Below are 288,358 nucleotides of genomic sequence, written 5' to 3' on the forward strand. Positions count from 1 at the left end.
ACACTTCTACACATTATACTGCCCCTTGTTGCCCACTCACTTAACCCATCTATAACTCTAGAAACTCCGCTTCCAGACTACCTATGCCAAATTGATTTGAAAGACCCCACTCCCTCAGCAGAACCTCATTCTTTATTCTACCCGTGCCATTGATCCCTACGCAGACCATGACAATTGGATCCTTCCCCCGCCACCACTCCAAGTTCCGCTCCAGCCATGAGGATATGTCTTTAAGGAATAATCGTTTTTAGCGGTAACAAACGTGCAACTTTTGAAAGGGCACTTTTAATCCTGGCACCAGGACTGCAGCACAACCTTTGATTAGAGAGCAGCATCTATTTCCCCTGACTAGAATGTCCCTTATCATTACCACATTCCTTTTCACCTCCCCCACTTGAATCATTACCTGCACCACAGTGCTATGGTCAGTTTGCACATTCACCCTGTGGTCCTCCTTTTCATCCACATGGGTAGCAATTACCTCATATTTGGTGCTCAAAGTCAAGAGCTGAAGCTTCTCCATCACTACCTGCTGGATTCCCATAACTGCCTGCCTTGCAGTCACGCCCCCTCCTGTCCTTGATCATTGACCAACTCTAAAGTTCTACTTAACCTAAAGGCTGTGACTGCTTCCTGGAGCAAAGTATCAGATAACTCCCCCTCCCTGATGTCCAGCAATGTACGCAACTTCAGCTCAACGACCGAGCTAGTTTCTTGAGCTGCAGACATTTATCACAGATATGGTTGTCTGGGATCGCAGTGCTCTTGACAAACTCTGGCATGCTGCAGTGAAGGTACACCACCTGCCCTGCCATGTCTATTTAACCTTACTTATTAACTTGATTCAACCAGTTACCAATTTGGTAAAGTTACAGTTTCCTAGCTTAGAGATCAAAAAAAAAAAAAATCGGCTACTGGAGGCAAAAAAAATGAGCAGTACCTCCTTCCATCTGTCCACTGAATTCTTGACTTTAGCATTCTGTTCACTACATTCTGTACTCTGCATTCCTGACTCTCAAGCAGATGTGACACCCCACATTGGTAATTTGAGGGTAGTTGTTGCATTGCCCTTTGCACCCAAGCATAGTCTATTTGTTCATGAGATTTGGGTGCTGCTGTTGAGTCCAGCATCTATTGCCCATCCCTAATTGCCCTTAAGGTGGTGGTGAGCCACCTTCTTGATTAAAGCTGAGTGGCTTGCTGGGCCATTTCAGAGGAAGATGTCAAGTGTGGATCATTAGCAGTCTTGTCGTGAAACAACTTTCACTGTAATATCTGCACCCCTGGAGTTCCCAGCTCTAACCATCAGAAGAGAGTGCACAGTGCACCATTCTGCACTGAGAGGGGCCTCCCCACCTCTCAGTAGGTAAGAATCAACCCACATTGCTTTGAGTCTGGAGTCACATATAGGCCAGACCAGGTAAGGATGGCAGATTTCCTCCCCTAAAGGATGCTAGCGAGCCAGGTGAGTATTTTTTTTGGCAGTCTGGTAGTTTTATGGTCACTATTTGTGATATTAGATTTTCTTTCCAACTTTATTTAATTGATTTTGAATACTCCAGCTGCCATGGTGGGATTTGATCTAGTCTCCAGAGCACTAGTGTAGACCTCTGAATTACTAGTTCCAGTAACATAACCATTGAGCTAGCAAGTAGCGCAGCGGCAATGTGTTTAGAGAGACGTGAGGTTGATGTCCATTTGCAGAGAGATGCAAGACATATTTTCTCGATCCAATTGGTCCAATCTAAACTATGCATTTTCACGAGTATTTTCTGCATGTTGGGATAAGGAAATGTGCACTTAAAATGATTGAAAGGGACTCCCCATTATTAAGAGCTTTTCTCAAGTGCCATTAGCTTACTGAGTTGGTTTTATTGATGGTATGTTGAGGTTGTGGTATATTGGGGCAGGATGCAGAATGGTGCACTGTGCACTCTCTTCTGATGCTTAGAGGTAGGAGCCCCATAGATGCAGACATTACAGTGAAAATAGTTTCACAACCAGACAGCTAATGATCCGCACTTGACACCTTCCTTTTGTGACATGATTTGTGGAACCTAGTCAAAGTCATGTGCTGGCATCATTCAGTGTTAGTATCATGCAGTCGAACCTTGATTTGAGTGGCTCTGATGTCACTAAATACTTGGATTTTTTAGCCTGCTCTGCTGGGGCATGGATCTTGAGGGATCATTCTAATGTCTTAGTTAATTTTTCCAATTCATTTACGGGATGTGGGCGTCGCTGGCTGGGCCAGCATTTATTGCCCATCCCTAGTTGCCCTTGAGAAGGTGGCAGTGAGCTGCCTTCTTGAACCGCTGCAGTCCATGTGGTGTAGGTACATCCACAGTGCTGTTGGGAAGGGAGTTCCAGGATTTTGACCCAACGACAGTGCAGGAGCGACGATATATTTCCAAGTCAGGACGGTGAGTGGCTTGGCGGGGAACTTCCAGGTGGTGGTGTTCCCATCTATCTGCTGCCGTTGTCTTCCAGATGGTAGCAGTTGTAGGTTTGGAAGGAGCCTTGGCGATTTCCTGCAGTGCACCTTGTAGATGGTACACACTGCTGCTACTGTGCGTCGGTGGTGGAGGGATTGAATGTTTGTGGATATGGTGCCAATCAAGTGGATTGCTTTGTCCTGGATGGTGTCAAGCTTCTTGAGTGTTGTTGGAGCTGCACTCATCCAGGCAAGTGGAAGAGTATTCTATCACACTCCTGACTTGTGCCTAGAAAAATGGTGAACAGGCTTTGGGGAGTCAGCAGGTGAATTACTCACCACAGGATTCCTAGCCTCTGACCTGCTCTTTTAGCCACTGTATGTATATGGCTGGTCCAGTTCAGTTTCTGGTCAATGGTAAACCCCAGGATGGTGATAGTGGGGGATTCAGTGATGGTAATGCCATTGAATGTCAAGGGGCCCTGGTTAGATTCTGTCTATTGGAGATGGTCATTCCGTGACACTTATTGGACATGAACTGCTTCAGTATCTAAATCATCAGCGAACATGCCCATTTCTGACCTTATGATGGAAGGAAGGTCATTGATGAAGCGGCTGAAGATGGTTGGGCTGAGGATACTACCCTGAGGAATTCCTGTAGTGATGTCCTGGAACTGAGATGATTGACCTCCAATAACAACAATCTTCCTTTGGGCTAGGTATGACTCCAACCAGTAGAGAGTTTTTCCCATTGACTCCAGTTTTGCTAGGGTTCCTTGATGCCACACTTGGTCAAATACTGCCTTGATGTCAAGGGCAGTCACTCTCACCTCTCCTCTGGAGTTCAGCTCTTTTGCACATGTTTGGACAAGGTTGTAAGGAGGTCAAGATAGGCTAAAAGAGTTGTACACTTTAGACATCGTAGTGATTTGATTGTGGTTTATAAGACAATGGCAGGAATACATTGTGCTCCAGTTGACCCTTTGCTCCAAGTAGTACATTAGGGAGGAGCATGGGTCGTTGTTTTAAGTTGTTTAAGGCCAAATGTACATTAGATGTCATGAACTGGTTGTTCTCCCAGAGAATACTGAATCTCTGGAACAGGTTGCTGGTTGGTGTGTGGCGTACTGATTCACTGAATTCCTTCAAGTGAGAACTGGATCTGTTTGTGGCTGGGATGGTGATCCCCTTGAAACAAAGGTGTGTGCTGAATCGAATTATCAGGGACAGAGCGATCACCAGGACTAGTTTCAATTGCCTTAAGGGGGTTGGACCAGTGGGATGCCCAAACTTCTGATTCAAGGATGCTTACAAACATGACATGAAGGCCCTAAACATTGATCCTTGTACCCCTGGTAACACTAGCCAATGACACAGGAAAATGGCGACATCACCTGTGAGCTGGCATGTATCACCATGAAGATCAGTGGTAACTGGCGCCAACACAGAAATGACATCACCTGGTAACCAATTAATGTGCGGCACCTGTGGCAGAACCTGCCTCTCATGGATTGGCCTCTTCAGCCATCGGCAAAAGTGCACCATGAGCCACCCCGTCTCCAATCATAGATGGAAGTATGCCAACAACAGTAAAGGGCATTGGACAGGAAATTCCTAGATACTCCATCCACCTCCTGGTCTCCCTAGAGGTGAGATGGTTTTTGGTGGCATAGGGAATGTACACTGTGTGATAGGCAAACTATCGCAGTTGTCTGGGAAAGGCTAAATGGACCAGAGGCTCTTTACCTGTGTGCCAATGTTCCTAAGTCTAAAGTGGGTGGTGGGAGGTGTATTATAGTCTTAAGGTGAAGATTCCCAGTTCAAACAGTACATACCAGAGAAACTTCTGATTTATAGTTCTAGATTTACATAAGATAGAAGATAAGGAGTAGGACATACAGCCCCTCGAACTCTGCCACTCTAAGATTATGGCTGAACTTATTCATCAACTCCACTTTCCAGCCTTATCCCCATACCCCATGACTTCCTTAATGTGCAAAAACTTATTCAGTTGAGTAGTGTCAGTTATTTTGGCTATTGACACCACTGTGAACCCCTGCTCTAACAGTGAAGCTTGCTGAAGCAGGTTCGAGGAGCAAGACAGGCTGTGATTCTGGTGGAAACAGTCTGAGATCCTGTATTATTGCATTCCTGTTATGCAGAGATATGCTCTCGTTCTCCAATGTTATCACTACCTGTTGATGAATGTGTTTTGCTTTATTTCACAGTCTGATAACATTGGGCCCTGTAAACAACCTTCACCATGTCAAAACTCTTGTCAGTCAACCCAATGCAGTTCACTCCACCTCATCCCAGGGACTGTCTCTCCTCTTCTTGTTCCTCTGCTTCCCTGCTGAAGGACTGCAGACCTCCAGTATTTTCCTGAGCCAGAGTAAGAGTGCAGAAGAGGATAACTGTCTCCAAGGGAAAGTTTTCAACTACTCCCCCGCCCCCAAATTTAATGGTACTAGGAACCTGGGCTGTGGAGATTTGATGTTCACACTGGGCCATTGCCTAAGTTTATGGGTTAAACTATTCCCTTTCAATGTCCTCTCCTGACCCGATGAGAATCCATCTGGGTGCAAGCTGACTTCTGGCTTGGGGTCTGAGCCTAGACAGCAGCAACTTGCTTACTTACAGTGCCTTTTTAAAGCAGTAAAACTTCTAAAACAAGGTGCTTCACTGATGTAGTTATTAGACAAAATTTAACAGAGCCACATAATGATCATTAAGATTTGCTGCCTTAAAAAAAATACCCTGATCCTCCTCTGGTTCCTTTGCAATGGCTGTAAATCTGTGTCTCCCAGTTATCCACCCTCCTGCCTGTAGAAACACTTTACCCAATTACCCTATCCAAAACAACTTAGTGATTTTGAACACCTCTACTAAACCTTTCCTTAACCTTCTCTTAGGAGAAAAACTATTAACAGCTTGTATAGCGTCTTGGGTGCAGCAAAGTCTCAAGATGTTTCACGGAGGCATTATCAAACAAAATTTGACACTTTTTTTTTCTCTTTCAAGTATTTCTTTAAATATCACTGATTAAAGCAGAATTATCTGACCATGTATCAGGGTATGGTGGTTGGAATCTTTAGTCACACTTTTTGTTTACTCTAGGCCCAATCTCTCCTGCTCCATCTGTAAACTCCAGTTTGTTTGAAGCTCTGTGTCCTATACACTGCCCCATCCTCATTGTCCTGTGTGTCTGTTACCTCGCTCACTGGCTGCCTTCTCCCATATTCTAATGCATTCAATTTAAAATGTTCTGATTCTCACCACTTCATGGTCTGACTCCAGCTCATCAGCCTTGTGTCGCTTTTGGTCCTCCAAATCTGGTGTTCTGTGCAATCTTTTACCTCACGATGTCTAAAACTATTTTCAGGTTGCAATCATAGGAAATAGGAGCAGGCCATTTGACCCATCGAGGCTGCCCTGTCATCCAAACAGATCATGACTGATCATCTATCTGTGCGCCATTTTCCTCACTATCCTCATATCCCTTAACATCTTTAGTATGCAGAAACCTATCGATTTCTGCCTTGAATATGCTCAGTGACTGAGCTTCCGCAGCCCTCTGGGGTAGAGAATTCCAAAGATTTACTATCTCTAAGTGAAGAAATTCCTCTTCATCTCAATGTTAAATGGCCTGCCCCTTATTCTGATCCCTGATTCTAGACTCGCCAGGGGAAATATCCTATCTACGTCTACCCTGTCTTGAACTTTCAATAAGATCACCTCTCATTCTTTAAAACTCTAGAGAATATAGGCCGTTTCCTCAATCTCTCCTCAATCTGCCACCCCAAGGATTGGTCTGGTGAACCTCCATTGCTCTCCCTCGATGTTAAGTTTATCCTTCCTTAGATGAGGAGACCCAAACTGTAAACTCTACTCCAGGTGTGGTCTTACCAAGGCTCTAAAAGTGTCTTACAATTTATCTTTTAGACCAAGCTTTGATCACCACTCCTAACTCTCCTGCCATTATCTCCCTGTGCCCTGAGAAGAGATTAATCAGGAATAGGAGGAAGCCATTTAGCTCCTCAAGCCTGTTCTGCAAAATTAGATTATGACAACCCTATCATAACTCAATCAACTTGCCTTGATTCCATAACCCTTAATGCCCTTACCAAACAAAAATCTATCACCTCCGTTTTGAAATTTTCAACTGAACATCCCACCAAAATTAACAGTTTATTGGGGCAGAAATTTCCATTACTCTGTGTGTGAAGTAGTGCTTCCTGAATGTCGTAAGTCTAATTTTAAGGTTATGCTCCTTGTTTTGGACACTCTCACCAGAACACCTCAATTATGTAACCCCTTCTTCATCTATATTCAAAGGAGTACAAGTCTAGTCTACGCAACCTGTTTCATAATTTAACCCTTTTAGTCCAGCGTATCATTCCGATGAATCTGTGCTGCACTCCCTTCAAGGCCAGTATATCCTTTCTGAAGAGTGCTGTCCAGAACTGAACATAGTACTGCAGGCGAGATCTAACAGCTCTGTACAGCTGTGACATAACTTATTCCCCTTGTATTCCAGACCCCAAGAGAGAGGCCAGTGTTCCAGGAGACTTCTTAATGTTTTACCTGCGCACTAACTCTTAGTGATTTTGGTACATGGACCCCTAAATCTACCTGTTCTCTTTTGCTTTTTTCTCTTTTTTTTTATAAGGTTGTTTTGGAATGTTTTTATTTTCCCATTTAAAGCTGGTTCTTTGCAAACGCAAAATAAGTTTTAAAAAGTGGGTGCTTCTGAGCAGTAAGCTGAAACTGATTAGGATTTCCCAATCCACAAAGTTCCTCGACCGAACAGCAGTTGAAGAACCAACCGACGAATGTGTTTAGATGAGCGTTTCTGCTCATGTTATCCACATTGGGTGCTAGGTGGTGTGATATAATGGAGGAGCCAATTGCTATGCAACACAAGGTCCAATACGACATTAATGACATGTATGCATCGCCTGTGATGTCACAATTATAGAAAAATGTATTTTGAAGCAACCTCTGTGCCTATTTTTTTTGGAAGCAAGGACTGATTGGGAGTCATTTGGAATGTGCAGAGAGTCTCAGCACCAGGATAAACCTCCATTTTTACTGCAAGTTCCCTCCAAGTTGCACACCTTCCTGACTTGGGAATGTATTGCTATTCCTTCACTGCCACTGTTCCCTAGACACACTTATTGATGTCCCTCACCCTTGACTTCCCTCAGAGTTTCCTCCAAGTGATGCTCAACATGGAGGTAAGTTTGTCAGCTGGAGGAGGCAGGATAGTTGGAGCTTTACTCGACTTTGTTCGAGCTGAAGCCAAGAGAGTTCATGTGTGTCCAGAACCATTGTTAAGTCTTCCCCAGGCCACTGGCAGCAACTGTGCCCTCCACCTCTGATGGGCCTATCCTGCTGATGGGACAGGACTTTCCCAGGAACAGTCATGGCAAGAATGTGATGATGATCATTGGTGTATATGAATCTGTGGATATTTGGGGCTATTTGCTTGACTGGTCTGTGGGACAGCTCAAAACAATTTGGGTACAATGACCTACATGCTAGCATGGAAGGGAGGATTGCGGAGTGGGGAATTTCAGAGTTGACTGGCCTTGGATTCCTGAGTCTTGCATTCCCGTGCAATGCCAATGCCAATGTTACGATGTAGAAGCAGATTATAGCTGACTCGTGCGATGGACTTGCCTTGTTCCTTCATGGTGTGTTACCTTTGTTGTCCTGAACAGGAACAGTGCTTTTGAAGTTTGGCTAATTAATACATCTTGTCAGCCCATACTCAATAGATGGTGAATGTGGCAAGTCTTTGTTCATGAGTAGCTCAACCAGAATCTGATTTGCTCCTGTTGCTGGAAAAGTGCCTTTGGATAGTCTAAGGATGACACACGCCTTGTGGAGGTGAAAGAAAGCATCTCATGAATACACACGCCAACCTCTTCCTCTCCTGTTGCAACTTGTTCCACCCATAAGATACAAATGGCATTCCCCTAAAACAGAAAAGACTTTCATCTGGAGGCCAAGTTAAACATCAGCTGATCAATGTGGACCAGTTCCATTTCCTGCCTCACTAATTGTTTTCAATTTGAGATATTTATTGGTACTGGATGAATAATTCTTTCAAGTCTCAGCTGTACACCTGCACACAACAGGTAAGATCGAACTCTCCATTCAGTTCACTTCCAATAATTCCCCAAACTGCTCCAAGTGCGATCTAACTGATTGACGTTCAGTATTTTGGGGCTGTGTGTGTGAGTGATTTGAGACAAGGCACATAGTGAGTGAAGCGTGCTCAGGGGTAACAGGTGACTTTGGACCTATGGTTCCCGGAGCTCTCTGCCCACTGGGAGTTTTCCTCCCCTCGTGCCTGGGTTAGTTATCGTGATAGAGTAATAGAGATTGATGACTGTGATTTGTTAATAACTCCATTATTGTTGTATCGTGACTACCTGGATGGGAAGGAGAACTAGATAGACTTCACACTTTTTCCAACTAACAGTTCCTATGCCCTGACCCTTCCTGTATTGGAGCCCAGAACTGTGTGTGATGTGCCAGCTGTCCTCTGACCAATGTCGTGTAAAAATTCAACAGGACATCCTTGGATTAATATTCCTTGGCCCTGAGTATCATTATGTATACATCCTGAATGTTTCCTCCTACCTAACTATTTAAGTTCTGATATCCTTGCCTCGTTCCACTGACACAAGTTTGAATGTGTTTCTATAAACAACAATAACTTCCATTTATATATTGCCTTTTAAAGCAGTGAAACGTTCCAAAGCTCTTCACAGGAATGTAGTCACAATATCAACACCATACCAAGCAATAGCATAAGAAATAGGAGCAGGAGTAGGCCATTTGGCCCATCGAGCCTGCTCCACCATTCAATAAGACCATGGCTGATTTGATTGTGTTCTTAATTCCCCTTTCCTGCCTGTCCGCCAAAAATCTATCCAACTCAGCTTTGAATATATTCAATGACTCAGCCTCTACTGCTCTCTGTGGTAGAGAATTCTCTGCTCTCAGAGAGAAAAAAAATCCTCTTCATTGTCAATGGGAGACCCCCTATTTTTTAAACTGCCCCCCTGTTCTAGATTCCCCCATGAGAGGCAACATCCTCTCAGCATCTACCCTGTCAAGGAGGCATTAGGGGACAGATGACCAAACATTTTGTTGAAGAGATCGGTATGAAGGAGGGTTGAGAGAGCTTGGATCTGAGGCAACAGGTCTGCCGATGGCGTGACAATGCAAATGGAGGATGGAGAGATGCCAGAGTTAGAGATCTCGGAGGGTTGAAGGAGATTACAGAGATAGGGAGGGGTAAGGCCAGGGAGAGATTTGAAAGCAAGCGTAAGAATTTTAAAATGGAGACATTGCTTAGCTGGGAGCCAATGTAGGACAGTGAGCACAGGGGTGATAGATGAATGGAACTGGTTGCGAGTTTAGGCACAGGCAGCAGAGTTTTGGGACGAGCTAAAGTTTATGGAGGGTGGAAGATGCCTGGTCCGTGGCCTTGCAGGTTACAGCACTTCAGATGCAGATCCAGGTACCTTTTAAATGATCCATACTGGAGAGTGAGGGGATGGGACTCTCTCATACCCCCTGTGGTTGAATGGCTCACAAATAATGCTTAGGTGGCTATGGTATCAGAGCGTGGCTGGAATAAACAACCTGAGACAGTCCTGGGGGTGGGAGGGAATGTTTATGTGACTGAGTCCTGTACTGTGTGTTAATCTTGCCCCGTATTCTCATTCACCGCTGTTTTAATATGCAATAGAATTGCAGTTACTGCAGAGCGGGTGAAGAGAGGACCTGGAGGCAGTAACCACCACCTGGACGAGCGGGTGAAGAGAGGACCCGGAGGCAGTAACCACCACCTGGACGAGCGGGTGAAGAGAGGACCTGGAGGCAGTAACCACCACCTGGACGAGCGGGTGAAGAGAGGACCCGGAGGCAGTAACCACCACCTGGACGAGCGGGTGAAGAGAGGACCCGCAGGCAGTAACCACCACCTGGACGAGAGGGTGAAGAGGGGACCCGGAGGCAGTAACCACAACCTGGACGAGAGGGTGAAGAGAGGACCCAGAGGCAGTAACCACCACCTGGACGAGCGGGTGAAGAGAGGACCCGGAGGCAGTAACCACCACCTGGACGAGCTATCTGACCCAGTCCAGTCTGTGGCTCCAGAGCAAAGCGGCCGCGTTCTGAGCGAAATCAAAGCGTGACATCACAGGAAAACAGATAAGTGATTGGCTGATGAATATTTTGCTTGTTTAGCTTCAAAACTAGTAATTTATTAGTAATTGTAAGGTTTTATTAGTTGTAGTAAGGTTTACTAGCAGTAATAAAGGTTATTGGGAGCAGCAGTGTTTATTAATTATAAGTTAATAAAGAGTAAATTAATTAACACATAATAAAGGTGGCAGGGCAGGTAATGTGTTGTGACTGCAGAATGTGAGAGTTCCTGGGCACGAGTATGATCCAGGACAAACACGTCTGCAGCAAGTGTCTGCGGCTTGAGGAGCTTTGGCTCAGAGTCATTGAGCTGCAGACACTGCAATGCATCAGGAAGAGGGGAAGTTACCTGGAAACTCTGTACCAGGAGGCAGTCACACCCCTTAGGATAGGGTCTTCTGATTTGGTCAGTGGTCAGAAACAGGAGGTGACTGCAAGTGAAGCAGGTAAGGGGACCCAGAAGGTGGAGGTAGAGCAGCTTCAGCCTCTGCAATTGTCTGACAGGCAATTAAGCCTGTGTGGATGAAAGTAGTGGCTGCAGGGGGGTTGAGTAAACTGACCATGGCACCATGGTACATGAAGCTCTTCAAGTGTGGGGAGTTAATAGGAATGTAGTGGTAGTAGGTGACAGTATAGTCTGGGGATCGACACAGTTCTCTGCAGCTGAGAGTGGGAATCCAGACAGCTGTGTTGCCTGCCTGTTGCCAGGGTTCAGGACATCTGCTCTGGGCTGGGGAGGAACTTGCATCGGGAGGGGGAGGATCCAGTGGTTGTGTTCCACATAGGTAACAATAACACAGAACTAGGAATGACAATGAGGGGAAGACAGGTAGGGCTGGATAGAGGGCCAGTGATAGGTGGAAATTGTCAAAAGATGTCATAGACAAAAGGACAAAGAGGTGTTGACGGTGGTGATATTATCTAAGGAATGTGCTAAAGGGGACATTAAGGGTAGGACGAGCAAGGAACAGATAGCCCTAGTGGGGGTGGTGTGGGGGGAAGGGATCGAAATAGGCTAAAAGGTAGAGATAAAACAATGGATGGAAATACATTTAAAAATAATGGAAATAACTGGGAAAAGAAAAATATATATAAATTATTGGAAAAGGGGGGGGTCAGAAAGGGGGTGGGGATGGAGGAGAGAGTTCATGATCTAAAATTGTTGAACTCAACATTCAGTCCGGAAGGCTGTAAAGTGCCTAGTCGGAAGATGAGGTGCTGTTCCTCCAGTTTGCGTTGAGCTTCACTGGAACATTGCAGCAGGCCAAGGACGGACATGTGGGCATGAGAGCAGGGTGGAGTGTTGAAATGGCAAGCGACAGGGAGGTCTGGGTCATGCTTGCGGACAGACCGAAGGTGTTGTGCAAAGCGGTCACCCAGTCTGCGTTTGGTCTCTCCAATGTAGAGGAAATCGCATTGGGAGCAGCGAATGCAGTAGACTAAATTGAGGGAAGTGCAAGTGAAATGCTGCTTCACTTGAAAGGAGTGTTTGGGCCCTTGGACAGTGAGGAGGGGGGAAGTGAAGGGGCAGGTGTTGCACCTTCTGCGGTTGCATGGGAAGGTGCCGTGGGAGGGGGTTGAGGTGTAGGGGGTGATGGAGGAGTGGACCAGGGTGTCCCGGAGGGAACGGTACCTACGGAATGCCGCCAGGAGGGGTGAAGGGAAGATGTGTTTGGTGGTGGCATCGTGCTGGAGTTGGCGGAAATTGGTGGAATTTCCTCAAACTTTGACTTGGTTCGACTAGAGACCAGGTGACCATTTTTCCTGGTGTGCTGTTCGACCGTGGACAGTCAAACCTGTTCCAGATCTCATCACCAGTCCACCCGCACATCTGCCTCCCAGCAATAAATCTCTGAATAACCAGCAGGAGCAGGGATCCTGTGTGCTCATATCAACAACCATGTCCCCCTGTACCAGCCTGGCTGTGATCAGCTTGCTCAGCATTGAGCAGGGATCAAACTCAGTCTCGTGCTGGCTCCATTCCACACTTAACAACTGAACTGCTTTATCACCCCCATATTTTTTGAGCTATCTGACAACAACATAAAACCGAGGTTTGCGATCGAGGCCATGTGCCTAACTGAATAATATCCCTGAATTATTCTATCAAATATCTTGAGGTCATTTGAGATCAAGGAACTAAAGCAGATATTTAAAGGAGATTGCGCTGAATACTGGAACTTTCTATCTTCTATTTCACTCTCTCCTACATCGGAAGGTTATGGGTTCAAGTTCTACCCCAGACTCTTGAGATAATCCAGGCTGACACTCCCAGTGCAATACTGAGGGAGTCCTGCACTGTCACAGGTCGTCATTGTAGGCTGCCCCATGATTCTGAAATGATGCCTACTCAGGGTCATGAGTTTCTGCTGTGGCTCCTCGTGTGACTGAACAGGCTGATCCCCCAGGCAAAGATCTTTGGGCACATTGGGGCAGGACGTCCCATGTTAATTCCAATAATCTTATGTTGAGGGATGAATGAGTCTGAAGCCAGCCTGCACCTTAAGACAGGTTTACTTGCAAGCCTGCAGAGTAAAGACAGAGACCTGTCCAATTCCCCGCTAACACCCAGCATGAACACCTTGTTATACTCTAACCAAGCTCCAATACTCCTCCAGTTGGGGACAGCCGCTCTTCATTACCAACTGAAAGCAAGTGCCCTACTGCAGCACAATTCCAAAATTACCATCCTGGGGGTGGTGGGATCCAGAGTGCAGGGTTTGCTTCCTTTCCTTTTCTTCCCTGCCGCACCGTGAGAACACAAAACGTGATGCAGCTTGTTGGACAAGATGTCGCTGTTTTGGATGATTGATAGTAAAAAGCTCCTCCCAGTCATTCACGTCAATGCTGTCGTGTTTCAAGGAGAGCTTCAGAGTTTCCTTTGTCCTCCCCTGGACCATTTCAGAGTTGAGAAAACGGGACCTGGCCATGCGGACACAGTGTCCAGTCCATCGTGGTTGGTTTTGACTGAATACTTGTGGAGCTGGCTTCAAGAAGCACACTAGTGTTTGTTTGATGGTCTTCCCAGTGTCTTTGGTTGAGGCATTAAACCAGGGTTCCCCCTGCCCCCTCAGGTCAATGTAAAAGATTCCACAGGGCAATTTTACAGAGGAGCAGGGGCAATTCTCTCTAGTGACCCGCCCAATATCTCTCACTGATAGTGAGCACGAAATCGGGGATGTGCAGAAGGTACGGATGGGAGGAGTATAGATACCTCAGAGGATTGTAGGGCTGGAGGAGTTTACAGAGAAAGGGACTGAGGAAGTCTAAATTCCTATTCTACAGGAATATTCACAACTTGACTCAGGAGACAATGTTTATGAATCAGAAATATGCATGGAATAATGAGTGGGGTAGGTTGGTGTAGGCGTAATGAGTCTCTCTGTGAATACATGTCTGTCATTGTAAATCTTAATGAAAGGCTGATCTTGGTCCTGTCTTTTTCCTAAGAGTTGCTAATTACAGATTAAGAACATGTGAAAGTTCTCTTGTTCCAGTGCATTCCTTTGAGGAGTTCTCCAGAATTAAATACCTTCAATGACCAGCAATGACAAGTTCAGCATGTACAAATCTGGGATCTCAGTCTGCTGTATGCCTTATCATCTTTTCTGCCTTTAGCTTTTAAAGATGTAGATACAGGGTAAAGTTCCTTTTACACTGTCCCCATCAAACACTCCCAGGACAGGTACAGCACGGAGTTAGATACAGAGTCAACTCCCTCTACACTGTCCCCATCAAACACTCCCAGGACAGGTACAGCACGGGGTTAGATACAGAGTAAAGCTCCCTCTACACTGTCCCCATCAAACACTCCCAGGACAGGTACAGCACGGGGTTAGATACAGAGTAAAGCTCCCTCTACACTGTCCCCATCAAACACTCCCAGGACAGGTACAGCACAGGGTTAGATACAGAGTAAAGCTCCCTCTACACTGTCCCCATCAAACACTCCCAGGACAGGTACAGCACGGGGTTAGATACAGAGTAAAGCTCCCTCTACACTGTCCCCATCAAACACTCCCAGGACAGGTACAGCATGGGGTTAGATACAGAGTAAAGTTCCTTTTACATTGTCGCAATGCTACAGGAGGGTATTGGGTTAGAGGTCTAGGGTCGTCTTGTCACAAGTCATCTGACAGACACAATCCTCCTCCCCACCAATACAGTTAGTGTGCTCAGAGCCTAAATGTGAACCACAGTAGCAGTACTGGGGGGAAGGGAAAAGAGTTGTGTATCTGACTGCAGATTTTCACAATGGAAAGAATGTTTGGCTATTTACAGCACATTCAAACCTCCGAAGATGATCAGCGTTTCAAAATGCCGCAGGTGGAGCTTGGTGAAGTGTCAGAGTGAATGTGACATCCACCTATAAGATCGTTCAAAATACCAGGACAAAGCAGCCCGCTTGATAGGTACCCCATTCACCAACATTCACTCCCTTCACCACCCACACACAGTGTGTACCATCTACAAGATGCGCCGCAGGAACTCACCAAGGCTCCTTCCACAGCACCTTCCAAACCCACGACCACTACCATCTAGAAGGACAAGGGCAGCAGACACATGGGAACTCCACCACCTGGATGTTCCCCTCCAAGTAACTTACCATCCTGACTTGGAAATATATCGCTGTTCCTTCACTGTCGCTGGGTCAAAATCCTGGAACTCCCTCCCTAACAGCACTGTGGGTGTACCCACACCACATGGACTACAGCGGTTCAAGAAGGCAGCTCACCACCACCTTCTCAAGGGCAACTAGGGATGGGCAATAAACACTGGCCCAGCCAGCGACACTCACATCCCAAGAACAAATAAAATGCCTTCTACGATCCTAGGACAATGTTTTCGGCAGTTATTTCTGTTCACAGATTGCCTAGACCCCTCTCCACAACCTTCCCTACCCGCCTCTCCCTGCCCACTCCCCTCCCCCGTCCACTCCCCTTTTCTTCCCACTCTTTACACTCTCCCCTCTGTCCTCATTACCTCTCTGCCCTTCCCCTTTGCCTTCCTCCTCCCTTTCCCCACTCCACTCCCCATTCCCCACGATGGAATCTCTGCCTTCAGCTTCCAGGCTCTTCCCTCTGGAGCTTTTTCTGGCAAATGTTCTCAGCGTCTTCAGCTTCATCAGGAGTTTCTTTCAGCGGAGAATCTCCGTTGAAGATTTCCTTTTTCTTAGTCTTTCAGCGTTTCCGTGAGGTTGAGGGATTTTGATCCTGAGCTGCATCCCATGTTGGGATGGTGTTGGTTACAGCACATGCCTATTGAAGAAGCCATCATAGTCTTCTGTATGTTAACAAGTCTTTATTAACTACTTGTAACTATGTACAATTAAACAGTAAGGGAAACAGGCAAGGAGCTATCTCCATGTCCCTAGGTCTGGGTTATGTGCCTCTTACATCACTGTGTGGGTGGTTAGTGTACTCAGCCCCACATTAACCCTGTAAGTGCCAGACCCTTATACTACACTATCCCCTCCAAAAACACTTCTCTCTCCCCTCCCCAAACTCCTCTGCCCTCCCCCTTCCTATCTTCCCCTTCATGTCTCCCCTCTCCATCTCTCACCCTTCCCACCTCCCCCCCCCCCACTCTCTACCACCTCCTCCCTCTGCTCTCCGCCTTACCTCCCCTACTCAGTCCCCTCACTTTCCCCGCCCCCACTCACTCCCCCCTCCTCATTCCCCACCCCCTCCCCTCCTTGCCACAGTGTTGATGTGTTTCTTTAAAGCTCCTCCAGTTTTTACGCTGCGGCCCAGACTGTGCAGTGGGGCTGACGTCAGTTTGCCTTTAAACACCAGGAGTTGTGTCATCTCACTGAAACTACAACCCGGTAAAAATAGCGCGCGTGGTAAGCCTGATTCTTGGGCCATTCAGGAGGAGCTGCTGCTGTCTGCTGGGTGACAGCCAGGTGCGAGCGAGAGGAATTTGCTGCGAGTATTTTTGGATTACCCCATGAGCACCCTGAGCTATCAGTCATATCGATGAGACTGAGTCAAGTCTGGTCTCTGCCAGCCCTGACAGTTCATCTATGTGTGGAATGGGCGGGAGGGGTGGTTAGACAGGGGGGGGCGCAGTGGGAGAGAGTTATGATATGTTAAAATTAACCATTCATTTCATTGAGATGCTATGACAAGAAGCTTAACTGGACTGTGCAGTTCAAAAGTCACTGGACTCCCTGCATTGAGCCTGTGTTGGGACTGAGCGAGGACAACTAACCTCTGGCTTCTGTTTCTCTATCCCAGGTGAATGTATTTTTAACCAGAGAGGGTGGGGAGGTTTCTGCACCCAGTGCCCAGTGTTAGAGAAGGAGGCTGAGATCATTTTACTGGATTTTCATCTTGTGAATGGGGTCACAGACACACATGGTAACAGGAGCCCCCCCAGAAGATGGGGCAATTATTGAAGCTCTTCAGCTGATGTTGTTAAATCCCCGGATCTGCTATAACAGGATTGCGTTTGTATTAAATTCAGGGTCTGTCAGCAGGTCCAGAGACTCCCTGAGCAAACCAGTTTGTATAATCTTCCAGCTTGCGCAATAACAATAACCTACAAACCCCCCCTCAATATAAGCAAATGTCTAGAGGGACTAGCACGGAAATCAAACATCAGGAGATGAGAGAAGAGTTAAGGACGGTGACCGAAGAGGCAGATATACAATGACACGTGGAGGGGACAAAGGTGGCCAGGGTTACGGAGAGGCAAAGAATGAAAGAAGCAAAGAACCTACATTTCTATAGCACCACACACAGCCTCAGGACATCTCAAGGCACTTTCCAGCCAATGAAGTATCTTTGAAGCATAATCACTGTTGTGGTGTAGGAAGCGCTGCAGCCAATTTGTGCACAGCAAGACCTCAGAAACAACACGGTGATGATGACGCAATAATATGTTTTAAAGATAAATATTGGACAGAGCACCAGGGACTAGTGCCCATGGGATCTTTTATGTCCACCTGTGGGGGCAGAGGCGGCCTCCATTTAACATCTCAGTTGAAAAGACAGCACCTCAGGCAGTGCAGATCTCCCTCAATACTGCACTGCGAGTATTGGCCTGGATTATGGGCCCACTATTGCCAGTAAGTGAGGGAGGAACAGCAGAACAGGGTGCGATCATCAGGGACTTTGACGCTGAAACAAACACTAATATTATAATAATAAGCCTACTCAGGGTTATTCTTGGCAGAGTAACCCCGACCTAAGGTATTAAATACACAGGACATGACAGGCAGGGAAAGACCTACTGGATTATCCAGTGGGTCCAATAGACTCGGTGTCTTTCAGAGAACCAGTGTCCACCCCACACAATGTCCATCCTATTCTTGAGTTCACTGAGAGTAGAGCCACCTCCTATATCTAACCTGGTCTTATATAACTTGTGGTCCTTAACCCTTGGTCCTCCCTAAACTGTCCAGCTGAAAACTCTCAAGCCCAATTCTCATGATAACTACAATATTTTCATCGTTTTGCTCCAGCTTTCCCGTTGGTACTAAACTTTGATTTTCTACATCACCTTCGATACAGAAAAAGTGCTTCTTGGAGATGGAAATGGACACTAGTCCAACAAAGCGACATTAAGGCAGGTCAAGAAGAGATGTTTGAAGGAAGTGGAGGCGTGTAGGATTGAAATTCCAGAACTTAGGATCCAAGCTGCAATGGTGGAGGGAAGGGGAGGGAGCACAAAAGGCCGGAATTGGGGAAGTGGTGATATCAGCAGAGGGGTTTATGAGCCTGTAGCCAGCAGAGTTTGGATGAGGGGTGTGGTGGTGGGGGGGAAAGAGTGTGGGGGTTACAGCGATAGGGAGAAGAAGAGGCTATAAAACAATTTAAATTTGAGGATAAGAATATTAAACCTGAGTATTTGGAAACAGATTAAAGGGTAGAACAATTTTTGAGGGGCGGAATAGGCTCTTCTTGTTCTTTTCAACCCCACCCGCATGTGGTTCTGTCAAGTGAAGAGGGGGAGAAATGGGTTTGGGGCGTATTGACAGCCTGTCCCATTCTTCTTCACTCCCAGAAATCTACAGATATGCTGGGATTGGACTTTCGCTGGGGGTGAGATATAGTGAGGTGCAGGAACCCAGCCTTAAAACCCACATCACGATGCAGGGTTTACAATGTGACGTGTTGTAGAATGAGCCAATCCAACCTGACCTTAATCTCTTCCTCCTCCTCCTCTGAGTTAATGATCCCTGTTAATAAGAATTCAACATTAACTAGTGAGGTCAACAAAGGGTTTGTTTATAATCCAACACAAATCCTTTTCCTGCTCTAGTCTTGCTAATTAATTCATGGTGCATCAGGTTTCCTATTCCAAGTTGTATCATGTTGTACTTAACCTCAATACAATCCTGAAATTTTCAACTCATCCGCATCATTTACCACTTTCAATGTAGTGAGTGTTCCTCCATCAGACACAGCTCAGTGCCAGCAGGAAATACGGAAATTGAAATTTGAGTGAGCGTTTGAGGCCCCCTCCCCATCTCCCCCTCATCACCCCACCTCCCTGTCACCCCCTCTCCCTCTGATCATCTCTCATCCATTTCCCCCTCCCTCTGATTACCCTCCTCCCCCCCTCTCTCTCTGTCACTCCTCCCTCTAATCACCTCCACACTCCTCTCTGTCACATCCAATCACCTCACCCTTCTCTCTGTCACCCCTCCCTTCGATCGCCTAACCCCCACCCCCATCACTCACCACCTCTGATCACCTCCCCCGTCACCCCTCCCTCTGATCACCTCCTTCCCCCCCTCCCTCTCTCTCTGTCACCCCTCCCTCTGATCATTGCTCCCTCCAGTCACCCCTTCTTCCCAATTGCCAGTCCCCATGTGACTTCCCAGATGGAGGAACCCAGGAGAAAAGGGGATTAAGAACAAATGGTGATTTTCTTATTTGCTTTGACCACTCTGTTTGTTTTTACAGACTACAACATTGAAACAGACCATTTGGCCCATCTGATCCACGCTGATGTTTATGTTCCTCATGAGCCTCCTCCCACCCTACTTCATCTCACCCCATCAGCAAAGCTTTCTATTCCTTTATCCCTCATTTTGCTTCCCCCTTAAACGTATCGATACTGTTCACCTCTGCTCCCTGTGCACCTACTTCCCTGTTTTCCCAAGTTTGCAGATGGAAGTGTGAGCGGTGAGGAGGATGCAAAGACGCTTCAAGGGGATTTGGAAAGGCTAAGCAAGTGGGCAGAAATTTGACAGATGGAATACAATGTGGAGAAATGAGAGGTTATCCATTTTGGTAGGAAAAACAGAAATATAGAATATTTTGTAAATGGTGAGAGACTGGGAAGTATTGAACTTCAAAGGGACCTGGGTGTCCTTGTTCATGAGTCACTGAAAGCTAACATGCAGATACAGCCAGTAATTAAGGCAAATGGTATGTTGGCTTTTATTGCAAGAGGATTTGAGTAAAGGATTAAGATATCTTACTGCAATTATATAGAGCCTCGGTGAGACTGCACCTGGAGTATTATGTACAGTTTTGGTTTCCTTACCTAAGGAAAGATAGACTTGCCATAGAGGGAGTGCAATGAAAGTTCACTAAATTAATTCCTGGGTTGGAAAGATTGTCCTATGAGGAGCAATTGAATAGACTGGACCTTTATTCCCTGGCGTTTAGAAGAATGAGAGGTGATCTCGTTCAAAATTACAAAATTCTCACAGGGTTCAACGGGGTAGATGCAGGAAGGATGTTTCCCCCTGGCTGATGAGTCTAGAACCAGGGGACACAGCCTCAGAATAAGGGGCAGGTCCTTTAGGACTGAGATGAGAAGGAATTTCTTCACTCAGAGGGTGCTGAATCTTTCGAATTCTCTACCCCAGAGGGCTGTGGAGGCGCAATCATTGAGCATGTTCAAAACTGAGATCAATAGAGTTCTACATACTAAAAACATCAAGGGATATGTGGATAGTGCAAGAAAATGGTGTTGAAATAGATGATCAGTGATGATCTCATTGAATGGTGGAGCAGGCTCGAAGGGCTGAATGGCCTACTCCTGCCCCTATTTCTTATATGTTCCACGTTCTCATTGCTCACTGGGTAAAGAACTTTCTCCTGAATTCCCTAGTAATGATGATCTGATATTTATGACATTTAGTTTGGGACATCCCCACATTTTCTCTACATCTACCCTATCAAAACCCTTCATAATCTTGAAGACGTGTATCAGGTCACTCCTCAGTCTTCTCTTTCCTAGAGAATAGAGCCCCAGCCTGTTCAAACTTCCCTGATAGTCATAGCTGCTCACTCTGGTATTATTCTAGCAAACCTTTTTTATACCTTCTCCAGCTTAGCAACTCTACATCCTTTTTATAACAAGGTTAGAGCTGTTCACAGTTTTCCAAATGTGGTCTAACCAAAGTTCTATACAAGTTTAGCATATCTCCTGTTCATTCCTATCATCTAGGAATGAGCTTGTTTTGTTGGCTTTTTTTGATGACCTTATTAACCCGTGTTGCTATTTATAGTGATCCGTGTGTCTGTATCTCCAAATCTCAGTTTCTCTAATCCATTAAAAGAATTACTTTCCAAGGAGTATGTGACCTCCATATCCTTCCTCCCAAAAAGTACCAGATGACACTTTAAAGTTAAATGGTTCAAGTTAATTTTCCAAATACGTGTTCATTCTGCAATTCCTGTATTTTGTCCGCTCTGTATGACCTGTGCACACTAATCTGGTGTCCTCCGCAAGATCTTAGATTGCTCAGTGACGAACTCACCCTGATCGGCAGCTGGAGATCTGGAGTTTGGAGGGCCAGGAGCTACAGTTCCCCGTGGGCCTCCTGCTCATGCTCTGGCTGGGAGATGACCACACATGCGCAGTTCGTCCATTTTTACATTCTTCAGCCGGGGACCAGCCCTGCGGACGTGCGCAGAAGAAGAAGATGAAGAAAAGTGAAAGAGTGCGAAAGTACAGGTCAGGCGAAGGGGAGCATCACTGCAGAGAAGGTGTCCCAGGAAAGCAGGACATGCGGAGGGCGATGGGGGGAAAGGTCCCAAAACCAAGAAGAAGGTCCCTAACAAGGGAGTGGGGCAGAAAGAGGTAAGGGACAAAGACAGAAACAGATCCTGTTAAGTAAAGGTAAGAGAAAGGAGCAGAGCAATAGGCTCCGATTTGAAGAGAGAGAACTGCAGGGAGCAAACTTGAAGCAAAGTCAGCTTGGGAGAAGCCCAAAGATCCAAGAGGGCAGCAGAAGGTTGATGACTCTGTGCTGCAGGCTGTAAGGGCAAAGATACCCCTTTGAAGCAGTGGCGTTCTGCTTGGCACCACCAAAGATCTGAAATTGTGCTCGGAGGTGAAGCTTGAGTGTACACAGATATCTAGGGGAATGGAATCTCAGGAGGCGAGATTGAAACCCTGGAGGTGGATCCTCGTTGAAGCCGTCCAAGTGGGAGCGACGTTTGGGGTGAATTCCAAGGCACATCATTTGAAGGTGGAGATTGGAAACCCTTGTGAGAAAGACAGAATTTCAGTGAGACCGGTTGGCTCACGGTGTGACAAACGTCTGGGTGGGTTGTTGAGAAATCCATGGAATCTGCTTTGGTCACATCTGTCACTTACTGTAGTGTGTCTGACCACAGTTCACCAGTTCATTCACATGTACTGCATACATACCCTGATTATTAAAGCATTAGATAAGTATGTTAGATTGTTTTATCTTTCTGAATTTGTATGTGTCTGTAAAGAGTGTAAAGAGATAGCTGGAGTGAAGGGATAGTAAATATTTGAATAATATTCTTGTGTTTGTATTGAGATCTTTGTCTGCTGTAATATAGTTCATTTTCTTGTTCAATAAATGTTTTATTCTTTGTGTTAAAAGTTGATGAGACTCCTGTGAATTTGTCCAGTAACTTTCCTCCACAGTTTCTAAAAAAAAAAATAGTTAGGATCTATCAAGCCAGGTTTCACTCTGGGATCTGATTTGTCCATTAGCAACATCAGCTGGAGTTGTAACAGTCCATCTGATTCCCGAGTCCAAATTGTTTATGTAAATGGTGAACAACAGTGATCCCAACACCGATCCTTATGGAACACCACTTCCTAAAATTTGCAGCCTGAGTAACTACCTATAACCCCCTACTCTCTGTTTTCTGTTCTGTAACCACCTTCCTGCCCATTCTGCTACTAGTCCCCTGACTCCAGATCTTCAGAACTTAGTCAGAGAGTCTACCATGTGGTACCTTGTTGAAGGCTCTTTGGAAATACAAGTATATTACTTCTACCACATGACCTTTATCTACCCTATCTGTTACAACTTCAAAGAGGTGGTGCATTGTCACTGGGCTGGTATTCCAGAGACCCAGGGTAATGCTGAGGGGGCCCTGGGTTCGAATCCCACTATGGCAGATGGTGGAATTTGAATTCAATTTAAAAATCTGGAATTAAAAGTCCAATGATGACAATTGTCATAAAAACCTGGTTCACTACTTTCCTTTAGAGAAAGAAATGTGCCATCCTCATCTGGTCTGGCCTACACATGACTTCAGATCTGTGGTAATGTGGTTGACTCTTAAATGCCCTCTGACTTGTGTCAAACCACTACAAAATTAATAAAAAGGAATGAAACAGGACAGACCACCCAGCATTGACCAAGGCACAGGAAATGACAATGCTAAAACTAGCCCTGTAGACTCTGCAAAGCCCTCCTCACTAATAGCTGGAGGCTTGTGCCAAAATTGGGAGAGCTGTCTCATATGCAATCACTCATGGAATCATACCTTACAGATCATGTCGAAAACACAACCAGCACCACCGGCAGGACAGACCCAGCAGAGGTGGCAGCACAGTGATTATACAGTCAGGAGGAGGTTGCCCTGGGAGTCCTCAACATCAACTCCGGACCCCATGAAGTCTCATGGCATCAGGTCAAACATGGGCAACGAAACCTCCTGCTGATTACCACGTACCGCCCTCCCTCAGCTGATGAATCAGTGCTCCTCCATGTTGAACACCACTTGGAGGAAGCACTGAGGGTGGCAAGGACGCAAAATGTACCCTGGGTGGGGGACTTCAATGTCCATCACCAAGACTGTCTTGGTAACACCACCACAGACTGAGCTGGCCAAGTCCTAAATGGCATAGATGCTAGACTGGGTCTGTTGCAGGTAGTGAAGGAACCAACAAGAGGGAAAAACATACTTGACCCCATCCTCACCAACCTGCCTGCTACAGATGCATCTGCCCATGACAGTATCGGTAGGAGTGACCACCGTACAGTCATTGTGGAGACAAAGTCCCGCCTTCACATTGAGGATACCCTCCATCGTACTGTGTGGCACTACCACCATGTTAAATGGGATAGATTTTGAACAGATCTAGCAACTCAAGACTGGGCATCCATGAGGTGCTGTGGGCCATCAGCAGCAGCAGAATTGTACTTGAACACAATCTGTAACCTCATGGCCCGGCATATCCCCCACTCTACCATTACATCAAGCCAGGGGATCAACCCTGGTTCAATGAAGAGTGCAGGAGGTCATGCCAGGAGCAGCACCAGGCATACCTAAAAATGAGATGTCAACCTGGTGAAGCTATAGCACAGGACTACTTGTGTGCCAAACAGCATAAGCAGCAAGTGATAGACAGAGCTAAGCGATCCCACAACCAACAAATCAGATCTAAGCTCTGCAGTCCTGCCACATCCAGTCATGAATGGTGGTGGACAATTAAACAACTCACTGGAGGAGGAGGTTCCACAAATATCCCCATTCTCAATGATGGAGGAGCCCAGCACATCAGTGCAAAAGATAAGGCTGAAGCATTTGCAACAAACTTCAGCCAGAAGTGCTGAGTGGATGATCCATCTCAGCCTCCTCCAGAGGCTTCAGCCAATTCAATTCACTCCAGGTGATATCAAGAAAGGGCTGAAGGCAAAGGCTATGGATCCTGACAATATTCCAGCAATTGAAGACTTGAGGTGAGAGTGACATCAAGGCAGCATTTGACCGAATGTGGCATCAAGGAGCCCTAGCAAAACTGGAGTCAATGGGAATCAAGGGGAAAGCTCTCCACTGGTTGGAGTCATACCTAGCACAAAGGAAGATGGTTGTCGTTGTTGGAGGTCAGTCATCTCAACTTCAGGACATCACTGCAGGAGTTCCTCAGGGTAGTGTCCTTGGCCCAACCATCTTCAGCTGCTTCATCAATAACCTTCCTTCCATTATAAGGTCAGAAGTGGGGATGTTCGCTGATGATTGCACAATGTTCAGCACCATTCAGAACTCCTCAGATACTGAAGCAGCCCATGTCCAAATGCAGCAAGACCTGAACAATATCCAGGCTTGGGCTGACAAGTGGGAAGTAACATTCACACCACACAAGTGCCAGGCAATGACCATCTCCAACAAGAGGGAATCCAACCATCGTCCATTGACATTCAATGGTATTACCATTGCTGAATCCCCACTAACAATATCCTGGGGGCTACCACTGACCAGAAACTGAACTGGACTAGCCATATAAACACTGTGGCTACAAGAGCAGGTCAGAGGCTGGGAATCCAGTGGCAAGTAACTCACCTCCTAACTCCCCAAAGCCTGTCTATAAGATGCACTGCAGGAACTCACCAAGGCTCCTTTGACAGCACCTTCCAAACCCACGACCACTACCATCTAGAAGGACAAGGGCAGCAGATAGATGGGAACACCACCACCTGGAAGTTCCCCTCCAAATCACTCACTATCCTGACTTGGAAATATATCACCGTTCCTTCACTGTCGCTGGGTCAAAATCCAGGAACTCCCTCCCTAACAGCACTGTGGGTGTACCTACACCACATGGACTGTAGTGGTTCAAGAAGGCAGCTCACCACCACCTTCTCAAGGGCAACTAGGGATGGGCAATAAATGCTGGCCCAGCCAGTGATGCCCACATCCTGTGAATGAATATGAAAAATGTGAGGTTGGTGAAATTTTAGCTTCCCTTTTAGAGTCATGAAGATTATTCTTTAATATGAAAATATTGAAGATGTTTGTCCAATTGTCAAGAATCATCCAATAAAGAGAATGAAGAATCTTTGCTTAACAATGGGCTGTGTGGTTGTGGAGCCTGTGAGGATGGATGTTTCTGATGATCAGGGGAATGTGGGGGAGGAATCCTTGGAGGCAGCTTGTGCTGAAAACACCAACAAGACATTCAAATAGTGTTTGGAACCCTGGTTGAGGGGTCAATATTGACTCAGGACACGAGGGAGAACTCCCCTGGCCTGCTTCAAAACAGCACCATAAGATCTTTCACATTCACTTGAAATGGGAAGACAGGGCCTCGATTTAAAACCATCTGACAATGCAGCATTCCCTCAGTACTGCACTTGGAGTAGCTGCCTGGATTATGTGCCGTAATCTCTGGAATGTGGTTTGCAATTTCTAACTCAGAGGTGAGTTTTTTTTCTTTATTGGGGATGTGGGTGTCACTGGCAAGGCCAGTATTTGTTGCCCATCCCTAATTGCCCTTGAACTGAGTGGCTTGCTCAGGCCATTTCAGAGGGCAGCTAACAGTCAACCACATTATTGTGGGCCTGGAGTCATGTGTAGGCCAGGCCAGACCAGGTAAAGACAGCAGATTTCCTTCCATAAAGGACATTAGTGAATCAGATGGATTTTTACGAAAGTGGGCAATGGTTTCATCATCACCATTACTGAAACTAACTTTTCACATTGCAGTTTTTTTTATTAATTGAATTTAAATTTCACCCTCTGCCGTAGAGGGATTTGAACCTGGGCCTCAGAGCATTAGCCTGGGCCTCTAGAGTACACACCCAGTGACGTTACCACTACGTCACCGCCTCTCTGTAGTTCTACCAACTCAGCCACCTCATGATTTACATTAAAAATCTGGAACTAAAAAGCTGGTCTGAGTACAAGTGAACTTGAAACGTGTGGATCGCTGTGAAAACCTGTCTGGTTCACTCCAGTACCCTCAGGATGGAAATCTGCTGCAATTCCCCAGTCTGGCCTATACGTGACTCCAGACCCAAGCAACGTGCTCACCTCCTAACCGCCCTCTGAACCATGGGATGGGCAGTGAACGCCGACCTTGCCGGTGACCCCCAAACCCTGAAAATCCTTGTTTTTAAGGAAAGCGGAGAGATAGTGAAAAAAGGGAATCTTGACAAGAATTAAATAGTTCAAGTGAGAACAAGCCTAGCTGAGATTGTCAGCCTGCTAAGAGTGGGAGGTAACATTCCCTTGTTGAGAGAGTTGTTTTTTTTTGATTTGACTTTGTGTGTGACCTGGGTTTGAGATTCATCCCCGCAGAACATTTCAATGTCGGCTTGCTCTATACCTGCACGGCAATGAGCGGGCAGCAACTGAGTTCCACGCAGCTCGGACTCTGTCCCATTATGGCGTGTGGACCATTTACATTCCGTAGCTCTGTGGAACTGGGTGGCAGGACAGGAGATTACAACAGAGGGCAGGTGGTTCTTATCTTATGAACATGGTGCGGGTTCCTATGGCTGAGATCAAAGCAGCTGCAGAGTTTGGACTTGAAACCAGCAGACAATAGCTGAGCTAATGCAAATATCCAGTGTCTCCACGTAAAAAATGTGTGTTAGGAGCAGCCGGGAGGATGTGAACCCCCTCCACCCACCCCGCCCTGCCCCGCCCATTGGTGTGAGCCGAGTGTTAGGAGATTGCGTGTGCTTTGAGGATAGAGTGTGTGTGAGCGTGAAAGGCAGCCATCTTGGATGATGAGCAACACAGAGAACAAAACAGAGGGTGCATGAGTTTGTCAGGTGAATTCTTCATGCCAAATACAAGAAGTGGAGAGCGTTGCTGAAGAGGAAAGTAAGACTCACAAAGAGACAATATGGGAATAGAATGGCAACTAACATAAAGGGGAACCCAAAAATCTTCCACAACGTAAATAGTAAGGGAGTAGGGAGAGGTGGGATATGACCTATTAGGGACAAAGAGGATGATATATAATTGGAAGTGTAGGTTAAGGCTAGAATGCGTAATGAGTACATTGTATTGGTGTTTACTAAGGAAGAGGATGCTGACAAAATGTAAGTAGAAGTGGAGATAGTTGAGGTAATGGATGGGGTGGAAATTGACGGGCAGGAGGTACTGGAAAGGTTTGCTATGCTTAGAGTGGATAAGTCACCTAATTTATTTGGCTTGCATCCCAGGTTGCTGAGAGAAGTGGGAGTGGAGATAATGAAAAGGGCTTGGCATACTATTCCAATATTCCCTAGATTATCAGCCCAATGACATTACCACTATGCCACCATCTCTCCAGAGTGCTAACAACTGAGCATTCCAACCAATGTCCCCAGACACGCCTACCACCGACAAGGCACACCTCTTTGAACATTCTCTCCCTCAGGTCACAACAGTTCTGATGGCACAGAATACCCCTCAAAGACCCCCTTCTCTGGCACCATTAAATGGTCTGGTTGGGCTCTGGCAACAGTGAAACAGCGGCAAGGGATCTTATCCAATCCACAACCCCTTGCCCTTCCTGTCTTCAGCTCTCTGCTCTTTTGAACTCTTATAACACACATAGTAACACAGTCCTTGCCTTATTCTCAGAGACCTGTTTCAACACCAGTATCTATTCTGAGACTACCAAACAGAAAACTGTTCTATTTGGAGAGAGCTTTGTTTGTTTTTTCTTTATATGAATTCTCAGTGTGTTCTGAACTGCCAAATAGAAAATACTGGCTAGCCCAGCCCTACTGGAATTAACTTTGTATTTACCTTTTGCTTCTTAGCTGTTCATGCCCATGGCAGCCTCAGGTCAAATGGGTATTTCTTGGAACCTGGTGATGTCATAATCAGCAAACCAATTAGCCGTCTTTCAGAATACTCCGCCCACCTGGGTCTTAAAGGGACGTGACACAAAACAAGATACAGGATTTTCCTAACACGTGTCATCGCTGTGTATGTGTGTGTGTGTCTGAATGCATGCATGCATGCAAGGATACTTTACTCGTCTTTAGCCAGAAGTGCCGAGTGGATGATCCATTTCAGATGCCAGTCTTCAGCCAATTTAATTCACTCCATGTGGTCATTCGATTCACTCCAACTGAAAGCACGGGATACAGCGGAGGTTATGGTCCTGACAATATCCCAGCTGTAATACACTGTAAACTCTCCAGTCAGAAATCTGTTGTTCAGAAACACCAGTGGTCTGGAAAATTTCTGTGCAGACCCAAGCAACTCGTGACATCGCTCTAGTACAGTACTTCCGGAGCAGAAACATGAGAGATAGCAGTATTTGAATAAGTAGCACAATTTTTATTACTGCTTTATAATTTTTAAATCACTGTTTTATGCTTCAGATAATATTTATGTCGATGGTGCTTTCCGATTCATGCACTTGGGGTTAGGCATTCTAACATCATTCTATAATCCAGAAAATTCCAAATTCCAGAAATAACTTAGTTCCAAGCATTCCAGGCTGGAGAGGTCACTGTGTGTTGAAGATATGCTCCAGAATGAGCCGCATCCCGAGCCAGGCTATTCCATTGCAGCTGCAACACTGACGCTGGCACCCGCTTGATCACTACCCCATCCACCACCTTAAACATTCACTCCCTCCTCCACCGACACACAGTGGCAGCAGTGTGTGTACCATCTACACGATGCACTGCAGCAACGCACCAAGGCTCCTTCGACAGCACCTTCTAAACCCAAGACCTCTACCATCTAGAAGGACAAGGGCAGCAGACACATGGGAACACCACCATCTGGAAGTTCCCCTCCAAGTCACTCACCATCCTGACTTGGAAATATATCGCCGTTCCTTCACTGTCGCTGGGTCAAAATCCTGGAACTCTCTTCCTAACAGCACTGTGGGTGTACCTACATGACACAGACTGCAGCGGCTCAAGAAGGCAGCTCACCACCACCTTCTCAAGGGCAACTAGAGATGGGCAATAAATGCTGGCCTAGCCAGTGACACTCACATCCCATGAACGAATAAAAAAACTCTCTGTGAATGAGAAAACTGTGTGTGTGTGTGTGTGTGTGTGTGTGTGTGAGAGAGAGTGTGAGTGATAGTGTGCACGTGTGTGTGTGTGTGGATAGCCTGTGTGTGAAGATAGTTTGTAATCTGATGGTGGCCTCACTGGAATTATATTCGAACATTTTTGCCTTCAGTCCAAATCCTGAAGAACAAGGCGTTTACACCAATGACGGGAAACATTAAAAGCTGCACTCAGTTGCTATTGACGTCGGTGGAATTATTCACTGCTGACAGCGGTTGAACTGCGTTTGGATATTTCCAGCTCATTTAACCCTCATCAACCTTTCCCTCCTGTCTGAGAACTCAATAATTATTGAGCCTGTCTCACATTTTATTGCAGCTCCTTGTTTCTTGTGTTTCTGTTATGTCCGATGCCAAAAGTGTGATGAATAGCTGAACAGGAGGAAGCAGGTCCTACATAATGCATAGTGCTGCCACATAAACATCCTGACATCTGTCTTTTGACATAATGTATTCCTGCTGCCCTACATTACACTGCATGATCTATGATTCCATTGGACACACTCTCCCAACCCATGAGGTCCTTCGGGCAACCTGATAGGCTGTGCTTCATAAAACTGCTGGTCACCAAAATGTCCTTTAAAGCCTGGGCCCAACCAGGGATTCATCACATAATCTATCTCTTTAAACTAGAGGCAATTTTCCCCAGTGTCCACACCTTTAATTATCCCACAACCAATGTCATGAATACAGGTAATCTGTCATTTAGCACCTCGCTTTTGTGGGATCTTGCTGTGCACCAACTGGCTACCTCATTTCATACATTATCACATTTACACTTCCAAACGTACTTCATTGGCTGTACATCGCTTTGGGGTGTCCTGAGGCTGTGAATGGCGCTATAGAAATGCAAGCGGCTCTTTTTCTAAAATAAAATGATTTGCATTAACTGTGTGGTCGAATTTTCTGAACTTGCTTTACTGCTGGCTGCAGCCAGGGTGCAGGAGCTGACGCTATCCCAGCTGAGGCCCACAAGGCTGGAGGTCAATACCTGGTCAGGAAGATCACTGAACTCTTCCAGTCCGTTTGGGAGCAAGGGACAATCCTGCAAGAATACAAAGGTGCCCCCATTACCCACCTATACAAACAGTAAAGAACTCGCGACATTGCGATATTCATATAGGAATTTCACTCCTCTCCATCACCGGCAAAATCTTCACCAGAATCCTTCGCTTAGTGCAACATCTCAACCAGAATCTGCTGCCAGAGAGTCAGTGTAGTTTCAGAAAAGATCAAGGGATCCCTGATACGGAGATTGCAGTTAGACAGTTTCAGGAGAAATACCAAGAATGGAACCATGATAGTTGACCTGACCAAGGCCTTTGACACAGTCAGCCATGAGGGCCTTTGGAAGGTAGTGGAGAATTTTGAAACAAAAACAAAAATACCTGGAAAAACTCAGCAGGTCTGACAGCATCTGCAGAGAGGAGCACAGTTGACGTTTCGAGTCCAAATGACTTTTCATCAGAACTAAGGAAATATAGAAATGAGGTGAAATATAAGCTGGTAGAAGGGGGTGGGACAGGAGGAGCTCGATAGGGGGCCAGTGATAGGTGGAGGCAAAGAAGAGATTGCCAAAGATGTCATAGACAAAAGGACAAAGGGGTGTTGACGGTGATGATATTATCTAAGGAATGTGCTAATGGGGGCATTAAGGGTAGCAAGCAGGACAAGCTAGTAGCAGATGGCCCTAGTGGGGGTGGGGTGGGGGGAAAGGATCGAAATGGGCTAAAAGGTGGAGATAAAACAATAGATGGAAATAAATTTTAAAATAGGTGGGAAAAGAAAAATATATATTTTTTAAATTATAAATTATTGGAAAAGGGGGGATCGGAAAGGGGGTGGGGATGGAGGAGAGAGTTCATGATCTGAAGTTGTTGAACTCAATATTCAGTCCGGAAGGCTGTAAAGTGCCTATTCGGAAGATGAGGTGCTGTTCCTCCAGTTTGCGTTGAGCTTCACTGGAACAATGCAGCAGGCCAAGGACGGACATGTGGGCATGAGAGCAGGGTGGAGTGTTGAAATGGCAAGCGACAGGGAGGTCTGGGTCATGCTTGCGGACAGACCGAAAGTGTTCCGCAAAGCGGTCACCCAGTCTGCGTTTGGTCTCTCTAATGTAGAGGAAACCGCATTGGGAGCGGCGAATGCAGTAGACTAAATTGAGGGAAGTGCAAGTGAAATGCTGCTTCACTTGAAAGGAGTGTTTGGGCCCTTAGACGGTGAGGAGGGGGTGAAGTAAAGGGTCAGGTGTTGCACCTTCTGCGGTTGCATGGGAAGGTGCCGTGGGAGGGGGTTGAGGTGTAGGGGGTGATAGAGGAGTGGACCAGGGTGTCCCGGAGGGAACGATCCCTACGGAATGCCGCCGGGGGTGTGAAGGGAAGATGTGTTTGGTGGTGGCATCATGTTGGAGTTGGCGGAAATGACGGAGGATGATCCTTTGAATGTGGACGCTGGTGGGGTGATAAGTGAGGACAAGGGGGACCCTATCATGGTTCTGGGAGGGAGAGGAAGGTGTGAGGGTGGATGCGAGGGAGATGGGCCGGACACGGTTGAGGGCCCTGTCAACTACCGTGGGTGGAAAACCTTGGTTAAGGAAGAAGGAGGACATGTCAGAGGAACTGTCATCAGAACAGATGCGACGGAGGCGAAGGAACTGAGAGAATGGGATGGAGTCCTTACAGGAAGCGGGGTGTGAGGAGCTGTTGTCGAGGTAGCTGTGGGAGTTGGTAGGCTTGTAATGAATATTGGTGGACAGTCTATCACCAGAAATTGAGACTGAGAGGTCAAGGAAGGGATGTTCTGTGGTGGGGTCATGGTCCAGGGGGAGGTAGGAGGAAGTGTCTGCGAGTTGACGCTCAGCCTCTGCGAGGTAGAGGTCAGTGCGCCAGACAACAATAGCGCCACCCTTGTTAGCGGGTTTGATGACAAAGTCAGGGTTGGACCTGAGAGAACGGAGTGCGGCAAGTTCAGAGAGAGACAGATTAGAGTGGCTGAGAGGAGCAGAGAAATTGAGACGACTGATGTCAGGCCGACAGTTCTCAATGAAAAGATCAAGAGCAGGTATGAATAAAGAGGGAGGGGTCCAGGTGGAGGGAGAATATTGGAGGTGGGTGAAAGGATCCGTTGAATGGAGAGAGGACTCCTGCCCAAAGAAGTGAGCACGGAGACGAAGACGGCAGAAGAAGAGTTCAGCATCGTGCCGAGCCCGAAATTCATTGAGATGAGGGCGTAAGGGTATGAAACTGGTCCTTTGCTGAGCAATGAACGTTCAGCATCGGAGAGGGGCAGGTCAGGGGGTATGGTGAATAGAGAAATTTGGTTGACCTGAGAAATTCATCACAATGGTTCGACAGTTCCATGATGGCATGCTTGCATGTGCCCTGGATGATGGTGAGTTTTCTGACCCAATCATTAATGGGGTTAAAAAGGCTGCGTGCTAATGCAAACCATTTTCAGCATATTTTCTTCGTCATGCTCTCCAATGCCGACCATGATGGTGATCCTGGCATCGAGATCAGATACTGTGTGGACAGGAAGCTTCCCAATCTCAGACAACTCCAGGCAAAGACCAAGGTCTCCAAGAACATACTTTGTGATCACAGAATCACACAATGCAGAAGAGGCCCTTCGGCCCATCGAGTCTGCACCAACATGTGAGAAACACCTGACCTACCTACCTAATCCCATTTACTAGCACTTGGCCCATAGCCTTGAATGTTATGACATGCCAAGTGCTCATCCAGGTACTTTTTAAAGGATGTGAGGCAACCCGCCTCCACCACCCTCCCAGGCAGCGCATTCCACACCGTCACCACCCTCTGGGTAAAAAAGTTTTTCCTCACATCCCCCCTAAACCTCCTGCCCCTCACCTTGAACTTATGCCCCCTCGTAACTGACCCTTCAACTAAGGGGAACAGCTGCTCCCTATCTACCCTGTCCATGCCCCTCATAATCTTGTACATCTCGATCAGGTCGCCCCTCAGTCTTCTCTGCTCCAACGAAAACAACCCAAGTCTATCCAACCTCTCTTCATAACTTAAATGTTTCATCCCAGGCAACATCCTGGTGAATCTCCTCTGCGCCCCCTCCAGTGCAATCACATCCTTCCTATAATATGGCGACCAGAACTACACACAGTACTCCAGCTGTGGCCTCACCAAGGTTCTATACAACTCCAACATGACCTCCCTACTTCTGTAATCTATGCCTCGATTGATAAAGGCAAGTGTCCCATTTGCCTTTTTCACCACCCCACTAACATGCCCCTCTGCCTTCAGAGATCTATGGACACACACGCCAAGATCCCTTTATTCCTCAGAACTTCCTAGTGCCATGCCGTTCATTGAATGCTTCCTTGTCAAGTTACTCCTTCCAAAGTGTATCACCTCACACTTTTCAGGGTTAAATTCTATCTGCCACTTATCTGCCCATTTGACCATTTCGTCTATATCTTCCTGTAGCCCAAGACACTCAACCTCACTGTTAACCACCCGGCCAATCTTTGTGTCATCCGCAAACTTACTAATCCTACCCCCCACATAGTCATCTATGTCGTTTATATAAATGACAAATAATAGGGGACCAAGCACAGATCCCTGTGGTACGCCACTGGACACTGGCTTCCAGTCACTAAAGCATCCTTTTGTCATCACCCTCTGCCTCCTACAACTAAGTCAATTTTGAATCCACCTTATCAAATTACCCTGTATCTCATGTGCCTTTGCCTTCTTTATAAGTCTCCCACGTGGGATATTGTCAAAGGCTTTGCTGAAATCCATATCAACTACATCAACTGCACTACCCTCATCTACACACCTGGTCACCTCCTCAAAAAATTCAATCAAATTTGTTAGGCATGACCTCCCTCTGACAAAGCCATGCTGACTATCCCTGATCAAACCTTGCCTCTCCAAGTGGAGATAGATTCTCTCCTTCAGAATTTTCTCCAATAGTTTCCCTACCACTGACGTGAGACTCACTGGTCTGTAGTTCCCTGGCTTATCTTTACAACCCTTCTTAAATAGCGGAACCACATTAGCTGTTCTCCAGTCCTCTGGCACCTCCCTCGTGGCCAGAGAGGAATTAAAAATTTGGGTCAGAGCCCCTGCGATCTCCTTCCTTGCCTCCCTCAGCACTCTGGGATACAAATCATCCGGACCTAGAGATTTGTCCACTTTTAAGCCTGCCAACACCTCCAATACCTTGTCAATCCCTATATCAATTTGCTCAAGAACTTCGCAGTCTCTCTCCCTGAGTTCGATACCTTCACCCTCATTCTCTTGGGTGAAGACGGACGTGAAGTATTCATTCAACACTCTAGCGATGTCCTCTGGCTCCACCCATAGATTGCCCCCTTGGTCCCTTATGGGCCCTACTCTTTCCCTAGTTATCCTCTTCCCATTGATATACTTATAGAATATCTTGGGATTTTCCCTACTTTTACCAGCCAGAGCTTTCTCATATCCCCTCTTTGCTCTCCTAATTGCTTTCTTAAGCTTCACCCTGCACTGTCTGTACTCCACTAATGCCTCTGCCTATTTGCTCCCCTTGTACCTGCTAAAAGCCTCTCGTTTCCTTCTCATCGTAACCTGAATATCTCTGGTCATCCATGGTTCCCTGAGCTTGTTACTCCTTCCTATCACCCTCGAGGGTAGATGTTGAGTCTGTACCCTCCCCATTTCCTTTTTGAACACCCCCCACTACTCCTCTGTAGATTTCCCCACAAGTAACTGTTCCCAGTCTACCTTGGCCAGATCCTGCCTTATTTTACTAAAACTCACTCTCCCCCAATCCAAAACTGTGTACTAGCTGCCAGATCAGAGCTGGACACACAACTTGTTCTCCAATGCATGTACCAACTTCAGTCTTGCGTTTAATGTGAAGTAATATACCAGCCTGCTTCAGGAAAGTACTATTTCAAGACCATGACCAGGACCTGTCAGCAGCAGATAAGTTCACTTATCTCTTGCAGCACACTCTCTTAAGCTGTCTATCAATGATGAAACACATCCAAGAATTGCCAAAGCAAGTGTGGTCCTCAGCAGACTTCGGATATCAGTCTGGGAATGAAGAGGAGTAAGTCAGCCTACCAAACTGGAAGTCTATAGAGCAATAATCTTGCCCACTCTACTCTAAATATGTGAGACTTGGACTGTGTAACATCGTCATGTCAAGAAGCTCAACCACTTTCACTGGAGCTGCCTTGAGAAGCTCCTGAAGATCACATGGCAGGAGAAAATACCAGACACCGAGGTGCTTATCCAAGGTGACATGCCAAGCATCCACACTATAGTGAGACAGTCACAACTGAGTTGGGCTGGTCATGCAGCCAGAATGCCTGACACTCGCTTACCAAAGCAAACCTTCTATGGAGATCTTGAGTCTGGGCGTGCTATCATGGCAGTCAAAGGAAACAGTACAAGGGCATTCTGAAAGCTTTGCTTAGGAGTTTTGATATCGACCCCTAGTCCTGGGAGAAATTGGTCCAGGATCACTGCATCTGGCACAACCAAATAAAAAAGGCTGTAGCCTCCTTCAAAAGCAAGTGCGTGTCAGAGGCAGAGAGAAAACACAGGAAAGAAGATCCCGAGCAAGCATCATCCAAAACTCAATCATCGGCACTATCCTGTCCTGTTTGCAGCTGAACCTTCTGGCTGCAGAGTGGCCTCAACAATCATCTACATACCCACTGGAACCCGACAACCAAACACCCCATATGGTGAACATGGTCATCCTCACCTCAAAGGATGAACGAGAAGAAAAGGTCATAGTTTACTTGGCTGTGGTTGACGAGCTGAGAGCAGTGGGGATTGTGGAGTTTCTACTTTAATTGGCAATGTCTTTGGGAGTGACACCAGACACAGATGCTGATGAGTGGGGGGCACAGAGAGAATAATGACGGAGCACTGTGCCGCTGGCCCAGGACATTCTGGCAGTAATGATAAGCCCCATCGAGGTGCAGACATCACTCCTGCGCCCAGTGACTGTGAAGGGACACCATCAGTGCGCTGGGAAGGTTGCACAAAGCACAGGGAAGAGGCCCTGGACTGAGACACCTGCCTTTATCTTGTGCAGGGACCAAGATTTCAAATCTGAGTGAGATGAACACAGCTCATAAGAACAAGGAGCCATAGGCAAGGAGACATTCTTAGGGGTTTATTGACAATTGTGAACATTAAGTACAAGTGATTAGCCATATGCTAATGAGGTCACACCTTTGCGATCTGGATGAAGTCTTTGAGGGGGTCGCTCAGCTGATGGGTGAAGGCAGACTTTGTAGATCTGGACTTTGAAGAAGCTTTTAGCAAGGTGTTACACAGGAGGTTGTTATTTATTGGAGGCTGGCTACTGGGTTGGGTAGTGAATCAGTTGTGTTCTTACAGACAGATGGTGGTCATTAATGGTGTTGGCTACATGTGGTGTCTGGTTCCTTGTGGCTACATGTGGTGTCTGGTTCCTCGTGGCTACATGTGGTGTCTGGTTCCTCATGGCTACATGTGGTGTCTGGTTCCTTGTGGCTACATGTGGTGTCTGGTTCCTCATGGCTACATGTGGTGTCTGGTTCCTTGTGGCTACATGTGGTGTCTGGTTCCTCATGGCTACATGTGGTGTCTGGTTCCTTGTGGCTACATGTGGTGTCTGGTTCCTCATGGCTACATGTGGTGTCTGGTTCCTCATGGCTACATGTGGTGTCTGGTTCCTCATGGCTACATGTGGTGTCTGGTTCCTTGTGGCTACATGTGGTGTCTGGTTCCTCATGGCTACATGTGGTGTCTGGTTCCTCATGGCTACATGTGGTGTCTGGTTCCTCATGGCTACATGTGGTGTCTGATTCCTCATGGCTACATGTGGTGTCTGGTTCCTCATGGCTACATGTGGTGTCTGGTTCCTCATGGCTACATGTGGTGTCTGGTTCCTCATGGCTACATGTGGTGTCTGGTTCCTCGTGGCTACATGTGGTGTCTGATTCCTCATGGCTACATGTGGTGTCTGGTTCCTCATGGCTACATGTGGTGCCTGGTTCCTTGTGGCTACATGTGGTGTCTGGTTCCTCATGGCTACATGTGGTGTCTGGTTCCTCGTGGCTACATGTGGTGTCTGGTTCCTCATGGCTACATGTGGTGTCTGATTCCTCATGGCTACATGTGGTGCCTGGTTCCTCATGGCTACATGTGGTGCCTGGTTCCTTGTGGCTACATGTGGTGCCTGGTTCCTTGTGGCTACATGTGGTGTCTGGTTCCTCATGGCTACATGTGGTGTCTGGTTCCTCTTGCAGGTATTGGTGTTAGGGCCATTGCTCTTCACCATTGCGAAGACAGATGAAGAGAAATGGTTTTCTGCTCTGAGTTATTGTGATCTGGAATGCACTACCTGAAAAGGCACTGGAAGCGGATTCAATAATAATTTTCAAATTGTTGAGAAAGAAAAATTTCAGGGCTATGGGGTAAAAGCAAAGGAGTGGGATTAATTGGATAAATCTTTCAAAGAGCTAGCACAGGCATGATGGGCTGAATGGCTTCTTTGTGAGCTGTAAGTTTCTTGATCAGTGATGAATAATCAGGTTGAGGGCTTTGCGAGTACAGATCACAAGTTCTCAGGTGATAATGTGCTGGTGACAGAAGCCTTAAGGAGGAAAAACATTTACAGTTTGACCTCGGGTTGATAGGCCCACATCTGGAGGTGAGAATCAAGATAAATGGAGTCGTCCATGTGGTTAGGCATCGAGAATGCAAGGCCCTGGAGCAGCTTTTTAATTTGATTCGGACGGGAGGTCAATAAGCCAATTTCAGCTTCAGGTCAGAAAAGAGGAGGTGAAGGAGCACTAATGGTGAAGTGAGGCCCCTCATGTTTGAAAAGCCTAGTGGAGGCCAAGAGCTCAGTGGGAAGTAAGGATTTCTTGGAAAGATTGCTTGGGGCAGAGACAGATGCCAGTGTCCTGGATTTCAGCACAGACTATGGGGGCTGGGGGAGAGGATGATGGGTCTGAGGAGCGAGAGCAGAGAGCTTCATGGAGCAAGACAGTAGCGACAAAATACAGATAAGAACAGCAGCGATAGGAAGGAAAGAACTTACTTTCGCCTTTTCACTACCTCAAAGGGCTTTCAGCCAGTGCATTCCTGGTCATAAAGCTCTGCATAAAAAATAATTCTCCTCTCGTCAGAGACAAAGTGCCTCACAGCCAATGAAATACCTTTACTGTATAGTCATTGTTGTAATGTGGGGACTGCAACAGTCAGTATACAGTATGTACAGTCAATAAACAGTATGTACAGTCAATATACAGTATGTACAGTCAATAAACAGCATGTAGCATCAGTATACAGTATGTACAGTCAATATACAGTATGTACAGTCAATAAACACTATGTACAGTCAATATACAGTATGTACAGTCAGTATACAGTATGTACAGTCAATATACAGTATGTACAGTCAGTATACAGTATGTACAGTCAATAAACAGTATGTACAGTCAATATACAGTATGTACAGTCAGTATACAGTATGTACAGTCAATAAACAGTATGTACAGTCAATATACAGTATGTACAGTCAGTATACAGTATGTACAGTCAATAAACAGTATGTACAGTCAATATACAGTATGTACAGTCAATAAACACTATGTACAGTCAATATACAGTATGTACAGTCAGTATACAGTATGTACAGTCAATAACCAGTATGTACAGTCAGTATACAGTATGTACAGTCAATAACCAGTATGTACAGTCAATATACAGTATGTACAGTCAATAACCAGTATGTACAGTCAATATACAGTATGTACAGTCAGTATACAGTATATACAGTCAATATACAGTATGTACAGTCAGTATATGTTTGGATCTTTTGTTTTAAATCTGGGCAAGTCATTTCCTCTCCAATTGAGAATCAATTCGGGCTCTTTCCTGCAATCTCTTTTCTAAAATTGGAAAGAATCCAGCAGGGGTGTGGGATCCATTCTTTTTAAGTTTGCTGGCTGTGTCTGGGGACTTTCTGTGCCCCTCTTTATCCCTGGGGAGAAGGATTTCTCTAACTGCGTCTTTGGCTGCATCTCCTCCACCCTTTGCTACTCCCACCCCAGCCTTTATGCTTCCCCCGTCTCCTTGGCTGAGTACTGCCCACCTGTTTTGGCTGCCTGGCAGTTAACTGCAATACTTGCTCTGCCTTTTGGGTGGTGGTAAGTATGGGTTTGCTCACGGTGAAATAACTCCCCCACTGTAGTTACTGCAGGGGTGGGACGGTCCCTATTTGGTCCCATGTCCTCTGGGACACCCTGACTCACATGGGGCTGGCTAGCTTCTACTGCTGTGCGATGTGGCTCTTTGACTGTGGGAGGCAGCTCCCTCACTATCAGTTTTGCAGCTGGGGAATGGCCCTGTTCCCTGTTTAATTTAGCGGAGAAGGTGTTGGCCAATTCGGTCCCTGGCTCACTCCCCTCATCTCTTTTGAAGTCCATTTTCCCGATCCCTTTTAATTTTCCTGGCCTAATCTAAACCTTTTTAATCCCAGGTAGCTTTCCCTGAGCCACCTTACCCCTGGTGGGTTCTTTCGCCCCCTGCTGGGTCTCTGAAGGTTTTCCAGTCTCCTGTCACACTGTCGAGCGTTGCTGAAATTGTTCGGTATGTCCAGCCCCTCTCGATCATTCTGGATTTTCGGGGCACATTGCTTGGGAACTCACCGAGTCATTCCCCCTGGAATATAGCTAATTCCTTCTGTCTCCTTTCCATATCCTCTTGGAATTCCCTCTCTGCTCCTTGAGCTTTTAATTTCACCCCCAGCATCTTTTTCTGATGAGCCCGTTCTCTCCCTTGCTCTTATTCCTGGAACACTCTCTCTAGTCTCCTCCTTTCCAGCTCTAACAGCCGTTTTGTGGCTAGGATAGTTATCTTGAATACGGGTCTCCCACATCAGTTTTTGGTTCTGAATCTTCGCTTTGTCGTGGACAGGGACTGAGGTCTAAAGTCTCGAGACCTGTCTGGAGTACCTCAGAGTTTTTGGCCTCAGGAGGAACTTTTACCTTTGTTTTCCAGGCCACAGATCTGAACTGTCCCCAACTTAGAGAGGCTAAGGTTTCATTAGCTAAACTTTCTTTTCCATACCTATCTTTGTAGTATAATTTATCATGTTGCTCTAATGTGAGATTAAAAGAATTTACTGTGGGTGTGTGTAATTGTCTGACAGATAGTTTCAGCCACTGTATTTCCCCTCTTTGTCTCGCCAGGTGCACGTTGCTTATGTACAGTTGTGAGACACGTCGGCGAGCTATCACACTGATGTACCCAGATGATCCAGCGTGGGGGAGGGATGATTCCGGTGAGCAGGACTTACAATGAGATGCTAAAGTATTAAAATTAGGTTCCCGATGTGTGGTGGTGGGAAATGCAGCCCTGGTGGTCTGCGAGCACCAAGGACACACCTGTGGTCACAAGAGCATATTGGGCCTATCGAGATGCAGTGACAGCCCAGGATGGCATCTAGTACAAAGGAAATAGAGTCTTCATCCCGAAAGAGATGAGAGGAGAGATGTTGAAGTGCATCCATGCGCGCTATAAAGGAATTGAATCAACTCTGAGAAAGGCAAGAGAAGTGGTCTACTGGCCAAACATGAGCAATGAAATTAAAGACCACATAGGCCAATGCAATGCTTGTAATGAGCACCAAGCTAAACAAGCTACAGCCATTGATGACACATGACATCCTAGCAAGACCATGGATGAAGCTGGGGGTAGACCTCTTCACTATAGCAGGAGCTGATTATCTTATCACTGCAGATTACTATTCAGACTACTGGGAATTAGAGCAGCTGACTTCAATGATGACAGGAGGAATAGTTGAATACCTAAAAGCACACTTCAGTCATTATGGCATTCCAGACATTGTGATGAGTGGCAACAGCCCTCAGATCATGAGTGAAGAATTCAGTTGTTCATAAAGGATTGGGAAATTCAATACTACACATCATCTCCGCACTATCCCCAGCTGAATGGAAAGGCTGAGGTGGCAGTGAAAATCGTCAAAGGAACCATCAAGAAATTGAGCAAATCCAGCACTGATACCTCTGAACGCACGAATTAGGAGCAGGCCTATGCGCCTGCTCTGTCACTCAATAAAATCATGGCTGATCCGCATGTAACTTCCTGCCTACCCCCGTAACCTTTCACCCCAATACTTATCAAGAATCTATCAACCTCTGCCTTGAAAACATTCAAAGACTCTTTTTCCACTGCCTTTTGAGGAAGGGAGTTCCTCATAGACTGAAGAATTGGAAAGTAGCCCAGTCCAAAGACTAATGTCACACTGCACCTGAACTATTCTTCCAATAGCTAAAAAGTTATTGAAACCAGAAGTAGTAACAAACATGAGTGAAAAAATCGAGGTGAAACGGCAGAAAGCCCAATTTCATTTTGACAAGACTGACAAACCATTGCCAGAGCTGAGCTTTGGAGAGCCAGTCAGGGTGCAAACTTTCAACGGTTTCAACAGGAGTCAGTCCACATGGCAACTCGGGACATGCGTAGAGAAATGCGGTGGAAGCGGGTGGAAGTGAACGACAAAATATATCAGCGCAACCACACGTACATATGCATAACTAGCAAAGCTGCTCCTTCACCGCAGTCTACTAGTATTCTACTAGAACAAACAGTTGTTAATGCATGAGAACAGTGGGTGTATAGTGGGTAACTTGGGTAACTCACAGTTACATATGATTGTGCATACAAATGTGCTTTCTGTTCATTAGGATAATGGGAATGTTTGGATCTTTTGTTCGTTATGAAAAGCGGGATGTTTGGGCTTTGAAATGCAACAATACTGCATGTCCTATCTGGCTTTTCGTAGTCATGTGACCTCTGCCACGAGACATTCTGTAGACATTTTAGATCAGCTCAGTGAAGACTCTCACTGAGAAAGCACTGCTGTCTTTGAACTCAAAACAATATACAGTGTGTACAGTCAATATACAGTATATACAATATACAGTATGTACAGTAAGTTCCCACGCACAAACAGCAATAAGATAATGACCAAATAATCCATCTTTCAATGATGTTGATTGAGGAATAAATATTAAATGTGAAGAACTTCCTGAGTGGCAGTGGGATCTTTTATATTCGCCTGCGAGGACAGACAGGACCTTGGTGCAGTATCCCCTCGGTGCTGCACCAGCCTAGATTTGGTGCTTGAGTCTCTGGAGTGGGACTTGAACCCCCGAACCTCTGATTCAGAGGCAGGAGCTGACCCAGAGGGGAGAGAGCTGGACAGCGCTGCTGGTGGGAGGACAGTCTGCGGCCTATAATTGCAAGATACTAAAACGTGGGAAAGAATTAAAAAGGCGCAGGGAGTATCATGGAGAAAACACTCAGCCTGAAATCTGAAACTTTGGCTTGATGAAAGAAGCTGGACTAAACTGATTACGCCTCCTCCTGTTTGCCACAAAATTCCCATCCGGCACTCAGTATTTCAAACCTTCTCTGCAGATTATCCGTGGCCGATTCCCATTCGATCTCCTTCCTTTGTGTTTTTTTTTAACCGACGCTGTTACGTCTCTCTCTCTCTCTCTCTCTGTCAGACTCGGTTATTGCAGCACTTAACCAGGGTTAGAACATGAGAGGTTCCAGAAGGCTGTTACCAACCAGGCAACATCCAGCAAACATCCCTTTTCACAGAGGAAGAGATTCTTAGTTGTGGAAGCCAGGGATACCATTCGGGTGTTTAAAGCCCCATGAAGCAGAAACAATGCTTTTTAGTTCACTCTTTATGGGACCTGGGCATCACTTAGCATTATTGCCCTTCTATACTTACCAGTTTGATAGATTGATGGACCACTTTGGGGGCAGCCTGGTAAGGACTGGCAGGTTTCCTTCCCTAAAGGATATTAGTGAACCAGTTGGGTTTTTACAACAATCTGAGCAACAAGCTTCATGGTCCCTTCCACACAGACCAGCTTTTTAATCTCCGGATTATATTTTAGCTGAATTCAAATTCTCAATCGGATCCGGATCATTAAGGAGTTAAAATCGTGGAAAAGGAAAAGGTGATGCATTTTGGCAGGAGGGATAGGGAGAGGCAGTACAGACTTTTTTATTCTTTAATGGGCTGTGGGTGTCGCTGGCAAGGTCAGCATTTGTTGCCCATCCCTAACTGCCCTTGAACTGAGCGGTTTGCTAGTTTCTAAAGAGTGTGCAAGGACAGAGGGACTTGGGGGGTTAATGTGCTTTGATCTGTGAAGGTGCCAGGACATATTGAGAGAGTGGTCAGCAAAGCAGGTGGGATATTGAGCATTTTAAATACAGGCATTGAGTACAAAAGCCAAGAATTTATGCTGAACCTTTATAAAGTTCTGGTCAGGCCCCAACCAGAGTATTGTGTCCAGTTCTGGTCACCACACTTTAGGAAGGATGTGAGGTTTCCCTGAGAGGGTGCGGAGGAGATTTACCAGAATGGGTCCAGGGATGCGGGATTTTAGTTACAAGGTTAGGTTGGAGAAGCTGGGGTTGTTCTCCTTGGAACAAAGGAGAATGAGTGGCGTTTTGATCGAGGGGGATAAGATGATGACAGGTTTAGATAAGGCAGATAAAGAAAAACTGATCGAATGAGCTGATGGTACAAGGACTAGGGACACAGATTTAAGATTTTGGGTAAGAGATTCAGGGGGAGTGTGAGGGGGAACCTTTTACACATCGAGTGGTAATGACCTGGAACTCGCTGCCCACGGGATGGGTGGAAGTGAAGAAAATGAGTGATTTCAAAAGGAAATTGGATGGACACTTGAGTGAAATAAACTTTCAGGGCTACAGGGATAGAGTGTGGAAATGGGACTGATTGGATTGCTCCACAGAGAGCCAGCATGGATTGGTGGGCCAAATGGCCTCCTTCTGTGCAATAATGATTCTACAGCTATGACTCTTGTCGGACTGGTCCAGTAACATAACCACTGCACTAATGTACCCTCGTTTAAATTAAACCTGATTAAGCCTCCGGAAAACAAGGACAGAGGGGAGAAGGCAAAGAGAATCAGGTTGAGCGGAAGTATAAATAATAATCACTGAGCTAATGAATTCAGTTTTCCTGACATTCCACTAAACTCCTACACCCTTTTTCTCATGAGCTGTTTCTGAGATATGGCTAGTGAACAATTGTATGAAGAATTCCATGCAAAATATGATGTGAACATTCCGGATGCAGCTATAATTCTGTGTGGAATGGGTAGGACATTGTGTTATTGAAATGTCATTTAAAAATATTCAAAGGAAATGTATCATGGTTCTATTTTTCCACTGTGCGGGGAGGTGGGGAGCAGGTCAATGCCTGTGTTCCGCTCAGCCAGTGTCCAGACTGACCGTAATAACGTGCAATTGTGGGGCTGAGGGACAGGATGGCAACCCCTCTCTCCCCTCCCCCTCTCTCCCCTCCCCCTCTCTCCCCTCCCCCTCCCACCCCTCCCCCTCTCTCCCCTCCCCCTCTCTCCCCTCCCCCTCTCTCCCCTCCCCCTCCCACCCCTCCCCCTCTCTCCCCTCCCCCCTCTCCCCTCCCCCTCTCTCCCCTCCCCCTCTCTCCCCTCCCCCTCCCACCCCCTCCCCCTTCGCTCCCTACTCCGTGGCTTGGGACGAGGGAGGGGGGGATTGCAGCTGAGATTTTCAAAAACAGAAAGGCTCCCAGCCTTGTCCGGCTCCCTCTGATTCGAGGCTCTGGGCGGAATCGTCCCCGGTTTGTACCGAGTGCGGAAACAGGCGGGAAAGGGAACATTTTACCCGCCCGGCGCAATGGCGGCTTTTCACACCGTATTGTCCCAAACCCGCCTCATTCATCACGCATTCCCAGGACACAGGCCTGCTTCGATGGTGGGCACGGCTCTCATTCACCTGGCCGCTTCCTCACGCCGGGCGCCATGTTTAACGTGTAGCCACACATACACCTCTCAGTTCTCCCAGCCCAGGGTGGCTGTACAGAAGACATGGCTCCAAAAGGCAAGAAGACTGCAGCCCCCGGGTCAGTGACGTGGATACTGTGGGAGGCTCGCCCAGATGACCTTTAACCCCACCCCAGGCAAAGGCCAGCAAGCGAGGTCACCAATCCAGCCGGGGAGGTGGTGGTCAGCGCCAACGCCCTGCAAAAGAGGACAGCCACCCAGTGCCGCAGGAGGGTGAATGGTCTCATCCGCTCTGCCTGGGTAATTCACTCTTCTCATCACCCTCAACTCTCACACTCACACAAACCCATCACACCTCCACAGGGATCTCACACCCCAAGGGACAACGCCACTAACTCTCACACACACCCTCACGTCTCCATCAGCCTCATACCCTATGGAGCTCACATCCTCATCCCGTCCATGGCTCCGCTCACCACACAAACATTCCACCCAGGGCCATGTGTCCGGCTCACACTCACTCCATCTGTTTTCATGCAGGAGAAGCTGGCTCACAGCAGCAGGGAGAGGTCCCAGACCCAGGGGTGGAGTGGCCCACATTAGGCCCCTCACTCACTTTGAGGAGTGTGTCATCGCGCTGACTGGTGAGGATGTGGTCTGTGTCTGTGGTGACGGTGAGGCCGGCGGTGAACACCCACATCATCCCCCTCTCAAAACAACTCTCTCTCCTGCTTTTGACTCTGCTGCCGTGCACTAATTCTCTCTACTTCAGTTCACAGGGAGCTCTGCCAAGCGACCGACACCCTCAGCCAGCCAGTCCCTCAGCTCCATCCAGGTCCTCACCTCCAGCCAAGAGGAAACCTCCTCCATTGAAGGGCTGGAAATAAGCAGCCTGGAAGACCCATCACAGCGCTTACCCACACCCTGCACCAGCGCAGAGACACACACCTCGATAGGACCTAGATCTAGAGCAGGCTCGGGTTCACAATCTGGTGGTCACCACACGGACACGTGTCCGCAGCAGGAGGAGGCAGGTTCAGCCGAGCTTCCCGGCACTCGGAGGGCTGCTGGGCAAGGGGCATCTGTGAGGTCCGAGTCAGATGAGGAGCCCCTGGGTTCAGCCTTCCAACTCATCCTGGAGAGTCAGCAGAAGGCGGGGGAACATCACGCAGAGCTGCTGGAAGCCCTCAGCAGAGTGGCACATGAGTCGGAGGAGTGCGTCCGCCTGCTCTCTGATAAAGTGGGGTCCACATCTGCACGTATGGAGGTCTCCATGGGAAGGATGGTGGACTCTATGGAGACCCTGGTCCAGCAGAATGCGGAGATGCGCGCAGACCTGCACTCCATCGCGGGAGCTATGGGTGAGTTCCTGCAGTGGCAACACGAGGGGGAAACAGGGCACCTCGATGTCCCTCCAGGTGGTCCTTCCCCTCAAGGGGTCAGACCATGGCTCCTGGGCACATGAAGGGAGGAGGAGTGGCAGCTGGACACCCCTGGGTCATCTACTGAGGAATCTCAGAGGCTGTCCACTCCTTCCGAGTCCCCTTTGCCTCAACCTCATCCTCTGTCACCGCAGAGGGAGTAGCCGGCCCACAGGAGGACAGTCAAAGCAAACCGGGTCCCTCAAGGCCTCGGCTCTCCAGAGGACCCAGAATAAAGTAATCAGAGACAACAGGGCCAACCATTGCACAGACTGTCTCCAGCCCTGCTGAGGATGTCAGGGCAGCACCTAGAAATAGTAGGCCTAGAAAAGTTAAGAAATTCTTAAGAAACAGTTGGTTGCACAGGTGAGCATTTTGTCACTTTATAATCCTTCCCCCTTCCTGACTCCTTCCTCCACCCTTACTTCTTCCTCCAGCCTGACTCCTTCCTCCCTCTGGATTCCTTCCTTCCCCTGGGCTCATTGCCCCTCCGAGACTCCTTCCTCCACCTGGACCCCTTCCTCTCCTAGAATCCTTCCCCATCTGGACTCCTTCCCCCCCCTGCAGAGTCCCTCCCAACCTCATCCCCCACCCCCTGACACCTTTGTTCTTCCCTCCTGTCCTCATCCCCTCAACAACTTCATTCCCCCGCTCCCAACCTCACCCCCGCCCCCACCCCGCCCGCCCCCCGGGCACATTTGTTCACCCTCCGCAACCTCACCCTCCCTGACACACCCTCTTCTCCCAGTGAAACCTAGGCCTTCCTCTCCCACGTCCCTCCAGGGTCCGGTTGCTGTCGGGCTCCAGCATCTTCTGCTCCTCAGACGTCTGCGATGTGAGCAAGGCCCTGGCGGTGAGTCCCGACTTCTGCACATCCCCATTGTCAAGACGTGTTCTGCACCGGTGTGTTTTCCCAGTGACGTGCTCGAATGATCCAGTGTGGGGGTGGGTGATTCCGGTGGGCAGGGCTTACAATAATGTATTACAGTGAAAGTTCCCGATGTCCGATGGTGGGGAATGTGACCCACCATTGATGGGCGGAGCAGACAGTTGCAAATGCCTTTCCTGAAGGCGTGAAACCAATTTTTGGCCTTCCCACCATATTCCCCGCTCACACCGCCCAATGCCAGAGGGCCTGGAAAATTCCGTCCTCTATTTCTCACTGAAAAGGGGGTTGAGGTAAGATCTCCCTTCCAAACCCCATTCCTCACTCACCCCTCACCCATTCGAAAGCTCCTCCTGCCCCCATTCCCCAACTCCCTCTGACCCCCACCCATCCTGACCTCCATCCCCGCTCGTCCTCACCCCCTCTCAGTTTGTAGTGTAACAAAAACACAGTGTGGCACCAAAGAATAAAGGAAGGCTTACATTTCTATAGCGCCTTTCCCAACCTCAGGACATGCCAACTCACTTTGATGAAATATTTTTGGCGTGCAGACACTGTTGCGGTATCGGGAACACAGCAGCCAATGTATGCACAGCAAGATCCCACACACAGCATTGTGATAATGACCAGATCATCTGGTTTTGTGATGTTGATTGAGGGGTAAATATTGGCCAGGGCACCGGGGTGAACTCCCCTATTCTCCTTTGAAATAGTGCCCGGTCCTCGGTTTAATGGGAAGATGGTGGTGCTGAAACATACAGGTGGGTCACCAGCCAGGCTATTGAACGTGTGAGAGGTGAAAAGGAGGTCAGGAAGTGTGAGAGAATGAAAGAGTTGCATTTTTCTAGCGCCTTTCGGTCCTCAGGCCATCCCAAAGTGCTTCAGAACCAATCTTCAACCCAGTGTTTTCAGGCAGATCTGTCCAGGTCCAGCGATGTCTGTCATCCTTCAGTGGGTAGCTCCCTCACCTCTGAGTCAGACCGTTGTGGGTTCAAACCTCACTCCGTAAACCTGAACATGTAACCTAGGCTGGCACTCCACTGCTGTACTGATAGAGTACTGCACTGTTGGAGGCGCTGTTTTTCAGATGGGATATTAAACTGATAGCCTGTCTATGTTCTCAGATGGACATAAAAGATCCCCTAGTTACTGTTTCAAAGGTAGAACGGAGAATCTATTCCTGGTGAATATTAATCTCCCCGGCCAGCAAGGCGGACATGGCCTTCATCACGTTGCTATTTGTGTGATCTTGCTGTGTAGAAATTGGCTGCCACATTTCAGTACATTACAACCGTGACTTCAAACGTTCTTCATTGGCTGTGAAGCCCTTTGGGAGCTCCTGAGGTTGTGAAAGGTGCTATGGAAATGCAGACTCCCAGCTCACCTTCAATAGCCCCTTCTGTGATAAGCCAATGTCCTCCTACCCTCTTCAGCCTCTGTGAAGGAGTCTTTACCTGGACATTAAAGGTGCTATATAAATGTAAAGTGTTGACTGCTCTCTTAAAGCGATTAATTTTTATTGTTATCACATCCCGGTCTGTAAACAATGATCTCTGTGCTTGTGGTGTAGGTAGGGAGGGATCAGCTGTGGAATGTAACTGGAAACTGGGAAATGTAATTAGACTCAGCCCTCGGGATCCTGTTCACTGGGTCAGTCCAGCTTTGCTGGGGGTCCCTGTGTATATGACTGGGCCGGTGAGGGGGTGGTGGGGGTGGGTGGGGGTATAAGGGGACGACTGGAGGGGCTGGGGACTGGGGGTGGGGTGGAGTGGGGGTAATGTGGTGGGACTGGAGCTCCTGACGGGGGTAAATCTCTCAGCCAAGGCTCAGCGGCAGGTGGTTTAAATGAAAATAAATGGAAAATGATTAATGCAGAAAATAACACGAAGATACTCAAAATTAAACATGTCTTTGCGTTTTATTGATTAGCATTCCTGATTGGTTTGTTGTAGCTCACGTTTACGCTTTATGATTGGTTGGCTGTCCCTTCTGGACAAAGCAGCCAATTAAGAATGAGAGAAAGCCTAACCCTAACTCCAATGCAGAGAAAGCCTTTGCCTATTTCAGGTTGTAGACAGGACAGGGGCTGATATTACTAAACCCTCACTTCCTGAATCACATCCCTAACCCTCCCTCACTCCCTGCACCTCCAACTACTGTTCACTGAAAATCCCAGGCAAGCCTCAGCCTTTACCGCCCCCAATCTCCCCTCGCCCTCCCAAACCCCATCTCACCCTCCCTCAGACCCCTCCACCCTCTCTCAGACCCCTCCTCACCCTCCCAAACCCCTCCTCACCCTCCCTCAGACCCCTCCACCCTCTCTCAGACCCCTCCTCACCCTCCCTCAGACCCCGCCACCCTCCCTCAGACCCCTCCCTCACCCTCCCAAACCCCTCCTCACCCTCCCTCGGACCCCTCCTCACCCTCCCTCAGACCCCTCCTAACCCTCTCTCACACCCCTCCTCACCCTCCCTCAGACCCCTCCTAACCCTCTCACAGACCCCTCCTCACCCTCCCTCAGACCCCGCCACCCTCCCTCAGACCCCTCCCTCACCCTCCCAAACCCCTCCTCACCCTCCCTCATACCCCTCCTCACCCTCCCTCGGACCCCTCCTAACCCTCTCTCAGACCCCTCCTCACCCTCCCTCGGACCCCTCCACCCTCCCTCAGACCCCTCCATCCTCCCTCAGACTCCTCCACCCTCCCTCAGACCCCTCCACCCTCCCTCAGACCCCTCCATCCACCCCTCACCCTCCCTCAGACCCCTCCTCAACCTCTCTCAGACTCCTCTCCACTCTCCCTCAGATCCCCCCACCGTCTCTCAGACCCCTCTCCACTCTCCCTCATATCTCCCCACCGTCTCTCAGACCCCTCCTCACCCTCCCTGAGTCCCCTCTCCGCTCTCCCTCTGATCCCCCCACCGTCTCTCAGACCCCTCCTCACCCTCTCTCAGACCCCTCCTCACCCTCTCTCAGACCCCTCTCCGCTCTCCCTCTGATCCCCCCACCGTCTCTCAGACCCCTCCTCACCCTCCCTGAGTCCCCTCTCCACTCTCCCTCTGATACCCCCACCGTCTCTCAGACCCCTCCTCACCCTCTCTCAGACCCCTCCTCACCCTCTCTCAGACCCCTCTCCGCTCTCCCTCTGATCCCCCCACCGTCTCTCAGATCCCTCCTCACCCTCCCTGACCACTCCTGGCCCGGCAAAGACTGGTAAATTAGAACAGAGATTTTTGAGAAACGAGGTGTAGCCTAATGTCACGGTTACATTCACCGAATTATGTTGAAAACAAACCACAAGATAGAACCATTGCTCTGCTGTTGTGACCCTGTGAACTCTATAACAATGGCTGTGTCAGGAAGTGGTGAATGTGTAAGTGTCACTGTGAACTGAGGCACCAGGCTTTTCAAATCCACCTATACCTTCCGTAAACATTGAGGAATTGGCTAGTTGAGGATATTAGTGGCAAAACAATTCCAATCTCTGGGTCTGCTCCTTGTTGCTGAGTTCCCCATGAATAAACAGAATGGAGTGGGAATGCAGCTCAGACATAGTCGCATAGGGTCCTCTCTCCAACCAACCTTCCTGACCGGGATGGCTTGGCACAGGGAACACAGGCCGTTCAACCCCACCCACCCACCCGCTACAATCTCCCTCAATCCCACCCATCCACCCGCTACAATCTCCCTCAATCCCACCCATCCACCCGCTACAATCTCCCTCAATCCCACCCATCCACCCGCTACAATCTCCCTCAATCCCACCCATCCACCCGCTACAATCTCCCTCAATCCCACCCATCCACCCGCTACAATCTCCCTCAACCCCACCCACCCACCCGCTACAATCTCCCTCAATCCCACCCATCCACCCGCTACAATCTCCCTCAATCCCACCCATCCACCCGCTACAATCTCCCTCAATCCCACACACCCACCCTCCCTCCCAATCCCTCAGCCATAGAATCCAATTGTTCAGGACAGTGAAGATGAGGGAGATGATGGCCTAGGGGTGGTGTCACTTGACCAGTACTCCAGAGGTTAAAGGTAATGCTCTGGGGGTCAGGGTTTGAATCTATCTCAGCAGGTGATGAAATCTGAATTCAATAAAAGCTTGAAATTAAAAGCCTGATGATAACCACAAAACCATTGTTGATTGTCATAAAAACCCACCTCGTTCACTCATGGCCTTTAAGGAAGGGAATCTGCCACCCTCGCCTGGCCTACATGTGACTCCAGGCCCACCGCAGTGTGGCTGACTCTTAAATGCCCTCTGAACACAAGGGCAGCTAGGGATGGGCAATAAATGCTGGCCCAGCCAGTGATGCCTGTATCCCATCAACAAATTGAAATAAAAGTTGTATAGTCCCTTGGCTCAGCATCCATTTTCTCCTCCTATGGCCTGTGTGAAATGCTTTGGGATATTTTTTTATTTATTAAAGGCGCTATACAAATGCAAAATACTGTTGTTATAGGCGGGGAAGCCCAGTTAAAAGCGCCCAAGCTGAGAAACACAGAGAGAGGCCGTTTCTCCCCGAGAACCCTTTCCGATGTGAGATAATTGGCTTGCGGGAATTGGGAGCGACAGTGATAGTGCTGGCAAACTACTGAAGTTCTGAAACACTGAAACTCAGAAGAAGAGTCATACGGACTCGAAACGTTAACTCTGTTTTTCTCTCCACAGACGCTGTCAGACCCGCTGAGTTTTCCTGGCACTTTTCTGTTTTTGTTTCAGATTTCCAGCATCCGCGGTATTTCACTTTTATCCAACTGAAGTTCCTCGTTGGGGCAAACTGCTCACCTCCGCGCAAGACCCAACAGGCCTATTATCACAGGCCTTTTGATTTTTGATCCTTGCTCTCCTGTAGGCGTCAACCTTTCTTGGACATAACTCACGCCACAACTATTAACCATCCTCTGGTACGTTTCCCCCAAATACTTACCGTTCCTGTGTGAGCTGTAGCGAGTGTTGACAAGACTGACTCAGTTGAGTTTTTCTTAAGTGCGTTGGCTTAAGAACAAATGACTGGCCCCTGGTTGAGCATCAGTTAGCACTAATTACATATCCTGCTCTCGCAAGCCGCAGAGTGTCTGGTGTTGGGAAAATGGGAAGTGTCCAGTTTGTGTGTTGAGATGAAGATATTGCCTTATTGGTTGGAGGACATGATATTTGGACTGTGCGGTTTAATTGTTAGGAGAGAGAGGTTGTATTCTCGTAGGAGGTCAGAGGAAGCTTAATGTGCCTAACCCACGGTTTAGCTGATCTGGGAGAGAACTTCAAGGTGATGATATTGAAGTTCTTAGGAGTTCGCCAGTATTTTACAAAATAGGAAGAGGCCATTCGGCCCATGGTGCCAGTGCTGCCTCTTTGAAAGAGCTGCCCAATTAGTCTCACTTCCTCTTGTCCTTTCCCCTAGAGCCTTGCACATTTTCCAATTTCAGTTCGATTGACAAGATTCAACCTCTCAGCAAATTGTGACCAGGTCAAGTGAGAGATTTTCTCAACTTTGGCATATTCTCAGAGCATCCTACAGGGCTTCACAATCACCTCAATACAATGGCAGCACCGTCAGTGTTGTGATGAACTGCAGTAATCGGGATATGGGGACATATCAGGAAAGGGGAGTTGAGGTCGATGAGTGATCCTGATCTAGTTTAATGGTGCAGCAGGCTCGAGGGGCCAAATGGCCTCCTCCTAACTCCAATTTCCTTCACTCTAAAAATGGCCCAAGGTGTTTCACAGGAGCGTCATCAGAAAAAATTGACACAGCCACATAGCAATTTATTTGGAAATGTGACCAAGAGCTTGTCCAAAGGGATAGATTTTAAGGAGCATCTTAAAGGATGAGGGGGAGGTAGAGAGGTGGAGGGATTTATAGAAAGTTTATAGCACAGAAAGAGACCCTCAGCCCATTGTGTCTACACCAGCCCAGAAATGGGCCACCCAGCCTAATCCCACCTCCCAGTGTTTGCTCCGTAGTCCTGCATGTTACAGCTCTTGAGGTGAATATCCAGACACCTTTTAATGAGTTGAGAGTTTCTGCCTGTACTCCCCTCTCGGGCAGTGAGTTCCAGACCCCTAATACCCTCTGGGTGAAAAACCTTTCCTCATCTCCCCTCTAATCTTTCTACCAATCACTGGAAATCTCTCCCTCCTCGTCACTGACCTCTCTGCTAAGGTAAATAGGCTCTTCCCATCCACTCTATCCAGGCCCCTCACAGTTTTGTGCATCTCAATCAAATCTCCCCTCAGCCTCCCCTGTTCCAAGGAGGACGACCCAAGCCTCTCCAATCTTTCCTCATCGCTGCAATTTTGCAGTCCTGGCAACAACCTCGTGAATCTCCTCTGCACCCTCTCTGGTGTAATTACATCCTTCCTGCAATAAAGTGACCAGAACTGCACACAGTGTTCAAGTTGTGGGCTAATTAATGATTCATATGCTTCCAGCATAATCTCCCTGCTCTTATTTTTAAATAATTTATGCCTGGGATTTGGACATCACTGACTAGGCCAGTATATATTGCCCAGCCCTAATTGCTTCTTGAGAAGGTGGTGGTGAGCTGCCTTCTTGAACCGCTGCAGTTCATGTGGTGTAGGTACACCCACAGTGCTGTTAGGAAGGGGTTCCAGGATTTTGACCCAGCGACAGTGAAGGAACGGCCGATATATTTCCAAGTCAGGATGGTGAGTGACTTGGAGGGGAACTTCCAGGTGGTGGTGTTCCCATGTGTCTGCTGCCCTTGTCCTTCTAGATGGTAGTGGTCGTGGGTTTGGAAGGTGCTGTCTAAGGAGCTTTGGTGAGTTCCTGCAGTGCATCTTGTAGATGGTACACACACTGCTGCTACTGTGCGTCGGTGGTGGAGGGAGTGAATGTTTGAGGATGTGGTGCCAATCAAGTGGGGCTGCTTTGTCTTGGGTGGTGTCAAGCTTCTTGAGTGTTGTTGGAGCTGCACTCATCCAGGCAAGTGGGGAGTATTCCATCACACTCCTGACTTGTGCCTTGTAGATGGTGAACAGGCTTTGGGGAGTCAAGGGGTGAGTTATTCACTGCAGGATTCCTAGCCTCTGACCTGCTCTTGTAGCCACAGTATTTATATGGCTATTCCAGTTCAGTTTCTGGTCAATGGCAACCCCCCACGATGTTGATAGTGGGGGATTGAGCGATGGTAATGCCATCGAATGTCAAGGGTTGATGGTTAGAATCTCTTTTGTTGGAGATGGTCACTGCCAGGCACTCGAGTGGCACGAATGTTAGTTGCCACTTGTCAGCCCAAGCCTGGATATTGTCCAGGCCTTACTGCATTTGGACATGGACTGCTTTAGTATCTGAGGAGTTGCGAATGATGCTGAACATTGTGCAATCATCAGCGAACATCCCCACTTCTGACCTTATGATGGAAGGAAGGTCATTGATGAAGCAGCTGAAGATGGTTGGGCTGAGGACACTACCCTGAGGAACTCCTGCAGTGATATCCTGGAATAGAGATGACTGACCTCCAACAACCACAACCATCTTCCTTTGTGCTAGGCATGACTCCAACCAGCGGAGAGTTTTGCCCCTGATTCCCACTGATTCCAGTTTTGCTAGGGCTCCTTGATGCCACACTCAGTCAAATGCTGCCTTGATGTCAAGGGCAGTCACTCTCACCTCACCTCAGGAGTTCAGCTCTTTTGTCTATGTTTGAACCAAGGCTGTAATGAGGTTAGGAGCTGAATGGCCCTGGCAGAACCCAAACTGAGCATCAGTGAGTAGATTATTGCTGAGTAAGCGCTGCTTGATAGCACTGTTGATGACCCCTTCCATCATGACTGATGGGGCGGTAATTGGCCGGGTTGGATTTGTCCTGCTTTTTGGGTACAGGACATACCTGGGCAATTTTCCACATAGCCAGGTAGATGCCAGTGTTGTAGCTATACTGGAACAGCTTGGCGAGGGGCATGGCAAGTTCTGGGGTACAAGTCTTCAGTACTATTGTCGGAATATTGTCAGGTCCCATAGCCTTTGCAGTATCCAGTGCCTTCAGCCATTTCTTGATATCACGTGGAATGAATTGAATTGGCTGAAGACTGGCATCTGTGATGCTGGGGACTTCTGGAGGAGGCTGAGATGGATCATCCACTCGGCACTTCTGGCTGAAGATTGTAGCGAATGCTTCAGCCTTATCTTTTGCACTGATGTGCTGGGCTCCTCCATCACTGAGGATGGGGATATTTGTGGAGCCTCCTCCTCCAGTGAGTTGTTTAATTGTCCAACACCATTCATGACTGGATGTGGCAGGACTGCAGAGCTTAGATCTGATTTGTTGGTTGTGGGATCGCTTAGCTCTGTCTATCACTTGCTGCTTATGCTGTTTGGCACACAAGTAGTCCTGTGTTATAGCTTCAGCAGGTTGACATCTCATTTTTAGGTATGCCTGGTGCTGCTCCTGGCATGCTCTCCTGCACTCTTCATTGAACCAGGGTTGATCCCCTGGCTTGATGGTAATGGTAGAGTGGGGGATATGCCGGGCCATGAGGTTACAGATTGTGTTTGAGTACAATTCTGCTGCTGCTGATGGCCCACAGCGCCTCATGGATGCCCAGTCTGGAGTTGCTAGATCTGTTCAAAATCTATCCCATTTAGCATGGTGGTAGTGCCACTCTATTCTCCCTAACTCCCTCCCTAGCAGCACTGTGGGTGTACCTACACCACATGGACTGCAGCAGTTCAAGAAGGCAGCTCACCACCACCTTCTCAAGGGCAATTCAGGATGGGCAACAAATGCTGACCCAGACAGTAACACCCACATCTCATGAATGAATGAGAAAAAAACACATGATGGAGAGTACCCTCAATGTGAAGATGGGACTGTGCGATGGTCACTCTTACCCATACTGTCATGGACAGATGCATCTGCGGCAGGCAGTTTGGTGAGGATGGGGTCTAGTATGTTTTTCCTTCTTGTTGATTCCATCACCACCTGCCACAGACCCAGTCTGGCAGCTATGTCCTTTAGGACTCAGCCAGCTCGGTCAGTAGTGGTGCTACCGAGACTCTCTTGTTGATGGACATTGAAGTCCCCGCCCAGAGTATATTCTGCACTTTTGCTGTCTGTGTTTGCATCTGTGTGTGTGTGCGTGTGTCTGCGTGTCTTTCTGTGCGTCTGAGTGCGTGTGTGTGTGTCTGCTTGTCCGTCTGTGCTTCCTCTCAGTGCTTCCTCCAAGTGGTGTTCAACATGGAGGAGCACTGATTCATCAGATGAGGGAGGGCGGTACGTGGTAATCAGCAGGAGGTTTCCTTGCCCATGTTTGATCTGATGCCAAGAGACTTCATGGGGTCTGGAGTCGATGTTAAGGACTCCCAGGGTAACTCCCTCCCGACTGTATACCACTGTGCCGCCACCTCTACTGGGTCTGTCCTGCCGGTGGGACAGGACATACCCAGGGATGGTGATGGTGGTGTCTGGGACATTATCTGTAAGGTATGATTCTGTGAGTATGATTATGTCAGGCTGTTGCTTGACTAGTCTGTGAGACAGCTCTTCTGCAGTTGTTAGTAAGGAGGACTTTACAGGGTCGACAGGGCTGTGTTTACTCTTGTCGTTTCCGATGCCTAGGATGATGCCAGATGGCCTTTCGCTGTGTTTATCACACCCAACACTTCACAGTCCTCCTTAACTACAGTGTCTACATTGTCCCTCTCTTTTGTGAAGACAGATGCAAAGTATTCATTAAGAACCATACCCACATTCTCTGCCTCCACACACAGGTTACCTTTTTGATCTTTTATACTTTCCTTAGTTATCCTCTTACTCTTTAACGTATTGAGGAAATATCTTTGTGTTCACATCAATTTTGCTTGCAATATTCTTTCATGGCCTCTCTTTGCTTTCCTAATTCCCTTTTTGATTTCACCCCTGCACTTTCTATACCTCTCTCAGCTTTCTGTAGGTGTTGAGTTCTCGGTGTCTTAAATAAGCTCTCCTTTTCTGCCTTATCATACCTGAAAGCTCCTTGACATCCAGGGGACTCTAGATTTGGCTGTCCCTCCCTTTTCTTTGTGGGAGCATGTTAACTCTGAACCCCTTGAATCTGCCCTTTGAATGCCTCCTTTTGCTCTGATGCTGATTTACCTTCAAGTAGTTGTTTCCAGTCCACTGTTGCTAAACCACTTCTCAGCTTAGTAAAATTGGCCTGCCCCAATGTAAAACTTTGCTCCTGTTCTATTTTTGTCCTTTTCCACAATGATGTTAAAACTATCTGAATTATGATCACTACTACCAAAATACTCTCCCACTATCACTCCTTCCACCTGTCCAGCTTCATTTCCTAAAACTAAGTCCAGAACCATGCCCTCTCTTGTTGGACTTGCTACGTACTGGCCAACACATTCTCCTGATGCACCTTCAGAATTCTGCTCCCTCAATTCCTTTCACACTAAAACAATCCCAGTTAATATTGGGGTAGTTAAATCCCCTATTGTTTTTGCACTTCTCAGAGATTTGCCTACATATTTGCTCTTCTATCTCCCCCTGACTGTCTGGGGGTCTATAGTACACTCCCAGGAGTGTGACTGCCCATTGTTTTGTTCCTAAGCTCAATCTGTGTGGCCTCAATTGATGATCCTTCAAACATATCATCCCTCCTCACAGCTGTAATTGCTTTTCTAACCAAAATTGCCACCACCCGTCTCCCTTTTTATCCGCCCTCTTTCTGGTCTGAAAACCCTTTAACGAGGAATGTTCAGCTGCCATTCATCCCTGTCCCTCTTTAAGCCATGTTTCTGTAATAGTTCTGATATCAAACTGCCACATTTCTGTCTGGGCCCTCAGCTTGTCTGCTTTATTTGCTACACTCCTTGCATTGAATGATACATCCTTGAGCACTGCCAAACTCTCTTTTTTATTTCCTATCTTTTGTTTCCTCTGCTTTCCAGACTCACTCACTGAGTTTCTGTCTTCCATTAGCAATTCTGATTTTGCCCCATCTGAGTTTACCCTCAGGTCCCACCCCATTGCCAAACTAGCCTAAACCCTCCCCAACAGCACCAGCTAACCTCCCAGTAAGGATATTGGTCCCGGTCCCATTGAGGTGCCAACTGTCCGGCTTGTACAGGTCCCACCTCCCCCTGAACCAGTCTCAATGCCCCCGGGATTTGAATCTCTCCAGCCACACATTCACTAGCGTGTGGCACTGGTAATGATATGGAGATTACTATCTCTGAGGTCCTGCTTTTTAGTGTCTTACCTAATTTCCTAAAATCTGCTTTTAGGACCTCATCGATCTTTCTACCTATTGTCGTTGGTAAAAATGTGAACAACAACCTCTGGCTGTTCACCCTCCCCCTTAAGAATGTCTTGTCTGTCTGTGACATCCTTGACCCTGACACCAGGGGGTCAACATACCATCCTGGAGTCATGTCTCACGGCTGCAGAAACGCCTCTGTTCCCCTAACTATTGAATCCCCTGTCATTATTCCTCTTCCACTCTTCTTCCTTCCTGCCCGTGTAGCTGTGCCACCCATGGTGCCCCGAACTTGGCTCTTGCTGCAGTTCCCTGAGGAACCATCACCCTCACCAGTGTCCAAAATGGAAAACCGGTTCATGAGCAAGATAGACTCAGAGGTCTCCGCAGTACCTGCCTGGTCCTCCTAGACTTCCTGGTGGTCACCCACTCCCTCTCTGCCTGCAAGCTCTTAAAGGACATTAGTGAAGCAGATGGGTTTTCTGAATGTGCTATCCATGTAGTTCTCAGCCTCCCTGATGCACACCTGTAACTCCAGCCACCACTCGAGCTTCTGCAGCTGGTGACACTTTTGCACATGTGTTCATCTAGGCCACACGAAGGGTACACGACTCCCCACATACCACAGGATGGGCACTCCGTGTTCATCTAGGCCACACGAAGGGTACACGACTCCGCACATGCCACAGGATGGGCACTCCGTGTTCATCTAGGCCACACGAAGGGTACACGACTCCGCACGTGCCACAGGATGGGCACTCCGTGTTCATCTAGGCCACACGAAGGGTACACGACTCCCCACATACCACAGGATGGGCACTCCGTGTTCATCTAGGCCACACGAAGGGTACACGTCTCCGCACGTGCCACAGGATGGGCATTCCGTGTTCATCTAGGCCACACGAAGGGTACACGACTCCCCACGTACCACAGGATGGGCACTCCATGTTCATCTAGGCCACACGAAGGGTACACGACTCCCCACGTACCACAGGATGGGCACTCCGTGTTCATCTAGGCCACACGAAGGGTACACGACTCCCCACGTACCACAGGATGGGCACTCCGTGTTCATCTAGGCCACACGAAGGGTACACGACTCCCCACGTAACACAGGATGGGCACTCCGTGTTCATCTAGGCCACACGAAGGGTACACGACTCCCCACATACCACAGGATGGGCATTCCGTGTTCATCTAGGCCACACGAAGGGTACACGACTCCCCACGTACCACAGGATGGGCACTCCGTGTTCATCTAGGCCACACGAAGGGTACACGACTCCCCACGTAACACAGGATGGGCACTCCGTGTTCATCTAGGCCACACGAAGGGTACACGACTCCCCACATACCACAGGATGGGCACTCTGTGCAGCCGAGATGCCCTGCCATCCTTAAGCTTCCTTTTGGACTATTCACTATAAACTGGAGACTAGAAAGTAAACTTACTCACCAATCAGATCCTTCTCTTGTCCTTGTAAGTTAGATACTTAAGGGATAATGTAAAACTTTTACATGTTTCAATTTTTCTAATATAATAGAACCTTACACTTTTCTAGCCTAGCGACAAGGAAGGAAAAACTCACCAACTACTGGAGACCTTTTAGAACAGAGATGAGGAGAAACTTCTTTAGCTAGAGAGTGGTGAATCTATGGAATTCATTGCCACAGAAGGCTGTGGAGGCCAGGTCATTGAGAGTATTTAAAACCGAGATAGATAGGTTCTTGTCTGGTAAGGGGATCAAAGGTTACGGGGAGAAGGCGGGAGAATGGGGTTGAGAAACTTATCAGCCATGATTGAATGGCAGAGCAGACTCGATGGGCCAAATGGCTTAATTTCTGCTCCTATGTCTTATGGTCTTATGGAGACTGATAAAGTAGGTATCAGGTGGAGCAACTCTTTCGCCTTGTGTACAGAATTCCCACATGGACCAAATTCCCAACTCCACACTCCGTCTACATCTGTCTCAGGTGTAGTATCCTGCATCCTCATGTGGGCCTTACTGTCTCCCAGACATTTCCAGAGGGAGTTCCAGAGTTTTGGCTCAGCTGTTGAAGGCGCGATCACCTGTGATGGAGAAATTCAAATCGGGAACGCATAAAGGGGCTGGAATTGGAGGTGTGCAGATATCCCGGAATGTACAGGACTGGAGGAGATTACGGAGATAGAGAGGGGCAAGGCTACAGAGGTTTTTGTAAGTGGGTGTGGAATTTAAGATTGCTAGACTGGAATCAATGTGGGTCATCGAGCACAGGGATGATGGGTGAACAGGACTTAGTGTGATAAAAGCAAAATACTACAGATGCTGGAAATCTGAAATAAAAACAGAAAATGCTGGAAAATCTCAGCAGGTCTGGCAGCATCTGTGGCGAGAGAAACAGAGTTAATGTTTTGAGTCCGTATGACCCACATGTCCGTCCTTGGCCTGCTGCATTGTTCCAGTGAAGCCCAACGCAAACTGGAGGAACAGCACCTCATCTTCCGACTAGGCACTTTACAGCCTTCCGGACTGAATATTGAGTTCAACAACTTCAGACCATGGACTCCCTCCTCCATCTTTAATGCTTTTTAAACTTATACATTTATTTATCCTTTACCCTAAGCCCGCCCCACCAACACCCCCACAGGACCACCTGTCACTTGCTTTTATGTTTTGCTTTCACAGAGCGCTGACCCTTGTTCTGCTATTAACACCTTCTGCTATCTGACCTTTATGCCACTATCAGCACCTGCCTTAGTCTTTAACACTATCATTACCACTCCCTTTGCCCTGTGTCCATGACATCTTTGTCAAACCTCTCCTGTCAATCCCTGACCTTCTCATTTGCTCCACCTGCTCCACCCCCTCTTAAACAGTATAAAATCCATCATATTTTTACTTCTCTTTAGCCCTGACAAAGTCATACGGACTCAAAATGTTAGCTCTGTTTCTCTCCCCACAGATGCTGCCAGACCTGCTGAGATTTTCCAGCATTTTCTGTTTTTAGGGTTTGGCGTGAGTTAGGATTACAGGCAGCAGAGTCTTCAATGAGCTGAGGGTCACGGAGGTGGGGGAGGTGGGTGTGAGGCTGTCCATGTTGAAATAGTCAGGTCTGGTGGTAGCAAAATCTGAAGAAGGTGTCATACGGACTCGAAACGTTAACTCTGCCTCCCTCTCCACAGATGCTGTCAGACCTGCTGAGTATTCCCAGCAAATGTTGTTTTTTGTTACAAAATCTTGGATGATGGTTTCAAAAGTAGCTGAGCAAAGTCAGGGGAAAAGTCTCGGGCATGGAGGAGATAGTTGTGTTGGGAGCTCAGCTCAGGGTCAAATAGGACACTGAGGTTTCAAACAGTCGAGGTTACAAAGAGTCTGGCTAGACACAATATAAATACACGATGGAATTCTCATTGATTTTCAAATTGATTTTTCCAATGTTCTGTGTTCAAACCTTCTGCAAGAATCTTGCTCACTTCTGTCTTATGGTGAAGTTTAGCTTTGAATATGTTGCAGGCAGGGATGGTAACAACAATAACTTGTATTTAGATAGCTCCTTTAACGTAGAAAAATATCACAAGGTGCTTCACTGGGGCATTACCAGATAAAACCTGACACTGAGCCACATGAGATATTAGGTCAGCTGACCAAAAGTCTGGTCAGAGGTAGGTTTTAAAGAGTGTCTCAAAGGAGGAAAGTGAGGGAGAGAGACAGAGAGGTTTAGGGAGGGTATCCTAGAACTCAAGGAACTGAACTAAGCAACTGAAGGCACGGCCACCAATAGTGGAGCAATTAAATTGGGGAATGCTCAGGAGGCCAGGATCAGAGGGGTGTAATTGTTTCGGAAGGCTGCAGGACTGGAGGAGGTTACAGACTTAGGGAGGGGTAAGGCCGTGGGGGAATTTGAAAACGAGAATGAGAATTTTAAAATCGAAACGCGGCTGGACTGGGATCTGCAAGCGCTGGGGTGATGGATAAACGGGATTTGGTGCGAGTTAGAACATGGGTAACAGAGCTTTGGATAACTTCAGACTTACAGAATGTGGGAGAGTGGCCAGGAGTGCGGAGAAATCGCCAGGTCCAGAGGTAACAAAGACCTGGGTGACCAGCAGGCACAGCCTGGTGGAAATAGGTGGAACGAGTGATGCAGGGATATGTAGTGAGAAGCTCACCTCAGGGTCAAATGTAACACCGGGGTTGTGAAGAGTCTGGCTCAGCCCCAGAGAGTGGAGTTTGTGGTGGAGACAGAAACAAGGTTATAGTCTTCCCAATATCCAACTGGAGGAAATTTCTGCTGATCGGTAATGGATGTTGGACAAGCAGTGTGGCAGGTTAGAAGCAGTGGGCCGTGTTAAGTGGAATTATATTTATTATCTCTGTACTTTTGAGCCAAGCTTCACAGAGAATTCTGGTCGCCTAACTACAGGAAGGATATCAGTAAGATTGAGAGAGTGCAGAGAAGATTTACTAGGATGTTGCCGGGTCTTAAGGAGTTGAGTTACAGGGAAAGATTAAGCAGGTTGGGACTTTATTCCTTGGAGCATAGAAGAATGAGGGGAGATTTGATAGAAGTTTACAAAATTATGAGGGGTATAGACAGAGTAAATGCGAGTAGGCTCTTTCCACTTAGATTAGGAGAAATAAACACGAGAGGACATGGCTTTAGGGTGAAAGGGGAAAGGTTTAGGGGGAACATTAGGGGGAACTTCTTCACTCAGAGAGTGGTGGGAGTGTGGAACGAGCTACCATCTGACGTGGTAAATGCGGGCTCACTCTTAAGTTTTAAGAATAAATTGGATAGATACATGGATGGGAGAGGTCTGGAGGGTTATGGACTGGGTGCAGGTCAATGGGACTAGCGGAATAATATTTCGGCACAGACTAGAAGGGCCGAATGGCCTGTTTTCTGTGCTGTAGTGTTCTATGGTTCTAATTGTGAGAAACCAGTGCTAATCGGCACACTGGAACAGGAGGAGGCTATTCTGGCCCTCTAGCCTGCTCTGCCATTCAGTTAAGCCATGGCTGATCTCAACTCCATTCAGCTGCCTTGCTCTGTCCTGTAACACTCTTACCCAACACAAATGGAGTAAATTCAGTCTGGAAACTCCAATCGTCCCCCAGCATCCACAGCCTTTTAGGAGAGAGTTCCGGATTTCCACTCTTTTAATGATGTTCTGCTCCTCACATTACAGAAGGGATGCTGCAGCTGTTGAGTAGATGAGGAGGAGATGGGGCAGTGGTAATGTGACTAGACCACTACAACAGTCGGCCCAGGCTAACGCTCTGGGGGCACGGGTTCAAATCCCATCATAGCAGCTGGTGGAATTTAAATTCAATTAGTAAACCTGAGTTCTTATAGAAAAGCTAGTCTCAGTAATGGTGACCACAAAACAGTTGTTGTTTGAGCTCTGAAGAAGAGTCATACGGGCTCAAAACATTAACTCTCTCTTTCTCTCCACCGATGCTGTCAGACCTGCTGAGTTTTTCCAGGTAATTCTGTTTTTGTAATAAGCCACTCAGTTGTTTCAAACCGCTACAAAGTCTAAAAGGAATGAAACTGGACGGACCACCCGGCATCGACCCAGACACTGGAAACGACAACGGCAAACTCAGCCCTGTCGACCCTGCAAAGTCCTCCTTACTAACGTCTGGGGGCTAGTGCTAAAATTGGGAGAGTTGTCTCACAGACTAGTCAAGCAACAGCCTGATATTGTCATCCTCACAGAATCATACCTTACAGATAATGTCCCAGACTCCACCATCACCATCCCTGGATATGTCCTATCCCACCGGCAGGACAGACCCAGCAGAGGTGGTAGCACAGTGGTATACAGTCAGGAGGGAGTTGCCCTGGGAATCCTCAACATCTATTCTAGACCCCATGAAGTCTTATGGCATCAGGTCAAACATGAACAAGGAAACCTCCTGCTGATTACCACGTACCGCCCTCCCTCAGCTGATGAATCAGTGCTTCTCCATGTTGAACACCACTTGGAGGAAGCACTGAGGGTGGCAAGGGCTGGTTGGGGACTACAATGTCCATCGCCAAGACTGTCTCGGTAGCACCACTACAGACCGAGCTGGCTGAGTTCTAAATGACATAGCTGCTAGACTGTGTATGCGGCAGGTGGTGAGGGAACCAACACAAGGGAAAAACATACTTGACCTCAACCCCACCAATCTACCTGTCACAGATGCATCTGTCCCTGACAGTATCAGTAGGACTGACCACCACACAGTCATTGTGGAGACAAAGTCCCGTCTTCACATTGAGGATACCCTCCATGGTGTTGTGTGGCACTATCACCGTGCTAAATAGGATAGATTTCAAACAGACCTAGCAACTCAAGACTGGGCATCCATGAGGTGCTGTGGGCCATCAGCAGCAGCAGAATTGTGCTCAAATACAATCTCCCCCACTCTCCCATTACCACCAAGTCAGGGGATCAACCCTGTTTCAATGAAAATTGCAGGGGAGCACATCATGAACTGCACCAGGCATACCTTAAAATAAGGTGTCAACCTGGTGAAGCTATAACACAGGACTACTTGCGTACAAAATAACAAGCAGCAAGTGATAGACAGAGCTAAGCAATCCCACAACTAAAGGATCAGATCTAAGCTCTACAGTCCTGTCACATCCAGTCATGAATGGTGGTAGACAATTAAACAACTCACTGGAGGAGGAGGTTCCACAAATATCCCCATCCTCAATGATGGAGGAGCCCAGCGCATCAGTGCAAAAGACAAGGCTGAAGCATTCGCAACAATCTTCAGCCAGAAGTGCCAAATGGATGATCCATCTCGGCCTCCTCCTAAGATTCCCAACATCACAGATGCCAGTCTTCAGCTTATTCAGTTTGCTCCATGTGGTATCAAGAAACGGCTGAAGGCTCTGGATACTGCAAAGGCTGTGGGCCCTGACAATATTCCAGCAATAGAACTGCAGACTCGTTCTCCAGAACTTGCCATGCCCCTAGCCAAGCTGTTCCAGTACAGATACAACACTGGCATCTACCCGGCTATGTGGAAAATTGCCTAGGCATACCCTGTCCACAAAAAGCAGGAAAAATCCAACCCGGCCAAGTACTGCCCCATCAGTCTACTCTCGATCATCAGTGAAGTAATGGGAGGGGTCATCAACAGTGCTATCAAGCAGCACTTACTCAGCAATAACCTGCTCACTGATGCCCAGTTTGGGTTCTGCCAGGGCCACTCAGCTCCTGACTCATTACAGCCTTGGTTCAAACATGGACAAAAGAGCTGAACTCCTGAGGTGAGGTGAGAATGACTGCCCTTGACATCAAGGCCGCATTTGACTGAGTGTGACATCAAGGAGCCCTAGCAAAACTGGAGTTAATGGGAATCAGGGGCAAAACTCTCTGTTGGTTGGAGTCATACCAGGCACAAAGGAAGATGGTTGTGATTATTGGAGGTCAGTCATCTCAGCTCCAGGACATCACTGCAGGAGTTCCTCAGGGTAGTGTCCTCGGCCCAACCATCTTCAGCTGCTTCATCAATGACCTTCCTTCCATCCTAAGGTCAGAAGTGGGGATGTTTGCTGATGTTTGCACAATGTTCAGCACCATTCGTGACTCCTCAGACACTGAAGCAGTTCCGTGCTAATATCAACAGGACCCGGACAATATCCAGGCTTGGGCTGGTAAGTTGCAAATAACTTCTGTGCCACACAAGTGCCAGGCAATGACCATCTCCAACAAGAGAGAATCCAACGATCATCCCTCGATATTCAATGGCATTATCATCACTGAATCCCCCACTATTAACATCCTGGGTGTTATCATTGACCAGAAACTGAACTGGACTAGCCATATAAATGCTGTGGCTACAAGAGCAGGTCAGAGGCTGGGAATCCTGCAGCTAGTAACTCACCTCCTGACTCCCCAAAGCCTGTCCACCATCTACAAGGAACAAGTCAGGAGTGTGATGGAATACTCCCCACTCGCCATGATGAGTGCAGCTCCCACAACACTCAAGAAGTTGGACATCGTCCAGGACAAAGCAGCCCACTTGATTGGCACCACATCCACAAACATTCACTCCCTCCACCACTGACGCACAGTAGCAGCAGTGTGTGTACCATCTACAAGATACACTGCAGGAATTCACCAAGGCTCCTTATTCAGCACCTTCCAAACCCACAACCACTACCATCTAGAAGGACAAGGGCAGCAGATAGATGGGAACACCGCCACCTGGAAGTTCCCCTCCAAGTCACTCATCATCCTGACTTGGAAATATATCACCGTTCCTTCACTGTCGCTGGGTCAATATCCTGGAACTCCCTCCCTAACAGCACTGTGGGTGTACCTACACCACAGGGACTGCAGCGGCTCAAGAAGGCAGCTCACTGCCATTTTTAATTTTAACGGGTTGAAAGGTTATGGGGAGAGGGTGGGAAATTGGAGTTGAGGCCGAAATGAGATCAGCCATGATCGTAATGAATGGCGTGGCAGACTCGAGGGGCTGAATTGCCTACTCCTGCTCCTAGTTCATATGTTCTTACGTTCTTATGTTCTCAAGGGGCAATTAGGGATGGGCATAGGGATGGGCAATAAATGCTGGCCTACCCAGCAATGCCCATGTCCCATGAACGAATAAGAAAAATAATGTTTGAGGGAGGGGGTGTGGGGGAGGTTGGGTTATGAGGAATGAGAAGGTAAATTCTGTGCATTCTCTCCTGGGTGAGAAAGGTTGAGAGGTGATAGAATTGCTAATTTTAGGATTGGAAAGGACCAGCTAATGGTGACCACAAGCAGCTGTTCCACCTTGTCCAGAGGAGAGAACTAGAGGACACAACCTGCATTTAAAGATGGTAAATTCAGAACTGATCTGCAAAAACAATCTTTCAGTCAGCAAGTGGTCAATCTATGAATAGCTTCCCTAAGAAACTGGCTTGGGGAATCAGGCTCTCCCTTCTGAATCAGAAATGCTTTCAATTACCCCTCAGGAGACTTTAGAATATCATCCAGCCTGATTCTCTGCTGGAGTGCTGCACTGTCGGAGGGTCAGTACTGAGGGAGTGCTGCACTGTCGGAGGGTCAGTACTGAGGGAGTGCTGCACTGTCAGAGGGTCAGTACTGAGGGAGTGCTGCACTGTCGGAGGGTCAGTACTGAGGGAGTGCTGCACTGTCAGAGGGTCAGTATTGAGGGAGTGCTGCACTGTCAGAGGGTCAGTACTGAGGGAGTGCTGCACTGTCGGAGGGTCAGTATTGAGGGAGTGCTGCACTGTCGGAGGGTCAGTATTGAGGGAGTGCTGCACTGTCGGAGGGTCAGTACTGAGGGAGTGTTGCACTGTCGGAGGGTCAGTACTGAGGGAGTGCTGCACTGTCGGAGGGTCAGTACTGAGGGAGCGCTGCACTGTCGGAGGGTCAGTACTGAGGGAGTGCTGCACTGTCGGAGGGTCAGTACTGAGGGAGTGCTGCACTGTCGGAGGGTCAATACTGAGGGAGTGCTGCACTGTCGGAGGGTCAGTACTGAGGGAGTGCTGCACTGTCAGAGGGTCAGTACCGAGGGAGTGCTGCACTGTTGGAGGTGCTGACTTCCAAACGAAACATTAAACCAAGGCTTTATCTGCACTCTCAGTCGGGCGTGAAATGATGTGAAGTATTTCGAGGACGAGCGGGGGAGTTATCCCATTGTCCAGGTCAGCATTCCATCCTCTGTAAACATCACTAAAACCAATCAACTGGTGATTATCACATTGCTGATTATGGGATCTTGCTGTGTTAAAATTGGCAGCTGTGTTTCCTACACCAGAAACTACACTTCAAGAGTACATCTTTACCTGTAAAGTGGGGGAGAGGTGTGTGCGTGTTGGAGTGTGTGCGGTGGTGTGTGTGGGGGAGGGTTGTATGGGATAGGGTTGGTTTGCGACGGGATGGGTGTGGAGTTGGTTGTGTTGGGGAGAAGTGTCTGGCATGTGGTGTGTGGGGGAGAGGTGTGTGAGGAGGGGGTTCTGTGGGGGAGGGGTGTGTGAGGAGGGGGTTCTGTGGGGGAGGGGTGTGTGAGGAGGGGGTTCTGTGGGGGAGGGGTGTGTGAGGAGGGGGTTCTGTGGGGGAGGGATGTGTGAGGAGGGGGGTTCTGTGGGGGAGGGGTGTGTGAGGAGGGGGTTCTGTGGGGGAGGGGTGTGTGAGGAGGGGGTTCTGAGGGGGAGGGATGTGTGAGGAGGGGGGTTCTGTGGGGGAGGGGTGTGTGAGGAGGGGGTTCTGTGGGGGAGGGGTGTGTGAGGAGGGGTTTCTGTGGGAGAGGGGTGTGTGAGGAGGGGGTTCTGTGGGGGAGGGGTGTGTGAGGAGGGGGTTCTGTGGGGGAGGGGTGTGTGAGGAGGGGGTTCTGTGGGGGAGGGGTGTGTGAGGAGGGGGTTCTGTGGGGGAGGGATGTGTGAGGAGGGGGGTTCTGTGGGGGAGGGGTGTGTGAGGAGGGGGTTCTGAGGGGGAGGGATGTGTGAGGAGGGGGGTTCTGTGGGGGAGGGGTGTGTGAGGAGGGGGTTCTGTGGGGGAGGGGTGTGTGAGGAGGGGTTTCTGTGGGAGAGGGGTGTGTGAGGAGGGGGTTCTGTGGGGGAGGGGTGTGTGAGGAGGGGGTTCTGAGGGGGAGGGGTGTGTGAGGAGGGTTTCTGAGGGGGAGTGGTGTGTGAGAAGGGGGTTCTGTGGGGGAGGGGTGTGTGAGGAGGGGGTTCTGTGGGGGAGGGGTGTGTGAGGAGGGGGTTCTGAGGGGGAGGGGTGTGTGAGGAGGGGGTTCTGTGGGGGAGGGGTGTGTGAGGAGGGGGTTCTGAGGGGGAGGGGTGTGTGAGGAGGGGGTTCTGAGGGGGAGGGGTGTGTGAGGAGGGGGTTCTGTGGGGGAGGGGTGTGTGAGGAGGGGGTTCTGAGGGGGAGGTGTCTGGTGAGTATCAGCTGGATTCTAACCATGGGTGAATTCCGGAAAGTGAACCAGATCATGTTGACATCAGTTATGCCATAAGAAACATGAGCCCACCCAAAGCTTGCCGCCCCCCCCTGCCCTAACTCACACCCAGTCCCATCCCCCTATTCTTGTTGAGCTCCCTGACCTACCTTGGCTCCCAGTTTTGCAACACCTCAACACCTCATGTTCAAATTACCCCATGTTCTTGACCCTCCCTATTTCTGTCATCTCCTCCAGCCATAGATCCCTCCAAGATCTCTGTGTTCCTCTCATTCTGGCATCTGGAGTATCCCTGATTTTAATCGCTCCACCATTGGCATCCGTGCCTTCAGCTGCCTGGTCCTAGGCTCTAGAATTCCTTCCCTAAACCTCTCTGCCTCTGTCTCCTTCTTTAAGATTCTCCATTAAATCCTATCTCCTTGACCAAGCTTTTAGTCATCTCTTTTGTATCGCCTCATCTGGCTCATGTTTAAATCTTGATTAAGCTCCTGTGGACCTTGGGGCATTTACTGTGTTAAAGGTGCTACATAAATGCAAACTATTGCGAACCAGAACTTGTTGAGTGCTGGTTAAATTGGAAGTGGAGGGAAGGAGCACTGAGGAAACATGGATGGGACTAAATGGAAAGACGCTAAGATGAGGGGGATGAGGCGCTTGGAGCCCAGGAGAGGAGATAATCAATGAAGAGTTAAATAATAGATAGAGTGTAAACCGATATAAAAGAATGTTCCTCCAAAGCCCTCTCCACTCAATCCATCAACTTGATTAATTCCTAAACTCTCTGCACTTTGATCCCTTTTATTGTGAGATTTGCCCCGTTGGTTAGTATCATCGGTTGGTTCAATAGCCTGTGGCGTTCCAAAGGGAGGAATTGTGTCCCCTGTACTGACAGACTGCGCCTGCTGCAGTCGGAGTACAGGCAGAATAAAAGCCTGTATCACTCAAACAGCTCGAATCAAGGCTCCTGTACGATCTGCTGCTGCATCGCTTGCAGGAACTCAGTCTCCTGAGGAAATCACTGTAAGCGATATCATTTCTCCTCCATCACCCTCCCCACACCTCGAATCGAGTGAAATTCCAAATACCTAAGCAGTTTTTCATTCTGCTTTTCCTGTCTAGATCTCCGTTAGATCCATGTTACATTTCCTTTACATGTGTCATTTCCACCACCTTTTGCCTTGTCCCATCATCCCTTTCGTCATTTAATCTCTCCAGAGTATTGAGGTATGGGGGGTGAGAAAGTGGGATTGGGGTGGGGGGGGGGGGGGGTGGGGGTGGGGAAGGATGGGATTGGGGAAGAGAGGGTCGATTGAGGGTTGAGAAAGTGGGATTGAGGGACGATTGAGGGTGGGATTGAGGGATAAAAGGGTGGGATTGAGGGACAAGAGTGTGGGATTGAGGGATGAGAGGGTGGAATTGAGGGATGAGTGGGTGGGATTGAGGGATGAGTGGGTGGGATTGAGGGATGAGAGGGTGGGGCTAGGGGGATGTGAGGCTGAGATTAATTCATGAGAGGGTGGGTTTGGGGGGATGGGGTGAGAGGGTGGGATTGGGGGATGGGGTGAGAGGGTGGGATTGGGGGGATGGGGTGAGAGGGTGGGATTGGGGGGATGGGGTGAGAGGGTGGGATTGGGGGGATGGGGTGAGAGGGTGGGATTGGGGGGATGGGGTGAGAGGGTGGGATTGGGGAGATGGGGTGAGAGGGTGGGTTTGGGGGATGGTGAGAGGGTGGGATTGGGGAATGGGGTGAGAGGGTGGGATTGGGGGGATGGGGTGAGAGGGTGGGATTGGGGGATGGGGTGAGAGGGTGGGATTGGGGGGATGGGGTGAGAGGGTGGGATTGGGGGGATGGGGTGAGAGGGTGGGATTGGGGAGATGGGGTGAGAGGGTGGGATTGGGGGGATGGGGTGAGAGGGTGGGATTGGGGAGATGGGGTGAGAGGGTGGGTTTGGGGGATGGTGAGAGGGTGGGATTGGGGAATGGGGTGAGAGGGTGGGATTGGGGGGATGGGGTGAGAGGGTGGGTTTGGGGGATGGGGTGAGAGGGTGGGATTGGGGGGATGGGGTGAGAGGGTGGGATTTAGGGGATGGGGTGAGAGGGTGGGTTTGGGGGATGGGGTGAGAGAGTGGGATTGGGGGATGGGGTGAGAGAGTGGGATTGGGGAATGGGGTGAGAGGGTGGGATTGGGGGATGGGGTGAGAGGGTGGGATTGGGGAATGGGGTGAGAGGGTGGGATTGGGGGATGGGGTGAGAGGGTGGGATTGGGGTGAGAGGGTGGGATTGTGGGGATGGGGTGAGAGGGTGGGATTGGGGGATGGGGTGAGAGGGTGGGATTGGGGGGATGGGGTGAGAGGGTGGGATTGGGGGGATGGGGTGAGAGGGTGGGATTGGGGTATGGGGTGAGAGGGTGGGGAATTGGAAGCTGATTTATTAAAAACACAGTGTTGCTGAGGCCCAAAACCCTTTTGCTGTTATTAAAAATTCTTCTCATTTCTCGATGTTTCTCCCCTCTGGTGTTCCGTTATTTCTGGATTATTTCCTTGCTGTTTTATGGTTATGTCAATACAGCACATGTTGTGAGGATACTGACACTGGTCTCATACTCAGTCTCACCATCGATTGTAAGTGGAGAAGCCGGCAATATGAGTGGGAAGATTGGACAGTCATTTAGACAGCTGTTCCAGTCTCAAGCCAAATATATACTGGCTCCGTCATCAGTAATACCCCTCTCACAAATCATATCGTCGTCCACTCAGTTTACTCTGTGTACTGACCCAGTGAATCTCAGCCATTCTGTACAAACTCTGGCCTTTTGAGTATTTTAATCGCTCCCCCATTGGCTCAGATGCCTGGGCCTCAAGGCTCTGGAATTCCCTCCCTCAGCCTCACCCATTTAATTGCCTTCCACACTGTATTTACATGCCACCCCATCATGGACACTAGCCAGCCATTTAATCCCCTCCCACGGCCTATTCAGTGAGTCTATGGAAGGTTTTTTGACACAGTGAGAAAGATGGCAAGGGAACCGGTTTTGGTGGAAGGTTATAAAGAGTTCCAGACACATTAACTTACAATTCCCATTTCCAAAGGTGAAAGGGGAATGCGGAGGGGGGCAGGACTGGGTTATTATGACTGTTCTAATAGATCCAGTCACCCAGTGACAGTCAGCATCACCTACACTACAGGGAGTAGTTAAGACAAACAGTGCAGATACATCTAAGGGGAAGCTAGATAAACAGATTGGGATCTGAAAGGAATGGAAAGATCTGTGAGATGGAGAAGAGTGGGAGGAGGCTCATTATAAACCTACCGAGCTGATCGGCCTGTTTCTGTGCTGTTAATTCTTTGTAATTCTGGCTGCAACCTTGATTTTAATTGTACCACCATTGGCGGCCATGACTTCAACCACCTGGGCCCTAAGCTCTGAAATTCCCTCCCTGAACTTTCTGACTCTCCAGATCGCTCTCTCTCCTTTAAATCGCTCCTTTAAAGTTGACCTCTTTGACCAATCTTATGTCATTCAGTGCCTAATTTTGTTACTAATGCCCCTGGGATATTTGAATGTGTTAGTAGTGCGATATAAATACAAGTTGTTAATGCATTGAGATGTGCAAGAGCCACGGAGCAGCTATGGGGTGTTAGAGGGAGGAGGGGAAGGTAGGGGCAGGTGTGTCTAGTCTGATGGTCTGTGGTGATGACATACTGGAATCCTGAGACTAGGGCCCGTAGACTGTAGATTTTCTCAATGCAGACAGTGGCCTGCTTGAGACAAGTGCACACAAAAGGAAGTAATGCTACTGGAAACACATCATGGTAAAGCTATGTGAGGGGTGACCTGGTCTGAGGAGTTTTGGCAGCTTGGAGCAGGGTGGAGAGGTCTTAGCGCTGGCAAAGCTTAGGCAAAGTGCTGTCTGCACACGTGGGTTCAGCAATAATGACCCCCGGGTGCTTCAGTCGGTCACCCTCTCACCCCTGAGTCAGAAGGTTGTGGGTTTAGACCCGCTCCAGAGTCTTGACCATGTGATCCAGGCGGATGTGTTGATTCAGGGCTGAGTGAGTGTGACACAAAGCGAGGTGCTGTCTTTTAAGAAAGAAGTGGGAGCAGGAGTAAGCCATTCGGCCCCTCAGACCTAACGTCAAGCCTTGGATGAGATGTCAAACTGAGGTCTCGATGGTTTTCCCAGGTGGGTCTAATAGACCCCATGGCCACTATTTGTGGGGGGAGTTCCACCCAGACTGCTGGTCAATATTTATCCCTCAGTTACCATCACTCTGAAGCAGATGATCAGGTCATTATCACTTTACTGTTTGTGGGAGCTTGCTGTGCACAAATTGGCCGCTGGGTTTCCTACATTACAACAGTGACTACACTTCAAAAGCACCTTATTGGCTGTAAAGCCCTTTGAGATGTCCTGAGGTCATGAAAGGCGCTATAAAAATGTAAGTATTTTCTACCTTCGAACCTGGTTTTAGAAAACCTTTGTGATCTCAGTGTGGGCTTTGCGAGGGACTTTTCAAAATGCGGACAAGGCCTCTGGGGTTAGCGAGAACTACAGGGAACAGGAACCTGCCCAGGGAGAGGGCACACAGCTACCTCTAACAAACAGCCTTTCACGGTGGTTTTACACACGCTTGGGTCTTTAATTGTTTCTCCGCCCTGCCAGTACAAGAATGGGAGTTATACTGATTTTGCCGAGTGTGACTCAACTCACTCAATGTTCTGCGTGTTTGGCCTAATGTGGAGCCATGTCCCTTTAAGGAGGGAAGCCTGCTAACTTTACCCAGCCTGGGGCTAGACGTGACTCCAGCCCCACGCCAAGGACCGAATATTCCTCTCCCGCCAGCGGCAGGGGTTGTGCCGGGCGGGGGAGCCAGGTTTGGTGGGAGGCCTAAAGTCAATCTCCCGACGTTGGGAAATTGGTTCGGAATCTCGTTCTCCCAATTTTCGTGGTGGGTTAAAGGCAGCTCAAGTGTCCAGCTGATCCACATCGGGAACCCTGTTTGCCTCTCATCAATGCTCATTAAAAAGATCAACACACCGGAATCTTGTCCCCCTCCGGATGTGGCTCCCTGCCAGCAGGAGCTTAGGACGTCCTGTTTCACGACTGTACATAAGTGGCGTGTTCGCGGTGAGGCCAACACCTTCCTGGACTTCCAGGTCAGCAGGTATTGCTCTGGCCTTCCTTACACCCTGTCCCTGAGGGGGTATCAGCTGCCTACCACTCCCACTGGGCACAGGGGGGAGGTGAGACTGAGACAGGACTGGGGTGGGAGGGGCAGAGTGGAAGAGGGAACGGCTACCTGGGTTTAAGTCTGGAGCCTGGACGTTGGAGCCCATGAGGAGCCCATGGGGCAGGGCACTTCCTGCACATGAAGCCCCCACCCCCCCTGAGATTTGATGTGCTCCTCGTGGCTGCAGGATTAATGTACAATGAACAATGCCAGACCTCGAGTGCTTAGACGTCCTATTCTACAGCGGACGTCACTCCAGCTCTCGCTCCCACCACCCGACTGAGTCTCCGGAACACAAAATCCCGCCCCAAATCTAACGCTCACAATCGTGGCTGGCTCTTTAACACCTTGAAACACTCAGTTATACCAAGCCCCCTACCGAGTGCTACAAGGCCAGCTCACCACCAGGGGGCAGCTATTGGCTGGCTGCTGGCTTTGGGGTCGATGGTGGTGTAATAGTAAATGTCACTGGACTTGTAATCCCGAGGCCCAGGCTAATGTCCTGGGGGGGCGTGGGTTCAAATCCGACCATGGCAACTGATGGAATTTAAATCCAATTAATAGTCTGGAATTGTAAAGCTAGCCTCAGTAATAATGACCATGAAACCATTGTCGATTGTTGTAAAACCCCATCTGCTTTACTAATGCCCCTTTAGGGAAGGAAATCTGCTGTCCTTACCCAGTCCGGCCTACATGTGACTCCAGACCCACAGCCATGTGGTTTATCCTTAACTACCCTCCGAAGTGGTGTGGGCAAGCCACTCTGTTCAAGGGTAAGTTCAATTCAAGATAGGTAACAAATGCTGGCCTTGCCAGCGATTCCCACACCCCATCAAAGAATAAATAAATAAATACCAGCCTTGTCAGAGAGGCTCATGTCCTGAGAATGAATTTAATTAAAGAAAAGCAGTTTGCCATTGTGGTGAATGCAGCCTCGCCGAGTCTTGGCTTTGCAGAGGGTGAAGGAGTTGACCTGTGCGAGGCAGAGATAATTGGTCCAAAGCACAAGAAAGTTTGATCGTTACATCCCCAGCTCCCATTAGTGAACAGATAGCTTAGAGGGCAATGGGCAGTGTTGTCCATGAACAGTAGATGCTCAGACTGTCCACGGCAGGGATGCCTGGGTCAGGTAGCACCTGATGTATTAATGAATCTTTAGGGGTGATTCGATATCCTGTGCTTCCTCCCCATTGGGATCATTGTGTCCCAGAAACAACACCCCACTTTTTATGCTCAATGACCTCATTCGTACTTTCAGGCAGGGGGTGGGGGGTGAGGGTGACAGAATGGGCGAGCAGATGGGCCCAGCGGAGAAGGATCCAATGATGGGGTTTAAGATCTCTCAGTTCTCACACGACCAGTGATTAATTTTATCAGTTGAGTTAAAAGCAAAGAACTGCGGATGCTGGAAATCCAAAACAAAAACAGAAACAGAAATACCTGGAAAAACTCAGCAGGTCTGGCAGCATCGGTGGAGAAGAGCACAGTTGACGTTTCGAGTCCTCATGACCCTTTAACAGAACTGTTGAAGGGTCATGAGGACTCGAAACGTCAACTTAGTCCTGTTGAAGGGTCATGAGGACTCGAAACGTCAACTTAGTTCTGTTGAAGGGTCATGAGGACTCGAAACGTCACCTTAGTCCTGTTGAAGGGTCATGAGGACTCGAAACGTCAACTGTGCTCTTCTCCGCCAATGCTGCCAGACCTGCTGAGTTTTTCCAGGTATTTCTGTTTCTGTTTTTGTTTTATCAGTTGAGTGTTCGGTTGAAGCTTCCAGCTCTATGATGTAAATCCTCTCAGTGTGTGTGGGTTTGAGAAAATGACAGTTTAAAGAAAAGCCTCCAGTGTGGCCACACTCTTTTCTTTGGCTTGGTGCTCTCAGGAAGTAATATCATTTGAGGGTGTTTTATCTCGAGTGTCGATGGGGAAGTGGATTGGCTCAAGACTCTCAGCTCCTGTGTACATGCCGCCCTCTCGATCCACACGTATCTCTCTACGCCCAACGTCCCTGCTGTTTTCAGGCAGAACCAATCCAGCCTCAGCCGGGTTCAACAGGGCTATGGCGGGAGATAACCCAAGTTTATCTTTTTCCTAATGATACAACGAGGGATCAGTGATAAAGAAACCAGGGTGAAAAGATCAGGGGGCAAATAAAGCAACTCTCACAAATTCAGGAGATCTGAAAGCACTTCACAGCCAACGAAATCGTTTTGAGGTGTAGTCACTATTGAAACGTAGGAACCAAAGCAGCCACTATGTGCACAGCAAGATCCAACAAACAACAACGTGTTAATGGCTAGATCATAGTGCCAGAATGGCCAGCTTTAGTGATGTTGTTTGAGGGATAAATGTTGGCCAGGACACCAGGGAGAACTCGCCACTGCTCTTCTTCAAAATAGTGTCCGTGGAATCTTTCACAGTCAATTGAAAGGGCGGACGGGGCCTCGATTTAATGGCTCATCCAAAAGATTACGTCTCCGACACTGCAGCACTCCCTTGGTACTGACCTTCTGACAGTGCGTTGCTCCCTCAGTACTGAACCTCCGACAGTGCAGCACATCTTCATGACTGAACCACCAACAGTACAGTATTCCCTTAGTACTATCCGTCTGACAGTGCAGCACTCCCTCAGTACTGACCCTCTGACAGTGCTGCACTCCCTCAGTACTGACCCTCCGACAGTGCAGCACTCCCTCAGTACTGACCCTCTGACAGTGCAGCACTCCCTCAGTACTGACCCTCTGACAGTGCTGCACTCCCTCAGTACTGACCCTCTGACAGTGCTGCACTCCCTCAGTACTGACCCTCCGCCAGTGCAGCACTCCCTCAGTACTGACCCTCCGCCAGTGCAGCACTCCCTCAGTACTGACCCTCCGCCAGTGCAGCACTCCCTCAGTACTGACCCTCCGACAGTGCAGCGCTCCCTCAGTACTGACCCTCTGACAGTGCAGCGCTCCCTCAGTAATGCCCTGACAGTGTCAGGCTGGGTTAATTGCTATTGCCTCTGGAGTGGTATTTGAATATGGGTGTTGAGGATGTCAGGTAACAGCCCGGGTGAGGGGGAGCATCAGCAATACAGATCCCTAACCCAGCAATCTTGGCGCTAAGTTGTCCTTACGAAAGCAGGAAGAATAACAGTCAGACAAATGATTGGATTCAAGATCTGTAATTATTGTAAATAACAAGTTGCATTCCACTGTGTACTTGCAGTTGCAACACTTTCCTTTTTTAAAATGTATTCTTGGCTTGTGAGTGACACTGACAAGCCTGGATCAACTGTGCTCCTTGCGTTTTTCTGAGATTCAGGCATGCAGTGTGGAGTCATGTGTGGGCCCAGACGGTAAGGATGCCTGGTTCTCCTGCCTGTAAGGCATCAGTGAAGCAGTTGGGTGTGTAAGACATTCTGATAACTATCATGATCATTTTATCTGGTGCCAGCCCATGACGTCACCTGACAAGTTATTGAATTCCTAGGCGCCTCTAACATGTCTTTCCTGCTCTATCACCCCCAGCACCTCATCCCCTTCCCATGCGATCCCAGGGGGTGTAACTCCTGCCCTTTCACCTCCTCCTTCCTCACCGTCCAAGGCCACAAACCTTCCTCCAGTTGGAGCTGAGATTTATTTGTACTTCCTTCAACTTATTCTACTGCATTCGCTGCTCCCAATGCGGCCTCCTCTACACTGGGGAGACTAAATGCAGACTGGGTGGCCGCTTCGCAGAACATCTTCGCTCAGTCCACAAGCATGACTCCGACCCTCTGGTCTCTCGCCATTTCAATTCATCGCCTTGCTCTCATGTTCTCATTTCTGTCCTTGGCCTGGGTTTCACTGGGACACTGTAGCAACCTGGAGGAATAGCATCTCATCTTCTGATTAGGCACTTTACAGCCTTCTAGACTCAACATTGAGTTCAACAACTTTAGACCATGAACTCTGTCCTCCATTTTGTATTTATTTCCCCTCCCCCCACAAGTGCCAGTCTGTATCTTGTTCTCATGTTTTTTGCTTTCAGACATTGCTGTCTCTTTTTCTGCTATTAACACCTACTCTTTAATCTTTATACTATCATTACCACTCCCTTTGCCTTGTGTTCCGTAACATCTTTGTCATTTAATCTCTGCTGCCCTCCATCTTATCCCCGACCTTTTATGTTGCTTCGCCTGCCTCTCCCCGCTTTTTCAACAGCCTAAAACCCATCACATTCCTGCCTCTCTCCAGTTCCAAAAAGCCGTATTGGTCTGGAGAAGTTAACTCTGTTTCTCTGTCCCCGGACGCTGCCTGACCTGCTGAGTTTTTCCAGCATTTTCTGGTTTTATTATTGAATTTGTGGGAACTGCTATATGAACAAAGACCATCTACTTGGCCCCTACCATCCTGTCAATCACATGATATAACAATAATGGAACTGTGGATTCATCATGAGGTAAGGATAATAGAGACAGGAGCAGGAAGAGATCATTTATATAGTATCTTCTTTCATGTCATATTGGCTGGAGGATCAGGACTAGATTCTGCTACCCTCCCCTCTCACAGATACACCAGGACAGCAGATTCCCTCCATGACCCAGATGGGTTTTTACAACAGCTATTTCATGGTCACCATTTCTGAGACCAGCTTTTGATTCCAGATTTATTAATTGAATTTAAAATCTACCAGCGGCCCCAATGGGATTTGAACCCAGGTCCACAGACCATTGGCCTAAACCTCTGGATTCCTAGCCTAGTGACATTACCACTATGGAACCACTTGTCCCCCAGTCAGTTTGCAACTGTGCTCTCAAGATCCCAGATCCATAGCCTCCAGTCCCTATGACCCCTCTGCAGCTGTTGGATGGCCCTAAGAGAATATGGTCAGATTCTGCCCCAGCTACAACTGTCCATCACTTGGAACCACCTCCACGTTTGAAGATTTTCAGCTCACACTTTGATTCAGAATCAGAGTCCAGGACCAGGAAGGGTGGCCTGGTGAGGAGACCAGGATCCAGGACCAGGAAGGGTGGCCTGGTGAGACCAGGGTCCAGGACCAGGAAGGGTGGCCTGGTGAGGAGACCAGGGTCCAGGACCAGTAAGGGTGGCCTGGTGAGACCAGGGTCCAGGACCAGGAAGGGTGTCCTGGTGAGGAGACCAGGGTCCAGGACCAGTGAGGGTGGCCTGGTGAGGAAACCAGGATCCAGGACCAGGAAGGGTGGCCTGGTGAGGAGACCAGGGTCCAGGACCAGGAAGGGTGGCCTGGTGAGACCAGGGTCCAGGACCAGGAAGGGTGGCCTGGTGAGGAAACCAGGATCCAGGACCAGGAAGGGTGGCCTGGTGAGGAGACCAGGGTCCAGGACCAGTAAGGGTGGCCTGGTGAGACCAGGGTCCAGGACCAGGAAGGGTGGCCTGGTGAGGAGACCAGGGTCCAGGACCAGGAAGGGTGGCCTGGTGAGGAGACCAGGGTCCAGGACCAGTGAGGGTGGCCTGGTGAGGAGACCATGGTCCAGGACCAGGAAGGGTGGCCTGGTGAGGAGACCAGGGTCCAGGACCAGGAAGGGTGGCCTGGTGAGGAGACCAGGGTCCAGGACCAGGAAGGGTGGCCTGGTGAGGAGACCAGGGTCCAGGACCAGTGAGGGTGGCCTGGTGAGGAGACCAGGGTCCAGGACCAGTGAGGGTGGCCTGGTGAGGAGACCAGGGTCCAGGACCAGTGAGGGTGGCCTGGTGAGGAGACCAGGGTCCAGGACCAGTGAGGGTGGCCTGGTGAGGAGACCAGGGTCCAGGACCAGTGAGGATGGCCTGGTGAGGAGACCAGGGTCCAGGACCAGTGAGGGTGGCCTGGTGAGGAGACCAGGGTCCAGGACCAGTGAGGATGGCCTGGTGAGGAGACCAGTCACCAGAGAACCTGGAATGACAAACGACGTTAAAAGAAAATTTTCTATAGGCCACTTTACACCCTCAGGATGTTCCAAAGCCCTTTCCAGCCACCAAAGTACTTTTGAAGTTGAGTCACTGTTGCAATGTAGGAAATGCAGCAGCCAATGTGTGCACAGCAAGCTCCCACCCAGCAATGTATGATCATGGCTGAATGATCTGTTCTTTGTGATGTTGTTTGAGGGATTGGCCAGGACACCGAGGCGGGGGGGGAACTCCCCTGCTTTTCTTCAAAATAGTGGCCGTGGGATCTTTTACATCCGCCTGGGAGAACAGATGGGACCTTGATTTAACATCTCACCCAAAAGACAGCATCTCTGACAGTGCAGCACTCCCTCAGTAATGAACGAGACACGTCAGCATCTGGAGTAGGGCTTTGAACCCATTAACCCCCTGACTTTCCCACTTACTGGGTGAAAGTGTGACTCACTCAGCTGTAGCTGACTCTAGGGGAATGGGTGGGAGGAGTCTAACTTCTTCATGAAGTAACAACCTGGTTCAGAATTTTGACAGCAGTTATGAAAAGACTGGAGCACTTTGATTTAAATTTGTCTCCAGAACGTTGCATTAAAACAGGAGGCAATCCCTCAGAGGCAGAATGATTAAACCTGAGGGGTTTGCAGCACTGACTGTCTGTCTGGAGAAAGTTGCATGTTTGTTCTGCTTAATTACACATGACACCATGGAGGGATATTAAGACATCAAAGACCTGGGTGTTTTAAATACCTATTTTGATGTTGTTCCTTCCTTCTCCTGTTCTGATACTTTGAACATCTGCACATAGTGATTTTTGAAAACAGTTGTTTGACATGACTCACCCTGCCTTGGGGTCCTGGGAAATCTGGTGCCACTTTAACTGGCTCCAGACTGTTCTGCACTTGGTTTAGAATCTGAAATCTTTCATTTATTGACTGTGGTTGGTTATTTACCTGCTGAATGGTGAGAAGTTGGTATTGGGCGAAAGTGTGATGTGGGTAACAGAAAACCAGCCATACCTGTTTTGTTCTCCTTGTGCACCCAGTGGACCAGTTGCTGACCAGCTCATATGTCAGTGACCCTCTGGTTAAAGCGACCTCTGCTTCCATTGCTGCTACACACGTCCTCTTGTTCTCCCTTAACTTACCAAGTTTATGTAATCCGTCCACATGTGCACCTTCAACTTTTACAATGCTTCAATCAAGTCTTCCTGAAGTTGACACTTTTTTACAGTGAGGATAAGACCTCACTCCACTATAGCTACAGGTACTTAAACTAGATACTAGTTCAGTGTTACTTCTCTAAACCTGTTCGAGGATCTTTCTATCTCCCACCATGTGAGCAAACCAGAGCTGGACACTGCTGGACACACAAAATCCTTTCACTTGGTTAAAATCAAGCCAGGTGAGGCCCAATCAAGGTCTTGTATAAGGGCAGTAGTTTTATATTGGATTGCCCTAGTGATATATCCGCTTCTTTCACTATAGCTTCTCAGCATTGTTGATGAAGGTTTAGAGACTCTTGCACTATAACGCCCAAATCCCCCGCCTCTCCCTCTCAACAGCTTTTTGTTCAGTGCAAGCCGTATGCATGCTTGGCTTCAGTCCTGGCTACACTTATCACGCTATGTTTATCAACACTGAACGTTATCTTCCAGATGTGAGCCCATTGCATCCTGATCAGATTGTAATCTTCCCTCCTCCTCGTGTCCTGACCTCAGCATTAATCCTGTGACTATTACACATCCCACCTTTATTTAGTGATCTCAGCCAGTGCTTCACACATTTTTCATTCCATGCACCACGTAGAGAGGGGAAAGGTCCCCCTGGACCCCTACCCCCATCGTAGCCCCATCAACTTTCACTTTCACTGCAAAAGAAATCATCAGAATTAATGGGAATTTGTGGAAAATATAAATATTTTACCACCTTTTCACTACTAAATTTACATGCATTGTTTTTTTAATAAAGTAATTTCAGAAACATAAGTGCAGATGTTTTTGTATTTTAAACATTAATACTGCAAGAGAACTTATTTATTTGAAACATCCTAATATATGTTATAAAATCATCATCATAATTTTCTTCTGGGAGGCTATATTCAGCTTACGTCTTAAGGGGAGACAATGGCATTGTTATAATGTCACTGGGCTAGTGACCCAGGCTAAAGCTCTGGGTTCAAATTCCCTATAGCAGCTGGTGGGATTTGAATTCAATTAATAAATCTGGAATATAAAGTGAATCTCAGTGATGGTAACAATGAAACCACATCTCATGGAAGAATGAAGAAAAAAAAAACCCATATTAATCAAACAGAACCAGCAGCTTCTAAAACTAAGTTGTTGTTGCTCATGCTAATGGTGGCTCCTGTCACACATGGGAGCCGGTCTGGTTGGGTGACGTTACACAAGTGGTGGGGCTGAGGGTTCTGGTCTGTTCCCTTGTACAGACTCAGCTGTGTGCTGCATCTCAACGACTTGCAGTTTGGATCAGCCTACAGAGCACCTGGAAACCCCCCTTGAACCAATGGTGGTCCACAGACCACACATTGAGAACCACTGGTCAGGGGTAACAGTGCCTGATCTTGACCCATTGGATGGGGTGGTTATAATTCACAGCTCTGTGGTGAGGCTGGAGAAGCTGGGGTTGTTCTCTTTACAGCAGATTTCCTTCACTGTCACTGAGTCAAAATCCCTCCCTAACAGCACTGTGGCTGCGCCTACAGCACAGGGGACTGCAGCGGTTCAAGGAGGCAGCTCACCACCACCTTCTCAAGGGTAACTAGGGATGGGCAATAAATACTGGCCTAGCCAGCGACACCCACATCCCGTGAATTAAGGGGAGATTAATTTGAGGTGTTCAGAATGAAAGGTTTTGATTGAGTACATTAGGATAAATAGTTCCCAGGGGCAGGAGGGTCAGTAACCAGAAGACATTTAATTGGCAAAAGGACCAAAGCAAAGATGAGGAAACATTTTTCAGAGTTGTTGTGATCTGGAACGTACTGCCTGAGAGGGCAGTGGAAGTAGATTCAATAGTAACTTCCATAAAATAATTTGATAAATACTTGAATTTATTAAAATTCGCAGGAATATGGGGAAGAAAAGGGGAGTACATGGGACCAATTCAATAGCGGTTTCAAAGAGCTGGCATAGGGACAATGGGCCAAATGGCCTCCTGCTGTGCTGTATCATTCTATGATACTATGTGCAGCAATTTGTAACTAGAGAGATGTACAGCAGACATTTAGTAATGTGGAATGAGGAAAGGGCTCATTTCTCAAGGACCTTTCACAATCCTCAGGACATCCCAAAGAGCTTTACAGCCAATGAAATGTTTTTGAAATGTAGTCACATGTTGTAATGTAAATGTGGCAGCCAGCTTGTGCACAGCAAGATTCCACACACAGCAATAAGTTCAACGAGCAGATAATCTGATTCAGTGCTGTTGATTGAGGGTTGAGTATTGGTCAGACCATCTCCCCTGATGTGAAAGCAAAATACTGCAGATGCTGGAAACCTAACATAAAAACAGTAAATGTTGGAAATGATCAGCTGGTCGGGCAGCCCTACAGGGAGAGAGAGAGACAGAGACAGAGTCAATGTTACAGGTTGATGACCTTCCATCAGAACTGGAAAAGAAATCAGAAGGACAAGGTCACGGAGGGAGATGCTTACAAGTAAAGGTCTATCTCAGTGAGGAAAATTCGGGAACAGCGGGAGAAGGTGAGGGGAATGACACCTTTATATTCGGGAACTGGAGTGTCACTTCCAAATGAATCTCCCTTTATCAGCATGTTTGTCAGATATTGACAGGCCTTGTTTTCTAGGTTTAGGACAATGATCTCATTGGGTTTGGTCTCTGTCTGTCTGTATGATCTGGCTGTCTGCTCCTCAGCTACAGAGCTTAGTTAGAAAATTGTGCCAAAACTCATTTCCCCATTTTAATTCTGTTTCCAGATTATATATTCTTAATGATTGCCCATCCCAACAGCTATGTAAACAGCTTACATTCTTCATCAAGGGCCCAGACTAATTGATTGTACGCTGTGCTTTCAAATTGTTACCTATTACCGTCAGCCAGACTCTCTCTCTTGCTGAATCATTCCCACAGAGGTCGGGACTTTAATCTTCACTCTCTGCACCTTTGGAAGAGGAAGTTGGAACTGGAGAGAGTGGCTTCAGTCAGTCAGAGCCCTGCAATTATCAACCACTGGAAATAAGAGCCTATGGGTGGGGTGTGGGGAATGGCAGGTCAGGCCAAGGCTTTGATCTGATGGTGGCCATTGAAGTGTCCCAGTGGACAATGGCCCTCTCTCCTCATTTCCCCCTCTTTATCTAGCACCAGCAGATGGCTGACAGGACTATGGCATCCTGATCCCTTGTCAGATAGGTCACTTTCCATGAATGAGCCAAGAAAGAGACTGTTGTTGAGACCATTCATCCATTGGATCATCACATCAGAGCTCAAACTGTCCTCACCCTACAGCAGCACCACTAGGAACAGGGGCATGAATCCTGATCCATTAGCTTCTCTCCCCAGTGCCTATGTGCCTCAGTGCGCTGCACTCACACTGAGTCAGAAGGTTGTAGGTTCAAATCTCTCTTCAGGGAGAAAGAGAGAGCTACAATTTCAGATAGGACATTAAACTGAGGCCCTGTCTGGCCCCTTTGGTGGACAGAAAAGATCCTATCTCACTATTTCAGAGGAGACTAGGGGAGTTCTCCCCACCAGCCTGGCCAATATTTATCCCCCAACTAACATTACTAAAGCAGATTATCTCACCATTACAGGACGTCTTCACTTAACATCATTAATTGGTTCCTGGAAATTGTGACATTATGCTCTCCTTCCTAGATCACCTGCTACCCACCTTACCTGAGACCCAATTTTCACAGGCTTGACATTGGGAGTCACGTGGGAATGTCCAGGCGTAAGGCAGCATTAATGAGAAACAGCAGCAATACAATGTGAATGCAGAATTCCAATTGGAGAGCGACATTGACACAAAACAATGTTGTACGGGGTGACATTAAGCAAGGACTTTGTTGTTTGTGGGATCCTGCTGTGCATAAATTGACTGTGGTGTTCCCTACATTACAACATGACTCTACATCAAAAGTACCTCCTTGGGAAGCTGTGAACGACACTATATAACGTAAGGTCTATCAGTACTATCACTCCTACTGGGATCAGCTGGCAAAGCTCAGTCCAGCCAATAATCGAGTCAGGGACTTCCATTTGCCAGAGGTTCAGAGACAAAAGTAACCTTCTAAATCTTCCAATTTAGCTGGGAGCATCCCAGAATCTAGATCACTGAGCAGGCGGTATCCGATTAACTCAAAATCTCCTGGTGGTTGCTGGTTGAGTGTCCTGGTGTGGGACGGTGGTGATGGGAGGCCGACAGTGGATTCAGGGTTCCTGAGGACAATTGTACCGCTCACAGAGGGATGGAGTCAATTCAAACAGCCTGGTATCTCTCGGACTCAGCCAGTTCCAAAGAAGGTTACTAGTATTAGTACTACCATGAAAATAGCATGTCTAACATGGTAAAATGTCTCAAGGGGCTTCACAATAGCATTATTACCATCCACCTAGTTCGTGCCCCTGTTGGAGTTGAAGTGCTTCTCTTTCTTTCATTCATCCTTGGGCTGTGGTGGTGAGCTGTCCTCTTGGTTTGCTGCAGGCCCATGTGGTAGAGGTACATCCACAGCACTTTGTTCCTACAGTGGTTTATGTGACTTGCTAGGTCATTTCGGAGAGCAGTAAAGAGTCAACCACATTGTGTGTGGATTGGCCAGACCAGGTAAGGACAGCAGGTTTCCTTCCTTCCAGCTTATTAGTGGGACCAGATGGGTTTTAACAACAATCTAGTTCCCGATCACTGTCACTGAGAGTAGATTACCTTTATTCCAGAGTTATTAATGAAATGAATTTAAATTCCCTTCCAGTTGCCGCTGGTGAGATTTGAACTTAATCAGCTGTGGGCTGCTTTGGGAGACAAGCGGGGCCTGGAAAGGAGAACATTCTTTGTTCAACAAAAGGTTAGTGAGTAAGGTTTGCTCTGATTGTTTATCAGAAGCCATCATTTTGTATTCTCAAAGTGTAAACAGGATTTAGGGGAACATTAGAGGTCTCTGTACATGAGTCAGTTCATGACATAGCAATGTGTTTCTGCTGGACAGGATCGCATGCTTTGTCCCGAGTGGTTGGATGGTGATTTGTGGCAGCTTCTTGACGATGGGCGGTGACCCATCCCAGAACTTTTCCCCCCCATGGTTTTCCCTGGTGGGTAACCGGACTCCCTCATGTTCAACAAATTGGGCCTGGATTCTTAGACCAGGTGGGGTTCACTCAGAATAGGGTTTGCAGGATTGGCCTGGAATCTCCAGGGATTGAAGATCAGTTGCCAGGGAGCTGCTGTGTGCAACCCCGGAGAAAATTCATCAGGACGTTTAAAAAGATAGCTTGTTTTTAAAATCTTCTTTGAGCATTTCTCTTTACAAGACATAAAAGTGTTAAAAATGGGGGAAAAGGCTGTTTGGCTGGCAATCATTCAATTGAGTAATGAGTCATTTTGCTTTCCAGTTGGTGTAGGGAGGGTGGATTTATTGGCTGACCAGTGGCTGGAGCGTTGGGGGCAGATCATGTGATGAAACCTCCAGGAATCCATTTAATCACAGTTGGCAACCCCAATTCAGAATCAAGGAAAAGTTGGCTATTTTTCCACCCATTAGCCGCCAGTGTAGGCAGGGAAGTCCACTGGCAAAGTATTTTTGGGGTTAAAATGACCTCGGGTGAGTGTTGAGGAAGGAGGTGGATGAGGAAGAGGGCCGTGTTACCGTGGAGCCAGGGGTGGGGGGACGTGTGGAACACTCCTGCTGGCTCCTCTGAACTATCCAAAATATGACTGAAACTCACTGGGGGTTGATATCCACCCTGCCCTCTCGCCCTGATGGTTACAGGGTAGCGGCAGGCCCAAAAGGGGGCTGCCGCCATTTTGAAAGGGCCTGCCACCAGGTGTCCACCATGCTGCCAAGGTTTCAGTGGGTAGGCCCCTGTTAATGTGGAAGTCAAGACATCCTCTGATTTCAGTTGGAGCCGGGCTGTCACATTGGGTGAGTGCTGGCCAGGGCTCGCTCTGTGTTCACTCAGAGCAGCTTCACAGGTCATGGAACCAAAGAGCATTCCCTCTTCTTTCAGATAAGACATTAAATCAAGGCTCCCGTCCATTCTCTCAGGTGGATGTCCAAGATTCCACGCCACTGCAGTGGGCAAGCAGGTCAGTTCACCCCAGTGTCCCGGACAAAATTTATCTCCCGATTCACATCACTAAACAGGCGAACTGCTCATTACCTCTTTGCTGCTTGTGGGAGCTTGCTGTGCGTGATTGACTCCTGAGCCTCCTGCATTACAACAGTGATTACACTTCAAAAGTGCTTCTTTGGCTGTAAAGCGCTTCTGGATGTCCTGAGGTTGTAGCAGGTGCTATAGAAATGGAAGTTCCTTCTTGATGTCTGAAGGGAGATGAGGGATTTTAAGAGAGATTGGAGAAGCTAGGCTTGTTCCCCTTGGTGCAGAGAAGGTTGAGGGGAGATTAAATTCTGTTGTTTCAAATCTTGAGGGGGGTTTTGATATAGTAACTAAGGAGAAATTGTTTCCACTGCTGGGAGAGCTGATAACCTGAGGTGACAGATTTAAGGCTATTGGCAAAAGACCCATAATGATATCACCCATCAGGAAAGGGTGAAGAGTGGGTGGGTCTCTTCTCTCTTGATGTGAGACCTAATAGAGGTCTTTAAAATTAGAATTATTGAGTGGATACGGAGAAAATGTTTCCACTTGTAGTAGCCCAGAAGCCATCAATATAAGATAGTCACCAAGAAACCCATTCGGGAATTCAGATGAAACTTCTTCATCCAGAGAGTGGTGAGAGTGTGGAACTCACTCCCACAGGGAGTGGTGGAGGTGAATAGTATAGATACGTTTAAGGGGAAGCTGGATAAATACATGAGGGAGAAGGAAATCGAGGGTTACATTGATAGAGTAAGATGAGGAGAGCTGGGAATCTCGAGTGGCCTGTTGCTGTGCTGTATATCCCGTTTAATTCTATGTAATTGGCAAAAGGACCGTAGAAGAGATGAGGGAACATTTTTAGTTCTGCGAGTTGTTTTGATCTAGAAGGTGCTGCCTGAAAGGGCGGTGGAAGCAGATTCAATAGGAACTTTCAAAAGGGGGATTGGATAGATATTTGAAGGGGATACATTTACAGGGTTACAGAGAAAAAATTCCTCAAGGGATGAGACTAGATAGAATGGACTCTCTTTCTAAAGAGATACACAGACAAGATGGGTTGAATGACCTCTTTTTATGCTATATCGCTCCGTTCCAACTAGATAATGTACATTTTGAAGGACTTTGGAACAAATAATCTCCAAATGGCAGGAAACAGTCTGGAAGAAACAGATGGTGGGGCTCAGAACCTGAACACTCTCTTTGGATAGCCTCAAGTCAGGATGAGCATAGGAAATAGGAGCAGGAATAGGCCATTCAGCCCCTCAAGTATGCTCCAACATTCAGATAGATCATGGCTGATCATCTACCTCTACACGACTTTCCTGCACTATCCCAATATCCTCGATGTCATTAGTATCCAGAAATCTGTCGATCTCTGTCTTGAACATACTCAATGCCTGAGCTTCCAGAGCCTTCTGGGGTAGAGAATTCCAAAGGTTCACAACCCTCGGAGTGAAGAAATTCCTCCTCATCTCAGTTTTAAAAGGCCTACCTCTTATTCTGAGACTGTGTCCCCTGGTTCTAGACTATCCTCTCCACATCTACCCTGTCACGACCTGCAAGAATTTGATAAGTTTCAATGAGATCACCTCTCATTCTTCGAAACTCTAAAGTATACAGGCCCAGTCTCTTCAATCTCTCCTCATGGGACACTCAGCTCCTCTGTGCCCTCCCAGAGTGCTGGTCCACAGGCCAGCCAAGAGACAAAGGGTGGACTCAGTCTTTGTAAAAGCAAAGAACTTGCATTATACAAACCCGCTGCCCAGCACTGCCACACAACATCGACAGGATATACATACCGGAATGTCGGGAAATGATGAACAGGAAGAGTATGACTAAATTCATATTTAAACCAGGGGCTAGCCCAGTTAAGGTGCCCAAGGTGGACAAGCCTCAAAATTAATATTTCAATTAAGCGTTTGCCTATTTAAATTGTACAAATGGGCACACTCCTACATTAATATTTAAATGAAGGACCCACCTCCTTGTGACAGACAATTCCCTGTCGCTGACCCCAGTCAGTGCAAAATGTCCGAGGATGTAAGATGTGCCAAGTTCCATTGGGTGGGACCTTGCAGAGAAAAATCCAGCCAATCCGACATTACAGACGCCTCGAAACTACTTCACTGGCTGCAAAGCACTTTGAGACATCCGGTGGTTGGGAAAAAGCACTACACTACTGCAATTTTTTCATTTTTTCAATCAGTTCCTATCTACCAGGACCCATCCCTCACCACCCCCCCAGCCTCAGTGCAGCAGTCCAAGGGCGTTAAACCTGGCCTCAGTGCCCCCTGGAGAAGGGAAGGATCAATCAGGGTCATCGCCAGGACCCCATCTTTGGAAAATGCAGTTACGGGTCGAGGGCAGTGTCTGTGCAGCCACTCTGCAGCACAGAGTGGGGAGGTGAAGGATTAGGGAGTGTGTATTAGGTGGTTGGGGTTTGATAGTGGTGCGCTGATGAAATCAGTCAGCTCAGTGAAGGCACTTTGAGCCGACAGTGCACGCCCGACCTGCCATGGGTACAAACACAACTCGGCTGACGTGCCTAGACATGCTCACTGGCCAAGAGCAGCTCGAGAGCGAGCAGCTTGGCCCCAGCATGATGTACCTGCGGGTGGTACATTGCAGCCAAGAGCAGGGCACCTGCCCAGTGTTTGTTGAGCTTAGACATCCCTGCTGGCTTCCTCCCCTGGTCATTCGTGGGACGTGTGTACTGACGGCCAGGGATCCAGTAGAGAATGCAAACAAAACGATTGTGACAAGTGGCAGATGTAGCTCAGTGGGCATCACTCTCACCACTGAACCCAGAGGCCGTGGGTTCAAGCCCCACTTCAATGGCAAAAAAAGTTGTGTCTCTAACCTGGGCTGACACATCAACACCGCACTGTCGGATGGTCAGTACTGAGGGGGTGCTGCACTGTTGGAGGGTCAGTACTGAGGGGGTGCTGCACTGTCGGAGGGTCAGTACTGAGGGAGTGCTGCACTGTCGGAGGTTCAGTACTGAGGGGGTGCTGCACTGTCAGAGGGTCAGTACTGAGGGGGTGCTGCACTGTCGGAGGGTCAGTACTGAAGGGGTGCTGCACTGTCGGAGGGTCAATACTGAGGGAGTGCTGCACTGTCGGAGGTTCAGTACTGAGGGGGTGCTGCACTGTCAGAGGGTCAGTACTGAGGGGGTGCTGCACTGTCGGAGGGTCAGTACTGAGGGGGTGCTGCACTGTCGGAGGGTCAGTACTGAGGGAGTGCCGCACTGTCGGAGGGTCAGTACTGAGGGAGTGCCGCATTGTTGGAGGGTCAGTACTGAGGGAGTGCCGCACTGTCGGAGGGTCAGTACTGAGGGAGTGCTGCACTGTCGGAGGGTGAGTACTGAGGGGGCGCCGCACTGTTGGAGGGTCAGTACTGAGGGAGTGCCGCACTGTCGGAGGGTCAGTACTGAGGGAGTGCCACACTGTCGGAGGGCCAGTACTGAGGGAGTGCCGCACTGTCAATGCATCAGAACTGAGGGAGTGCCACACTGTCGGAGGGTCAGCACTGAGGGAGTGCTGCACTGTTGGAGGGTCAGTACTGAGGGAGTGCTGCACTGTTAGAGGGTCAGTACTGAGGGAGTGCCGCATTGTCGGAGGGTCAGTACTGAGGGAGTGCCACACTGTTGGAGGATCAGTACTGAGGGAGTGCCGCACTGTCAGAGGGTCAGTATTGAGGGAGTGCCGCATTGTCCGAGGGTCAGTACTGAGGGAGTGTCGCACTGTCGGAGGGTCAGTACTGAGGGAGTGCCGCACTGTTGGAGGGTCAGTACTGAGGGAGTGCCGCACTGTTGGAGGGTCAGTACTGAGGGAGTGCTGCACTGTTAGAGGGTCAGTACTGAGGGAGTGCCGCACTGTTGGAGGGTTAGTACTGAGGGAGTGCCGCACTGTCGGAGGGTCAGTACTGAGGGAGTGCCGCACTGTCAGAGGGTCAGTATTGAGGGAGTGCCGCATTGTCCGAGGGTCAGTACTGAGGGAGTGCCGCACTGTTAGAGGGTCAGTACTGAGGGAGTGCCGCATTGTCGGAGGGTCAGTACTGAGGGAGTGCCGCATTGTCGGAGGGTCAGTACTGAGGGAGTGCTGCACTGTCGGAGGGTCAGTACTGAGGGAGTGCCGCATTGTCGGAGGGTCAGTACTGAGGGAGCGCCACACTGTCAGAGGGTCAGTACTGAGGGAGTGCTGCACTGTCGGAGGGTCAGTACTGAGGGAGTGCCACACTGTCGGAGGGTCAGTACTGAGGGAGTGCTGCACTGTCGGAGGGTCAGTACTGAGGGAGTGCCGCACTGTCAGAGGGTCAGTACTGAGGGAGTGCTGCACTGTCGGAGGGTCAGTACTGAGGGAGTGCTGCACTGTCGGAGGGTAGTATTGTGGGTGAGATTTCAAACCAAGGTCCCATCTGCCCTCTCAGGTGGATGTAAAAGATCTCGTTGCAGTATTTTGAAGAGCACGTGAATTCTCCCTGATGTCCTGGCCAATATTTATCCTTCAACCAACATCACTGAAACACACATTATCAAATGAATTTGCATTTATATAGCACCTTAAGGCATCTGGAAGCACTCCAGGGCCAACAAAGAATTTATAAAATATAGTCTGTGTCGTACCTCATAAATGTGACACAACCTGGTCATTTAGGCATTGCCATTGCAATGACTGCCTTATAAATTCCTGTCAAATACCCTGAGACTCCCTGATGTCCAAATGCAGCTGTTGCTTCTATTTACATTCTATACCTTCTTCCATACCATGTTATCGTCTGAATCCAGCCTCCTGGAGAAGACACACTGGCCAACCCCGGCCTCTGGCCTTCCTGTGCTGGCACTTATCCCGATGTTTAAGCGGCTACAAAAACAATACCACGTTGAGCACAAGGAAGGAAAATAATAATTAAAAAGAACCAGTTCGTACTCCATCTGTCTGTCATTGTGTGGGTTTGAGTCACACTCTCCACTTGCCTGGATGAGTTCAGCTCCAACATCACTCAAGAAGCTCGACACCATGCAGGAGAAAGTGGACCCGCTTGATTGGCACCACATGCACCACCTTCAACATTCACTCCCTCCACCACCAACGCCCAGTCGCAGCAGTGTGTGTACCATCTACAAGATGCACTGTAAAAACTCACCAAGGCTCCTTCAACAGCACTTTCCAAACCTGTGACCACTGCCACATAGAAGAGCAGCAGACACATGGGAACACCACCACCTGGAAGTTCCCCTCCAAGCCACTCACCATCCTGACTTGGAAATATATCGACCGTTCCTTCACTGTCACTAGGTCAAAATCCTGGAACTCCCTCCCTATCAGCACTGTGGTTGTACCTACACCACATGGACTGCAGTGGTTCAAGAAGGCAGCTCACCACCACCACCTCAAGGGCAATTAGGGATGGGCAATAAATGCTGGCCCAGCCAGCGACGCCCACGTCCAGTGAAAGAATTTTTAAAAATGCCCTCCTTATGACTTCTCCGCCCTTCCTCGTCTGGTCAACAACAACAACTTATAGTTATATAACGCCTTTGACGTAATAAAGCATCCCAAGGTGCTTCACAGCAGCGTTACTACACAAAACACGACACCGAGCTACATGGGGAGGTATTAGGGACATTATTCACCATCAGCAAGCCCCTCAAAGAGTTTGACTGCCCAATCATCTATGACAATGGGTTTTAGTCAAATCTAATGGGGTGTGGAATTTAAAATATTTCAAATATCATATCAACGAGATGGTGGCCTCTCATATCGAATGGTGGAGCAGCCTCGAAGGGCCAAATGGCCTACTCCTGCTCTTATGTTTCTATGTAAATGAGTCTCGTGCGGTAAGCAGGGGTGTAGCAGGGATGGGCTGACAAGTTGCAGCCAAAGAGTTGCTGTAAACGAATGGAGAGAAGCTCCAAGTGGTGTAATCCCCGGGGCTCAGGGCTGGGAGCGCTTTGATTTCGGTTTAACTGGGTGAGTTGGTCTGGAGTGTACTGAGCACCACTTTGAAACTCGCCAATTACCCAACAGCCGAGAGGTTTGGGAAATAACAGAGGGGCCTGTGAAAAAAAAACTTCAAGAGACGTAGGCTGGAATATTCCGGCCCCAGTGGCGTTGGGCGGTGGGCAGGCGGGGGGACAATATGGCGACGAGGCCAAAATCGGGTTTCACGCCGACGGGAAAGCGCAGCGGGATCACCCGATGGTGTCCGCCATGGACGAACGCCAATCCCATTGGAGGCCGGCGTCAACCCAGTTTGCATCGCGGTGATGGGACGCAAAGTGAGGCCCAACCAGGATCGTGCCGCCACGCCAGATTTACTGTATCGCCGGTGGGAAAACACACAGGCCCAGAACGCCTCTGGACAATCGTGAGGTGCAGAAGTCAGGACTTACCGTCAGGTCGCGGACATCCGAGGAGCAGAAGATGCCGGAGCCCTACAGTCACCGGACCCTGGAGGAACACGTGCATCGCCTGCTGGGTGGACACGGCTCTGCTGTGAAGCAGCTCACCGAAGGGGAGAGGTGTCTGTTAATGTCTTGGATCCGCTTTGGAACATCACGGTCTTGGCCATGGGCTGCTACAGGTGATCGGCGAGCGAGAGGAAAGTGTATCGGTTGGGGGGGGGCATGGGGGAGAGGAAGGTCTCGGTGTGACTGGGAGAGGGGGGTGTACTGGGGGTGGGTGAGGTTGGGAGCGGGGGTACAAGGGTGTTGGAGTGGGAGGTGAGCTTGGGAGGGGGGAGGAGGAAGTAGGGGGGAAGGAGGGTGTAATTGGGAGAATGTGGCAAGTGAGGGGGTAGGTGTAAGGGGGGGGTTGCGAAAGGTGTAAGGGAGGGAGTTCAGATGGGGGATGGTATCCATGGGGAGGAGGGAGTTCAGAGGGGGCAAGGTGTCTACGGGGAGGAGGGAGTTCGGAGGGAGGAGGGAGTTTGGAGAGGGAAAAATGTCCATGGGGGAAGAGGAATTAAGGTTGGAGGAGGGATTAAAGGGCAGGGGATGTCCAGGTGAATGTGCAAGGGAGGGGTCTGTGGAGTCAATGACTGCCTCCTGGGGAGTGAACTGAGGGTTGGTGAGAGAGGAGGGAAGGTGAGTACGAGAGGAGGCAGAGGGGGCCGGTAGGGTGGGAGGGTGAGGGTGCGTCGGTAGTGGTGGAAGGCGAGGGTTAGTGTGGGGACTCAGAGGCAGACACGGACCCTGGGGGATGGGAAGGAGGAGGTCGGGGAGGTCAATGTGGATGGGGGTGGGATTTTGGGGAAGATAGGGAACGTTCACCTGGACATCCTGGAAAGACAAGGTTCGGGTTGGTACGTGATGGTGGGGAAGAGGAAGGTGATGCCAGGTGGGTCGACAGTGATGGGGGAAAGGATATGGGTGACTGGGGGAGGGAGGGGAAAGGACAGGGGAGCTGATCAAAAACTTGACTACGACCATCATTGTGAAAATTGAAAGTGAGTGGAACCTCGTGTTGGACGGGCACTGGTGCTGCACGGTGCTGCACGGTGCTGCACGGTGCTGCATGGTGCTGCATGGTGCTGCACGGTGCTGCACGGTGCTGCACGGTGCTGCACGGTGCTGCATGGTGCTGCATGGTGCTGCACGGTGCTGCATGGTGCTGCACGGTGCTGCATGGTGCTGCACGGTGCTGCACGGTGCTGCACGGTGCTGCACGGTGCTGCATGGTGCTGCACGGTGCTGCACGGTGCTGCATGGTGCTGCACGGTGCTGCATGGTGCTGCATGGTGCTGCACGGTGCTGCATGGTGCTGCATGGTGCTGCACGGTGCTGCACGGTGCTGCACGGTGCTGCACGGTGCTGCATGGTGCTGCACGGTGCTGCATGGTGCTGCACGGTGCTGCACGGTGCTGCACGGTGCTGCACGGTGCTGCACGGTGCTGCACGGTGCTGCACGGTGCTGCACGGTGCTGCATGGTGCTGCACGGTGCTGCACGGTGCTGCACGGTGCTGCACGGTGCTGCACGGTGCTGCACGGTGCTGCACGGTGCTGCATGGTGCTGCACGGGAGAGCAGTGTGTGGCCGGGGAGGCAGGTCAGCGCAGGTGGACAACTGAAAGCGAATCCCAGCAGGCAGCACTGTAATTGCTTGGGGACCCTGAGATGAGTGTGATGGAGGAAGGCTCCGCATGCGTGGGAAATGCTTGCACGAGGCTCTGAAAGACCCTGCCACACACACACTCCTCCCTCCAGAATCACTGGTGGTCCGGCTGTGTGCAGCTGAGCTGCTGGTGGGGGATGGGATGCAGAGGGAGGACTCGTGAAGCCTGTCAATGAAGCTGAAAGACAACATTACACATTATTCAGCCAAAGCGAATATATTTTCAGATTATAAAGTGACAAAATATGTTCACTTGTGCAACCACTTGTGATCAGAAATTCTTAACTTTTCTAGGCCTACCACATCTTCTAGGTGCTGCCCTGACATCCACAGGAGAGGTGGAAATGGTCTGTGCAATGGTTGGCCCTGTTGCCTCTGATGGTTTTGGTGTGTGTCCTCTGGAAAGCCGAGGCCTTGAGGGCCCCAGTTTGCTTTGACTGTCCTCCTGTGGGCCAGCTGCTCCCTCTGAGGTGACAGAGGATGATGTTGAGGGGGGTCACAGGCAAAGGGGACTCGGAGGGAATGGACAGGCTCTGAGATTTCTGACTGAATGACCCGGGGGTGTCCAGCTGCCGCTCCTCCTTCCTTTGGGTGCCTGAGGGTCACGGCCTGACTCCTTGAGGGGAAGGAGCATCTGGAGGGACATTGAGGTGCCTTCTTTCCCTCTCGTGTTGCCAATGCAGGAACTCACCCATAGCCCTGCGATGGAGTTCAGATCTGCGCACATCTCCGCATTCTGCTGGACCAGGGTCTCCATAGAGTCCACCATCCTTCCCATGGAGATCTCCATATATGCACATGTGGACCCCACTTTATCAGAGAGCAGGCGGACGCACTCCTCCGACTCATGTGCCACTCTGTTGAGGGCTTCCAGCAGCTCTGCGTGATGTTCCTCCGCCTTCTGCTGACTCTCCAGGATGAGTTGGAAGGCCGAATCCAGGGGCTCCTCATCTGACTCGGACCTCACAGATACCTCCTTCCCCAGCAGCCCTCCGAGTGCCGGGAAGCTCGGCTGAACCTGCCTCCTCCTGCTGCGGACACGTGCCCATGTGGTGACCACCAGATTGTGACCCCCGAGCCTGCTCTAGATCTAGGTCCCCCCGAGGTGTGTGTCTCTGCGCTGGTGCAGGGTGTGGGTTAGCGCTGTGACAGGTATTCCAGGCTGCTTATTTCCAGCTCTTCAATGGAGGAGGTGTCCTCTTGGCTGGAGGTGAGGATGTGGATGGAGCTGAGGGATTGGCTGGCTGAAGGTGTCGGTCGCTTGGCAGAGCTCCCTGTGAACTGACGTAGAGAGAATTAGTGCATGGCAGCAGAGTCAAAAGCAGGAGAGAGAGACACTCACGGTTACGTTGAGGGAGGGATGATGAGGTGCAGGGTCCTCGTGTGGGTGTTCGCCATTGACCTCACCATCACCACAGGCACGTCTGTCACCTGGAGCAGTCTGAAGTAAGGCTGCACTCTGGTGCACTTTAAACATGGCGCCCGGAGCGAGAGGAAATGCTGAGGTCACAGCATGGTGGGCAAACCCGAGCCTGCCCACCAGCGACCCCTAGTGGTTCTCGTGAAAGCATTATTAATGAGGTGGGACGTGCCGGGAATGGGACGATATGGTGTGAAAAGCCGCCATTGCAGCCGGAGGGTAAAACAACGGTTTTCCTGCCCACTACCGCAGTGTAATTCTGGGGCAATTCCACCCCACAAGTTAGAAAATGGGCAGAGAGGTGGCCAAAGCAGTTTAACATGGAGAAGGGTGAGGTCTTACATTCTGGATGAAAACCCATACTCCCAAGTGTAGGCAAGAGCAGGAAATAATTTTATCAAACAGCACATGCTGATGGTCCATTCATCAATTTCCAGTTTATTTTCTTTTACCTATCCAGTCTGAATTCTTGTGAGGCAGCTTTAACAAGTGCCTCCTGAAAATCTACACCGTCAAGAACTGCCCTCCCTTTCTCCAATATCCCTCATACAATTGCTTGGGTCATGGTTGAAAGTCCTGAGGAAGGCAACTGAACCTTCTTCTGTTTATTTTGGATGGGGATCTTGTCAGGGTTCCTGGCTCTGACTGGGTGCACTCCCGCACATTTCATCACCTGGCCTCACACCTCGACCTGCCCCACACTCCCAGATTCCTGCCATCGGTTCATCCTTTGGGTCCACTGCATTCATTCCCTTGGCCGATTGGAAAGCGAGGGAACTCTTTGTTACCCAACTGGGTTAAACTTGATCATCAGTCAAGCAGCCTGGCTTTTTTTAACCCATCTCTAATATTTTTACAATTAAATTAAAACAAGAATGTTGCCAGGGCTGGAAAATTGCAGCAAAGAGGAGAGATTGGTGAGGTTAGGGTTGTTTTCCTTAGAACAGGGGATGCTGAGGGATGAAAATTTATCAATTTTGCTTCCAATTTCCACCCCTCCATCACCATCACATCGTCCATCTCTGACCCTTCCCTTCCCTTCCTTGACCTCTCTGTCTCAATTTCTGGTGATAGACTGACCACCAATGTTCATTACAAGCCTACCGACTCCCACAGCTACCTCGACTACAGCTCCTCACACCCCGCTTCCATCCCATTCTCTCAGTTCCTTCGCCTCCGTCGCATCTGTTCTGATGATGCTACCTTCAAAAACAGTTCCTCTGACATGTCCTCCTTCTTCCTTAACTGAGGTTTTCCACCCACGTTGGTTGACAGGGCCCTCAACCATGTCCGGCCCATCTCCCACCCCTCTGCCTAATTGAGGTGTACAAAACTATGAGGGGCCTAGATAGGGGAGACAGGAAAGACCTGTTTACTCTAGCTGTGGGGTCAATTACCAGGGGGCACAGATTTAAGGTGATTGGTAGAAGGATTAGAGGGGACATGAGGAAAAACTTTTTCACCCAGAGGGTGGTGAATGTCTGGAATTCGCTGCCTAAGGTGGTGGTTGAGGCTGAAACGTTCAACTCATATAAAAGGCACCTGGATCTGTATCTGAAGCACTGGAACCTGCAAGGCTACAGACCAGGGGCTGGAAAATCAGCGGCTAGTTTCCTTTTTTCTCTTTTCTTGGCCGGCACAGATGCAAGGGGCCGAATGGCCTCTTTCTGTGCTGTAACTTCTCTATGGATTCTACCTATGGTTCTAACTGAAAATCTTAAAGGGATATGAGAAATCATTTGGTCATTTTTAATGCCTTATGATTTTTCTCCTGCGCATTTGCTGATGGATGTGAGATGAAGATCAATCTTTCATTTATGGCGACTCCAGGGAGATGGAGGAGAGTCACCTTGAGAGCTGGGCGTATTTGATTGATTTTCTGTTTTTATGCATTCAACAGATGATGAGACGGCCACAAAAGCCCTGGTCAATTCCTCCCAAGTCTCTATTCTCCGTCTGTCAGGGTCACCAGGTCTGAGCACGTTACTCGAAATGTTTAATACAAAACATTCTTCATTTTCACATCAAACTTCCAGCTTCTCTAACACTGGCAGCTGGTTTCTGCCATCCCCGGGAATCATCTCAAACTTCAGAGCAAACTCGCTCTCATCTTCTTATTCTTCATTAACTACGAATTCATTCCCTTGAATGAAATTCTGATGTCTCCGAGCTAGAGGCACCAGCTGGAGAAAAATACTTTCTGAATCAAACCCATGCATCGACTCCGTTTGGAAATCTGAACTTGTCCTGTCTTGCCTAAAATACCTTTTTGACATCACCTTTGATTGACCTGTCAGGAACATCCCAATGTTTTCCTTAATTCTTCTGCCTCAGTCACTCTCCAGGACCAGTTAAATGAGTGCAGGCGTGGTTGACATCTTCAAACATTTGCAGCACACGAGGTCGAAACATTTCTGGAACACTCAACTTTCAGGATTGTTTCTTACTGGTGAGATAACTTGTTTATTTCCTACCTGAGCTCGAGGTGAAAGAAAGGACCTGCACTACAGTGACATACTTTGTGAAAGAATGTGGTGGTGGCATAGTGGCTTTGTCACTGAACTAGTAATCCAGAAACCCAGGGTAATGCTCTGGGGACCTGAGTTCAAATCCCACCCTGACAGGTGGAATCTGGATTTAAAACCATTGTCGATTGTTGTAAAAACCCATCTAGTTCACTAATGCCCTTTAGGGAAGGAAATCTGCTGTCCTTACCTGGTCTGGCCTACATGTGACTCCAGACCCACCACAATGTGGTTGACTCTTAAATGCCCTCTGGACAAGGGCAATTAGGGATGGGCAACAAATGCTGGTCTAGCCAGTGACACTCACATCCCACGAATGCAAAAAATAAAATGTGGTCACTGTTATGATGTAGGAAGGATGCATCAGCCAACTTGCACACAGCAAGATCCCGGAAATATAACATAGACCAGATCATCTGTTTTTGGTGATGCTGGTTAAGAGCACAAAGGAAAAGCAGTAGGTGTGGTCCATCTGGCTCTGTGAGCCTGTTTCATCACTCAGCTATCTTCCGCATTAACTACACTTTCCTGTATAATCACTATGTCCCTTGATTCTCTGAGAGACCAAACATTTATTGGTCTCAGCCTTGAACATACTCAATGGCTGAATGTCCACAGCGGGGTAGAGAGTTCCAAAGATTCACAACCCTCAAGGTGAGGAAATTTCTCCTCATCTCAGTCCTAAATGGTCACCCCATTATCCTAGAATCATGACTCCTGGTTTTAATCCCTCCGGCCAAGGGAAACAGCCTCAAAGCGTCTACCCTGTCAACTCGCCTGAACCTTATATATTTCAATGAAATCACCTCTTATTTTCCTAAACTCCAGAGAGTATAGATCCGTTCTACTCAATCTCATCTTGCAGAGCAGTCCTCTTGTCCCAGGAATTAATCGATTGAAAGGTAAATATGGACATTGCACTGCCTTTTGAAATGATGCCACAGAGTCACTTACATTCACCTGAGAGAGCTGACGGAGCTTGGGTTAATGTCTCAGCTGAAAGATGGCACCTCCAATGGTACAGCACTTCTTTAGCACTGGATTACATACTCAAGTCTTTAGGAAGTGCATCTGTAAGATCGTTGCAAGGAGATTGGAGTATAAAAGTAGGGATGTTTTGCTGCAGTTGTACAGGACCTTGGTGAAACCACATCTGGATTACTGTGTACAGTTTTGGTCTCCTTACTCAAGAAAGGACATAATTGCATGAGGAGCAGTTCAGAGAAGGTTCACATGACTGATTCCTGGGATGAAGGGGTTATCTTACGAGGAAAGGTTGGACAGGTTTGGACTGCATCCAATGGAGTTTAGAAGATTGAGAGGTGATCTTATGGAAACATATAAGTTCCTGAGGGGGTTTGACAGTGTGGATGCTGAGAGGATGTTTTCCCCTGATGGGTAGTCTAGAACTAGGGGACACAGTTTAAAAATTCGGGGTCTCCCATTTAAGACAGAGTTGAGGCTGAATTTCTTCTCTCAGAGGGTCGTGAATCTTTGGAATTCTCTGCTCCAGAGAGCGTTGGAGGCTGGGTCATTGTTTATACTCAAGGCTGAATTAGACAGATTTTTGATCGATTAGGGAGTCAAGGGTTATGGGGAGACAAACAGGAATGTGGGGTTATGGTTGCAATCTAATCAGCCATGATCTAATTGAATGGTGGAGCAGGCTTGGTGGGGGTGCTGTGGGGGGCTGGGGTTTGTGGTGAATGGACTAATCCTGCCTCTAACTCTTGTGTTCCTGTGATTTTGAATGTTCTCTCACTCCTTAAGGTTGAAATAGGGCGATGGACTCTTTCACATTCACCTGAGAAGGCAGATGGATCTCCCATTTAACGTTTCATCCGAAAGACAATGTGTCTGACGGTTCTGCGCTCTCTGGCAAGGTCAGTGTTTATTCCCCGTGCTTGATTGTATGGGGGGTGCTGAGCATCTTTCTAAATGAAGCTGAGTGACTTGCTTGGCTACTTTTTCCCTATTTATTCACGGGATGTGGACTTCGCTGGCTGGGCCAGCATTTATCACCCATCGCTAGTTGCCCTTGGGAAGATGGTGGTGAGCTGCCTTCTTAAACCACGGCTGTCCATGTGGTGTAGGTACACCCACAGTGCTGTTGGGGAGGGAGTTCCAGGATTTTGACCCAGCGACAGTGAAGGAACGGCGATATATTTCCAAGTCAGGATGGTGAGTGGCTTGGAGGGGAACTTCCAGGTGGTGGTGTTCCCATCTATCTGCTGCCCTTGTCCTTCTAGGTGGTAGTGGTCGTGGGTTCGGAAGGTGCTGCCTAAAAAGCCTTGGTGAATTCCTGCAGTGCGTCTTGTAGATGGTACACACACTGCTGCTACTGTGCGTCAGTGGTGGAGGAAGTGAATGTTTGTGGATGTGGTGCCAATCAAGTGGGCTGCTTTGTCCTGGATGGTGTCAAGCTTCTTGAGTGTTGTGGGAGCTGCACTCATCCGGGCAAGTGGGGAGTATTCCATCGCACTGCTGACTTGTGCCTTGTAGATGATGGGCAGGCTTTGGGGAGTCAGGAGGTGAGTTACTCATCGCAGGATTCCTAGCCTCTGACCTGCTCTTGTAGTCACAGTATTTATATGGTTAGTCTAATTCAGTTTCTGGTCAAAGGTAACCCCCAGGGTGTTGATAGTGGGGGATTCAGTGATGGTAATGCCATTGAATGTCAAGGGGCAATGGTTAGATTCCCTCTTGTTGGAGATGGTCATTGCCTGGCACTTGTGTGGTGTGAATATTACTTTCCACTTGTCAGCCCAAGCCTGGATATTGTCCAGGTCTGGCTGCATTTGGACATGGACTGCTTCAGTATCTGAGGAGTTGTGAATGTTGCTGAACATTGTGCAATCATCAGCGAACATCCTCACTTCTGACCTTAGACCTTATGATGGAAGGAAGGTCATTGATGAAGCAGCTGAAGATGGTTGGGCTGAGGACACTGACCTGAGGAACTCCTGCAGTGATGTCTTGGAACTGAGATGACTGACCTCCAACAACCACAACCATCTTCCTTTGTGCTAGGTATGACTCCAACCAGCAGAGAATTTTCCCCCTGATTCCCATTAACTCCAGTTTTGCTAGGGCTCCCTGATGCCACACTCAGTCAAATGCTGCCTTGATGTTAAGGGCAGTCACTCTCACCTCACCTCAGGAGTTCAGTTCTTTTGTCCATGTTTGAACCAAGGCTGTAATGAGGTCAGGAGCTGAGTGATCCTGGCGGAACCCAAACTGAGCGTCAGTGAGCAGGTTATTGCTGAGTAAGTGCTGCTGGATAGCACTGTTGATGACCCCTCCCATTACTTCACTGATGATTGAGAGCAGACTGATTGACATACCTGGGCAGTTTTCCACACAGCCGGGTAGGTGCCAGTGTTGTAGCTGTACTGGAACAGCTTGGCTAGGGGCACGGCAACTTCTGGAGCACAAAATCTTCAGTACTATTGCCAGAATAATGTCAGGGCCCACAGGGCAGTTAAAAGTCAACCACACTGCTGTGGGTCTGGAGTCACATGTAGGCCTGACTGGGTAGGAATAGAAGATTTCCTTCCCTAAAGGACTCGAATGAAGCAGATGAGGTTTTATAAAATTCCAGTAGTTTCACGGTCACTGATATAAACCTTTTATAGTCAAGATTTTTTAAAACTGATTTTAAATTCTCCTAGAGGCCCTGTGGTGGGATTTGAACTCACAGCTACCCATCTGATTAGCCCAAATCTCAGGATTACTAATCCAGTAACATAACCACGATGCTCCCTGTGTCCTACAGATTCTCCGGCAACACCAGCCAATCATTGTAAAGGGGCTGGTGCCTCAGTCTTGACACAATATTGTAAAGCTTGGCAGTCGGGTAACTGTGTAAACCATTCACTTGTCTTGCCTCAAGTCATATTTACATTTCGAACCAGCCGGGAGTGATGACAGATCTGAGTTTATTACTCACCAGGTACAGGAGCTGTAGTAGTGAAGCCGGTCAACACTCCACCCCCCCGCCCCCCACCCCCCCCCTCAACCCACTCCATCCTTGACAGGCCTGCATTACATTAATCTAATCTGAGGGTACAGCCTTTCTACTCAAGCTGTGCAGTGATCCATATCAAAGTGGCAAGACTGTACATAGGCCCAAGAATGGTGTGGGTGGCAGGAATAGATTTCACAAGTTCCCCTGAAGTTGGGATGCGTGCATTCCAGGCTGATCTGGCCAGCTGAAGGCTTTGTGCCGACTCGCAAGGGGGAGGATCTTTCCCCCAGCTAAGCATTCTTCCCTCTGGGCCAGGCCAGCCCCACCCTAGAGCAGCTCGCGCTCTGCGCTGTCAGGGACCTCAGATTGAATCTACGTCTCTCGCTGAGGGAGGGGGTGGGGAGGGAGGCAGGGAGAAAGCCCGGTGGCCTGCTCATCCCTACCCCCCCTGCCATCCCAGCACAGCCAATCAAGCACCAGGCGTCCAGTGAGTGGCCAATCGGTGGGAAGGAGACCAACGAGAGGAGCAAAGGGGGCGCTCTTCACCCAATCAGCATCGTAGGCCAGGGTGTCAAGGGGCAGAGGGGGGTAACTCCATGAGCAGGAAGCTGGTCAGGGCTAAAATTGTAAAGGTCCCATGCCCCCCTGAATCAGTCTTCATTTCTTATTGAAGGCACAACAAAGGTTTTTTTTAAAAGTAATGAAAAAACATACAGACGCCGTCACGTTCCTTAGCAGAATGTGCTGGAACTTTCTGCCATAGTCCTGTGAGTGGGCTTTTATAATCGCCCGTGTGTAGCCTCACCATAGTTGCCATAAAGGGGACCCCAGGCCAGGATTTTACACCCCCCCCTGCCCGTGGTGTGTCTCCCCCCGCCGGGCGGATGCGGTGAAGCCATTTAGCCCTCCATTCAGTCCGGCGGGACCCTCATATCCAGCCAGGCGAGAGGGGCTCTAAAACCCTGGCCCCAAACGTTTTCACTCCCAACTCCCGAAAATCAGAGGGGGGAACCAACCAAAGAAATTGCGGATGACGGGGTCGTTAACAAGTTCGATCGTTTGTTAATGAGTCATTTCAAGATGGCGGGCGGGCTTCCAATGAAGGTGACCCTTTGGCATCCATAATTTGGGACACTGGCGTGATGACATCATATTGCTGACATGACATCATCGCGCCCTATTTCACATACAAACGGTTCGGTGAGGGGGGTGAGCTGGTGGGGGCACGGTAGGGGTAAAATACAGCCCATTGTCCATTGGATAGGGACAGAAACTGAGATTGACACTAAGGTCTCAGAGCTCGATTGGAAGAAGGGCAGGGGGTACTCTCAGTGTCCTGGGCCCACGTTAACCGACAACACTAAAAACAGATTCCAACATCCCATTTTCACTCATTCACCTTAATTGTCCCTTGATTCCAGATGACTGGAATTTAACCCGATATTCCAAATCAGCTGGGTTTGGCCCAATATCTCACATGGTATCTGCTCCAGCTGAACTGAAACATCCGGCAAAGAGCTGGCAGGAAAACAGGAGGAAAACTGGAAGTTTCTGTAAAAATCCTGGGCCACAGCGAGGCCTCAGCTTCAACTTTGGCCATTATGTTCAAAATGCAGATCAACCCTACAATCGGAGGGTTAGTACTGAGGGAGTGCTGCACTGTTGGAGGGTCAGTACTGAGGGAATGCTGCACTGTCGGAGGGTCAGTACTGAGGGAATGCTGCACTGTCGGAGGGTCAGTACTGAGGGAGTGCTGCACTGTCGGAGGGTCAGTACTGAGGGAGCGCTGCACTGTCGGAGGGTCAGTACTGAGGGAGTGTCGCACTGTCGGAGAGTCAGTACTGAGGGAGTGCTGCACTGTTGGAGGGTCAGTACTGAGGGAATGCTGCACTGTCGGAGGGTCAGTACTGAGGGAGTGCTGCACTGTCAGAGGGTCAGTACTGAGGGAATGCTGCACTGTCGGAGGGTCAGTACTGAGGGAGTGCTGCACTGTCGGAGGGTCAGTACTGAGGGAGTGTCGCACTGTCGGAGAGTCAGTACTGAGGGAGCGCTGCACTGTTGGAGGGTCAGTACTGAGGGAGTGCTGCACTGTCGGAGGGTCAGTACTGAGGGAGTGTTGCACTGTCGGAGAGTCAGTCCTGAGGGAGCGCTGCACTGTCGGAGGGTCAGTACTGAGGGAGTGTTGCACTGTCGGAGGGTCAGTACTGAGGGAGCGCTGCACTGTTGGAGGGTCAGTACTGGGGGAGTGCTGCACTGTCGGAGGGTCAGTACTGAGGGAGTGTCGCACTGTCACAGGGTCAGTACTGAGGGAGTGCTGCACTGTCAGAGGGTCAGTACTGAAGGAGTGCGGCACTGTCAGAGGGTCAGTACTGAGGGAGTGCGGCACTGTCAGAGTGGCTGTGCTGAGGGAGTGCTGTACTGTCGGAGGGTCAGTACTGAGGGAGTGTCGCACTGTCAGAGGGTCAGTACTGAGGGAGTGCTGCGCTGTCGGAGGGTCAGTACTGAGGGAGTGCTGCACTGTCGGAGGGTCAGTACTGAGGGAGTGCTGCACTGTCAGAGAGTCAGTACTGAGGGAGTGCTGCACTGTCAGAGGGTCAGTACTGAGGGAGTGCTGCACTGTCAGAGGGTCAGTACTGAGGGAGTGCTGCACTGTCAGAGGGTCAGTACTGAGGGAGTGCTGCACTGTCAGAGGGTCAGTACTGAGGGAGTGCCGCACTGTTGTAGGGTCAGTACTGAGGGAGCGCTGCATTGTTGGAGGGTCAGTACTGAGGGAGTGCTGCACTGTTGGAGGTGCCGTCTTTCAGATGAGGTATGAGGTAGGCTTTCTCAGGCAGATGTAAAATATCCAGTGGCCACCATTTTAAAGAAGAGCAGGGGAGTTTTCCTGGTCCATTGGTCAATATTTAACCTTCAATCACCATCACTATAAACAGATTAACTCTGAGCATATTCAAAATAGATTCAATAGAATTTTGGACATGATGGAAACGAAGGGATATTGTGGGAAGATGAAATTGAGGTTGAAAATCAGTCACAATCTTCTGGCTCAGGAGGCTGTGTGGCCTACTACAGCTGCTATTCCTTATTATCTGGTCATTATGTCAATATTCTTTGTGGGAGCTTGCTGTGCACTCATTTCTGCTGCCTCTCTTAGATTACAACGTGACTACACTGCTAAAGTTCAAACAGCTGCTTGGTAGCACAGATCTTGAATATTGCTGAAAAGAGAGACAGGCTGTCAAAGTTTATAGCCTTGCACTCATCAGGACAAGCGCAAGAACGTCAACTTGTGAAAGATCACAAAAACTTACACTACAGGAGAGAAAGGTGCTGATTGGTCGGAAAGTCGACTCTGATTGGCTGAGGCACTGCCATGGAGAGAGCATGGGGAACTCTCCATGGGAACTATAGGCTCCTTAAGCTCCTGGATAATTAAAAAAAAAACACAAGGCTTGAACATATTCCTTTTGTTTGCAGAGAATGGGTCCCCGCATATGTATGTATGTATGTACATCACTTCTAGAAAGCGTAAATGAGCCACATTACAAGCTCGACTTAAATTGTTATTGTAGCTATTAGCGCACTCGGGATTGTTCAGCGGGTGCTGTTTGTTCATCAGCTGTAAAACGCATTGGGATGTCCTGAGGTTGTGAAGGGCACTGCAGGAATATAAGTTCTTACTGGGAACTAACCTGCCTGGCACCAACACCGCTGCAGTGTGCGTATTTTCACAATGGGACAATTTATCGGTGTGTGGCGGTAATTGAGAGAAAGGAAAGTCACAGTGGTTGCCACCATCTGTGACTCATACCAGGGTTACTGTATTTGTATACATGTATTTCTATGTTGGGAAAGTGCCAGGGCTGAAATAGGGATCAGTGAGACACAATGAACCTGTTTCATGTGTTTGCAGTATGTAGCAGAGATTACAGAGTAAACATTGCTCTGTTCACGTTAAGACAAAAATATACCTGTGCCTGAAGACAGTTGTGATTTATAGGGGCTTATTCAATCAGAAATGCTTTTAAGGTGAGGTTATTTTCAAAGAAACAGCCTTACCACCTCATAACTTTGTGTGGAGTCTTGGTACTGTTCACCCATTGGTGAATAGGATCAGATCACGAGATTGGGCCCAAAGGTCTGGAATTCTCTCCCTAAACCTCTCCATCTCTCTGCCTCTCTCTCCCCCTTTAAAATTCTGCTTAAAACCTACATTGGCCAAGCTTTTGGCCACGTGTCCCAGTAAATTCTTAAGTGGTTCGGTGTCAAATTTCTGTCTGACAACAGAACGGAATCTTGGTATGTTTTACCATCTTTATAGGTGCTATGTAAATGCACTTTCTTGCGGTTGATAGATGCACCCATTTTATATTGGCTTGGCTCAGTTGGTAGTTCTCCCATCTCCGAGCCAAGTGTTCTCGGGATTTAAGCAAACAGTCTAGTCAACTGTGCAGTGTCGAGGTGCCATCTTTCAGATGAGGCATTAAACTGAGACCATATCTCTCCTCTCTGGTGGAGATAAGAGATCTCTCGGCTTTCTTCAAAGAGGAGCAGGGGTCTCCTCCCTGGTCTCCCAGCCAAAGGTTTGCTTCTCAACTGGGAACACTGAAAACAGATGACCTGTTTCTTTGCTGTTTGTGAGGACCCTGGGGCGCTGAAATTGATCCTCCTTCACAGTGTTAGGTGTGGATGACATCGCAATGATCTGCTTATGTTTCCCTCCCATGCACCTCACCCAGGGAAGAAGCAGAAGTCAATATCTATGGAATTACTGAGATGAGGGGGAATTTCTTCACCCAGAGAGTGGTGAGCCTGTGGAATTCGCTACCACAGACAGTAGCTGAGGCCAAAACATTGTATGTTTTCAAGAAGGAGTTAGATATAGCTCTGGGGGTGAAAGGGATCAAAGGGTATGGGGAGAAAGCGGGAGCAGGGTATTGAGTTGGATGATCAGCCATGATCATAATGAATGGCGGAGCAGGCTCGAAGGGCCGAATGGCCTACTCCTGCTCCTAGTTTCTATGTTTTTATGAATGAAGCTGACATCTGAAAGCCAACAGTTACACCAGCCGCGGGGATTAATATTGGGCAGGACCCTCCCAAACCCACAACATTCTCCCATTTGACTTTCGGCTTTTCCTTTTGACTGTAATTTCAACTTTTACTCTCTTGTGACCATAACTTCCCACCTCACACTTACTGACATCAAATTCAACCTGACATTGACCAGCCAATGGTCCTCGGGATCTGCTTTCATTTGCCTTCCACTACTTGCCTAGAATGCTCACTCATTGCTTGCGCTACTACACAAGGTTAATTGTACAGGCCGGAGTCCCAGCCAAACTCCATCCTCCTCTCTCCCATGGTTCCAGCAGGAGACTGGAGATACTGAGTTACCATCAGGGCTGCACTGATCCCCTCCAGGCCAAAGATCCCCAAATCCCAATTGGTGCACCTCAGCTGTGAACAGCACTAGACTGGAGATCTACCCACTAGGGATCAATGGACTGGAATCTAGAGTCTGGGAATCTGTTGACTGGGGATTGACAGACAAGGAATCGATACACTTAGGGTCTACAGGCTGAGGATCGATAGACTAAGGATCTATATACTTAAAATCTATAAACTGGGAATCTATAGACTCAGGATCTATAAGTGTACAGACCGGAGGTCTGCAGACTGTGGATCTATAGGCTGTGGATCTATAGACTGAGGATCCAAGGGTTAGGCTTTTAAAGACTGGGGATCAATACATTGATCATAGACTGATCGTCAATAGACTGAGGATCTATAAAGTGGGAATCTATAAAATGAGGCTTTATAAACCTGGGATTTTACAACCTGGTGATCTGGGGTCTGGGGATCTGCAGGTTGGTGATTGAATCTGATGTTTCCAGTGCAAGGGCTGTGGAACCAACAGGACAAAACAGAACAAAACAGTTCCCTGTTCACCCCTGTGCCCCCCGCAAACCCCGCCACCTGCCCCGCCCCCACCCCCCAACCCCCCCCTCCCCCCACCCACCCCCCACACACCCCCCACACACCAACCAGCCCCTGAGGTGAGGGTCATGACAACATCTATGGAGAGGGATTGGAGGAGGAACATGTGAAGATCTGATTAGCCTCTAGTCCGATATGGAAAAGAATAAGCAAAGAGACAACAGTGATAACAGTGAGGATTGTGTGGCTGGTTAGATGAGCTATTGGGCATCAAGGGAGCTCCTTGTTTATTTTAGAACCTCGGATTTGATTTGATTGTTTATCAAACATGAAAAGGTGACTCAGTTCTTGTATCTAATGTTCAAAACAGTAAACAAAAGGGCATCTTTTTACAACTACCTTATGCTGTACCCAGTGTAAGAGTGGAGGAAGGTTAATGCTGATGAACAGATAACACTTCACAGTGTGACTACATTTTATAAACGTATTTCACTGACTGCAGGTCTAAGGGGTGCTGCACGTATGGTGGGTAAACACTAAACACCAGCTGAATGGCCCATTTCCATGTTGTTATTTTGATGTCAGTCAGTGGATCATTGAGAAGGGCTTTGCTGCTGTCTCTCAGGTGAGATCTTAAACTGAGAAGCCAGCTGCCCTCCGAGGTGGGTGTTAAAGACCCCATGGCTTTATTTTGAGGGAGATCAGGGTGGGGGCACAATGCAGTGGGGGGGAGGGGGGGGAGTGGGTGGGGAGGGGGGGTGGTGGGGGCGTGTGGAGTTCTCCCTGACGTCTTGGATCAATAATTAGCCCCTCAACCAACATCACACAAAGAAGATGCCTTTTGCTGCTTGTGGGATCTTGCTGTGTAGAATGTAGCAGCCACTTTTGCCCACTTAACAACAGCGACTGGGCAATAGCAGTGATTTATTGGATGTGAAGTGTCCTGAAGTGCTATGAGGCAGTATAGATGCAGGTCTTTCTGTGTAGTGCCCATATGGCACGTCAGTAGCACTCTTGCCTCTGACTCAAAATGTTGTAAGTTCATATCATATTTCAAAGGCTTCGAGGTACTGGTGCTCCAGTGTAGCCCGGAGGGAATGCTGCATTGTCGGAGGTGCTGTCTTTCAGGATAGACATTTAACTGAGGATGTAAAAGGTCTCGCAGCCACCTTTTTGAAGAAGGGGATTTCTCCCCATTGTCTCGGGCCCAGTGTTTATCCTTCATTCAACACTCCTGGAAACAGATGATCTGGTCATTATCACGTTGCTGTTTGGGGGAGCTTGCTGTGTACAAATTGGCTGTTGGCGCTTTCTACATTACATCAGCGATCACACATCAAGAAGTATTTCATTGGCTGTAAAACCAGGGTTGGTGAAAGGTGCTTGATAAATGCAGGTCTTTCTAGCAATCTCTCGACTTTAAAATTCTCATTGTCATTTTCAAATCCCTCCCTGGCCTCACCGCCTCCCTATCTCGGTAATCTCCTCCAGCCTCACATCCTTCCGAGGTCTCTGAACTCCTCTAGCTCCGGCCTCTTGGGCATTCCCGATTTTAATCACTCCGCCACTGGCGGCCGTGCCTTCAGCTGCCTGGGCCCCAAGCTCTGGAATTCCCTCCCTAAACCTCTCACCTCTCTTCCTCTCTCTCTCCTCCTTTAAGATGCTCCTTAAAACCTACCTCTTTGACCAAGCTTTTGGGTTATCTGACCAAATAGCTCCGTGGCTCAGTGTCCTAATTTGTTTTATAATGTTCCTGTGAAGCACCTTGGTGCGTTTCAGGTGCTATACAAAAGTAAGTTGTTGTTGTTGTTGCTATCTGGTGGCGTTGCCAGCAGAGGCCGCCATTGGTAGGGATTTGGTAACGGCAGTGATGGTGCTGCACTGCCACCTGTCAGTAGGAAACAGAATTGCAGAAACTCAGGGATTTGTCTTTATAAATTAAACAGCCTGCTCTAAAATATCATCCTTTCCAGCAAAGTGCGGATTTATTGGAATTATCGCTTGTGTTCTCATAATGGATTCAGCCGTCAAAACCTGTGGAACCTGAACCCTTTCCCTCTGTCATCGGATTGTGAGGAACATCTCATTTGTGCCTGATTTGCCCTTCCCTCTGCCACATCCAAGTGTGGGCACTTTCCATAGAACCTGCCAGAAGGCGATCGAGAAAGGGAGCCCAGCCCAGGGCACTGAGGCTAACTGAACACTCCGACTGTGCCGTTAGAAGCAGTTCAGAGAAGGCTTACTAGACTAATACCTGGAATGGGTGGGTTGCCTTATGAGGAAAGGTTGGACAGGTTAGGCTTGTATCTGCTGGAGTTTAGAAGAGTAAGAGGCGACTCGATTGAAACCTTTAAGATCCTGAGGGGTCTTGACAGGGGGGATGTGGAGAGGATGTTTCCTCTTGTGGGAGAATCTAGAACTAGGGGTCACTGTTTAAAAATAAGGGGCCTCCCATTTAGGACGGAGATGAGGAATTTTTTTCTCTCCGATGGTTGAGAGACTTTGGAACTCTCTTCCTCAAAAGGTGGTTGAGGTAGAGTCCTTGAATATCCTTAAGACAGAGGTAGATAGATTCTTGATAAGCAAAGGGGTGAAAGGTTATGGGGGGTAGGCAGGAATGTGAGGTTAAAATCAGATCAGCCATGATCTTATTGAATGGTGGAACAGGCTCGAGGGGCCGAGTGGTCTACTCCTGCTCCTAGTTAGTATCTCTGTATGTTCGTATGTAACTGTGGCTTGGTGATGTCACTCTTGCCTCAGTGGGTCATGAGTTCAACTCCAGAGACTTGAGCGTGGAATCCAAGCTGACCCTTCAGTGCAGTACTGAGGGAGTGCAACACTGTCAGAAGTGCCATCTTCTGGGTGAGATGTTAAACCACGGCTCTGTCTGCCTTCTCAGGTGGAGGTAAAACATCCTATTGCTCTATATCGAAGAGGAGCAATGGAGTTATCTCTGGTGCCCAGATCAATATTTTTTAGCTAAGCAACAGCCAAAGCAGGTTATCTGGCCATTATCACATTGCTGTTTGTGGGACATTGACTGTTGCCTGCTGTTCGATTGCTGCCTGGCAGTCCAACTGTTGCCAGGTGTCTGACTGTTGCTGGACATCTGACTGTTGCTGGGTGTCCAACTATTGCCAGGTGTCTGGCTGTTGCTGGGTGTCCAACTGTTGTCAAATGTCTGACTGTTCCTAGATGTCTTTCTGTTGCTGAGTGTCCAATTGATGTCGGGGGTCTGACTGATGCCTGGCATCTGATTGTTGCCAGGTGTTTGACTGTTGCTGGCTGTCTTGACTGTTGCCAGGTGTCTGACTGCTGCTGGGAGTCTTGACCGCTGCCGGGTGTTTGACTGTTGCTGGGTGTCTTGACTGTTGTCGGGTGTCTGACTGTTGCTGGGAGTCTTGACTGTTGCCGGGTGTCTGACTGCTGCTGGGAGTCTTGACCGTTGCCGGGTGTTTGACTGTTGCCAGATGTCTTGACTGTTGACAGGTGTCTGACTGTTGTTGGGTGCCTGAGTGCTTGATGTTTGACTGTTGCTTTGAGTCTGACTGTTGCTGGGTGTCTGATTGTTGCCGGGAGTCTGTCCGTTGCCTGGTGTTTGACTGTTGCTGGGTGTCTGACTGTTGCCGGGAGTCTGTCTGTTGCCTGGTGTTTGTCTGTTGCTGGGTGTCTGATCAGCTACCTCAGTAATTGTGAACTGGGTGAGAGTGACACGTTGAGCTGTGAGGTTCTGGTAAGTTAGTCCTAAACACCAGCAGGTCGAATTTCTTCAGAATGTACAAAAGTAGAAGATGAAACGATCGGAGAATGGGACAACACAGAAAGAGGTCATTTGGCCCATCAAACCTATGTTGTCTCTTTGAAAGAGCTATCCAATTAGTCCCTCTACCTTTTCCCCTTCAAATCCATCTCCAATTCCCTCCTGAAAGTTACTATTGAATCTGCTTCCAGCACACGGGGGCCCAGTCTCAGGACAAGGGGCTGATCATTTAGGACTGAGATGAGGAGAAACTCCTTCCCTCAGTGGGTTGTGGATCTTTGGAATTCTCAGGGAATCAAGGGATACGGGGAGCGGGTCGGAAGGAGAAGTTGAAATCCAAGATCAGCCATGATCATATTGAATGGAGGAGTGGGCTCGATGGGCCGAGTGGTCTACTCCTGCTCCTATTTCTTGCGTTCTTGTGCTCACCAGCTTTCCAGGCAGAACCTTTCACATCGCAATGACTTGCTGTGTAAAAAATTATCCTCACACCCTCCCTAGTCCTTTTGTCAATTTATCTTCAACCTGTGCCCTCTGGTTATCGACCCTCCTGCCAATGGAAACAGCTTCTCCTTATTTATTCTATCGAAACTCGAAAAGACATGACACTGTCCTTCCATTGTGATACTCTGAGTGTGGTACTCAGTAGGTGTGAATACCGGGGAGATACATGGTGTGGGTTAGAATGGTCTGACTGAAGTGGGGGTTCGTTCTGCAGCCCCCACAGTGCTTTCACAGCCAATGACACAGAGTTACACAGTCCAGCAGAGAAACAGGCCATTCGGCCCCACTGGTCAATGCTGGGGTTTGTGCTCCACACAAACCTGCTCCCACTCAATGCCATCTCACCCTATCAGCATATCTTTCTATTTCTTCCTTCCTCATGGACTTTTCTCACTTCTTCTTTAATGTGTCTACGCTATTCCCCTCAACTACACCCAATGGTGGAGAGTTCCACATTCTCACTGTTGTCTGGGTAAAGAGCTTCCTCCTGAGTTCCCCATTACTGACTATCTTATGTCCATGACTCATAGTTTTCCACTCCTGCGCAAATAGAAACATTTTCACCACGTCTACCTTACCCTTCCATAATGGGAAGGACCTCGATCTTGTCACCCCTCAGTCTTCTCATTTCTAGGCAACAAAGTCCCAGCCTGTTCAGTCCTCACTGCGAGATTATAATCTCTCAGGTCTGATATCTTTTTTGCAAATCTTTTTGCACCCTCTCCAGGGCTGAATCCATTTCATAACTGTGGACAGTGCTCTGCGTGTGGTCTAATCAAGGTGTACGGAGATCAGAAAACCTTCTCAGTGCAGTGAATGTGGTCACTGAGATCCATCAAGAGGAGTCAATAAGTTGACAGTTCTGGGCGATCTCACAGCTCAGACCTGACGTCTTTCACTGTCTGGACTGGGAATATAGCAAGTGATTGGGACATACACAAGCGACTGACATGTCCCTAAAGGGCTGGATAGAGTCCCTGTTGATAGGTCATTCCAGTCTGGTGAGGACTGGGGGTCATGAGTTTAAACTATGGAAGAGTAGGAATCGACAGGATACTGGGTGTTTCCATGAATGTCCAGTTTGGCTGTGACAGACGGGTTTGATGTATTTTGGAGATGCATAGCCATAATTAATGAACAACACAAATCATAACCCCACCACCACCCCCCACACACCCCCAAAGGAGCAGAGAGAGGTGGAGAGGTTTAGGGAGGGAATTCAAGAGCTCAGAGCCCAGGTAGCTGGAGACAAGGCCGCCAACGGTGAAGCGATTAAACTTGGGGATGCTCAAGGGGACAGAAGTGGAGAAGCACAGGGATCTCAGAGGGTTGTGGGGTTGGAGGGGGAGATAGAGGGAAGGCTATGCTTTGTAACCTATCTATGTTGTGGATAATTCCATGCTTAAAGGCATCCTGACCAGGGCAAAGCTAATTCTTAACATAGACCCTGGGGGTTTCAACCTCTCAGCTCGAGGGAGGATGGTGTGAACATCGCCAGGAAGGTGTCGAGGTTAAGAACGAGAGAACTGCCCTGTAATTTCCCTATTGCCCCACAGGTCAGTGAGAAGGTTAGAGGCTGGAGGCTGTAGCCAGGGCTGTTTGGGGTGCTGGGGGGGTAGGGTGGGGGTGGAGTGGGTCGGTGATAATCGGGAAGGGGCTGGGCAAGGCAGGAGATTGAGCCTAGGAAGGGCTATGGAATGAGAGAGAGATGTTACAAAGGGCAGAGGTGGAGGGAGACTGAAGACATGCTCAACGAGATGGGGAAGGGAGAAGTGGGAAGCATTCCTGCTCCTCTTAGCCCCCAAGGAGTGCTGGGAAAGGTGCTCACCCTCTGGAAACAACAGCTCCCACCTCCCTTTCACTGCCGGGCTACCTAAGTGCTGGGGAAAGAAGGAAATTGCATTTATGTAGTGCCTTTCACAACCACAGAACATCCCAAAGTGGTTTACAGTCAATGAAGTACTTTTTGAAGTGCAGTCACTGTTTTAATGTGGGAAACACAGCAGCCAACTTGTGCACAGCAAGATCCCACAAAAAGTAACATGATAATGACCAGAAAATCTTCTTTTTCATTTATTCTTTAGTGGGATGTGGGCGTCGCTGGCAAGGCCAGTATTTGTTGCCCATCCTTAATTGCCCTTGGACTGAGTATCTCACTTGGCCATTTCAGGGGGCAGTTAAGAGTCAACCACATTGCTGTGGGTCTGGAGTCACATGTAGACCAGACCGGGTAAGGACAGCAGATTTCCTTCCCTAAAGGACATTAGTGAATCAGATGGGTTTTTTACGACAATCGGCAATGGTTTCATGGTCACCATTACTGAGGCGAGCTTTTTAATTCCAGATCTATTAATTGAATTTAAATTTCACCAGTAGCTGATGTGGGGCTTGAACCCCTGATCCACACGGCATTAGCCTGGGCCTCTGGATTACTGGACTAGTGATATTACCACCATCACACCACCATTCTTCCCTAGTGTGGGCTGAGTGATAAATATTATCCTCAGGCCACCTTGTAGTAAATGTAAGATTTAAATTGGGCTCTATGGGAGGCTGATCTAAGTGGGTCAATACAGCGTCCAAGATCTCTGCCCTGCTCTGATTCTGGCCTCTTGTACATCCCCGATTATAAGCGCTCCATCACTGGAAGCACGGCCTCCAGTTCCCTGGGTCCCAGGCTCTGGATTTCTCACCCTACACCTCTCCACCTACACTTCACTTTCCTCCTTTAACACACGGCTGAAAACCTACCTCTTTGATCAATCCTTTGGTCACCTGACCCAACATCGCTCTGCGTGACTCAGTGTCATACTGTGTTTTAGAATGTCCCTGTGAAGCCTCCTCAGGGCTGGTCGTTACATTAAAGGTGCTGAATTGCTGGAATGATGTGGATGTGGAGGAGGTCGCGGTGATCTGGCTACTTTCTCCTGCATTCACCTCACTGAGAAAAGAAGCAGAAGTCACTATCTGGGGGGGCGGTGAATCTGAAAACCAGCGATTACACCAGCTTTGTGCCTCCAGCCGTGGGTACGAACATATCAGCATATCAACATACAAACATATCAACATATCAACATACGAACATGTGGTTGGAGGGAGTAGCAGAGCAGCTGGATTGCTGGGGGTCGGAGTGCAGAAGCAGTGGCTGCTGATTGGAGGTAACGTGATACTGTTGCCAGGATACTGGCTTCCTACCCTCAGCATTGTCTGTCTGTTGGAGATTACTACAGGCAGGTGTGCCCTCAGGTAAAGACAGGGAAACTCTTTAATGCAAGTATTTGTTTAGAAATCACAGAGTGTGTAATTAGAAGGGGAACACTGGGAGGCTGGTGGGGGGGGAACGCTGGGGGGCTGGTGGGGGGAACACTGAGAGGATGGTGGTGGGGAACGCTGGGGGGCTGGTGGGGGGGGAACGCTGGGGGGCTGGTGGGGGGAACACTGAGAGGCTGGTGGGGGGAACACTGGGAGGCTGGTGGGGGGAACACTGGGAGGCTGGTGGGGGGAACACTGGGAGGCTGGTGGGGGTACACAGTGTTGTAATATGGTTTTTTTTAGCCGTCTCAATGATGAGATCATGAGACTTGTATATTTAAACATGAGCCCTTTTTAGTTAACCTTAACTATTCACAGATCTTAGGTTACTGTCATGCACAGTGCTGTTACCTTCACGCAGGCTGATTCCAGAGTGTTCTCTCTAGATTGTTCTCTCAGTCTATTACCATGTGACTCTATACATCATACCATGGGTGGGGCTATTCTCCAGTCCCACATTAACCCTTGCTCTGCTGAGCACCTTTACATTACAATGGCATGCAGGCACATCATCCAACATCCCCCTTTCTTCTCCAAAGAAAACTATCCTCTCTTCCAACAGAGTATTACAATACAACCTTTCCCTTCTAGCCCTTCTCCCCCATCTCAAGTTTCTGACCTTATAAATTCAGATGGTCTTGAGGCTTGACAGGTCTTCTACATCTCAGTCTGTCACATTTGGAGGAATGGTCACAGTACTCTGTGTTTCTGGTACTTGTCTAGCGGCATTTGATTTGCTTTTTGGGCTCCTTCCTTTTGCGTTTCTCTTTATTAACAACTCGTATTTTTTTTGGAGTTCTGAAGAAGAGTCAAACGGACTCGAAACGTTAACTCTGTTTCTCTCTCCACAGATACTACCAGACCTGCTGAGTTTTTACAGCATTTTCTATTTTTATTTTGGATTTCCAGCATCTGCTGTATTTTGCTTTCATGAATCACAAAAGATTAATATGTAGGTACATCAAGTGATTAGTGTACGGTTTTGGTGTCCTTATTTAAGAAAGGCTATAATAGCAATAGAAGCGGTTCAGGGAAGGTTCACCTGACTAATTCCTGGGATTGGGGTGGGGAGGGTTATTTTATGAGGAAAGGTTGGACAGACTGGGTCTGTACCCATTGGAGTTTAGGAGATTGAGGGGTGATCTTATTGAAACATAAGATCCTGAGGGGACTTGACAAGGTGGACACTGAAAGGATGTTTCCCCCTGTGGGAGAGACTAGAACTAGGTAGGGGGGGACACAGTTTAAAAATAAGGGGTCATCCATTTAAGACAGAGATGAGGAGAATTTTTTTTCTCTCAGAGGGTCGTAAATCTTTGGAACTCTCTTCCCCAGAGAGCGTTGGAGGCAGGGTCACTGAATATTTGGAAGGTGGAGGAGATATACTCTTCACTAACAAGGGAGTCAAAGGTTATCGGGATTAAGCAAGAAAGTGGAGTTGAGGCGACAATCAGATCAACCATGATCTTATTGAGTGATGAGGGGCCGAATGGCCTACTCCTGCTCCTAGTTCACATGTTTGTATAAGCTGTTGTTTTGTGTCCCTCCTCTCCACAGGAAGGCAATCATACTCCATGAAACTCATAACCATGCAAATGGCAAAAAGCTAACATACAAGTTCAACAGGTAATAGGGAAGGCAAATGGAATGTTGGCCTTTATTTCAAAGGGAATGGAGTATAAAAATAGGGAAGTCTTGCTAAAACTATACAAGGCACTAGTTAGACCACATCTAGTGAACAGTTTTGATCCCCTTATCTAAGGAAAGATATACTGGCATTGGAGGCAGTCCAGAGAAGATTCACTAGGTTGATCCCGGGTATGGAGGGATTTTCTTATGAGGAGAGGTTGAGTAGGTTGGGCCTGTACTCATTGGAGTTTAGAAGAATGAGAGGTGACCTTATTGAAACATATAAGGTTCTTAGGGGGCTTGACAGGGTAGATGCTGAGGGGTTGTTTCCCCTTGTGGGAGAGTCTAGGACCAGAGGGCATAATCTCAGAGTGAGGGGTCATCCATTTAAGACAGAGATGAGGAGGAATTTCTTCTCTCAGACGATAGTGAATCTGTGGAATTCTTTACCGCAGAGGGCTGTAGAGACTGGGTCGTTAAGTATATTCAAGGCTGAGATAGACAAATTTTTAATCAGTAAAGGAATCAAGGGTTATGGGGAAAAGGCAGGAAAGCGGAGTTGAGGATTATCAGATCAGCCATGATCTCATTGAATGGCGGAGCAGATTCGATGGGCCAAATGGCCTACTTCTGCCCCTACGTCTTATGGTCTTATGACAACCAGTGCTGGCTTGTGTTTTTTTTTTAAATTTTAAACTTTCCCTTCCCTCCATTTTGGGAATGGGAGAGGTCATTATTATCAAGCTGATTAACTCTGTTTCTCTCTCCACAAGGTTGCCTGACCTGCTCAGTGCTTTTCCAGCATTTTCTCTTCTGCTTCTGTTTCAGATTTCCAGCGTCCACAATATGGTTTCTTGTAGTAATTATGGTTTTGTTAAGTGTTGGACTGTACCTTTAGGGATAGTCCTGTGATGTAAGATCACATGATCTGTCTAAACCAATGTGTTAGCAGCGTGGGCTTCCTCCACAGTCAGCGTGGAGATAGAGATGGAGTTGAAAGCACATGTGTAGTTTTTGCTGGCTGTATTGTAAATAAACCTAATGTTTCCGCTTAGAAAGTTGTCTGCAGGTCAACTCTATTACAAACGGGCGACAAGGCCAGACCACAACACTACTTCTGTTACAGAATTGACAGGGACTTTCGGAGATTGAAATTCATCAGGTTCTAGGATCGAATCCTCTTTCTGTTCTGTTCACCGTGTAACTGTGCTCGGTACACGTCACTCTTCCCCAGTTAAACACTTCTGAAGAAAATAGATGTTTCGGGTGCCCCAGAAGCACAGCCAAGTTTCTTGCACCGCATTTTGCAAAGTCCTCTTGTAGTGATTCAGAGGTCCAGGGGAGAAACGCAATGTGTGAAATTCACACGATCTAAAACGTTTTGTATTAGTAACACTCCCCTGGCATGGGGCCAGCAGTTTAATCATAGTCCAACTGCACGCAATCTCATTGCAACAACTAGCCGGGGCTGATGGTTTTTATTTGGGTAAAAAAAAACCAATTTTCATTGAATTTAACAGGAAATCACCCAGCTTGTGAAATGCATAAAATGACTTCTTGTGTCCGTACAGTTCCTTATACATAACCTTAGGACATCCCAAAGTGTTTCACTGCCAATGCAGCTGACTAGTTTAAAGATTAAACTCAAACCAATCACATAACTGCCTCAGTCTGAGCAGCACATGTCTGGGAAATAGATTTTAAAAAAGTTGTGCCCAAAACGAAGACATTTCCTGCCCTCATTTTAACCCAGTGAGAACTGAAATAACAGCTTTACAGTCGGACGTGGAAATTCATTATTGGAGAGACAGCGGGAGAGAGGGGGTAACATCCAGAGAATGACACAGAGAAGGGCATAGCGAGAGAGAGAGAGAAAGAGAGCAAGAGAGAAGGAGACTCACGGAAAGACTAGGGGGAGAGAGAGAGAGAGAGGAAGAGAGGGAGAGAGCGAGAGAGGCACACAAAGAATAGGAGAGAGAGAGAGATTGAGAAAAAGACACAGCTTATCGATTCAAACAGATTGTTACTACTCACTTGCTTCGTGGAGGTAAGATTCATAATCTTTAAACAAATCTACTTTATTGGCTGTGAAGTGCTTTTGGGCAACCTGAGGTTGCGAGAGAAGGTTTAGAAATACAAGATCTTCATTTTTTTTTTTGTTTCATGTTTACTGTTTTGCTGTTAAATTAATGAGAACAGCTTCATGATTTAAGCTAAAATGATGTGCCAGTGCTTATAACTTCGCCAGGAATGGTTGAACGAGTTTAGATCAACCTACAGTTTTTATGCAAAGCTCATGATAGCAGAAGAAGTGATTAAAATCATAAAGGATGCAAATATATTAGAACAGACAGTGAACGGGAGAGAGATGACAACCTGAGTGATGACCTGTCCCACTTTAATTCGTGGCTAAATGATCAATCAGCTCTCGCTATATAGATGGAGCCCATGGACATTCACTGACCATGGGATATCCTAGGCACACTCCAAGCACATAAGAAATGGGAACTGCTTTAGGCCATTCAGCCCCTTTGGGCCTGTTCTGCCATTCAACACGGCTGATCTTTTATCTCATCTCCACCCTCCCACGGTATTGCCATATACCCCGGGTGGGATTTTCTGGTCCTGCCAAAAGTCAATGGACTTTTGATTGTGCTGCCGAATCTCAAATACCCAAATTCTATCAATCTCTGTCTTGAGCATACTCAATGACTGAGCATCCACAACCTTCTGGGGCTAGAGAATTCCAAAAATTCTCCACCCTCTGAGTGAAGAGATTTCTCCTCATCTCAGTCCTAAGTGATTGGCCTCTTTTACTGAGACTGTTCTAGGCTCCCAGCCAGAGGAAATAACCTCTTAGCATTCACCCAGTCAAGTCCATAAGAATTTGCAAATTTACAGGGATAGATCAGTATGGTTTCCACTGAGATAGGGAGAGAAAGAGACTATGGAGGAAGATTACATGCCATTGATGGTCACCATGGAGGGCTGGTAGACACTGGGAGGTATAACGGAACCAGACAGTACAGTGCCCATTTTCAACACAGAGGACAAGACATGAACAAAAAAAATATACAGGTCCCATTAATCTAATTTCAAGCCCCTGTAAAAGAATGGGATGAATTATCAGAGTAGTGGGGAGAAATGGGTCGACACTAGCCTTGTGAACAGGAGTCAGCTTGGGCTGAGAAGGGAAAGACCTTTCTCCACATCTTTGAGGAAGTGGGAAAGTCCAGTAACTTGGCTAACGATGAATTAGCTGTCGTGCTGGCTCAGGTGACTCTCAGAATTGGATAAGAAAGTTACTGAAAGTTAGAAAACAAGAGCATTTTACAAAGTAAAATGCACAGTGGCAGCAGTGTGTGTACCATCTACAAGATGCACTCCAGGAACTCACCAAGGCTCCTTTGACAGCATCTTCCAAACCCACGATCACTACCATCTAGAAGGACAAGGGCAGCAGATAGATGGGAATACCACCACCTGGAAGTTCCCCTCTAAGTCACTCACCATCCTGACTTGGAAATATATCGCCGTTCCTTCACTGACGCTGGGTCAAAATCCTGGAACTCCCTCCCTAACAGCACTGTGGGTGTACCTACACCACATGGACTGCAGCGGTTCAAGAAGGCAGCTCACCACCGCCTTCTCAAGGGCAACTAGGGATGGGCAATAAATGCTGGGCCCAGCCAGCGACGCCCACATCCCGAGAATGAATTTTTTAAAATTACAAAAGAGGAGGGGAAAACCCTGAGATGTGGAGGGGGTGGAGGAAGCGAGGCAAGGGGAGAATCTTGTTATCTTATTATCTTAGTTTCAGTAAGTTGGAAATACTCACGCTTTAGATTCCAAAGGTGCCAGAGTTTCATCGAGTATATTTCTTGCATCTCTCCAAGTGGCTGGTGGACTGATGGACTCATATACTGTCATTCAGCATCTAACTGCAATGCAACAGTAAATTGTGGCTCTCGGAAGCACATTCTCATAACAATTAATTCCCATTTCTTTACAAATAATATAACATCCCTCTTCCTTGAAAAAAATATATTATGGCCCAGATCTTCCGGTCTCCAGACCATCAGAGACCTGAAGTATCCCGGAAGATGTGCTACAGGATCCCTTGGAAGTCCCAATGCACTGACGCTGTGAAACTGCCCGGGAAGTTTGAACTTCCGATGGGCAATTCTCCTACTCCCCAGGACCCTCCGAAAAAGTCTCTTACTCTGAGTTACAGTTGGAGACCTCAAACAGTTCCGACTTACTTACCTGAATAGTTACCCAGGGAATGTTAGAAAAATTGTAGCCTATTTCCTGGGTAAATATGTCACAGCACGTCCCTGCACCCCATCATTCACACTGACACCCTCCTCTCAACCCCTGCCCCCCGATTCCATCCCGACCTGACCCGAGTAGCTCCCACCACCCAACCCCCCCTCCAAGAACCCCTGAGCCCTCGTCTCCACCTTGAACCCCCAAACACCCCCATGACCTAACATGACTAACCCCACTACTCAACTCCCCCATCTGACCTGACCACACCCCCACCGACACCCTTCTGGGCCTGACCTGACTAGCCCCCATCACCCCACTCCCCACCTGACGCCTTGACTCCCTCCCACTCGACCCTGTTCAGCTCCCGACCTGACAACCCCTCCCCACCTGACCCGACTACCCACTCACCCTCCTGCCGCCCTCCCCACCTCACTCATCTATCACCCTACCCAGCTGGCACCTTATCACTTACCTCACCCACCCTACCCCCTTACCCACCTACCCCTTACCAACCCTACCCCCTTACCCCCTCACCTCATGCACTCTACTCCCTTGCCCACTTACCTTCTCTCCATGGCTTTTCAAAGAAGCTTTGGGACATTTAGACTCTTTAATTACCAGAATACAGCAGCTAGTGTCTTAAGGGGGCGTGACTTGTCTTCCTCGATGGTCCAGTGCTACAAAGAAACAGTTCCATTTCAGGTATGCTCCACATTTCTGGAGAAGCTGGGATTGGAAGACCTGCCCATAGATGTGGAACTCTGACATGGCTCAGAAGAGTAGGAGGGGAGTGGCAATCCAACAATGATTGGCACTCCTCAGAAGATTCGGGTCAATGCCTTTATATCAATATACCTGCTCCAATAGAAACATAGAAACACAGAAAATAGAAGCAGGAGTAGGTCATTCGGCCCTTCGAGCCTGTTCCACCATTCAGTATGATCATGGCTGATCCTCTATCTCAATGCCATACTCCTGCTCTCTCCCCATACCCCTTGATGTCTTTAGAGTCCAGAAATCTAGCTATTTCCTTCTTAAATATATTCAGTGGTAGAGAATTCCATAGGTTCACCATCCTCAGAGTGAAGAAGTTTCTCCTCATCTCAGTCCTAAATGGTCTATCCCATATCCTGAGACTGTGACCCCTTGTTCTAGACCCCCCCAGCCAGAGGAATCATCATCCCTGCATCCAATCTGTCCATCCCTGTCAGATGTTATATCTTTCAATGAGATCCCCTCTCATCCTTCTAAACTCCAGTGAATTCAGGCCTAGTCAGCCCAATACTCCTCATATGACAATCCTGCCATCCCAGGAATCGGTCTGGTGAACCTTCACTGCGCTCCCTCTATGGCAAGTATTTCCTTTCTTAGGTAAGGAGACCAAAACTACACACAATACTCCAGATGTGGTCTCACCAGGGCCCTGTACAGCTGCAGTAGGACATCCTTGCTCATGTACTCCGGTCCTCTCACAATGAAGGCCAACACACCATTTGCCTTTCTAACTGCTTGCTGCACCTGCATGCTTGCTTTCAGTGATTGGTGTACAAGGACACCCAGGTCCCTTTGCACATCAACATTTCCCAATTTATCACCATCTAAATTATACTCTGCCATTCTGTTTTTCCTACCTAAGTGGATAACTTCACACTTATCCACATTATACTGTATCTGCTATGTATTTACCCACTCACTCAATCTGTCTAAATCGCCTTGAAGCCTCTTAACATCCTCCTCACTACTCACATTCCCACCAAGTTTTGTGTCATCAGCAAACTTGTAAATATTACATTTGGTTTCCTCATCCAAATCATTGCTAATATTGTGAATAGCTGGGACCCAAGCACTGATCCCTGTAGTACCCCACTAGACACTGCCTGCCACTCCGAAAAAGACCCATTTATTCCTAATCTCTGTTTCCTGTCTGCTAACCAATTCTCAATCCATGCCAATATATTACCCCCAATCCCATGTGCTTTAATTTTACACACTAACCTCTTGTGTGGGACTTTATCAAAAGCTTTCTGAAAATCCAAATACACCACATCTGCTTATTCTCCCTTATCTATTCTGCTCGTTACATCCTCAAAAAACTCCAGTCAGTTTGTCAAACATGATTTCCCTTTCATAAATCCATGTTGTCTTTGTCTAATCCTGTTGATATTTTCTGTCCTGTTATAAAGTCCATTTATAATAGAGTCTAGTACATTCCCTATTACTGAGGTCAGGCTAACCGGTCTGTAATTCCCTGTTTTCTCCCTCCCTACATTTTTAAATGGTGGAGTTACATTTGCCATCCTCCAATCTGCTGGGACTGTTCCAGAATCTACAGAATTTTGGAAGATGACAACCAACACATCCACTATATCCATGGCCACCTCCTTTAGTACCCTGGGATGTAGATTATCAGGCCCTGGGGACTTATCAGCTTTCAGTCCCATTAATTTCTCCAGCACTATTGTTTTAGTAATACTAATTTCCTTCAATTCCTCTTCTTCACTAGACCCTTGGTTCCCCAGCATTCCTGGGAAGTTTATTTATGTCTTCCTCTGTGAAGACAGAACTAAAGTAGTTTCTTAATTGCTCTGCCATTTCTTTGTTCTCTATTATAAATTCTCCTGTTACAGACTGTAAGGAACCTACACTTGTCTTCACTAATCTTTTTCTTTTTACATATAGAAGTTTTTACAGTCCGCTTTTATGTTCTTTGCAAATTTACTCTCATACTCTATTTTTCCGCCTCTTGATCAATCTCTTGGCCCACCTTTGCTGAATTCTAAACTGCTCCCAATCCTCAGGCTTGCTACTTTTTCTAGCAACTTTATATGACTCCCCTTTGGATCTAATACTATCCTTAATTTTTTTTGTTAGCCACAGTTGGGCCGCTTTTCCTGTTGTGTTTTTGTGCCAGAAAGGAAACGTATAACTGTTGCAATGCATACATTCGTTCTTTAAATATTAGCCATTGTCTATCCACCACCATGCCTTTTAACAAGAGTTCCCCAACCTATCTTAGCCAACTCATGCCTCATATCTTCGTAGTTCCCTTTGTTTAAATTTAGGACCCTAGTTTTGGATCGGATTACTTTGCTTTCCAACCTAATGAAGGATTCTATCATGTTATAGTCACTGTTCCCTAAAGGACCCCACACAACAAGATTATTAATTAAACCCTTCTTATTGCACCATACCAAACCTAGGATAGCCTACATTGTTTCCCTCTCTTGTGTCTCCCTGCTCAGATTCCCATCCTCCTGCCAATCTAGTTGAAACCTTCCCCCACAGGATTAGCAAATACCCCTGTGAAGATATTGGTCTCGGTCCTGCAGGGATGCAACCCATCCAGTTTGTACAGGTCCCATCATCCCCAGAATCGGTCCCAATGCCTCAGGAATCTAAAACTGTCCCTCCTACACCATCTTTCCAGACTCGCATTCATCTGGTCTATTCCCCTATCCTGATCTCACTAGCATGTGGCACTGGGAAAAATTGTGATATTACAACCTTTGAGGTTCTGCTTTTTAATTTATTTCCTAGCTCCCTATATTCTGCTTTCAGGACCTCATCCCTCTTTTTACCTATGTCGTTGGTACTGATATAGACCATGACCTCTGGCTGCTCACCCTCCCCCTTCAGAATGTCCTGCAGCTGCTCAGTGACATCCTTAACCCTGGCACCAGGGAGGCAACGTACCATCCTGAAGTCACGTCTGCAAACACAGAAACATCTAACTGTTCCCCTTACGATAGAATCCCCTATCACTATTGCTCTCCCACTCTTTCCCTCCCCGCCTCCGACCCTCTGTGCAGCTGAGCATCTGGTGACACCACGGACTTGGCTCTTGCTGCATTGCCCTGAGAAACCATCTCCCCCAGCAGTATCCAAAACGGAAAATCTGTTAGAGAGTGGGATAGACCCAGAGGACTCCTGAACTACCTGCCTAGTGCCTTTATTCTCTGGCAGTCACCCATTCCCTTTCTGCCTGTGCACTCTTTACCTGCGGTGTGACCACCTCACTGTACATGCTACACACGAAGATCTCATCCTTGCAGATGCTCCACAGTGACTCCAGCTGCAGCTCCAGCACCGAAACACTGATTTCTTTTTTCTAAATTCATTCATTCGTGGGATGTGGGTGTCGCTAGGCCAGCATTTATTGTCCATCCCTAATTGCCCTTGTTCATCTTGTAAGAGTCAACCACATTGTTGTGGGCCTGGAGTCACATGTAGGCCAGACCAGGTGAGGAGGGCAGGTTTCCTTCCCTTAAGGACATTAGTGAACCAGATGGGTTTTTATAAAAATCAACAATGGTTTCATGGTCGTCATTAGACTTTTAATTCCAGATTTTTATTGAATTCAAATTCCACCATCTGCCGTGGCAGGATTCAAACCCGGGTCCCCAGAGCATTACCCTGGGCCTCTGGGTTACTAGCCTAGTGACAAAACCACTAAGCCGTCGCCTCACTGCAGTTGGAGACACCTCCTGCACACGTGGTTACCCTGGACACTGTAAGTGTCCCTGACTTCCCACAGCATACAGGAGGATCATTCCACTTGGCTGAGCTTCCCTGCCATGGCTTACCCCTAAATTACTCCCTTCACTTTTACTTCCTCTAGTTTAGATAAGTATTAAGGACAGAAGAAATACTCACCAGGTCTTACTTACCAAGGTCGCTGCTCTTCTTACTGAGGAAAGGTAGAAAATGAAAGGATCCCTCCTCCCCCCTTCACTGAACTCCCTCACTCAACAAACTCCAACTGAAGCACTCTAATACAGCCCAAAGCAGCTCTTACTTTCTAAACTAATGAAGATTAACAATCAATTTTTATAAATAAACTGAACAGCTTAAGAGTTTTTTTTATAGCTTGTTTTCTATTCTGAAAGTTTTATTCACTGTATCACTTAGGTGGTAGGATGCTTGGCTCCATCATGTAGATTTGGCATTCATCACTCTGTGCTGAGTTGGCAATGTTGTGCATGGTTTTCCTGGTGTTGTAGAAGTTGTGCTTGATGTTGCTAACGTTGTGTCATTTGCTGGTGACATTATTGATGTTTCACTACTTGTTGGTGTTGTTGATGATCCTTTCAGCTTTTCCAGCTTGGGTGTAAGTCGAATATGGATTCTGCTCCTTCTCATTTGCTTACTGGTTTCAGTCTCAATGATATACAACGTTGGAGCCTTGGCTTCACCAGCAGCTTTTGCTGGGTTCCAGATTTTCATGAATGGATTCTGTACATGTACAGTTTATCCTTTCAACAGCTCAGGCAGGGATTTAACATGCTTGTTAGAGCATTGACCTCCCTCTACCTGTGCATCAGTGAGTTGTTGTCTCACTTCCCACTGGTCACTTGGAGGATCTATTTTTCTTGGCAGTGTTGTCTTATACATTCTCCCATTCAACAATCTGCAGGTGATTTCACGTCAGCCTTGAGAGTTGTAGACTGGAGTGACAGGCAAGGTTTGGGTCTTCTTTTGTCTCTTGGCATTTCACAAGGGTTCCTTTGACCACCTGGATGCATCTTTCCTTAAATCCATGCCCCCTTGGGTCATGTAGTGATGAGTTGATGATGTTGACCCCATACCATTCAGCAAATTTCTTAAATTCCCAGGAGGTGAATTGGGTTTCATTGCCACATATTACTCTTTCAGGAATCGGGTGCTCAGCGAACAGAACCCATACGGCTGAGATGACTGGTGTAGCTCTCAAATCTTTCACCTTTCAGATAAAAGGGAACTTTGAGGAGGAGTCTGAAACCAAGAGATTCCATTCTTGATTGTGTATGATTAAATTGGCGTCGACAGCTTGCTAAGGTCTGGGTGATACTTCAGTAGCTCTCATCGCTTCTTCCTATTGTGCATACATTGCATGTGGACACCATATTTTCAATATCTTTGTATATGCCTATCCAGTACACAACTGATCTGGCTCTGAGCTTACACTTCCCCATTCTCATGTTGTCTTCATGTATCTTTTACAGCAGTTCTTCATTGTTTTGGGTATGATAATTCTGGATCTGGCTAGCAGAACACCATCCTCCAGTGAAATGCCACCACTGATAGACCAGCACTGTCACATTGCTGGCTGTGTTTGTGCTATCTTTATCACTTGCTGAGAGATAATCCGTAACTCTTCATTTTTGCTGGTCTTATCTCTAATTTGACTCAGTTTTAGTGACGCTATGCTCACTGGGTGATAATTCTTTATAGTAAAAGAAAAAAATTGCGGATACTGGAAATCCAAAACAGAAACAAAAATAAAAATACCTGGAAAAACTCAGCAGGTCTGACAGCATCTGCGGAGAGGAACACAGTTGACGTTTCGAGTCCGTATGACTCTTCATCAGAACTGTTCTGTTGAAGGGTCATTCGGACTCGAAACGTTAACTGTGCTCCTCTCCGCAGATGCTGTCAGACCTGCTGAGTTTTTCCAGGTATTTTTATTTCTGTTTTAGTGATAATTCTTTATACCTGGATCTTCTATCTCAAGATTTACTGTGATAAGCTGCAGTTGTTTGCAATTGCTCACCCCTAGGGTGACAGCCAGGATCATCTGTTTCAGTGACGTAGAACATACAGTTAAAATCTTTTCCTTTGTTTCTCTGATTGGGCTGTTCCTCACTGTCCAATCTCAGTTCCCCATATTCCATTAGCATGATTTTGCTCAGTTTCAGAGCACCTTTCCTTGAGTACCCATTTTCTTTCGAATTTTCAGGCAAGATCTTCTGGTATAGCATAATCAGGATGTTACGAACATATGAACACACATACAAATATACAAACATATGGATTAGGAACAGGAGTAGGCCACTTGGTCCCTCGAGCCTGCTGCACCATTCCATAAGATCATGGCTGATCCGATTTTAACCTCCAGTCCACATTCCCGCCTTAACCCCTATCACCTTTCACTCCCCCTTTCTTATCAAGAATCTATCTATCTCTGCCTGAAAAATATTCAGACACTCTGCTTCCACTGCCTTTTGAGTTCCAAAGACTCATGACCCTCAGAGAAAAAGTTTCTTTTCATCTCTGTCTTAAATGGGTGACCCCTTATTTTTCAACTGCGACCCCTAGTTCTAGATTCTCCCACCAGAGGAAACATCCTCTCCACATCCACCCTGTCAAAACCCCTCAGGATCTTATATTTTTCAATCAATTTGCCTCTTACTCTTCTAAACTCCAGTGGATACAAGCCTAACCTGTCCAACCTTTCCTCATAAGACAACCCGCCCATTCCAGGGGCAGGATTTTTCAATCGGCATGAGAGGCGGGCGGGCCCGACACACTGACTGAAGGTTGGCGGGGCAGGCGACAAGGCCAAGAGGCCTTCACGTTTTTTCAGAAACCTCATCCACGAGCAGGATGAGGTTTCCTGAAGCTTTTATTAATTAAATTAAAAAACTTTCCTAAGTAGAAAAATATGTCCCATCTCATTTGACACAGTCTCATTGGGGGGGATATGTTTAAATAAATTTTTAATCCATTTATTCGTTAATTACGACAGTGATTCAATCTCCCTGAGGCAGCTCCGTCCCTCAGGGAGATTAAAGCGCTCTTTCGCGTGCATGCGTGAAAAAGCGCCTGCTCCGACTCTCTCCCCTCCCCCCTCCCCCCTCCTCCCTCCCCCTCCCCCTCCCCCGCCCCGCATAGGTAGCGTTGAGCGCTATGGCTCCTGTCTTACGCTGGGTGGGCATTGATTGGCCCGCCCGTGTAAAATGGCGGCGCGGAGCCGATCACAGGCCAATCACAGGCGACGATCAGCTCCGCAGCCACCCTACCCATTCCTGCCCAGCCCGTCTGCCACCTGAAAAACTCAGGCCCAGGTATTAATCTAGTAAACCTTCTCTCCACTGCTTCCGGTGCATCTACATATATTGCTAAATAAGGAGACCAGTACCACAAGATGTGGTCTCACCAATGCCCAATATAACTGAAGCATAACCGCCCCATTTTTGTATTTAGTCCCCTCACAATAAACAATAACATTCTATTAGCTTTCCTAATTAGTCACCGTGCCTCCATACTAACCTTCTGTGGTTCATGCACTCGGCCACATTGATCCCTCTGCATCTCAGAGCTCTGAAATCTCTCACCTTTTAGATAATGCGCTTCTCTTTTATTTTTCTTGTCAAAATGGATAATTTCGCATTTGCCCACATTACACTCCACTTGCCAGATCTTTGCCCACTCACTTATCCTATCTGTGTCACTTTGTAGCCTCCTTATGTCCTCTTCACAATTTACTTTCCTACCTATCTTTGTGTCATCAGAAAATGTAGCAACTATACCTCTGGTTCCTTCATCCAAGTCATTCATATAAGTTTCTGGGATGTTACTTGTATCCTCTATAGTGAAGACCGATGCAAAATGCCTGTTTGCTCTGTGTTCCAGTATCCATTTCAGCTTCAGATTTATAGTTTTGGGCTTATTTCTCACCCTCTTCCTGATCTGAATGCTTGTGTGAATGTCCTTTACCTGGGAACATCCAGCCATTTCATGCATTAGTCTGGCTCCGATGTCTGTTATGTCCTTAAACTCATTGCTATCTTCCAGAATATGGATGTTTTGGTTTCTTTTGCTTCTCATTGCTCTCTCTCTCTGATAACATGTTTACCATCTTCTTTCTTTGTTCTGCACATCTTTTCTCAGTGATGGTCTTTCCCACAAGCTCAGCAGTTTGATCCACACGTGGAACGTTTCTTTATGTCTGTGAAGCCATGTGGTTGACCACAGCTCTTGCACATCTTTCACCCTGTCTGGTGTGCATTCCCTTGTTGCTGTTTCACTGCATTAATGCTGCTGCCTTAACTGAAAGCTAACCATTTAGGTAGTCAGTGTCTTTATCAGTCTACTCACAGTTTCATGTCCTCTCGCTGTGGCTACTGCCTGCAGTCCTGGTGAGCTTGGTCTTTTCAAGCAGGACGTGTGGAGCCCAGAAAGAGCTCGAAGCAAGCACGAAGACAGCAGCTCATCACTGAGTGCAGCCAGATATTGAGTTTGTGAGTGAGGGAATTTTAAGGGTTAATTTTTAGGGTTAATCTCTTTCTAAAATCTAAAAAGGTTAGTATAGTTTATATTTAGTATTTAACTACAATTTACTGTTAAAATTAAGTTCCTTTCAGTCATGGTCATGGATAAACGGGCTCTCTACTGGAGAGGCAGCTGCAGTTAGTTAATTAGATAACTAGTTTGAACTGGTTTCTCGAGACAGCAGTGTTGGCTCATCTCTGCAGAATTTCAGGGGTTAAAAATACAGGTGGTCTTGCTAAGCGCCCAAAGTAAGCTAGCATGAAGAGAGCAGCTCACCACTGAATGCAGCTAGACGCAAAGTGTGAGCTCAGGTATTTGGAAAGCGAGGGAATTCAGTGCAGGGAAGGAGGAGGTGTTGTTGGTTTAAGTAGCTATCTTGCAAAGAGACTTCGTAAGAGACCGTGAGAGCGGTAGGCCAGCAAACTTCATAAAGGAGCCAGTTCAGTCCCTGGCTCCAGAGGAGACCATCTGTGTTCTGAGAAAATCATGTGAGACCTTTCAGGGAAAAGGCGGTTGATTGGTTGGTGATTATTTTTCTCATTTCCCTTTCAAAACTCAAGTAATTTTAGTAATTGTAATGTTTTATTCATAGTAGAAGGTCTACAAATAGCAGTAATGCTTATTAGGTTGGCTGTTGAGTATTTATCTTAACTGGGGAATTTCAGTAGGGGTAAGTAGAACATTTATGGAAATAATAAGAATATAAGCACAGGCATGACTAGAGACATTAATTCAAATTTAATTAGTAAAAATAATTATTTAATTAACTAACACTATAAAAATGGCAGCACAGGCGATGTGTTGCGACTGCAGAATGTGGGCGTTCTTGGACACCGGGGTGCCCCAGGACAAACATGTCTGCAGCAACTGTCCATCGCTGGAGGAGCTTGGCTCAGATTCATTGAGCTGGAGGTGGGGTTTCAGATACTGTAATGCATCAGGGAGGGGGAAATTACCTGGACAGTTTGTTCCAGGAGGTGTCAAACCCTTTAGGATAGGGTCATCTGATTTGGTTCATGGCCAGGGACAGGAGGTTGTGAAGCAGGTAAGGGAATGGAGAAGAAAGAAGAGCCTTGGTCTTTTCAATTGTCCAACAGATCTGAGGTTCTTGCAGTCTGTATGGATGTAAGTGGTGACTGCAGGATGGATGAGCAAACTGACTCTGGCACCATGGCACAGGAAGCCAATCAAGTGAGAGGAGCTAATAGGAATGTAGTGGTAGTAGGGGACAGTATAGTCAAGGGGATAGACACAGCTCCTTGCAGTCAAGAGTGGGAGTCTAGACAGCTGTGTTGCCTGCCCGGTGCCAGGGTTAAGGACATCTGCTCCAGGCTGGAGAGGAACTTGCAATGAGAGGGGGCGGATCCAGTTGTCGTGGTCCAAGTATGTACCAATGATATAATAGGACTAGGAAAGCATTTTTGCTTAGGGAGTATGAGCAGCTGGGGGTTAAATCAAAAAGCAGAAGCTCAAAGGTAACAACCTCTGGATTATTACCTGAGCAACAAGCAAATTGGAGTAGGGTGAATAAGATTAGAGAATTAAATGTGTGGCTCCAAGACTGGTGTGGGAGAAATGATTTTCGAATCTTGGGCACTGGCATCAGTGCTGGGGAAAGTGGGAGCTGTACTGTTGCAATGGTCCTCACCTGAACCATGCTGGGACCAGTGTTCTGGTGAGTCGTGTAATTAGGGCGGTAGAGAGGGCTTTAGAATAAATATCTGGGTTGTGGAATCAGTTGAGGAAAGATGTGATGAACTAAAGAGAGAGGACAAGGCAAAACAGCAAAACAGCAATAAGGGAAATGCTAGTTAGAGTGGCAGGAAGGGACAGAGTACACAAACTTAAGGGCGCGCCAGCAGATAAGGCTAAAGGTTGCGAAAATATTAAAAAGACAGAAGTAAAAGTACTCCGTCTGAATGCACTCATTCACAACAAGGTCGATGAATTGATGGCACCAACAGAAGCAACAGGTATGAACTAATTACCATTACGGAGATGTGGCTGCAGGGTGGCCAAAGCTGATTCTAGGGTCTTAAATTTAAACAAAGGAAATCATGAAGGTATGAAGGGCAAGTTGGCTGTGGTAGATTGGGAAACCACATTAAAGGATATGACAGTAGATAGGCAATGGCTGGCATTGAAATAATTAATACATAGTTTACAACAAAGTTACATTCCTTTAAGGCAAAAAACCCAGCGGGAAAAGTGATCCAGCCATGGCTAACAAGAGAAGTTAAAGATTGTATTAGATCAAAGGCAGAGGCTTATAAAGTTGCCCAAAAAAAAGCAGTAAACCTGAGGATTGGGGACATTTTAGAATTCAGCAAAGGGGAGCTAAGAAACTGACAAAGAAAGAGAAAATAGAATATCAAAGTAAACTAGCAAGAAACAAAAGAGGGACTGTAAAAGCTTCTGTAGGTATGTGAAAAGGAAAGGGTTAGCAAAAACAAGCATGGGTCCATTACAGGCAGAGGCAGGAGAATTTATAACGGAATAAGGAATTGGCAGAGAAACTAAACAAATACTTTGGGGAGGATCTTTCCGGTTAGCGAGCGGGGGCAGGGCCCACTCGCCGACGCATAAAATGATGCGGGATAACTTCGGGTGGAACTCCCAACGTCACCCTGCATCATTTCCGTTTTCGGGTTGGCGGGGGGCGCAGCCGAATCAGCTTCGCGCCCACCGACCTGTCAATGAGGCCATTGAAAAAGTAATTAGCATCATTAATGGACCTGCCCGTCCAGCCTTAAGGTTGGCGGGCAGGCCGGGAGCCCTGGCGGGAATTAGAAAAAGCATCAAACCTCATCCACGGACGGGATGAGGCTTCATGAGGGTTTTTCAATATTTAATAAAGGTTTCAGTGAAAGTGATGGGCATGTCCCAACTCATGTGACAGTGTCAGGGAAATCTTGCTATCATTTTGTTTTACAATTTTTAATTTGGAGCCTATCTCCCTGAGGCAGCACTTAGCCTCAGGGAGATCAGTGCGCTCTTTCACGTGCATGTGCAAAAGAGCGCACTCCCGGCTGAGGGAATCCGCCCCCTCCCACCGCCCACACAGGGAGCGCATAGCGCTTCCTGGCGGACGTCACGCTGGGCGGGCCTTAATTGGCCTGCCCACATAAAATAGCAGATTGCCCCCGATTGGGGGCGCCGATTGGAGGCGTCTTCGCCCGCGCCCGCTCTCACATTCCCCCCCCACCCGACAGGGGGAGAACTTCCCCCTTTGTGTCCGTCTTCACAAAGGGAGGTACAAGAAACCTCCCTGAAAATATGACAGAACCAAGGGACTAGCGGGAATGAGGAACTGAAAGAAATTAGTATCAGTAAAGCAGTGGTACTGGAGAGATTAATGCAGCTGAAAGTTGGGTAAGTCCCCGAAACCTGATATTCTACATCCCAGAATGTTGAAAGCAGTGACTCGAAAGATAGAGGATGCATTGGTGGTCATCTTCCAAAATCCTATGGCCTGAATCTTGTGCTCATTGGGTGTGTGTGATTGGAGGGTCTGGAAGCAGACGTGAAATGTGCTTCTGCCTGTGATTGGCCTCCTTCTGCGATCTTATGCTGGTTGGCCAGTTATGGGCCAGTCAGCGTGAAACACGCCTGGAGAAAGGCTTTGCACTGCCGTTGTGGGCTGGGATTAGGGCAGGCACCCCTATCACACCCCCACTTGAGTCTCTGGCAAAAATACTAGTTTGGGCCTTTCGATTCTGATGTGGGTATTAGGAGTTGCCAACCCTCCAGAATAGCCCCCAAGTCTTCCGGAGTGACGATTAATCTCCACCTCACTACTTCCAGCAAAAACCCGGCAGAAAAATCATTGGAATTTTTTTCGTTCATGGGATGTGGGCGTCGCTGGCCGGGCCAGCATTTATTGCCCATCCCTAATTGCCCTTGAGAAGGTGGTGGTGAGCTGCCTTCTTGAAACGCTGCAGTCCATGCGGTGTAGGTACACCCACAGTGCTGTTAGGGAGGGAGTTCCAGGATTTTGACCTAAATATTCTTAATATTTGATCAATTTCATGAATTAGTTATAGAAACATTGGAAAAGGGGTGAAAAGGCCAGTTTACGGGGTGGGGGGTGGGGGGAGGTGGCGATTGGAGGTGAGAGGTCATGGGATGAATACATCCAGCCAGCGGCAAGCTCCGCCCCAGAATTCCCACTGAAAATTCCGGACCGAGGGAGCGAGGGCAGGAAGAGGCACAGCCACAATGCCCTCCACAGTTGAATGGCCTATCAATCGTCATCCAGCTTGCCTCCTGGCCATCGGGCTGAGGTATCTGGGAGGCCATAAGAGGGGCTGCAGCACAGAGAGAAGGGGGGGGAATGGTGGTTGAGGGGGGGGCAGGGGCCAGTGGGGGGGGGGCAATGGTTAGAATCAGAGAGAAGAAAATGGGGAGGTTGGAGGAGAGCTGGTCACTGCGGACAGATGTAGTGAGAGGGCTCGAGGTGCAGACTGAGGAGGTGAGTAGGAAAGTGGAACTTTCTCACTGCACCCCTCCCAACGCCTCCTCCCCACCCTGGGTTTCTGATCCCACAACTGGGGGATCTCCCTAAAGGTTTGTGGCGTTGGAGTTCACATGAACACGCTGACTGACCCAGTGGAAAGAGGAAGAGCTGTTGCAGGCTTCCTGTGCGCACACACACGGAATATCTGCTTGTTAGTCAGGGGAGGGGGGCAGCTAGAATTGCCGGCCAGCTAACCTCCCAAAGTTTGGAAGTGTCTGGACGTTAGAGGAGTGGAGGGTCGGCAGGAGGAGAATGGAGTGAGAGTCACAAAGGGAGCAGAGTTACTGGAGTAAAACGTGAGTAAGGGAAAGGATTGAGTCGCGTTGAGAAGCAGACTGTGGTGAGTGACAGGCAGTCAGTGCCTCCAGCGCTTTGTAACTATTCTTGTGGCTGCATAGAACGCTCAACATATTGTGTGTCGAATGTCTTTTAATCCTGTTCTCTGAGATGAACCAGACCAGCCCACCAGCCAGATCACAATCACACCATTGTTTTGTGTCAGTTCTTTGACACTCCACTCTCTCTCACTTTCTCTCTTTCACACGCTGGGCAGGACTTTGCCCTCGTCGGTGGGGTGGTGAGCGGAAGTGGCCTGAAAGCTGACGCGCTGCCTGCGATTGGGGCCACGGCCACAACTTCACGCTGGCTGGACAATGAAGGCCCGACCAGCATGAGACACGCGCTGCCTGTTCCGGGGGAGAGGGGGGGGCAGTGGGGGGAAGGAGGGCCAGCGGAGGGGTAATAAAGAATTTTTAAATGTTGAACAACATGTCCCCCAATGTGACTCTGTCACATGAGCAGGGACGTGTTATGAATTTGTTATTTGCTGCTGGAAACCTCATCCCGCCCGCGGATGAGGTTTCCTAAAAAACCCAAAGGTCGCTTTGGCCTTTTCGCCCGCCCGCCTGCCGCGCGTAATGTTAGACGGGCAGCGAAAAATTGAATTTTAGTTATTACTTCAATGGCCTTATTGGGCCTTTAAATTGTGCTGCCACTCCCACCAGCGCCCGTCGACTGTAATACCACGTGGGTGTGTGATGATGTCGGGACGCTCGCCCAACGTCACCGTGCGTCAGGTTACTCCCATTCGGGTCGGCCGTGTGTCCATCCGACCAGCGGAAATTTTGGCCACTTTCTCTCAATTTCTGTCTCCCCGTTTCTCTTGCTTGTATACTCTGTGTCTCTTTCACTCTCAATCTCTCTATCTCTCCCTCTCTTTTTCTCACTCTCGTCTCTTTCTTTCACTCTCCCTCTCACACTCCCTGTCTCTATCACTCAGTCTCTCCCGGCTGGGATTTCTCCGTGCCCGCTGGCAGTGTGCCAGCAGACAGTTTGGCGAGAAAGCCAAGAGTCGCTTTCGCTGGGGGGTGAAGCCAGTGAGCGATCGTCCACTCTGTCCCGCTGATGACGGGCCTCCTTTCCCACCATCGGACATCGGGAACCTGATTGTAACACATCAGCAAATCATTATCAGGCCAGCCCGTCAGACTCGTCCCACCCCCCCCCACCCCCCACCCATCCGCCCACATCGCCAGGAAAACACGCCAACGCGTCCCACAACAACACATATAAGGCGTGCGCCTGGGGGGGCTACACTTCACGCCGGAATTCAAGGTTTATTTGCCTACCGTGCCTCGGTCAGCACTCGCCGTCATCAGCGCCAGGCTTCACGGACAGCACCTCATCACTTTTAGGGCAGATCACGGGTAGGTCTCCACATGCGGGTGGACTTTCAACGGCTGCAGGGCTAGGGCTTGCTTGGGGAAGGGGGAGAAGTGGCCTCAGGGAGGGGAAGAGGCTGTAGGGCGAGGGCTGTACTGGGGAAGGAGGGTATCCCAGGGTGTGTGTGGGGCCACATGTTGATCTGTGCAAGTGGCCTCAAGATGGTGAGGGCTGAGGAGGCAGCCTCCAGATGAGGTGAGGAAAATGGAGAAGTGAGGGTGTGTGTGAGAGAGTGAGTGGTGATGTCCCTTGAGCTGGCAGTGAGTGAGATGCCAGTGAATGTGTGATGGGCTTGAGTGTGTGAGTTTCGAGTGATGAGATGGTTGCCATACCCTGGTTGCACAGATGAGATCATTCGCCCTCTGTCTGTATTGGATGGCCAACCTCGTCTGTGCAGCATTGGCACTGACCACCACTGCCATCACCTACCAAGCTGGAGTGGTAATGTAGCTGCCCCTCCAGAGGCCAGAGCGGGGTAAAGGACATCACAGTGGCCTCCACGGCATTCAAAAGGTGCTCGAGGGCTGCAGTCTTCTTGCCTTTCGGGGCCATGTCTTCTTTGCTGCCGTCCTGGGCTGGAAGCGCTGAGCGTGGCTGTACTTTAATCGTGGTGCCTGGTGTGATGAAGTGGTGAGGTGACGGTGTGGCGGGCGAATTGGAGCCCACCTGACATGGAAACAACGTGTTTCTGGGGAATGTATAAGTAATGTGGTGCATTTAGGACGATACGGCATGAAAACCCGCCATTGTGGGCAGAGTAAAATGTCCCTTTTACCCGCCCGCTACCGCACTTAGTGCCAATCTGGGATGATTCCACCCATAGAAATATAAAAAGAAAGAAAGATTTACTACACAGGAGGAGGCCATTGAGCCCATCATGCCTGTGCCCAGCTGAGAAAACAATTTCCAGCCTAATCCCACATCCCAGCCCTTGGCCGATATCCTGCAGATTACAGCACTTCAAGTGCATTTCCAAATATTTTTAAAAATGCGATGAGAGTTTCTATTCTACCAACCTTTCAGCCAGTGTGTTCCAGACCCTCACCATGCAATGGGTGAAAACATTTCTCCTCCATCCCCTCCAATCCTTCCACCAATTATTTTAAGTCTATGCCCCCATTATTGACCTCTCTGTGAAGGGGAATAGATCCTTCTATCTAGGCCCCTCATCATTTTATACACCTCAATTAAATTTCCCCTCAACCTCCCCTGGACCAAGGAAAATAAAACCCAGCCTTAACAAATCTTCTCTCATAGCTAAAATTCCCAATTCCTGACAACATTCTCATAAATCTCCCCTGCATCCTCCCTACTGAGACCACATCCTTCCTGTAAAGCGGTGACCAGAACTGTACACAATACTCTAGCTACACTCTAACTAATTAATACTGTTCCAGCATAACCTCCCTCCTATTATTTTCTATGCTTCAGCTAATAAAGTATTCCAATATGCCTTCTTGATCACCTTATCTACCTGTCCTCTGACCTTCAAGGATTGGTAGGTATAAACCAAGAACAGGAACTGTGGAATCCCACCCCTTTCTGGTCATAAAAGGACCCAGTGGCCATTACCCTTTGCTCCCTGTCTTTCAGCCAATTTTGGATCCAACTTGCTGCTTGCCCTTGGATCCTAAGGGTTTTTACTTTCTGACCAGTCTACCATATGGGACCTTGTCCAAAGCCTTGTTAAAATCCATGTAGACAATGTCAAACGTGCCACCATCATTGACCCTCTTTGTTACCGCCTCAAAAAATTCAATCAAGTTAGTCAGACACGACAGTCCCTTAACAAATCCACGCTGACTGTCCTTGGTTAACCTGTGCTTTTCTATATGACGATTTCCACCGCCTCTCAGAATTTCTTTCCAATAATGTTTCCACCACTGAGGTCAGGCTGATTGGCCTGTAATTTACTCAGTTTATCCCTTTCTCACTTTTTAACCAACAGTGCAACACGAGGCCTTGATATTGCTTCCTTCACAATGTTTTCTCCATCCAGTATTTCACACTCCTCCTCCCTCACCACAATGTCCGCTTTGCCTCTCTCTTTTGTGAAAACAGATGCTAAATATTTATTAAGAACCATGCCCGTACCTTCCATCTCCACTCACAAGTTACCTGTTTGATCTCTAACTGACCCGACTCATCCTGTTGCTCTTTAGGTATTTCCAAACATCTTTGGTTTCCCTTGCAAATAATTTTACACGCCATCTTTTTGCTTTCCTAATTTCCCTTTTTGATTTCACCCCTGCACTTCCTATGTTCCACTTGACTTGCTGCAGCTCTTAGCTCTCAGTATCTGACCTAAACTTCCCTTTTTTTGCCTTATCCTACTCTGTATGACCTTTGACATCGAGGGGTGGGGTGGGAGTGGGGTGGTGGCGGTAGTGGTGGTGGGGCCTAGATTTGGGAATCCCGTCAATTTTCTATGCGGAAACATTTTCGTTCTGAAATCTGTTTATCTGCTCTTTGACTTCCTCCCACTGCTCTGACACTGATTTACCTTCAAGTGACTGTTTCATGTCCATCTTTACCAAATCACATCTCAGCTTAGTAAAAGCAGCCTTTCCCCAATTTAAAACTTTTGCCCTTGTTCTATTCCTTTCCATAGTTACTCTAAGGGTGAAATTTTTAGAATGGCAGGTGCTTGGGACACATCTCACCAGCACCAAGAGCCCCGCTGCCATTTTACACTCTAACGAGCATTGATTGGTATAAGGTGGGACTCCCGTCCCTCAGTCAGAGGAAGTCCCACCTTGGAGAGCTGCCGGCCAGTCAGATTGGCCAGCAGCTCTCCAATCCCTCCAGCAACAGCGCTGCAATGGCCGGAAGAGGCACCGCAGGGAACTGCCAGGCACCAAGTCCGAGGAACTGGAGGACAGGTAAGTGGCAGGGGTCCCAGGACGGTCATTGTAGGGAAGGCCTAGGGTTTTGAAAGGGCGGGTGGGGGGGTGGCATTGGAGTCTTAGGGGATAGGCTGGGGGTTGGAGGAGGTCCGGATGTCACTGGGCCTTAAGGGGATGGTACCCCCAGTCAGAAGGGGACTTGTGATGGAGGTGCCCCCCACTGGCCTTAACTGGCCATTAATTGGCCACTTAAGGGCCTCAACTAGGGCAAGGGGTGGGCTTCCTGGTCAAGGCCCTGGCCACCCTAGTGTAAAATCGCTGTGAGGTCTGGGCGGGTGAGGAGGGAATCCTGTCTATGCAATTTCACGTCCCCCCACCCCACTCAAACAACTGCCTCAGAACCTGCTGGGACAGGGAAACCTAAAATTCTGGCCTAACTATAATTGAATTCTGATCAATAAAACCAAAATGCTCTCCCACTGATACCCCGACCGCCTTCCAAACTGCCTCCTCTCTTGGGCTTGCCATTTACTCACCAAAAATGTTCTCCTGAAAACATTTTAAGAGTTCTGCTCCCTCTGTCCATGTCTTTCACACCAATTCTATCTGTGTTAATAATAGCCTGGTGAAAATCCCCCATTGTGACTGCCCCTACTGCTTCTACACTTCCCAGCAACTTGCCTATATATTTGCTCTTCTATCTTCCGTTGACTGTTTGGGCGTGTGCAGTACACTCCCAGCAGTGGGATTACCCCTTTTCGTTCTTCAGTTCAACCCACATGACCTCATTTGATGACCCTTCTAGCATGTGATTCCCTCCCCACATCTGTAATTGCTTTTAAACCAATATTAAGACTCCCCTTCCTTTGTGTTCACCTCTCTATCCTGTCTAAAAATCCTGTAACCCTGAATGTTGATCGTCACTCCCGCCCTTCTTTAAAGCGTGTCTCAATAATAGCTATCATATCATATTTCCAAGCGTCTATCTGTGTCCTCAGCTCATTTGCCTTATTCACCAGGTTCCTTGCAATGAAATATATGCCACTAATCACTGAACAACTGCTTGTTGTCTATTTTCGAGCATTAGTTTCTACGGCTTTCCACATGTAATAACTTTCTGTCTTTCCTTTCCTGTTTGGTTTCTCTCCCTCCTGAACCTGTGCTCAGGTTTCCAATCCTTCCCAACCACATGGGTAAGCCTCGTCCGTGACTATATCATCTCTGGTGTTGAGTTCCAACCTATCTGGCTTAGACAGGTCCCAACTCCCCCAGAATCAGAGAAGAAGATAAATTTGGCAGAATCAAGATGCTTCGCAAAATAAAAACAGAAAATGCTGAAAAAACTCAGCTGAAGAAGAGTCATACGGACTCGAAACGTTAACTCTGTTTCTCTCTCTCCACAGATGCTGTCTGACCTGCTGAGTTGTCCCAGCATTTTCTGTTTTTATTTTCAGATTTCCAGCATCCACAATATTTTTGCTTTTACGTCCTTGCTTTTCCAAAGGATGCCATCAGGCAGAGAGAGTTACATTGTTTTGAGGACAGGGGTACTGAGGCCGGGATTTTCCAGGCCCTCCCGTGGCAGCCATCATTGTGGAGGGACAGGAAAATTTATTTCAATTTTATTTATTTATTTGAATACTGTTGTTTACTTGTGAATATGTGAGATAGGGAATGCAGTCCTTTTAACTGATGGTCAAGAATCATCAAATCGGATAATCGAGAGTGTTTGGTAGTACAGAACTTGAGTGTTGCTGACAAAAGAGACATGTTGAAGCTTTTCATCTTGCACTCATCAGGACACTTTGCAAGAGTATCAATGTAAAGGGAAAACAACAATTTATACTGTATAAGAAGGCAGTGCTGATTGATTGACAAGTACAGTCTGATTGGTAGAGGCGTTGCTATGGAGAATGCACCAGTGATGGTGACTGACAGTTAACTGCCATGCATTGTTTGAAATTTAAGCCAGGCAGCTTGACCCTGATTGGTCAACGCATCACCCTGAGGAATGAATCAGTGAATGGCTGTCACTTATTTTGTTTAGCTGAAACAGGCACAATGTATGTACATGTTCTTTCTGTCTGCAAAGAACAGGGCCCCGTGTATTGATCTATGTAGCTTCCAGTACAGGCAAATGCGCCACATTGTGAGCCCTACTGACAATCTTAAATTGGTTGTCAGCATAATTTTTAGCACACTGAGGATTATTTAGCAAATGTTGTCCAATCGCGGAATCACATCTAATGTTGGACACTGTGTTTTGAGTTTTGCAAGCACGGGCTGGTTGGGTACAGTCTGTACCCTGCCCATTGCGAAGAGCGGCTGAGACAGGCTGTTTGATATGATCCACCAGTCTTTGGGATGTACGGCCGACATACCGAGCATCACACTGGCACTAAAATACATACACCACATTACTCATTGTGTGATAGACGGAACATCTTTTTGGCTTGATGGCAGCATCCTGTTAGTGGTGAATACCACTTGTGTTGTTACTGCATAGTAGGAGTGTGAAACAGCTAGCTCCACCTGTTGCTTTAATTTTTGAGATACCTTTGCCCTTCCAGGGTAATCTGAGGCAGACTGGGCACTTTTCAGGGCCAAAAGTGACAGCCTCAGGAAATAATCAAGAGGCTGTTTGCTTTCTGATTGGCTGTGAAGGTGGCTCATTGTGGGGCTGGACGTGTTGGACAACAAATGGTGAACGTTTTTGGGTGGGATGGTTGGAGGACGTGTGATGACTCCTCCAGAATTATGTCCAACCAGAGTTGGCAACATCTCCCCATGATGTACATTAGGCAGAAATCCTGTTCATATCCTGAAAGGTTCCCTTTGTAAAGTATGAGCTTTCAAGCTTTCTTGATGCCCCAGTTTATAGATGCTCTGTCTAATATTGGACTGAGTCATATAGACCAGGTTCGACAGCCACGTCTAGAGTTGTGTAGATGGAGCAGGGTCTTGCAAGGGTGTCAGACATGGCTCAGTGTGTAGCACTCTCACCTCCGAGTCCGGTGATTGTGGGATTCAGGGCCTGCTCCAGGGACTCAAGCACAAACCTAGACTAACAATCCAGTTGAGTGCTGGGCTGTCAGAGGTGCCATCTTTCAGGTAAGATGTGAAACTGAGGGCCTGTTGGCTCTCTGGGTTGACATCCAAAGTCCCATTGTTTTTTCCTAGAAGAGTAGGGGGAATCCCGAGTGTCATGGGCAATATTTATTGTAACATCACGAAGCACAAATGATCTGGTCTCTGTCACCTTGCTGTTTTTGGGAGCTTGCTGTGTGTAAATTGGTTGCCACGTTTGCTACATTACAGCAGTGACTACACTTCAAAAAATACTTCATTGACTAAAGCTCTTTGGGATGTTGTAAAGGTGCTATAGAAATGCAAGCTATTATCTTCGACATGGGACATAAACTAAGTGGGGGCACAACTTTGACTTTTATGAAAATGAAAATAAAAGTTGGGAGAGCTGTAAAACAGGGTAGCTGCTGATTCACATGAACATAAACACAACAATTAGGAGCAGAAATAGTCCATTTGCTACCAGCTGTTGTACACCGCCATACAAAGTCCACATAATCTCCACGGAGTGGTTGAAACTATGGCACATGGAGTTCAGTGTTGGCTCTGAGAGAGAAGCAGGAATATTTTCTTGATGGTAGGAGATTAGGAAATGTGGAGGAGCAGAGAGATTTGGTTGATCACGTACACGAATCATTAAAAACCTGTCAACAGTCATATTACGTAAGCCAAAGGCTAATGGAATGCTGAGCTCTGTCACAAAGGGTAGATATACCACAATGAGGAAGGCGTCAGACCTCACTGACAGTGCCGTGTTCAGTTCTGGGCACCACAGTTTAGGAAGGATATATTAGGTTTTCAGTGCGCACAGTACAATTTACCAGGACGTTACCGGGGCTTAGAGGTTGAGGGCAGGTTGTGTAAACTTGGAACAAAGTCAAAAATTGCTGGAAAAACTCAGCAGGCCTGACGGCATCTGTGGAGAGGAAGACAGAGTTAGCGTTTCGAGTCCATGTGACTCTTCCTCAAAACTAAAGAGAAATAGAAATGTGGTAAAATATAAGCTGTTTAAGGGGGGGTGGGACAGGTGGAGCTGGATAGAGGGCCAGTGATAGGTGGAGGCAAAGGAGAGATTGCAAAAAATGTCATAAACAAAAGGTGGAAGAGGTGTTGATGGTGATATTAGCTAAAGGAGGTGTTAATGGTGACATTAAGAGTAGAAAGCAGGGTGAGCAAGCATCAGGTAGCCCTAGTGGGGTTGGGGTGGGGGGAAGGGATCGAAATGTGTAAACTTGGTTTATATTTCCTCAAGGTGAGAAGATTAAGCATTGCATGATCTGATTGAAGAACTTAAAATGTTTAAAAAAGATTTGGTAGGGTAGATAGAGAGATAAACTATTTCCGATAGGTATTCTATAACAATAGGACATAATCTTAAAATTAGAGTTAGACCATTTAGGAGTGATGTCGGGAAGCACTTCTTCACACCAAGGGTGGTGCTAATCTGAAACTCTCTCGTCCAAAAAGCTGTTGAGGGCTGGAGGTCAAATGAAAGTTTCAAAATAAGATTGCAGGATTTTTGTTAAGGCTATTAAGGATTTGGAACCAAGATGGAGTTAAAATACAGATTAATTGTCATTGACTTGAGTGACAAAAGAGGCTTGAGGGGCTGAATGGCCTCCTGCTGTTTCTATGCTCCTAAATCCCTAAATTTCCTTTGAAGCATTGCATTCACATGGGGCACTTTGTCACTAGGTTGTGTATATAGTCATTCTCAGGATGTGGTTATCACTGGCAAGGCTGGTATTTAGTGCCCAGGCTTAGCGGAGAGGGTGGTGATGTTTGTTCCTCATCTTCCACACTGTTTCTCATCTGGTTCAGTTCAGTTGTGCACTTAATTAATGTGTTGTGTCCATGTTCTGGCCAATATTAATCCCTCAAACAATAGCACTAATAATAGATTTTCTGATCATTATTTTATTGCTGTTTGTGGGACTTTGAGGTGCTGCATCTCAAAACTATTTCATTGACAGTGAGGTGCTCTGGGACATCCTATGGTTGGGTAAAGTACTAAACAAACACAAGTTCTTTTTTTTCCTGTCTCACTTCCTTTTTTTTGGGCACTGTAGCAGCCACAATCCCCTGTGATCGCAGGTGTTCTTGACTCTAATTGTCATAGACTCATCAAGTCATTACAACACAAAAGGAGGCCATTTGGCCCATTGTTCCAGGACATCACTGCAGGAGCTCCTCAGGGTAGTGTCCTCGGCCCAACCAACTTCAGCTGCTTCATCAATGACCTTCCTTCCATCATAAGGTCAGAAGTGGGGATGTTCACTGATGATTGCACAATGTTCAGCACCATTCACAACTCCTGAGATACTGAAGCAGTCCATGTCCAAATGCCGCAAGACCTGGACAATATCCAGGCTTGGGCTGACAAGTGGTAAGTAACATTCGTGCCACACAAGTGCCAGACAATGACCACCTCGAACAAGAGAGAATCTAATCATTGCCCCTTGACATTCAATGGCATTACCATCACTGAATTCCTCCACTATCAACATCCTGGGGGTTACCATTGACCAGAAACTGAACTGGACTAGCCATATAAATACTGTGGCTATGAGAGCAGGTCAGAGGCTAGGAATCCTGCAACGAGTAACTCACCTCCTGACTCCCCAAAGCCTGTCTACCATCTACAAGGCACAAGTCAGGAGTGTGATGGAATACTCTCCACTTGCCTGGATGAGTGCAGCTCAAACAACACTTGAGCTTGACACCATCCAGGACAAAGCTGCCCACTTGATTGACACCCCATCCACAAATATTCACTCCCTCCACCACCGACACACAGTAGCAGCAGTGTGTACCATCTACAAGATGCACTGCAGGAACTCAGCAAGTCTCCTTAGACAGCACCTTCCAAACTCATCACTACCACCTAGAAGGACAAGGGCAGCAGATAGATGGGAACACCAACATCTGGAAGTTCCCCTCCAAGTCACTCACCATCCTTTGAAAATATATCACCATTCCTTCACTGTTGCTGGGTCCAAATCCTGGAACTCCCTCCCTAACAGCACTGTGGGTGTGCCTACACCACAGGGACTGCAGTGGTTCAAGAAGGCAGCTCACCACCACCTTCTCAAGGGCAATTAGGGATGGACAATAAATGCTGGCCTTGCCAGTGACACCCACATCCCGTGAATGAATAAAGAAGAGAGCCCATGCAGGCGCTCTGTACAGCAATCTGATCAGTTCCATCCCTACACTCTTTTCCTGTGGCCCTGCAAGTTTATTTCACTTAAGTGCCAGCCCAATTCTCTTTTGAAGTCATTTATCATCTCTGCTTCCGCTCCCCTTGTGGGCAGCGACATCCAGTTATTACCACTTGCTGTGAGAAAAAGTTCTTCCTCACATCCCCCCTCTTGCCCAAAACATTAAATCTACCCCATCTGAACCTGTCACCTGTCATGTGCACACCTCTATCAAATCCCCCCTCAAACTCCTTTGCTCCAAGGAGAACAACCCTAGCCTCTCCCACCTAGCCTTATAGCTAAAATCCCCCATCCCTGGAACCATTCTGGTAAATCTCCTCTGAACCCTGTCAAGGACACTCACACCCTTGCTAAAGTGTGGTGACCAGTGCAGGACACAATACTATCGTTGGGACCTAGTGTGAGCTCTGTTTTTCCACTCAATACCTCTATTTATGAAGCCCAAAATCCCATATGCTTTCCTAATTGCTCTCTCAATGTGTCCTGTCACCTTTGAAGATCAATGCACATGAACCCACAGGTCCCTCTGTCTCTCTACATTGTGCCATTTAATCTATGTTGCCTCTCCCTCTTCCTTCACAAAAAATGCTCCACCTCACATTTCCCTGCATCATGTAAATATTGTTACATGCTACACAATGATGCTTTATACACACAGATAAAACACAGCTGTCACGGAAAAATACTAACAAAAGCAGCGGTGAAACTGAGAGGGTTCAGGCCTTCAGCTCAAGTTGGAATGAGAAGGAAAATGAGAGGCTGATGTTTTTCTGCTGTTTCTGTTCACAGGACTAACATGGAGAGAGTCTGCTTCAGGCTCAACGCTTTCACTGGGACAGTCTGATGAATGGGGGTTGTGGGGTGGTTGGGGGGGTGGGGGCGATGGGGGAAGGGGTGCGTTTGTGTGAAGAAAGGGAGGAAGTTGATGGGGGGAGGTTCCTTGATGTGTCTTCTCAACCTTCTTGAGTTTGATTCACCCTCGCGCAACATCGCCAGTCCCCACACTCTGTCCTTTCTGCAATCCTGACTGTGCTGCACATTGGACTGTGGAAAGGCTACAGGGGCTCCCCAGCCCTCCTGCTGCTCATGTGAAAGCCTTGTTGCCAATTGTGAGCTATTCCAGTGAAGGACATGGCAAACCCAGCAGGTTCCAGGTCAGCCAACGACAACTGGAAACACAATCCATTGTGTTGCCCAGTGCTTCCCAGTTGGTGGAGCTCATGTGTCAGCATCTTAAACTGGGAATGGAACTTCCCAGCGGAGCCAATGTGAGGGCTGGGGGTGGGGGTGGGGCTGAGGGTGGGAGCAGAGTGTGGGGGAGTGGAAAGTTGGGCAGGGTGGGGAAATAACAGAAAGCATTTGCATTTCTGTAACAGCCCTCTCCCCCTCAGCATGTCTCGAAGTGCTTTAGACACAGTGAGGTACTTTTTGAAGTGTAGTCACTGATGTCGGAAATGAAATAATCTGTGCAGAGCAAGATCCCACAAACGGCAACGTGACTCCTTATCCCTGACAGGTGCCATTTGCATGAGAGAGAGAGAAGATAGCAGTTAACATGCAAAAAAATAAAACCTGTGAAAGAGCATCTGCCTGTGGTTTGTTTGACTGACATGCTATGCAAAGAGGAATCAGTGGCCACCTCAATCATGCTGCTGCCTGTCCTCTTGTTACTTGTGTGTCGAGACAGGTCTGCTGACTGAAACCCAAGGACATTCAAAGTATTAGGCAAATGTAAGAGGCTGAGCCTCTTTTATCGCATTCTCAGTTGCTTTCAGTTTAGGGCTCTGGTATGACTGAATAACTTGCTAGGCTACATCCAAGGGCAGCTCGGAGTTAAGGATGTTGGGCATGGGGACTGGAGTCACGTATAGTCCAGACCAGGTGAGGATAACAGATTTCCTTCTCTAATTGCTCATGAGTGAATCAGTTGGATCTTTTTTTAAACAACAGCCTGACAGTGTCATTTCTAGAATGTTTACTAGAACCAGCATTTTAATTTCCACACCTTTTCAAACTGAATTCACGTTCGCAAACTGCCAATTAATCCAGAAACTGAACCACCACCCCACCGTATCATCTGATACTGAGTCATACAGAGTCGCTGGGCCCCAGGCTGGGGTTCCCGCTCACACTGTGGTGAGAGCGGCAGTTGACAGGACCCAGGACAAGCCTCAGGGTCCTTTAGCGTGAGGGAGGGGGATTCTGGTTCATGATCATTCCCCACCTCCCCAGCCACCAACCCCCTCCCTCTCCACCCTCCCTGTGATGCAGGGGCCTGGACAAGAGTAGGTAGGGAGAAACTGTCCCCACCGGTAAAAGGATCGAGAACCAGGGGGCATGGTTTTAAAGTGTTTTGCAAAAGAAGCAAAACGCGAGGTGAGAAAAAACTATTTCACACAGCGAGTAGTTAGGGTCTGGAATGCGCTGCCTGGAAGTGTGGTGGAGGCAGGTTCGATTGAGACGTTCAAGGGGGAATTGGATGATTATCTAAATAGAAACAATGTGCAGGGTTATGGGGAAAAGACAGGAGATTGGCACCAAGTTGAAATGCTCAGAGAGCAGGCGCAGACACGATGGGCCGAATGGCCACTTTCTACACTGTAACAATTCTGTGACTCTGTGACTCTGTAGTTAAACAGCTTGTGGACACTCATGGTAGTGAATCTGGTCCGTTACCACCTGGTGAAACTGCATCCCAGCACCTACAGGAGGAGTAAACAGCTAATTAAAAAAGAAGGAAGTAAAAATTTGCATTTCTAAAGCACCTTTCACAACCGCAAGATGTCCCACAGCCAATGAAGCATTTTTGAAGTGTAGTTACTGTTGTAATGTAGGAAAAACAGCAGCTAATTTATGCACAGCAAGCTCCCACAAACAGTAAGGTGATAATGAGCAGATAATCCGTTTTTACTGACCTACAAGGATATCAAGAGTATGACCCACTGAACACAGCTGACACTGATGGTGGTGCAGACAAAGATACCCTAGCCATGGGGACTGGGGAAGGGTTGGGGGGGGCTAGGGGGAGGTGTGGGGGACGTGAGGAGTTGGAGGTGCCGTTGGTTTCTAGAAAAATAACAAAGTTTCTCAACACTTGGTTGTAAATTCTGAGGAATCTCATGGCAACTAGCGTTGGTGCTGGTGTAGGGTTGGTTGGCACGCTCCCTTACATTCCTCATTGAACCAGAGTTGGTCCCCTTGTCTTGATGGTAATGGTAGAGTGAGGAGCGGGCTGGGCCATGAGGTTACAGATTGTGGTTGAATAAAATTCAGCTGCTGCTGCTGCTGCTGGCTCACAGAGCCTCATGGGTGCCAACTGAAGCTGCTAGACCTGCTCTGAATCTATCCTGTTTAGCACAGTGGAAGTGTCACAATGTGCGATGGAGGGCATCCTCAGTGCGTGGATATCTTTTGTGGTAGATAGATTCTTGTTAGGCAAGGGAATCAAGGGTTATCGAGGGTAGATGGGAATGTGGAATTCAAATCACAAACAGATCAGCCATGATCTTATTGAATGGCGCAGCAGACTCGAGGGGCCGAATGGCCTACTTCTGCTCCTATTTTGTATGTTCATATGTCTCCTCAAAGATTGTCTAATAGTCACTCCTACCAATACTGTCACAGATAGCTGCATCTGTGATAGGTAAATTGGCAAAGCAGGTCTTTCCTTTGTGTTGGTTCCTTTGTCACCTGCTGCAGGTCCCGTCTGGCAGATATGCCCTTCAGGACTCAGCCAACTTGTCAGTAGTGATGTTACTGAGTCACACTTGGTGATGGATGTTGAAGTCCCCCCACCCAGAGTACATTCTGCACCCTTGCTACCCTCAGTGCTTCTTCCAAGTGGTGTTCAACATGGAGGAGCACTGATTCATCAGCTGAGGGGGGGACAGTGTGTAACAATCAGTAGGAGGTTTCCTTGCTCAATTTTGACCAGATGATTTGATGGGGTCCAGAGTCAATGTTGAGGACGCCCAGGGCCACTCCCTCCTGACTGTATACCACTGTGCTGCCACCTCTGCTGGGTCTGTCCTGCCTGTGGGACAGGAGATACCCAGGGATGGTGATGCAGGAGTTTGAGATATTGGCTGTATGTTATGATTCCGTGAGGATGACTATGTCAGGCTGTTGCTTGACTAGTCTGTGGGACAGCATCCCCAATTTTGGCACAAGTACCAAGATGTTAGTGAAGGACTTTGCAGGGTTCATTGGACAGGATGTATCTTTGTCCTGTCATTGTTTGAACTCATGTATCCAGTTTGTTAGCTCAGGTCTGTGGATCAAAAGTCCAGTAACATAACCGTATCCTCTAAGCACACACCTACACTATTTGTTTTAGCCACTCCTTGGGCAGCGAATTCCACAATTTAATAATTCTCTGGGAAGGAAAATTTTCTCCTGAATTCCCAATTGGATTTATTGGTTGCACCTTTATATTTATGATCCCTACTTCTGATCTTCCCAACAAGTGGAAACGGCTTCTCTACATCTACCCCATCGAACCCCTTCATAATTTGATGATAACTTGACATAAAGCCCTTGCTGATTTCTTGTGTGATATACCAAAAACACAACACAATATGAGGTTATTTATCGCAGCTGAGAGGAGGCATATTATGAGAGTGTGAACAGGCAGTGGGGACATTCTGTGTAGAATTAAAAAAACAAGTCTAATGAAAGTTACCTACAGACTGCCTGACAACAGTGGTAAACATAGAGATTAGAGAAGTGTGCAGCAAAGGTAAAGTGCATGGAGCAGGCTCGAGGGGCCGAATGGCCTACTTCTGCTCCTTTCTCTTATATTATAATGGGGAATCTTAACGTTAATATTGACTATAAGAAGCATAAAAACTCAAGAAGTTATAAAGGCAGCAACTTTCCAGAGTGTGTCCAGCTAGGTTCTCTGGAAGAATAGGAGTAATTTGAAATGTGGGCGATAGTATCAGACGGGTGATATTAAATTTGTCACCTGCTGTGCACAACTGATTTAGAGTCCTGTTGAAGTCAATGGCCAGTTTAATGTCCTCAATTTCACATCATTTCCCCAAATACCTGCAAACTCTTTCCACCAGCGCAAAGGTCAGTTATCAGAAGGCACAGAGTTAATGTGATTGACAAAGAACTAGAAGTGCCATGAGGAAAAGCTTTTCCACACAGCAAGTGGTGAGGATCTGGAATACACAGCCTGATAGGGTGGTAGATATAGACTCAATGTCAACCTTCAAAGCAAATTGGATAAATACCTGAAGGAGAAACATTTGCCGGGTATGGGGAAAGAGCAGGGGAGTGGGATTATTTGGATAGCTCTACAAAAGGGCTGGCACAAACAAGATGGGAAAAATGGCCACCGCCTGTGCTGTACCATTCAAAGAAAGTAGGATAGCTTTCAAAGAGAGATTGTCCTCTATCTGTACTGTATCTTCCTCTGATTCTATAGTATGTTTTAGAACTGACAAGGAAACTGGCCACGCTAGAGTTAATGATGACTATTGAGCCAAAATTAGTTAATATTTTCAATAGTTAAAGGGGGTTGGTTAGCTCAGTTGGCTGGACAGCTGGTTTGTGATGCCGAGTGACAACAGCAGCGTGGGTTCAATTCCCATACTGGCTGAGGTCATCCATGTCCTCTCAACCTCATCCCTCACCTGAGGTGTGGTGACTCTCAGGTTAAACTCACCACCATCACCTCTCTCTAATGAGAGAGCAGCCTGTGGTGCTCTGGGACTTTGGCAACTTTCAAACAGTAGTGCATGCACTTTCAAGCAATAGTTAATAATCTGATGGCAAAAGGAGCATCTTGTGAACATAGCATGGTAAAGTTGGTGCTGTATTTGATCCTTAGGTGTGTTATCAATCACTTATCTGCACTATCAGTAAGATTGCCTATTTCCACCTCTGCAACATCACCCAACTCCATCCCTGCCTCAGCTCATCCACTGCTGAAACCCACATGCATGTTACCTCTAAACTTGTCTATTCCAATAAAATATAACTTTGCTGTCCATGTCGTTACTTGCTGACCTACCTTGGCTCTTGGTTAAGCAACACTTCAATTTTAAAATTCTCATCCTTGTTTTCAAATATCGCCATGATCTTGGCCCTTCCTATCTCTGTAATCCCATCCAGCCCCGCAACCCTCTGAGATCCCTGCGTTCCTCCAATTCCGGCCTCTTGAGCATTCTAGATTTTAATCGCTTCACCATTGGCGTCTGTGCCTTCAGTTACCTGGGCCCTAAGCTCCGGAATTCCCTCCTTAAACCTCTCCCCCTAATTTCCTTCTTCATGAAGCTCCTTAAAACCTATTGACCAAGTTTTTGCTCGTCTGTCCTAGTAGCTCCTGCTGTGGCTCAATGTCAAATTTTGTTTGATAATGGTCCCTTGGTGCATTTTGCTAAGTTATACAAATACAAGTTGTTGTTGTTGTTAGTGTAGGCTAAGTTTGTTGTGGGGTGGGGACGGGGGAGAAGGGAGAGCCACAAACCAAAAATGCAATCTAAGTAAGACTGAGTCTGAAAGGATGAGACATGAACTGACCACAGTTTACCGAGCAAGACCACTAATATATACATCTACAGATATAGCGGAAGGTCTTAGAGGCAGTACTCGATTCAGTACAAAACCAGTACATTACATAAAAAAGTAATTAACTGTGTAGTTAAGCAGTGATGGTTTAAGTTACAGTATCAAGTGAATGAAAACGAATATATGCATAATCCAATGGACTGGGTAGAAAGCAAGGGATACAAAGAAAGCAGGAAGCTGTTTAAAAAGAGAATACAACAAAAAAATAATTTGCAGGGTATCAACGTGAACAGCACAATTTTTACAAATCCATTGAGAGAGAGAGAGAGAGGCTCAGGGAAGTGTAAACCCATTAAAGCCAAACCCAGAGGAAAACTGTCATGGACAATAGGGAAATGGCAACTTGTTAACCGAGGGCTTCACAGAAGAGGAAGAAGACTGGCAGTGGTACAATGGAAACTAAACATCATAAGGGGAGGAAGTTATTGGATTGGATTGGATTCCATTGCCCTGTAAGTTTCTCATCCTCAAGAACCTGACCAGCTCCCTTTGCAACTTACTTATTGAATTAGTTTCCACCACCTTTTCCGGTAGAATGTTCCCGATCCTGACAACTTTCTGAGTGACAAAGTTCTCCTCATTTTCCCTCCAGGTCATTTTCCAGTGATTTTAGATCTATGACCTCTGCTTATTGACCATTCCCTGGAGGAAATACAATTCCGGGCTCCACACTTCTCTCTCCTCTATCAAAATTACTCTTGACCCTTGTAAACTTCTATTTGGTCATCTCTTCACCTTTTCTTTCCAAGGAGAATAGTCTTGAATTTTCCAACCTCTCCTCATAACTGAATCCCTCACCCTGGTAGCATCCTGGTAAACCTCCCCAGTTCCTATTCCAAGGCCTTTACATCCTTCCTGAAGTGTGGAGCCCAGAATTGTCCACAATATTCCAGCTGAGGCCTAACCAGTGATTTATAAATGTATTGTTCTGTTTTTATTTGTTCAAGTGATGTGAACATCTTTGGCAAGGCCAGCATTTTTTGCACATCCTTGCGCTTGAGAAAGTGGTGGTGAGCCAGAGAGTCGTGGAGAATTGGTCATTGAATATGTTCAAGGCTGAGTTTGATTTTTGATCGACAAGGGAATGAAGGGTTATGGGCGGCAGGCAGGAAAGTGGAGTTCAGGCCACGTTCTGATCAGCCATGATCTTGTTGAGTGGTGGAGCAGGCTTGATGAGCCAAATGGCCTACTCTTGTTCCTATTTCTTATTATCATCTTCTTGAACTTCTGCAGTCCATGCATGCTATTTTCTATAGCTGTTGTATACATCCGAGTGTCTTGCTAGACCATTTGAGGGGGAAATTAAGAGTCAACCACATTGTTGTGGGTCCGGAGCCACATATAGGCCAGGCCAGGTAAGGATGGCAAATTTTCTTAGGGCATGAGTGAACCAGATGGGTTTTTATGACAAACCAGTGATTTCATGATCTTTATTGATGTGACTAGGTATTAAATTCCACATTTATTAATTAATTGAATTTAAATTCTCTCATGTCAGCAGAGTATCGGCCCAGGCCTCTGGATTTCTTGTTGAGTAACATTATCCACCATCCCCATAGTATGAAAATCCATATGCTTTTTAAAACCACTGTATCAATTTGCCTGTTACCTTTAAGGATTTGTGTATGTAGACACCAAAGTCTCTCTGCTCATCAACGCGTTACAAAGTTGTGCCTTGTCATTGACTCAGATGAGGAACTAGATTTCTTTCTTGTATTTGTAGATGACACGAAGATAGATGGAACAGTAAGCTATATTACCATCTTCAGCTGCTTCATCAATGACCTTCCTTCCATCATAAGATGAGAAGTGGGGATGTTCGCTGATGATTGCACAATGTTCAGCACCATTCGCGACTCCTCAGATACTGAAGCAGCCCATGTTCAAATGCAGCAAAACCTGGACAATATCCAGGCTTGGGCTAACAAGTGGCAAGTAACATTCACGCCACACAAGTGTCAGCCAATGACCATCTCAGGCAAGAGAGAATCTACCCATTATCCCCTCGACATTCAATGGTATTACCATCACTGAATCCCCCACTATCACCACCCTGGGGGGTTACCATTGACCAGAAACTGAATTGGACTAGCCATATAAATACTGTGGTTACAAGAGCAGGTCAGAGGCCAGGAATCCTGTGGTGAGTAACTCACCTTCCGACTCTCCAAAGCCTGTCCACCATCTACAAGGCACAAGTCATGAGTGTGATGGAATACTCTCCACTTGCCTGGATAAGTGCAGCTCCAACAACACTCAAGAAGCTTGACACCATCCACAAAAAAGCAGTCCACTTGATTGGCACCACATCCACAAACATTCACTCCCTCCACCACCGACGCACAGTAGCAGCAGTGTGTACCATCTATAAGATGCACTGCAGGAAATCGCCAAGGCTCCTTCGATAGCACCTTCCAAACCCACGACCACTACCATCTAGAAGGACAAGGGCGGCAGTCACATGGGAACCCCACCACCTGGAAGTTCCCTTCCAAGTCACTCACCATCCTGACTTGGAATTATAGTGCTGTTCCTTCACTGTCAGTGGGTCAAAATCCTGGAACTCCCTTGCTGACAGCACTGTGGGTGTACCTACACCACATGGATTGCAGCGGTTCAAGAAGGCGGCTCACCACCACCTTCTCAAGGGCAGTTAGGGTTTGATAATAAATGTTGGCCTAGCCAGCAATGCCTTCATCCCTTGAATGAATAAAAAATAATGTAGATGGACTGGTATTAGACATACTAAATGAGTGGAAAAATTGTGGCAGATAGAATTACAGAATCATGGAAAGGAGGGGTGAATTTGGCCCACTGTGTCCATGTCAGCTCTCTGTAAGAGGTCTCCAATTAGCCTCACTCCCCTGATCTTCACTCATAGCCCTGCAAATATTTCCTCTTTATGTAGTTATCTTTTGAAAGTTAATTGAATCTGCTCCCACTGCCCATTCAGGCAGCGCATTCCCAATTACAACTACTTGCTGTGAAAATCAATTTCTCCTTATCTTGCCCCTGGTTATTTTAAATTAATTAATGAATTGAATATGAGATGGCGTGAGATCCCCCACTTTGGATCTAAGAGAGACAAATTGGAGTAATGGTGAGAAGTTAGTGAATATGGAGGAGGATGTGAAGTTAGATAACCACGTACACAAATCTCTAAAAGCCAGTATAGAGGAACGAAAACTGATTCAAAAGACTGATGAAATGTTGGCCTTTATTTGAAGGGGGCTGGAATAGAAAGCAAAGGGAAATACTTTGTTCGGTTCTGGGCATCAGGGCTCAGGGAGGATACATTGGGGAGGGGGTACAGTGCACAATGATACCAGGATGGAAAGGGTTAAATTATGAGGTCCGACAGGCATAAACCTGGCTAGAATTGGCTGAAAACGGAAGGTTAAGGCGGGGTAATTTAATTGAGGAATTTAAAATCATCAAATTATTCAACAGGGTAGATACAGAAAAACTGTTTCCTGCAGTGGGGGAATCCAGAATAAAGGGGCACAATTTTAACAATACAGCTAGGCGATCCAGCAGTAAAATCCAGAAATACCTTTTAACACAAAGTCATGGAAATCTGGAACACACTTTACCAAAAGGATTTTGATGGTGAGTGTCAATCAAGATCTCAGGTCGGTGATGGATAGATGTTGTTATGTAAAAGGATAGTGCCTTTGGGGTTCAGGTACAGTGCAGCCAAGATCTAATTGAAAGGTGGATCAGGTTCAAAGAACTGATGGCCTTCTCCTTGTCCTTATGTTGCTCCCAGTCCTCTTCACACCTTTTCCCAGCTCCCACACCTTTTCCCAGCTCCCGCACCTTTTCCCAGCTCCCCCACCTTTTCCCAGCTCCCCCACCTTTTCCCAGCTCCCCCACCTTTTCCCAGCTCCCCCACCTTTTCCCAGCTCCCACACCTTTTCCCTGCCCCCACACCTTTTCCCAGCTCCCCCACCTTTTCCCAGCTCCCCCACCTTTTCCCAGCTCCCACACCTTTTCCCAGCTCCCACACCTTTTCCCAGCTCCCCCACCTTTTCCCAGCTCCCACACCTTTTCCCTGCTCCCCCATCTTTTCCCAGCTCCCCCACCTTTTCCCAGCTCCCCCACCTTTTCCCAGCTCCCGCACCTTTTCCCAGCTCCCCCACCTTTTCCCAGCTCCCTTACCTTTTCCCAGCTCCCACACCTTTTCCCAGCTCCCCCACCTTTTCCCAGCTCCCACACCTTTTCCCAGCTCCCACACCTTTTCCCTACCCCCACACCTTTTCCCAGCTCCCCCACCTTTTCCCAGCTCCCACACCCTTTCCCAGCTCCCCCACCTTTTCCCAGCTCCCACACCCTTTCCCAGCTCCCCCACCTTTTCCCAGCTCCCCCACCTTTTCCCAGCTCTCCCACCTTTTCCAAGCTCCCCCACCTTTTCCCTGCTCCCAACCTTTCCTCAGGCTTCACCTGGAACAATAAGTAAACTCTACCGTTTTTCACAATATGATGGCGCACATAGAAAAAAACCCATTTCATCAATAGGACAGACAACTTTCAACAAATTGTGAGGGAAAATACCTTGACCTTGCATGGAGGTCGATGAACACGTGGCTGAAAGATTGATGTGGGAGAAATGGGTTTTGATTCATGAAGCATTAGCATCAGTACTGGGGAAAGTGGGGGGGCTGTACCTGCACTGGAGCCATCACTGGACAGTTCTGGGACCAGTGTTCTGTCGAGTTGTATAACTATGGCAGTAGAAAGGGCTTTAAACTAAATAGTGCAGAGAAAGGATCATGCAAGAGGAGATGTGGTAAATCAAAGGGAAATATTTGAGGTAATAGAGCAGGGTAGCGATTTTGGTAATGATTGCCAGGGTGTGGCAGGCAGGGTGTTATGGCACAGCAGATGGTAAATGCTGAGCTGCTCAAATCCCAGAAGGAAACTTGAAACAGATACCACAAATGATTGCAATTTCTGCTTTATTTCGAGATGCATTCAGTAGTAACGATCCCACCACGATTTAGAGTTTTTTTTTACAAAACTAAATTAAACATTATTAATAGAAGAAAAGATTTTAAGATCTATAAATTACTACTATAATAACTCCTAAATCCCCTAATTAATCTAGCTCCTGGCTATTCCTCTGTTGAGGCAACAGTAAAACAACATAGATTTCAACAGAGCCAGGCAAAGCACTCAATACCCTGGACAGAGACATTCAAAGTCAATTCTCTAAGCTTCGGTTCCTGTAGACAGCAGCTTGGTACATAGAGGCTGGAGGCCTTTCCCACTTGTTAGATCTTAGAATGTCTTCCCCTTACACATAACCTCATCTCCTTTATACAGGTTTCTCCCTTTTTAAAGTAAATTCCATTGTACCAATATGTCTTTGCAACTTTACTTTTTCCATAATATAAATCTTTCATGGCACACATATTGTTAGTAATCTTCAGGAAAAATAAACACACTGTTTGGCTTAGCCTCTGTTGGTTAGGTGTAACATCTTACCATCTCTTTGAACTTCATGATTCTGGTTAATCTAAAAATGAAAATGCTCCTCACACCTCACATTCTAAAACTTTAACCATGTTTACGCATTTAGCATTTCAAACCTAGTTTCTCAAAAGCTCCAAACTAGCTCTCTGCAATTCAGTTAAAACTCCCACGCACAAACAACCTCATACAGAGAAACTAATCCAAACCCCACCTATGAGCCTACCTTTACAATAAATCAGAATAATATTATGAAAATGATTATATTTTCATGACACCTCCCCTCCTTACTGGAAAATGAACTGTCATAATTTAAAAAGACGGCTTCATTTTCTTAACCCACCTTCATGACCTCATATGCTTATCTATATATTTTCACACTATTACGTGACCAGATGCATGCATTAACATAACAATATACATAAAAATCCTTGGTTTCAACACAAATCATTCTAGTCCAGTGTCCAGGTTTTTAAATGTCCAATTTTCCCTTTAAGCTTCAAACTCTTGACAATGAATCTGCAAACAGATTTTCTCATCCAGCCACATGTATAACCTATAGATTAAGTGGTTGCAGTAATAAACTCCATCTGAATAGCCTTGCACTTTTGCCTCGAAATTTGTCCATAAACTTTAAAGGATTGTGGTCTCTATAAACAATTGCTTCTGACGAATTGTTTGCAACGTAAAACTCAAAACTCTGCAGTGCTAACACCAGACTCAGAGTCTCCTTTTCGATCATTGAATATCTTCTCTGTTGTACATTCAACTTGCGAGAAAAATACCCTATTGGTTTCTCAATTGCAGTGTCATCATCTTGTAACAATACGGCCCCGATGCTGATGTCGTTTGCGTCAACGGCCAACTTAAATTGCTTGGCATAATTGGAGACTGCCAAAACTGGTGTTGTAGTCAATACAGTTTTCAAACTGTCAAATGCCTTCTGACACTCCTGTGTCCATTGAAACCTCTTGTTCTTTTTTAATAGTTCAGTCAACGGAACTAATGGCTAAAATTTGGTACAAATTTCCGGTAAAACCCACCCATGTCCAAAAATCTCAAAATTTCTCGTTTTGTTATAGGCATGGGGAAATCCACGATAGCTTTGACTTTAGCATCTGTTGGAGCCACCTTACCATGTCCAATAGTATGGTCTAGATATGTAACTTGCGCTTTTGCAAATTCACTTTTAGCCAAGCTCATCACCAGATTAGCTCCTTGTAATCGACAAAAAAATTATTCCAGACAATTTTTCCAGATGTTGTAAATACTCTTCCCACATTTGACTGAAAACTATTAAGTCATCAATATAAACAGCACAATTGCTCATCCCTTCAATTACTTTGTTTGTCAGTCTTTGAAATATTGCAAGTGCATTTTTCATACCCAAATGACATGGCTTTAAACTGATATAGTCCATCTGGTGTCACAAAAGCCGATATCTCCTTTGCTCTCTCCGATAACGGTACTTGCCAATATCCTCTCAGCAAGTCAATCTTTGTGATAAATTTTGATTGTCCCACTTTCTTAATGCAATCTTCCAACCGTGGTATGGGATATGAATCTGCTTTTGTCACTGCATTCACCTTTTGATAATTCACACGCAGTCTTTGTGTTACATCTGGTTTCAGTACCTGCACAATAGGGGAACTCCAATTATTGAAACTAGACTCAATTATGTCATTTTGAAGCATAAATTCAATTTATTTCTGTACTTGTGATAACTTTGCCAGTTCAATCTATATGGATATTGCTTTATCAATTATAAAACTCCTACACATACATCATGTATAGCTAAATTTGTCCTCCCCAGCTTATTCCCACAAATAGCTTTGTGTGACTGCAATAGCTTCTTCAAATCACTTTGACACTTATCTGGAAGGTAACTCGATGCTACATTTAAATTTTCAACTGCCCCCTCATTGTCCAATTTGATTAGAGGAAAATCCACTTCATTATCCTGCATTTCTGCCTCTTTCTCTTTATCTACCACCACTAATACCTCCTTTTGGTCCTCTTCCCTGTCAAAGTACTTTTTAAGCACATTTACATGACACACACTCTGCTTTGTTCTTCTATCTGGAGTATTTATTAAATAATTTACTTCACTCAGTTTCTTTTCATCTTTGTAAGGTCCTTTAAACTTTGCTTTTCCCAGCACTGGTAACAGAACTAGCACTTTCTATCCAGCAACAAAACTATGCGCTGTAGCTTTCCTGTCTGCCTTCACTTTCATCACTTGCTGTGATATCTTTAAATGTTCCCTGGCTACCTCACATGCTCTGTCCAATCTTTCTCTGAAGCATGATACGTGACCCAGGAGAATGGTTCCTGAATTTTGACCCACCAATTTCTCATGAATCAATTTCAGTGGTCCCCTTACCTCACGACCATAAACTAGTTCAAAAGGACTAAAGCCAGTTGATGCATTAGGAGCGTCTCTTATAGCAAATAACAAAAATGGAATTCCTATATCCCAATCCTGTGGATAATCCTGACTATACAACCTCATCATAGTTTTTAAAGTTTGATGCCATCTTTCCAAAGCCCCTTGTGACTCCGGATGATACGCTGTTGACATAAACTCTTTCATCCCCAAACTGTTCATTACTTCCTTAAACAGCTGTGACATGAAATTTGACCCCTGATCTGATTGTATTTCTTTTGGTAAACCATATCTTGTAAAAAATTCAGATATCTCTTCCACAACCCTCTTTGTTGTAATATTTCTCAAAGGTATCGCTTCAGGAAACCTTGTAGACTCATCTATTATTGTCAGTAAGTGCTGATTTCCATTTTTAATCTTAGGGAGGAGTCCTACATAATCAATGATGACCCTAGTAAAAGGCTTTTTAAATGCTGGAATTGGAACCAAAGGTGCCGGCTTAATCACTGCTTGTGGCTTCCCTGTCACCTGACATGTGTGACATGTTCTACAGAATTTGACTACATCTCTATGCAATCCAAGTCAATAAAAATGTTTTTGTATTTTCGTCTGTGTCTTTCTAATTCCTAAATGTCCCCCCATTGGAATTTCATGGGCAATTCTCAGAATTTCATTTCTATATCCAAATGGTATAACAATCTGATATACCTCCCTCTAGCTTTCATTTGCTGAAACATGATATGGCTGCCATTTTCTCATAAAACATTACCCTTAAGGTAATAACATTTTGGAATACATTCTGCCTCTGTTTCTGAATAAGCTGTTTGATAAAACTGTCTTATTTATGTATCCTTTTTCTATAACTCCACCAAATGCCTTGAGCTAAATGCCTCAGTTGTATTATCACAGAATCACACAGTGCAGAAGAGGCCCTTCGGCCCATCGAGTCTGCACCGACACATGAGGAACACCTGACCTACCTACCTAATCCCATTTACCAGCACTTGGCCCATAGCCTTGAATGTTATGACGTGCCAAGTGCTCATCCAGGCACTTTTTAAAGGATGTGAGGCAACCCGCCTCCACCACCCTCCCAGGCAGCACATTCCAGACCATCACCACCCTCTGGGTAAAAAAGTTTTTCCTCACATGCCCCCTAAACCTCCTGCCCCTCACCTTGAACTTATGCCCCCTTGTGACTGATCCTTCAACTAAGGGGAAAAGCTGCTCCCTATCCACCCTGTCCATGCCCCTCATAATCTTGTACACCTCGATCAGGTTGCCCCTCAGTCTTCTCTGCTCGAACGAAAACAACCCAAGCCTATCCAACCTCTCTTCATAACTTAAATGTTTCATCCCAGACAACATCCTGGTGAATCTCCTCTGCACCTCCTCCATTTTTTCTTCCGGAACAATGTAATCAAAAACAATGTCAGCTAATTGGACTTCCGCACCTTCTCCCTGCCTTTTAACTTCCTGTTCTTCTTGTTTTGACCTGTGAGTCTGTGATCTTGTTATCACACAATCTGGAAACAATCCATGATGCTCTTTCTGCGACACTTCTGTGGAAAACACTTCTAAAGGCTGCTCAACTACCATAGGCATCACCCACATATTTGATCCAGCTATTTCATTACCCAGAATAAATTGAACCCCTGCACTGGGCAATTTTTCCACTACTCCAACAATCACCTCACCTGTCTTCTGCTTGCTCTTTAAATTTACCTTCCACAATGGAATAGGTTTCGTATCTCCATGAACCCCACTTATTATCATCTGTTCCTGCAATATTCCCTCTAAACAACAAATGTCACTACCCCACAACACCAAGGATTGACTAGCCCCTGTGTCTCTTAAAATTTTAAAATCTTTACCTACTCCTTCCGGTACACATGGAAAGACTTTCCCTTCACATACAAAATCTTTAAACATTTCTGCAACCTGCCCCTCAGAACTCCCTTGGGTAAATTGTGAACACATTCCCACTTCTTTATCTATCACTGATTCTCCCTGTTTTACCTGTACACAAAACAGTGGTTTTTCCTGTGGCAGAACTTCAGAACCCACAGGACCCTTACTTCCAGAACTTTTCTGCACCCCACTAGGTTTTCCCTGTAATTTCCAACACACTGACCCCATGTGTCTAAATGTATTACAATGAAAACACCTCAATTTTCGAGTGTCACTTCTACCCCCAGCACCTTGTCTTTTATTCTGAGAAAAAACCTTCCTGGGAATTTCCAGATACTCCTTCTCTTCCCTGAAGATCCACCTTCCTTTCACCTTCCCACTTTCTATGCTTCTCTGATTTAAAATGGTGACGACAAAACGGTTTAGATCTATGAGCTAACTCATAATCATCGGCCATCTCTGCTGCTTGTCTTACCGTTTGAACCCTCTGTTCCTCCATATGAGTTATAACTACTTCTCTAACAGCTGCATATGTTGTCTCTATCTGCAATGCCCATATCCACCGGTCAAAATTACTTTGTTTTACTCTCTCAAACTCAATATAAGTTTGCCCAGGCTGTTTTCTCATATTCCTAAATTTCTGACCATATACCTCAGGAACCAACTCATATGCACTCAAAATAGCCTTTTTACCACATCATAGTTGACCAACATTTCTTCTGACAGTGAAGCATAAACCTCATGTGCTCTACACATCAGCCTGGGTTTTAACAACAATGTCCAGTTTTCCTGTGGCCATTTCATCTGTTTAGTTATCTTCTCGAATGAAATAAAGAATGTTTCAACATCTCTTTCCTCAAACTCCAGAAGAGCTTGTACAAATTTAAACATCTCCCCACTAGGGGCTGAATCCTCTGGCTGATGTGCGGGTGGCGGAGCCCGCAGGCCAGCGCTTAAAATGTCGCGCGAGCGTCCCGACGTCAGCACACGGCATCGTGATGTTTCGGTCGGCGGGCGCGCTATGCAGCGGGACGCGCGCCCGCCATTAATTAAAGGCCTCGTTAAGGCCATTAAGTGACCAATTGACCAGGATTTTGAGGGGCCCGTGCGAACTTTGGGTCGGCGCACGGGCCCAACAGGCAGGCGCGGGCAAGTGATTTTTCACAAACCTCATCCAGTGGCGGGATGAGGTTTGATTTCGGTTTTAAAAAAGTTTACTAAAGTGTTTGTGTACTTCATTAACATGTCCCATCTCGTGTGACATTTTCACATGGGGGGGGGGGAACAGGTTAATGATTTGTTTATTTCTCTATTTTTAATGTCTCACAGACTTTCACTGATCTCCCTGAGACAGCACTGAGCCTCAGGGGGATGTGTGCACATGCACGAAAGAGCGCACTTTGACAGTTGGGGAACTCCCCCCCCCCGCCCACACAGGGAGCGCATAGCGCTTCCCGTCAGGGTGGGTGGGTCTTAATTGGCCCACCCACGTAAAGTGGCGGTGGGGTCCGTTTCAGCGGCAGTAATCGGCTGCCTGCCCGCCCATCGAGGGCAAAATTCTGCCCTAGGTTTCAGGTCAAAGATTTACTCATCATCAGAACTTTCCTCAGCATCGGACGTTTCCTTTTTAAAATCCAACTTTTTAAGCCGATATTCTCTGTCTCTTTCCTTCATTCTCTCTTCCACTGCTAACCTTTCCCTCTGGAGATCAAATTTTCGCATTTCCATTTCTTTTTGAAATAATCTCTCTTTTTCCCTTTCTGTTTCTGCTGCCTCCATTTCCAGTTTTTTCATTTCCAATTCGTTTTCCTTTTCATTTGCCTCCAATTAAAGTTTTCTCAGTTCATTTATTTTTTCGAATTCAAGCCTCTTCATTTCTAACTGAAGCCTCACTACCTCCAGCTGTGACTCACTCATGTCAGGTATCACTTTAAACTCTGTGCTATCACTCTGTGCCTGCTTTCTTTGCCCCTCCAGGTAACCACAACTGCAACTTATCCAACAACTCTGTTAACTTACCCTTAGATATTTTTCGTAACCCAATCAGAGTTATATCCTCTACTTCCAAAAATGTTTTAGCCATGGATACAGCCATTTTTGCACTCTCGCCACTTTAAAACACCTCACACCAACTCCTGAATACAAAGTGCTTCTCGTACTCGTAAACTTAAGATTCACCAACTCCAAACCAACCTAGGGATTTCAAATGTATTCCCCAAGGAGCCCCCGGTTTTGCACAGCGGATGGTAAATGCTGATCTGCTCAAATCCCAGAGGGAAACTTGAAACAGCTGCCACAACTGTTTTGCAATTTGTATTTTATTTCGAGATGCGTGCCTTGAATTCAGTAGTAATGAGCCCACCACAAGTTAAAGGTTTTATTTTACAAAACTAAAATAAACATTTATTTAATAGAAGAAAATATTTTAAGCACATACATAGGTGTACAAATTATTACTATAATAAATCCTAAATCTCCCAATTAATCTAGCTCCTGGTTATACCTACATTAAAGCAACAGTAAAACAACATAGATTTCAACAGACACAGGCAAAGCAGACAATACCCTGGACAGAGACATTCAAAGTCAATTCTCTTAGCTTCGGTTCCTGTAGACAGCAGCTTGGTACATAGAGACTGGAGGCCTTTCCCACTTGTTAGATCTTAGAATGTCTTCCCTTTATACGTAACCTCATCTCCTTTATACAGGTTTATCCCTCTTTAATGTAAATTCCAATGTCCCAATATGTCTTTTCAACTTTACTTTTTCCATAATATAAATCTTTCCTAGTACTCATATTATCAATAAGCTTTGGGAAAAATAAACACACTGTTTGGCTTAGCCTCCGGTGGCTAGGTGTAACATCTTACCATCTCTTTGAACTTCATGACTCTGGTTTATCTAAAAATGCAAATGTTCCTCACACCTCACATTCTAAAACTTCAGCCATGTTTACATATTTAGCATTTTAAATCTAGCTTTTCTTTGGTAACTCAAAAGCTCCAGACTAGTTGTCTGAAATTTAATTAAACCCCCCCACACACAACCTCACACAGAGAAACTAATCCAAACCCCACTATTAACCTACCTTTACAATAAATCACAATAATATTATGAAAATTATTACATTTCCACGACACAGGGATAGAGAGTACAAACTTAAGAGTGCACCTGCAGATAAGGCCAGAGATTGCAAAAATGGTAAAAAGACAGAGTTAAGGCCTCTGAATCTGTGCAGTGTTCATAACAAACTTGATGAATTGTTAGGGTAGATAGAAATAAATATGTATGACCTGCTCACCATTACAGAGAAATGGTTGCAGGGTGACCAAGGCATGTTGAAGGGTATTTGACATTTTGAGAGGATAGGAAGCTAGTAAACAATGGTCAGGTAGCTCTGGTAATTAAGGGTGTCGTTAGTACAGTAATGAGGGATGATCTTAGCTCGAAAGAGGAAGATGTAGACTCTGGGTAGAGATAAGAAAAAAGAAAGCCAAGAGGTCACTTGTGGGAGTAATTCATAAGCTCCTTAACAGTATTTACACTGTAGGACAGAGTATACAGGAAGAAATAAATGGGAAATGTAAGAAAGGTACCACAATAATCATGGGTGCCTTTCATCTGCACGTAGATTGGAAGAATCAGATTGGCAAAGGTAGCTTGGAAAATGAGTTCATTGAGTGTATTCGGGACAATATCTTAGAGCAGTACGTTTTAGAGCCAACCAGGGAGCAGGCTACCCTAGACCCGATGAAATGCAGTGAGATAGGACTGATCGATAACCTCACGATCAAGGAGCCTCTGAGTGACAGCAATCATAACATGATAGAATTTCTCATTCAGTCTGAAGGGGAGAAGTGTGGTTCTAAGACTTGTGTTTTAAATCTGAATAAAGGTATTTTTAAGGGTATGAAGGCAGAGCCAGCTAAAGTGAACTGGGAAACTAGTTTTAAAGGTAGGTCAGTAGAGATGCAGTGACAGACTTGTAAGGAGATATTTAATAACTCTCAGCAAAGATTTATCCCAGTGAGAAAGAAAGACTCTTTGAGAAGGATGTATCACCCGTGACTGGATAAAGAAGTTAAGGATAGTGTCAAATTGAAAGAGACACAGTACAAATCTGCAAAGATTAGTGGTAGGCCAGAAGATTGGGCAGATTTTAAGAACCAACAAAGTGTGACTAAAAAAAACAAGGATAAAGTAGAGTATGGGAGAAAGCTAGCCAGTAATATAAAAAAAAAGTAAGAATTTCTACAAGTATTTAAATAGGAATATAGTAACTAAAGCTCATGTTGGTCCTCCGGACAGTGAGTATGGCAATTGATAATGGAAAAAAAGAGAAATGGCGGAGGTGTAAACAGGTATTTTGTGCCTGTCTTCACTGTAGAAGACTTAGAAAACTCCTCAAAGATACTTGAAAATCAAGAAAGACAGGGAGGCACTTAAAACAATAATCATCACCAAGGAAAAGGTGCTGGGGAAACTATTAGACCTAAAGGCTGACAAGGAAGTCCCAGGACCTGCTGGCCTGCACCTTAGGGTCATAAAAGAAATGACTGCAGAGGTAGTAGAGATATTGATTATAATCTTCCAAAATTCCTTAGATTCTGGAACTGACCCAGTGGATTGGAAAATAGCAAATGTAACACCTTTATTCAAGAAAGGAGGAAGACAGAAAACAGGAAACTATAGGCCAGTGTGATAGAGAAATTGCTAGAATACATTATTAAGGAGGTTATAACAAGATACTTAAAAAAATCACAGTGGGATCAGGCAAAGTCAACATGGTTTTCTGGAAGGGAAATTGTGATAAACTAATTTATTGGAGTTCTTTGAGGAAGTAACAAGCAATGTGGATAAAGGGGACCTGTAGATGTGGTGTACTTGAAATTCCAAAAGGCATTTAATAAGATGCTACATCAAAGGTTGCTACACAAAATAAGAGCTCATGGTGTAGGTGGGTAACATATTAGCATGGATAGAGGATTATTTAGCTAATTGGAAGCAGAGAGTAGGGATAAATGGGTCATTTTGGCGAGCTGTAACTAGCGGGGGTGCAACAGGAATCAGAGCTGGGGTCTCAACTATTCACAATCTATATCAATGCCTTGGATGAAGGGACAGTATGTGTGGTAGCTAAATTTGCTGATGAGACCAAGATAGGTAAGAAAGTAAGTTGTCAAGAGGAGGTAAAAAGTCTGCAAAGGCAAGTGAGGGGGCAAAAATTTGGCAGCTGGAGTATAATGTGGGCAACTGGGAACTTGTCCACTTTGGCAGGAAGAATCGATAAGCAGCAAATTATTTAAATGGAGAGAGATTGCAGAACTTGGTGGTATAGAGGGATCTGGGTGTCCTGGTACATGAATCACAAAAAGTTAGTATCACAGGAAGTGATTAGGAAGGTAAATGGAATATTGACGTTTATTGAAAGAGGAATGGAATATAAAAGTAGGGAAGTTTTACTCCAGCTGTACAGGACCTTGGTGAGGCCACATCAAGAGTACTGTGTTCAGTTTTAGTCTCCTTCTTTGAAAATTGCATTCAAAGCAGTTCAGAGAATGTTCACTCGACTCATTCCTGGGATGAAGGGCTTATCTTATGAAGAAAGGTTGAGCAGGTTGGGTCTGTACCCACTGGAGTTTCGAAGAATGAGAGGGGACCTTACTGAAACATGTAAGATCCTGAGGGGACTTGATAGGGTGGATAACGGGGAGGATGTTTCCTCTTGTGGGGAGGCTTGAACCAGGGGACACAGTTTAAGAATAAGAGGTGCCTCTTTTAAGAAGGAGATGAAGAGAATTTTGTTCTCTCGTAGGGTCATTAGTATGTGGAATTCTCTTCCCAAAAAGCAGGGAAGGCTGGAACTTCGAATATGTTTCAGGTTGAGTTAGATAGATTTTTGATAGACAAGGGAATCAAGGTTTATGGGGGGTAGACAGGAAGGTGGAGTTGGGACCACAACCAGACCAACCATGATCTTATCAAATGGCGGAGCAGGCTCGAGGGGCCAAATGGCCTAATCCAGCTCCTAAGTCCTATGTTCTATGTTAGAGTGTTTGATGAGAACATTGTAGAATGAGCTTTACTCTGTATCTAACCCCGTGCTGTACCTGTCCTGGGAGTGTTTGATGGGGACGGTGTAGAGGGAGCTTTACTCTGTATCTGACCCCGTGCTGTACCTGTCCTGGGAGTGTTTGATGGGGACAGTGTAGAGGGAGCTTTACTCTGTATCTAACCCCGTGCTGTACCTGTCCTGGGAGTGTTTGATGGGGACAGTGTAGAGGGAGCTTTACTCTGTATCTAACCCCGTGCTGTACCTATTCTGGGAGTGTTTGATGGGAACAGTGTAGAGGGAGCTTTACTCTGTATCTAACACCGTGCTGTACCTGTCCTGGGAGTGTTTGATGGGGACACGGTAGAGGGAGCTTTACTCTGTATCTAACCCCGTGCTGTACCTGTCCTGGGAGTGTTTGATGGGGACGGTGTAGAGGGAGCTTTACTCTGTATCTAACCCCGTGCTGTACCTTCCCTGGGAGTGTTTGATGGAGACAGTGTAGAGGGAGCTTTACTCTGTATCTAACCCCGTGCTGTACCTGTCCTGGGAGTGTTTGATGGGGACAGTGTAGAGGGAGCTTTACTCTGTGTCTAAACCCGTGCTGTACCTGTTCTGGGAGTGTTTGACGGGGACAGTGTAGAGGGAGCTTTACTCTGTACCTAACCCATGCTGTACCTGTCCTGGGAGTGTTTGATGGGGACAGTGTAGAGGGAGCTTTACTCTGTATCTAACCCCGTGCTGTACCTGTCCTGGGAGTGTTTGATGGGGACAGAGTAGAGGGAGCTTTACTCTGTGTCTAACCCCGTGCTGTACCTGTTCTGGGAGTGTTTGATGGGGACAGTGTAGAGGGAGCTTTACTCTGTATCCAACCCTGTGCTGTACCTGTCCTGGGAGTGTTTGATGGGGACGGTGTAGAGGGATCTTTACTCTGTATCTAACCCCGTGCTGTACCTGTCCTGGGAGTGTTTGATGGGGACATTGTAGAGGGAGCTTTACTCTGTATCTAATCCCGTGCTGTACCTGTCCTGGGAGTGTTTGATGGGGACATTGTAGAGGGAGCTTTACTCAGTATCTAACCCCATGCTGTACCTGTCCTGGGAGTGTTAGATGGGGACAGTGTAGAGGGAGCTTTACTCTGTATCTAACCCCGTGCTGAACCTGTCCTGGGAGTTTTTGAATGGGACAGTGTAGAGGGAGCTTTACTCTGTACCTAACCCTGTGCTGTACCTGTCCTGGGAGTGTTTGATGGGGACAGTGTAGAGGGAGCTTTACTCTGTATCTAACCCCGTGCTGAACCTGTCCTGGGAGTTTTTGAATGGGACAGTGTAGAGGGAGCTTTACTCTGTACCTAACCCTGTGCTGTACCTGTCCTGGGAGTGTTTGATGGGGACAGTGTAGAGGGAGCTTTACTCTGTATCCAACCCTGTGCTGTACCTGTCCTGGGAGTGTTTGATGGGGACGGTGTAGAGGGAGCTTTACTCTGTATCTGACCCCGTGCTGTACCTGTCCTGGGAGTGTTTGATGGGGACATTGTAGAGGGAGCTTTACTCTGTATCTAATCCCGTGCTGTACCTGTCCTGGGAGTGTTTGATGGGGACAGTGTAGAGGGAGCTTTACTGTGTATCTAACCCCGTGCTGTACCTGTCCTGGGAGTTTTTGAATGGGACAGTGTAGAGGGAGCTTTACTCTGTATCTAACCCCGTGCTGTACCTGTCCTGGGAGTGTTTGATGGGGACAGTGTAGAAGGAGCTTTACTCTGTATCTAACCCCGTGCTGTTCCTGTCCTGGGAGTGTTTGATGGGGACAGTGTAGAGGGAGCTTTACTCTGTATCTAACCCCGTGCTGTACCTGTCTTGGGAGTGTTTTATGGGGACAGTGTAGAGGGAGCTTTACTCTGTATCTAACCCAGTGCTGTATCTGTCCTGTGAGTGTATGATGGGGACAGTGTAGAGGGAGTTTTACTCTGTATCTAACCCCGTGCTGTACCTGTCCTGGGAGTGTTTGATGGGGACAGTGTAGAGGGAGCTTTACTCTGTATCTAACCCCGTGCTGTACCTGTCCTGTGAGTGTTTGATGGGCACAGTGTAGAGGGAGCCTCACTCTGTGTCTAACCCCGTGCTGTACCTGTCCTGGGAGTGTTTGATGGGGACATTGTGGAGGGAGCTTTACTCTGTATCTATCCCCGTACTGTACCTGTCCTGGGAGTGTTTGATGGGGACAGTGTAGAGGGAGCTTTACTCTGTATCTAACCCCGTGCTGTACCTGTCCTGGGAGTGTTTGATGGGGACAGTGTAGAGGGAGCTTTACTATGTATCTAACCCCGTGCTGTACCTGTCCTGGGAGTGTTTGATGGGGACATTGTAGAGGGAGCTTTACTCAGTATCTAACCCCATGCTGTACCTGTCCTGGGAGTGTTAGATGGGGACAGTGTAGAGGGAGCTTTACTCTGTATCTAACCCCGTGCTGAACCTGTCCTGGGAGTTTTTGAATGGGACAGTGTAGAGGGAGCTTTACTCTGTACCTAACCCTGTGCTGTACCTGTCCTGGGAGTGTTTGATGGGGACAGTGTAGAGGGAGCTTTACTCTGTATCTAACCCCGTGCTGAACCTGTCCTGGGAGTTTTTGAATGGGACAGTGTAGAGGGAGCTTTACTCTGTACCTAACCCTGTGCTGTACCTGTCCTGGGAGTGTTTGATGGGGACAGTGTAGAGGGAGCTTTACTCTGTATCCAACCCTGTGCTGTACCTGTCCTGGGAGTGTTTGATGGGGACGGTGTAGAGGGAGCTTTACTCTGTATCTGACCCCGTGCTGTACCTGTCCTGGGAGTGTTTGATGGGGACATTGTAGAGGGAGCTTTACTCTGTATCTAATCCCGTGCTGTACCTGTCCTGGGAGTGTTTGATGGGGACAGTGTAGAGGGAGCTTTACTGTGTATCTAACCCCGTGCTGTACCTGTCCTGGGAGTTTTTGAATGGGACAGTGTAGAGGGAGCTTTACTCTGTATCTAACCCCGTGCTGTACCTGTCCTGGGAGTGTTTGATGGGGACAGTGTAGAAGGAGCTTTACTCTGTATCTAACCCCGTGCTGTTCCTGTCCTGGGAGTGTTTGATGGGGACAGTGTAGAGGGAGCTTTACTCTGTATCTAACCCCGTGCTGTACCTGTCTTGGGAGTGTTTTATGGGGACAGTGTAGAGGGAGCTTTACTCTGTATCTAACCCAGTGCTGTATCTGTCCTGTGAGTGTTTGATGGGGACAGTGTAGAGGGAGTTTTACTCTGTATCTAACCCCGTGCTGTACCTGTCCTGGGAGTGTTTGATGGGGACAGTGTAGAGGGAGCTTTACTCTGTATCTAACCCCGTGCTGTACCTGTCCTGTGAGTGTTTGATGGGCACAGTGTAGAGGGAGCCTCACTCTGTGTCTAACCCCGTGCTGTACCTGTCCTGGGAGTGTTTGATGGGGACATTGTGGAGGGAGCTTTACTCTGTATCTATCCCCGTACTGTACCTGTCCTGGGAGTGTTTGATGGGGACAGTGTAGAGGGAGCTTTACTCTGTATCTAACCCCGTGCTGTACCTGTCCTGGGAGTGTTTGATGGGGACAGTGTAGAGGGAGCTTTACTATGTATCTAACCCCGTGCTGTCCCTGTCCTGGGAGTGTTAGATGGGGACAGTGTAGGGGGAGCTTTACTCTGTATCTAACCCCGTGCTGTGTCTGTCCTGGGAGTGTTATATGGAGACAGTGTAGAGGGAACTTTACTCTGTATCTAACCCTGTGCTGTACCTGTCCTGGGAGTGTTTGATGGGGACGGTGTAGAGGCAGTTTTACGCTGTATCTAACCCCGTGCTGTACCTGACAGTGTTTAATTCTGATCTGGGTGCCTAAAATAGAAAGGGCTTCCTGGAACTAACATTCTTCTTCTTAAGCAGCGGAAGTTTCACAGCTAAACTTCAACCACTGGGACACCCGGTCACATGCCTAACTAAAATAACTTTCATAATTTGCTTTCTGAACTTTGAACAGCGGAAATGTTGAATTTTGACCTGTTTTCCCCGGCACTGGTTTTGCATCTGTCAGTTATTACTGGGGCGCTGTTGATGTAGTTTGACATACATTAAATTCCAAATAATTGAGCACAGCGTGGGTCAGAGCACTGTCTTATACCTCTCATTACTGAATATTTCATAATGGGTTGAAATTCAGCCCGACAGCTATGATGGGGAGGCAGTAATCTATATCCTCCAATGTCTTTGTGGAATGCAGCGTGCGACCTGAGGGGTCCTGTGCGATCTGTGGAGCTGGGGGCTATGTTTTGACACCTCTCCCCCTCTCCAGCCTTGATTGCCCCACCTTAATGGACCTTCCAGGCGAGCGCTATTATAGGTGCAATAGTTGTTTCAGATTCCTGCTGGGTCATGTGACCCAGGAAGCTTGTGGCAGGGGGAAGGGTCGGGAGGTCGAACAGGCTATGTCCATTTATATTTAACCTGCACACGCCACCATTCCCCCACCCCCCAACCCCCCACTTCCCCATAGCCCGTGAATCTCCAAAAGCTAACATACAAGTTCAGCAGGTAATAGGGAAGGCAAATGGAATGTTGGTCTTTATTTCAAAGGGAATGGAGTATAAACATAGGGAAGTCTTGCTAAAACTATACAAGGCAATAGTTAGGCCACACCTAGAATACTGTGAACAGTTTTGATCCCCTTATCTAAGGAAAGTTATACTGGCACTGGAGGCAGTCCAGAGAAGGTTGATCCCGGGTATAGAGGGATTTTCTTATGAGGAGAGATTGAGTATGTTGGGCCTGTACTCATTGAAGTTTAGAAGAATGAGAGGTGACCTTATTGAAACATATAAGGTTCTTAGGGGGCTTGACAGGGTAGATGCTGAGAGGTTGTTTCCCCTTGTGGGTGAGTCTAGGACCAGAGGGCATAATCTCAGAGTAAGGGGTCACCCATTTAAAACAGAGATGAGGAGGAATTTCTTCTGTCAGAATGTAGTGAATCTGTGGAATTCTTTACCGCAGAGGGCTGTAGAGGCTGGGTCGTTAAGTATATTCAAAGCTGAGAAAGACAGATTTTTAATCAGTAAGGGAATCAAGGGTTATGGGGAAAAGGCAGGAAAGTGGAGTTGAGGGTTATCAGATCAGCCATGATCTCATTGAATGGCGGAGAAGGCTCGATGGGCCAAATGGCCTACTTCTGCTCCTATGTCTTGTGGACCCTGGGACAGTGACTGCTTTCTTTTTTTATTATTTGTTCATGCGATGTGAGCATTACTGACAAGTAAGGGCAGCATTTTTATTATCCATCCCTAATTGCCCTTGAGAAGGTGGTGGTGAGCTGCCTTCTTGAGCCGCTGCAGTCCATGTGGTGTAGGTACACCCACAGTGCTGTTAGGGAGGGAGTTCCAGGATTTGGACCCAGCGACAGTGAAGAAACGGCGATATATTTCCAAGTCAGGATGGTGAGTGACTTGGAGGGGAACTTCCAGGTATTGGTGTTCCCATCTATCTGCTGCCCTTGTCCTTCTAAATGGTAGAGGTCGCGTGTTGGGGAGTGCTGTCGAAGGAGATTTGGTCTGTTGCTGCAGTGCATCTTGTAGATGGTACACGCTGCTGCTACTGTCCGTCGGTGTTTGTGGATGGGGTGCCAACCAAGCAGGGCTGATTTGTCCTGGACAGTATCAAGCTTCATGAGTGTTGTGGGAGCTGTACTCATCCAGGCAAGTGGGCAGTATTCCATCACACTCCTGATTTGTGCCTTGTAGATGAGGGTCAGGCTTTGGGAAGTCAGGAGGTGAATTGCTCATTGCAGGATTCCCAGCCTCTGACCTGTTCTTGCAACCATAGTATTTACATGGCTATTCCAGTTCAGTTTCTGGTCAATGGTAACCCCCAGGATGTTGACAGTAGTGAATTCAGTGATGGTAATGTCATTGAACATCAAGGGGATGTGGTTGGATTCTCTCTTGCTGGAGGTGTTCATTGCCTGGCACTTGTGTGGCGCAATTGTTACTTGCCACATATCAGCCTAAGCTTGAATGTTGTCCAGGTCTTGCTACACTTGGACTGCTTCAGTCTCTGCGGAGTCGCAAATAGTGCTGAACATTGTGCAATCATCAGCGAACATCCCCATTTCTGACCTTATAATGGTCGGAAGGTCATTGATGAAGCAGCTGAAGATGTTTGGGCTGAGGATAGTATCCTGAGGAACTCATGCAGTGATGTCCAGGAACTAAGATGATTGCCTCCTAAGCCTCTTCCTCCATTGAATAATATTATAGCTGATCTAATCTCAGTCTCAACTCCGTTTTCCTGCCAATTCCTCATAACCCTTGACTTCCTTGTCAATCAAAAATCTAACTCGAATATATTCAATAATGCAGCTTCCCTTGGTATCTGGGGTAGGGAATTCTCTGAGGGGAAGTTCCAGGTGGTGGTGTTCCCATCTATCTGCTCTGAGAGAAGAAATTCTTCCTCATTTTCTTAAATGAGTGACCCATTATACTGAAACTATGCTCTTATTTCTAGATTCCCCCACAAGGGGAAATATCGTCTGAGCATCTAACCTGTCTCGCCCCCTCAGAATCTGATGGAAGGCCCTTGACCTGAAACATCAACTTTGTTTTTCTCTCCATAGATGCTGCCAGACCAACTGAGTTTTTGCAGCATTTTCTGTTTTTATTTCAGTTTTCCAGCAGTAATTTTGCTTTTGTCCAGTCTTATATGTTTCAATAAGATCACCTCTCATTCTTCTAAACTCCCATGAGTGCAGGCCCAGCCTGCTCAAGCTGTCCTCATAAGACAACTTCTTGGTCCCAAGAATCAATCTAGTGAACATTCTCTGAACTGCTTCCAGTGCAAGTATACCCCTCCCTAAGTAAGGAGACCAAAACTGTGCACAGTACTCCAGGTGTGGTCTCACCAATGCCCTGTCTAGCTGTAGCAAGGCTTCCCTACTTTTATACTCTATTATACTCCATTCTCCTTGCAGTAAAGGCCAGCATTCCATCTGCCTTCCCCATTCGATGCTGTACTTGCATGCTAACTTTTTGTGATTCATATATAAGGGCAGCCAGATCCCTCTGTACTGCAGCATTCTGCAGTGTGTCTCCATTAAATACTACTCTGCTTTTCTATTTGTTCTGACAAAGTGGACAGCCCCACATTTTCCAACATTCAACATTTCCCACGCCCAGCAACTCAGCCAGCACAGGAAACAGGCGAGAAGAATGGTTGTTTTCGGTGTTACTAAACTGAGATGTTATTGGCTCCATGACCCACTTCTACATTTGATAATCCATGGATGAATCATCTGTCGCTATCTTGGATCTCTTCAGAGCTTTTGTGAAACCATTTCCATCTAAACAGAATACTATCAGATTGCCTCCCACCCAAGCTACTTTTTACTATTTCAGTTCTCCCCAAATGACTTGTCTTCAAGCACGTTTTATTTTGACTTGGGTTTCCCAGGCTCTAAGTTCCCTTCCAATATTTTACATCATTTATATCAATGACCTCCTCCATTCATTGTCCTGATCTATTCTCTATACTGTCGCCTTTGTGTTCAAATCCTTCCATGGCCTCCCCCTTCACCGTCTCTGTAATCTCTTCCTTTGGCTACACGTGATACTGACAGAAGTGAAGAAAATGAAGATGGATGATCTGATAAACGTACAGTGAATTCTTCAATACAGAAAAACAACTAGCATTTATAAAGCAACCATAACATAGTAAAAAATGTCCGAGAGTACATCAAAGAATTGTTAATCAACAAAGTTTGACATCAAACCACAGAAGGAGATGTTAGGGCAAGTGACCAAAAGTTTGGAAGAAGAGATAAATTTTAAGGAGCATTTTTCAAGAGAGGGAGGCAGAGTAGTGGAGAGGTTCAGGGAGAGAATTCCTGAGTTTGGGGTGTATACGGCTGAAGTCATTGCCACCAATGGTGGAATGAGTAAAATCAGGAGTTAGGGGAGTGTGGATATCTCAGAGAGTTGCAGAGCTGGAGGAGTTGACAGAAATAGGGGATTGTGGGAGCAATGGCAATGAGGCTATTTGTGCACAAGGGTGAGAATTTTAAATTCTAGGTGTTGCTGGACCAGGAACCAATGTAGGTCGGCGAGAACTGGGGCGATAAGGGAACGGGACTTGGTGTAAGTTAGGATACAGATGGCAGAGTTTGGATGAGCTCTAGTTTATGAAGGGTGTAAGGTGGGAGTTGTTGGAAGCTGTAGATACCCAGTTTGGTTACTCAGTTTGAGAAACAGGTGCTGGCTGAGGCTGTGAGTCTCTCACTCGATCTAGTGAAAATTCCACTGCTGCTTTCTCCTCACTTCATAGACTATTTATTAAAATGGTGCTAAAGTTGAGGGAATTCAGTTGCGTGGAGAGACTGGAGAAATTGTGGTTGTTCTTTTTAGGGCAGAAAAGGTTAAGAGGAGATTTAATAGAGGCATTTAAAATTATGAAGGGTTTTGAGAGTGTAAATATGGAGAAACCATTTTCACTGGCAGTTAGTTCTGTAACCAGAGGACAATTCACAAAAGAAGCAGAGTTTACAAAATAAACTTTTTTCACATAGTGAGTTGTTGTAATCTGGAATGCACCTACTTGAAAGGGTGATGGAAGCAGATTTCATAGTAACACTCAAAAGAAAATCAGATTAACGCTTGAAAAGGAGAAATTTCAGGCCTATCGGGAAAGAGCAACAGTTTGGAGTTAATTTGATAGGTTTTTCAAAGAGCCAGCACAGACACAATGGGCCAAATGGCCTCCTTCTGTGCAGTACAATTGTACGATTCTAGGAATAGCAATTCACCAGGGAAATAGGATGAGATGGAATAGGGGGGGGGTCCTGTCATGGATAAGAACATAAGCACCTCCATCCTCTCGCTCCATTGCACCCTATCTCCCTGTCTTCCCTCCCTCGATGCAACACAAGGACATTTCACCTCTAAACTGCGCAGCCTTGGCCCTCCCAAGCTCCAGAGGTGCACAAGCCATATCTCCTTTCTGTTAGTACTGAGAGCTGTGCCACACTGAAATATGGTACTGGGGGAAAGGGAGCTCTATTTCTCTCCTTAACAGGACAGGCAAGGCTGGAGGGGCTAAGTTCAGGGGCAAGGCATCCCACTCAATGATTGGGATGTTGGAATATGGCCAGAGTAACTGAGTGGACCCTGAGTCCTTTGGACTACCTCCCCAACAGCTAAAACACTGCTCCATCACACAGTGATGGAAGTTAATGTGGGCAGCACTGCCTTCAGCAGATGGTTTTAAATTGTTTGTAAAGATTGAGTCTTTGCTTCTCCATCCCCTTCTCTGTTCGTCCTTTGTTAATTGGCAGCTCTTTCCATGTTCCTTTCAGCATTACTGACCTTACTAATGTGTGGATAATGATGTATTGAACAGGGATAGTTGGTGGGGGGATGAGCTCCAGATATGGCATTGACAGTGTATTATGGGCTCTGAATGCAGCAGCACGACCCATTCACCCCATCACACGTGTGCTCACTGACTTGCTCCCAGTCCGGCAACACAATTTTAAAATTCTCATCCTTGTTTTAAAATCCCCCCATAACTTCACTGAGCCAGCCCCACACCCCTGCAACCCACTAATTCCCCGTAACCTTCTCCAGCCCCACAACCTTCTGAGATTTCTAGACCACTCTAATTCTGACCTCTTCCACATCCCTGGTTTCCATTGCTCTACCGCTGCTGGCTGTGCCTATAGCTGCCTGGGCCCTAAGCTCTGGAATTCCCCCCCTAAACCTCTCCGCCTCTCTCCCCTCCTTTCAGACCCTCTTTAAAACCTGCCTCTTTGACCAAGCACTTGCTCATCTTACCTAATAGGCATCCGCCCTCACACCTTCCTCTCCCTCCCAGAACCATGATAGGGTCCCCCTTGTCCTCACTTATCACCCCACCAGCCTCCACATTCAATGGATCATCCTCCACCATTTCCGCCAACTCCAGCATGATGCCACCACCAAACACATCTTCCCTTCACCCCCCTGGCGGCATTCTGCAGGGATCGTTCCCTCTGTGACACCCTGGTCCACTCCTCCATCAACCCCTACACCTCAAACCCCTCCCACGGCACCTTCCCATGCAACCGCAGAAGGTGCAACACCTGCCACTTTACTTCCCCTCTCCTCACTGTCCAAGGGCCCAAACACTCCTTTCAAGTGAAGCAGCATTTCACTTGCACTTCCCTCAAATTAGTCTACTGCATTCACTGCTCCCAATGCGGTTTCCTCTACATTGGAGAGACCAAACGCAGACTGGGTGACCGCTTTGCGGAACACCTTCGGTCTGTCCGCAAGCATGACCCAGACCTCCCTGTCGCTTGCCATTTCAACACTCCACCCTGCTTTCATGTCCACATGTCCGGCCTTGGCTTGCTGCATTGTTCCAGTGAAGCTCAACACAAACTGGAGGAACAGCACCTCATCTTCCGACTAGGCACTTTACAGCCTTCCGGACTGAATATTGAGTTCAACAATTTTAGATCATGAACTCTCTCCTCCATCCCCACCCCCTTTCCGATCCCCCTTTTTCCCAAGTATTTATATAGATTTTTCTTTTCCCACCTATTTCCATTATTTTTAAATGTATTTCCATCCATTGTTTTATCTCTACCTTTTAGCCTATTTCGATCCCTTCCCCCCACCCCACCCCTACTAGGGCTATCTGTACCTTTATTATCACATTCCTTAGATAATATCACCAACTTCAACACCTCTTTGTCCTTTTGTTTGTGACATCTTTTGGCAATCTCCACCTATCACTGGCCCTCTATCCAGCCCTACCTGTCCCACCCCCCCTTAAACCAGCTTATATTTCACCTCTTCTCTATTTTTCCTTAGTTCTGTTGAAGAGTCATACGGACTCGAAACGTTAACTGTGTTCCTCTCCGCAGATGCTGTCAGACCTGCTGAGTTTGTCCAGGTATTTTTGTTTTTGTTTTGGATTTCCAGCATCTGCAGTATTTTGCTTTTACCTACGATCTCCTTTTGTAGTTCAGTGTCAGATTATACTCGATAATGCTCCTGTCAAGAGCTTTCAGATGTTTTACCGTGTTAAAGATGCTATGTCAATACGAGTGGTTATTGTTGTGGTGGAGGAATGGGTCTGATCCTTTGTTGTCACTGTGTACAGCTGTGTTTGAGATGCCTGCCCACTTTCGGCAGATGTACCAATGGCAATGGGACAAGCCAGTTAAAAAAGCAGTCACTTTTCTAAGAATTTCCTGGGGGTGAGTGTAGGAGGGAACGCTCCTTTAGCAGACAGGCTTTCCAAAAGACACAGAGAGTGAACTCAGACTCAGCATTTGGCCTGTGATAGGAAAGTTTTGCCTCGTTCTTGGGACTGTATCTGAAAACCTTGTTGAGTAGGTCAGTGTAAATGCTATATGCCTCTCACTTTCTTGATGTTTCACAAGTGTATTCAATGCGAACTCCTGTAAAAGTTGTTGTGCATGACCCGCCTTTGTCAATATGCGGTATCCGGAAATGTCTTTTTTTTCACAGCTGAGCACGATTAAACGTGGAATAAAGTCTGTGTGTACATTCCAGCCTCCTGCACTGATTCACTTGCACAGTTTCACAGAATTGATGGTTGCCTGGGTTGATTTTTCTCTTGAATGCCCTAAGCCTCTTCCTAGGCCTAGTTTTTGTGTCTTGTGCGTCCCTCCCTACAACTCTCCTTGTTTCCATTCACCATGCTCTCTCGCTCTAGCTATCCTTATGCACACGTCTCTCTATGCCTCTGCCTGCCTCAATTTCTCTCAGGCTCTGGTTTCTCTCAGTCTTTCATCGCCTCTCTCTGCCAGATATGTTTGAGCACTGAATGACAACAGGTAGAACCACTCCTCTCTTTATCTTTTTTTTAATTCATCCGTGGGATGTGGGGGTCACTGGCTGGGCCAGCGTTTATTGCCCAGCCCTAGTTGCCTCTTGAGAAGGTGGTGGTGAGCTGCCTTCTTGAACCGCTGCAGTCCATGTGGTGTAGGTACGCCCACAGTGCTGTTAGGGAGGGAGTTCCAGGATTTTGACCCAGTGACAGTGAAGGAACGGCGATATATTTCCAAGTCAGGATGGTGAATGGCTTGGAAGGGAACTTCCAGGTGGTGGTGTTCCCATGTGTCTGCTGCCCTTGTCCTTCTGGATGGTAGTGATCGTGGGTTTGGAAGGTGCTGTCTAAGGAGCCTCGGTGAATTCCTGCAGTTCATCTTGTAGATGGTACACACACTGCTGCTACTGTGCGTCGGTGGTGGAGGGAGTGAATGTTTGTGAATGTGGTGCCAATCAAGTGGGGCTGCTTTGTCCTGGATGGTGTCAAGCTTCTTGAGTGTTGTGGGAGCTGCACTCATCCAGGCAAGTGGGGAGTATTCCATCACACTCCTGATTTGTGCCTTGTAGATGGTGGACAGGCTTTGGGGAGTCAGGAGGTGAGTTACTAGACACAGGGTTCCTAGCCTCTGACCTGCTCTTGCAGCCACAGTACTTATATGGCTAGTCCAGTTCAGTTTCTGGTCAATGGTAACACCCAGGATGTTGATATTGGGGGATTCAGTGATGGTAATGCCATTGAACATCAAGGGGCGATGGTTAGATTCTCTCTTGTTGGAGATGGTCATTGCCTGGCACTTGTGTGGTGTGAATGTTACTTGTCACTTGTCAGTCCAAGCCTGGATATTGTCCAGGTCTTGCTGCATTTGGACATGGACTGCTTCAGTATCTGAGGAGTCGTGAATGGTGCTGAACATTGTGCAATCATCAGTTAACATCCCCACTTCTGACCTTATGATGGAAGAAAGGTCAGTGATGAAGCAGCTGAAGATGGTTGGGCCGAGGACACTACCCTGAGGAACTCCTGCAGTGATGTCCTGGAGCTGAGATGATTGACCTCCAACAACCACAACCATCTTCCTTTGTGCTAAGTGTGACTCCAACCAGCGGAGAGTTTTCTCCCTGATTCCCATTGACTCCAGTTTTGCTAGGGCTCCTTGATGCCACACTCGGTCAAACGCGGCCTTGATGTCAAGGGCAGTCACTCTCACCTCATCTCGGGAGTTCAGCTCTTTTGTCCATGTTTGAATCAAGACTGTAATGAGGTCAGGACATGAGTGGCCCTGGCGGAACCCAAACTGGGTGTCAGTGAGCAGGTTTTGCAAAGCAAGTGCCGCTTGATAGCACTGTTGATGACCCCTTCCATTACTTTACCGATGATGGAGAGTAGACTATGGGGCGGTACTTGGCCGGGTTGGATTTGTCCTGCTTTGTGTGTTTAAGACATACCCGGGCAATTTTCCACATAGCTGGGTAGATGCCAGTGTTGTAGCTGTACTGGAACAGCTTGGCTAGGAGCACGGCAAGTTCTGGAGCACAAGTCTTCAGTCCTATTGCCAGAACATTGTCAAGGCCCATAGCCTTTGCACTATCCAGTGCATTCAGCCATTTCTTGGTATCATGTGGAGTAAATCAAATTGTCTAGAGACTGGCACCTGTGATGCTGGGGACCTCCGGAGGAGGCCGAGATGGATTATCCCACTCTTCACTTCTGGCTGAAGATATCAGTAAATGATTCAGCCTTATCGTTTGCACTGATGTGCTGGGCTCCCCTATCATTGAAGATGGGAACATTTGTGGAGCCTCCTCCTCCAATGAGTTGTTAAACTGGTTGTGGGATCGCTTAGCTCTGTCTATCACTTGCTGCTTATGCTGTTTGACATGCAAGTACACCTGTGTTATAGCTTCACCAGATTGACGCCTCATTGTTAGGTATGCCTGGTGCTGCTCCTGGCATGCCCTCCTGCACTCTTCATTGAACCAGGGCTGATCCCCTGGCTTGATGGTAATGGTAGAGTGGGGGATATGCCGGGCTATGAGGTTACAGATTGTGTTCGAGTGCAATTCTGCTGCTGCTGATGGCCCACAGCGCCTCAGGGATGCCCAGTCTTGAGTTGCTAGATCAGTTCGAAATTTATCCCATTTAGCACAGTTGTAGTGCCACACAACACGATGGAGAGTATCCTCAGTGTGAAGGTGGGACTTCGTCTCCACAATGACTATGCGGTGGTCACTCCTACCGATACTGTCATGGACAGATGCATCTGCGACAGGCAGGTTGGTGAGGATGAGGTCAAGTATGTTTTTCCCTCTTGTTGGTTCCCTCACCACCTGCCACAGACCCAGTCTGGCAGTTATGTCCTTTAGGACTTGGCCAGCTTGGTCAGTAGTGGTGTTACCGAACCATTCTTGGTGATGGACATTGAAGTCCCCCACCCAGGGTACATTCTGCGACCTTGCCACCCTCAGTGCTTCCTCCAAGTGGTGTTCAACATGGAGGAGCACTGATTCATCAGCTGAGGGAGGGCGGTACGTGGTAATCAGCAGGAGGTTTCCTTGCCCATGTTTGACCTGATGCCATGAGACTCCATGGGGTCTGGAGTTGATGTTGAGGACTCTCAGGGAAACTCCCTCCCGACTGTATAACCACTGTGCCGCCACCTCTGCTCGGTCTGTCCTGCTGGTGGGACAGGACATACCCAGGGATGGTGATGGTGGTGTCTGGGACATTATCTGTCAGATATGATTCCGTGAGGATGACTATGTCAGGCTGTTGCTTGACTAGTCTGTGAGACAGCTCCCCCAATTTTGGCACTAGCCCCTAGATGTTAGTAAGGAGGATTTTGCAGGGTTGACAGGGCTGAGTTTGCCGTTGTCATTTCCAGTGCCTTGGTCAATGCCGGGTGGTCCGTCTGGTTTCATTCCTTTTTTGAGACTTTGTAGCGTTTGTTACAATTATGTGGCTTGCTCAGCCATTTCAGAGGGCACTTAAGAGTCAACCACGTTGCTGTCACATGTAGGCCCGAGCAGGTAAGGACGGCAGATTTCCTTCCCCAAAGGACATTAGTGAACCAGATGGGTTTTTACGACAATCGACAATGGTTTCATGGTCACCATCAGACTTTTAATTCCAGATTTTTATTGAATTCAAATTCCACCATCTACTGTGGTGGGATTCAGGGAGCATTACCCTGGGTCTCTGGATTACTAGTCCAGTGACAATACCACTACGCCATCGCCCCCACCCCTCCGAGCTCAATCTCTCCCTCTCTCTTTTATCCTGTATCTCACTCAGTCTCCCTGCCCACTTCACGTTTATCTCTTGTCACCTCCCTGCCTTTCTCTTTGTCTTGGTCTGTCCCGAACACCCCCTGCTTTCCCTGTCAGGCTCCCCTTTCACTGTCTCATTCTCGCTGTTCTGTTGGTGGGACTGGGCACCTTTAAAGGGGAAGTAAACCCTTTCAAAGGCCATACAGTGGGAAATATTACCTAGGGGTTTCCCAGAAGACATAAGCTGACAGATACTGTATGTGAATGGCTGATAGTGATTTGAAATTTGAAGTATTTTTTAAAACTTAAGGTGATAAAATATTTTTCTAAAATGAGCCTGTTTCTCACCACAAGGGAAAAACCCAGGAGTAATTGTGCTGAGATAGGCATTATCTAATGGCACAATTTGCTGGTGTTTGTTACCAGACATTGAGAATACTTTATGCAAATTAAACCATTTAACACAAGTAACTGTTCTGACACAAGCGCTTCCTCGGAATGTCTGCAGTTACCAGTTGAGGATCAATGGGCAGTGCACTCACTTCTGAGATCAGAGGTTGTGAGGTTAAGTCTCACCCCAGAACACACGAATCTAGATTAACGCTCTAGGGCGGTACTGAGGGAGTGCTGCACTGTCAGAGGTATAATCGTTTGCATCAGCTATTAAACTAAAGCCCTAGTCTGCCCTCTAAGGTTGATATAAAAGATCCCACAGTTCTATAAGAAAAGCAGGGGAATTATACCCAGTACCCTGGCTAATATTTATCCCTCAATCAATACGACAAAAATTGATTATCTAGTCATTACCACTTTGCTTTTTGTGGAAGTTTGCTGTGTGCAGATTAGCTGCTGTGTTTCCTACATTATAACAGTGACTACACCTCAAAGGGTACTACTGTAAAGCACTTTGGGACATGCTGAGGTTGTGAAAAGCACTATAGAAATGCAACTTCTTTCTTTCTGTAAAAAAAATTATAAAAGTATCCATTAACCTTTGCATAAAGTCTTACATTGGAAAACTTAGAACTCTAGCATTTTTTAGCCCATTGCCAGTCCTTTGGTAGTGTAATCCCAAACTAATCCCACTGTCCCGCTCTCTCCCCTTAGCCCTGTATCAATCCCAAACTAATCCCACTGTCCCGCTCTCTCCCCATAGCCCTGTATCAATCCCAAACTAATCCCACTGTCCCGCTCTCTCCCCATAGCCCTGTATCAATCCCAAACTAATCCCACTGTCCCGCTCTCTCCCCATAGCCCTGTATCAATCCCAAACTAATCCCACTGTCCCGCTCTCTCCCCATAGCCCTGTATCAATCCCAAACTAAACCCACTGTCCTGCTCTCTCCCCATAGCCCTGTATCAATCCCAAACTAATCCCACTGCCCCGCTCTCTCCCCATAGCCCTGTATCAATCCCAAACTAATCCCACTGTCCCGCTCTCTCCCCATAGCCCTGTATCAATCCCAAACTAATCCCACTGTCCCGCTCTCTCCCCATAGCCCTGTACCAATCCCCAAACTAATCCCACTATCCCGCTCTCTCCCCATAGCCCTGTATCAATCCCAAACTAATCCCACTGTCCCGCTCTCTCCCCATAGCCCTGTATCAATCCCAAACTAATCCCACTGTCCCGCTCTCTCCCCATAGCCCTGTATCAATCCCAAACTAATCCCACTGTCCCGCTCTCTCCCCATAGCCCTGTACCAATCCCCAAACTAATCCCACTGTCCCGCTCTCTCCCCATAGCACTGTATCAATCCCAAACTAATCCCACTGTCCCGCTCTCTCCCCATAGCCCTGTATCAATCCCAAACTAATCCCACTGCCCTGCTCTCTCCCCCTAGCCCTGTATCAATCCCAAACTAATCCCACTGCCCCGCTCTCTCCCCATAGCCCTGTATCAATCCCAAACTAATCCCACTGTCCCGCTCTCTCCCCATAGCCCTGTATCAATCCCAAACTAATCCTACTGTCCCGCTCTCTCCCCATAGCCCTGTACCAATCCCCAAACTAATCCCACTGTCCCGCTCTCTCCCCATAGCCCTGTATCAATCCCAAACTAATCCCACTGTCCCGCTCTCTCCCCATAGCCCTGTATCAATCCCAAACTAATCCCACTGTCCCGCTCTCTCCCCATAGCCCTGTATCAATCCCAAACTAATCCCACTGTCCCGCTCTCTCCCCATAGCCCTGTACCAATCCCCAGACTAATCCCACTGTCCCGCTCTCTCCCCATAGCCCTGTATCAATCCCAAACTAATCCCACTGTCCCGCTCTCTCCCCATAGCCCTGTATCAATCCCAAACTAATCCCACTGCCCCGCTCTCTCCCCCTAGCCCTGTATCAATCCCAAACTAATCCCACCGCCCCGCTCTCTCCCCATAGCCCTGTATCAATCCCAAACTAATCCCACTGTCCCGCTCTCTCCCCATAGACCTGTATCAATCCCAAACTAATCCCACTGTCCCGCTCTCTCCCCATAGCCCTGTATCAATCCCAGACTAATCCCACTGTCCCGCTCTCTCCCCATAGCCCTGTATCAATCCCAGACTAATCCCACTGCCCCCCTCTTTCCCCATAGCCCTGTATCAATCCCAAACTAATCCCACTGTCCCGCTCTCTCCCCATAGCCCTGTATCAATCCCAAACTAATCCCACTGTCCCACTCTCTCCCCATAGCCCTGTATCAATCCCCAAACTAATCCCACTGTCCCGCTCTCTCCCTATAATCCTATATCAATCCCAAACTAATCCCATTTCCCATATCCATTAAAATGTGATTTAATTGAGATATTCAAAATCACGAACATTTGGGGAAAGGGCAGGGGAATGGGGCTAACTGGAAGGCTCTTTTAAAGATCTGGCACAGGTGCGATGGGCTGAATGGCCTCCCTCTGTGTTACATCATTCTATGAGACTTCAGCCAGCTAACTAAAGTTTCCAAAAACCTGGATTTTTCTGAAATCAATGGAGCCTTTAAATCGGTGAGCATTGAAATAGTTGGCAAATGTTGATCCAGTTTAAGCTCAGCAATTGCAGTCTAGAATGATAGCAATTAGTCAGTGACATTTACCCGATATTGGTGGGTGCCTGTGTGAAGTGGTCAACATTATAAGTATGGGAGACTTAAGTTATTGCCCCATAATTTCCTGGAATGTCTGTGCTAGAGTGTGTGTGTGAGTGAAGGAAGCGTTTATGATAATTCTCGCTTTCAGGGACAATTAAGGACAAAAGTATATGAGAAATAGGAGCAGGAGTGGACCGTTTAGTCCCTCAAGCCTCTTCAGCCATTCTGTACGATTGTGGCTGATTTTCCCCCTCAACTCTTCACTTTCCCACCCATTTATCATAGCCCTTGATTTCCCTGAGAGATTAAAAATCTGTCCATCTAGTCTTGAATGTATTCAACAATGGAGCGTCTATAATTCCCTGGGGTAGAGAATTCCAAAGATTCACAGCCCTCTGAGTGAAGGAATTTCCCCTCCTCTCAGTCCTAAACGACCAGCCTCTTATCCTGCGACTGTGTTTTAGGTTCCCCAGCCAGGGGGAAACAACCTCTCAGCGTCGACCCTGTCAAACCCCTTCAGAATCTTGTATGTTTCAATGTAATTACCTCTCATTCTGATTAGAGAATGTTGACATTTACCGTTGAATGCTCATAGCTAAAGAAAGGTGGTATACAGAAGTAGTATACTTGCCAGCGACCATGCAGACATAGTACAAAGGTCACACACAATCACACTAATCCACAGTTGCTCCTCTCCAGTATCCCTTTGGCGATGTCAGTGATTGGGGACTATATGTCGAAACTTTAGATCAGGAGTGGATTTGGAGCAATGCATCTCCTGTGAACCACAGTGGCAGCCACTCAGGTTAGTCATGTGTTCAGGCTCCCAACACGAAACCTGACCATGTAATCCAGGCTGGTGGCTCTGCCATCTTTTAGTTGAGATATTAAACCGAGGACCTGTCTGACCTCTCAGGTGGACCTAAAAATCTCACTGGACTATTTTGAGGATCAGGATTGATCTCCCCCCAGTGTCCTGACCCAATATTTATTCCAAAACCAATGCCATTCAAAGCATTAATTCCATTCCCATAACCCTCTCCGGCCAAGAAAATACTCTAATTCCGGCCTCTCAAGCATTCCCTTATTTTAATTGCCCACTATTAGTGGCTGTTAACACAGCTATCTAGGCCCTGAACTCTGGAATTCCCACCCCAAAGCTCGGCACCTCTCTGGCTCTTCCTCCTCCTTTAAGACACTTCTTAAAACCAACGTCTTTAACCCAAGCTTTCAGTCACCAGTCCTCATATCTCATTTTATGCTCCTCTAAAGCGCCTTGGGACACCTTGCCATGTTAAAGATGCTACATAAATGCAAGATGTTGTCTGTGGAACTTTGCACAGCTTAGCAGCTGTGTTCCAATCCCCCCACCAACCATACCACCTCCATTGCAACAGTGACTAACTACACTTTGGAAGCTGTGCAATACTGATAGGGTGCTGCATTGTCAGAAGTGCCATCTTTGGATGATACCTTGTAGAATTAATGCCCAACCTTCCCCATTAAAACAAAGGTCCGCTTGACTGTTCAGGTGGTGTTGGTATTCAAAGGTGAGCAGGAGGATGGGAGAAGTTTTTCCAATGTGCTGGGAAGGTTAGTCCCCAACCAACACCATCAGATTAACTGGCCACCCGTGCCATTGCTGTTCTGATGGTGATGTCTCCAAATGGCCCCCATGGTTACCAACTTACCTATTTGCATGAAGGACTGTGAGATATTTCCAAAGGAAATGGTACACGCTGCAGAAATGGAAACCTTCTCTTTCAAAATCTCAATTAGTGTAAGCTAAAATGATTTTATCTAGCTCAATGTGGTTAGTAAGTCAACAGTTACCTTCTTTTGTGGGGAGGATAGTGGAGTTTCAGCAGAATTTGAAGTCACCTTGTTAGGAAGAAACTATGATGAACTGGTCTCTAATGTCCAAGCCCCCACCATTTCTGATCAGTGGCTGTGACTAGAAGTTGTGGGATTACGAAAACAATGTTAGTTTACCACAAGTTATCAGTCTGGGATTGCCAACTCGAAAACAATCCGAGCTCCCCCATTGGCTGAGGTTTTGTTTAGTTCAAGATGAGGGGCCAGGCCAGCATTTATTGCCCATCCCTAATTGCCCATGAGAAGGTGGTGATGAGCTGCCTCCTTGAACCGCTGCAGTCCATGGAGAGGTTAAGGTCAGCAGTCCCAGGCTCCTTTAAGCTTCAGAAACTTGGACAGCCTCCAGAATCGCTTCAAAGCACCGGGGAGATATCACCAGACTTTGCCAGATCCTCCAAGTCTGGCGGCAAGGAAGGTGGTTCAACAGCAGCATCCTCCCCCAAGCCGGCCCGCCCAGAATCGAGACATTAATCACTCAAAACCAGTTTGATCTTGAGGCCAAACATCCCCACTGACTCATGGGAGTCCCTGGCTTGTGACTGACCAAAAATGGAGAAGGCTCATTCGGAAAGGGAAGGTGCCGAACACATTGACAGACTTCGTCAGGAGTGTGCAGAGTTGAAGTTCAGACATTGGAGAAAGTGCATAAACCTCCAAACAACCCACCTAGCTAAAGCATCTACGTTCTACCTCCCCACACGTGGCAGAGTCTACAGACTGTGCATTGGATTTATCATCCATCTCAGAACCCATTGAACTGGAGTGGAAGCAAGTCATCCTCAAACCTGAGGGACTGCCTGAGAAAAAGGAACACCCACACTGCTGTTAGGAAAGGAGCTCCAGGATTTTGACCCTGTGACAGTGAAGGAACAGCAATATATTTCCAAGTCAGGATGGTGTGTGGCTTGGAGGGGAATTTGCAGGTGGCGGTGTTTCCATGTATCTGCTGCCCTTGTACTTCTAGATGGTAGAGGTCACAAATTTGGAAGATGCTGTCGAAGGAGCCTTGGTGAGTTGCTGCAGTGCATCTTGTAGATGGTACACACACTGCTGCTACAGCGCGTCGGTGGTGGAGGGAGTGAATGTTCACAGTGGGAACAGGTTACTGATCAAGTGGGGCACTTTTTCCTGGATGGTGTCAAGCTGGGTAAATGCGTCACCTGGTGTGCTAAGAAAGATAAAACCTACTTTTATAATAAGCTATATCTAACCCCAACCTATGGATTGGGCAGTCAGAGTGCTACCACCTGGACCTAAGTAGACACTTCAGAAGAAGAGTCATATTGGACGTGAAACATTAACTCTGTTTCCCTTCCACAGATGCTGCCAGACCTGCTGAGTTTTTCCGGCACTTTCTGTTTTTATTTCATATCTGCAGTATTTTGTTTTTATTTTGGACACATCATATTTGATGATGTTCCTGTAGAATGTTTTGGGATGACTAACTGTGTTGAAGGTGTTATATAAATGCAAGTTGTTATACTCTTATCTCTGTGAAATGAAAATTGACTCTCTTGGACCCGGTTCTGACTGGGTGTGGACCTGGTTTGTAATCACCTTATCAGTTCACTCAAAGACGCAGAGCAAGAGGCTGCTCAACAAACCACAGGCAACATGAGGGGAATTATTTTCCACTGTGAGCGGTTGTGATCTAGAAGGCGCTGCCTGAAAAGACAGTGGAAGCGGATTCAATAGTAACTTTGAAAGGAAAGTTGGATAATACTTTTACAGGGAAAAATTCCAGGATGATGGTGATAGGGGGGGGGGGGGGGTGGGATTAAATTGGATAACTTTACCAAGGACCAGTCACAGGTACAATGGGCAGAATAGCATCCTTTTGTGCTGTATCATTCTATGACTTGTTTTATGTGATAAAACAGGAAGACTATTGGGTCATTTTCCCTTCCCCACCAACCCCCACCCCAACACCCCTTCCCATTGTCTTTGCAGAGTTTGAATCATAGAATCATAAAATAGTATCGTGCAGATGGAGCTCATTTGGCCCATCTAATGTGTGCTAGTTTCTTTTGATGAACAATCCAGTTAGACCCCCTCCCCTACTCTTTCCCCATAGCCCTGCAACTGTTTTCAATCAGGTATTCATTCAATTTCCTTTTGAAGGATATTATTGAATTTGTTTCCATCAGACAATCAACAGTGAGTTCCAAACCCTGACCACTCAATGTCAGAACAGCTTTTCCTCATGTTGCCTTGATCTGGTTCTTTTGCCAATCACCTTAAATTCAATTATTGATCCTCCAGCCAGTGCAAACAGTTTCTCCTTATTCACCCTACCTACATGATTTTAAACACCTCTATCAAATCTCCCCTTAGCTTTCTCTGCTCTCAGGAGAACAATCCCAGCTTCTCCAGTCTATGCTGCAGTCCTGTTCTAGTAAAACTATTCAGCACACTCTCCAAAGCCTCTAGATCCTTCTAAAGTGTGGTGCTCAGAATTGGACCCGGTACACTAGTTGGCTGATGATAGGATGTTGTAACTGCCTTTGGGATCCTGGTTTGATCCTGATCACTATCCAATAAGGCAGCAATCTCATAAGATTATAAGAAATAGGAGCAGGTAAAGACCATTCATCCCCTCAAGCCTGCTCCACCATTCAATCCCATCACGGATCAACTCCACTTGTCTGTCCACTACTCATATCCTTAACTCCCTGACAGATCAGAAATCTGTCCATCCATCTTTAAACGTATTCGACGATGGAGCATCCACAACCCTCTGGGGAGAGAATTCCAAAGATTTGCATCTCCCTGAGTGAAGAAATTCCTCCTCATCTCAGTCCTGAGTGATCATTCCCTGATTCTGAGACTGTGTTTTAGGTTCCCCAGCCAGTGGTAAGAACCGCTCAGCATTTACTCTGTCAAACCCCTTCAGAGTCATATATGTTTCAATGAGATCACCTCTCGTTCTGATCTATTGACATTTACCGTCAAATGCTCATACCTAAAGAATGGTGGTCCACAGGCACAGTGATCATGCAGACTCTGTACAAATGTCACACACAACCTTGGGTCCTTATGACTGAACTGAAGGCCTCTTGACATTAGTCTGTGAAACGTCACTCAGAGTTTCTGACAATGCTTTGCGCAGGTTTTAAAGAAGTGCTGTGAGTAACTGTTTCATAAGTGTTTGGTGTGGTAAGGTCGAGTACTGACACAGAGTTTCCTATCCAACTGCAGCCTGCCTCGTCCTGTGTCACACGTTGAGAAGCTTGTCTTTATCGGCGTGACTAGTCAGTGAGAGGAGCCCCTGTCAACTTCTTCCGTGAAAATCTGTACTTTGAAAAGGTAAAAATTGTTTAATTTTACCCTGCTTCTGTATAACTTATTTAGAATTCTGCACCGTTTGTCCGATCAGTTCTCTGACGTTTTGGTAAAGGAACAGGATAAATCTGGGCACAGCAGCTGAGAGGTTCTGGTGTTAATCTCACAGCAGCACGTGTAGTGACTGACAACCAGACAGTAGGAGAGAGAGAGAGAGAGAGAGAGACAGAGTGGAAATTAAAGAGGGCCAGACGCAGGGAGGGGTGAGGGAAAAAGCGAAACGATAGAAGTGAAGGTAAATTGAGAGAAAGGGATGGGAGACAGAGAAATGTGTTGGAGCGAGACTGAGATGATGGGGTCAATTTTAACTGATAGTGTTAACAGAATCGAGGAACAAGATAATGGAGTCTGCAACATTAACACCTTCCCTCCCAATTTACACCTTCCCTGCCCATTAACACCTTCCCTCTCCATTTACACCTTCCCTGCCCATTAACACCTTCCCTCTCCATTTACACCTTCCCTGCCCATTAACACCTTCCCTCTCCATTAATACCATCTCACCCATTAACACCTCCCCCCCATTAACACTTTCCCTCCCCATTAACACCTTCCCTCTCCATTAACACCATCCCTCCCCATTAACACCTTCCCTCTCCATTAACACCATCCCTCCCCATTAACACCATCCATCCACATTAACACATTCCCTCTCCATTAGCACCATCCCTCCCCATTAACACCATCCCTCCACATTAACACCATCCCTCCCCATTAACACCATCCCTCCACATTAACACCATCTCACCCCTTAACACCATCCCTCCCCGTTAATGCCACATCTCCCCAAATAAGACGACCATTCCCTGAGAGATCAAAAATCTGTCTATCCCCGCCTTAAATGTATTCAGCGTTGGAGCATCCACAACCCGCTGGGTGGAGAATTCCAAAGATTCACAATGCCCTGAGTGAAGAAATTCCTCCTCATCTCAGTAAATGGGTTGATCCCTTATTGTGAGACTGTGCCCCCATGTTCTAGATGCCCCAGACAGGGTGTCGCTGGCCAGGCCAGAATTTATATTGTCCATTCAAGGCCACCTTCTCAAGGGAAATTGGGGATGGGCGATGTAAACACTGGCCTGGCCAGAGACGCCCACCTCCCACGGAAGAATTTTTAAAATTAACAGCGGTGAAGGGAATGGTGACGCTTGAAAAAGGGCCTGCTGCTGGAGCGCCTGAATAAAACAAACAAGTGGTCTCTTCCCCATGCAACTTGGTCTTAACAGGTCAGTTATGGCCCTGTTGTGGTGGGGGCAGGGCTGTAAAATGCAGCGAGCTTTCAAAAGTCCATTGACTTCGGCAGGGGTAAAATTCCGTCCACGATTGGGTTAGAAGTAGTTCAGAGAAGGCTCACTCATCTCGTGCCTGCCCTTTCAAGCGGACGTAAAAGATCCTATCGGTTTGGATTGGAAGAGGAGCAGGGGGAGTTCTCCTCCGTGTCCTGGCCAGTATTTATCCTTCAATCGACATCACAAAAATAGATATAAAAGCAGAAAGTGCCGGAAAAACTCAGCAGGTCTGGCAGCATCTGTGGGGAGGGAAACAGAGTTAACGTTTTGGGTCCGTTTGACTCTGCTTCAGAATGGAAGAGTTGTACTGGAATCAAAATGTTAACTCACTTTCTCTCTCCGCCGACGCTGTCAGACCTGCTGAGCTTTTCCAGCGTTTTCTGTTTTTATTTCAGATTTCCAGCACTTGCAGTATTTTGCTTGTGTTAGCACTGAAACAGACCACGTAATCATTATCACACTGCAGATGTGGGATCTTGCTGTGCCGCAAATTTCCTTCATTACGACAGTGACCGTAGTTCAAAAAGCACTTCGTTGGCTGTAAATCGCTCTGAGACATCCTGATATCCCGAAAGGCGCTATATAAATGCAGATCACTTTCTTTTTACCTGGGAGAACGCTGAATACCTTCAGTGATATCAGCTTTCTATTAAAGAGGAGGGTTGACTGGGCATCAACGCTGAGTAGAGCAGGTTGTCACAAGCGGGTTTGCCAGTTGCACATTTCACACTGACCCTGGCGAGGGGCAGGGGGGGCAGGAATCCCTGGTACCCGCTCTGCCTCACTTGAAGAGCCTACAATGGGGAAGACATGATATTAAATGATGAGTGAGGTTGAGAATAAAGGTAAAAATAACACAAAATTAAAACGTGCAGCAGAAAATACACAAGAGAATAGAAATAAAGAAGGAAATGAGAAGCAATGTTTTGTAACCCTTTTAGAGCTGCCAATAATATGCATATTTGCTCAATATTGCGTAACAGTATTAAAGACTTACCACACACCAATCCAATTATTCCTGTAATATTAAGACATTCTGTGCCAACCAGTGAATGTGGAAAGCTTATTCTGTGAAGTTAACCCTGAGATTGTAAACACCTCAGTGGAAATAATTGAACTGACAACTTTCTAAAATCAAATGTGCAGCACAGAAACAGGCTGTTCTGCTCGACTGGTCCATGGCAGTGTTTATGCTCTATATGAGCTTCCTCTTAACCTACTTCAACACACCCTGTCAGCATTGTCTTCTATTCACTTCTCCCTCATGTGTTTATCCAGCTTCCCCTTAAATGCATCTAAGCTATGGGCCCCAACCTTCCCTGTGCTAGCGAGTTCCACATATTCACCAATGCCGGGGTAAAGAGGCGTTTCCTCACTGACTATTTTATATCAATGGCCCATAGCTTTGGACTCACCACAAGGGAAAATATTTTCTCTATGTTTTTCCTGTTGATTTTTTTTGTAACCTGATAGATTAGGTTAACCGTCCATCTTCTCTTTTCTAGAAAAAGAGCCCCAGGTCTTTCCTGTAATTAGAATATTTAAAACCGTCCTTGCACTCTGACATCAATGTTGTAATCCCTTTTTTGCGCCTTCTCCAGTACCTCTATAATGTTTTTTAATAACGTGCAGACCAGAATAAGACACAGCACTTCGAATGTGATCTAACCAAAGTTCAACGCTGTTGTATGTTGTATGTTCAGTAGGTGTCACGAAGAGGTTCTGAGTCTTCTGTGGTCGAACATTAATCAGTTATTGATAACACATAACTATGTACATATATACAGGGTATAGCCCAAGCTATGGGCTAACTCCATGCTTGCTTCTACACAGGTCTCTGACCAGTCCACAACTCTCTAGTCTCAGGCCATGTATTTCTTTACATCAGACTGTGGGCAGTACGGTTTCCCAGTTCCACCTTAACCTTTGCTGTGCCACATACCCTTATACTACAGATGCACATTTGGCATAACTTGGACTTAAGGCCTGCAGTGGTTCATGAACGTGTTTCTCTATCAACTTCTTGAGAGCAATTAGGGATGGACAGTAAATGTTTGTCTTCTCAGTAACACTACATCCTGTGAATTAATAAAAAAAGACCCTGTAATTGACAGGGTGTGACCAATGGTGATCCACAAATCTCAGCGTTGGGGCCTCAGCTATTCACTGTAGTCATTAACGACTTAGATAATGGAATAGGAGGTCACATATAAAAGTTTGTTGATTAAATAAAGATGGTATTATAGGTGGTATGTGAAATTACAATCCATGCTTCTCTAGCCTAGCTGCAGTAATAGATTAATCTTGATTCCAACATAGTGAAGATTCGGGGGGGAAGAGTGTAGAATGGTGTATTGGGAGTTCAGGAGGAATAACACAGAAATGTTGAGAGGAAGACTCAGTAATATTTGGAAAATAGGAACAGGAGGAGCCCATTCAGCCCCTTGAGCCTGTTCCATCATTCAATGAGCCCATGTCTGATCTGTATCCTAACCATCCAACTACATTGATGCCATATCCTTTTATACACTTGACCAGCAAATATCTACCAAACTAAGATTTAAAATTAATTGACAGAGCATCGATGGGTTTTTGAGGGAGAGAGTTCCACAGTTCTACCAGCCTTTGTAAATTTTTTCTAACTTCTCTCCTGAATGACCTGGCTCTGATTTAACTTTATGTCCCCTGGTCTAGATCCTGGTGAAAAAAGTTTTTCTCTGTTAATTCCTTTCAAACACCTTAAAATCTCAATGAAATGACCATGTAATGTTCTATATTTCAGGGAGTACAAGCCTAGTTATGACATTTCCCCAGCCCCACATCCTACCAAGATCTCTGCGCTCATTTCATTCTGGCCTCTTGAGCATTCCTGATTTTAATCGCTCCACCATTGCTGCTGTGTCTTCAGTTGCCTAAGCCCTAAATCCTGGAATTCCCTCCCTAAATCTCTTTGCCTCCTGACTTCTCTCTCCTCCTATAAGATGTTGCTTAAAACCTACCTTTTTGACCAAGTTTTAGGCTTTCTGACCTAATATCTCTGTACATGGCTCAGTGTCATATATTGTTTTATAACGTTCCTGTGAAGCTCCTTGGGGTGCTTTATGATGTTAAAGGTGCTAACTATAAGTTGTTGCTGTATAATTTAACCCTTGGTAACTTTCTAGGGACTCTGCATACCTCCCCTTCTGAGACAAATACGTCCTTTCTAAGATGTGATACCCAGAACTTTACACAATGCTACTGATGTGGTCCAACCAAGACTTTGCGTGGCTGAGGCAAAACTTCCTCCCCTTTATATTCTAGCTCCCTAGTTATAAAGGCTAACATTCCATTAACATTTTTTGATTTTGTCGTTACCGGACCATTACATTTAGTGACCTGTGCGCATGGGGTTCTTAAATCTCTTTGGACCTCAATTTTATTCTGGCTTTTCACCATTTAAACAATACACGAACGCTTTTTTACTCTGTAATGTATGACCTCGCACAGACTAACACTAAAATCCATCTCACCCACTCTATCAATATCTCTTTGTAATTTTATGCTCCCATTCTATTACTTACTGTATCACCAATCTGTGCGTCACTGGCCAACTTGGTTAGAGAGCTTGCTACATGTTATCTTTGACATAAATAAATATAATGAAGAGTTGAGGCCCCATCACAGATCTTTGTCCATTAATCACCTCCTGCCAATTCAAGTACATACCCATTACCCCAATGCTTTGCCCAATTAATCTCCTAACCAGGGGCAACATTTTTACCTCAGTGGGCAGGCGCATCCCAACCCGCTCGAGCGTAAAATGGCACACTTTGGCGTCAGGCGAGTGTTCCGATGCCAACGTGCAGTCGCGCGATATTTCGGTCAGCGGGCGCACACCAGAGTCGGCAGCGCACTTGTCAACAATTAAAAAGCTTGTTAAGGCCATTAACAAGGTAATTCAAAGAAATTTTTCGCTGCCCATCAAACCTTACGGTTGGCAGGGCAGGCGAAAAGGCCAAGCGGCCTTTACACTTTTTTAGGAAACCTCATCCACAGGCGGGATGACGTTTCCAAAATCACGGAGGTTATCAAGTGTTCACTCGTGCGCACATGTGTGAAGTGCGTGCTCGTTCTGCTTGTCCTCCTCCCCCTGCCCGCCCAGGCAGCCCTGAGTGCCGCCACTCACGTTACACGCTGGCTGGGCCTTAATTATCCCGCCATCACCTTCCGGCCTCGATTGCGGGCAGCAGCCGGCTTCTGACCACCCCTGCCCGCCCACACCGAGCCCGCACAACAAGGGCTAAACTCTGCCCCAGGTCATTAATTTATCATATTCCATGAGCTTTATTTTAGCCAAAAGTCTATTATATGTTGAGCGATCAAATAGAGAGAGAAAATGAAAGGTTGACATGTAGATTGAGTGAAATTAAGGAACATTGGCACAATGGTTATATTATATTTGGATCAGTGATCCAAAGACATGAATCCAAATCCCACCATGGTCACTGCAGAATCTAAATTTGGTTAACACTAAATCTGGAATATAAAGCTCATCTCAGCAACGGTGGCCATGAATCTACTGGAACATTGTTTGATGTTGAGGGAGCGTGATGTGAATTTCTTTAATGCTTTTGGGATTCTTTGCTGTACCTTCAACAGACACCCCATTTACACATGCTAATTGGGTTTCCATTGAGCTCTCATCAAAGTTATAATGGAAATGATGAGGAAATTCTACTGTGTTGAGGAATGTGGGAGAGATTTTGCAAGGGCCCTCCTTAGATTTAGGAGGAGAACTCAATTGGTCAAACTTGGAGTTTTGGTCTTCATTCATGGGATGTGGGTTTCGCTGGCTGGGCCAGCATTGCTTATTCCTAATTGCCCTTGAGAAGGTGGTGGTGAGCTGCCTTCTTGAACCGCTGCAGCCCATGTGGTGTAGGTACACCCACAGTGCTGTTAGGGAGGGAGACCCAGTGACAGTGAAGGAAAGGCTGATATTTTTCCAAGTCAGGATGGTGAGTGGCTTGGAGGGGAACTTCCAGGTGGTGGTGTTCCCATGTGTCTGCTGCCCTTGTCCTTCCACATGAGGGGTGGGGAATCTTTTCCTTATCACGAGCGATTCACACATTGGATAAAATCAGCAGCAAGCCACATACACATAAAAACCAACAGTGTAGGTGGAGCTTTAATACATCAAACATACATTGCCAATTTTTAATCTGCTGATTTGAGCTCTGCTCACAGAACAGCAACCACAGTCAAGGATCATGTTTCTCAGCATTCCTGATGTTGTTCTTTTGTTTAAATTAGATGGCAAGTTTCCCAACCCAAAAGTCTAGCACTGTTCTAAAGTTCACCCGGGACTTCATTGTTTTCATGCACCATCGTGGTCAGTTACAGAGACAAATGAGCAGCCATGTTGTCATGATGAGTTTGTAAAGATCTCACTAAAAATAGTGTCTGACATAAAAAAAACAAAAGTCATTTAGGCAATAGAAAGATCTAGTATTATATTCAGGCCCTACACAAAACATCTGAGCTAATTTTAATTTTTAGGAGTTTTGCTGTGGGCTGGATGAAACTGAGCAACTGGCCAGATCTGGCCCACTGTCTGTACCTCCCCCCAACCCCAGTTCTAGATGGTAGTGGTCGTGGGTTTGGAAGGTGCTGTCAAAGGAGCCTTGGTGAGTTACTGCAGTGCATCTTGTAGATGGTACACACTGATGCTACTGTGCATTGGTGGTGGAGGGAGTGAATGTTTGCGGATGGGGTGACAATCAAGCTGGCTGCTTTGTCCTGGATGGCATTGAGCTTCTTGAGTGTTGTGGGAGCTACACTCATCCAGGCAAGTGGAGAGTATTCCATCATACTCCTGGCTTGTGCCTTGTAGATGGGAGACAGGCTTTGGGGAGTCAGGAGGTGAGTTACTCACTGCAGGATTCCCAGCTTCTGACCTGCTCTTGGAGCCACAGTATTTATATGGCTAGTCCAGTTCAGTTTCTGTCAATGGTAACTCCCAGGATGTTGATAGTGGGGGATTCAGTGATGGTAATGCCATTGAATGTCAATGGGCAATGGTTAGATTCTCTCTTGTTGGAGATGGTCATTGCCTGGCACTTGTGTGGTGCGAATATTACTTGCCACTTGTCAGCCCAAGCCTGGATATTGTCCAGGTCTTGCTGCATTTTGGAAAGTTAAGAGTTGTTAAGCAGAAACTAAAGGTTTTTGGAATTTGTTTTGGAAATGGAGGAAGATGTGAGGATCTTATGAGAGGTCAGAAAAGATAGTGAGATGTCTGCCCTCCTCCAATTTGTCCATCCCAGAATTTTAATCATCACACCATTGGTGCCTTCAGTTGCCTGGACTCCAAGTTCTGAAATTCCCTCCCTGCATCTCTCTGCCTCCCAACCTCTCTTTCCTCCTTTAAGATGGCCCTTAAAATCTACCTCTTTGACCAAGCTTTGGGTCACCCATCCTAATATCTCCTTATGTGGCTCAATGTCAAATTTTGTTTGCTAATGTTCCTGTGAAGTGCCTTGGAATGTTTCACTATGTTAAAGGTGCTATATAAAGGGTGGGATGGTGGAGTAGTGGTAACATCACCTGACTGTAATCCAGGGGCCCAGGCTAACGCTCTGGGAACGTTGGTTCAAATCCCACTGGGGCAGTTGGTGGTATTTAAATTCAATCAATAAAAATCTGGAATATAAAACTAGTCTCAGTAATGGTGACCTTGACAACTATCATTTGATTGTCGTAAAAACCCATTTGGTTCACTAATACTGCCATCCTTACCCAGCCAGGCTAACATGTGACTCCAGATCCATAGCAATGAGGTTGACTGTCAGCTGAAATGAGCTAGCAAATCACTCAGTTCAGGGGCAGTAAGGGATGGGCAACAAATGCTGGCCTTGCCAGTGATGCCCATACCCCATGAAAAAATAAAGACAAAAACTATATAAATACATAAATAAATAAGTTGTTGTTCTGCTTGAAGAATTCTGCTTACCAAAATGCCTCAGGTCATCCATCCTCGATGCTCTTCAAAACTGAGTCTAATGTGGGGTTGGGGGAGGTTACTGAGATAGGAAAGGGTGAGGCCATGGAGGCTTTTGAACACAAGGCCCAACAGATCAATGGGTAAAGAATGATTGAAGGTGAACCATCAAAATGTAAGAGTGATGGGTTTGATGTTGAGAAAAACGAAGGAACTGTGGCTGTGACACATTTTAGGGGTGGAGGAGGTTAATGAGTTAAGAGCATTAAAAAAAAGATGAATGTGGAGTGAAATCATCAGTAAATGGGCGGATCAGGTTGCAGCATGAGTGACAAAGGCTTATGATATGAAGAAGTAAGAGAGTGGAAGGGAACTGGGAGATCCTTGAAACAGTGTAGGAAACAGGACATTCTCACGCTGCTATTTTCACTTCAATTATACATAATTCTCTTTAATCTAATCTGCTCATCCTGCCTGCTTGCATTGCACAACCTGGTGGTAGGGGTTTGGGGGCCAGAGTGGGCGATTTGACAAATGGTGAAGAGATCACTCTGTTATGTTGGGAGCCAAAGGCCTTCTGGATCATGACGGGGAACAGGACCTGTGGGGTCTAACAGTATAAGTTAGATAGACATTCATAATACCCTCGAGGCTGCCTGCTGCCCCCATGAGGATAAAGTTCCCTCCCACTGACCCCATATTGTGAACTGTAATTTCTTTCTCCTGAGGTTACAAAGGTCCAAAGATGGTCCTGGGGATAAAGTTAACAGGGTTTTGCAGAGCAGAAAGGAATATATCTTCTTTTTCATTTCTCTGTCCATTGGCAGGTCTGATTCACATCACCACAACTTCCACAACAGGCACGACAAGGAGGCAAGTCCCAAACCCACACCAACCAGAACAGGAGTCAAACCCTGTGCCACTGCTGCCAATCTGATCCATCCAGCCAACAGGGCCACCTGGCCCTCCGAGGAGTCTGAGTTCCTGTGGTAATGAATAGTGATGGTAGAGGCGCCAATTTTCCTTCCATCACATGTTGAACCAGGAGTCTCTCCTGCTCTTACCGCCTGCCAGTGGTGTATGTTGGAAGGATTTAGAGGTTGATATTCACCCTGTTTGCCCACATTGTGAATGCTCTTTCTTCTTTTTACTTCGTTTTAATTCATTCTTTGTTTTTTAAAAAAATTCAACAACAGTCATGATAAGTAACCATATCCAAAACAAAAAGCTTACAGTGCAGCAATAATTCAATAGACTTATAATGGGAAGAGAAAGAGAAAGAAAGGAAAAGAAACGTAGGAGAAAGAGGAAGAAAAAGGAGAGTAAAATGCCCTCCCCAAGCCCTCAAAAAACAAATAATAAAAAAAAACGACGACAATCATAGGTCAGATAGAGTTTCATCTGATATAATACATACAATCTAATTAGGGTCAGTTATACGAAAATAGAAAGCTGTAGCTCCACAAAGTAATCTAAGAAAGGTTGCCAAGCTGCATAAAACCCATCAGTGGAATCTCTTATAGTGTACTTCATTTTCTCAAGTTTAAGATTCTGCCTAAGATCACGTATCCAATTAGTAAAATAAGGCGAGGGAGACTGTTTCCAATTTAATAGAACAAAACGTCTAGGCAATAACATTGAAAATGTGAGAGCATCAGTCTGAATTTTTGTAAGAGGGATGTCATTTGGTTCCACTCCAAAGAGAGCTGTCATAGGAGAAGGTTTAATGTCACTAATGAAAATATGTGAGAGAGATCTAAAAACATTTGTCCAAAACGAAGCCAATTTAGGACACATATTGTATATGTGAATTAGAGAGGCTGGGGCAGTATGACATTTATCACGGGTTGGATCAAAATTTGGATAAATCTTAGATCATTTCTCCTTGGGTAGATGGATATGATGTAAGATTTTAAATTGCAGCAACCATGACTTGCACATACAGATGAGGAATGCACGCGAGAGAGAATAGGCTTCCAGTTATCTTCTGATAAGTCTGAGTCAAAACCTTGCTCCCAAAGAGTTTTTAATGTAGAAGGTGATGGGCAGTGTAGTGAAAACATTAGAGAATACAATTTAGAATTGAACCTCCTAACAAAAGGATTTAATTCTAACATAATATCTATCGGTGATTTAGGGGGCAATAAAGACTATAAGAAATCTGAACTGAAACAGTGACCATCCCAGCTGGGTGCAGATACATTAGCTAGGATCAATGGACAGTTAAAAAGTCTGCCTTGTACAATAACATAGCGGCCATTAGGGTCAGCTATAACCTGAGAGTGGACAAAGGGAATGTCTTTATGGGTTAAAATTGCCGCACCTCTTGCTTTACTCTGATAATTAGACTGAAACATCTGCCCAGCCCAATGCTTCCACATTTGAGAGTGGCCAGATGTATATAAGTGAGTTTCCTGCAGGTTGCCCACCTTCAAATGATGTAAATGGGAGAGAACTTTATTTTTTTTAACTGGGTGATTTAGACCTTTCACATTCCAGGTGATAAAATGGATTGGACAAGCACTCTGTGAGGCCTCAATATTATTGGACATTACGATAATAAAAACGTATCAAAGCATATTGCAAATAAAGGATTAAATATTTTTGAATCAGAGCTCATCCAACTAAAGAATGTTAAAAACTAACCAAAAGTATTGTAAAGCTCAGCATGTGCTAAACAAGGTGCGGAATCTGTCCGAAGCAATAGTTTTGAAACATAGTACCCAACAAGAGAGGGAGAATATAAAGAGAAATTCAATTCTCAAAGAACTCAGCTGCACATATGGTAAAAGGTATAAAATAAATATCCACAGGGTTTATGGAAAGCTTCCTGGGATTAGTGCAGTTTGGACATAAGATACAAAGAGATTGGTATAGCCAACAAAACTTACTGTGTAACAGAACCATCACACATAGTTTCCTAATGAAGCACTGAGTACCGTTTTGTCCTGGGTCAAGTCACGATGTGAATTATTAAGAGAAGGTACAATAATGACCTTGAGAAAGGCTGAAGCTTCTTGTGAGATGTTGAAAATCTTATTCACTCCTTTAGTTACACATAGGCAAGCAGGGTGGGGAAAGCTATATTTATGTCTGGCTTCATAAAGCTGGGCTTTAACAAATTTATATTCTCCAGTACGCCAGGCTAGATCCATGCTGAGGTCAGGGTAGGTGATTGTCTTGCTTCCACGAAAGTATAGTTGATCTTTTTCTCTAGACAGACGCATAATTTGCTCCTTCGCTCTACAGTGACGCAGTCTAAGTATTAACCGCCTTGGGCACTCACTGTGCTGTGGCTGCGATGCCAAAGAATGATGAGCTGGATCTGCTACCGGCGGTGAATTGAAACTCTTCTTGCCAGAAAGAAGTGCCTCTGTAAAGGTTGTAGGGTTTCCCCGCTCCGTACCCTCGGGCACCAAGAGAATCCTTAAATTTTGTTTTTGGCTGCGATTCTCCAGGCCGTCCACCTTGGTCAACAATTTAGTATTTTGGGCTTCCAGCTGGGTGAAGCAGGTCTCCAGAGCTGTGGTTCTGTCACTCGAGTCCGGAGCTGATTGTTCACCATCTCGCAGCCTTTGACTGAAAGAGGTGACAGAGGGTGGTAGAGTACCAACAGAGGAAAACAGTTCCGAACAGAGTCCAGCAAATTCAGCTAGAATAGTGCTTTGTAAGTCAGCAAGTGTACCAACAGCATTAAATTCAGTTCAGGAAACCACCATGTTGCTCCTAGCTGTAATATCAGACACCATAGTCACTAAAGAAATCACCAGTGGGAGTGGTCTACAGGCCCCCTAACAGTAGCCACAACTTAGGTCAAAGTATATGAGAAGAAATATTGTGTGCTTGTGATATAGGGACAGCAATAATCATAGATGATTTTAATCTACATATAAACTGGAAAAATCAGACTCACAGTGGTAGCCTGGATGAGGAGTTCATAGAATGCTTTCAAGGTCGTTTCTGGAACCAACCAGAGAGCAGGTTATATTGGACTTGGTATTATGTAATGTGACAGGATTAATTAATGACCTCAGAGTGAGGACACCCCAAGGTAGCAGTGACCATAATATGATTAAATTTTACATCCAGTTTGAAAGGGAGAAAAGTGGGTCTAAAACTAGTATTTTAAACTTAAATAAGGGCAACTATGTGGGCATGAAAGCTGAGCTAGCTGAGGTGAACTGGGATACTAGACTAGGGGATAGATCAATAGAGAAGCAGTGCAGACATTTAAGGGGATATTTCAGAATCCTCAGACTAAGTATGTTCCTAATATAAAGAAAAATTCTAAAGGAAGGACCCACCATCCATGGTTAACTAAAGAAGTTGAGGAAAGCATCAAACTTAAGGAAAAAGCATATAACTGCGCAAAGATGAGTGGCAGGTCTGATGATTGGTCAGAATATAAAGAACGACAGAGAATGACTAAAAGGCTGATCAGGAGAAAGAAATTAGAGTATGACAGGAAGCTAGCTAGAAATGTAAAAATGGATAGCAAGAGTTTCTACAGGTATTTAAAAAGGAAAAGAGTAAGTAAAGTGAGTGTTGGTCCTCTAGAGAGTGATAATGGGGAGTTAATGGTAGATAATAAGGAAATGGTAGATGAAATGAACAAATGTTTTGCTCTGCCTTCACTATAGAGGATACAAAAATACATTCCAGTAACAGTTGTAAATCAGGAGGCGGAAGGAAGAGGAGAGCTTGGTGAAATTGAAATCACTAGGGAAACGGTACTGAGCAAATTGATGGAGCTGCGGGCTGGCAAGTATCCGGGTCCCGATGGACTCCATCCTAGGGTCTTAAAAGAGATGGCTAATGAGGTGGCGTTAATTTTCCAAAATTCCTGAGATTCTGGAAAGTTCCATCAGACTGGAAAGTAGCAAATATAACAAATATAATATATTCAAGAAGGGAGGGAGGCAGAAAACAGGAAACTGTAGGCCAGAAAGCTTGACGTCTGTCATGGGGGAGGTGTTAGAATCACTCATTAAGGAGCTTATAGCTGGGCACTTAGAGAAACTCAAGGTAATCAGGAAGAGTCAGCATGGTTTTGTGAAAGGAAAATCATGTTCAACCAATTCATTGGAGTTCTTTGAAGGAGTAACATGTGCTGTGGATAAAGGGGAGCCTGTAGACGTGCTGTACTTGGAGTTTGAGAAGGCATTTGATAAGGTGTCATATCAAAGATTATTGTGGCAAATAAAAGCTCATGGTGTAGGAGGTAACGCATTAATATAGTTAGAAGATTGGTTGGCTGGCAAAAAACAGAGAGTATGCATAAATGGGCCTTTTTCTGATTGGCAGGATATGATGAGTGGAGTCTCACAGGGGGTCTGTACTGGGGCCTCAACTTTTTACAATTTACAGCAATGATTTAGATGAGAGGAGTGAAGACATGGTGGCTAAATTTGCAGATGACACAAAGATAGGTAGGAAAGTATGTTGTGACAAGGACATAAGGAGTTGGCAGACAGATATAGATAAGTTGAGTGAGTGGGCAAAAATATGGCAGATGGAGTTTAATGTGGGAAAATGTGAAGTTGTTTACTTTAGCAGGAATAACAAAAAAGCAGAGTATTACTTAAATGGAGAACAGCTGCAGAATTCTGAGGTATAGAGGGATCTAGGTGTTCTAGTGCATGAATCACAAAAAGTTAGTATGCAGGTACAGCAAGTAATTAAGGAGGCTAATGGAATACTATCCTTTATTATGAGAAGAATTGAACATAAAATTAAAGATGTTATGCATCAGTTATACAGGACATTAGTTAGACCACACCTTGAATACTATGTGCAGTTTTGGTCTCCTTATTTAAGGAAGGGTATAAATGCATTGGAGGTGGTTCAGAGGAAGTTTACTAGATTGATACCTGGAATGAGTGGGTTGTCTGATGAGGAAAGGTTGAACAGATTGGGCTTGTTTCCACTGGAGTTTAGAAGAGTGGGAGGTGACTTGATTGAATATATAAGATCCTGAATGGTATTGACAAGGTGGACATAGAAATGATGTTTCATCTTGTGGGTGAGTCCAGGGATTCCCCTTTTAGGACCAAGATGAGGAGAATTTTTTTCTGAGGATTGTGTGTGACTTTGGAACTCTCTGCCTCAGAAGGTGGTGGAGGCAGAGAGTTTGAATATTTTTAAGGCAGAGGTAGATTGATTCTTGTTAGACAAAGGAATCAAAGGTTACTGAGGGTAGTTGAGAATGTAGAATTCAAAACACAAACAGATCAGCTATGATCTTAATGAATGGCGCAGCAGGCTCGAGGGGCCAAATGGCCTATTTCTCCTATTTCATATGTTCATAGTGTGTCCCTCAGCCTGGACTTTGGAATCTGCCAGTCTGCAACTCTCAGCCAAGGACAACTCTTTGCGCTGGAAGACCAACAAGTTTCGGGCAGACCAAAGAGTGGCTTTCATCGAGTCGATGATCCTCCAACTGCAGTTGATGTTTGTCGCGGTGTACCTCCCTAGGGAACAGCCTGTTGAACACTTAGACCTGCATCATGGAGCTGCTCGGGATGAACCTCGACAAAAACCATTGCATCTCTACCGATCTGCTTTGCAAAGGCACACTCCAGAAGGAGGTGGGTGACAGTCTCTTCCCCACCACAGCCACCTCAAGGGCAGACATGTGGAGGGGGTGAGACTCTGGGTATGTTAGATGGGTCTGATGGGGAGGGCCTTTCTCACTAAGCTACGCCTTTGTGCTTGTTTAAGAGTTCTGGTGATGAGACATTCTGCCAAATGACTTTAACAGTCTGCTCAGGGAACCATCCAACAGGATCTACCATCTCCTTTTTTCATAGGGCCTCAAGGACATTATGTGTGGACCACTACTTGATAGATTTGTGATCTGTGGTAATCTGAGATGAAATACACCTTTAAGAGAATGTGAGCAGATTGACCACATGACTGTATTACCCCGTTGCTGTGTAGCATGGGCTACAACGTTAATCAGCAGTTTAGAATAGGGTCTGGTTTGAGAAGCTCACATTGTGTTAGTGATCTGTTACTCATGTTAATAAACAGCATGTGCTTCATCTTACATTAGTCTCTGTGTCTCTAGTGTCTTGTTTACCAACTCACTCACCTTTAGATAGGAGTGAAACTGTGTTCACTGAGCAAAGCGTCCCAACAGAAGGAACATAACAACTGGCGACAAGAAAAAGCAGGGCCAGTCGACGACACCAAAGAAAACCACAGAAATTCAATAGAAGTAAATCAGTTGTACCTTGCGAGGCGATTGTAAGTACAGCCTTCATCATAGTCGTTGAAGTTATCTCCCTCCTGTATGCCACAGTTTGGCCATATCGGACCATTTGATTAGACCACCGATGACTGGTCACGTTATATTGAATGCCTCGCGTTCTTCTTTTTGGCAAACAGCATATTGGGGGAGGAGAAGAGGCGAGCGAATCTCTTACTGACGTGTGGCAGTAAAACATACGGCCTAACTTGTAGTGTAATGGCACCCACCGCCCCAGATTCCAGGAACTTTGATGAGTTGGTAAATCTTGTGAAAAACCACTTTCAGCCGAAACCCTCAGTAACAACGCAGCGTTTTAAATTTAATTCGAGGTGTTGTGCCCATGGAGAGACAGTCGCTTGCTATGTAGCAGCCTTAAAACAACTGACAGAGCACTGTGAGTTCAGGACATCGATTAATGACTTGTTAAGAGACCAATTAATATGTGGGATTAACAAAGACGCCATTCAAAAAAGGTTGTTGTCAGAAATGAATTTGGACTTCAGCAAGGTGCTGGAGTTGGTGCTCGCGATGGAGGGCACAGTCGGGGATTCAGAAACAACCAAAGGAGCACAAAATGGGGCTGTCCTTCGTGTCGGGAGGGAGGCACCGGTTAGAAATGGCGCGGAAGTGCAGGACCCCGTGAAAAGGCAGGAAACAGCCACAATTAACAGACCAGCAAAAAGCAATGGTTTAACAGATAAAATCCACATTAACATTAGCAGAAATGGGACCAGACAGCCTGCAAACGAGCGACAATTTAAAAGAATCGAGTGTTTCTTCTGCCATTGTAATGGATACATTATGCAATGTTGTAAAGACAGATGAAGACAAAACTTTAAACAAAGAGTTAGAAATCGTGAAATCCTCATAATAGAGGAACCAGAAGAAACAGGGTCAGATATTTACTCACTAAACAACTTAAAATGGGTAAAACAGAGCCCATCTATGTGACATTGAAAGTCAACGAGAAACCCCTATGAATGGAGGTGGATACAGATGCATCAATGACAGTTGTAGGAAACATATGTTCAGATATCTGAATGGAGGAGACTACTCATTAAATCTGGAAAATTCAGATGCCAAATTAAAGACGTATCCTGGTGAAGACATATGACTAAGAGGTTCCAGTACAGTGTGGAAATCAGTCTGTTAATCTACCCCTAATAGTGATAGCAGATAGAGGACCGAGTCTCCTTGGAAGGAACTGGTTAAGAGAGATTAATCTTGAGAGATTACTGAGATCTCAATCAGAAGCAGGAAATGTTGCTGTTTGGAAAAAGGAGCATGTCAAGAATCAACAAAAGGAATTGGTAGCGGTGACGCTTCAGGACAGAGTCCGAGTCAAAGTCAGTAACCTCCAAAAAGTAAAGAAAGCCTGCTGAATGACTTTCACAAATTGCCAGATTCCCTCAGACCCCAATTTGCACAACTAAAAAGGAATGAGGAAGGACAGAATGAACTCAGCATATCTCTGGCTGAGATTAATAACACATTAGCCGAGAAAACACAACAATACTTAATTCCCCAGGAAACAACTCACAAATATAAAAAAAAGAAATGGAAGGGCTGAAGAATCAGCTGTGTGAAAGCCAAGAAGTTTTAAAAATAGAGACCCCTGAGTTTTCTAAGGAGCTGACAGATGAGGAAATGCTGGAAGATTCACCCACTGAGTTCGCTCAAGTTGAGCTCATACCTGAGGCTAGTTTGGCCAATAGGGAAGTTGAAAAGAAAGCCAAGATTAAAGTCAGCGCTGCCAAGAAGATAACCCATTAACAGAAGACACAAAGGGAGAGAAAGCAGAATTACTAACAAGGCCCGGAAATTTTTTTTTTACACAACGGGAAGTTGATCATATCGTGTTGAGTTTAGCCTTGCCCAACATTCTGATTTTGGGAACCTGCCTCTCAGTTGACCTTGGTGTTGTTGAGTTTGGAGGGGAGGGGCAGAAGGAGTGCATGTGATTGGGCCCGAAAGAGGGTGCAAGCATTCCCGTTGGAGTCTACACCGCACGTGGAAGGAACTCCGCTTGGTTTGGAAGTACCTGTAGGATCCGTTGAGCCTGAGAGAGTCGAAGAGACAAACTTACAGGTTCCTACTTGGGGAGCGCAGTGGGCAGATAAATCCTGAGAGGGAAGCCTCAGATAAACCATCTGAAGTTGTAGAACTACGGCATGTTTGAAGAAACCTCCAGGGAGACTGAATTTGTAAATAGTTTATTGATGTAAATAGCTGATATTTTGTAAAGATTGTAAATTGTACTTTCGGGTAAAGGGGGAGGGATGTGTTAATCTGAGGTGCAATACACCTTTAAGAGAATGGGAGCAGATTGACCATATGACTGTATTACCCAATTGCTGTGTAGCATAGGCTACAATGTTTAGAATAGGGTCTGGTTTGAGAAGCACATCTGTTACTTGTGTAAATGCACAGTACGTGCTTCATCTTACATTGGTCTCTGCATCTGCAGTATATTGTTTACCAACTCACTCACCATTAGATAGGAGTGCAACCGTGTTCACTGAGCAAAACATCCCAACAGAAGGAACATAACAGAGTCGAAGATGTTTTTCTGCATAAACTTTTCCACGAGAGAAAGTTGGTGCAACATGGTCCAACTACTTGGAGTGTTCGGTGGCAACATGGCCAGACCCATCCTTCGCGACACCAGGGACACTTGGTGTCTGCGTACTGAGGACCCACGCACAGCTTGATGCAGACACACACAAAAGGTGGCCATCAGGATGAGGGCAATGTTGGGCATTTTTTTCCCCCCCTTTATCCAGAGGCTTGTACATGATGACCCAGTGAACACAGTCTATTTTTGACCCCCAGATAAAGCAGACGATGGCTCAGGCGATGGCCAATGCCCAGGATTGAGGAATGGGCCAGACACGCACAGCAACACCAAGAGCTGCCTTGCAACTGATGAGCAAGTTCTTAATGGGAGAGGAAACATCTCTCCCACATGCCCAGTTTGTGTTTTACCACAGCTACTGAACACACCTTTGTTGGTCATCAAGTCCTGGAGTGGGACTTGAACCTGCAACTTCTGGTCAGAAGCAGGGACACTACCCACTTCTTCTTATCGTGTCCACGGACAGTCTATACATGGCCCAGCCAGAACTGGACACATTTTTGCGCCTTGTTGTTGAATTCGGCAAGATCTGCAACAGTGCAGGGTTCCTCTAGCGATAGGCATTGCAGGAGATGTTGCATAGTCTGTGGCTCAGTTCCACATTCACAAGTTGTCAGGCAGGTTGTATATCCCCATTTGCTTAGTGACACCTTTGAACGACCTACACCAGTCCTAAGGTCTGTTAAGGCACCTCCAGGTTGCCCAGTTGCAATTAGCTCCTGAAATACCTACTGAACCACAAGGACCTCAGGAACAAAATTATAACTAAGCTTTTTATGGCTCACTGGTTAGATCCTTGGTGGAGGATTTGGCTGAGTTTTAACTTGCAAATTTGTGAGCTTGGGATCAGCTTTGGGGGTTGGTTTAACATCGCAGAAATGAACACTGAGGAAATTTACACTGAAGCTGCATCAAAGCTTCTGCATTAAAGTCCAGTGCATCAGGCTGAGTGTGAACAAAGCCCTGGGGAGAGGCGGGTTGCCAATCTCAATGTGCTAATCACTCGGTTCCTGATGCCGCTCAGCTGTTTCCTTGCCTGGTTGTCTGAGAGAATTTGTTCACTTGCGCTGAGAGACTTGGCTGGGTTTCCAGGACCATCCAAGTCCAACGATGGAGCCGTGGGCAGGAAAGGCCTTACCTGGGGCAGAAAGGGTTCCCCCAGAGGGGTTTCCCCTTGTCCTGATAGGACTAACGGATTCAACCCTCATAATACTTTACACGTGCCTGTGTGTCTCTGCGGGTGGCTCCATGGTGAGGCTGTTGAGGCTGCCCTCTGATTGGGTCCGAGGGTCTGGCTGCTGCCCTGGGTGGGACAGAGAATGAGGAGGTGGCCAATTAGGAGGATGTGTCTGGGAATATTTTGCCGTTGGGTATGCTGCCGGTAAGTGTGGGCTCAGGACCCCCATTTGCTCCCGATGTCAGAGACAAGGAGCTCAGCTCGTTACTTTGACAACTTTGGAGGATTGTACATCTGATCTGCACCTCAGAGGTGACATTTGTACTCAGGTGAGGACCAGGATGACCAGCAGCAGTGTGAGCATCGGGACTCACAGCAGCAACACGCTGCTGCTCAGAGACCTGGGGCTCCACAGGAGAGAGGGGATGAGCAGAAGCTCACAGGAGGCCCAGACCCGGCACACGGAGAATGAGAATCCAGCACCTGTTGGAACGCCCGGATCTCAGGAGGCTCAGGCCTCTGGTCAGGTGGTGCCAGACATTCGCAGCCTTTCCTGGAACAAGAGCCGCTGCGGAGTGGGTCTGGAGGCTACGGTTTTCCCAGTGTCTGTCAAAGCTGCCATCACCCTCAACTTCTTCATCTCCGGCTCCTTCCAGGGATCTGCCAGAGGCATTTCCAGGATTTCCCAGTCACCGGGGTACAAATACACAAGACAGGTGACTTTGTCTGATAATGCCAGTCAGAGTGGGTGGGTACTCCAATTTGTTACTCTGTTTGGGGGAGGGTATCATCAATTGCAATGCATGTGGCAATTTGGGCATCCCCAGATCACCCAGGAGCATTCACCAACTGTAAGGACTTCCACCCCATCAATGTGCAGCCGGTGTATAAGCACAGAATGATCTTTATGTGGGTGTGCAGAAGATTCCCGGGCAGCGGCTATGACAGTTTTGTCCTGTCCAACCTTCCCGAACTCCTCACACCCGGAATCAGAGATACCGACCGGCCAATCAGGGGCAAGGGAGCCCTCTTAAAATGTGGCTGATGACACCAGTGATGGACCAACCAATGAAGCCCAGGGGCGATATAATGAAAGCCACGTGACAACCAGGCGCGTCATTGAGGAAGCGATCAGCAATGCTGAAGATGCACTTCAGGTGCCTGGATAGATTTCCTTTAATACGCTCCAGCCGGGACCTCCAGACCCTGGTGCTGTGCTGCCCCCTGTACAACATTACACAGCAGTGAGATCTGGATCATGTGTGAGGAACAGAGCACAGAGCACAAAACTTCGGAGAGGATTCCAAGAGTGAGGGGGATGATGCCACAGCAGCTGCTGTGTTCATTGCCAGCCAGGACATGCTCAGTACTGTGAGATTCACCTTAGGTTTCACCAGTCCGCACAACCAAACCTTCACTTCACATCCCACTGTTCCGAGTTCATTTATGTCTTACTCTTTATCACAAGTGTAAAGATCAATTGCCAGGCAGCCACCAAACCTGGGCAACACGGGAAAGTAGTGGAAACAAATAATATATCAAATAGAGACTTACTATTGTAACATTGTGTAACACATCCACGTGTTTATACTTGTGCAAGTACAATCTTTACTTCCTCTTTCAAACACTTTTTTTCTTTAATCTTTCATGGGAGGTGCCTGTCGCTGGCATTTGTTGCCCATCCCTAATTGCCCTTGAACTGAGTGGCTTGCTAGGCCATTTCAGAGGGCAGTTAAAAGTCAACCTCACTGCTATGGGTCTGGAGTCACGTGTAGGCCGGTCCGGGTAAGAATGGAGGATTTCCTTCCCTAAAGGGACATTGGTGAACCAGATGGGCTTTTACAACAATCAGTGATAGTTGTCATGGTCACTAGATTCTATTAACTGAATTTAAACTCTACCAGCTGCAGTGATGAGATTTGAACCTGTGCCCTAGAGCATTAACCTGGGCCTTTGGGTTAACTAGCCCAGTGATATTACCGCTACGCCAACATTTCCTAGATGTGTAAGATGCAAACCCCTGTGGCCTCAGCAGAGGTAGAGGCAGGCTGCTGGTTTGCCTGTTGTGTTTGCTGAGAAACCCATGACTGACGTCCACCTGCATCTGTACAGGGGCTGAGTCGGTCATTGGGGCAGGAGGCAGCATGTGGGGAACTTACTGAGTGGGTGTGGGTGTGTAGGGAGGGGGCGGGTGCAGACCGAGGGTGGTGGGCTTTGAGCCGAGCCCCTATTTCCCCAACCCCCTTTCATCATCATCCCGCTTATGGTCCAGCTGCCTTTCCCTGTTAGCAATGAACTGGAGAGCAGTGGGGCAATCACTGGGCCTGGCTATCACAATCCTGTTTGATGTGCCATTCATAGTGTGCAAGCTGAGAATGTACATGCACCCGAATTTGACACTTTGAGCAGGTAGTCACTCTTCCTACGAAGGAAGACATCATTGCAAAAGCATGTGACATCGTGCAACTCATGCCCTGGACAGATGGACTCCTCCAACCTCTGCAAGTGTGCGCATTGCCAGTGTATCGCACATTCTTTCCTGCTTCTCCAGCACTCTCCTCCCTCATCAGCCCCTGACTTACAGCATCTACATCCAGCTGAGCAGAGTTTAGATATCCTGCAACTCCGGCACTCTCTACTGCTGCCCTGACCCCATTTTCTGCTCTTGTGGTGTGTGATGTGAGAGTCATCAGATAAACACTCAACCATCTACTTCACTAATCTCATCAAAGTGGGAGTACCTGAGCTGGTGCCTGCTCTGCACGAGTCCTGGGGTTGAGTCATCACCGTCTTCCTGGACCATAGTTTATGGCATGCTTGAAGGCTCTGTTTGGAGATTAAAGACATGAATTAGAACTGTCAAGTTAAGAAGGTATTAAGTGATCATTATGCACACGATCATATTTCATTCACTGCTGACATTAAATCAACAGGAGTGTTCAAAAGAAAGACTTGCATTTCTATAGCACCTTTCACAACCTCAGGTTATCCCAAAATGATTTACAGCTGCAGTGCAGTACTTTTGAGGTGTGGTTACTGTTATAATGTAGGGAATGCTGCATTCAATTTGCACACAGCAAGCTCTGACAAACAGAAATGTGATAGTGATCAGAATATCTGGTTTAGTGGCGTTCCATGGGGGATAACAATCAGCCAGGGCACTGAGGATAACTTCCCCTGCTCTCCTTCAAAATTGTGGCATGGCAACTTGAAAATCCATCTGAGAAATTAGACTGGGCCTTGACTTATCTCTTCTTTATTCTTTTAAGGGATGTAAGTGTCGCTGGCTGGGCCAGAATTTATTGCCCATCCCTAGTTGCCCTTGAGAAGGTGGTGGTGAGCTGCCTTCTTGAACCGCCGCAGTCCATGTGGTGTAGGTACACCCACAGTGCTGTTAGGGAGGGAGTTCCAGGATTCTGACCCAGCGACAGTGAAGGAACGGTGATATATTTCCAAGTCAGGATGGTGAGTGGCTTGGAGGGGAACTTCCAGGTGGTGGTGTTCCCATGTGTCTGCTGCCCTTGTCCTTCTAGGTGGCAGTGGTCGTAGGTTTGGAAGGTGCTGTCTAAGGAGCTTTGGTGAATTCCTGAAGTGCATCTTGTCGATGGTACACACACTGCTGCTACTGTGCATCGGTGGTAAAGGGAGTGAATGTCTGTGGATGTGGTGCCAATCAAGTGGGCTGCTTTGTCCTGGCTGGTGTCAAGCTTCTTGAGTGTTGTGGGAGCTGCACTCATCCAGGCAAGTGGAGAGTATTTCATCACACTCCTGACTTGTGCCTTGTAGATGGTGGACAGGCTTTGGGGAGTCAGGAGGTGAATTACTTGTGCAGAATTCCCAGCCTCTGACCTGCTCTTGTAGCACTAGCATTTATATGACTGGTGTCATTCTGTTTCTGGTCAATGGTAACCCCCAAGATGTTGATAATGGGGGATTCGGTGATGGTAATGTCATTGAATGTAAAGGGAAATGGTTGGGCTCTCTCTTGTTGGAGATGATCATTGCCTGGCACTTATATGGCTCAAATGTTACTTGCTACTTGTCAGCCCAAGCCTGGATATTGTCCAGGTTTTGCTGCATTTGGACATGAACTGCTTCAGTATCTGAGGAGTTGCAGCTGGTGCCGAACATTGTGCAATCATCAGCAAACATCCGCACCTATGATGGACAGAAGGCCAGGGGAGATGGTGACACGGTGGTAATGTCACTGGACTTGTAATCCAGAAGCTCAGACTAATTCAAATCCCACTGTGGAATATAAAGCTAGTCTCAGTCATGGTGATCATGAAACTATCATTGATTGTTGTAAAAACCCTCCTGGTTCACTAATGCCCTTTGGGGAAGGAAATTTGCCATCCTTACCTGGTCTGGTCTCCAGACCACCCAATGTGGTTGACTCTGAAATGACCTAGCAAGCCACTTAGTTGTATCAAACAAGTCTCAAAAGAGGAACGAAACTGGATGGACCACCCGGCACTGACCTAGGTACCAGAAACAAAAATGGCAAATTCAGCCCTGTCGACCTTGCAATGTCCTCCTTACTAACATCTGGAGGCTGGTGCCAAAGTTGGGAGAGCTGTCTCACAGACTAGTCAAGCAACAGCCTGACATAGTCATACTCACGGAATCACACCTCACAGATAATGTCCCAGACTCCACCGTCACCATCCCTGGGTATGTCCAGTCCCAGTGGCAGGACAGACCCAGCAGAGGTGGCGGCACAGTGGTATACAGTCAGGAGGGAGTTGCCCTGGGAGTCCTCAACATCGACTCTGGACCCCATAAAGTCTCATGGCATCAGGTCAAACATGGGCAAGGAAACCTCCTGCTGATTACCACGTACCGCCCTCCCTCAGCTGATGAATCAGTGCTCCTCCATGTTGAACACCACTTGGAGGAAGCACTGAGGTGACAAGAGTACAGAATGTACTCTGGGTGGGGGACTTCAATGTCCATCACCGAGAACCAAGAGTGGCTCGGTAGCACCACTACTGACCGAGCTGGCCAAGTCCTAAATGGCATAGCTGCTAGACTGGGTCTGCGGCAGGTGGTGAGGGAAAAACATACTTGACCTCATCCTCACCAACCTGCCTGCCGCAGATGCATCTGTCCATGACAGTATCAGTAGGAGTGACCACAGCACATTGTGGAGACGAAGTCCCACCTTCACATTGAGGATACCCTCCATTGTGTTGTGTGGCACAACCACCATGCTAAATGGGATAGATTTCAAACAGATCTAGCAACTCAAGACTGGGCATCCATGAGGCGCTGAGGGCCATCAGCAGCAGCAGAATTGCACTTGACACAATCTGTAATCTCATGGCCTGGCATATCCCCCACTCTACCATTACCATCAAGCCAGGGGATCAACCCTGGTTCAATGAAGAGTGCAGGAGGGCATGCCAGGAGCAGCACCAGGCATACCTAACAATGAGATGTCAACCTGGTGAAGCTATAACACAGGACTACTTGTGTGCCAAACAGCATAAGCAGCAAGTGATAGACAGAGCTAAGCGATCCCACAATCAATGGATTAGATCTAAGCTCTGCAGTCCTGCCACATCCAGTCATGAATAATGGTGGACAATTAAACAACTCACTGGAGGAGGAGGCTCCACAAACATCCCCGTCCTCAATGATGGGTCAGTGCAAAAGATAAGGCTGAAGCATTTGCTACAATCTTCAGCCAGAAATGCCGAGTAGATGATCCATCTCAGCCTCCTCCGGAGGTCCCCAGCATCACAGTTGCCAGTCTTCAGCCAATTCAATTCACTCCATGTGATATCAAGAAATGGCTGAAGGCTCTGGATACTGCAAAGGCTATAAGCCCTGACAATATTCCAGCAACAGTACTGAAGACTTGTGCTCCAGAACTTGCTGCGCCCCTAGCCAAGCTGTTCTAGTACAGCTACAACACTGGCATCTACCCGGCTATGTGGAAAATTGCCCAGGTATGTCCTGTACCCATAAAGCAGGACAAATCCAACCCAGCCAATTACTGCCCCATCAGTTAACTCTCAATCATCAGTAAAGTAATGGAAGGGGTCATCAACAGTGCTATCAAGTGACACTTGCTTAGCAATAACCTGCTCTGCCATTCAACTAGATCATGGCTGATCGTCTACCTCGACACCATTTCCCTGCACTACCCCTGTATCCCTTAAACAGCAATGTTATAATGATCAGATAGTCTGTTTCTGATTGAGGGATGCGTTTTGGCCAGGACACCAGGTATAACACACCACCCCGCCCAGCCCTGCACCACCCCCGCACCCCACCTCCTCCCCATCCCAAACCATTCTTTTTTAACATAGTGCAACTGGATCTTTTACGTCTACTTGAGAAGGCAGGCAACAGCTTTGGAATGGGAGTGGGAGGGGGAGCAGGCAGATGGGAAAAGGTGAAATGTGCCTTTCTATTTGTGTTTACACTAAGGATTTTCCTTCTCTTTCAGGATGTTGCCTGGAATCGATGGCTAGGATGGTCCCAGCATTAATGAACAACAGCAGTGCTGGTTCAAAGCAGGCCTGCAACATCACCTACAATCAGGGGGTGGTGCCACTGATCACCGTTTACAGCCTGGTTCTTGCCATCGGGGCCCCGGCCAACCTACTGACCTTGTGCCTTTCCTTGCTAAAGATCTGGAAGAAGAATGTGCTGTCGGTCTACCTGTTCACCCTCTCACTGTCCGACCTGCTCTACGTGGGCACCATCCCACAGTGGATCCTCTATGTGAGGAACGAAAATCGGTGGACTCAGAGTAACACTGCCTGCCAGCTCACTGGCTTCATCTTCTTCAACAACCTGTACATCAGCATCCTGCTCCTTTGCTGTATCTCTGTTGATCGCTGCCTCGTTGTTCTCCACCCCATCGAAGCGCGATGGCGTCGGCGACGAAGGACGGCCGTGTTGGTCTGTGTTTGCATCTGGCTTCTGGTGATGGTCACCCACCTCCCCGTCTTCTTTCTGTCAAAGGTGAAGAGTAGCGATGCCAAGAACGATTCATGCTTTGAGACCTTCCCCATGCCTGAGCTGGTGGCCAAGTTCAACTACGCCAGGTTCTGTGTGGGTTTCTGTGTTCCCCTTTTCATCCTGGCTCTCACCAACTTGATGATTTTTCGAAGGATCCGTGACAGCCCGTGTCTCAACCCACGCGAAAAGACCAAGGTGAAGTACCTGGCCATTGCCATAATATTCATCTTCCTCTGCTGCTTTGCCCCGTACCACATCATCCTCCTCACCAGAGCCATTGCCTTCTCGCTCTCCTCGGACAGCTGCTGGTTCGAACAAAAGATTTACACCACCTCCACTCTCTTCCTTTGCTTCTGCACAATCAACAGTGCCATAAACCCAATCCTCTACATGTTCTCCTGTGAGAGTGTGAGGCAGGAACTACGGAGAGACTTCCAATCCATCAGGAAGCGTAGCACCTGGTGCAGGGTGGACAGCTGGATTTTGAGAAACGGACATACTTCAGGGACATCCACGTACAGAATGGAACAAATCACCAGTGAAATATGACCAGGGATTGGCTAAAGACCTTCTCATACCAACCAAAATTCAACACCAGCGCAATTAAACAAAACTGCACATTAAAGTGGGGGTTAATAGTCAATAGGCCCATATTAGAAACTTGGTGGTGTTCTGGGAATAATGTTTACATTTCTGTGCGGGGATCCCAACATCCAAGGCTCCCACTGGTTACATGAGGTTTGGAAATGACCCCTACAGTTCATTTGCAGGATGGGTGAGGGGAACCTGTGTGAACCTAATTTGCTGGAGCACTTATCTGACTACCTCCACCCCTGGACACTGCCTAGATGGGAAAAGAACAGGGGGAGCATGGGGTCACAATACATTGGCTCCCAATCTCATCTAATGTAAGTCTTGAAACCACGACAGGTGGTGTTGGCAGCACTCTGGAATGCTGAAGTGTTTTCTCAGCAATTGCTCTGTTACACCAGTTTTATTCAGCTGAGAATTATATGGAATTGTCAGGTGTCAGGGAATGGTGTGAATCAAAAGTGAAGAACCAGGCAGAGAAAGTCTTGTTTTCCATTACCCTAATGGGTCATTCACTCTCTGCCTGGGTAGATGAGCAATGACAATGTGATTCAGTCAGCCAGAATCTGACCATTCCCATAAAAATGGGCATTTATCTATGTGATTGCTCCTTATTGATGGGCATCTACCAGTAATAGTCATGGGCTCTCTGGAGCCTGGATGAGAATCTAGCTGAAGAAAGGTGAATGACAAAGATCCTGAATTTGGGGCAGCTTGGAATCAATACCCAAAGGGTTCACACCAGAATTAGTACAAGCTGATAGCTTCACTCAGACAGCTAGATGCAGCAAAAGGCAAATGAATATTATTGTATAGTGGGCAATGGTTTCCTCTATTCAGTGGTTATGGTTAGGTTTTAAAGCAGTCATAGGAACAGGAGGAGTCCAATCAGCCACTCCAGCCTGTTCTATTATTTAAGGAGATCGTGGTAGATCTACATTATAACTCAATCCTACTGCATTGACTCTACCCGTTTACGGGGTCAACTATCATAAACCTATCAATCTAACATTTAAAATTATTAACTGAGAGAACACCTACTACTTTTTGTGGGAGACAGCTCCACATTTCTACCACCCTTTGGATGAAGAAATGTTTCCTAACTTCTCTCCTGAATGATCTGTCTCTGGTTTAAAGGTTATAAGGGCATAAAAAATAGGAGCAGGGGTAGACCTCTCAGCCCCTCAAGCCTGCTCTGCTATTCAACATGATCCACTTCCCCACCCAGTCCCCATATCCCTTGATTCCCTGGGAGATTAAACATCTGTCTATCCCAGCCTTGAATATATGCAATGATGGAGCATCCACAACCTTCTGGGATAGAGAATTCCAAGGATTTTCAACCTTTTGAGTGAAAAAAAAATTCCTCATCTCAGGCCTAAATGATTGACCCTTACCCTGAGACACTGCCGCAATGTTCTGGATTCTTCAGTCAGGCGCAACAACCTCATAGCTCCTTCACCATGTAGGCTTCAATGAGATCAACTCTCATTCTTCTAAACTCCAGAAAATATAGGTCCAGTTTACTCAGCTTCTCATCAGAAGACAACGCCCTCATCCCAGGAACCAATCTAGTGAAGTGTTGCTGTACCTGTCCTGGTTGAAAATACTGTGCTGCACCTGTCCTGGGAGTGTTTGATGGGGACAGTGTAGAGGGAGCTTTACTCTGTATCTAACCCCGTGCTGTACCTGTCCTGGGAGTGTTTGATGGGGACAGTGTAGAGGGAGCGTTACTCTGTATCTAACCCCGTGCTGTACCTGTCCTGAGAGTGTTTAATGGGGACAGTGTAGAGGGAGCTTTACTCGGTATCTAACCCCGTGCTGTACCTGTCCTGGGAGTGTTTGATGGGGACAGTGTAGAGGGAGCTTTACTCTGTATCTAACCCCGTGCTGCACCTGTCCTGGGAGTGTTTGATGGGGACAGTGTAGAGGGAGCTTTACTCTGTATCTAACCCTGTGCTGTACCTGTCCTGGGAGTGTTTGATGGGACAGTGTAGAGGAAGCTTTACCCTGTATCTAACCCCGTGCTGTACCTGACCTGGGAGTGTTTGATGGGGACAGTGTAGAGGGAGCTTTATTCTGTATCTAACCCCGTGCTGTACCTGTCCTGGGAGTGTTTGATGGGGACAGTGTAGAGGGAGCTTTACTCTGTATCTAACCCCGTGCTGTACCTGTCCTGGGAGTGTTTGATGGGGGCGGTGTAGAGGGAGCTTTACTCTGTATCTAACCCCGTGCTGTACCTGTCCTGGGAGTGTTTGATGGGGGCGGTGTGGAGGGAGCTTTACCCTCTATATAACCCTGAGAGATGTCACTGAGTATTTCCTTTGTCAGTTCTGACATTCTTGATCTTAATGAACGAGAAAATGGAAACAAAAATTGATAAATTATTATGAAAAAATTGAATTGTACTAAACATTGTGTGGAGAGGAATGACAGAACTATTAGGAACTTAGGAAATAAGAGCAGGAGTAGGCCACTCGGCCCCTCGAGCCTGCTCTGCCATCCAAACAGGTCATGGCTGATCTTCGATCTCAACCTCATTTTCCCACACTATCCCCATAACCCTTAATGTCTTTACTATCCAGAAATCTATCGATCTCCATCCTGAATATATTAAATGGCTGAGCCTCCATAACCCTCTGGGGTAGAGAATTCCAAAGATTCACCACCCTCTGAGTGAAGAAATTCCTCCTCATTTCAGTCTTAAGTGTCCTGCCCCTTATTCTGAGACTGTGTCCCCTGGTTCTAGACCCTCAACCAGGTGAAACATCCTCCCTGCATCTACCTTGTCAAGCTATGTAAGAATTTTGTATGTTTCAATGAGATCACCTCTCATTCTTCTAAACCCTAGAGAATACAGGCCCAGTTTCCTCAATCTCTCCTTATAGGGCAATCCTGCAATCCCAGGAATCAGCCTGTTGAACCTTCATTGCACTGCCTCTGTGGCAAGTATATCCTTCCTTAGATAAGACAACCAAAACTGTACGCAATATTCCAGGTGCGGTCTCAACAAGGCTCTATTCAATTGCATCAAGATTTCTCTACTCATGTACTCAAGTCCTCTCGCAATAAAGGTCAACATATCATTTGCTTATTGCAGTAATATATATATATCATATATGATTATGGCTATACATTCAGATAGCGCATGCTGTAGAAAATGTGTTGCATAAATCCTGCTTTGCAATGACATACGTTTAGTTAAGGGTTTGAATAAATATCTTCTCAGGGACTCTGATTGGATGAATTCTCAGGAATGTTGATTGGATCATCTCTAAGTGACTGTAATTGGATCATATACAGGTCTACACACATGTACAAACAAGCACAAAAACACGCACACAAACACACACACACAGGCACATGGGGCTGGTTTTAATGCAACCCATCATGGTGGTCACTTGGTGGCCTGGCCTACTTAATCAGGGGAGAGACCCTGTGTCAATCTCCCAGCACCTGAGGAGCATCCCCCGATTAAATCGGAGGGCAGAAGAGGTTAACATGGAATTTGTGGCGGCTGGCAGCAGGGTGTCAATGAGGCTCACTCGTGCCAATTGACACCCGTTATTCTTGGGACCATTGCAATTTAGTGGTGAGTTATCAGCGAGAATTGGCAGTTCCATGCTGAGAATCACAGAATCACACCATGCAGAAGAGGCCCTTCGGCCCATCGAGTCTGCACCGACATGTGAGGAACACCTGACCTACCTCCCTAATCCCATTGACCAGCACTTGGCCCACAGCCTTGAATGTTATGACGTGCCAAGTGCTCATCCAGGTACTTTTTAAAAGGATGTGAGGCAACCCGCCTCCACCACCCTCACAGGCAGCGCATTCCAGACCGTCACCACCTTCTGGGTAAAAAATTTTTCCCTCACATCCCCCCTAAACCTCTTGCCCCTCACCTTGAACTTATAGCCCCTTGTGACTGACCCTTCAACTAAGGGGAACAGCTGCTTCCTATCCACCCTGTCCATACCCCTCATAATCTTATACACCTCGATCAGGTCACCCCTCAGTCTTCTCTGCTCCAACGAAAACAACCCAAGTCTATCCAACCTCTCGTCATAACTTAAATGTTTCATCCCAGGCAACATCCTGGTGAATCTCCTCTGCACCCCCTCCAGTGCAATCACATCCTTCCTATAATGTGGTGACCAGAACTGCACACAGTACTCCAGCTGTGGCCTCACCAAGGTTCTATACAACTCCAACATGACCTCCCTACTTTTGTAATACATGCCCCGATTGATAAAGGCCAGTGTCCCATATGCCTTTTTCACCACCCCACTAACATGCCCCTCTGCCTTCAGAGTTCTATGGACACACACGCCAAGGTCCCTTTGTTCCTCAGAACTTCCTAGTGTCATGCCGTTCATTGAATACTTCCTTGTCAAATTACTCCTTCCAAAGTGTATCACCTCACACTTTTCAGGGTTAAATTCCATCTGCCACTTAGCTGCCCATTTGACCATCCCGTCTATATCTCCCTGTAGCCCAAGACACTCAACCTCACTGTTAACCACCCGGCCAGTCTTTGTGTGCAATCTGCAATGACAGGAAAAGAAAGGGATGAGAAAGTTGGAGGAGAGAGCATGAAATTAATCAAAAGTATCAGTTTCTACTAAATATCAGAAAGTGAAACACATCATAGGACTTTCCGACCTTTGTCGATTGAGTTGGTTAATATTTCCTGTTAACATAATCTCAGGCCTGAGCGAAACCACACATTTATTTTCATGCTATTGTGAGTTCACATCAAATCTTGGTCAATGTGGCACGTTCAGTCATGGAAGAATAAAGAATAAAGAATAAGTTGCTCTGTGATCCACCATCCATGTGTTCAGTGTTAAGCCTTATCATTTTAATGCCATTTTTAAAAAAGGGATTAAAGGTTTGATGTATACTCTGCCTTTGATGTCTGATTTCTGAAGTTATCTGATTCTGATCTAGGTTTTCTCTTTCTGTGTCAGACCCCACCTTGCGCCACACTGTTTTCTCAGAACATTTCTTCGAGAGGATGTGTGTAAATGTCAAGAAAGGTAGAAAAAAAAAATGCAAGTTTGAAATAGAGCCAGGAAATGCTGAGAGAACACAGTGGATCTGCCCAAACCTGGGAGACAACTTGGAATTTCCGATGGAGACTCTCCATCAGAATCTCTCCCGCTTCCATCCTTGACATGACCATCCTGTTCCACACACCATGCAACCAACTCTACCCAAACCTTCACAAACCAACTCACAATTCCATTTCCAATCAAGAAAAAAATGGGGGTGCATTCAGAGAATAATTGATTTGAGGCGGACTATTTTGGACCTGTACAAGACTTTGGTTAGACCTTACCTGGAATACTGAGTCTAGTTTTGGTCTCTTCAAATGGTGGGTGCCTTTAGATTTCGGAAAGAGTGCAGAGGAGGGACACTAGACTAATCAGAGGGTCTTTTCCAGCCTGTCAATGCTCACATGTCTTTAAGAACGTGCCAGGTTCCTGAGAACAAGTATACGTGCATTTCCAGAGGTGTACTTTTCAATATGGGCTTTTAACACCTGTTTTTAGTGCAGGCTGAATGGATGGAGTAAAATTTGGTACACCTAATGAAGGAGGAATGCAGTCAATGCAATTGAGACAAAATTAGAGACTTACTTGGGATCGATACCTTACTTACGAAAGGACTGATTTTATTAAAACACCGTTACAGCAAAGGACAAAGGTTAAACATTCCTAGTTTTACAGGCCTTCTTATTGATCCAAGATATGCTGATGAAGTGAATGTGACAGGCTGGCTTGCTCTAAGTTTGATACAGACAATGACAGATAAGCTGAGAATAGCAACTGACAACTTCTTTGCCGAGATGTGAAAAGACAAATATAAACTCCAGCTAGTCCTCCCCAGTAAAGATTTTAATTTCAGATACAAAAATCCAATTATTACAATGATTCTAGCCAATCACAAGAATCCATCAAGTGAGGAGTTTTCAAGCAAAGAATTAACCCCTCGGAACAGAGGAACTGGTCACTCTGGGTTAGAATTTCAGTTTTCAGGTCAGGTTGTATGAAAAACTGATGCATCTCAATGTCAATAAAATTATTTTGTTGCACTAACAGTTGATTCTAAGATAATGTTCACACATCCTGCCTAGACATTACTGAACCACAGAGTAAAGCTTCCTCTACACTGTCCCCGTCAAACACTCCCAGGACAGGTACAGCACGGGGTTAGATACAGAGTAAAGCTCCCTCTACACTGTCCCCATCAAATACTCCCAGGACAGGTACAGCACAGGGTTAGATACAGAGTAAAGCTCCCTCTACACTGTCCCCATCAAACACTCCCAGGACAGGTACAGCATGGGGTTAGATACAGAGTAAAGCTTCCTCTACACCGTCCCCATCAAACACTCCCAGGACAGGTACAGCACAGGGTTAGATACAGAGTAAAGCTCCCTCTACACTGTCCCCATTAAACACTCTCAGGACAGGTACAGCACGGGGTTAGATACAGAGTAAAGCTCCCTCTACACTGTCCCCATCAAACACTCCCAGGACAGGTACAGCACAGGGTTAGATACAGAGTGAAGCTCCCTCTACACTGTCCCCTCAAACATTCCCAGGACAGGTACAGCACGGGGTTAGATACAGAGTAAAGCTCCCTCTACACTGTCCCCATCAAACACTCCCAGGACAGGTACAGCACGGGGTTAGATACAGAGTAAAGCTCCCTCTACACTGTCCCCATCAAACACTCCCAGGGCAGGTACAGCACGGGGTTAGATACAGAGTAAAGCTCTGATATTCAATGCTGACAAACGTACTGAACCTCAAACCTCAGAACCTTCGTAACATTTTAATGTGAAGCTTTAGTTTTTTTTTTTGCATTTGCTGCCTGTTTTGAATTTGGTTCATGTATCATCTGAAGCAGCCACGATGACCACAGTTCTACATTGTGTTACCTTTAATGATATCTGAAGAGGAAATAAACCAGATTATAGATGAGTCAGTTTAGAGCCTAAATTGGGTCAAAGGAAAGTAGGCACCATGGTGAGGCACCCTAGAGATAATTCCATCAGTCTTCCCAGCAGTGGATGAGCCTTGCAGCATGCTAGTGAGTGTAAGAATGTGGTGAATATATTCATGGAAGTTTCTTGCTTTAAGTATTTCTTATACTATTCAGCTCGCCTGGTTTTACAAACCCATGATATCGATTGGCCTTGGGTATCATCCAATCAGGAGCCACGTTCCTGAAGTTTCCTGGTGCATGTGGTCAATGGATGGGAAGGTGCTGGTCAGGGCAGGCATCCTGGTAAAACTGGGCATAACACATAACACTCCATCAGCACACTGTGTGACCAACATGATCCACTCCCTTCTGGCAAGTTCCAAATCTGGGCACTGGGAATGTGACAGGCAGAGGCTTGGTGGCAAAATTGAGGAGGTGGAGTCATTCTGGTCACTTGATTCATGCGTCCTGGCTGCTGAGTGACAGGTGCCAGGTGCAAGGCAGCTTCAGAGGTGAATACAGTACCTGTTTGACAGTAGAATTCCAAATGGCTTTCTCTAACTTTCGTTACTGGACACAACAGACTTATGCACAAATGGCACAAGGCTTCTTCAAGGCTGTTTCACACACTCCTGTTAGATCTTACATGCCCCCTATAATATAGCCTGTCATTATCCTTTATATATGTTTCTGTCTTTTTAGTGTGTAATTCCATTGTTTCATATGTCTCTGGAACCGTACCTTTCCCATTATATAAAAACTTTCATGTTGCCAATATAGTCAGTAACTTTTGGGAAAAATAAACACACTGCTTAGCCTTGCTTATCTGGCTACTTGTAAACAGACAAACATCCCTTTGAAATCCAAACAACCCCTTCACTTGTCTAAAATGCAAATTTCCTTCACACCTTACATGCTAAGGCAGCATCCATGTTTATTCATTAGCATTTCAAGTACATTTCTACACCTAGGGCAGGATTTTCCCGTCGGTGAGCAGGGGGCGGGGCCCGCTCGCCGACGCATAAAATGACACGTGGTGATGTCGGGCAGAACTCCCGATGTCACCATGCCCCATTTAAATTTTCCGGTAGGCGGGGGTGCAGCAAAATCAGCTTTGCCCCCGTTGACCTGTCAATGGCCAATTGAGGCCATTGACAGAGTCATTTAAGTAATTAATGGACCTGCCTGTCCAACCTTAAGGCTGGTGGGCAGACCGGGAACCCTGGCGGGAATTAGAAAAAGCATCAAACCTCATCCACGGGTGGGATGAGGTTTCATGTAGGTTTTTAAAAAATTATTAAGGATTTAAAAAAAATTGTGGACATGTCCCAACTCATGTGACATGTGACATGTGACAGTGTCACATGAGGGGACATGTCAGGAATTTTTTTTTTCTATTTTTAATATTTGTGACGGAACAGCCGATCTCCCTGAGGCTGCATTTAGCTTCAGGGGGGTGAGTGCGCTCCTTCGTGCGCATGAGCGCACTCCCGGGTTTAGGGATTCCCCCCCCCACCGCCTGCACAGGGAGCGCATAGCACTTCCCGCCGGGTGTCACATTGGGCGGACCTTAATTGGCCCACCCGTGTAAAATGGCGCTGCGCCCCCAATTGGGGGCGCCGATCAGAGGTGCGCCTGTGCCCGCCCGCAATTCAACTTCACCCCTGACGGGGGGGAAGATCCTGCCCCTAGCTCCTTTTGATGATTTCAAGCTTACAGTCCACCTGATTCCAAATTTAATTAAGCCACACAGAGCAAACCACTTACACTCATACTCATAAACCTACTAAGCAAGGGCTGCCCGCAGAGGACGTGGCTGATGACACCCTCACGGCAGCCTCAGACCGCAGCAGAGTGAAGGTACCGCAAGGCTTGTACTGCAACTTGAACCTTTGTGGAACAAACTATCGGGTTGCTGAGAATGAGGTTCTGGTGCCTGGACTGGTCTGGTGGAGCCCTGCAATACAGTCCACAGAGGGTGTCACGCATCATCGTCACCTGCTGTGCCTTTTACAACCTGGAGCTGTATCGGGGAGAGGAGCTGGCTGAGGAGGAGATGGAGGTTTCTTCCGATGAGGCGGCTGTCGACCCTGCCGCTATGTCTTGGTGCTCCCCGGGCATCCACAGCGGAGGTGGGGGTAGCCTGCTGACTGCTACACCCTGTCTGTGATGACCTTGGCGGGCGTCCTCTGGAGGGCCGAGACCTGGACGGTCCCAGTCTGCTTTCAGGGTCCTGCTGTGTGGCAGTGACACCCTCCTCGGCATGTGTAGCTGGAGCTGCTGAGGTCACAGGAAGAGGGGAGTCGGATAGGCCGGACACTCCTGGAGTCACCTGGATGGATGGGCCCAGAGCGTGCACCTGCTGATCCTCCTCACTATGGGTGCCCGGGGGCCCCTGGCTGACTCTGTGAGCAGCAGGGGGAGCTGGAGTGAGATCGAGCTGCCCTGCACCCCTCTCACGTACACACTGTTGGAGGCCAACTATGGCGCTAGTGATGGAGTTGAGCCCGGGCAGCAGTGCAGGAGCAACGTCTCGGACCAAGGTCTCCATGGCGGCCGCCATCCTATCAGTGTTGACCTCGGTGTGCTGGCAATGTCGGCGCTATCACCTCAGACTGAAGGCGTATGGACTCCTCCAGCGTGCCTTGCAATCTGAGGAATGCAGCGGACATTCCCTGATGTTCCCGAGCTTGCCTTTGCAGCTCCAGCAACTGTGACATGACCGAGTCCAGAGGCTCCTCATCTGACTCAGAATCAGCAGATTTCTGACCTCCAGCAACTTCCCGAGTGCCGGGTATCTGGGAAGTCCCTGTCGCCTCCTGCTGTGGATCAGACAGTGCGATGTGCTCACCAGATTGTGATCCCGAGGCTGCTCTAAAGCTAGGTCCCCCGAGGTGTGTGTTTCTGCGCTGGTGGAGAGTGTGGGTGAGCACTGTTACAGGATTTCAATTAGGGTGTCATCAGATTCCTCTTCAGAGGTTTCTTCGGGGTTTGATTGGAGGCTCTGGGTCATGAACTCTGTCGACTGTTTCCCAGATGTGCCTGTGAAAGCAAGGGGAGATAATTAGTGCATGACAGTGGCCTGTCAAACAGGACACATCACTCACAGCATGGTCGTCTGATGGATGTTGCACTGCTGGACCCTCACTTGGTAGAGCAGTGCTGACCTCACCATCAGCACAGGACCGGTCCAGATCCTCCCCGGCCAGCTGGATGGCTCTGTTTTCAAAGTCCGTGAGAATCTGGATTTCAGGCATTCTGCCACTGGTCTGTGACCTCTCCCTCTTGTGTGCCAGCTTGTTCTGCAGGGAAAGAGAGGGAGAGAGTGTAAGCAGCATGCCTGCCGGGCCAGATGATAAGTACGCCTGGCATGTGTGGGTGGTGAGTGGTCCAATGGAAGGGATGAGGACAATGAAGGTGTGTTTGAGAGTGAACAGTGATGAACCTTCAACTGGCAGTGGTGTGTGTTGGGTTTGTGAGTGTGTGAGTTGAGAGTGGTGAGAAAAGTGACTTACCTTAGTGGAACAGAGGAGATCATTTATCCTTCTTTGGCACTGGGTGGCTGTCTTCTTTAGTGGAGCATTGGTGCTGACCATTGCTGCCACCACCTCCCATGCCAGATTAATGATGTTGCTGCCCATCCTGCAGCCATAGCGGGGATAGAGAACATCACGGCCGGCCTCCATTGTGTCCAAAAGGCACTCAACGGATGCGTCATTAAATCTAGGGCTGCAGTGTTCCTGCCTTTTGCGGCCATGTCTTCTTTGCAGCAGTCCTGGGCTGGAAGCACTGAGAGGTGTGCGCAGCTGCACTTTAAATATGGCGCCCAGCAAGGTGACGGAGCCTTGGTGAATTTCTGCAGTGCATCTTGTAGCTGGTACACACACTGCTGCTACTGTGCGTCGGCGGTGGAGGGAGTGAATGTTTGTGGATGGGGTGCCAATCAAGTGGGCTGCTTTGTCCTGATTTTGTCAAGTTTCTTGAGTTTTGTGGGAGCTGCACTCATCCAGGCAAGTGGGGAGTATTCCATCACACTCCTGACTTGTGCCTTGTAGATGACAGACAGGCTTTGGGGAGTCAGGAGGTGAGTTACTCTCTGCAGGATTCCCAGCTTCTGACCTGCTCTTGTAGCCACAGTATTTATATGGCTAGTCCAGTTCAGTTGCTGGTCAATGGTAACCCCCAGAGTGTTGATGGTGGGGCATTCAGTGATGGTAATGCCAATGAACATCAAGGGGTGATGGTTGGATTCTCTCTTGTTGGAGATGGTCATTGCCTGGCACTTGTGTGGCGTGAATGTTACTTGCTACTTGTCAGCCCAAGCCTGGATATTGTCCAGGTCTTGCTGCATTTTGACATGGGCTGCTTCAGTATCTGAGGAGTCGCGAATGATGCTGATGTCATCAGCAAACTTGGAAATATTACATTTGGTTCCCACATCCAAGTCATTCATTTGGATTGTGAATAGCTGGGACCCAAGCACTGATTCTTGTGGTACCCCCCTAGTCCCAGCCTGCCAACCTGATCTGTTTATCGCTACTCTCTGTTTTCTGTCCGTTAACCAGTCCTCGATCCATGCCAGTATATTACCCTTAATCCCATGTGTTCTAATTTTGTTTTCTAACCTCTTATCGAAAATGTTTCTGAAAATCCAAATACACCACATCCACCGGTTCTCCCTTATCTATCCTGCTAGTTACAGTCTCAAGAAAATCCAACAGGTTTTTCAAACATGACTTCCTTTCCATAAATCCATGTTAACTCTGCCCAATCACACCATTATTTACTAAGTGCCCAGTTATCACATCCTTTACTATAGATTCTAGCTATTTCCCCTGTTACTGATGTCAGGCCCTCAGGGCTGACATTCCCTGTTTTCTCTTTCCCTCCTTTTTTGAACAGTGGGGTGACATTTGATACCTTCCAGTCCGCAGGCACCCTTCCAGAATCAGTAGAATTTTGAAAGATGGGGCCTAGAAACTCCGCGGGGTGCTAATCAGAGCCGAATTGTCACTGCACTCCTACTCTCCTACCTGGAAATCTTCTCGATCCTGTCTCACTCAACGTTCTGACTCTGGCTGGGGAACAGCTGTGCAGGGCAGCACGTTCCTGAGGCTTTCAGACAAGCTCTGGGGAATCGAACAGAAGGAGACCACACCCGCTTTTTTACAGCACTAGCTGCTGTAACTCAGGTAAGTTTAAAGGTCCCAACCACTTTGAAGCCTGGGAAAAGGTAGGCTTGTCAGGTAAGTGGTTAGAATTTTGGGGAGGGTGGTTGGAGAGTCAGGGCCGGGGGTCAGGCAGTTGTGGGGGGGGCGTTGGAGAGTCGGAGGGGGTGTGGTTTAGAGAGTTATCGGGGGGGATGTGGACAGTTGGAGGGGAGGTTGGACAGTCAGGGGGGAGGTTGGACAGTCAGGGGGGAGGTTGGAGAGTCAGGGGGGAGGTTGGACAGTCAGGGGGGAGGTTGGACAGTCATGGGGAGGTTGGAGAGTCAGGGGGGTGGTTGGAGAGTCAGGGGGGAGGTTGGAGAGTCGGGGGGGAGGTTGGAGAGTCAGGGGGGTGGTTGGAGAGTCAGGGGGGTGGTTGGAGAGTCAGGGGGGTGGTTGGAGAGTCAGGGGGGAGGTTGGAGAGTCAGGGGGGAGGTTGGAGAGACAGGGGGGATGTGGACAGTTGGGGGGGGAGGTTGGACAGTCAGGGGGGAGGTTTGAGAGTCAGCGGGGAGGTTGGAGAGTCGGGGGGGAGGTTGGACAGTCATGGGGAGGTTGGAGAGTCAGGGGGGTGGTTGGAGAGTCAGGGGGGTGGTTGGAGAGTCAGGGGGGTGGTTGGAGAGTCAGGGGGGAGGTTGGAGAGTCAGGGGGGAGGTTGGAGAGACAGGGGGGATGTGGACAGTTGGGGGGGGAGGTTGGACAGTCAGGGGGGAGGTTGGAGAGTCAGGGGGGAGGTTGGAGAGTCAGGGGGGAGGTTGGAGAGTCAGGGGGGAGGTTGGAGAATCAGGGGGGTGGTTGGAGAGTCAGGGGGGAGGTTGGAGAGTCAGGGGGCTGGTTGGAGAGTCAGGGGGCTGGTTGGAGAGTCAGGGGGGAGTTTGGAGAGACAGGCGGGAGGTTGGACAGTTGGGAGGGAGGTTGGACAGTCAGGGGGGAGGTTGGACAGTCGGGAGGGAGGTTGGAGAGCTGTGGGGTCGGACAGTGGGGATTTGGGGAGCAGGGGTTGCGATCAGGTCAGGTTGGGCCTGGGGGTGGCTCGTCGGGGGCTGGAGGGGTCGAGGGGCTTTGGGGGAAGTTGCATAGGGTGGAGCCCAGTGAGAAAGGGTAGTCAGGTAGTGGGGGAAGTCCACTGGGGTTTGGTGGTTGGGGAAATCCTGTGGGGAGGAGGGGAGTCCAGTGGGGGTGGAGGGCGGAGTCCAGTGGGGAGTGGGGTAGCTGGACTGGTTGGGGGAGTCACTTGGTGGTTCAGTGGGGTGGGGGGAAATCCCTGGGGGGTCGGTGTGTGTCTGTACAATGGTTACTCAAGAGCTAAAAGTGGTTTTAATTCTTCGAATATTTTCTGGGTATCTGTTGATGGAAGACAGTCGGAACCATCCAAAGTTTGCGATTTAAATCGGATGGTTCCCAGTGGAGGGCAATTGCCCATCAGAAGTTTGCACTTCCTGGGCAAATACCATGCAATCCTTACCCGGGAACCTCTAGGAGTGGGGGTGGGTTTCCCCAGTGTAATGTTGGGCTACTCCCCAGTCACACTGCCCTGGAGCTTGGAAGTTACAGCCCATGATCACCAAATGCACCCACTATCTCCAAAGCCACCTCCTTTAATATTCTGGGATGTAGGTCTAGGGGATTTATCGACATTCAGTCCCATTAGTTTCTCCAGCACGACTTCCTTACTAATATTAATTTTTTTCAAGTCCTCTATCTCACTAGTCCCTTGATGCCCCAGTATTTCAGGGAGATTTCTCATATCTTCCTCCAAGAAGACAGAGACGCAGGCCGGGATTTCCCAGCCCCTCTGACCGGTGGGATCTTCCGCTCCTGCTGATGTGAACGGGGATTTGAATGGTCACCAACCCCACCGCAGGGAAACCCACCACAGAGGAGCTGGAAAATTCCGGCCTCGGTATTTGTCTGGTTTCTCCGCCATTTCCTTATTCCTCATTATAAATTCCCCAGCCTCTGCCTGTAAGGGGCCCACATCTGTCATATTCACATCTCACATTCTGCTTTCTCTTTCTCGATCAGTTTCCTGGTTCTCCTTTGCTGAATTTTTAAGTGGTCCCAACCCTCAGGCTGGCCACTTCCTATTGGCCACGTTATACATTTCCTGTTGGCTTTTTGTACCTGAAAGGGAGGTAAATTTGTTGCAAAGCACGGGCAGAACTTTCCTCCCGTCGGGCGGGCGGGCACCTGATCCGAATGAGCGTAAAGTGACGCGCGGTGAAGTTGGGCGAGTGTCCTGGCCTCACCGCGCACTTGCGCGATATTTCGGCCGGCAGGCATGCGCTGGAGTCAGCAGCGCGCCCGCCAACAATTAAGCGGCCCGTTAAGGCCCTGAATCAATTAATCGAATTTTTCATTGCCCGCCAACTGTTCGGCTGAGCGCTGGAGTGCGCCTTTCACGCTGATGGCCATTCATTTGCCAGCCGGGGTGACATTGCTGCCAGGGCCCAATCGCGGGCAACAGTCAGCTTCACGACTGCTCCCGGGCCCGTCCGCTGCGCCCATCCTACGAGGGCAAAGTTCTGCCCCATTTATTAATACTTTAAATGCTAACGATTGTCTCTCTGCCGTCATGTACTTACCCAATCTCCCTCAGCCAACTTGCCCCTTAAACCTTTGTCATCTCCCTTTGTTTAGATTAAAGGCCCTAGTTTCGGACTGAACTACATCACTTTCACGCTTCATGTAAAATTCCAACAAATTATGGCCGCTCTTCCATAAAGGCTCCGTTACAACGAGATTATTAATTATCCCATCGTCAATTCACAATACTAGATTTAAAATAGCCCATTCTCTAGTTGGTTCCTTAATGTATTATTTTAGAAAACCACCGTGTAATGCATTCCAGGAACTCGCCCTCCACAGCATTAGTGCTAATTGGGTTTACCCAGTCTATATGTAGATTGAAGTTCCCCATGATTACTCTATTACTCATTTTACACACACCTTCAATTTCCTGATTTATACTATGTTCGACATTACCACTGCAGTTTGGTGGCCTATAAACAACTCCCACTAGTGTTTCCTGTCTCGTGCTGTTTCTTAGCTCCACCCAAACTGATTCTACATCTTGTTCCTTCAACTAAGATCCTCTCTCATTCATGTACTGATTTTTATTACCTTCATTAACAGTGCAACCCCACCTCCTCTTCCTTTTTGCCTACCCTTCCTAAGTGCCAAATATCCTTAAAATGTTAGCTCCCAGTCCCACGTGCAAGTGAGCATAGGAATAGGAGAACAGAGCGATTGAGTATTTGGCAGGCAAGCTGGTGTAGGAGGGAGAGCATCAGATTTCTGAGGCATTGGGACCGGTTCTGAGGAAGGTGGGACATGTACAAGCTGGACGCTCCACACCCAAACAGGACTAGGACCAGTGTCCTCGTAGGGAGAATTGGGTCAGGCGTGGTGGTGGGTGCAGTTTAAACTAGATTGTCAGGGGCCTGGGCACCTGAGGGCAAATTCAGAGCAAGGAGCGGGAGATGGAGAATTAGTGAGTGATTCTGAAAGACAGAAGCAGCACAGGTTAAAAGGTGTACAGCACAGGAATTTGGCAGTGTTAAAAGGTGCATATGTAAATGCAAGGAGTAAAGCAATTAAAGCCAATGAGCTGAGGGCACAGGTAGATACATGGCAGCGTGATAATCATCGCCATAATGAAAACTTGGCTCAAAGAGGGGGAAAAATGGCAGCTCAACATTCCCTAGATATAGGGCAGAATTTTTACCTTGGCATGCGGGCGCGTGCCGGACCTGCTCAGGTGTAAAATGACCCGCGTTGATGTCGGGCGAGCGTCCCGGTTTCAATGTGCAGTTGCGCGATATTTCGGTGGGCGGGTCCGTGCTGAAGTCAGCTGTGCGCTCGCTGACAATTAAAAGTCCTGTAAAGGCCATTAACAAGGTCATTAAAACAAAGTTTTCACTGCTCATCCAACCTTACGATTGGCGGGCAGGTGAAAAGGCCAAGCGGCCTTTGCAGTTTTTATTTGGAAACCTCATCCAAAATGATGACACGTTTTCATTATTTTAAATATCTTTACGTTTATTGTTAAAAACCTTCAGCTCCCTGAAGCAGCTCCGTGCCTCAGGGAGCTTTTACTGTGTGCACATATGTGTGCATGCATGAACTTCAGCGCTCGTGCTCCTCCCGCCCCCCACCCCAGCGGCGCTGAGCGCTGCAGTGCATGTTTCACGCTGGCTGGCCGGTAATGGAAATCGCAGTCGGGGCCTGATCGTGGGCAGCGTTCAGCTTCATGACCGCCCGACCGGGACAATATTCTGCCCCAAGAGGACTTTTTCAGCCAGCATGTAGCAAGTCCGACAAGAGGGGGCGCAATTCTAGATTTAGTTTTCGGAAGCGGAGCTGGGCAAGTGGATGAAGGAGCAGTGGGGGACCGTTTTGGAGATAGTGAGCACAGTACAGTTAGATTCAGCATCATTATGGAAAAGGACAAAGATAGAACAGGAGAAAAGTTTCTAAATTGGAGTAAACAACTTTTACAAAACTGAGCGGTGAGCTGGCGAGAGTGGACTGGTCATAGCTACTAGAAGGGAAAACTGTGTCAAATCAGTGGGCATTCAAAGGCGAGATTCTACGGGCATAGAAAAAGGGTGGTACTGCCAAATCTAGAGCCCCCTGGTTATCCAGAAGTAAACAGTGTTAGACAAAGCATAAAAAGAAAGCTTATGACAGTTACAAAAAAGCTTAATACTGTAGGAAGCCTAGAGGAATATAGAAAGTACAGGGGTGAAGTAAAAAAGGAAATTAGGAAAGCAAAGAGAGGATGTGTAAAAATATTGGCAGGTAAAATCAAAGAAAACCCAAAGATGTCTTACCAGAACGTTAAGAGCAAGAGGATAACTAAGAAAAGGTTAGGGCCTATCAGAGATGTACATGGTAACTTGTGCGTTGATGCAGAAGATGTGGGCTGAGTTCTCAATGAGTACTTTGTATCCGTCTTCACTAAGGAGAGGGATGATGCAGACATTCTAGTTAAAGAGGAGGAGTGTGAAATATTAGATGCAATAAGCATAATGAGAGAGAAAGTGCTGGAGGGACTGACATCCTTGAAGGTGGATAAATCACCAGGGCTGGATGGATTGTATCCCGGGTTGTTAAAGGAAGCCAGGGAGGAAATAATGGATGCTCTGGGGATCATTTTCCAATCCTCACTAAATACAGGCGGGGTACAGGTAGAGTATTGGAGGCCTGCAAACATTGTACTAATATTTAAAAAGGGTGCAAGGGACAGGCCAAAAAATTATAGGCCGGTCAGTCTGACTTCAATGGTGGTCAAATTATTGGAAACAATTCTGAGAGACAGGATAAACTGTCACTTAGAAAGGCACGGATTCATCAGGGACAGTCAGTGTGGTTTTGTTAGGGGAAGATCGTGTCTTACTAACATAACAGGATTGATGAGGGTGGTGCAGTGGATGTTGTCTACATGGAGTTCAGTAGGACGTTTGATAAAGACCCACATGGCAGACTGGTCAGAAAAGAGATCCCAGAGGATACAGGGAAAGGTGGAGAGTTGGATCCAAAATTGGTTCACTGACAGGAAACAAAGGGTAATGGCCGATGGATGTTTTTGCAAATGGAAAGTGGTTACCAGTGGTGTTCAGTGTTGGGACTTTTGCTGTTTGTTGTATATGTTAATGATTTGGGCTTAAATGTGGGAGGCATGATTGGGAAATTTGTAGATTACACAAAAATTGGCTGTATAGTTGATAGTGAAGAGGATAGCTGTTGCCTCCAGAATGATATCAATGGTTTGGTTGAGCGGGTGGGAAAATGGCAAATGGGATTCGATCCAGAGAAGTGTGGGGTAATGTATTTGGGGAGGGCAAACAAAGCAAGGGAATAATCAATAAACGGGAGGATATTGAGGAAGTGAGGGACCTTGGAGTACATGTCCACATGTCCCTGAAGGTGGCAAGACAGGTGGATAAGGTGGTAAAGAAAGCATATGGAATGCTTTCCTTTATTGGATGAGATATTGAATACAAAAGCAGAGATGTAATGCTGGAACTGTAAAAAACACTGGTTAGGCCACAGCTGGAGTTTTGTGTACAGTTCTGGTCACCACATTACAGGATGGACATAATTACTCTGGAGAAAGTACAGAGGGGATTTACAAGAATGCTGCCAGGGCTTGAAAATTGGAACTATGAGGAGAGATTGGATAGGCTGGGGTTGTTTTCCTTAGAACACAGGAGACTAAGGGGTGACCTTATTGAGGTGTACAAAATTATGAGGGGCCTAAATAGGGTAGACAGGAAAGACCTGTTTCCCCTAGCTGAGGGGTCAATTACCAGGGGGCAAAGATTTAAGGTGATTGGTAGAAGGATTAGAGGGGACATGAGGAAAAACTTTTTCACCCAGAGGGTGGTGGGTGTCTGAAATTCACTGCCTAAGTTGGTGGTTGAGGCTGAAATGTTCAACTCATATAAAAGATACCTGGATCTGCATCTGAAGTGCTGTAACCTGCAAGGCTACAGACCAGGTGCTGGAAGGTGGGATTAAAAACCAGTGGCTAGTTTCCTTGTTCTCTTTATACGGCCAGCGTTGACACAATGGGCTGAATGGCCTCTTTCTGCACTGTAACATTTCTATGGTTCTGTGGTGGGTCACCCTGCAGCCACATCTCTGTAACGGCAATTAGATCACACCTGTTTACTTCTATTTGTGCCGTCAATTCATCTACCTTGTTGCAAATGCTGCATGCATTTAATTCTGACTTATTATTTCTGCAACCTCTAGCCTTAACTGCTGTTTGATGGCTCTGTCCCTTCTTGACACACTTTGATAACCATTTCCCTTATTGCCAATTTCCAATCCTGCCCTCTTACCTTCTCCTCTCTCTTTAGTTTGTCACATCTTCCCTCACCCCCACTATTTAGTGTAAAGCCCTTTCTATTGCCCTATTTCTATGACTCAGCAGAGCACTGGTCACAGGGAGTTGAGCTGAAGGCTGTATCAACCCCAGTACAAAACCCATTTCTCACACTAATCTTTAAGTCACGCTTTTAACTTTTTAATCTTGTTTACCCTACACCAATTTGCTCATAGCTCAGGCTCTGCTTTTTAATTTAGCCCCTAGCTGCTCATATCTCTAAGTGGAACCTCCTTCTTAGTCCTACCTATGTCATTGGTACCAATGTGGACCACGGCCATTGGATCCTCCACCTCCCACTGCGAGTTCCTTTCCAGCCCAGAGCAGGTGTCCTTAACCCTGGCACCAGGCAGGTAACACAGCCACCTGGACTCTCGCTCTTGACTGCAGAGAACAGTATCTATCCCCCTGACTATGCTGTCTCCTATCACTGCCACATTCCTCTTTGCTCCTCCTATTTGAATGGCATCCTTCACCATGATCAGTCCGCTCATCCACATGGCCGTCCTTCTCCTCGTTCACACTGGTAACAAGCACCTCGTGCCCTGTTGTACAAAGTCTGGGGCTGAGGCTTCTCCATCACTACACGCTGGTTTCCCTTACCCGCCTGACTCACAGTCGCACCATCTTGTCCCTAACCATGGCCCAACTCTAAAGTTCTGTCTAACCTAAAGGAAGCGACTGCCTCTTGGAACAAAGTGTCCAGGTAACTCTCCCCCCTCCCTGATACCCTGCAATGTCCGCAACTCAGATTCCAGCTCAGCAACTCAGAGCCGAAGTTGCCTAAGCTGCAGACACTTTCTGCAGATATGGTTGTCCGGGATTGCAGTGCATTCCACAGATTCCCACGCGCCGCAGTCACGGCACCACCAGCCCTGCCATTTCCGGGGGTAGGGGGGCTGATTTAACGGGTGGGCCTGCCGATTTGGACCCTCGTTCAACAAGGCACACATGTTGGAAAATCGCTGCACTCTCCCGGCTGGTTTCTGACCCATTAAGATGACAGGGAGAGGTGGAATCCAGGCAGCGGGTTTCCGCTGGTGAGATTCAACACCGGGAATTCACAATCCGTGAGAGTCATTGAGTGAACAAGGAGCTTGTTTGTGACTGGAGGAAGCTGTAGCTGAGAGTTTTTGAGGTATAGGAAGGGATGGGCAGGCATTGCTGAACCACATAAGCAGAAAACTGATGATTTAGTGAGTTCTTAGAAGATTCCCCTCAGTTACTGAAATAATAAAGCCTAACATTTGCTGTCTGTCAGCTTCTTTTGATTCTCTGACTATCTCCATCTCAATCTTTAGTTGATTCATTCTCAGGATGTGCCCGACATCTATTGCCCTTGAGAAAATGGTGCTGGTCCTTCTTCTTGGCCTCAGTGGTGTAGTTGACTGGTTTGCCCACTTCAGAGGAGAGTTATGAGTTAAGATTGGGGAATCTAGAACTAGGGGGGGCACAGCTTAAAGGTCAGGGGTCTCCCATTTAAGGCAGAGATGAGGAGGAATTTCTTCTCTCAGAAGGCTAATTGCCTTTTGAATTATTTTCCCCAGAGAACACTGGAGGCTAAGTCGTTGAATTTATTCAAGACCGGGTTAGGCAGATTTCTGATCAACAAGGGAGCCAAGGATTATGGGCAGCAGGCAGGAAAGTGAAGTTAAGGCCACAATCAGGTCAGCCATGATCTTATTGAATGGCGGAGCAGGCTCGAGGGGCCAAATGGTCTACTCCTGCTCCTATTTCTTATGATCCTATTCATCATGTTGGCGTGAGACTGGAATCACGTTTAGTCTCCGACCGGGTAAGGACAGGCTAAAACAGGCAGCCTCAACCTTAGCGCTTCTGAGGGCTTCCTCCCTGTGCTATGAAAATTCCACAGACCCGCTGTAAAACGAGTATTCTTCCTGTATAAAATTAAACAGTGAGGCATATCGTTAATATTATTTTTACTTTATTTCAAAAGGAAATTGGACACACACTCGAGAGGAATAGGCTTGCAGAGCTATGGGGATAAAGTGGCGGAATGGGACTGAGTGGATTGTTCTCCACAGAGCTGGCATGGGCTCGATGGGCCAAACGGCTTCCTTTCCCGCTGTCATGAATCTATGGCCACAATTTTACCCTCCCCCCACCCCCGGGTTTCCGCCCACCCCGACCACACAGTGATCTTACACTGGGACGGGAATCCACCCACGGCCCCAATTCAGTCCCTTAAGTGGCCAACTATTGGTCACTTAAGGGCCGTTTCCCGTCCAGCCTCAACATTTAGGCTGGCGGGAGGATTGAGCTGGCATGGGGGAAAAGCTAAAGAATTAGATCTCGGACAGGGAGTATGTGGGGTGGGGGTGGGGATGCGTCTACCAGAAACTCCCTTCTGAAGTCTGGTGCCCCCCACCCCCCACCCACCCCCACCCCCGAGTGGCCTCCAGACCTCCCTCCCACCCAGCTTCTCCCCCGAGACCCTGATTGCCCCCTTTGCTCCCACCCCCGAGGCCTTCCCTGCCCTCCCCTTCCTGGGACCCCCTTCAACTCACCTGGGCCTCCACTCCCCGGACTTAGGCTCCAACGTCCCCCTGAAGTTTCTCTGCCGCGCGGTCACTGCAGGGGGCTGGAGAGCTGCCAGCCAATCAGGTTGGCGGGCTGCGCTCTAAGGCGGGACTTCCTCCCGGGTGAGGGGCGGAATTCCCGCCTGCAGCCGCTCAACGTGAAATGGCTGCGGGGGCACTGGGAGTTGTCGGGGGGTGTGTTTCCCGCTGCCTCTTTGGGATGGCAGGAACGGGGAGACCCCGCCATCCAAAAACTTAACACCTATGACTTAATGTGAAACTTGTCGCTGGTGCTGGTTAACAATTCTGTCATGGCATGGAGGAGAAGACAATCACAGACACAAACCATGGTCAATGTCTGTCCTCGCATCGCGCGTTGTTTTCACTGATGTCATTGCTAAAAATCCGCTTCACCTAAGTTGGTTGTGATAAATGGGACCACCACTTTCAGCACTGCAGGAGAAGCAGTGATATATGCTTTGGAGGATTCGCCCCAATATATTTCCAGTTGTATTTGAACTTGGTTCTGAAGGAGCTGTCTGATAGAATGTCAATGTGCCTCTTTAGCAGCTTTGGTGATACAGTGAGTGACAGTTCAGCTTCGGTGTTCTCACTAAAGAGGCTTGGAAAATAAATATTAAACGTGTTGTGTAGAGCAGGATCTACAGCCGTTCTACCGTGACCGGAGTGATCTGACCAGGACGGAGCCACCCTCCACAAGGCTAAGCGGACGGCAGGACAACCGCTACTTTTTCAACAAAAAGAATCAAAGCGAGAGGACAGCAATAGAAACCTTAAAAAGTTTGTCTCGGGATTATTAAACTTTTTTTTAACAAGGATTCTAAGATACATCTAAATCCCTTTTGCTGTCAATGTGCTTCTTCTGGCAAATGTGTAGCACTATAGGAACCAGTCCAATGTTACTCCCACTCCTTAGCAGGCTCACTTCTCCCTGCTGCACGATGGCCAAATTTCTCATGTCCTTTGGAAGTCGCTCCACTCAGCCTGACTCTTCCAGATTCAACTTTCACTAGCGAGGCCCACCTTGGTGACTCGGTGTTCCTTAAATCTCCAAATGCCCCATCTGTTCTGTTCCCTTATTTTCGAACAGAAAACAAACTTTTACAAGCATCCTGCTTCTCCACAGCAATAGCTACTTCGTCTCTCCGTACAGCAGTAGCTGCTTTTTCTCTCTCCCTCTGTCTCTTAAAAAGCAGTTGTCTCTTTTCTGTGATGTACTGCGTACAGGTGTGAAAGTTGTCACTTGATTTCAATAGGTTCTGTTTGAGTTTCACCCCAATGGCAACCAGATCACATATGTATGTCTCCAATTGAGGTGTTTAATATGACCTCACTACCCCCCTTCAAACCATTTTGTTCTACCTTAAGTTAAAGGAAGTATTTTAAAACATAACCATCTTGTAAAGTCCAGTGTTGCTAATACTTTTGAGGTTCTGGATTTTAATTTGGATCCTAACTTCACAAACTCTCTGAGCAGAATGTTCTACCTTTGTCATTGCTTTGTACATTGACCACGACAACTGGGTCCTCTCTCTACTAGAGATCATGCTACAAGATCATATCCTGCTGTGAGGAAGAAATCTCTTTGCAGTGCCCTTGTCTAATCTCCCTGTTACCTCTTCATAGGATTCTACAAAATTGGTCAAGCAAGATTTTCTCCTTTTGAAATCTATGCTGATCGTCGTTAGTATATCATCGGTTTCTAAATGTTTTTGTTTTCTTATTTTACTAGGGATTTCATTATTTTCCTTCTCACCAATATTACCTGTCTGCTCTGTAGTTCCCTGGACATTCTTAAATAAAGCGTTACATATAAGGTATAATGATGAGAAATGGCAAAAAAACCCTGCTCATTGCTGCTACAACGTTAAGAATACTGCTATAATAAAAGCAAAATACTGCGGATGCTGGAAATCTGAAACGAAAACAGAAAATGCTGGAAAAACTCAGCAGGTCTAGCAGCATCTGTGGAGAGGAAAACAGAGTTACTGTTTCGAATCCATATGACTGCTCTGAAAAAGAGTCAAACGGACTCGAAATGTGAACTCTGTTTTTCTCTCCACGGATGCTGTGTGACCTGCTGAGTTTTTCCAGCATTTTCTGTTGGTGTAAGAATGCTGCTGATGCGGAGGATCACAGTTATTCTGTTTCGATGAGTGCGATTAATCACTGGATAACCCTTTGTTACCTTCAGAAGATGAGAATGTGAGCTGCGTACCATTAGCAAGAAGGAAATGGTTTCTGGCAGAGACGGTTGGTTTAAAAAAAAACCCACCACAATGGCTTCCTGCTTCATAGCAAAAGTCAGTCTCTTTGAGGTAGTGAGTTTACTGGACAGTGCTCTCAGCTCTGCTGTCTCCAATACTTCATCCACGTGGCCCATTCTCTTGTGGCTATTCAACCACAAGGGAATCACCGTTGAACCCAATTCTTAGCTGAATGGGTAAGTGACTGCAACTGTGATTTCCCGATAGCTGACACTCTTCAACGTGAAGTGAGGAAAGTGACTCAGAGCAGGCAAAGGAATTGAAGATGACGAGGGGGAGGTCTATAATTCAGCATTTCAAATTGTCCATTCCATAGTATTCAGAGTCCAGTTCATATACTGCTGTACCAAGAAAAGATTTTTGAAGTCGGGTGACAGCAATCTTAGCGAGAATATTTGGTGTAATTCGCAAATTACTCACTTTTATATAAAACCATTCCCAGGAAAAGGGGATCTCTTTTTTGACTGTTAACTGAGACTGTACAGAGTTACGGTAGCATGTTAACAAGGGCTGGTTGAAACTACCACCTTCCAATGACGTTGTTCAGATATTGCCCCAATCCCTGTGTAGCTGCAACTTATCATGCTAATGCTATAGAAATCGTGGGCAGGGAGAGGGAGGAGCTGTTTGAAGGACTAGTCACTAAATTCAATGACAACCTAAATTTATTCCTGGAAATCATAGAAACTTACAGCACAATATTCCAGATTTTTTTTCCAGAACTTTTTCTCTCAAAGGGTTGTTGGTCTGTAGGATTCTCTTCTCCAGGAAGCAGCAGAGGCTGGGTCTTTGACAAGGCAGAGTTAGACAGACTTTTGATAGACAAGAGAGTCAAGGGTTATTGGGGGGGGGTGGTGGGGGGGGGCAGGCAGGAAAGTGGAGTTGAGACCACAACCAGATCGGCCATGATCTTATTGAATGGCGGAGCAGGCTCGAAGAGCTGAATAGCCTTACTCCTGCTCTAAGTCCTATGTTCCTGTAGCACAAGATGGTGCTCCCAGCACATATTTTGTTCCAGGGTAGAGAGCAAGGGATATCAAAGGTGAAATTGAATCCACAGCACTGAAGTTAGACACAGTTAAAGAGGAGAATGACAAATTGCAGCAGATATATGACATACAGGAAATCTCAACTAATGATGTTAACAAAATTAATCAAGAGAGGAATGAATTGCATTAGTTATATTAAATAAGGTTTGCAATGTAACTGTACGTACGAACATATGACTTAGGAGCAGGAGTAGGCCACTTGGCCCCTCGAGCCTATTCCACCATTCAATAAGATCATGGCTGATCTGATTGTAACCTCAACCCCAAATTCCTGCCTACCCCTGATAACCTATCGCCCCCTCGTTTATCAAGAACCTATCTAGCTCTGCCTTAAAAATATTCAAAGACTTTGCTTCTACCGCCTTTTGAGGAAGACAGTCCCAAAGATTCATGATCCTCTGAGAGAAAAAGTTCTCATCTCTGTCTTAAATGGGAAACCCCTTATTTTTAAACTGTGGCTCCTAGTTCTAGATTTTCCCACACGAGGAAACATCTTCTTCACATCCACCCTGTCAAGACCCCTCAGGATCTTAAAGGTTTCAATCAAGTCGCCTCTTATTCTTCTAAACTCCAATGGATACATGCCTAGCTTGTCCAATCTTTCCTCATAAAATAACCCACCCATTCCAGGTTTTAGCCTAGTAAACCTTCTCTGAACTGCTTCCAATGCATTTGCATCCTTCCTTAAATAAGGAGACCAATGCTGTACACAGTATTCCAGACGTGTTGTCACCAATGCCCTGCATAACTGAAGCATAACTCCCTACTTTAGTGTTCAATTTCCCTTGCAATAAGCAATAACATTCGATTAGCTTACCTAATAACTTGCTGTACCTGCATACTAACCTTTTGCAATTAATGCACTAGGACACCTAGATCCCTCTGCATCTCAGAGCTCTGCAATATCTCATCATTTAGATAGTATGCTTCTTTTTTATTTTTCCTGCCAAAATGGACAATTTCACCTTTTTCTTCCATTTGCCAGATCTTTTCCCATTCACTTAACGTATCTATGCCCCTTTGTAGCCTCCTTATGTCTTCTTCACATCTTACTAACCTACCTATCTTTGCGTCATCAGCAAATTTAGCAACCACACCATCAGTCCCTTCATCTAAGTCATTTATATAAATTGCAAAAAGTCAAGGCCCCAGCACCGATCCCTGTGGCACACCACTCGTTACATCTTGCCAACCAGAAAAAGATCCATTTATGCCTACTCTCTGTTTCCTGTTAGCTAGCCAATCTACTGATCATCTGTACACAGTGGTGGGATATTATAATACGCTGAGTTAAAAGGGTTTTATACATTATGTGTAAGGAAGGCTTCTCCCCACTCTGCAGGCCAAAAATTGCTAATTTTCTGCAGGCTGATGTGTGAAAACTATGGTGCTGCTAATTCCTAGATTTATAATATATGATGTCCTAACTCTATCAATCGTCCCTGTGCTAGCTCTTTGAAAGAACATTTGTGCTTAGACCCACGCTCCTGCTTTTTATCCTAACTCTGTAAGTTCCTCATCCTCAAGAATCTGGCCAACTCCCTTTTCCAATTATTTATAGCATCAGCTTCCAGCACCTTTTCAGGTGGAATGTTCCAGATCCTGACAGATCTCTAAACATTTAATCTCATTCTTGCCACTGATTTTTCATCTATCATCACTGGTTATTGACCCAGTCCCCAGAGGGAATGATTTTTCTCTCTACTCATCATCATGAAAACCTCTGTTGGGTCAACTTTTAACCATTGCTGTCAGCAGGAGAACAGTACCAACTTTTCCAATCCTCTTCTCATAACTGAATCTCTCAACCCTGGTAACATCCTGGTAAACCTCCCCTGTTCCCTTTCCTAGTCCTTTACATCCTTCCTGAAGTGTGCAGCCCAGAACTGACCACAATATTCCAGCTGAGGCCCAACCATTGATACAGTCTTAGCTCATCCCTTTTGAGTTGTCGATGGACAAAATACACTGACATCACTTGTGTTGGCGCTTGTCTGTGTTGTGAGCCTGGTTCATGGGAGTGTGAACAAGCAAAGAAAGAAGCAATAGCTGGCAAAATACTTTGAAAGATCAAGGGGATCAAGAGTATTCAGATCAACATGTAGGGAAATGATAGAACCAAATATTAGACCCACAGCAGCTTATAGTTCACATCTGGAGAGGCTTAGCACTAAAATATTTAATTCCAACGCTAGTGGCCCCAAATCAGCAAAGGCTTTATTGAACCTCATTGAAACATATAAGATCCTGAAGGGACTTGACAGGGTGGATGCTGAGAGGATGTTTTCCTTTGTGGCAGTCGGGAACCAGGGCACATAGTTTAAAAATTAGGGTTCTACCGTTTAGGATGGAGACGAGGAAACACTTTTTCTCTCAGGGGGTCATTAGTCTATGGAATTTCCTTCCACAGAAAGCGTTGAAGGCTGGGTCATATATTCAAGGCTGAGTTTTAGAGAGATTTTTGATAGGCATGGGAATCATGGGTTATGGAGGACAGACAGGAAAGTAGAGTTGAGGCCACAACCAGATCAGCTATGATCTTATTGAATGGTGGAGCAGGCTCGAGGGGCTGAATGGCCTACTCCTGCTCCTAATTCTTGTGTTCTTATGTTGTGTGGACAGGGATGTCTTGTTTTTTTGTTTCAATGATGCACAGAGGCCATCAGCATTGTACCTGAGCTACCTTTATTGGTAACACATTTTCCTAACATAAACACATGTTAACACATTAACTGAATTCAATCAAGACAAACTCCAACATGTGCTACCTGACCTTCAACTCCCAGGTCAAGTGATCCTCTATCTCGTACAGAGTACCGTATAGGATCTAATTCTGAAGCCCACTACCACAATCAACTATGATCATGACATTTCCCTTTTTAAAAAAAAACTTTTACACGGCTCAAGTTCACAAAGTTCTTTCTCACTCTGCTTTGATCAGTCTATTTTGTCTTCTAATCATCTCTGTATTTCTGTGGTTTTCTCACAATTCTTCCACTGGATGTTCTGAATGGTGACAAGAGGTGATTTTGAAGGACAAGGGGCCTTCTCCAGTTCTGTGTCACTATCAGCCCTTGGATAGTTTCCAGACTCTCAGGCTTTGTCTGGTTATCTGCTGCTTTGCTTGTGCACACTGGTTTTGGATCTTCAGCACCACTTTCTGGCTCAGAGCAGGGCTGCCTTTCATTTGTTTGCCGTAAGGATTTCCAGTTTCTCCTGTACTGTTGTCCGTTTGGAGTCAGCATTATGTAAGGCATTGCTCCTCCCGTGATTCCCATGATGACAGCAGGATTCCAGGTCCCTTCATGGTGAATCCTCACTGCCTCTCAACCATTTTCAGGTCAGACAGAGGTCAGGTGCCTTGATCAAAGTACTGTTTCTACTTCCGCTGTCTCAGTTTGATCAGGTCCTGCACGCTGGAGCTCACTGGCTGTGGAAATAACAGTTGGGGTGCAGTTGGAGGCTCGGTTCTTAGTCTTCTCCCCACCAGGAGCTGTGCTGGAGATGATCCAATGCCCTCTAATGGAGTATTCCTGAACTCGAGCGAACCAGGTAGGGGTCTCTTCTGTCTGCCTCTGCTTTCTTCAGCAGATGTTTCAAGGTCTTTGAAGCGTATGTCACTGGTGCCCCATTTTGCAAGAGGACAGCCCCCAGGCCAGCCTTTGCAGCATCCACTGAGATCTTGACCGGCTGACTGACACGGTAATACTTTAACACTGGAGCCTGGGTCAGTGTTCTCTTCAGACTGGACAAAGCTTCCTGGTGACTTTGTTCCCAAAGCCGTTCCACATTATTTTGTGGAAGGTCTCTGAGAGGTGCTGTCAGGTCTGACATGTTGGGAATGAATTTCTCAGGATAGATCACCATTCCCAAAAACCTCTCCAAGTCTTTCTTACATTCTTGGTGGGGGGGTGGCTTGTCCACAATTGCTTTGATTTTACTCGTGTCCGGCTTCAGTCCCTCACTTGTTAGCACACGTCCCAAGTACTTGATTTCACGATGGGCTATTTTGCATTTTTCCTTCTTCAGCTTGAGGTTCCTTTCTCTAGCTCTGGCCAGCATCTGCTTCAGTCTGTGGATGTGTTTTTCTCATGAGGCTCCCCAGACCAGCACATCGTCGATATAGGTTTCCACACCTTCTAGCCCTTCAAACAGCTGCTTCACTGTCCTGTGGAACACCTCCGGAGCTGAATTAATACCAAAGGACAAGCGTGAAAACCTGTATTGCCCGTGTGGTGTGTTGAAGGTACAGAGATAGGAGCTGAGTTCATCCAGCTTGACCTGCCAGAAGCCTGAACTCACACCCAAGACTGAATAATATTTAGCATCGGCTAGTTTACATGTGATCTCTTCTACTGTGGGTAGCTGGTAATGCTCTCTTTATACTGCCTGGTTTAGGTCTCTGGGATTCAGACAGACTGGCAGATTCCCAGCTGATTTTTCTACAATTACAATTGGATTAACCCACTTTGTCAGTTCTTCAATTTTCTTGATGATGTCAAGTTTCTCCATTCTGTCCAACTCTGCTTTCAGTCGCTCTCTCAGCATTACTGGTATTTTTCTGGGCGGGTGTATTTTGGGTGTCACAATTTTGTCAATCTTGTTGGTATGTTCTCCTTTTAAGCAGCCAATCCTCTGGAACACACCTTTATACTCGCTCAGGATGTCATCAGTGGTGACGGTCATTATTCTTCTGATTAGCTTCAGATTTTCACAAGTTTTGATTCCAAGAATGGGTTTTGCATCAGTTTTCACCACTATGAATGGAAGTGCTTGGGACTGTTTTTTGTAATTCACTTTAAGTGTGGACTTGCTTCCTACAGCAATTTTTTCACCTGTATAAGTGGACAGCTTCACTTTTGTTTTAGTTAGCTGTTTTGCTTTGCTTATCTTACAATACAGGCTTATAGGAATGGCATTTGCTTGCGTACCTGTGTCAAGATTGAAGTTCACCATCATGTTGGCAATTTTTAAATCAACCTTCCAATCATCTGACAGATATAGTTGACTGTCTCTCTTCACAGACGGAGCCTCCTTCGGCACTGCACCTCAGACATATTGAGGTAGCTGCTTTGCCGCCTGTAAACCCTGGCAGCAGGATAGTGGCGTCTTCTGCGGACCCTTCTGCCTTGGTCTACCTCTTGGCCCTGCACCCCTTGTGCCTGTGCCTGTCCTCCCAAAGGTGACTCCCCTGGAGGCTGAATGTGCACTCCTGGCTTCCTCCCCCTTCTAGCCCTCCCTTCCTCCTCAGAGAAGGTGCCTCCAGTGGACAGTTCAGCTCCCATTCCCAGTCTATGTGAAGGCTTCCTGAAACCTGCAGGCCCAAAAGAGATTCCTCACTGCAGAGTGCTGACCAGAAGGTTAAGAGTCCAGACCAAGCAGCTGGTATGTGTTTGAAGTATTGCAGTTCACACAGGCAACTTTGAAAAAACAATATTTGACAAAGCACACTCGCGACCTTACCGAGCCCTCTTATCCCGCCCGTGGATGAGGTTTATACAAATGTGTCTTACTCACCTGCCCGTTGGGCCTGAGCTACCGACCTGAAGATTGCACGGGCGCCGAAAAATCGCCATTGATTGGTGCCTCAAGGGCCTTAAGTGACCCGTTAATTAATGGCAGGCACGCAGTGGATATCATCGCGCGTCCGCCCACCGAAATATCGCGATGGTGTGTGGTGACGTCGGGACACTTGCCCAACATCACCGGGTGTCATTTTACGTGCGGACGTGTGGGGCCCACTCCCGCTCGCCAACAGGAAAATCCTGCCCCAGGTCATGTTTTTTGTTTCAATGATGCTGTCGATATTGTAGCTGAGCTAACTTTACTGATAACACATTTTCCTAACATAAACACATATCTGCATTAACTGAATTCTATCAAGACAGGCTCCAATATGTGCTATCTGACCTTCAACTCCCAGGTCAGGTGACCCCCTATCTAGTACAGAGTACTTTATTGTATCTAATACTGGAGTCCACTACCACAATCAACTATTATCATGACAAGGGGGAGGTCATTCAGCCCCTCAAACCTGTGGCATAGAAACAGGAGGGTGTTATTCAGCCACTTAAGCCTGTAACATAGAAACAAGAGGTGGCCATTTAGCCCCTCAAGTCTGTCATAAGAATATAAGAACTAGGAGCAGGAGTAGGCAATTCAGCCCCTCGAGCCTCTCCCGCCATTCATTACGATCACGGCTGATCTCATTTCGGCCTCAACTGCAATTTCCCGCCCTCTCCCCATAACCTTTCAACCTGTTACTAATTAAAAATCTGTCTATCTCCTCCTTAAATTTATTCAGCGTCCCGGCATCCACTGCACTCTGAGGTAGTGAATTCCACAGATTCACCACCCTTTGAGAAAAGTAATTCCTCTTCATCTCTGATTTAAATCTACCACCTCTTAGCCTAAAACTATGGCCTCTCGTTCTAGAATGCCCCAGAAGGGGAAACATCTGCTCCACGTCTACTTTGTCTATCACCTTTAGCATCTTATATACCTCAATTAGATCTCCTCTCCTCCTTCTAAACTCTAGCGAGTATAGGCCTAAACTGCTCAATCTCTCCTCATAAGACAAGACCCGCATCTCTGGAATCAATCTAGTGAACCTCCTCTGAACCGCCTCCAGCGCAACTACATCCTTCCTCAAGTAAGGGGACCAAAGCTGTGCACAGTACTCCAGGTGCGGTCTCACCAATGCCTTGTACAGTTGCAACAACACTTCCCTATTTCTATACTCTATTCCTTTAGCAATAAATGCCAAAATTCCATTTGCCTTCCTTATTACCTGCTGTACCTGTATACTAGCTTTCAGCGATTCATGTACGAGGACACCCAGATCCCTCTGCACTGAAGCATTCTGAACTTTCTCTCCATTTAAATAATAAGTCGCCTTTTTATTCTTCTGAACAAAATGGATAAACTCACACTTATCCACGTTAAACTCCATCTGCCAAATTTTGGCCCATTCACCTAACCTGTCCATATCCATTTGTAAATTTCTTATTTCTTCATTACAACTTACTTTCCCACCTATTTTGGTGTCATCTGCAAATTTAGCTACAGTACCTTCTATCCCTGAATCCAGGTCATTAATATAGATCGTAAATAGTTGGGGCCCAAGGGCCAAACCCTCTGGCACCCCACTAGTTACAGCTTGCCATCCAGAAAAAGACCCAATTATCCCGACTCTCTGCTTTCTGTTGGTTAGCCAATCCTCTATCCAAGCTAATATTTACCCCTAACTCCGTGTGATCTTATCTTGTGTATTAATCTTTTGTGCGGCACCTTATCAAAGACCTTCTGGAAGTCCAGATATACTACATCTACAGGATCCCCATTATCCACTTTGCTTGTCACGTCTTCAAATAACTCTAGCAAATTAGTCAAACACGACTTACTCTTCATAAAACCATGCTGACTCTGATGGATTGCATTTTGACTTTCCAAATGCCCCATTACTACTTCAATAATAATGGATTCCAACAATTTCCCAATGTTACAGACAGACGTTATAGTTTCCTACTTTCTGCCTCCCCCCTTTTTGAATAAGGGCGTTATTTTATCATTTTTCCAATCCACTGGAACCTTTCCAGAATCCAGGGAATTTTGGAATATTATTACCAATACGTCCACTATCTCCACTGCCATTTCCTTTAAGACCCTGGGATGTAGGCCATCAGATCCTGGGGACTTGTCACCCTTTAATCCCAATAGTTTGCTCAGTACTTTTTCTCTTGTGATGGTGATTGTTCTAAGTTCCTCTTTCTCTACACCCTCTGCACTGTCTGTTACTATTGGGGTGGTACTAATGTCCTCCACCGTGAAAACTGAGGCAAAATATTGATTAAGCATCTCTGCCATTTCTGCGTTCCCCACTATTAACTCCCCAGTCTCAACCTCCAAGGGACCAACATTCACTTTAGCTACTCTCTTTCCTTTTATATACTTGTAGAAGCTTTTGCTATCAGTTTTTACATTTTGCGCTAGTTTTCTTTCACTGAGGGCATTCTGGCTAAGTTTGCAGATGATACAAAGGTAGATGAAGGGACAGGTAGTATTGAGGAGGAGGGGAGGCTGCAGAAAGATTTAGACAGGTTAGGGGAATGGGCAAAGAAGTGGCAGATGGAACACAACATGGGGAAGTGTGAGGTCATGCACTTTGGTAGGAAGAATAGAGGCATAGACTATTTTCTGAATCGGGAGAGAATTCAGAAATCTGGAGTGCAAAGGGACTTGGGAGTCCTAGTCCAGGATTCTCTTAAGGTTAACTTGCAGGTTGAGTTGGTAGTTAGGAAGGCAAATGCAATGTTGGCATTTATTTCGAGAGGGCTAGAATATAAAAGCAGGGATGTGCTGCTGAGGCTTTATAAGGCTCTGGTCAGACCACATTTAGAATATTGTGAGCAATTTTGGGCCCTGTAACTCAGGAAGGATGTGCTGGCCCTGGAGAGGGTCCAGAGGAGGTTCACGAAAATGATTTCAGGAATGAAAGGCTTAACATATGAGGAACGTTTGAGGACTCTGGGTCTATACTCGATGGAGTTTAGAAGGATGAGGGGGGATCTGATTGAAACTTACAGAATACTGAAAGGCCTAGATAGAGTGGACGTGGGGAAGATGTTTCCATTAGTAGGAGAGACTAGGACCCGAGGGCACAGCCTCAGAGTAAAGGGAAGACCTTTTAGAACAGAGATGAGGAGAAACTTCTTTAGCTAGAGAGTAGTGAATCTTTGTAATTCATTGCCACAAAAGGCTGTGGAGGCCAGGTCATTGAGTGTATTTAAGACTGAGATAGGTTCTTGACTGGTAAGGGGATCAAAGGTTACAGGGAGAAGGCGGGAGAATGGGGTTGAGAAACTTATCAGCCATGATTGAATGGTGGAGCAGACTTGATGGGCCGAATGGCCTAATTTCTGCTCCTATGTCTTATGGTCTTATAATTTACCTTTGCTCTTTTTATTGTTTTTTTCTTAACACTTTGTTGATCTTTAAAAGTTTCCCAATCTTCCAGCCTGCCACTGACCTTTGCAATTTGGTATGCCTTAGTTTTTGCCTTTATGTTACCTTTAACTTCCTTGCTTAGCCATGGATGCTTTTTTCCCCTCTTACCATCTTTCTTCCTCTTTGGAATATATTTTACTTGGGAGGAATTGAATATCTCCTTAAATATCTGCTACTGATCATCAACTGTCCTACCTTGTAGTCTTCCTGCCCAGTCCACCAGGGCCAAATCTGCCCTCATGCCTATGTAGTTACTTTTGTTTAATTCCAGAACATGAGTGTGGGACTCATGTTTCTTGCTCTCAAACTGAACTTGAAATTCTAGCATGCTATGATCACTCTTCCCTGGAGGATCCTTTACTCTGAGATCATTAATTAATCCCATCTCATTACACAAAACCAAATCCAGAATAGCCTGCTCCCTGGTTGATTCCACAACGTATTGTTCCAAGTAACAATCTCTAATACACTCTATGAACTCTCCCTCGAGGCTACCCTTGCCAATTTGATTAGTCCAGTCTATGTGCATATTAAAATCACCCATGATTACTGCCGTGCCTTTCTTACATGCTCCCAGTATTTCCTGGTTTATACTGTTCCCCGCTGCTGAACTACTGTTTGGGGCCCTATAGATTACTCCCACCAGGGACTTTTTCTCTTGCTATTTCTTACTTCCACCCAATCTGACTCTATGTCTTGCTCTCCAGTGCCTATATCATTGCTCAATTTAGCGCTGATCTCTTCATTTACTAACAAAGCTACACCACTTTCTTTCCCTTCCTGCCTATCCTTCCGAAACACTGAGTACCCTTGGATATTCAACTCCCAAACCTGTTCTCCCTGCAACCACGTCTCAGTAATCGCCACCAAATCATACCTATTTATCTCTATTTGCGCTGTTAACTCATTAGTTTTATTTTGAATGCTACACGCATTCAGATACAAAGCCTTTAAATTTGCCCTATTATCAATTTTCCCTACACTTATATGATTCTTTGGTGCAATATGGCGTTCACACACTCTGTCCCTTCCTTTCACTTTTTGGTACCAATCAACCTCGCCACTAACCTGCACTCTTACCCTCTCCTTAAACTTTGATTTTTTATATTTCCATGCGACTGAACCCTCCCCCCCACCATTTATTTTAAAGCCCTATCTACAACCCGAGTTATGGGATTCGCCAGGACACTGGTCCCAGCATGATTCAAGTGGAGCCCGTCCGAACGGAATAGCTCCCTCTTTCCCCAGTACTGGTGCCAATGTCCCATGAACTCGAACCCATTTCTCCCACATCAATCTTTGAGCCACGCATTTACCTCTTTAATCTTATTGACCCTGTGCCAATTAGCTCGTGGCTCAGGTAGTAATCCGGAGATTATTACCTTTTTGGTTTTAGATTATTACCTTTTTGGTTTTTTTTTTAATTTAGCCCCTAGCTGCTCATATTCCCTCAGCAGAATCTCTTTCCTCGTTCTACCTATATCGTTGGTACCTACGTGGACCATGACAACTGGATCTTTCCCCTCCCACTCCCAAATTCCTCTGCAGCCCAGATGAGATATCCTTAACCCTGGCACCAGGTAGGCAATACAGCCTTCAGGACTCTCGTACTTGGCTACAGAGAACAGTATCTATTCCCCTAACTATATTATCCCCGATTACAACTACATTTCTCTTTTCTCCCCCCACTTGAATGGTTCCCTGTACCACAGTGCTATGGTCAGTTTGCTCAACCTCCCTATAGTCCCCACTCTCGTCCACACAGGGAGAAAGAATCTCGAGCCTGCTGGATAAGGGCAAGGGCTGAGACTCCTGGATCACTCTACCTACCTCTCTCATAGTTACACCCTCCTGTCCCTGACCACTGGTCGAATTTAAGGTAGTTAATCTAAGGGGTGTGACTGTCTCCTGAAACACAGCGTCTAGGTAACTCTCCCCCTCCCTGATGTGTCACAGTGTCCGAAGCTCAGACTCCAGCTCACCAACTCTGAGCCGGAGTTCCTCGAGCAACCAACATTTGCTACAGATGTGGTCACTCGGAACCACACTGGGGTCCACCAGCTCCCACATCATGCAGCTACAACGCATCGCCTGGCTCTGCATCTCTATTTCATTTGATTAGTTTTTCAATTTGTTTTTAAATTTCCTACAGGTCTTTATTTTAATCTGTAAAATATTTCTCCTATTTACCTTTAATCTGAAAGCAAGTTAGAATAGAGACTCAAAATACACTTTTTAAAAATCAACTGGAACTCGCTCCCTCTGCTGAGTTGAAGCTGAAGCGTTAGGTCTCCGATCCTGGGCCCCAGTAGTCACCTTTAATCTGAAATCAACTTAGAATAGGTAGTTCAAACTAGCAGTTACTCACCAACTTGCGGTTTTCCTGTGATGTCACTCATTGTGTTTTTTCACTCGGTGACAGTGACTGCAGACCGCTTCACCTCAGACTGTCCCACCATTCAATGAGATGATTATTTACACAGTCAGAGATTGTTGCAGACAAGTGACCTGACTGGACCACAAGACAAAAGGGCAAAGATGAAGTTCCCTGAAGAGCAGTGATTCTTCTGTTTGACCCTGATGGAGGCCATAAAAAAATAGCAAACCAAGCACTAGGCTTTAACTTTGGGGGCACAGAATTGCAAAGTAGGGAAATCATGTTAAACCTGTGTCGAACGTTGGTTAGATCACACTGCGTGCAGTTCCGATTGTCAAATTAGGAAAAGGATATGGAGGCACTGGAGAGGATGCAGAGCAGATTTACAAGGATGCTATCAGAAATGTTTGGGTTTACATACCAGGAATGGGTTACAGGTTGGGTCCCTTTTCTCTTGAAAAGGAAGGCTGAGGGGTGACCTAACCGAATTCTTTAAAATTCTGGAAGTTTTTGGTAGATTGGATACAGCAAGAATGTTTCCTCTTGCGGGAAAGAGTAACGACTCACGACTGTCAAGATAAAATAGTCACCAAGAAATCCAATGGGGAATTCAGAAGAAACTTCTTTACCTGGAGAGCAGAGAGATTGCGAAACTCGCTACCACAGGGGGTGGTTGAATAGAATAGTACAGATGCATCTGAGGAGAATCTAGACAAGCGTATGGGGGAAAGGGTTTAGAGGGTTATGATGGTAGATTTAGATGAGGGAAGGTGGGAGAGGGCTCGTGTGGAGTGTAAATGCTGGTATGGACTGGTTACACCGAATTGCTTGTGTCTGTCCCATGTATCCTGCATAATGGAGAAACTCAGCAGCTGGGCAGCTTTGGGAGGGTCAATCAGTTTGATCAGGCCTCTCATCTTGGCTTTACAATGTGCCCATATAGATAAGACCGTGAGCCAGCATCCTGGTTACTGCAGCCTCACACCATGATCATTGGGTCAACTCATACTCTTCCTTATTGGACACCAGGACATACCATTCCTCTGTCTTTATTCCCAGTGTAGCACCAAGACCTGTGCATTTTGGTGTCACATAAACACCAAAACCTCGTGTGGTTTACTTTGTGCAGCACCTCAAGGCCCTCATGTCTGAACAGAAGTACAAATAGATTAAAACAAAGACAGGTCAGCCTTGGTGTCTGGTTTTCAGATCCGTGCCTAATGCATGTGTGGCCTCGTGGTGTCTCTCAATGTGTACTTCCTGTGTAATTCGCCATCTTCAAGGCTCATGCTCCAGCTTTAGAAACTTTTCGCCAAACTGCCTGATCGTGGTTAAGTGGGTCAGACCAAGTAACTGAAGCCATACTGAACACTTCTACAAAACTATTTATTTTGATCCCACAAATGGCCATTTGTTCCAGTTAATGTATCTAGTTAGGGAGCGGAATCTCATTCAAAGGGACAGATAGAGGTCAGGAGGTCTATTGTGAATCCCCACACTCATCAAATTACAGCATTGTTTAAGGGATAAATATTGGCCAAACACTTGGGAAAACTCCTCAGCTGTAATAATAACGCCATGGGAGTTTTTATATCCACTTTCATGGGCAGATGGGTTTAAGGTTTCATCTGGCAGATGACAGTACTCCCTCAGGACTGATGCTCCGACAGTGCAGCACTCCCTCAGGACTGACACTCCGACAGTGCAGCACTCCCTCAGTACTGACCCTCCGACAGTGCAGCACTCCATCAGTACTGACCCTCCGACAGTGAAGAACTCCCTCAGGACTGACCCTCCGACAGTGCAGCACTCCCTCAGTACTGACCCTCCGACAGTGCAGCACTCCGTCAGTACTGACCCTCCAACAGTGCAGCACTCCCTCAGTACTGACCCTCTGTCAGTGCAGTGCTCCCTCAGTCCTGACCCTTTGACAGTGCAGCACCCCCTCAATACTAACCCTCTGACAGTGCAGCACTCCCTCACTACTGACCCTCCAACAGTGTGGCACTCCCTCAATACTGACCCTCCGGCAGTGCAGCACTCCCTCAGTACTGACCCTCCAACAGTGTGGCACTCCTTCAGTACTAACTTTCTGACACTGCAGCACTTCTTCAGCACTGACCCTCTGACACTGCAGCACTCCCTTAGCACTGACGTTCCGACAGTGTAGCACTCCCTCAGCACTGACCCTCTGATGCTGCAGCACTCCCTCAGTACTGACCCTCTGACGCTGCAGCACTCCCTCAGCACTGACCCACCGACAGTGCAGCACTCCCTCAGTACTGACCCTCTGACAGTGCAGCACTCCCTCAGTGCTGACCCTCTGACAGTGCGGCACTCCCTCAGCACTGACTCTCTGACAGTGCGGCACTCCCTCAGTACTGACCCTCCGTCAGTGTTAGTCTGGATCAGATGCTCAAGTCTCTGGAGTGGAGATTGAATTTGTGTTACAATAGTGACAACACTTCACATGTTCTTCATTGTTTGCAAAACACTTTTCGACAGCCTGGGGTTGTGAAAGACATTGTCGAAATGTAAGTTGTTTGTTATTTTGGAACTCTCTGCCTCAGAAGGCAGTGGAGACGGGGTCATTGAATATTTCTAAGGCAGAGGTAGATAGATTCTTGTGAGGCAAGGGAATCAAAGGTTACTGGGGGTAGATGGGAATGTAGAATTCGAAACACAAACAGATCAGCCAAGATCTTATTCAATGGCGCAGCAAGTTCGAGGGGCTGAATGGTCTACTCCTGTTCCTATTCCTTGGGGGGGGGGTGGGCCCCACGCGGTGACATCAGGCGAGCGTCCCGATGTCACCGTGCGCCATGGCGATATTTCGCTGGGCGGGCACACAATGAAGTGTGGGGCGCGCCCGCCATTAATTAACGGGCTAGTTAAGGCCCTTAATTCGTCAATCGACAGCAACTTTCAGGCACCCGTGCGATCTTCGGGTGGGTGACGGGCGTAATGGGCAGGTGGGTAAGAGACTTTTCTAGGAACCTCATCCACGGGCGGGAGAAGAGGGCTCAGTGGGGTTGTCAATTTGCTTTGTGGAGTATTTATTGGAGAAAGTGTTTTAAACTTGCCTGTCTGATCTGTAGCAGTTCAGAACGAATTCCAGCAGCTTTCTCTGTACTTTGAAGCTTCAGCTCAGCTCTCTGCAGTCAGGAGTCTTTATCGGGCCTGCGGCTTTCCGGAGGCCTCCCCTTAGCCTGGGTATGGGTTGTGACATCTCCACTGGAGGCAGCTCCCCTGAGGAGGAAGGGAGGGCTAGAATAGGGAGAAGGCCAGGAGTGGACATTCAGCTTCCAGGGGGGCCACCTTTGGGAGGACAGGCGCAGGCACAAGGGGTGCAGGGCCAAGAGATAGTCCAAGGCGGAAGGGTCCGCAGAAGACACCTCTATCCTGCTGCCAGGGTATACAGGCGGCGAAGCAGCTACCTCAATACGTCTGAGGTGCAGCGCCGAAGGAGGCTCCGACTGTCAAGGGAAACAGTTAACTATATCTGTCAGATGATTGGGCCTGAGATCTCCCCTAACTGTGTGGGTGGACACCCATGCCAGTGGCTCTAAAGGTCACAGCTGGCTCCTTCCAGGGGTTGGTGGGTGATCTGTGTGGTGTCTCCCAATCAGCTGTCCACACTTGTGTCAAGCAGGTTACAGACGCTCTGTTCAGGCGTACATTGACCGTCATCAACTACCGTTGGGACCAAGCAAGTCAGACACAGCGAACCAGAGGCTTCGTGGCCATTGCTGGCTTCCCCCGTGTCCAGGGTGCTACAGACTGTACACATGTGGCCATCAAGGCGCCAGCAGGTGAGCCCGGTGCCTTTGTCAACAGGAAGGGCTTCCACTCCATGAACGTGCAGATAGTGTGTGATCACAGGATGCTGATTCTACAAGTCTGTGCAAGGTACCCAGGCAGCTCCCACGACACCCACATCCTCAGACACTCCCAGGTGCCGGGGCTCTTCAGTGCTCCAGCCCGGCTTGATGGATGACTGCTGGGTGACAAGGGCTATTCCCTCAGAAGGTGGCTCATGACGCCTCTCTGCCATCCAAGAACAGAAGCTGAGTAGCGGTACAATAGGAGCCACGCCTCCACAAGGGCTGTGGTGGAGAGAACCATCGGTCTTCTCAAGATGCGCTTCCGATGCCTGGACCGTTCGGGGGCGCACTCCAGTACCCCCCAGATCGTGTGTCGGTGATAGTGGTTGCATGCTGCACCCTCCACAATCTTGCGCTGGAAAGGGGGGGTGTAGTGGACGATGAAGATGTCGACGCAGTGGCTGCAGCTGCACACGATGAGTCCAGCAGTGAGTCCGAGGATGAGCACATACAGGGAAATGCTGACGGGGTAGACGCTGACCTGGGGCTACGCCAAGGAGGCAGGGACACCCCAGGAGGCTTTAATCCAATGAACCTTCAGCCAGCTCCACACAAATGGATCAGGGGGACCAGCCTTGCCTGGCGTTTCCATTCTCAGCACCTCAGTGCTAAATCTGCCACTTCATCAGCTGCAACTAAGGACTTTGGACATAAACTTGAATGTCCAAACAAACACTCATGACATTTATCCTAAACATACAAATGCAGAACAAAGGACCCACCCTCAGCCATGGTAACACATCTGGTTTTTATTTTAAACATCAGATATTCTCACAAATCCAAAACAAAACGTTAATTAAGCAGAAAAAAATTATAGGGGCCTAATCTCGGGTCAACACAAAAGCACCAGTGAGAAAGCCTGTGGTGCCTATGTTTACGTTTCCGGGCGCTACGTCTTGGTGCCGCCCCATTGCTCAGAGTGGCATCTGAGACAGCCTGCCAACTCCGCTGTCCTGTTGGCCTCGATGACCTTGGCAGTCGTCCTCCGGCCTGTGGAGCCTGTGCTGGCCCTGCCTGGGAGGGAGCGGCCAGTTCCACTGCTGGCATCTCCCCAGTTGTCACAGCCTCACTGGATGTTGTAGTCACTGGGAGAGGGGCAGAGCAGCTGGTGCCCTCATCCGGAGCGCCCTGAGAGGAGCCCGCAGAGACGCCAGGCAGCTGCTGCGCCGACGTGAGGTCACTTTGGACCTCCCTGCTCACAGTGGATGGATGGATGGTCAGTGTCTTGCCCCTCAGCATTTCCCTGTACCTGCTCATCCTCAGAATCAGTGCTGGACTCATCGTTTGCAGCTGCAGACACTGCGTCGACATCTTCATCGTCCAATCCTTCCCCCTTTCCCATCCACGAGCTGGGAAGCCCACACCATCTCCCACATTGACACTGACCAGCTGTGGCCACTGGCACTGTGAGGGCTCGCAGGTCCGAGCGTAACCCCAGGAGGACCTGATTGTTCTCCTGGAGGAGCCTCTCCACGAGAGTCGCCACTCTCTCCATGGAGGAAGCATGAGGCTCTGCCATGAGGCTCATTGTATCAGTGATGCTCTGCGTGGACTCCTCCACCACGGAGACCAAGCCAAGCATTGCCTCATGTATCACTCCCAGATGCTCCCGCACACCCGGCTGCATTTCCTGCAGCTGCTGCATCGCGGACAACTCCAGAGGCTCATCATCAGGCACCGACTGAGCATGTGCCTGGTCCCCTGCAGTCCTCCGACTGCTGGCACCATGGGCACTCTCTGTCTCTGCCAGCTCCTCCAGCAACTGTAAAGTGTCCTCTCCACTGTGCCCCGGGACACTAGCCGATATTGCAATGCCCACCGAGGTGCTAGTATCTGCGCTGGTGTCTGCCTCACTGAAATAGGGTGACGCAGGTGACAGTTGAGGGCCCTCAGGTGTGAGAGGGGGCATCTGCAGCTCCTCCTGGCCATGCTCTGATGATGCTGAAATGGACAACAAGGACAGTGGATCAGTTAGCGTGCACACAGTGACACACTTCATCCCTTTCCCCCTGGCTCATTATGCGCTAAATCTTCCTGAACCAATGGACATGAACATTGGTGGGGTGGCAAATAGTGAGGAGGATACCCTTATATTACAGGCGGATATAGACGGGCTGGTCAGATGGGCTGATGAATGCCAAATGGAATGTTATGTGGATAAGTTTGAGGTGATGCACTTGGGCAGGACAAACAAGGCACGGGAATACATGAGGAATGGTAAGACCGTGGAAACTAAGGAAGATCACAGGGACCTTGCTGGGCATGTCGACAGGTCCCTTAAGGTAGCAGGACAGGTACATAAGGTGTTTAAGAAGGTAAATGCCATACTTGCCTTTATTGGCCAAGCCATAGAATATAGGAGCAGGGAAGTAATGTGCCAAGTGCATAAAACGCTGCCTAGGCCACAGCTATAGTTCTGCGTGCAGTTCTGAAATGTGCTTCACGGGAGGGATGTGATTGGGGTGGAGAGAGTGCAGAGGTCGCTGACCAGGATGCTGGCTGGCCTGGAGAGTTTGACTTATGAGGAGAGATTGGATAGACTGGGGTCATTTTCCCTGGAGCAGAGGAGATTGAGGGGGGACATGATTGAGGTGTATAAACTTATGAGGGGCATAGATAGAGTCGACAGGAAGGAACTTTTCCCCTTGGTGGAGGGATCAATAACCAGGGGGCATAGATTTAAGGTAAGGGACATGAGGTTGACAGGTGAGGTGATGAGGAACTTTTGTACACAGAGTGTGTTGGGAATGTGGGATGCACTGGCTGAAAGGGTGGTGGACGCAGAAACCTTCCTAACATGTAATAAGTATTTGGATGTGCACTTGCGATGCCTTGGCACACACGGCCATGGGGATAGTGCTGGGAAATGCGATTAGGAGACTTAGGAACGTGTTTGACCCGCGCATCCTCGAAGGGCCGAAGGGTCTTTTGCTATGATCCACACCTCTGACTCTATCGCTCTGTGACCGAGCAATGTAGCAACAATAACAAATCAAACAATCATCAGTGGGAAGACATAGCGGATCTCATTGTGGCCTCAAATACCTGGCTGTGCCACCCCAGCCTCACCGACACCAGTTGACCTGGGCGCATGGTATCTCTCAAGCTCCAGGGCCTCCTGTTCGAAGCAGCTTATCATCATGAGGTGAGACTGGCCGCCCCCAGTCCTCGAACACTCTGACGCATTGTGAGCATTCTTCTCCTGAAAAACAGAGAAGACCATTCATTGCGGCAATTTGCACATGGACTCTGCACGTGCACACCCCACCCCAAAAACAGTGGCCCATATCAGGCCTCCAGTGCCTCCTCTCCCCGCTACTGCTGATCATTCACACAAAGACAGTACGCCTGCTCCTAACACCCCCTCCAATGGCCACCTTGGATACATTCTGCATCCATCACCTTAGGAAACACACGGTCTTAGCTCCCATAACAAGGAAGCGCAACTCATGAACAACTCAGGCTGATCTAAGCATGGGCACTATCTGCTTGCCCACCCAACGTAGGAAAAATGCCCAACATGATTCAAAGCAGTCATGACAGTGAGACTTGGTGGGGGGGCCTCAAAGGCTAAGGCTACCTGCTGGGTTAAATGCCCAATGCCAACATGATCCTCACCCTGCCAGAGTGTAACAAATCATTGAAGCGCTTACGGCACTGGATCCAAGTGCACCGCACCACATCCCGGGAACTCACCACCTCTGCCACCTCCTCCCAGGCACGTCTGGTCATGTGGGGGGGCCTCCTCCTCCCATCCTGGGGGACTAACACCTCCCCGCGTGCTGCCACCTCCTCGAGGAGGGCAGAAAGGCAGCCATCTGAAAAACGAGGGGCGCATATGCCCCCCACTGGCCTACCCTCCAGCCTGGCCCTGCTCCTGGGGCTGACCCTGCAGCCTGGCCCGGCTCAGCCGACCCCCTGCGGTGTGATCTGGACGTGGCCATTGTCACCAGCCTACAGGAGGCTGCCAGGCCTTGTTTTAAACAGGCTGCCGGGTGGCCATTGGACCCGACGGCCTCTGCACTCCTGCTGCTGCCTCCACACTCCCACTGTCCATGGGAATCAGCAAACGCGCTGGGCGGGCCTTAATTGGCCTGTCCACATAAAATGGCAGCGCGGACCTGATTGTGGGCACTGACCGGGTCTGCGCCCGCCCACGCCCGCTCCAGCTCCGCCCGCTCCAGCTCTGCCCGCTCCAGCTCCGCCCGCTCCAGCTCCACCCACGCCCACTCCAGCTCCGCCCACTCCAGCTCCGCCCGCTCCAGCTCCGCCCGCCCGACAGGCAGAAAATTCTGCCCCTTATGTTTCTTTTGTCACCTCCTTTCTCTGACGTGGAGGTGAATAAGTGTTGATTATTAACACGAGGCGAGAAACAGTGAATATTCCAATGAAAGTTACTGCCTTTCGCTGGAGTTTGTGAGGAAGTGCGGGATTTATGACACAAAGGTGTAGGGATTGTGATAAAAGCACATGCCACTTGACAAATGGTAACTGGCTGAATGATCTCCGAGGAGAGAGGCCTGTTTCAGCTGTAAAATGGCTGCAGCGCAACTGTGTCAGTGCTAAACAATGTAAACACACATTTCAGGAAGCTAATCTGCAACAGTGCTGATAAGAGTTTAACAGGAACCTGTGACCATGTAGAGATGTTATCAGTCAGTGTTGTCACGCAAACATGGGACCAAATTCATGAAATTGGTCACAGCTAGCCTAGAATACCCTCAGTGCTGATGACCCTTTTGCACTGACTGTAATTCAGACATGTTGTGGTATAGACACCCACCCCCACCTTTCACACGAACAGGGTTGTGACCAAAGTCCTTAGTTATGGCGGGTGGGTTTTGAACTGGCACCGATGTTGACCCCACCCCTTTCCCCTGTTAAAATGAGTAGCTGAGCAATGGTTCACGGGAACAGTACAACAGCAACTGTACCCCATGGGCTGCAGCAGAAGACGCTCACCACCGCCACCTTCTCAAAGGCTGCTGCTGGTTGTAGGTATTCCCGCCAGTTTGTAGCTGCTCCAACCAGCAGCCCTGCCGCCGACCTCCACCCTCACCCATACCCTGTAGCTCGTCTGTAGCCGCTCTGTGCTGTCCAAAATCTAGCGACGCCCTCTTTCTGGTTGGGAGCTGCCTTCTTGAACCGCTGCAGTCCCTGTGGTGTAGGTACACCCACAGTGCTGTTAGGGTGGGAGTTCCAGGGTTTTGACCCAGCGACAGTGAAGGGACGGCGATATATTTCCAAGTCAGGATGGTGAGTGACTTGGAGGGGAACTTCCAGGTGGTGGTGTTCCCATTTATCTGCTGCCCTTGTCCTTCTAGATGGTAGTGGCCACGTGTTTGGAAGGTTCTGCTGAAGGAAAGTAAAGCGGGTAATTCTGTTGATCTGGTTGTACATGGACTTCCAAAAGGCATTCAATAAAGTGTCACAGTACAGTCGAAGTCCAAGGAATAAAAGGAACAGTGGCAACATGCATATGAAACAGAAAACAGTGCAGAACGGTTGTTTTTCGGTCTGGAGGAGGGGAGTGAGGTTTGCAGGGGTTGGTGCCAGGGCTACTGATTTCTTTTATATACCAATTAATGGCTCAGGGGCAGAATTATTCTCTGGTTGGGCAGGCACATGCCCGACCCGACCAAGAGTATAATAGTGTGTCCCAATGTCCTCGCCCATTCTCGAGATATTTCGCTCGGCGGGCGCACACGAGAGGCGGCAGTGTGGCTGTCGACAGTTAAGAAGCCTATTAAGGCCTTTAATCAATTCATTAAATTGGATTTTTCACCGCCTGTCCAACTGTTCGGTTGGTGGGCGGGCGAAAGGGCCAAGTGGCCTTTGGATTTTTTATGAAACCTCATCCACCACGAGCGGGATGAGGTTCCCAACAGGAACTAAAAATAAAATTAAAACGTTTAAATCTCATTTATAACATGTCACATGAGCGGAAATGTTCACCTTACCTTTTAAATTTTTTCTGTTCTGTTCTAAATCCTGAGCTTCCTGAGGCAGCTCGGTGCGCACACTCGCGCAAACCTCCGCGCTCGCCCTCCTTCCGCCCCCCACCCCCACCCCGGGCAGCGCTAAGCGTTGCAGCGCGCGATTCACGCCAGTTGGCCATTCATTGGCCGGTCAGCGTGAAATCGAGGTCTGGGCCCCAATCACAGCAGTTTTGCAGCTCGCTTCCCGGGCCCGCCCGCCTGACGAGGGCAAAATCCAGCCCCAGGTATAAAAGGGGAGAATTTCAAAATTGGCAGATAACACAGAAATTGGGAATATTACAAAGTATAAGGATGTCCCAGAGAGGTTGGTGGAATGGCAGATACATGATAGATGAAATTTAACGCAGGCAAGTGTGATGTGATTACATTTTGGTAGGAACAACAAGGAAAGGCAATATAAAATAAAGAGTGCAATTCTAAAGGAGGGAAAGGAACAGAGGGACCTGGGAGCGTATGTGCATAAATCATTGAGGGTGGCATGACAGGTTGAGGAAATGGTTAATAAGGCATATCGGATCCCGGGCTTTATAAATAGAGGTATAGAGTACAAAAGTCAGTCGGTTATAATGAACCTTTATAAAACACGAGTTAGGCCTCAACTGGAGTATTGTGTCCAATTCTGGGCACTGCACTTTCGGAAGGGTGTGAAGACTTTAGAGAGGGTGCCGAAAATATTGATGGGAATTTTTCCCTGCCCACCCAGCCTAACGGTTGGTGGGCAAATGGAAAGGTCAAGCCGACCGTTGCATTTGTTTTTGGAAACCTCATCCACGGGCGGGATGAGATTTCCAAAAACAAATGGAAGTAAAATAAAAACTTTAATTTTTCATTGATAACGTGTCCCCCCGCTCCTGTGACAGTCACATGAGGGGGGACATGTTTCATTACATTTTTATTTTTTACTACATTTTTTGTTCATAGCTCTTCACCTCCCTGTGCCTCGGAGATTTTCGAGCGCTCGCTCGCGCATGTGTGTGTGTGTGAAGCTCGCGCTAGGCCCACTCGGACTTCTCCCCCGCCCACGCAGGCAGTGCTCAGCGCTGCCGCTCACGTTTCAGGCTGGGCAGGTCTTCATTGATCCACCAGCAGGAAATCGCAGTCTGTCCTACGGCTTGGGAGAAGCACCGATGGAAGTAATAGTATGGTGTGTAAATACGTGTGGCCTGCCTTCTCTGTTTGGTAGAAAACAGAAACAGAAATACCTGGAAAAACTCAGCAGGTCTGGCAGCATCGGCGGAGAAGAGTACAGTTGACGTTTCGAGTCCTCATTGTGTTCTGTTGAAGGGTCATGAGGACTCGAAACGTCAACTGTATCCCTCTCCGCCAATGCTGCCAGACCTGCTGAGTTTTTCCAGGTATTTCTGTTTCTGTTTTGTATTTCCAGCATCCACAGTTCTTTGCTTTTATCTCAGTTTGGTATTGGTTTGAACAACTGAGTGGTTAGAAAATACCAGATAGTGTTGCATCCAACATGAAGCAGACTATAAAGTAAATGGTGTGATGAAGTAATAATGGTGATCTTGCTTGTTATTAAGGAAGAGACCTTTGCTGTCTTAAGAGTATGGACAGGTTCGGAGAAGTCACCTTCACAAAGTTCTTTATGGAAAAACAACATGAGTGACTCGCGATAACATTTAAAGATTAAAGTTTTGTCAGTCATTTAAAACTCATGAGAATTCTCAACTATTTAGTTTTATGAATCTATTTAAAGGGTGAAAGACTTACCCAACAGTTTGGCCAGCCAGCCAGGGAGTGAGGCGGTTGTCCTAACATTGAATCAGAGGTGGATCAGATCCGATTTAACGAGAACCGTGTGGGCCTAGGAGAAATAGAATTGCTTCTTCTGGGTAACTGAACAGTCAGGAAACTGGAGGTGTGTGTAGCCAAGTGCCTCATAGTCATTGGTGGTGCCTCTCTCAAGGTTCTCGATCCTGTGAGTCAAACAAGCCCCATAAGTGGGTTATCGGAGAAGATTCTCATGAAGGGTTTATTGAGAGAACCCTAACAAGGCGGAAGCACGTCTGCCTTGAGACACAGATCATTAGCTGTAGTTAACCCTGTTCATAAAATACAGCGGTTTTAAGGAAGAGGCATGTGGCTGAAAGGTATTTTCCAGAAGGAAAGCACTGAGGCCGCTGTAATAGTCCAGATTTTTACATTCGGCATGCGGGAGTGTGCCCGACACATCTGAGGGTAATATAACGCACCGTGACATCGGGTGTGTGTCCCGACATCATCGAGCACTTGAGCGATATTTCGTTTGTTGGGCGCCCGCTGGAGTTGGCTGCGCGCCTGCCGATAATTGAAAGGCCTATTAAGGCTGTTAACGAGCTAATTCAAATTAAATTAACGCTGCCCGTCCAGCCTTATGGCTGGCGGGCAGGCGAAATTGCCAAGCGGCCTTGACATTTTTTTTAGGAAACCTCATCACGAGCGGGATGAATTAATGCGACAGAGTCACACGAGGGGACGTGTTTTTAAAAAATTTTTACCGTCTTTAATCATTTTTTAAAAAAAAGCACTTCAATTTTTCTCTTTTGCGCGCGCGTACGAACTGAGCACCAGGCCTGGCTCTCCCTCCTCCTCCCCCCCCTCCCCCCACCGCCCGCACAGGTAGCGCTGGACGCTGACCCTCGCGATCCACGCAGGGCAGGCCTTAATTTCCAACCGTCCCCACCCGGCAAGGGAAAAATTCCGGCTGTAGAATGTTTGCTGTAGCCAAAGATCTGTCCCGTAGAATGAGAAGATTCATGAACAAGCTACAGGAAAACTAAAACAAGCAGAATCTTTCAGTGATATACGCAGAGGAGGGAAATCCTTCAATTCAAATGTACGCTTTTTTGAGTGATGAGCACTAGTGGCTTGATCAGAATCAGCTGGAGTTTCCATGGAAAGGAATCACATCGAAACCGAGAGTGAGAAAAGACAATGTGGGAGACGTAAAAGCAGTCTGGGAATTACAGGAAGGAGAAAGACTGTGACTCAGTAACCGAGAAATTAACTGGGGCTTTTGGGTCTCTGTTCACTATTTATGTAATTATACCGCTTCCTTTACTCAAGTGAGAGGAAGTCAATAATAAATTGCGTAGAAGTTCAAGTTTGTATTTGCTCTTTCACAGCAAACAGATGCTGTAAATAGTATTGTAAATATTTGTTTGTTAGCTATGCAAAGAGCAATAACAGACTAAGGAAGAAAAATATCAGAGAATAAGATCGATGTAAAGGATTTACAGAATTTCTCCTTCTTCAGTTCTCTGCCTGAATGTAGTCCTGATCCACAGCACCACCACCACAGGCAGGTCCCAAATCCACCCCAAACCAGGGTGAGCGCTCTTAGCACCAAACTTATCGACATTGGCTATCCAATCAACTGCCCCCACCCCCACCCCCACCAAGGAGCCCATGTTGCTGTGACAACACGCACCTTGCAGGCTGGAGCTGTGGATAATGATGGTAGCGGCTCCAATTTATTTACAAGTTGATACTCAAACCTGTTTGGCCACTTTATAGACGCACCTTCCTTCACCATCAAATCCTGGACTGGGATTTGAGTCCAGAGGTTCTGGCTCAGAGGCAGGGACACTACCCACTGCACCACAAGACCTCCGCTAAACAGGGTTTATTTCAGTGTTTAGTGTACTGTCTCTTTAAATGTGTGTCCTTCTTTCTGTTGTTCATTTTTCATGAAACCTCATCCACGGGCGGGATGAGGTTTCGTGAAGGGTTTTAAAATTCAATAAAAATGTTAAAGATAATTCTTTGACATGTGCCTCAGGGTGATTTCTGCGTGAAAGAGCGCAGGCCCGGACTCAGGGAATCCCCCTCCCCGCCCACACAGGGAGCGCTCAGCGCTTCCGGGTGAGTGTCACGATGGGTGGGCCTTAATCAGCTGGCCCATGTAAAATGGCGACGCGGCTCCAATCGGGGACGCTGATCGGGTTCACACCCTCCCCCTCCCGCTCCCGGACGACCCCCCCAATAGGGGGCGGCGGGGGGGGGGATTTTTCCCTATAGACAAAGCCAACATAGACTTATGGAAAGGAAATCATGTTTGACAAACCTACTGGAGTTTTTTGAGGACATAACTAACAGAATAGATAAGGGGGAACCAGTGGATGTGGTGTATTTGGATTTTCAGAAAACTTTTGATAAAGTCCCACATAAGAGGTTAGTGTGTAAAATTAAAGCACGTGGGATTGGGGGTGATATATTGGCATGGATTGAGAATTGGTTAGCAGACAGGAAACAGAGAGTAGGAATAAATGGGTCTTTTTCGGAATGGCAGGCGGTGACTAGTGGGGTACTGCAAGGATCAGTGCTTGGGCCCCAGCTATTCACACTATGGGCAGAATTTTGCCCTTGGTGGGCTTGCGGGCCCCACCGGCTCGACGGAGGGTGGGCAGCCGACCCCCGCTGCCGAAACGGGGCCCGCCGCCATTTTGAGTGGACGGGCCAATTAAGGCCCATCCAGCGGCCTGCCCGACGGGAAGCGCTATGCGATTCCTGTGTTGGGGGTGGAGGGAATCCCCATCTGTCAAAGTGCGCTCTTTCACACATGCGCACACATCTCCCTGAGACTAAGTGCTGTCACTTTAAGCCAGGTTAAAAAACTCTAAAAATAGAAAAATAAAAACATTATTAACATGTGCCCCTCATGTGACAATGTCACAGGAGATGGGACATGTTAATAAGAAGCACTGAAACTTTATTAAAGTTTTTAAACACAAACATGAAACTTCATCCCGCCAGTGGATGAGGTTTCATGTATAATCAGAAGCTGCTGGGGCTCTTGGCCTGCCCGCCAGCCTTAAGGTTGGATGGGTAGGGTCCTTAATGATCTTAATTATCCTGTCAATAGCCTCAATTGGCCATTGACAGGTCGGCGGGCGGACAAATGATTTTGCTGTCCTCTCGCCTTCCTAAAAGTTTAAATGGACCGGGATGTTGTTGGGGGTTCCTCCTGACGTCATCCCGCATCATTTTCCCGTCGGCGAGCGGGCCCCGCCCCCAAATCGCCAACGGGAAAATTCTGGCCTACATATCAATGATTTGGATGAGGGAACCAAATGTAATATTTCCAATTTTGCTGACAACACGAAACTTGGTGGGAATGTGAGCGATGAGGAGGATGTAAAGAGGCTTCAAGATGATTTAGACAAGTTGAGTGATTGGGCGAATAAATGGCAGATGCAGTACAACGTGGATAAGTGTGAAATTATCCACTTCGGTGGGAAAAACAGAATAACAGAGTATTATTTGAATGGTGATAGATTGGGAAATGTTGCTGTACAAAGGGACCTGGATGTCCTTGTACACCAGTCACTGAAAGCAAGCATGCAGGTGCAACAAGCAGTTAAGAAGGCAAATGGTATGTTGGCCTTCATTGTGAGAGGACTTGAGTACAGGAGCAAGGATGTCTTATTGCAGCTGTACAGGGCCTTGGTGAGACCACACCTGGAGTAGTATGTGCAGTTTTGGTCTCCTTACCTAAGAAAGGATATACTTGCCATAGAGGGAGCGCAGTGAAGGTTCACCAGACTGATTCCTGGGATGGCAGGATTGTTGCATGAGGAGAGATTGGGCTGACTAGGCCTGAATTCACTGGAGTTTAGAAGAATGAGAGGAGATCTCATTGAAACATATATAATTCTGACAGGGATGGAAGATTGGATGCAGGGATGATATTTTCTCTGGCTGGGGTGTCGAGAACAAGGGATCACACTCTCAGGATACGAGGTAGGCCATTTAGGACTGAGATGAGGAGAAACTTCTTCACTCAGAGGGTGGTGAACCTGTGGAATTCTCTATCACAGAAGGCTGTGCAGGCTAAGTCACTGAACATATTTAAGAATAGATAGATTTCTGGACTCTAAAGGCATCAAGGGGTATGGAGAGAGAACAGGAGTATGGTGTTGAGATAGAAGATCAGTCATGAACACACTGAATGGTGGAGCAGGCTCAAAGGGCCGAATGACCGACTCCTGCTCCTATTTTTTATGTCTTTTACATTTGTTCATTGTTTCCTCTGTATATAATTTTTTTTTAGATCTGAAAGTTTGAAGTTGGAATGTCTGTTATTAAGAGGTTAAACAAATGGACAAAACTGTAGCACATTGATTTTAATGTAGGCAAATGTGAGGTTATCCACTTAGGACCTAAAACAGAATAGAACAGAATATTTTCTAAATGGTGAGGTTAGAAACGCTGGGTGGTCTAAAGAAATTGGGAGGGTCCATGTACACAGATCATTAAAATGTAATGAACAGCAACAGAAAATAATCAATAAGGCTCATGGAATGCTGGCCTTTATATCTGGAGGACTAGAATAGAAGGAGGTAGAAGTCATATCCAGCCATACAAAGCCCTAGTTAGACAGAACCTGGAGTCACTGAGAGCAGTTCTGGATACTACACCTCAGGAAGGATACACTGGCCCTGGAGAGAGTATAGTATAGATTTACCAGAATGATACCTGAATGCCAAGGGTTAAATTACAAAAAGGGAGATCCCACGAATTAGATCTGTATACCCTGTAATTTAGAAAGTGAGGAGGTGATTAAAGGAGGTGATTTAAACAGGGTGGTGACTGCAGTGGTTTTGATCTTCCTTAGAATTCCTTAGATTCTAGAACAGCTTCCAAGGATCGCAAGGTAGAAAACATAATCCCACGTTTTAAAGGAAAGGGGGGGGGGGGGAAGAGGGAAAACAGGAACTTTAAATCGGTTAGCCTCATATCAGTCAAGGGCAAAATGCTAGAATTTATTATTACGGATGTGATAACAGGGCACTTAGGAAATGATTAACTGATTAAACGGAGTCATTATGAATTTAAGAGAAGGAGATCATTTTTGACAAGTGCGTAAGAATTTGTTGAGGATGTAATTAGTGGGGTGGATAAGGGAGAGCTCGTGACTGTACTTGGGTTTTTCAAAGCAATCGATACAGAGCCACACAAAAGGTTATCACACGAAATTAGAACTCACGGGAGAGAATTTTCTACCCATCAGGGGTAGGGGGGCTGAGCAGGAGGGGCTTGGGTGAGCGTGGAGCCGATCGCCGCCCACGGTCAGCTGTGTGCCGCCATTTTACATGGGCGGGGCCAACTAAGGCCGGCCCAGCGTAACACGCACCGGGAAGCGCTGAGCGCTCCCTGCGCGGGGCGGGGGGGGGGGGAGGGAGAGTTGGGGCCTGCGCTCTTTCACGCAGAAATCTCCCCGAGGCACGGAGCTGTCTCAGGGAGTTTAATTTCAGTTTGAAAAATTTAAATAGAGAGAGAAAAAAATTTCAGACGTGTCTCCTCATGAACTGGGACATGTCAATGAACTTTAATTAAAACGTTTATTTGATTTTTAAATCTTTCAGGAAGCCTCATCCCGCCCGTGGATGAGGTCTCATGATAAATGCGAAGGCCGCCTGGGCTCTTCGCCTGCCCACCCGACAACCTTAAGGTTGGACGGGCAGCTTCGTTAATTATTTTAACTAGTTTTTAAATGGCATTAATATAGGCCTTTGACAGTTTGGTGGACGTGCAGCCGACTCCAGTGCGTGCCCCGCCAAACTGAAGACCTGAATGATGCGCGGTGAGGTAGGGACACACGCCCGACATCACCACAGGGTCCACCCCTGCACGCCAACCCCAAGATTCTGGCCATGGGTTTGGGGATAATACATTAGCACGAACTGAGATTTGGTTAATGGGCAGGAAGCAGAGAGTTAGCAATACTCGGGACATTTTTAGGTTGGCAGGCTGTAATGAATGGGGTACCCACAGGATCAGTACTCAGGCCTCAGCTGCTTACAATCTATATTAATGACTTAGATGAGGGCACTGAGTGTAACAGATCCAAATTTGCTGACATTATAAAGTTAGGTAGAAAAGTATGTGGTAAGGAGAATGCAAAGAGGCTGCCGATATAGACAGGTTGGTGAGTGGGAAAGCAGATGGAATATAAGGTGTGCAGTTACCCACATTAGCAGTTAAAATTAAAAAAAGCAGAACGTTTTACGAGTGGTGGGAGACTGGAAAATGTTTGCCTTCAGAGGGACCTGTTTGTCCTTTGACATTAGTCAACAGAAAGTTAACATGTAGTTAGGATAGGCAATGGCCTATGTTAGCTTCTGTTATAAAGGGATTGGAGGACAGGAAGTCCTCGCATAACATTGGTAATTGGTTCCTGGAAACACAATGTTAGGTGAAGCAACGTTAAGTGAAACAGGATTTCCCGTAGATATAGGGCAGAATGTTGCCGTCGGCGAGCAGGGGGCGGGGCCTGCTCACTGACTCGGGATGTCATTGGGCGGAACCCCTGACGTCATCCCGCCCCATTTAAATTTTCAGGAAGGTGGGAGCACAGCAAAATCAGCTGTGGGCCCGCCGACCTGTCAGTGGCCAATTGAGGCCGTTGACAGGATCACCTAAACAATTAAAGGACCTGCCTGTCCAACCTTAAGGTTGGCGGGTTGGCCAGGAACCCAGCGGCAAATAGAGAAAACATGAAACCTCATCCAGCGGCGGGATGAGGTTTCATGTAGGGATTTTAAAATTTTAATAAAGTTTTACTGTAATTTATGAACATGTCCCATCTCGTGTGATATTGTCACATGAGGGGGACATATTAAGGATTTTTTTTTTTATTTTTAATTTTTTAAAAAGTGTCAGCGATCTCTCTGAGGCAGCACTTAGCCTCAGGGAGATGTGCGTTCTGTCGTGCGCATGCGCGAAAGAGCGCACTCTCGCATTTGGGGAATCCCCCTCCCGCCCGCACAGGGAGCGCATAGCGCTTCCCGCCGGACGTCACGCTGGGTGGCCTTAATTAGCCCGCCAACTTAAAATGGCGGCGGGGCCCACTTCTCCGGCGGGGATCGTCGCCCCACCTGCCGGAGATTGGGTTGGGCCCGCCCGCCCGACAGGCAGAAAATTCTGCCCATAGTGTTATAAAGGAGGGTGGGATGTGGGGGTGTGAGGGGCGGTGGGTGGTAACGTTCCTAGAGGAAGGCTTCATGGATATACTTTTCCATACAAACATGTACATTAACATTCTAAAGTTAAGAAACTGTAGAAATCATCAACAATAAATTTATCATACTGTAAGAAAACTAAAAAAGCATAAATTAAAAGTAAAATACTACAGATGCTGGAAACCTGAAATGAAATATAGAATGTGCTGGAAAAACTCAGCCAGTCTGACAGCCTCTGTGGAGAGAGAAACAGAGTTAACGTTTCGAGTCCGTATGACTCTTCTTCCGAACTGGAAGTTTGGGTATTTAACAGGCTGTGAAGCCTCTTACTGAGGAGAATGGATAAGTGATGGTGGAGGTGGGTTTTATTGGAGGTTGGGAGGATTTTTTCAGGGCTATTAGTAGGACTCTTTGCAGCATCCTTTGAAGGATTCTTTACAGTGGATTATTTAAAGAATTTTTCCAGTGACTCACTTTTCTCTTTATCTCTGTAGAGCTCCCTGTAGCTGTTGACTGCATTCTTCATGCTTCTCATCACTCTTGAATTACGCGATCTTTCAGCATCTTCTTCATCAAAGGTGGCCATTGCCTCTTCAAGCTTTTCCAAGGAATTACCAAGTCATTTTGAGCTAAATGTCTAGGTTAGCTGTTCCTTTACTGAATGATTCAGCTACTTTATCATCAGCACTGGCAGCTTCCTGACCATACAATGATGCAATGCAAGTTTTTTAATATCTTACAAACCACCCATGAACAGCATTAAATGGTTCTATGTTTGAACTTTCACCATTGTCTTTCTTAAGATCATTGTGCAAACTCCTCACCTTTTCTTAAATAAACATTAAACTAAACTGAGTCTGATGTTCAATCCAAATAGTCATTCCATGTTCATCATAATTCCATTTTAATTATTTCTACTTAATCTAACAGCAGCCAAAGGAGTTGATAGCTTACCAAACTATTTTATTTTATCAGTGTTTTTAATAATCCTTCTCACTGTTGTTGCTGGCAAGTCAAGAGCTCCAGCGATATCTGCTGCATGTTCAGCTGCTCCAGAATGCTTTATAATATCTAATTTCACTTGAAGTGTAACTTGTTTTCAGTCTTTTCTCAGCAAAAAGGACTTCACAATCATTGGTCCCTTTTTTGGCTCATTCTGAATGAGTTTTATGGGTAAAATTAACAAATAACACAACAATTCAAAACAACCAAGGTGGTGACCGGAGATAACTACTGTTTTACACGGTTCACCTAGTTGCAATGTTGATGTACAAATGAGTGCAGTGCACAGTCTAACCATCTTCGCAAAGTGGTGAGTGTTTAATCACCAGTCTTTAAAGGGACCACTGGAGACCACTATAGGATAATGTAACCTGGACCCAGCACAAATAGAAATCTGGGCTGCTTCTGGTCCATCTGAGGCTCTTACCACCTCCGAAGATTGCCTGCTCCCCATCGCAGCCAAGACCCAGCTCTTGCAGGCTCAACATGGGGGGTTTACAGGGGTACAGCCCGATATATGGGTTCAAACGTTACAGACAATGTTACTGTGAAAGTGCAGCAACACAATGAGAATGCAGGATATTAATCTGAGAGTGACATTAACACTAAATGAGGTTGAGTAGGACGGTGTTAAGTGAGGTCCTCCTGTATAAGATTAAAGAAATCTTACCACAGTTATACAGGTCATTGGTAAGGTCACAACTGGAGTGCTGTGTACAGTTTTGGTTTCCTTACCTAAGGAAAGGCATGCTTGTTCTAGAGGCAGGGCAATGAGGGTTCACTAAACCAAGCAGCTCTGAAGAAGATTCATATGGATTTGAAATGCCAACTCTGTTTCTCTCTCCACAGGTGCTGCTAGACCTGCTGAGTTTTTCCAGCATTTTCTGTTATTATTTCACTAAAACCGTTGCTGGGATGAGGAGAGGTTGATCAGATTGGGCCCATGTTCCCTGAAGCTTAGAAGGACAAGAAGTAATCTAATTGAAACAGATGAAATTCTTCAGGAGCTTGACGGTCTAGCTGCTGAAGAAATGTTTGTTTTGTCTGGGGGAATCTAGGCCACATGGTCACAATCTCAGAATAATAGGTCTATCATTTAAGACTGAGATAAGGTGACAGTTTCTCATTCAAAGGGGATGAGAATCTTTGGAATTCTCTACCCTGGAATGCTGTGGATGTTCAGTCATTGAGTATATTCATGGCAGAGATTGGTAGATTTTAGGAATCTAAGGGAGTTAAGGGGTATGGAGGAAATGGGGGAAGGGGGAGTTCAGGTAGAAGATCAGCTATGATGTTATTGAATGGTTCAACAACCTCATGATGGCTAAATGACCTACTCCTGTACCTATGTTCAAGGAAGGCTTTGGGTGGAATTTTCTGTGCCCGCTGGCATGGGCATCATGGCGGGCATGAGCAGACAATATGGCATCGTGAAGCCAGTTTATAATTGTCTGCTCCACCCATCAATGGCGGGCTGCATTTCCCGACACGTCGGGAACTTCATTGCAATGCTTCTGCATCTCATTATAAATCCAGCTCAGCAAAATCACCCCCCCCCCACCCCCCTCCAAGTCTGCATCGTTCGGGCAAGTGGTGTGTGTTTCACAACTGTACATAAGCAACGTGCACCTGGGGGGCTGCACTTGGCAAATAACTTCGAGGTTTGCTTGCCTATCTTGCTTCAGGCAGCGCTCACAGTCATCAGCGCCAGGCTTCACAGGCAGCACCACATCACTTTTCGGGGGGCTTACGGGCAGGTCTCTACCTACCAGATCAGCCGTAAGGCGGGTGTGGCTTTTCAATGGCTGCAGGGCTAGGGCTTGCTTAGGGAAGGGGGAGAAGTGGCCTCAGGCAAGGGAAGAGACAGCGGTACTTGGGAAGGGGGATAACGCAAGGTGTGTGTGGGACACATGTTGATCTGTGCAAGTGGCCTCAAGATGGTGAGGGCTGAGGAGGCAGTGTCCAGAGGAGATAGGCCAGATGGAGATGTGAGGGTGTGTATGAGCGAGCGAGTGGTGATGTCCCTTGAGCTGACAGCGAGTGAGATGCCAGTGAATGTGTGATGGCCTTGTGAGTGTGTGAGTTTAGAGTGATGAGATGGCTGCCTTTCCTTGGTGACACCAATGAGATCATTCATCCTCTTTCTGCACTGGGTGGTCAACCTCTTCTGTGCAGCATTGGTATTGACCACCACTACCATCGCCTCCCGAGCCGGAATGGTGAGATTGCTGGACCTCCTGCGGCCAGAGCTGGGGTGGAGGACATCACGGCGGGCCTCCAAAAAGACATTCCAGTGATGGGTCACTAAACTCTTCTTTGCTTTCAAGGCCAAATTTTCACTGGAACAGTCCTAGTCTTCAAGCATCGTGAACTGTGTGCGTAGCTGCAGTTTAGATATGGCACCCGGAGTGAGGAAGGGCGAGGTAATGGCATGCCGGGCCATTCAGAGGCCACCAGCTAGCGAGGTGCCATGTTTCCTGTGGCTGCATGACGAATGAGGCGGGATTGGGACGACATGGTGTGAAAAGCCACCATTGTCCCGCCCGCTATTGCACTTATTGCAAATCTGGGACGATTTGCCCTTTGTGTTTTCAAAACTGCTTGTTTTGCAATTTTAAAATGTGATATGGATTCAGTTTGACTGAAATTCACATTATACCATTGTTAAAATATAGAAAGAATTTTCTTTTAAAAATGGGTTACAGCAGCTTTGGAGAATTACAAAGTTTGAACTTCTTCATCACATTCATGTGTCAGCTGTGGCTCAGTTGGTAGCATTCTTGTCCCTGAATCACAGGGTTTGGGGTTCAACCCCTAGCCCAGGGTTTGAGCACAAAAATTAAGGTGGACACTCTGAGTTTTTTGTGTACAATGAGCTGCTGTATTTCCCATTTCATAATGCTTCCAAAAGTACTTCATTGTCTGGAGGTGTTGAAAGGCACTATATAAATGCAAGTCTTTCTGAAAAAAAAAACATTTCTTTCTTTTAATTAGCAGCTTTAATTAACAGCAGCAGGTCTGAAAATGCTACTGTGATGCCCGAACTCTCCCAATCCCCAATGGTGCTTCCACAATCACCAAGCAATTAAATCGCCACTTTAATCTGATCCAACGCGTTGCTGAATTCTGTTTCCTCATCATCGGCTTGAAGTGATACCACATTTAAATGCTTTGTGAAACAAGTTCAGTCCAAATGGGGAGATAAAGGTGATAATGCAGCATGGCTTGTGGGGTCAGGTCATGACAGAAATGTTCAGAACGTTAGGAGAAAATTGCAGATTCCGCAGAACCTGCAAAAGTCAGGCTTAGTGGAAATGGAACCGTTAAATAGGACAGTTACAGAAAATTGAAGAAAGTAATCAGATTTTAAACTACCCATTATTTAGATTGCATCGAGGGAAACTCTGCTAAAAGTACTGACTTTTGAAGTCAAGGCAAGTCATGAAAGAGTCTCTGAAATACCCCTATGTTTGATAATTAGTTTATTAAAACCGCTTCAGTTGTCACCGAACCCTTTCAGAATGCTGACTGGCCTCCCTCTACTTCTCAGTTCTTAAATTTGGTTGACACCTGGCTAAATTCTTACTTCTTTAAAGAAAGATTGAGACGATGGTGTGGGTGCACAAAGGAATGTCGGACTTGGGAGCAGAAGTCAGCCATTTGGCCCTTGAAGCCTGCTCCACCATTCAATCAGACTGTGGCCTTTTGATTGTGGCTTCAACTTCACTTTCCTGTCTACCCACCCACCCTCTCACTGCAACCCCACCTCCCCACCCCAGCTGATTTTCTTGTCCGTCAAAAAAATCTGTCTAACTCTGCCCTGAATAAACTCAATGATCCAGCCTCCATTGCTTTTTGGGGAAGAGAATTCTACAAACTAATAACCCTCTGAGAGAAAAAAAAAATCCTAATTTCCAGTTTAAATGGGAGACCTCTTATCATTAACTGTGTCCCCCCCGCCCTGGTTCTAGTCTCTCCCACAAATGGAAACATCATCCCAGTTTCCATCCTATCAAGTCCCCTCAGGATCTTCTATGTTTCAATAAGATCACCTCTCATTCTCCTAAACTCCAATGGGTGCAGGCCCAACCTGTTCAACCTTTCTTCATAAGATAACCCTTTCATTCCAGGAATAAGTTTAATCAAAACAAAAACAGAATTACCTGGAAAAACTCAGCAGGTCTGGCAGCATCGGTGGAGAAGAAATCAGTTAACGTTTCGAGTCTTCATGACCCTTCGGCAGAACTGAAGTATAGTTAGGAGAAAGGTGAAATATAAGCTGGTCTAAGGTGGGGGGGGCAGGGGAGAGGGAAGTAGAGGGTGGGATGATTGTGGAGATAAGCAAGCAGTGATAGGAGCAGATAATCAAAAGATGTCACAGACAAAAGGATCAAAGAGGTGTTGAAGGTGGTGATATTATCTAAGAAAAGTGCTAATTAAGAATGGAAGACAGGATACTCAGGTACAGCTCTAGTGGGGGTGGGGTGGAAAGACTAACAAAGTTTTAGTTTTAGATTTAAAAATAATGGAAATAGGTGGGAAAAGAAGAATCTATATAAATTATTGAAAAAAAAGGGAGGGGGAAGAAACGGGGTGGGGATGGGGGGAGGGAGAGTTTAAGATCTAAAGTTGTTGAATTCAATATTCAGCCCGGAAGGCTGTAAAGTGTCTAGTCGGAAGATGAGGTGCTGTTCCTCCTGTTTGCGTTGGGCTTCACTGGAACAATGCAGCAAGCCAAGGACAGACATGTGGGCAAGAGAACAGGGTGGAGTGTTAAAATGGCAAGCGACAGGGAGGTTTGGGTCTTTCTTGCGGACAGACCGCAGGTGTTCTGCAAAGCGGTCGCCCAGTTTGCGTTTGGTCTCTCCAATGTAGAGGAGACCGCATTGGGAGCAACGAATGCAGGAGACTAAGTTAGGGGAAATGCAAGTGAAATGCTGCTTCACTTGAAAGGAGTGTTTGGGCCCTTGGACGGTGAGGAGAGAGGAAGTGAAGGGGCAGGTGTTGCATCTTCTGCGTGGGCATGGGGAGGTGCCATAGGTGGGGGTTGAGGAGTAGGGGGTGATGGAGGAGTGGACCAGGGTGTCCCGGAGGGAACGATCCCTACGGAATGCCGCCAGGGGGGGTGAAGGGAAGATGTGTTTGGTGGTGGCATCATGCTGGAGTTGGCGGAAATGGCGGAGGATGATCCTTTGAATGCGGAGGCTGGTGGGGTGATAAGTGAGGACAAGGGGGACCCTATCATGTTTCTGGGAAGGAGGAGAAGGCGTGAGGGCGGATGCGCGGGATATGGGCCGGACACGGTTGAGGGCCCTGTCAACGACCGTGGTTGGAAAACCTCGGTTAAGGAAGAAGGAGGACATGTCAGAGGAGCTGTTTTTGAAGGTAGCGTCATCAGAACAGATGCGACGGAGGCGAAGGAACTGAGAGAATGGGATGGAGTCCTTACAGGAAGCGGGGTGTGAGGAGCTGTAGTCGAGGTAGCTGTGGGAGTCGGTAGGCTTGTAATGGATATTGGTGGACAGTCTATCATCAGAAATTGAGACAGAGAGGTCAAGGAAGGGAAGAGAAGTGTCAGAGATGGACCATGTGAAAATGATGGAGGGGTGGAGATTGGAAGCAAAATTAATAAATTTTTCCAGGTCCCGACGAGAGCATGAAGCAGCACCGAAGTAATCATCGATGTACCGGAGAAAGAGTTGTGGGAGGGGGCCGGAGTAGGACTGGAACAAGGAATGTTCCACATACCCCATAAAGAGACAGGCATAGCTGGGGCCCATGCGGGTAGGCATAGCTGGGGCCCATGCGGGTACCCATAGCCACACCTTTTATTTGGAGGAAGTGAGAGTTAAAGGAGAAATTGTTCAGTGTGAGAACAAGTTCAGCCAGACGGAGGAGAGTAGTGGTGGATGGGGATTGTTCGGGCCTCTGTTCAAGGAAGAAGCTAAGGGCCCTCAGACCATCCTGGTGGGGGATGGAGGTGTAGAGGGATTGGACATCCATGGTGAAGAGGAAACACATCTTCCCTTCACCCCCCCTGGCGGCATTCTGTAGGGATCGTTCCCTCCGGGACACCCTGGTCCACTCCTCCATCACCCCCTACTCCTCAACCCCCACCTATGGCACCTCCCCATGCCCACGCAGAAGATGCAACACCTGCCCCTTCACTTCCTCTCTCCTCACCGTCCAAGGGCCCAAACACTCCTTTCAAGTGAAGCAGCATTTCACTTGCATTTCCCCTATCTTAGTCTACTGCATTCGTTGCTCCCAATGCGATCTCCTCTACATTGGAGAGACCAAACGCAAACTGGGCGACCGCTTTGCAGAACACCTGCGGTCTGTCCGCAAGAAAGACCCAAACCTCCCTGTCGCTTGCCATTTTAACACTCCACCCTGTTCTCTTGCCCACATGTCTGTCCTTGGCTTGCTGCATTGTTCCAGTGAAGCCCAACGCAAACAGGAGGAACAGCACCTCATCTTCCGACTAGGCACTTTACAGCCTTCTGGGCTGAATATTGAATTCAACAACTTTAGATCTTAAACTTCCCCTCCCCTCATCCCCACCCCGTTTCTCCCCCCTCCCTTTTTTTTCAATAATTTGTATAGATTCTTCTTTTCCCACCTATTTCCATTATTTTTAAATCTAAAACTAAAACTTTGTTAGTCTTTCCACCCCACCCCAACTAGAGCTGTACCTTGAGTGTCCTGCCTTCCATTCTTAATTAGCACTTTTCTTAGATAATATCACCACCTTCAACACCTCTTTGATCCTTTTGTCTGTGACATCTTTTGATTATCTGCTCCTATCACTGCTTGCTTATCTCCACAATCACCACACCCTCAACTTCTATCTCCCCCGCCCCCCCCCACCTTAGACCAGCTTATATTTCACCTTTCTCCTAACTATACTCAGTTCTGCCGAAGGGTCATGAAGACTCGAAACGTTAACTGATTTCTTCTCCACCGATGCTGCCAGACCTGCTGAGTTTTTCCAGGTAATTCTGTTTTTGTTTTGGATTTCCAGCATCCGCAGTAGCTTTTTGTTTTTATCTAAGTTTAATCAATCTTCTCTGAGCTGTTTCTAATGCAATTATATCTTTTTTTCAAAGAAGGAGATCAAAACTGTACACCGTATTCCAGATGTGGTCCAACCAATGCCCTGTACAGCTGCAGTAAAACATTCCTACTTTTATATTCCACTCCCCTTGCAATAATCACCAACATCCCATTTTCCTTCTTAATCACTTGCTGTATACCAACTTTTTGTGATTCAATGTTGCGTTGCTGCTCTGATGGGTTTTTGTTGAGGGCAGTCAGGGAGGAGATAGCAGAGCATCTTAATATTTCTTACTAATGACAATGGGCAGTGTGAGGTGGCTGATATTTACTGGCGGAATGTTGGACCCGAGACACAAAAATTTTATTATTTCTATTGTTGACCTCAAGGTGAATAAATTAATATTCACTAATTGTGGTATGTTGGATCAAATGTTAGTCAACCTCCTTCCTCCTACGGTTCACAAAGACATCTGACAGTAAGAGCCAGATCCTTCAGAGTGGAGTGTATGGAAGATTTTATTCAGGGACAGCACAGGTAATCAATTTCGAGAGAGAACTTTCTACTTGTGAGGTGCACCAACTTTTAAAACACAGGCGTTATACCGCAGCAAGGGGGCGATGTGAAGGCAGGAGACTGTTGCAATATTAAAGGTTGCTAAGAGAGAGCATACATCAAAGGTTGTTTGCAACCTAGCTATGCATGGGGTAAAGCAATGATAGGAAGTAACAGTATAGTGTGAAAAGCCGAGGCCTCACACATTTTGGCAAACGGTTCAAGCAGCAGAGTGGTCAGAAAACCTCATGTTATTTTGCATTCAACAGGAAGTAGAGCATCTAGTTTCTCTCCTACCTCTCTTCATGTCCTCTCTGAGCTCAGCTTGTTCATGAGATCCATTTCCAGTCCCCTTGAGTAAACTATTGACCAACAACTTCCCTTCCCAGGCCTATCATGCGGACTTGAAACGTTAACTCTGTTTCTCTCTCCAAATATGCTGCTAGACCTGAGTTTTTCCAGCATTTTCTGTTTTTGTTTCAACCACCAGAGGGTGGTAGTGAGAAGTGATTTAAGCATTCTGGAAGAAGTCAGTGGAGACACCACGACTCAGAAAGGGATCGAGGAGGACCCACTGTCAAAGAACGTACAAGTATAATTAGTCAATAAACAAGCTTCCGAGCTAACATAAATAAGGCCCCAAGCTAGCGTATTTTTTAAGGGAGTAACTAGCTTAATCAAGAGGGATGTCATGGCAGGAGATCTCAGACCCGTGATATGCTCCTCCTGCAGGATGTGGGAAATGAAGGACGCTTCCAGTGTCCCTGTTGACCATGTGTGCGGAAGGTGTCTCCAAATGCAGCTTCTAGCTAACCGGATTTCGGAGCTGGAGCTGTGGGTGGACTCATTGTGCAGCATCCGCGATGCTGAGCAAGTTGTGGATAGCACGTTTAGCGAGGTGGCCACACCGCAGGTGAAGATTACACAGGCAGAAAGGGAATGGGTGACCATCAGGAACAGTAAAAGACTCAGGAAGGTAGTGCAGGAGTCCCCTGTGGTCATCCCCCTCTCTAACAGATATACTGTTTTGGATACTGTTGGGGGGGATGGCCTATCAGGGGAAAGCAGCAACAGCCAAGTTCATAGCACCGTGGGTGGCTCTGCTGCTCAGAGGGGCGGGAGGAAAACAAGTGGCAGGGCTATAGCGATAGGGGATTCAATAGTTAGGGGCACAGACAGACGCTTCTTTGGCCGCAAACGTGAATCAAGGATGGTATGTTGCCTCCCTGGTGCCAGGGTCTGGGATGTCACGGAGCGGCTGCAGGACATTCTGGGGAGGGAAGGTAAGCAGCCAGTGGTCGTGGTCCACATTGGTACCAATGACATAGGGAAACTAAGGGATGAGGACCTGCAAGCTCAGTACAGGGAGTTAGGAGATAAATTAAAATGCAGGACCTTAAATGCAGTAATCTCAGGTCCCCTACAAAAATAAGAGTGGTACTGCCAAATCTAGACCTCCCTGGTTGTCTAGAGGAATACAGGGGAAGATCAAACAGAAAAAGAAAGTGTACAATAGGCACAAAGAACTAAGCACTGCAAATAGCCTAGACGAATATAGGAAGTGCAGGGACAAAGTAAAAAAGGAAATCAAAGAGAGGGCATGAAAAAAGATTAGCAAATAAAGTTAAAGATAACCCAAAGATGTTTTACCAATACATTAATGCTAAAAGGTTAGTTAAGGAAAAAGTGGGACCTATCAGAGATGAAGATGGAAACTTGTGTGTAGATGCAGAGGCTGTGGGAAGGGTTTTGAATGAATATTTTGTCTCTGTGTTTACAAAGGAAAGGGAGGATGTAGATATAGTCCAGGGGGAACACTGCGAGATATTGGACGGAATAGTCATAAAGAGAGGAAGTACTCGAAGGGTTGAAATCCTTGAAAGTTGATAAGTCACCAGGGCCAGATGGATTGTTTCCGAGGCTGCTGCAGGAAGTCAGGGAGGAGATAGCAGATGTTCTGAGGATGATTTTCCAATCTTCACTAGACACAGGGGAGGTACCGGAGGACTGGAGAAATGCAAACGTAGTTTCATTGTTTAAAAAAGGATCAAAGGAAATGCCAAACAATTATAGGCCAGTTAGTCTTACATCAGTGGTGAGCAAATTAGTAGAATCAATCCTGAGAGATAGGATTAACTGTCATGTGGAAAGTCATGGACTAGTCAGGGATGGTCAGCGTGGATTTGTTAAAGGAAGGTCTTGCCTCACAAATTTGATTGAATTCTTTGAGGAAGTGACAAGAAGGGTTGATGAAGGTAGTGCAGTGGATGTTGTGTACATGGATTTTAGCAAGGCATTTGACAAGGTCCCACATGGCAGATTGGTCAGGAAAGTAAAAGCCCATGGGATTCAGGGTATTGTGGCAAACTGGATAAAAGGTTGGCTTTGTAACAGGAAACAAAGGCTAATGGTCGATGGATGCCCTTGCGAAGGGAAAGTTATCTCAAGTGGTGTTCCACAGGACTCGGTGTTGGGACCCTTGCTGTTTGTGTTATATATTAACGATTTGGACGTGAATGTGGGGGGCACGATTGGGAAATTTGCAGATGACACAAAGATTGGCCGAGTAGTGGATAGTGTAGAGGATAGCCATAATCTCCAAAATGATATCGATGGGTTGGTGGAGTGGGTGGTAAAGTGGCAGATGGATTTTAACATAGAGAAGTGTGAGGTCATACATTTAGGGAGGTCAAACAGTTACAGGGATTACAAAATAAATGGGAATATACTAAGAGGGGTAGATGAAGTGAGAGATCTTGGCATACAAGTACACAGGTCCCTGAAGGCAGCAGTTCAAGTAGACAAGGTTGTAAAGAAGGCATATGGAATGCTCTCCTTCATTGGCAGAGGTATAGAATATAAAAGTAAGAATATGATATTGGAATTGTATAAAACACTGGTGAGGCCACAACTGGAGTATTGTGTGCAGTTCTGGTCACATTACAGGAAGGAGGAATTATAGCTCTGGAGAGAGTGCAGAGGAGGTTTACAAGAATGTTGCCAGGGTTAGAGAAGTGTAGCTACGAGGAGAGATTGGATAGGTTGGGGTTATTTTCCTTAGAGCAAAGAAGGCTGAGAGGTGACTTGATTGAGGTGTACAAAATTATGAGGGGAATAGATAGAGTGGACAGGATAAAATTGTTTCCCTTGATGGAGAATTCTAGAACCAGGGGACATAGATTCAAGATAAGTTGCAGAAGGTGTATGGGGGAGATGAGGAAGAACGTTTTTACGCAGAGGGTAGTGAGTGTCTGGAATTCGCAGCCCAAGTTGGTGGTAGAGGCAGAAACTCTAAACTCTTTTAAAAAGTACCTGGATCTGCACCTTAAGTGCTGTAAGCTGCAGGGCTATGGGTCGGGTGCAGGAAGGTGGGATTAGAAAGGACACCTGGGTGTCCTCGGGCTGGTATGGACAAGATGGGCCGAATGGCCTCCTTCTGTGCTGTAACTTTTCTATGGTTCAGATTTCCAGCCTCCATAGTATTTTGCTTTATCTTAGACAAAGATCAAGAATGGTTAACTAATGGGTTAGGAAATCATGGATACGAGTAGTGTGTCTTATTTGGAGATGAGATTAATGAGGATTTGCAAAAT

At 47.1% G+C, this 288,358-nt stretch overlaps 1 protein-coding gene across 4 annotated transcripts; it reads left to right on the forward strand.

The window, feature by feature from the left end:
- Positions 1-121,338: 121,338 nt before the first annotated feature.
- Positions 121,339-227,034, forward strand: LOC144692891 (putative G-protein coupled receptor 132). Of its 4 annotated transcripts, none has more exons than XM_078561990.1 (4): positions 121,339-121,591; positions 193,909-194,016; positions 219,842-223,594; positions 223,628-225,855. In XM_078561990.1, the coding sequence occupies exon 3, from the start codon at positions 219,859-219,861 to the stop codon at positions 220,906-220,908; it is 1,050 nt and encodes a 349-aa protein (XP_078418116.1). In that variant the 5' UTR covers positions 121,339-121,591; positions 193,909-194,016; positions 219,842-219,858; the 3' UTR covers positions 220,909-223,594; positions 223,628-225,855. The 4 variants fall into 4 exon arrangements, with proteins under 4 accessions (XP_078418116.1, XP_078418114.1, XP_078418115.1 ...); XM_078561988.1 differs by lacking the exon at positions 121,339-121,591 and adding an exon at positions 137,603-137,702; XM_078561989.1 differs by lacking the exons at positions 121,339-121,591; positions 223,628-225,855 and adding exons at positions 149,976-150,119; positions 225,924-227,034 and having other exon boundaries at positions 219,842-221,267.
- Positions 227,035-288,358: the final 61,324 nt, after the last annotated feature.

This window comes from Cetorhinus maximus, chromosome 18, assembly GCF_964194155.1.
Source record: "Cetorhinus maximus chromosome 18, sCetMax3.hap1.1, whole genome shotgun sequence".
NCBI classification, from domain to species: Eukaryota; Metazoa; Chordata; class Chondrichthyes; order Lamniformes; family Cetorhinidae; genus Cetorhinus; species Cetorhinus maximus.

Coding starts and splice junctions, on each gene's coding strand:
- LOC144692891 (XM_078561990.1), top strand. CDS start 219,859: ATGGCTAGGATGGTCCCAGCATTAATGAACAACAGCAGTGCTGGTTCA.